This window comes from Canis lupus, chromosome 4 (assembly GCF_011100685.1).
Source record: "Canis lupus familiaris isolate Mischka breed German Shepherd chromosome 4, alternate assembly UU_Cfam_GSD_1.0, whole genome shotgun sequence".
Classification (NCBI taxonomy): domain Eukaryota; kingdom Metazoa; phylum Chordata; class Mammalia; order Carnivora; family Canidae; genus Canis; species Canis lupus.
The window spans coordinates 64,969,289-65,257,646 of NC_049225.1; the positions used below are offsets into that span (position 1 = coordinate 64,969,289).

The 288,358-nt window shown below is 36.7% G+C and overlaps 1 protein-coding gene and 1 long non-coding RNA gene across 8 annotated transcripts; one reads left to right on the plus strand and one right to left on the minus strand.

The window, feature by feature from the left end:
- The first annotated feature begins 48,799 nt into the window (after window positions 1-48,799).
- On the plus strand, window positions 48,800-61,517 carry LOC106558739. Its single transcript, XR_005358491.1, has 2 exons — window positions 48,800-49,790; window positions 54,685-61,517. It is a non-coding gene; the product is annotated as an uncharacterized LOC106558739 (long non-coding RNA).
- Window positions 61,518-61,739: 222 nt separating this feature from the next.
- PARP8 (poly(ADP-ribose) polymerase family member 8) lies at window positions 61,740-234,337 on the minus strand. 7 transcript variants are annotated; one of them, XR_005358488.1, is made up of 28 exons: window positions 233,030-233,200; window positions 232,840-232,941; window positions 231,809-231,863; window positions 143,734-143,771; window positions 136,335-136,424; window positions 135,466-135,536; window positions 133,882-133,959; window positions 132,310-132,404; window positions 122,624-122,684; window positions 122,100-122,190; window positions 116,412-116,478; window positions 110,459-110,584; window positions 109,421-109,985; window positions 107,700-107,750; window positions 107,507-107,602; window positions 97,038-97,130; window positions 89,459-89,584; window positions 88,116-88,181; window positions 85,516-85,583; window positions 83,776-83,824; window positions 82,567-82,679; window positions 82,251-82,323; window positions 80,969-81,038; window positions 78,638-78,711; window positions 77,433-77,502; window positions 76,458-76,542; window positions 67,054-67,269; window positions 61,740-66,341 (listed from the first exon to the last, which is right to left on the minus strand). XR_005358488.1 is itself a non-coding variant. In XM_038535141.1 (27 exons), exons 2-27 carry the CDS (start codon window positions 232,928-232,930, stop codon window positions 66,239-66,241), a joined length of 2,565 nt encoding a protein of 854 aa, XP_038391069.1. In that variant the 5' UTR covers window positions 232,931-232,941; window positions 234,023-234,337; the 3' UTR covers window positions 61,740-66,238. The 7 variants fall into 7 exon arrangements, 4 of the variants coding, with proteins under 4 accessions (XP_038391069.1, XP_038391067.1, XP_038391070.1 ...); XR_005358489.1 differs by lacking the exon at window positions 77,433-77,502 and having other exon boundaries at window positions 233,030-233,201; XM_038535141.1 differs by lacking the exons at window positions 67,054-67,269; window positions 233,030-233,200 and adding an exon at window positions 234,023-234,337.
- Window positions 234,338-288,358: the final 54,021 nt, after the last annotated feature.

Below are 288,358 nucleotides of genomic sequence, written 5' to 3' on the forward strand. Positions count from 1 at the left end.
CTATTTGATAGGTGTGTTAAAAAACATGCTCTCAGCCTACCCATTTTTCATAGTTTTTGTTCATTCATTCTGATTTTGACACATTTTACATTTGACACATTTTACATTATAGTAAAGAACTCTGTCAAGTTTTCGTTTTCATTACATTCTTTCTTTGGGATATGGGCAAATTATTTTTATTCATTTGGGCACCTTTCCCAAAATCACAGTATCTGGTATGTTTCTTTAATTAATATCTTTAGAGGCACATAAGTAACTTTTTTCACATTAGTATCTGTTCACACAAGCCATGCACAATGAGCCACTTGCCTAATGGCTTTATCAGTTGAATCTCTTTATCTTGGACTATATAAAATGGGAAGCAGAAGATCTTGTGTGTTAAAAAATGAAGTGCTAGGAAATCATGAACATACAGAAAGCCACATATTCTTTTCATGTTTCATAACTTTTCCCCATGTTATTTTCTCTTGTAGTTTAATGGAAGGCAGGCGTATAAGAGTGAGAAACGGGGATCCCTGGGTGGCGCAGCGGTTTGGCGCCTGCCTTTGGCCCAGGGCGCGATCCTGGAGACCTGGGATCAAATCCCACATCAGGCTCCCGGTGCATGGAGCCTGCTTCTCCCTCTGCCTATGTCTCTGCCGCTCTCTCTCTCTCTCTGTGACTATCATAAATAAATAAAAATTAAAAAAAAAAAAAGAGTGAGAAACGGGGCGCGTGGGTGGCGCAGTTGCTTGAGTGGTGGACTTGATTTCTGCTCAGGTCATGATCTCAGGCTCTTGGGATCGAGCCCTGCATTGGCTCAGCACTCAGCACAGAGTCTGCCTCAGATTCTCTCTCTCCCTCTGCCCTCCCCCACTCACTAGTGCACGCACACTCTCACTCTCTAAAATAAATAAATAAAGTCTTAAAAAATAAAAAGAAGTAAGAAAGGGCTGAGGCCCAACAGAATTCTGTCTCATTGATTATTGTTTACTCTGGTAAGCTTCTGACTCCTCCTCTGGAAAATGGGGGCTATAATCCCTCCATTGCAGATAGGCTACTTTGAAGAGCTGGGATAATATGAAATGTCACATAGTTGATGCTTAATAATTGCACTTAATAATGTGGTAATACTATAGGACTCTTCATTAATATAGTCATTCATCCCAATTGCTACTTTTTTGTTTCCGTTTTTGATTTCAAGATGGAACCCAAACTCTACGCAAGACTTAAAATGTTATTTTCCTGTATTTGGGAATAGACAGTGCATTTGTTTAAGGTTACTATAACAAAGCACCACAAACTGGGTGGGTGGGTGGGTGGGTGGCTGAAAGCAACAGAAATGGATTGTCTCATAGTACCAGAAGCTAGGAGTCCAAAATTAAGGTGTCAGCAGAGCCATGTTCCCTCTGGACTCTGTAGCAAGACTCCTTCCTCACCTCTTCCTAGGGTCTAGTGGTTGCCAACAATCCCTGGTGTTCTTCGGCTTATAGCTGCAGTACCTCTATCCCTGCCTCAGTTGTCGCAGGGCATTCTCCCCTTGTGTGTCTGTGTCTCTGTCTCCTAGCCTCTTTGAAGCACATCAGTTATTTTGGGTTAAGGGCCCACCCACTCCCATATGATTTCATATTAATTACATCTGCAACTACCTTATTTCCAAATAAGATCACATTCTGGAATACAAGGAGTTAAGACTTCAACGTATCTTTTTGGAATATATAATTCAGTCCCTAATAGATAGTAATAAGCCCATCATATAAAATATTTAAGTTTTACGACAGCCATCTCTTACTTCAAAAATGCTTCTTCACAAAGAATAAGGATTCATAATACACATGCCCTTTGTTCAATTTCTGCCGGAAAAACTTGCCTCCCATAACGGGGCCTTTTCCCTCTAAAGTCCTAATTCCAATTTAAGTCAAAATCACATTATGACTTTGCAATCTGTTGCCACCTCCCTTATACAATGACCTCTGGCTAGTTGACTTTCTTATAAAGTGTGTAGAAAATCACTTGACCTTTTTTTTTTGTTTTGTTTTTAACCCTTTTTTTAAAAAATATATTTTTAAATTTATTTGACAGAGAGAGAGAGCACAAGCCAGGGGAACAGCAGAGGGAGAGGGAGAAGCAGGCTCCAGCTAAGCAGGGAGCCCGACACGGGGCTGGATCCCAGGACCTGAACCGAAGGCAGAGGCTTAACTAACTGAGCCACCCAAGCACCCCTTCTCAGAGTTCATAACACAACTGTAAAAATCATGCTCACTGGTCAGGTGAGCCTCTTAGGTGTGAAATCTCTTCAGTAATTGTCTCCCATTTTCTATATCCTCATCAAACTATTTGAGTTCTTATTTTTTATTTTTTTAATTAACAGTAATACTATGAATTGTATGAGATGCTATAATGAAAATGATATAAGTGGTTCAAAAACATACTTTTCAAATATTAATATTATTTATATTTATTTATTTGTATAGTTATATTTTATATCTTTGCTTCATTTCCATCTCCTGCTACCATTCTCTCTCTCCTTCCCTTTCTGACAAAACTCCTTGGAGAATTGTTTACACTAAGTGTCTACAATTTCTCTTTCCCTCCACTCTTTTAAACCACTCTTTGCTACCTTTTATCCCCATCAAGTGGCCTTATTCCATCTCATGGCATTAATTATCCTTTATATGATAATGATGCTCAACTATTTTATGAACCTGAATCTCTCACCGTATATTCTGTCTGCATTTAATAATGTCCAAAGGCATCTCAAATTTAATACACACAAAACTGAATTACTAAATTTATGCCACTCCTGGGGTAAGTTTGGGAAGGGAAACCTTCACTGCTGTCATTTTCATTTCAATTAAATGGCAAACTCCTACTTTAACACAATTAGCCCAAGATTTTGGCATCACATTTTGACTCCCAACTTTCACACGCCATAGAAAGACCTTGGCTCCAACTTCAAGATACACTCAGGTGTTCACCACCTCTTTTTTTTTTTTTTAATTTTTATTTATTTATGATAGTCACACAGAGAGAGAGAGAGAGGCAGAGACACAGGCAGAGGGAGAAGCAGGCTCCATGCACTGGGAGCCCGATGTGGGATTCGATCCCGGGTCTCCAGGATCGCGCCCTGGGCCAAAGGCAGGCGCTAAACCACTGCGCCACCCAGGGATCCCCTTCACCACCTCTTTACTATGATCAAAGCCACATCATATCTAAACTCAGTTGTTGAGATGGCCTCTCAACTCGCCTCCTTGCTTTTTTTCTTGCCATTCTGCAAGATATTTTAAAGACAACAAAGTGTTTCAGCAAAGTGATCCTGTTGAAATAGAAGTCGGTTGTAGCATTTTGCTGCTCAAAAAACTCTAAAGACTTCATTCCTCTTAGAGTAAAAGTCTACAAGGCCATTTACAATCCATTACAAAAGTAATTGATTCCTCATTGCCCCTTGACCTCATCTCCTATTCACTTCCCTTGTTTTCTCCTTGACCACATTGACCTCCTTGCTATTCCTGGAACACTATAGACACAATCCTATTTCAGGGCCTTTGCATTTCTATTGCTGTCACCTAAGATTCACATTGCCTAACTATCAGATATCCCCCAGAAACAGCTCTGCCTGCTTCCTTCAGGTGTTTACTAAAACTTCATGATCTCATTTAATTTTACCCTAGTATTCTAAGAGTTCACACATACTCCCTGATGTGTCATACCGCCAGTTTCACTTTATATAGATTTCCTCTTAGCAAGTATCACTGTCAAACATAATATATACTTTACTTATTTATCTTTCACATTTCTGTCTTTATCAGCTAGGATATAAGCCCCATGAGGACAAGGAATGTTTCCTATTTAATTCATAATGTCTGGAACATCAGGGTGCTCAAAAATTGTTTTGAGTAGTCTAGTTTATTCACCAACATATCCTCAGAATGTAGAATAGAGCCAGATACATAGTAGATGCCCAGTAAATATGTTTGAATAAATGAATTCTAAAATACCTATTACATTGCCTTATACTTAGTATTAGCTTGATAGATGTTTGCTGAATTAAGTGAATATTTTTAAGATTTTCAAAATAATTTTTGATTTTATAAAATTAAATAATAATCATTTCCTTTAAAAGTTGTCTGGATGTTTTTTGAAAACTATGTCAGATGGTTTTCCTCTTATTATTCTGATTCACCTCCAAAATTAGAATGATGATATTTCTTTTTTATAATCAATCAATACGTTTAGTATTTAACTACCAAAGAAAATTATTATAAAAATTAAAAACTGTTCTGCTAAAATCACTTGGTAATAGCAATGTTGTTATGACATTAAAAGAAAAAAAAAAGCTACTTTAGCTGAAAAAAAAAATCAGAGGTTTTAAGGCTGTCATCTAAAACAAAATAAATGAGTTTTCTAACCTGAAGAATGTCCCTGATATAATATCTCCATTTCTTTAGCAGCATTCACTTTTAGACTTTTATTTGGCATGATGGTATTTCAGACATAAATTTATAGCCACTGATTTAAAGGCATGCCATGACAAAAACGAAGATTAAATTAATGAAATAAGAAATCACATGTTTTCTTCCTTAATTAAAAATCCTATTTATACAGAGTAATGAGTGCCTCAGAACATTCATACTCTATTTTATTGTATTTTTTATTATGAGAATAATAAAAAGTGAAATAAGCATTGATTGGATTTGTCATTCCCTATACAAAACATGAATGCTCAATCTATCCCACTCCTGAAATGCCTATTCTGGAAATATATTGCTCTAAACATTTACCAAATCAAATCCACTCACTCTACTAAAATAAGTTTATTTGAAGATGGTACATAGACAAGATACACAATCTGTGATTAATACATGCCCCTGAACATCTATCTGGAGAATTTAGTGCCATTGCTGATTTTTATTTAACCTCAGTGTTCTTCTAGTGATCTCATTTTACAAACCTTTGCTGTAGAAAAAAGAAGAAAAAAACAAAACATTCTGTAGTCTAGTCACAGAATTATCTCTTTTGTTGTGTTTTATATGCAAAGCAGGGAAAAGGGATGACCTAGAAAAGGAGAAAATGCATTCTAAAATGCAAAGTGAAGAATGTGAAATCAGAGCCTGGTGAGTTTCTCAAGGCACAGAGACATTTTTTTCAATCACAAAGTTAATATCAGGTCATAGTTTAAGAACCAAAAAGAGCACTATAGAATTATACATTAAAAAAATTAATATTCTCCTTCTCAACCTCTGCAGGCATTCCTGTTTCTACCTTTTACCTTTCTTCTCCAGAGCTATTGTATATATTTTATTCTATACCTTTCTAGAATTTTCTCTATGTATATATTTATAAATTTCTTCACAAATGACTTCATTGCTATTTCACATGAAAGCTATTCCCAAACAATTCTTAAGCCAAAAAAGAAAATATTTTGGCAGACCTTAGGAGCCAAGTCAGCCAAATAATTAAACAACTTATGCATCATACCCATCACTTTTCAAAAGAAGGCAGCAGTAAAATATGAGCAATGTTACCTGATGGCATTAAATTGTCAAAAATAACAGTCAGTTTTTTACTATTACATAAACAAAAATGTTCAAACTCTACATGTTGAAGAATTGCATAGAGCAAGTTAGCACCACAAGAATCCATTCCAAGGGCTCATTACTTCACTAACAGAGGGCATGCCTCAGCAATGCATGTTTAGAACACATCAGGAACTCTCACTGCCCTGACAGTTTGGGGACATCATGAGTCAAAAAAGACCTACTTTTGTCACTTGTCAAGTGAACTATCCACAAAGTGTTATAAGATACACATACGATAGAATATACAAAAAGCATTTTAAGGTAATTGGTATGGATTTCCAAAATCAGATCAGCCTTACAAATTGGTTGATAATTTGACTTAATAAGAAAGAAAGATGTGATCATCCCCAATTGTTAATTTTATCCAGCAATGATAACCCCATTCCTTTGTCTCCTTTAATATATCTGCACTGGCCCATGCCTGAGATTCTCTTTTAATTTAAAAAGAAGAAATTGTACATTTTGGTAGGGATGAGCTCTTCTTCCCATTTCAAGTTTACATGTAGAACTTTTTCTCATTAGTTATGATCTAACATCAGAGACTACTTGCAAATAAAGCCTACTTTCCTTGGATGATTATCTGATCACCTTCATCAGAGTTTAGTATTCCAAGATAAGTACAACTTCTATTTCTTGAGCTTTTACTGTGAACCAGGCCTTCTGATTTAATTTTAACAATCTCAAAAGATAAAAATTGTTATTAATCCTGCTTTAAAAATGATGAAATTGAAACTAAGAAGTTGAATAGCTTACTCAAAGCAAAACAACACATAAGTGGAAAAGCTGAGACTCAAAGCCAGGTTTTTCTCCTTCTGAAGTCCATTCTTTTACTAGAGTATCCTTCAGTCACTAAGCTACCCAGGTGCCCATAAATAAAACCTTTTCTTAAAAAGTCCAACTTGGGATGCCTGGGCGGCTCAGCGGTTAAGTGTCTGCCTTTGGCTCAGGGTGTGATCCTGGAGTCCTGGGATCAAGTCCTACATGGGGCTCCCTGCATGCAGCCTGCTTCTCTCTCTGCCTGTGTCTGCCCCTCTCTGTGTGTGTCTCTAATGAATAAATAAATAAAATAGTTTTAAAAAATTAAAAATTAAAAAAATTAAAAGTCCAACTTTCCTAAATATCTTCTAACAGTTATGTTAATTTCAATAACTTTGTTGATGCTTCCTATGTCCTGACCCCATATAACAATATAGAACCAGTTTAAAAATTCCCAAGAATATATAAATGATCTTACAAGGAGAGAAAAGAGTTCACATACTGTGTGCTTAGTGTAGGTCTCACCCTATTTCTGATTATTCCTACTCAAGTATAGATTATATGTGGAGGCAGGAGTTAAGAGAATGAGATTTTTCCAAACTACCAGGTCTATAGAGATCTAAAGCTCTCAATGGTAGCTGCTAAAAACCTGTCATGTATTGGTTGTATGGATATCTCTCCAAAAAAAAAAAAAAAAAAAAGAGAAAGAAAGAAGAAAGAAAAAGAAAGAAAGAAAGAAAGGAAGGAAGAAAGAAAGAAAGAAAACATGTTCACACAAAAACAAGTACAAAATGTTCATAGCATCAATATTTATAAGAGCCAAAAAGTGGAAACAACCCAAGAATCCATCAACTGATGAACTAAATGGATTTTCATGCTATGGGATATCATTCTGTCATAAAAGGAAATGAAGTACTGATAAATGCTAGAGTACTGACTTTCTCTCTTGTGAAAGAAGCAAGTCAAAAAAGATCATGTACTATATGACATCATTTCTATGAAATGTCCAGAATAGACAAATCTATAGAGATTGACAGTAGATTGGTAGTTGCCTACGTCTGGGAGGAAGGATCGCTAATGGGTACAAAGCTTCCTTTGGAGTCCATAAAAATGTCCTGATAGCTGATTATGGTGATGGTTTCATAACTCTGCAAGTATATTAATAACCATAACTTTGAGTTTTATATTTTGAGTTGTATACGTTGTTGTCACTCTTACAAGACAATCAACCAACCATATGCTGGAAGCTAAAGATGAGATGACTTGTCAGAGTAGCTACGAGAAGGTATTCCTTGCACAATTAATGTTCAGTGTATCCTTGAATAATCACTGAATGATCTACAAGCTGATTTGACTCCTAGTGGGCTTCCTAATATTGGCAAAGATGGTACTTGCTGTGATAGCAGTTAAGCAGCCTCCTAGAGCTGATGGGGGAACTTCGGTTCTGTTCATTTATTATTCTTCTATGATATAAACTTCAGACTTTTGGTACTCAAAATATTCAGGTTCATTTATTTCAAAGCTATAGATTCTGTTGTACTTGTCACAAGTTTTTTTTATTTTGAGACTCATGCTGAGCAATTACGCAGCAGTTTTGCTATATCAACCATATCCTGAGGGCAGAGCATATAGAAAAATCCAAAGTTTGGGGGAAAATAGAAGCATAGGAGAGTAAATATTGAATTTATCCTATTGAAATGAAAAAGTATGACTGCTAAGATTCACTTAACATATAAAGTTTGCTAATCAGTGTACAATGACTTCCATGACTTTCTTAAAATCATGTCATGTAGCATGGGTAGAGCCTGATGGGTGGTGATGACAGACTCTTGGTTCTAGCACTTATATGTTATCAGAAGGAAAGAAAAAAAACATTGTATAGACTCCTAAGGACAAGAATTAATTTTAAAAGTGGGATTTAATGACACTGCAGGAAATAGAAATTCCCCTTCAATTTCTCTTCCCATTGCTATTCCATATACCTTCCAGTACTTTATTCATCTGCTCATCCATTAGAGTTTGAGCTCCTGGTGAGTAGCAATCCTGCCTTTCAGAGCCTAAATAATTATCACAGATGTTTAGACAGTATTCAGAAGACAGGGGTGCTATTAAAGGTACTGCCTTGTTAATTGATTAACCCAGGTCATAAACCAACTATAACAACAAACACTAAGCTCTGAATGAGCTCTTGTATTTGTATACTTATTGCAAAAACTTCCTTTGGAATTATTTGTAATTCAAATTTAAGCGAGAATACTAAAGAAAAATAATAAAAGGAAAAGAATAGTTCTAAAGTCTTAGAAGCTTTTGCTGTTAAATAGAAATGTTGTCGTTTTCCATTGGACAGATAGTCACATTAGGTAATAAAAGCACAGCAGTAATGAGTGACTAAATAGTCCACCCCTTTGTTGAATCTTTCCCTCGTATTTAAATCTTTCCTATTTTTAAGCAAACAAGCAACAAACAAGCAGAAAGTCTCTTTGACCTCCTTTCTTCTCTCTCCATCCTCCTTTTCAGGAATTTTCCAAAATGCTATTCATATTACACCATTACCATTTCTTCATAGTTCTCATTATCTCACCCAAGTATTACTTTGTAAAGGTTTAGAGTACAACTGACCTCATGTCATTTGACTTTTCAGTATTTTTTTGACTTTTCAGTATTTTTTGATCCTGTAGACCATTCCCTCCTTTTCAAAATTCTTTTTTTAAAAATATTGTCTTGGGTTCCTTGACACACTTTCTTACTTCTTGTATCTTTGGCTACTAAAAGTGTTCTTTGCAATGTTATCTTGCAGAAACAAAATGTTGAAAAATCTGGTACCTTTACTGGTTTCAGACATGCCCGTGGCTTCAATTGCCTTCAATGGGACAATGGTTATTTCTCCCTGTAGACCTATCTTTTTAGTTTCAAAACAGTACATGTAACACTCTACCTGATATCTCCATGTGGTTGTCTTCAAGGCATTTCCTAAATATTTTTCAGTGTTTTTCACTTCTGGCCTCTACTACTTATACTTAACTGTGTACTGCCCACTTCTTTCTCCAGGACTACAATATTGCATTCCTAACTGGTTTCCACATTCACCATTACCCTCTCTAAACTCAGCCTCCAAACTTCAGATTGAATCATTCTTCCAAAAAAGTAAATCTGTTCATGTAGTCATCCTTCCTTTTTCTCTACCCTACAACTCACATTAAAAACTCTTTCTGAGGTCTCAATGCTCTTACCAAAAAGACAAAACTCTTATGGGGCCTGGTTCTCTCTCCAGGCTCATCTCAATTCATTTTCTATCTGAATAGCTATGCCCCAGTAAATGGCATTCTTTCAGTTCTTGAATGTTCCACATTCCCTTCCACCACCAGGCTTTTGAGCAGGCTACTTCCTCTATCAACAATATTCTCCTCTCCTATTATCTCTTTGGTAGACTCTGACTCTTTTTTGTATCACTTCCTCAAGGGGGTATTTCTTGACCTTCACTGGGTAACAAATTATCATAAATATACAGGCTTAAAACAACACAGATTTATTATCTCACAGATCCCATGAGTCAAGAGTCTGGCAGCAAGTTAGTTGAGTTCTCTGCTTAGGGTTTCACCGGACTGAATCATAATGTTGATATGTTCAACTTCATTGAAGGTTCAAGATCCTATCCCAAGCTCAATCACATTGTTGGCAGAACTAATTTCCTTGTTATTGTAAGGCTGAGGTGTTCATTTTCTTGCTGGTTATCATCTATAAGTGAATGAATACACAAATCATGGTATATTCAATATAGTTGAATACAATTTAGCAATAACAGTAATAACTGATTACTATACACAGTAATATGAGTAAAATTCAAAATAACTCTTCTGAGTGAAAAAGCCAAACCAGAAAAATAATAAACAGTGTATGAATCTCTTTACATAAACATCTAGAAAATGCAGTCTGTCTAGAAAGCAAATTGCTGGTTGCCTAGGAATAGAGCAAATGGAAGAAGTACAGCCGGGCATGAGAAAACTTTTGGGGAGTAATGGAGGGTCCATTATTTTTTTTTTTAATTTTTATTTATTTATGATAGTTACAGAGAGAGAGAGAGGGAGGCAGAGACACAGGCAAAGGGAGAAGCAGGCTCCATGCACCGGGAGCCTGATGTGGGATTCGACCCCGGGTCTCCAGGATCGCACCCTAGGCCAAAGGCAGGCGCCAAACCGCTGCGCCACCCAGGGATCCCTGGAGGGTCTATTATTATCTGTAAACTTTAAATAAGTGTAATTTATTATATGTCGGTTATTCCAAAAAAAAAGTTATAAAAAAAGAATCAGCACTGCCACCATTTTCTGATATCTTTTTTGCTTTAAATCACTTTGCTTTCTCTTACCTGACTGTGGCCAGAGCCTAGGACTTCCTTTGAGTATCTGGTGTTTCTCAGCTCCAGAGACATGTTTTTGGAGTACCCAAGGCTTCCAGATGACCAATCTTTATATTAAATCCCAATTAGAGCACTGGCAAGTGTGTATGGTATGTGAAGATAATTTGGAGAATTGATGCACATGTTTTATCCACATGGTGGATAAACTTTCATCTCTACCAAAGAGACCTTTTTGTTATAGGCCTGTAAATCAAATGGTGCCCTGAGCCAAAAATAAAGTATCTTACAAAACTTTGCTAAGGGTAGCTGCAAAATCAAATTCAATTTGTAAAATTTATTTTACCATGATCAATAAATCAGTTCAAACCAAGCTAAGGGTTTTCCAAGAATATAACAAATAAATTAACTGTAATTTAAATCAAAGTTATACATTTTCTGAAATCATTAAGAAGAGCAGAAACATTCCATTTTTTTTTCTTTTTATTTGTCTGACCTGGGGTCTATTCAAAGTTCTTTTGGCTGTTAATAACAGAAACCAACTACAGCCAATTGTGGGATGGTGGGGGGAGAAAGCAGAAAGAAAAGAATAGAGTACATTGGAATGCAGGAGGATCTTACAGAATCTAAGCACAGTTGGGCCATTTAAGAGCTGGGACGAGGAACTCTTGAAGCTGTTAGGATCCCAGACCAATCATTCACTCTCTTCTTCTGCTTTCCTCCAAAAGAAACATTAATTGTAAACAAAGTACTGTTCAGGATGTACCTGTGAGTTTGCTTCTCCATATGCATGGAATGACACGGATGCTTTATAGTTTCTGAGTTTTCCTCTTCCCCACTCAGGTAACCGAGGTCAGATGGATGGGTGCTTCTCCCTGGAGCCTGCCAGACTCCAGGGAAAGAGAGACTTTGATAAGCCTGACCTGAGTCATGTGACCACATTGGTTCAATCAACAGTGGTTGGGTCTATGAAGACAAGTCCATATGTACATAAAGTTATAAGCATGACTACTGGCTTCACCTGAGGGTGGGAGACAGTTCCCAGAAAGAGAAGCTCTTTGTGATCAGGGCAGATTCCCTAAAGGTGTCTACCACTTTTGGCGTTTGGAATGGTAAAATGTTACCCTGTACTGAACTTGAATCTGAGTTTGCTTTGTTCAAATGGTTCAAGTCCCTAGCCATAACCTTGTTCCCCATGTTGCAGGTAAAACAATGCCACAGTTGTCGACATCTCAGTGGAGCTCTCGGATGATATCTTGGCAGAGAAAAATTAACATAATTCCATAAGGTACATGGAATATTTCCTAATGACTACAACTGATTAAATTCCAGTTAGAGCCATTCTGGGCTTCCAAGCACCACAATTAGTGGAGTGTGTTTTCACCTCCCAATTTTGAAGTAAAATACCTAGATCGAAGAAAAGTCTAGTTACTGTCAACTACATAAATGAAAGTACTTATATACCACAGCATGTATACAATTAGCTAATAAATTTCAACTCGATAATTATCTGAAATTAGGAAAGCAGAAAAGAAAGAAAGGAATGTGCCACATACCAACTCCACATTTTCCCCTAAAAGCATTGGTCTCCAGTGGTGATAGTCACAACATGTTTGGGAAAATGTTATTGGACCTTGTGGAGTTAACGATATAGTGTGGCTTTCAGCTAGGAGGAGAGCTTTAAAGCAGAGTCATAAGAATATTGTGGTAATTGTACTCAACACCAGGGAAAAGAAGTAAAACAGCGAGATGTTGAAAATAATACATTTTAATGGAAAGAAACATAAAACAAACTTCACAATGGTGCCCTTTTAATGTGCTCATGATAGCTGTTAATTTTGAAAAGGTAAGTGGACTGTTTATAGCATATAGAGAAGTAGAAGGTAAATGTTAAGAAAGACTATTTTGGGATAATAGAAAGCATGGTACTAAATCTTAAAGTAGTAGCTGCTTAAAATCTTGCCATTTTCCCAAATTTAGTCTATGACCTAGAAAATTTTAACAGCTCAAAGCCTTAGGCAGATTGAAGAATCAGTCCCACATTTGGACTTTTTAATCAGGATAATGGATTCAGATCAAGTTAAAGATATCAAACAGTAGAAACAAAGAATTATTAAAATATTAAATGAACAGAATCATAAAAGTCATAGAAGTTGAGAGCTGTGAAGACCTTTACAGGTGATAGAGTACAACTCCCTTTTCACACAAATAGAAAAAAAACAAGACTTGGGAGATCATGTCCCTGGCTGAAAAACACATATCAGAAAATCTTTACAATCATGACTTTCTTCAAATGATGCAAATGCCTGTATCACAGAAAATCTTCAATAAGTATTTGCTGAAAGAATATATTAATAAGTGCTTCAGCCTTTTCAAAACCTATTTATTAGACATTTAGTTATGCATAACCATATAGAATGTGATAATGGCAGTCTGAATATTAAATATTAAAAATTTTAAATACATAATACCATTTAATTATTGATTTCATAACACAATTTGTAACCAGTATGGTCAAGATTAAGAGTTTCGTCGGAGAGCAGCTACCTACTACCTCTATGGTCACCTAGGGAAATATGCCTTGAAGATATGCAGTCTCCCTGTGATGTGTGCTGGACCATGTCCAAGTCCCTGCTCTCTATTCCGTGTCCTCGTCTTGATCTCCACCAGGAAAATGAGAGAAGCCAAGATAGGAATTCACAAAGCAAAGACATCAAGGAGAGCATGTTAGACGGACAAGGAAAATATAAGGACAAAAAGTGGAAAGGCTTTGGAGCACATAGTATTAATAAACATTTATTAGTAAATTGACGAATCTGGTTTTTCTAAAAGGGGGTGGAGCCAGAAAAATGTAGATATTGTATCTTAAAGTTCTTAGCACATTGTTGATATGACCTGGAAAACATGATCAGTTTGCTAGGACTGCTGTAGCAAAGTACTACAAGTGGAGTGATTCACACAACAGAAATTTATCATCTCACAATTTGGAAGCTGGAAGCCAGAACTCAGAATGCTTGTTCCTTCTGTTCCAGACCTCTCTCTTTGGCTTGTAGATGGCCATCTTCTCCCTATGTCTCTAGGCATTGTCTTCTTTCTACATGTGTTTGTCTCTGTGACCAAATTTGCCCTTTTTATAAGGTCATCAGTCATATTGCATTAAGCCTACACTAATAATTCATTTTAGCTTAATCACATCGGCAATGACACTTTTACGTGTCCAAAGACCACATTCTGAGATATTTAGGGTTTAGACTGCAACACATCATGGGTGTTGTGGTGGGAGACATGATTCAACCCATAACAAACACATGGGTTACATAAAAAGAAAAGTTTCATTTTCACTTTTTTTACTTGAAAAGTACAAATGAAAGTGTCAAGGGGCTATAAGATAACATCTTTATTTTTTGGAACTAGTTATTACATTGTATTAATGGTTTAAGGAGGGAAGTTGTGCCTCTTGAAAACTTGCTCATCTCTAACTTGCCATTGACTTTATGTCTGTACACAAGGAAGTAGCTATATGTGGTCCGTGAAAAATCAATCTTCAAATAGACAATTTGAGAGAGTCTTGTTTTTAGTTTTCTGCTTGTTTCACAAGATCTTGGATTTATGGGTAGGAGGCATCTTTCTTCTATTGTTAATGCTTTTATTTATGTATCAATGGCAGAGCTTTTTTTTTTTATTTTCTTGTAATGGTCAGAATCTTACTGGGCAAAAAAAAAAAAAAAAAAAAAAAAAAAAAAAACACTTTCCAACATTTTACAGAGTGACTAGCAATTGGAGAAAGCTGTAGCACATTTACTTGCTAAAATATTTATGAAGAATTATAAACAGAGTAGTATGGTGGTTAAGAGAATAACTTTGGAGTCTGATGGATCCAAGTTGAAAATCTGTCATTTGCTAATTGTATGACCTTGAACAATTAGCCAACCTCACTATACCTCAGTTTCTGGCTCAAATTCATTTATGATAGTAGTAACTAACCTCCTATGCATTCTATGACAATTAAATTTAAAAATGTTCATAAAATGTTCATAATAAACACCTGGCTCATAATAAGCCTCTGTCTGTGATAGCTCTCATTATTAAATGAAGAATGAGAATTGGAAGATGAAATCACTATGTAAGTTTGAGCCCAATACTATGATATTAATAAGAACAGTAAGATTCAAAACTTGTGATGATACTTGAAAACAATTTGGAACTAAATCCCTTTTGTTTCACATTTCTTTCTTAACCACAATAATTTGTTAAAGCAATACATAAATCATTTTAACCTCTATTATCAATTTTAATAGTCATTTGCATTAATTTTCAAATAAAAATTATTAACTTGTATTTCCTCATTTTTATTGGTAATTTTCCATCACAAGATAGTATTTATAAAATCATATTGCTAGAAATTGGTCTTAGAGATAATTTTGTCCAAATCTTTCACTTTACTGACAGAAAATTGATATCCAGAAAGTGTAAATGGTTTTCTTAATGTTAAATATTTAGGTCATAACCAACCAAGGCTTTTTAAATCCCAGGCCAGTGGTCATTGAAGGTCATAACTCTTCAAAATAATACTAACACGTATTATATTGAGCCATACAGTGTTGAACTTCCAAACTTTTTTTACTTAATTTTCTACCAAAGAAGATGCCATTAAACTTGCCAATTGGAAATTAATTATAGCACTACCACCTGATACTATTTAACGTGTCCCCATACAACAAAAGCTTATAAACACCTACCTTTGGAGCACATAAGCAGGTATAAATGATCTTATCCAATTGAAATTTAAAATTAAACTATACTAACCTTAATTTATTTAAAAAGTAAAGACACTCCTAAACTGACAGGGTAACAAAATGAAATTAAGTTGATTCTGCAGCCCTTGGCTAAATTCATCTGATTGATCGACATGACAAACTCACTAAAAGATAAAGTAAGAAAAAAGGATGGTTTTTAAGATAATCAGATCTGTCCACATTAACTCATCTTGGAGACAGCCAAACCCACAATGCCTTGCATTATTTGTTTTTTTTTTTTCCACTGATCAAGAGATTAAAAAGAAACTGATGTAATTTCTATTGACAAGATTTCTAATCACTCTTACATCTCTGTTTTTCCCAAGGGTTTTGAGAACAATAGCTAGAAAAACTCCTGAAATGATGAAAAATTAAGTAGTGGGCAGCCCCGTCGGGACCCCTCTCACTTCCGAGAGCTTTCTCTGTATTTTACTTAATAAACTTCTATCCCTTTACCCACCCCCCCAAAATTAAGTAGTGATGCCAGTATTGTGAGGTCTTTGTCTTCTCTGGGAAGGGGAGAGGGCTTAGGAAAGAATAGCCTGGTTCTTGTCAAAGATATGCTCCTAGGATGGATATGTTGTTGGCATTCCAGAACCTTTCCCAGTTTTAGAGGAATTACAGAGGGCAGATATTAACAGAGGGAGAAGTCAGTGGACACTGCTAAGTGGAGCAGGAGAGAATCAGAGAAATTATCTCAGTCGAGGGATATTATAAGTAGGTGCCCAAGGCACATAGGGATCATGTCACAGCATCAACTATGGTTTTACAAATGTGGAAAGGATACATAGGGGAACCTGTTTGTGGACATGAACAAACTAAAAGTTCATGTTGAATTAAGAAAAACAACTTGGATTTGTAAAACTGGAGCCTGAATTGGGCTATAGTATCACCAAACTAACTATTTGTGTATGTGTGTGTGTGTGTGTGTGTGTGTTTTGAATTTGTCATTTGTCACATATCATCTATAGAGGTCTACATAGTGAATGTGTAAATCTAGTTTAGTTTACCAAGCAATAGAAATAGAAACTGGTACTAGCTGTATACATTTTACCCTTAAAAATACATAACCAGATACATACTGGTCTCTAAATTTAAGATTTTCCTAGGTAACTTCCTTATTAATTTGGCCTGTTTGCCCTGAAGGCCTGCTGGACTGCAGCTGTCATCTGAGACATTATTCCATGTTTCTTGCCTCTGTTTTTATCTCATTTTGGTTTATTTTCTTATTTTATGAAAGGAAATCTTCTAATGGCTACCCATAAGAAAAGATACATGGGGTGTTTTTTTTTTCAGACCATTTATGTCCTAAAATTTATTTCTTTAACTTTATACTTGCCTGCCAACTTGCCTTATTACAGAATTTTAGGTTGGAATACCTTTCAAAATTTCCTATCTTTTGCCCCATTATATTCTAGCTTCTAGCATGACTGCTAAGTCTACTGTCACTTCAATTCTTTATCCTTTCTATGGGACATATTTTTGTTCTCTTTGGAAGCATTTTAGAATTTTTTTTAACTCTCATTATCTGAAATGTCACCACAACATGAGTTGGTGTAGTCTTTCTCACTTATGAAACTGGGCTCTCAGAGGGTTCATTTGAGCTGGAAACTCATGCCTTCCAAATAAGAAGCATTTATTATGATTTTTATTATTATCCTTATTAAATTTCTTTTATCCTCTTTTATCCTGGAACTCCTATTATTTGAATGTTGGATATTTCATATTGATCCATCATGGAATGATCAAGTTTTCATTTATTTGGACTCTTTACTTTCGATCTCTGTTTTTGGTTTCACTTTTCGAAAAATATCTTCAACATTATATTCCAAAATTTTATTCAATTTGCTTTAATGGGTATCACATTTTCTATCCTTCAAAAGTTTATTATTGTTGTTTGCTTGTTTTTTTAATAACTTTCCATTTTTCAACAAATATAATACCTCCTTTTGTCTCCTAAGAAACTGACCATAATTCTGATATTCCCTTGTATTTCCAGCATTAGCTCGGTCTCCTTCAGATTCCTTTTCCTCTCTACAGTTGTTTTCATCTCTGTCTTTCAAGAAGGGACTTTCTGAAAATTAATAAAACCAGAATTCAAAACCCTTTGTGCTTGGACAGGACTTTGCAACTGGTGAGCTTCACCACAGAGGAAATGGTAGACATCTGGTCATTCATCAGGGGATTTTTCCAAATACTAGTAGCAATCGATTTTTTTTTTTTTTCCTTCGAGGTTATTTGGCTTCTCCAAAGAAGAAACTTGCAGTCCTCTGGCTGAGATATGTGCCTGGGTCACAGCATTCTTTGAAACCGAGGAATACAAGGTTGCCAAAGCTTCATTTCAATGGGTAGAATTTCAATTCATCCTCCTCTTTTCAATATACTACCTCATTCTTCTCTTCAATGTGTCAGGTGTCCCCTGGTCCTGAGCCCCTCTCATTCGATTTTTCTGCAGAACCCCCGGGATCTACTGGGGCAGGGGAAGAATTGCCTGGCTACCCAGCATGGGACCTGCCCTGAGGTCCAGGCAAATGTACAAACAATGTCTGGATCTTCTGACTCCCGCTTCTCCCAGACTTGAGCAGGAAGGGAGGCGACATGTGGCTGAGCCTTCTCCTGGGTCTGTGATCCCAACCGGCTGGCTTCTCGTGATCCCCTTAACGGTATGTTTCCCTTCACTGCTTAGGTGGCTTTAACACATCTCATAAGGCATCATATGCAACGTGGGTCTTTTCTTTAAAGATTATTTATTTATTTATTCATGAGAGGCACAGAGAGAAAGGCAGAGACAGAGACAGAGGGAGAAGGAGGCTCCCTGCAGGGAGCCTGATGCAGGATTCAATCCCAGGACCCCAGGATCAGGACCTGAGCCTAAGGCAGACACTCAACCACTGAGCCACCCAGGCATCCCTACACTGTGGGTCTTTAGCAAGAGAGAAACCTAAGTTCAAAATTAAAAAAAAAAAATGGAATAAAGGAAAGAGAGCTGTGCACGGAGAGAAGTATCACAAACAGAGTCTGTGCAGCTGCAATGAATGTGGATTACATGTTTGTATGGGGCCCGTGGGGGGCAGAGGCAATGGGAAAACCAAAGGAAAAAAAAAAGTCTCTTTGAAGAACAACAGTGGAAAGTTCTGTGGGAGCCAGTCAGTTGGGGACTTGAAGTCTGAGCTGCAGAAATGGAAATAGTTACGAAAGGCAGGGGGGAGCCATTAATAGCAGATTTGTGGGGAAGGTTCCATGAGATCAGATAGGGAGGCAGGAGCATCCTGCAGTGCCTTTTCCATAAGCCAGATAGATGCGGGTGGTGAGAGTCACAGCAGGACTGGAAAATCTCCAGTGAACTAGATATGAAAGATGAAAGAATGATACTGGGAGAAGTTCTCAAAAATCTCAGATTCTAAGGGCTATGTGCTAGAGATCCCACTATTATCATAAGGTCCCTTTAAAATGGAGCCTAATATTGGGGCCCCTGCATGGCTCAGTGGTTGAGTGTCTGCCTTTGGCTTAGGGTGTGATCCCTGGGTCCTGGGATCAAGTCCCTCATGAGGCTCCTCGCAGGGAGCGTGCTTCTCCCTCTGCCTGTGTCTCTGCCTCTCTCTGTGTCTCTCTGTCTCTCATGAATAAATAAATAAAATATTTTTAAAAGATTAAAAAAATAAAATGAAGAGTAATATTAAAGCATCTAAGCTGTGTCTTTATGAATGTCTGCATGAAAAGTAAACTGTTATTCGATTGTTCAAATATTTCTGTGGAAGGATGGACACAAAATCACACACAATAATAGCAGGTTTATAAATATTTATGTTAAATGCCACCAGAATAAAGAATACTTCAAGACTTTTTTATTTTTTTAAATCTTTTTTTCATTCATTTGACAGAGAGAAAGAGAGCACAAGCAGGGGGAAGAGCAGGCAGAGGGAGAGGGGGAGAAGCAGATTCCCCTCGGAGTGGGGACCTGTATATGGGGCTGAATCTCAGGACCCCAGGATCATGACCTGAATTGAAGGCAAGTGCTTAGCTGACTGAGCCACCCAGGCGTCCCACCTCTGGACTTTAGAAAAGAAAGTTTTATAACCTAAAGGTCATCCTTTCACATGCAGAAAGAATTCCCAGATATATCCCTAGTACCCGGCACAAAAGTGATGCTGAAATAATCTCATTAGAAAAGAAGGTTTTGCATAAACAAAGTTAATTCTTAAGATGCCATCAAGTATAAGAGGATTGATTGCTAGGAGAGTTTTAGACGTATGGCTATTATTCAATACTGCTTATTTAATTACGACTGAAATTTGATAAGATTATGACAGAAATATAACATACATAAATATAATAACTACAGACCCATACTGGTTTCACAACAAAACAGATTTGAGAATAGGCACATTCAAGTACAAAAAAAAGATGAGCAACTATAGGAAGATTCTTTCTCTTGGGTGTGGTGCATTTGGAGATGTTCGGCCAAAAGTCCCAGGTCAGGTATAAACCTGTGCTTCTTAAAATATGTTTTTTTTGCTTTGTCCGAAGCAAAAAAGCATAGCTTTTTCCCTGAAATTTTGCGGGTAACTTAGACAGCCGCGGTGTGATTGCTAAGGTAGCATCTGGTGGGAACACTGGGGCCAGCAACTCTGTCCCCGGGGCAAAACTGCCAGTTATTTCTGGACCCGGCTGGAGGTGCTCAAAGTTTTCCGTCCTCTGAACGGCAGCTGTCACAGCAATTTAGTGTCTCTGGCCACCACAGCAGGAAACTGATTAGTTTGATTGTAGGAAAGAAAATGCCACCCTCAGAATAATCAGTTCAATTTTCTCAGTCGTGAGCAAAAAGGGTATCTGCTCCTGGTCCAGCTGTGTGAAGGGAGCACCTCACCATCTGCTCTCTCTACTTGCCTCGTGCCACACTCTCCTCCCTGCCCCAAGAGACCCAGAGAGGGGTCTAGGTTAGCTGTTGTCTGTTGCCCCCAGGGGAGACTTTATTTACCTCAGATGCAGAGTCAGGTGATATTTTGTAGATGGAAGGGACCTGGGGTCAGCTACAGTGAAGGCTGGTTCTGGGCAGATGCATGAGGTAGATGAAGTCAGGTGTCAACAGTGGCTCCTTTGTTCAAGGAAATAGCTAGTTTGCTTTTGATGCCACCCCAAAAGCATTCCTTCGGGGGTTCATCTTTTTGAAAAAGTCAATATATCACTTCACAGCTTAGAGCTTCTCATGGATGTCACCTCACTTTTCAGATCAAAACTCAAAATTATTATCGTGACCTAAAAGCCCTGCACGAAAGCCCCCAGGTGGCCTCCCCCCCGTCACTCCCTGCCCTGGTCAGTCACTTCTCTGTCACTCCAATCCTCGTGCTCCTTCCCACCTCACAGGAGCGGCTCGCTCACTGGTCCGTGGTTATCTGGTATTTGGTTACTTGTTGACTGTTCAAGTCTCTCACCTAATGTAAGCTCCATGAGAACAGGGACAGCATCTTCTTTGTTACCACTCTCCCTGCAGAGCTTGGCAGGGTGCCTCACCCGTAATCATGTAATCAAAGCTCACTAAGTAGTTGGTGAATGAAGGATGCCACCCTTCTCCACCAGGTCCTGAAAGGGTAGAAATATTGTTAATACCTAAACATTCCCCCCAACCTAAGACCTGAGTTCCCTAGAGCCCATTTCTAATGGCTTCTAATGGCTAACTGGCTATGCCCTGTTGTGACAGGAGAGGGGAAATCTAGGCCAGACATCATTTAATGGTCTTTATGCTCTCCTTCCAACTTATAGAATACATATGAGAAATTAAAAGCTGTGTTATTCTGTAGTCATTTCACTGAAAAAGTTGAGCTGGTGCTTTTAGTGTTGTTTAATTTTTTTTTTTTTTTTCAAAAATTCCCAATGTGAGCACAACCACATTTTTGGTAGAATTTTTTGAGCAACGTGCAATCATGAAGTTTATCAGGTCAGTTCAACCAACTCTGATTTCAACCAGCAAGACAGGAATTCGTTCTATATTCTGATTGTCTACAACTACCTACCAAACAACCCAAGGTTTTGTGGTTTAAAACAACAATTATTCATTTTGCTAAATGATATGTAATTTGGACAGGGCTCTCTGTGGACTGCTCATCTTTCTTTGTTCCTTGAAGCATCCACTAGAATGGCTTGACCAGGGATGAAGTTTCCATTTCTGTGATGGCTCATCTGCATGGAGTTTGTACTGGTTGTCAGCTGGAAACTCCCCTGATGGCCTTTCTTTCTTTTGCTTTGGGCTTCTCCATGGACTGCTTGGGCTTCCTCTCATGAGATAGGTCAATCTCAGATGTGAGTGTAAGAGTTAGTAGAAGCTGCTAGTCTCTGGAAGCGTTGGCCCAGAAAGTGGCACAGCATTACTTCTGCTGTATTCAACTGGTCAAGTGCTATAGACTGAACGTTTGTGTCTCCCAAAATCTATATGTTGAAACCGAATCCCCAGTGTGATGATATGTGGAGGTGGGCCTTTGGAAGTAATTAGGTCATAAGGGTGGATCCCTCCTGAATGGGATTTTTGCCCTATAAAAGGGACTCCAGAGAGCTCCCTCACTCCTGCCCCATATGCAAGTGCACAACAAAAAGATGGCAGTCCATGAACTCCACCAGACACCTAATTTGTCTGCCTCTTGTTCTTGGACTTCCCAGCCTCCAGAACTGTGAAAAATAAATTTCTTTTGTTTAAGCCACCCAGCCTATAGTATTTTGCTATATTGGAGCCAAAATGAACTAAGACATCTGGCAGTCACAGCATCCCCTAGATTCGAAGGGAAGGCTGTATCAAATAATTTTATACAACCCCGTCCTTGTCCCTGGAAAGAAGCAGTTGAATAATCACACATGTGTTGCTCTCCAAGGCATTTAAGGAAGCAGTAAAAGCATAGCCACCACTTTCTGTTGGCATTGCTTTGGCCTTGTATCCCGCTCTCTTTGCTTAGGATTTGAAAGAATCCTTGGAGGTAGTCGGGGAAAGAATATTGTCAATAATTTGGAAATAGATCCTGACTATATTTAGTCCACCACTTCATCACTTCCAGGTCTGATAAAAAAAAATCAACTAAACAAGACTATTCTGTATTTTTACTCTGTTCAACTTTTTGTTGCAAGTAATATGCTTTTTAGTTGGGCTTTAGGGAAAAACTCAGAAAACTTATTTAAATGGTAAGATTTACAAAGTCCATAGCAGGACTAAAGTCTTGCCTTTGAAGTCAGCTGTGATAGCATTTCAGTGTCAGAAGCAGAGTGCAAGGAATAAGAATTATTGCTGGTGAAAGAGAACAAGGCTGCTAAGTCTGAGTAGGGTAGCAAGGGAAGGTTTCTTAGAGCTGGTGAGATTTTGATGAAACCTTGCAAGATGGCAAAGATGTAGATGGGTACAAAAGGGAAGGGAAGGCAGAATTTATTTTAAGCAGTTATTCTAAATTTCACCCCAAGCAGTAAGCTACCATGGGGAGAGGCAGGCGACAAGGCTGGAGTAGATTGGGGTCAGACTGCCAAAGACGTTGCCCAGGATTTCAGCGTAGTGAGCACAGTTCTGACAGGCAGCAGAAGCCCGGCGGTCAGTCACCCAGGCCTGAGCTGCAGAGGCAGGAGCAATGAGAATGGACGCTGGGGAGGAGATCGAATGACAGTTGGGGGCAGAGGCTGTGCCAGCATCAGGTGAGCAGCTCTTCAGTGGAGGACAGATGCAGAATTGCAATAGGAAGGGATCAGAGCCCCAGGCTAATGAGTCACGTCCTCAGACAGCCTCATGGAGGTCTCCAAAGAAACAAAGTGGAGAAAAGGAAGTGCAGAGGGCTTTATGGACACAGTTGCAAACTGCTGAGCTGGCAATATGGAGTCTAACAGTCTCTATGACTTTCACAGTAACCAGGCTGAGGCCCCAGGTCTTTGTGATTACCTTTGTCAAGCAGTGTCAGCTACAGATTTCTGAACACAGAAGTGGCAAACTAAGAGTGGTCCCTTAAGATCAATCATGCAGAGAGGCCAGTGAGTGACATATATATTATAAACAAAGATCTGCATCACAAACCACACTGCTACCAGCATCCACCAAAGATGTTCACTTTATATCTGAGTACTATGCAGAGAGCATGGGGTGATCCTCACATGATTCAATGAAATGATTAGAACCAATATAATTCTTCCCTTTTGATCAAGGGGGACAATGTAAAATTGACAGTGTAAATAACTTGTCTAAAGTAACAGTTCAAATTAGCATCAGATCAGGGAGTGATACTCTCTGTAGTTCTCAATTGATTTGCATTAAGCTGTGATCACTGTTAGGTGTAGGCTGGAGCTGTAAGTTTATGGGCTGTCTTACGGGCCACTGGAGGTGCCCAAGGGAACTTCCTTCCAGTCCCTACATGTTGCAAAGCTTACCGTTGCCCTCTGTGGTTGCAGAAGCTTGAAACTTCAGTAAAGACTGGAGGTTGCCCTTGAAGCCAAGTCCACCCACCTGTCATAATGATAATTGAAGTTAAAAATATATGCAGAGGATAATCTCAACCTTTTGGTATCGGTTTAGACCTGATTTGTGACCCAGTATGACCCAGTTTCTATTCTGGGGAAAGTTCCATGTGCACTTGAGAAGAATGTGTATTCAGTTGCGTTCAGATGGAAAGTTCTGTATGTATCTGTGAAATCCATCTGGTCCAGTGTATCATTTAGGGCCCTTGTTTCTTTGGTGATGTTGTGCTTAGAAGATCTGTCATTTGCAGGAAGTGCCGTGTCGAAGTCTCCTACTATTAGTGTATTATTATCTAAGTATCTCTTTACTTTGGTTATTAATTGATTGATATACTTGGCAGTTCCCACATTAGAGGCATAAATATTCATGATTGTTAGGTCTTCCTGTTGAGATACCACCTCACACCAGTGAAAATGGTAAAAATTAACAAGACAGGAAACAACAAATGTTGGAAAGGATGTGGAGAAAGGGGAACTCTCTTGCACTGTTGGTGGGAATGTGAACTGGTACAGCCACTTTGGAAAACTGTGTGGAGGTTCCTCAAAGAGTTAAAAATAGGACTGCCCTATGACCCAGCAGTTGGACTGCTGGGGATTTACCCCAAAGATACAGATGCAGTGAAACAGCAGGACACCTGCACCCCGATGTTTATAGCAGCAATGTCCACAATAGCCAAACTGTGGAAGGAGCCTCGGTGTCCATCGAAAGATGAATGGATAAAGAAGATGTGGTCTAGGTATACAATGGAATATTACTCAGCCATTAGAAACAACGAATACTCACCATTTGCTTTGATGTGGATGGAACTGAAGGGTATTTTGCTGAGTGAAGTAAGTCAATTGGAGAAAGACAATCATTATATGATTTCACTCATACGGGGAATATAAGAAATAATGAAAGGGATTTAAGGGGAAAGGAGGGAAAATGAGTGGGAAAAAATTAGAGAGGGTGACAAAACATGAGAGACTCCTAACTCTGGGAAACGAACAAGGGGAAGTGGAAGGGGAGGAGGGAAAGGGGATGGGGTGATTGGGTAATGGGCACTGAGGAGGGCACTTGATAGGATGAGCACTAGGTGTTATTCTTTATGTTGGCAAATCAAACTTCAATAATATATATATATATGTGAGTATATATACTATATATACATATATATTATATATGTACACGTTGTATATATGTGTGTGTATATATATGTATGTATATATATAAAATTTTGTGGAGAGTGGCCCCAGCTCATAGTTATAGCTGAAAGAAAGACCTTATAGGCATGTAATCTCTCACACATGAAGCCCTTTCATTTTACAGAAAAGAATACCACAATGTAGAACAGTTAAGTAACTTATCCAAGATCACCCAGTTACTCACTGGTGGATCTCACCCAGGATCTAAGTCTTCTGTTTTAAGGTGTAATTTTAATGATGGACCTTTTAAAATTCTGTTTATTCTGCTAGGAGGTTTGAAAGGCCAGAAAAGGAATCCAGAATCAGTCTTTATTGATCCCTTAGATTTTCCTTGGTGTAACAGTGTTTGGTGTGGCTGCAACATTTAATATAAACAAAAATCTTTATCATTTTTTAACAGATTTGCTTGAATCAGCCTTACAGATGAAGCGTTAGTTGAAAGGGAGCAACAAGCAATCAGAGATGGTTAGAAACTTTCCCTGACCTCCCTTTGGATACTCTATATAGAAAGCCCTTGAGGCCAACCATGGTGTTTATCTTTTTTTATGATCTAATTTTGAGTTTCTAGGAGATACTCCGTAAATAGTAACTTAATTGATTAAGGTGAAGAAAACCACCCTGAACCCAGTGCTGGACAACATAGTTACATACAGGAGTCCAGCCTGGCACAAAGGTCAGCTCCCCAAGTGAGCTGTAAGTGAGCCAACCATCTCTCCTGGTGATTGTGTGATCTGGTGAATAACTCTCTGTGTGGAGAATGAGGGTATATCATGAGAATGAGAGACTTGGGAGTTTGCAAATTTATTCTGATATATCATAATAGCTGGGATGAGATTGGGGTGGTGGCCCCTCCAATCATTATCATAGGATAATGTCATAACATAAAGCTCCTTCTCAAGGTGAGAGAGCATTCACTCAGGGACTAGTGTGAAGGGAACTGGAAGAGGGGAAGGAGTCACTCAAGGGCCATTACCAAGGGCACAGTCCTGTTAGCATACTCCCAGCTCCATGGGGACCAGTGGACCATACAAGATGTGGTGAGGAGAAGAGAGGTACAAAATGGCATGCCATTTTCGCTCTGCCTGCTTCTGCTCTGGCCTCTCTGATCAAAGTCCCAGGTAAGTCAAAGTGCTCTGGACTTGGAGTCATAAACCTAGGTATACCACCGCTGGCCAACTGTAACTTTTGACAAAAGACTTAACCTTTCTGCCTATCAGGTGCCTGATTTGTAAAATGAGCATATCAATACCTCCCTCAGATAGTAAAGAAGGCTTACTCTGGGACCAGCAGGATACAAAACCTTACATAGTTATCATTGTCACTGAAACCCTTTGAGGATAGAGTAATATTATCTCAACACTCAATGCATTGTTTAAAATCTCCATTTTCCTCCCGTATTTATTCTACATGATTCTCAGTCTCTTTCATGTGAAAATTAAAACACATTTATGAATATTCCAGCAGTGTCTGATACCTTTTTGGCAATCTAAACTTTCAGTCCCTCCTCTCCTCTTTTCTTTCTCTGTCTCTCTCCCTTCTTTCATTTGCTACATCAATGCACCTCATTCTTACATCTATATTTTTCTCTAGAAAACATGGAAACAAACAAACAAAAAACACCTTTTGCCTCTTCAGCAAAGAGAGTTAACCAGAAACACTGAGGAACTCTCATCCTCCAGTAGGGATTGTGACTTTGCGATTCATTTTCTAGCCATATCCATGCATACAGGATGGTGCTTTATTTAACACATAAAAAATTATATCTTGGAAAAGAAGTTCTGTAGTTTTTAGAGCCCAGTGGAGATATTTCCAAACACACTTTGCCACCTTTAAGGTTTGCCTAAGGCTAGTCTTAAATTATCCTATGAATTCCATGTAGGAGAGTCTTTACACTATTTCTGATTCGCTTTGTCTCTCCAATGGAAATCTTGTCCTGCATCCTTGGGTCTTTACTCTTTTTACCCCTTTGGCTCTTCTGCCAAGTTTTATAATGGGCAAAACCTTGCATAGTCTATCAAAGATTTAGGCATATCGATCATCATCTCTCTTCTACTACTTCAACAGCCTTTCATTTCTTAGGCCTCTATGGGGGTATTTCCATCCCTGGTAAGAGCTTCAGAAAGGTCTCCTCTCAGAGGGCTCCTGAAATACTGCTGATATACTTCAGCAAACACAAATCAGACTTTTAACAACAGCTATACTAGTTTTTCCAATTCTCAGTCACTGACATGTACCAGAGGCAAGTTTATAATAGCTTCTGGGTCCCATACCTCATAGAGGAAAGGATTAATTTTGGCACACTATTTCTTTTTTAAAATCTAGGGTGAAAAACCTATTGCTTTGCAATCCTGTCTTAAGAAAATTGCCATTTGCCCTTCAGCATATAAGAAAGACTACAACAAATGCTGATTTATAATAAAATAATATAGATAATAAATTCTACGCATGGAAAAACCAAAATAAATGAACTAGCTACCACAAAATATGTTTCATGGATCCTTTTGAAGGAGAACAACTGTAAGATATTCATAATTTCACATAAATACAAGTTTGAGACCCCCAAACACCACCTGCATCATTGTGTTCAAATGCCTCATTTTACAAATGAGCATATGAGATCCTGAGAAGGTGACTGATTTGGCCAAAGCTACCTATTCACAGAGTGCCACTTCTTACTGAAGGATTCAAGTCCATCTGGGAGTAAAAAACAACCAACCAACCAAACAAACAAATAAACCATTGTGCTTTATTCTCTGCTTCCTATTTGCAAAACAACTGCTCTGAAAATATAGCCCTTGCTCTTATATGGTTGCAAGTTTCCTTAGACCTAACCAATCCTGGGTACTAAAGGGGTAACTTTCATTCTATTTACCCAATGTTCAATGGCTCACTACTCTCCTCATCTCATGGATGCGTATCTTACACTCCTATGTCTTGAGGTCTTCAGGTGCTACTCATAAGTCAATCTACCAGCACTATTTTCCTTTCCTCAACTATTGACCTGATCCTTCCAAGCATCCCCATACTGCTATTGCTCACTGTGCCCTCCAGGAGACTACTGGTGTCTATGCCAGGGCCAGTTCTATATTCAGTGTAAAAATGCCTTTCTTCTCTCTAGATCATCCTTTGTCACTGAGAAGCATAGGTGTACCACTTGTAACTTCGAGTTTCTGGTGTATCTACTTCACTCTTCTTTCTCTGTCTGCCAACTAGCTTTTGTTGCTTTTCCTTCACATGGCAGACTGTATTGCTGTGACTATAATTCAGTGGCTTATATGATTCAGCACTATGGAGAGACTTCCTGGACATCTGGAATTTCAATTCCAGGATCTCAGGAAAGAAAATCAGAATGACCTATCTTGAATAGAATGTCTATTCCAGGTCCAATCAGCCATGGCTAGGATTATAGAATACAAACATGTTTGCAATTCATTGGCCTCTAGGAAATGGGAGTAAATCTCAAAAAAGAGGAAATGGCCCATGGACTGAGCAGATATCCAATAGGTCCACTATGGGGCCTTTAAGCGGACACCGTAGTGTCCATCCCACTTCTCGTCTTCCTGTTTTGAGGCAAATTCTTTCCCTGTGTGAATCAAAGAGTGTGAATGTGTATATGTGTGCTGCTCATATGATCAACTTATCCAACATCCCTGAACATTTCTGAATCCCAGTAGTGAGCCGAACTTGGGCTCCAGCTTACATAAATTAGCCTCCCAATATATAAAATAATAGCTATAGGATTCACCCAGAAAATTTTATCTAGTATAATAACTTGAGCATAGGACTAACTTGCTCAGCCTAGCTTTCTTATCAGAGAAAATGCCCAAAGCCAATCCTGATTGTGTGTTAGGTAATGAAAGTAGCCATATCTTCTCCACTCCACAAAATCTACCTTGAGATTCTTAGTCTTTGAAACATACAAGTGTGATTTTAAACACCAGTGTGTAATTGTGTTCAAACTAATTCTCTTGTTTGTTTACTGGGGAAATATCATAACTTGTTTTCATAGTGCCAGAGAAAAGGAAATCTTTCCATCATCTCAGAATTGGGACATCCCTAATAACAGCATGTTCCACCTTTCCCTTTGAGGCAAACCTCTTCCATCTACCCAACCTAGACAGTGCAAGTGGGGCAGTGTGGCTTCGGAACACTAGTGATTTTGCAGGGGTGCTGGGCTTGGCTTTCAGCAAGGATGCTGCGGGCCAAGTTTTCTCTCCAAGAAAAGAACAATTTGGAGAGAAATTCATCTCATTTATTGTAAAACAAGAAAATGCAATTATGCAATTTGCAATTAAAATGAGGCTTTCAGTCTTTAAATTTAAATTGCTGAATCACTTAACTTGGTGCTTACATATTGCCTTATATATTTTGTATTTCCTGTGATTATGTCTCCTCTTCCCAGTGATGGCAGAGACCAGACACTAAGCTTTCCAACTCTTCCACAGCCATTTTTATGGTACCTTATACATCGTAACATCTATTGCTTATTGACTTAAGCTGGGTGCAAACACTCACGTTTTAATTGGATTTTTTAGATTAAATTGAATTCTCCAAATGAACACTGAAGGCACAAGCACAATGCTGTTTACCATTCATTATTTTGTGGAGTCTATTTTGAATTTTGAATCATCTCTATAAAAGGCTCACCCCCCCTGCTTTCTACTAAATCTGAAATATTTTCAGTAAAATAGAAGACAAAATGACACCATGCCTCAAGTAAGAGTTGCAGTCAGCAGTCTTAAGTTCTGTCACCAGCTTCACCTGAGTTTATCCCTCCCTTTGAAACAACTTTCCCTAATCGGAAAAATCTTCTAAGAGGATAAGTGGAAGCTCCCACTGAGAGATACTGATCCAGGATTCTTCTGGTAAATGCCATTAAGGTAAACACTTGGTAGATACTCTGTCACTGAAACTCTCTTATCTGCCTGAGGTCATTCTTTTCTCAGGGTTTTAATCATCACAGAGGGATCTGGACCAGGCCACAGTCTGATGCAAGAGTCAGAAGGAAATACACCAGTGTCTTCCCTACAACATCGTTTACATTCTAGGAAGGGATTAATGATAAATCTATCTACTCAACCTCTTCCTTTTTTTTTTTCTTTTTTCTTTTTTCTTTTTTCTTTTTTCTTTTTTTTTTTTTCCTTTTTTTTTTTTTTTTTTGGTCTAAGCAGAAAAAGGAGTGCTAGGGAAGGGCCCAGTGTTCTTCAGCTAAGCAGGCGTGGGAAAGATGAGAGGGCCATGGCTACCAGGATATATTTTGTACTAACTGAACAGGCCCCAATACTTGAGGTTGATGTCCGTTGCAGGTCATTGATCGTTATTTGGACCATCCTTCACCTTAGGTCACAAACAGACATCTCTGACATTTGTTGTCTCTCTTCATCCATTGCTAATACTTTCCTAAGATAGCTATTTCCTTGTCCATTTCTTCTTTTAAAAATTCTACTTATAAAGAAATCTCGGGGGATGAGGGTGACTGGGTGACGGGCACTGAGGGGGGCACTTGATGGTATGAGCACTGGGTGTTATGCTATATGTTGGCAAATTGAACTCCATAAAAAATAAATTTAAAAAATTCTTAAAAAAAAAAAAGAAATCTCCCCATTCAGCACCAGCAAACACATCTCTTTTCCATAGCATTTTCAGGAATTAAAAGAATTCAAAAAATATAAAGACAATCTATGTTCCTTGATGGATGAATGGATAAAGAAAATGTGATAGTTACATACAATAGAATACCATTCAGCTATAAAAAAGAAAGAAATTCTCCATTTGTGACAACATGGATGAGCCTGGATTGCATCATGCTGAGGGAAATAAGCATGCTTAGAGATAAATTCTGCATGCTCTCACTTATATATGGACTCTAAAAATGACAAACTTATAGAAGCAGAGAGTGGAATGGTGGTTGTGAGAGAGCGGGAGGTAGGGAAATGGGAAGGTATTGGTCGAAAGGTACAAACTTTCAGTTATGAAATGAGTAAGTTCTAGAGATCTAATGTACAGCATGGTTACTGCTAATAACACTGTATTATACACTTGAAGTTTGCTAACAGAGTAGATCTCAAGTGTTCTCATAAGAGAAGACAATTATGTGAGGGGATGGATGCATTAATTGTCTTGATAGTAGCCATCATTTCACAATGTATATGTATATCAAAACACTATATTGTAAACTTTAAATACTCACAATTTTTATCTGTTAATTACACTTCAATAAATCTGATGGGAGAAAGAATTTAAGGAAATTCCTTCTTTCTCCACACTTTTGCAGTACTTATTATCTGTAAGTATAAGTTTTACTACACATGACATTCTACTACGGTTCTGTGTATACATTTCTACGCTTCTCAGTTGGAATATAAACCCCCAGTGGGTGAAACCAAATAGTAGAGACAGTTTTTTTCTCTTTCATGTTTACTCTAGAGCCTTACCCCTGGTATTTAGGGAGCAAATATTTACATATTTATAAAATGTTAGATTAGTGATGATATACACGCATGTTCTACTAAGACTAAAATATTAAAACTAGTAAAACACTTTAAATGCACGTAATGCAAATGCATGTTCTTTCAAAATCTCTTTCTGCCAGTTATTGCATAGCTTTGCCCAAATTTCCCATCTTCAGGCACCAAATAAAGTTTTTTTCCAGAACTGTAATGACATTTTTAATACAGTAAAAAAATTGGAGATGAGATTCATTTTCAGAAAACCAAAATAATTGTTTTGCAACATTCTCCATGCTATATATAGCAGACATCACAAGAACTCTTGCTCCTACATTGTTTCTATGAACATCATTTCTGGGGCTTCCTTCTACAAAACAATTTAAAAAATGGGACAGACTTTTAGCACAAAGGAAATAGTTGCTCAAGAAAGCTCTTATATATGGTATATGTTCAAACCATTTAAGAAATACTAAAGTAACCATGTTCTTAGGGCAGGAAAAAATGTTCCAAAGAAAATAATCTGAAATTTTTATTTGTACTCACAAAGTTAGGGGATTTAACGAGTTATTCAGGGGAAAGGGGACTCTGCTACCTTGTTTGTGTCCCAAATTTGTCTTCGAATTTGAACCTATGGAGTCACTTTTCTTTTGGCAGATGATGGTAGGAGACCAGGCTGGCTGTAATGGTCGACAGAGTGGGACAGATCAAACAGACCACTCCCACTGACTCATTCATTTATCGATCTTCCCATTCACTCATTCATTTATCCTTCCCTTTATTTCACAATTATTATGGAATACCTACTGAATACCAGAGTCACTGCTAGGTGTCAGGTATACACTGAGGAGTACACAGACCCATTGTCTACTCTAGCAGAGCCTACAGTTAGTTTAGGGGGGCCAGTCAGGCAATAAAAAAGTAAACGGGCAACTATAAATAAAAACTGTGATCAGTTCAGGCCACACAAAAGATTCTACTTTTGATTGTGTGGAGGGATTTTGCAGAAGGCATTGTGGTCAGAGAAGGTTTTCCTGAAGAAGTCATAGTGAAGTTGTTGCCCAAAGGATGAAAGGATTGGTCATAGGGATGGCTATGGTTGAGAGAGTTCTAGACAGAGGCATTAAAACCTAGAGTGGGAGAAGAGCTCATAGTCTCAGCAAAACTGAAAGAAACCAGGGTGCTGGAGGATGGAGTCGGAGGGCACGACATGTAGATGAGGTCAGGGAGGCAGAGAGTAAACAAATGTTACAGGATTGGCTTAAATCATGGTGAGTAACTTTGATTTTTTTAAAAAATAAAGTGAAATGAAAAGTTACTGAAGGTTTTAAGTAAGGGAATATGCTGATTCCCCTTATATTTTCAAAAGACTATTGAGGATGTTTTGCTGAGAACAGAAAAAGGGGAAGGAAGGATGGAAGCAGAAAGACCTGGGGAAGGCTGTTACAGACATCACGGTCTAGGGGGGGAAAGAAGGTGGTTTGGGGAAGGGGGTGGCAGTGAGGCCAGAGAGAGATGGACAGACTGGAACTCTGTGTTGAAGACAGAGGCAACAAGACCCAGGAAGCGCTTCATTCACTGTGGAGGGTAGTAGAGAGGAAAGATTTAGGTTTAGGTTTCTGATTGGATGGTGTTCCCATTTTACCAATGTGGAACAAATGAGAAAGGAATCGGCAGGAGATTCTGAGATGAGATTAAACATCCCTATGCCTTTTAAAATTAAATAGTCTTTTTTAAAAAAACAAAATAGTATAATGCAGCCAAAATAAATACGAAGCGCTCTCTCTCACTCTCTCTCTTTCCTTTGTAGACAATTACTTGTGAAAAACTACAGATTTAGAACACTCTGAAGGCCATTCTTTACCTGGTAGGATACCAAACACAGGCATAATCCCTAGCATGGGGGTTTGCAAACTTTCTCAGTTCATGATGCCTTTGGTGTAATTTTTTCACGGCATCAGCAACAGCAAATGAATTACCTAATGGTTTTTTTTTAACTAGTTTAATCCAAACAAACTGGAAAAAATCTATTTCATTTCAACTTTAAATAACCATAACTAAATGTACTAATGGATTGAACGTATGTGCTTATTGACATCCACCCTAGACTCCACCTCTGGGGCTGTGGGCTGTTTCAGATCATGTGATGCTTCCTGTGGTCCTACCACCCATCCACCCTCCTGGTTCCTCAACGAGGAAGACCCACTTTGTCCATGCAGCTTTTCCCAGCTTCTGAGACACCGGCACTGCACAGCTTCTGAGACACTGCAGTCAGATTGGACACTGCCACCTTTTATTTCCCTTCCCATTGATTTCTGCATTGCCACTTGCTTTTTATCACAGCGACTTTGGAAAACCCAGCTTCTCAAAAATATAGCATCAGTAAATGGAATGTAACACAACCTAATGTTGAAACTGTGAATGTCCCTAAGCTAATAATTTGCCTCTGTCCAAAAGACATTATGTATTGCTGCTTCCCTCAAGGATTTAAAATATCCTGCTGTTCCCCTATAGTTCCCTGAAGTTCTCTGGGGGCCCTCTGGCAAATAGTGTAGGAAATGTGACCTTCATGGGCTATAAGGAATTTTATGTAAACCTTAACCTGTGTTCTCAGGGCAAACAGCATTCAGGGTAGGCACTGGCAGTCCAGATCTTTTCTGGAATCAGCTTCTCCCTCTCTCTGCGGCACCAGGTTACCAAAGTCATTTCCACCTTAGGCATATGTTGTTTGTGCCTCATCTTATTGTGCTTCCCAGACACTGCACTTTTTACAAATTGAAGGCAACCCTGCATCAAGCAGGTCTCAGCTCCATTTTTCCAACAGCGTTCGTGCACATCGTGTCTCTGGGCCATATGTTGGCAATTTTCACAATACTTCAAATTTTTTCATTATTATTATATTTCTTACAGTGATCTGTGATCGGTGATTACAGCTCACCGAAATCTCAGATGTTGGTTACCGGGTTTTATCAATGAAGTATTTCTCAAAGTATATACATTGGTTTTTATTTTTATTTTTTAGACGTAATACTATTGTACACTTAATAGACCACTGAAGAGTGTAAATGTAACTTTTATATGCACCGGGAACCCAAAAACTCCATTCGACTCCCTTTATTGCAGTATTTGCTTTATTGCAGGGGTCTGGAATGTCTTCAGAGTGACGGATACACGCTTTGCACACTCACAAGCCTCCAGTGGGTTTCAGGTCGTCCTTTGGAGCAGGAGCCAAATTTGGCCTCGACCTGAGATCCTCCATGGACTGACTGTGGCTTGCACGTCTCTCCGTCTTGTTGCTGCAGCTGTCCCTGGGACACCCTCACCCAGGCCCCGGCTGTCCCTGTGGGCCCTAGACTCCACCTCTGGGGCTGTGGGCTGTTTCAGATCATGTGATGCTTCCTGTGGTCCTACCACCCATCCACCCTCCTGGTTCCTCAACGAGGAAGACCCACTTTGTCCATGCAGCTTTTCCCAGTAAACTCTGGAGGCTGATCACTCCAAATCCCGGGGCCCCAGAGCCTGGAGGGGGTTGCCAGACTGCTTGTGGGTCCTGTTGTCTCTCCAGGTTCCAGCAGCTCAGTTCCTGAATCCCTGAACTTCCCATGCCCTTGCCTCCTTAGCTGCAAACGGGCAGAATGGCCCTGCCTCAGAGGAAGATAAATAATTTCTTACTGGAAACTGCTTAGATCAGTGTCTGACACAGAGGCGTTTAGTGACTGAAGCTCTGGTTATTGTTGTTGGTGTTTCCATTATTTTAATGACAGGTTATCCCGTTTAACTATGTTTGCTTTTCTGTAACTACAGTGAAAGAGCCTCCTCAAGGGCAAGTGCCACGCACCATGCTTCAAATTCTGAGCTTACTTGAGAAAAACAGCACACTTTCATGGATTATTGTAAAATAGTCATGTAAACATGTGATTATATAATCAGGATTCTTAGATTTTTTATGTAAACGAAGTTCTCCAAACTGACTTCTCCCATATGTGTGCCAAAACTTTGACAAAACAATGATAATCAATCTATTTGGAAGCTTTCTAAAATAGTCCTCTGAAGTATGTCTGAAATACTTTCCAAATACTTCTCTAAAATAGTTGCTAAAACATTCCTCCGCTCTCTTAAGGAGAGAGGCTACCAAATATAAATCAAACTCATTTGACTCATTGTTACTAATATAGATGTCCCTTATCTTGCAGTAATTCTGTGACCTCTGCACATCTGTCTTGTCTGTCATTTTTCTTCTCATTTCATCTTCCTGGAACTAATTCTCTCCCTAAGTCAGAGGGAGAAGATCTTAGAAGCTATCCACTGGATAGACTCATCTTCCCAGTAAGAATTTTGTTCACCAACACAGTACTGTACGTGATGGCCTGAGAAAGCTTGTAATTGGACTTAGAACAGAAAATTAAGTTGAGACAATGAGGTCACGTATGATGGCTGAAACAATAAAGTGCTGGTTAGAGAGCAGGGGGTTTGCAAAAGCTCTTTCAAGTTATCATGGAGATTTTTCGTTTCTTTTTTTTTCCTGGTTTCTGAAGATTTGATATCTCCAGGATGTGAACGATGTAATTCCTTACATTCACAGTATGGTGTTAAAACAGTGAGGTTGGGGCCAGTAGTGAATAAACCCACTTGCCCACTTATTGCTCCATTTCGTTTTTCCTTTGTTTATGTTTCCAAATTTCATTTGAAGAAAGGGTTCAGAAGCCCTCTACCTCCAAAATATGAATGATTGCTGTAAAATTGTGGGGTGTAAATCATGTCTTTGGTGATGTACAGAGGATTTAAAAAGCCAAACTATAGTAAGAGACATGTAGTGTGGTTCTGTGCGTCAGGAAGTTGAACTTTCACAATGCATATACATTCTTTGGGTGGCCTTCTTGCATGCATTAGGTAGCTGTGCATGTGGAAGAGATGATTACAGCACTGATCATTTCCACATTAAGATGGCTGTGTTACGGATGAGTTGACATCACCACCTTCTTAGATGCATAAGAACAGTTAACTTATAGCAAAAACATAAGCCATGTTCTTGGACATAGTGTCCACATAAGTTGTCACCAATGTACTTTAAAAGCCACCTGTGATGTTTAATTTTAAGTGTCAACTTGGCAAGGCTATGGTACACAGTTGTTTGTTCAAACACCAGTCTAGGTGTTGCTGTAAGGAATTTTTTTAGATGCAATTAGCATTTAATTCAGTAGACTTTGAGTAAGGCAGATTATCCTCCATAATGTGCGTAGGCCTATTCCAAACAGTTGAAGGTTTTAAGAGAAAAGACTGAGGTCCGCAGAAAAGCAAAGAATTCTGTCTTAGACTGCCTTTGGATTCAAGACTGCAATGTCAACTTTTCTCTGGCTCTCCAGCCTGCTAGCATGCCCTGCAGATTTTAGACTTAGCAGCCTGATGATCATGTGAGCCAATTCCTTAAAAAAAAAAAAAAAAAGATAGATGACAGATAGATAATAGATACCTAGATTCCCTATTGGTTCTATTTCTCTAGAAGGCCTGACTGATACAGAGCAATGCATAACCAAACCTAGGGGACAGTTGCTTCCAATCTGGCTTCTCCTTCTGGTTAAGTGTAGATCAACCTTTACAAATATAGAAGTCTATAAAATGGTATGTTGCAAACAGCTAGAAGACCAAGTCTTCAATATCTGATCTTTAGCAATCCTCTCTTCTGGATCACTTCATTCCAAAATTATAGTGTATTACTTAAAGTAAAACAAAATAAATCAGAACAGTAACACTACACCTGCAGGGCCCTCCAGAATACTTAAGGATATTAACCCTTCCTAGGACAAAGAGATAAGCTCTTCTAATTTCTGAGGATAATGTGACTTTTAATCACAGATATAATGAAAAAGCTAATGGCATTTTAATGTTTATATGAAGAGAAATTCAGATCCTGCTACAACAAATCTATTGTGGCTACTTGAAGAAGGTTCTACCAAAACACAGGTATTAGAGGCTGAATGTGTTCCCCCCAATCTATAGGTTGAAACCCTACCCCTAGTACCTCAAAATATGACTTATTTAGAGATAGGTCATAGATAGGTTAAAATGAAGCTGTTAGGGTGAGCCTTAATCCAACATGACTTATAAGAAGTTGAAATTTGGACACAGAGAGAAACAATAGGGGTACACACAGCCAGAGGAGAGACCATGTAAGAACATGGTGAGAAGACCATCTGCAAGCCAACCAAGAAATTCTCAGAAGAAATCAAACCTCCTTACATCTTAGACTCAGATGTCTAGTCTCTAGAACAGTAAGAAAATAAATTTCTATTGTTTAAACCAGCCAATCTGTGGTATTTTGTTATGGTAGCCCTAGCAAACTAAGGGAACAAGAAATCAAAAGTCTTATTTAAAACTCTACTTCTATAAAGAAAGAGATTTTGCATTTTTTTTCCCACAAAGAGTTACAATGTCCTTTTGATAGAGTACAGACAGTCTTTTCAAATATTTTGTTAGATAAATTTCAACTTTTCGTTTTTAGATTATATTTTCTTAGAATAATGAGGAAGAAGAGCAATGTGGAAAGAAGGCATGAGGAAGAAGAGCAATGTGGAAAGAAGGCATAATGCCCTGTTCCAAAAAGTCTGAGGTCTCCTACAGAAATGTTGTACATGACATACAGAAGCAAATTGACCAAAGGAAGATAGAGATTATGTGGTAGGGGAGGAGGGATGAAAAGAGAAAATAAAAATAAGACATTAAGATAAAACTGGAGCAGGAAAGCAAAAACTCATATCCATTCTAAATCCAAAAGACTTCAAGCATTTGAAAAACTTAAGAGTTGGTTGTTTTGTTTGGTGTCAAATCAGCCATTGAGGCCATATTTCTTCTTCCCAAAATATAACCATCCGTCGTGTTACAAATCTTCAAACTATGTAAGAAAATGGTTGGATGAATTTCATTTAATCATTTAAGGGTTTGTGCTGAAATTTACTTCAGGCAAATAAGTTAGAAGCATAAGGATATGTCAAATTCTCCAGTGACTTATGATGAATTCTTAGAGTGTGAAACCACTCCTCTCTGTTGTTGGTAGATAAGGACTTTTCAAAGTGGTCTGTGCTTTTGAGAAATAAAGTGAGTGGAAAATTTCTCTAAGTAGGACATATTTCTGATGACTAAGATTGGTACATTATGTCTACTCCAAACTAAGTCAATAATGGATTGTTCCCAGATAAGCACACAAAAATGAATTATATGTAACTTACGACTGAAATAGCAGACATAAATTAACTAATTTAGTTCACCAGAGAACTGGTCCAAAGAAACAACAACAACAAAAAATCTTCCAGAAGAACCAAAAAAATCACTGACTAAGATAGCATGTCTTTCATCAAGTGATCACATTAAGGTCATTAATAATTGCAGGAAATTACTAACCCCTTCATAGCTTCTGTGGAACAGCAAATGGTGTAGAATCTGAATTTTATAATGTCATTTCTCTTTCAAGTTTTTTTTCCTTGATCCAGGTGAAACATCAAGCACTCATTACGTGAGAGGAAAATCAAACTAGAGAATGGCATACATTTATAGAGAGCTATATTGAAAAAACACATTTTTGAAAGTGACACAGCTATGATTGATGAGAAAAATCTCAAATTCACTTGAAAACTGTTTTCCATTAAAGATTTTTAAATCTTGTGATTTTGTTTTTAGCAAGGGTGTTACCATTTTTTGAAAGATCTCAGAGAACAGGAGTTTAAACAGCAACTCTTCAAATTCTAGAGAAACTGAATTCAAACCCTATTTTATCTGGACTCACAATCAGCATGGAATGTCTCATGGGGAAACCAAGACAGTAGGATCATGCATTTCTTTCCTTTTTAAACTGTAAGCATTTGCAGTGCAAGAGCTTTTCAAAGTACTTTAGAATCATAAAACAAAGGGCGCCTGGGTGGCTCAGTAGGTTAAGCCTCTGCCCTTGGCTCAGGTCATGGTCCCAGGGTCCTGGGATTAAGCCCCACATGGGCTTCTCCCTCTGCAGCTTCCCCCTGCTTATGTGCTCTCTCTCTCTCTCAAATAAATAAATAAATAAATAAATAAATAAATAAATAAATAAAATCTTTTTTTAAGATTAAAAAATTATATTATAAAATTATGGACATGAAAAAGCACATCCTTTGTTTTGTGTAAATGGCAATTATAGATGATTTGAAATTATATCACTTAAAATTATAATATGCTTATTGACAAAAAAAGAGAGAGCTGGATTTTGGGGATGGAGGGTAAGCAGAGATGAAAACAGGTGCTCTCTCTGCCCAAGAAAATAACTCCTTCAGGAAATACTTCATGTTGTAAAAATATAGTCCTCAGGCACTTCCTAGCATTGGTAAGGCTAGTAATACAGAGGAAACCCATTCTCCTGAACATAAAACAAACAAGTCAGGGGATGGGCCAAAATCCTTATAGTGTAGCTCTGTCTTCTTTATCGTGCCTCTTGTTAGTGACCTCACACAAGTTCTCCCACAGCTCTATGCCTCAATATTTATATTGGCAATGCAGATGGTATCTTGTCTAAAGATTTTATTGAGGAAATGAAAACTGAGATAGCATATGAGAAAGCCTTCCAAATATTAAAAAAGGCTATTCATTGAACTATTTTATTGCTCTAATTTTTTATTGCTCTAAAATTTACTTCATTTCAACAGTTATTAGGTCATACAGTTCTTCTTCTTCTTCTTCTTCTTCTTCTTCTTCTTCTTCTTCTTCTTCTTCTTCTTCTTTCTCTTTTTTCTCCTCTCCTCACCTCAACAACAAAGCAAATGTTCCATGAACTCCAGATGTAAAGAAACTCCTCACAAGTTCTTGGATTTTCTACTCAATCATGTTCTATCAACTCAAAGTAAAATTGCTTCTGTGAAGTTAGTGGCACCACTCAGGAGGGGCTAGTCAAATGTTGGAGCAAGAATCCAGTTGGAGGATTGTGTTCATGTGTCAAAGCAACACAGATCACCAGTAGAGCACAGGAAAATTCTCTCCACAACTTCTTCACTTAGGACCCATGCATAGTTGTCATCTCAAGTTCACTCTAATCTCAACTCATAAAGTTTAGAACAAATAATAAAACTGCATCATCCTAGTCAAGGTAGACACATATTCTATGGGAAGCCCCTGCTTTTCTCTCAAGTTAGGGTTGCAAGGGCTCACAGAAATCATCTAAGCCAGTGGTTTCCAAACTTTTTTAGTGCAAAATATCTCTTAGCAGATGAAGTCTTATCCCAAATCCTGCTATGTAAGACATTCTAGAAATGGCTCTACCTTGGAGGAAACAGAGGAGGAGGAAGCCTCCCCATGAGTCTCCCCACTTGGAAACATTGTCACATCTTCAGAACCATAAGGTCTGTGGAATGCATTTTGAAAAGAACTAATCTCCTCTTTCATTTTACAGACAAGGAATGTTAACATCCTCTCCTGGTAGGAGGATTAGAACCCTCACCTATTGACTATATCCTGTGCTTTTTTTTTTTTTTTTTTTTTAATTACACTATCCCTTTTTCTTCATTTTCTTCTGGTTTCTTATTTCCTGGTGACACAATTGAGTTGGTTACTTCTGTGGGTATGTTTCACATGCCTGGGGAGCCTGGGCTGGGTACAGGGAGAAAGACAAGGTCTATGGGTGAAATAGGAAAGAAAAATGTGATGTGCACCTCATAAATAAGTTTCAGCCACCCGAAGGTTATTTACAGAGATGAAAGGGGTGTAGAAGAAACTTAGAACAGCAGTTCTCAAACACTTGGTTTCACTTCAACACATTCAATGTGACTGAAGACCCCAAAAACCTTTAATTCGTGTGGGCTTTATGTCTTGTAAAAATGAATAAAACTGAGAAATGTTAAAATATCAATTCAGTAATTTATTTAAAATCTTGTTAACCATTACATAAACATGGCTAATATATTTTTAAGAAAAATAACTATGTTTTCCAAGTAAAAAAATAATTAGTGAAAATGGCATTGCTTTATTTATTTTCAAACCGCTTGAATGTTTGGCTCTATAGAAGATAGTTGGATTGCCATACTTGCTCCTGCCTAAAAGCTGTTATGACATCACACGTGGTGTAGCCACTGAGTAATGCCATGGTAGACATATAAGGGCATGAAATTATTAAAGAGAAATGATGTCTTGGTATTATTATGAGAATAGTTTTAACCTAACAGAGCTCACAAAAGGATCTCTGGGACCTAAAGGGTCTTCTCTGTTGATATTTCATGCCGTGAAACCTCTACCTGGAAACTGAGGTGAAGCATGAATCAAAGCCTACAACAACAAAAACCAAAATGGTGTTTGAAACTGCAGGTGGCCCAAGTGATCTTTACTAAGAAGGGGGGCGGGATATGTTTGGTCCATTTATTCAGACTGTGTAAAGAGAGCAAGGAGTAGATATAGTAGATAAATATTTCAACTGAATAAGCGCAAACTGGGGCAAAGCGATAGAGTTTGCCCCTGCCACCCTACTTGCAAGGTTCAAGATAAGGTCGTTACCACAAGAAAGTAAAACTAGCAGTACATCTTACTGAAAGATTTCATATTCTTTGAACTTCTTGGTTTCCTAGTGTTGCAGGGTTGCAGAGTTCTTGTCCCACAGAGTAGAAGAATAAATCTCCCAGACTAAGAGGGTGAAGTGAAGTGAAACTTTATTAGGTGAAAGTGAGAACTGAGAGGAAAGAAAAGGAGCTCTCTAGTGTGAGAGGGGTCCCAAGTGAGTTGCCACTGAGAGCTTTTTATAGAAAACTGACCAGGGAACTTGGTAAATATCTTATCAATTACATGTAGACAAAATCGGTGGATCTGTAAATATTTAGAACCTACATGGTGGATTTGTAAATACCATGAGAATATCCTGTCTATAGTTGGAGCAACACAATCCATTTGTTATGTTCCTTCTCTCTGGTTAATATCTCCTCTGTAACATTTCTTCATATCTGAGATTTCTGTAAGTCTGGTTACATAACCCCCTACATGAGCTTAGTCATGCTGCCCCTACCTCTCTCTCTTCCTAGCCTTGCCTGTCCCTATTCACTAGAATAAGCTCTATTTCTATATTTCAACGTGGAATTACTGTAAGCAGATATAATATTGTAAGAAATCTATTTTACCCATGGAGCAAATAAATTTTTAAAGGTTTTTGTAATAATGTGTAATCGTTTTCATGTGTTCTGTGTCAGGCATGTAAAATTCCATAAAATTCAAAAATTCAATAAAATTAAAATTCAATTTAGAGAGACCTAGGAGTCTGTCCATGAGGACCCTATAGACTGAACACAATACTTTCTATCATTCTCTTTTCTTTCAAAAATGAGATGTATGCTGAGCCCATCCACTTGTCACCATTCTCTTAATGTTTCCTTTGTGTGCTCACCACATCCACACTCTCAAAGCTATGTTAAGACATGTGCCCACACAATAATCTAGAAATGCCTGTGCAGGGGCACAGGCTGTGAACAACTCAGCCCAGGAATGCTGAACTCATCTCTACACCCACCTACACACACACACACACACACACACACACACACACGGTGGAGTTAGCCTCAGGATGTTTTTATGTTTTGTGAAAAGACTACTTTCCAAAGTCCCGCTCTGCTCAAGAAAACAACCATAAAGCATTTTTTTTAAAAAGATTGTATTTATTTATTTGAGCGAGAGAGAGCATAAGCAGGAGAGGAGCAGAGGAAGAGAGACAAGCAGACTCCACACTGAATGCAGAGCCTGACTCAGAGCTGGATCCCACGACCCTGAGATCATGACCTGTGCTGAAAGCAAGAGTTGGATGCTCAACTGACTGAGCCACCCAGGTGCCCCCTAATACATCTTTAAATCAGAAAGGTAGCCGTATTTTTTTCTGAGCTAATGACTAAAAATGATAAATATAAGGAATGACACTGTATTAGAAATTCAACTTGTAGAATCCTAGATAAGAAGAAAAATCAATCTTGTGAAACCATACATACTTTTCAACTTTTCCTTTTCAATGCACTGCAAATAATACATTTTCAATATACTACAAATAATATCTTAAGGGAAATAAAAATAAAGGAAGAAAAAAGTAGGAGTGGAAAACACTGCATATAAATAAAAACTTTAAATACAGTTGTTTCTCTTGCTTCTACCCTCTTTGTAAAACCCACTTCAGTCAACAAAAATGTGAATACTTTTAAAGTTGAAAGGTTATAGGAGAAGTATCTCTATGGTTACTTTTGAAGCTTCAAGTCTCCAATATTTATTTTTATAATTTGAATGTTATTGTAACAGACACAACATTAACATTTGCAGAATCTGATGGAGACACCAACAGTGGAATATTGCAAGTGCATGCCAACAGAATGTCCCCACCAGAGGAACGTGTCAGGTGAACAGTGACATACACCAGAATGCTGCTGGCATTTAGGGATTAGTGTAAATGGAAAAACAGTGAGGCAAGCAGAAAAAAAAAAAAAAAAAACAAGTTAGGTAAATGTGTCCTAGAGAAATACTAGTCTGGAAAATTTACATTACCCTTTTCATTTTTCTAAGCTAAAATACATAGCGTAGTTTTACTGGAAAAATTTGTGTGCATATTTTTAACAGGAGGCACTGGTTTGCCATGTAAATGACCCATCAGGGAACATAGATGAAAGGACTAGCTACAGAGCAAGAATGACCTCAGTGGAAGCTGACACAACACAGAGGTGAGAATTGGCTGTGTTCTGTCAGTGGTGCCCACTGATCACCACCAGAGGACTGTCTCCCTCCCGAGCAGTGCCCAGAGCAGTGGCACCTGAGTGGTTTTTCTGGGGGGAGGGGGGGGTTTAAGCAACTGAGTATAAATATATTAAAACGTGGAGAACAGCGAGCAGAGACTTTGGCCTCTAATTCCAAGCTGACTTGTTCTAACTGGGGACCAGGCAAGTCTCTGAGCCTTCTTACTTCAACTGCGACCTGTGATGATGATAACCCGGGAGCATGGAGAATAAGCACAGGCTGTAAAGAGTTTCCTTCTGAGATCCGACTTCCCTTTCTTCTCGAGTCATCTGGTATTCTCTGGGTGTTGGTTTAGTGACAGGTTTGTTTGCACACTGAGAGTCACAAGTTTTTACAGAACTTGATTAGCATCCTTAATCAAGACTGAGAACAAATAAAGACATTTGCTTGAGAAATATAAAACAAATATATAGCTCTCTCATCTGAGATTCTCTCCAGCACATATTCTCCGTGGGACTCTTTGAAAAATTTGAGAACATTAGTTGTTTTTCAGAGACAATTGATTAATGTTCTCTATCCAGAAACATTGGTCATGACGAGGAGCTGTTTGGACCTAATTTCTCTCTATTTCCCATTCTGTTTTCTTTTTATACATTATTTGTCCCTCCTCTGGCTCCAGAGAGCTTATCTCTTCTTTTGGCCAAATACATTTAACAGCACCCTTCCCTTGAGTGTGTGTGTGTGTGTGCGTGTGTGTTTGGGTCCATACCTGTATTCTCTTTTATTTTTCATGTATTACTTATGAAGTATTGATTTTTTTGTCTTGTCACTATTTATGTTTCTGTTCCCAGCTTGCAATAATTCCTGGACTTTGCTGTTTTTATTGTGAAGCATGGAACCCACTTGGCCTTGAGTGACACACACACTTTTGCCTCAAGTCTGCACCAAGATCTGCCTTCTGGAGAATGGAATGCTGCTGGCGGGTTTTTTTTTTTCCCAAGTAATTCTTGGCATGGCGGAAGGCTCTAGTTGGCTTGAAAAAATACTGTGGCCTGGGCTTCCTGGCAAAGGGCCTCTTTTTAAAGCACACTCCAAGGAAACTCCAAGGAAACAAACCTATTCTGCTGCTATTTACTGGTTTCATTGATTTTAAGCATCCCTCTCATAGCTCGGAGAACATCAAAAGGGCTACTTTGGGAAGTAGCACTCTTTATCTTGTACTCTCTTCTAATGGGGCATTGCTTATAAAATAGCACAGAAATTTAGAAAGTACTATAGCATTTGAGTTATTTTTAATCCACCATTGGGTTGTGTAGCAATAAAAATACACAGTGATGAGGCAATGTTCAATAAACCAATATTTTATTTCTGCAGAAGGAGCCTACGCAAACCTTCATCCAAAGTCACTCTGTCCGTTAACTCCAGGGAACGAGCAACAAAGTATACCAAGGTAACTCTTGCTTCTATATATTCTCTATATAATTACCATTCCTTTATTAATAAAAATTATGATATAATTTAGGCTCTCTCATAAATATGCAACATTACAAGTGGTGAAGAAAAACAAGAGAAAAACCACCTGAAAGCTATTACCACCATAATTTGTATTTATTTCCTAATATGGCAAGCAGATTATATATTTCTCATTTTACTTTTTTTTCTCTTAATGTAACCCAGAAATGCCACCCATGCTTCTATGTAGCCTTTATAATTGCCATGTTTAATAGTAGCACCAATTTTTTTCTCACTTCAGCAATGAGATTCCTTTTTCTGACTCTGAATTACCCATGTTAATAAGGAATTATGAGTTCTTTCTCCTTAATTTGATGCATTAAGCAGAGAAAAATTATTGTTTTACTCAGTATATGGTTTTGGCAAAGACTTAGAAGCAAAGACAAAAAAAAAAGACAAAGGCAGCATTGAGGGATGTGCTTTCAGTGGTGGGTCCACTACTGTAGATTCCTTTCCTCATGTCTCAAGATGGCAACACTCCACTGGCCCATCTGTATTCTGAGAGATGATTACAAACACCTCCAGCCTCCAAAAGAGTAGCAAGAAATGACCTTGGTTTAGCCCTAGAGTTCTTAACAAAGACTTTACACCTGGGAAGGAAAATGAAGGAGGCACAGTGCACACTTGCTCATCTTTCAAAATGTCCTGAGTCTTGAATCAAGATGCTTGAAGTAAATCAATCACTTGGTTAATACTTCAGTAGAGGTCATTTCTTATTGCTGAGCTTGGAATGGTGTGTGGGATATCAGGAGACTCAACAAGATGGCACAACAGTATCCTCTGACAGTCTAGCTCAAGGCATCCATCCTCATCCACATAGAGTTTCAGCATGACCACTTCTTGGGCAGTGACAGCTCTGATACGGTTCTCTTCCCATCATCCTTAGCATGAACTGAGGTGCATGCAAATACATTGTCTAGAAGGACTGATACCGGGGGATCCCTGGATGGCTCAGCAGTTGAAGGCCTACCTTCGGCCCAGGGCATGATCCTGGAGTCCGGGATCGAGTTCCACATTGGGCTCCCTGCATGGAGCCTGCTTCTCCCTCTGTCTGTATCACTGCCTCTCTCTCTCTCTCTCTCTCTCTGTGTCTTCATGAATAAATAAATAAAATCTTACAAATATTTACAAAAAAATAGAAGGACTGATACTGTTAATCCATTCAGTAAATAAATGATACTGTCTGTAGTTATTGCAGCAAAATTTTGTACTGGAATTCAGGATATTTGAGAACATTTTCAAGTCTCCAACATAGTCAAGAATTCCTCTCCTGAAACCATAGTTCAAAGAATCTGTCTGCTCACACTATAAAACAATATTAATTTAAGGTGGACGAAGGAGTGCAAAACTAAAAGTTTTGCAAATTAAAAAACATCTATGAATATTTATCCACAAATATCTACAAATGGTTAATATTTGGATAGAGAAAGACTTTGTAAAAACTTAATATGGAAAAGTACTGTAGGAATTTGATTATCTAAATATTAAAATTTCTATACATCAACATTATGAACAAAATCAAATGCCTTAAAGACCTGGTAAAATATTTGCAACCAGCATGACATTGTTAATTTTATTTATTTACTTTTGAAGTTTTTTTTTGTTTTTGTTTTTGTTTTTTTTTGTTTTTGTTTTTTTTTTAATTTACTTGAGAGGAGACAGAGCATGAGCAGGGGAAGGGGCAGAGGCAGAGGGAGAAGTGGATTCCCCACTGAGCAGGGAGCCCAACGTGGGGCTCAGTCCCAGGACCCTGAGATCATGACCTGAGCTGAAGACAGATGCTTAACCCAACTGAGCCACCCAGCACCATGACAGTGTTAATTTTAAACTGACAACAGGCAATGAAATAAAAATAGCAACGATGATTCAATAGTTGAATATGTAAAAGTCATAAACAGGAAATTCATGAAAGAATAAATACAAAAACCTCACAAAAACTGGGGAAGTGGACTTTACTTCCCAGGAGATGGAGTAGACACATTTTCCCTATTTCCTCCACTAAGTACTACTACAAACATTGGCCATTCTGTATAAAACAAACATAAGAAGAGAAGGCGACAAGCCTGGCTGAAGACCTGGGGATTCAAGGGGCAAAACAGTGGTGAGTTCTCTGGGGCTGTTTTCCTCATGTATCTTAGACTTGGACTGGAAGAAGCCACCAACCCAGGTATCAAAAGACACAAACAAACAACGCCTCAGCAAAAGCCTCTAATCAAAGGAAACTAAACTCTAACCTCTAATCAAACTAAAGTCTCTAACCAAAGGACAAGGCAAGGGGCAGCCGCAAAGAGAAGTTTTAGAAATAATCACTCTATTATACCCAAGCACCACAAAAAAGACAACACTCACACAAAACCAACCAACCGATAAGAAAATATGATTGGCTCCCCCCTATCTACACCCGCAAAGGCCTAGTGGTTTCATCATTGTCCAGGGGGAATGAGGATGACCTCCTTCTGTGGTTTTAGTGGAGGTCAGGTAGGGAACAGTTACAGGGCACTCCGACTCCTGCTGACCAGGGAGACATTGGCAGGGCCTGGTGGGGAGTCACAACTTCCACTTGCATCCAATAAATAGTAAGTAGGGGTCCACTCGCCCAGAGGCCTACAGAGGCTGAGTGGTGAACCCAGACTTCCACCACATCTTGCGATAGTGCAAGTCCAGCATTTTTATCAGCTTCTTGAGGGAGCCAGGACCGTATGGCCTTTAAACCATAGCAATAGCCTCAATGATAAGATCACCTTCACTGATCCCTTATGCTGGCTTAACTTCAAGAAGTTTCTTCCTCATTAGTGTTGAGTGTTGGTGGGTAAGCTAAAATAAAAGGGTGATCCTTTATGGAGTTGCAACATTTATCATATAAATTCCTTGTTTAGGATCCTGGTGAGGAAGCTGAAGTGTAGTGGCTGGGGTGGGGGGGTCTGGGGGGCGGAGTGGGGAGTGGGCTGGGGAAGAACCAGTGGGAAACTCAGAGGCAAGAGGGCTGAGAGAGCTGAACCGACTTGTTAATGCGGAGCGAGAACTCACTCGTGATGCGATGCAGTCCTGCCCAGTGTGTGTGCAAAGTGAGGGAGCAGCCGAGCTCTGTCTCTGTCAACACCTATGACACAGAAACAGCACAAGTCAGCACCCGGGAGGTGAGGGTGACCTGTCCGTGGGAGCCATCTACACAGATCTTCAGTCAGGCTTTGGATTTCCATAAAGTCTCCACCTCAGCAGTGAATCCAATGATACCTAGAATCCAAGGAGTAAGGAGACCATGAATCATTGTGAAAATCCTTTCGAAGCTGGGGGCAGACAGAATCTATGTGCTTCGGAGATTGGAGTGGACAAGACTGGCCTTTCCTCGGGGCCCCTGGGGGTGCCCAGTGGTTGACAGTCTGCCTTTGATTCAGGTCGTGATCCCGGGGTCCTGGGATCGAGTCCTGCATGGGGATCCCCGCAGGGAGCCTGCTTCTCCCTCTGCTTGTGTCTCTTTCTCTCTCTGGATCTCTCATGAATAAATAAATAAAATCTTAAAAAAAAAAAAGAAGAAGAAGAAGAAGAAGAAGATTGGCCTTTCTCTTCCTTCACAGGACTGGGCTTGGATGCTGCTTTCGGCCTTTGGGATTATGCCTACATGTGAGCATACTTAGCAAAGGCTCCAGATCAGCATGGTTGTAAAAACACAGTTCTGACACTCCACAGCCTTCTTTTCTCATTTCTGAGTAATCCTAGATGAATGACATTTTTTGTGGCGTTTTAGGCAATTGGCACATCGCGGCCATCTGGCAGCCAGCAAAGGAGGACACCTCTGACACCGTAAGGTGACCTGCCAGTGGTTAAAAACAACGAAAGGTGGTTGCTGTTTATTCCCAGGGAGCAGCGTACACCTGCGGTTCTTCGCTCATCAGTATTCACGGACGCCTCTTCACACTGAAGCAGCCACTGCTGTTGAAGATCCTTTTTAACTAGACAAAATATTTCGGCAACTATTGCTCTTTGTGAGAAAAATAAACAACGGGCAAACAGAAAAAAGGTAAAAATGAAGTAATCTTAAATGCTTGCTTTGTTTCAGAAATGGGATATCAAAATTCAGAGATATCAAAATGCAAGGGGTGTTCTTATAGTTGCTTGTAATTGTTCAATGACTTTGCAGGATAACTCCAAGCTCTTTAGTTTGGGCATGAGGCCTTTTGTAGTCTAGATCTGGTCATCTTGTAATTTGATTTGCACAATTCACAAACAGTAGTTTTATCTCTCACCTGAGAAGAAATCCTCGGTAGGTCCCTGAGCGTTTATTTCCTTCTCCTTCCTGTGTCTTTGTCTCTATTCACATGGCTTCTGACTCTTGGAAAGCATGTTCCCTGCTGTCCACCTGAAAATGCCTCCTTCAAAACTCAGTTTCCCTAAACTCTCAAAAAACTCACCAAGCACTTCTTTTTGCGTTCCCATGCGTGTCCCTTTAATCATATAAAGTACTTAGTAGAATTGTCTGGACACCTGCTCCCCCCACAAATTTGTTCATTTAACAGAGACTCAGCAATAAATATGTATGAGGCCCTGCTCTGAGCACAGGGAAGATAGCAGTTGTAGAAGTCAGGGTCTCCAATAGAAAGCACTATTGAGGAATTTACAACAGAGGAGGTTTAATTCGAGGTATTGGTAAGGGAGGATGAAAATCAAACCGGGCAAGGGAAGCAGTCCAGAAGTTAACAGCACCGGGAAGGGGGCATTCTGGGACTGGACAAGCTAACAGAGGAAGAGAACCTACAAGAGCCCAGGGGTGGAGATCACCTTTCAGAACCCAGAACCATGCCCCACAGGAGCTGGCGGGAGGCAGAGGGGAAGAGCAGCTTCTGTTAGAGAGGCCAGCAGAGGAATAAATGGAGGGAGAAATTCCTGTCTTCTCCCTTCTGTTCCTCAGTCTCCTGCTAGTGCTTCCCATTGACAAGTCCATCTGGAAGCCATCTAGAGCAGGAGCATGAGAAATACAGTAGGTTTGGCTCCCACTGTGACACAGAGCAGAGCAGTGGAAGGGTGCAGGATGGATCTGAGGGCAAAAACGCCCAGGATTGGCACAGCAGTGAATAAATCTTTTAAATTTTCTCCTACCCTCGTGAGTACATGGGCATTTCATTCTATGTCACTTCTGTATCTTTAACTCCTGGCATAGGGTTGCACCTACTACGTGGCCAACATGCATCTTGGATGCCTTCACTGAAGAATAAAAAATCATAAAGATATATAATCTTTATGATCTCATGGTTCCCTTTACATCTCTGACAAACTGCTCGGTGAGAAAATACTTTGGATGGCTTTATCTCTTGATACCAAATAAAGAGTGTAGCTTCCACTCCCCGCATGGGTAGCTTATGGGTCCTATATGCAGGTTATGTTTTCTGTGGTGTTTTGCTTTGGGCCTCATAAATCTGATACTCTTCCAAGGTTTCATAGTCCAGAAGATTATCAAGGTCACTGTACCCCGGGCAATGTGAGCTGCTGTGACAATTTCTGGGTTTCATTCTGCTGTATTTTGCAGAGTGTTGTTGCCTGTCCCTACAGCACCTTTTACAGCTGCTGTATTCAACATTCTGTGAGTGGAGCATTCAATTTGCCTTCTGAAGCCTGGGCACAGCATAGGGCACCGGAATTGATCTCAAGCCCTTCTGGAGCAGACTTTTCCAGAATTCTGCTGAACTTGTTGGCAAAACTCTCTAAGTGTTGTGAGCAGCATTTCTATGAGCAGCTGTTCTTCTCATTCCTCTAAGGTCCTCTCACTGGCCAAGGTCTTTTCCTGGGCCATCATAAATGCCAAAATTAGTTCTAAAGGCCCAGGTAAAAACTCTTCATAAACACTGCATAAAAGTGATTCCGTTCAGCAAATATTTTGGCATATTGATTCTGTGGTTGGCCTTGTGCTGATCAGAGGGAGGGACCCAAAATCACAGGGCAGTTAAGAATGTGAAGTCAAGTTGGATGATTCCACCATTCGATGAATCTGTGACCATGACCGAATCCCATGTTCTTCTACCTCAGTATTCCAATATGTAGAATGGGGGTAATAACAGCATCGACCTCAAAGATCATTGTATTAAGTGAGAACAATGCATTGTGCAGAGTATTCATCATCATCATCATCATCATTCAGATTAATGAGGACACGGCACAGAGAACCTAGAGAACGCTTAATTACTTTTTTTTTAAATTCTACTCAAATAGAACTCAATACTGAAATGTATCACGTTGCTTACTATGTCTGTCCTATTAGAAAATGCTCTATTTTCAGTCCTGATTCATTCAGTTGGGGAAAATCCATACTGTATACAGCACCCCAGCCTCTACAGTGTCTCTTGGCTTTTTCTCTGTCTGCCCTCAGTTTGCATTTTGGGACCAATGGAGCTTAAGAGGGAGAGTAGAGAACAAGGAAATAATAAGGAAAGCAGAGATGAGAAAGGCAGAGTCAGAGTAAACAGAGAGAGGGGGCCAACAGAAGACATGGCATGGCTCCCAGCACTGAAAGGGAATACAATTAATGAAAAACGATTCTCTTCCACCGCACATTCTGTTTCCACTCTCATGTGGACCCTTGTGCAATTGCCTTCACGTAGAAGGCCTGCCTCCTCCTTCCCCCAAAGCACCCAAATCGTTGGCCCAATGATGTGTTTCTACTGGGCCCACAGGAGTATTTTCAACATAAGACATACTTCCCTGATAGGCCCGTGTAGGTACTGCCTAGACGCCCAAATGTGATCTCGCTGTTTTTGTTCATTAATTCATTTCTGCACTGGGCAATTGGCTCATTTACTAAGGTTTACTAAGTGCCTCATCTGTAGCAGGCACTGGACTAAGGCAAATGGGACAGATGAATACGTCCTGGGCCTCAGCCTCAGAAGTCATAAAGAGACATCAATGCTAATGAATAGTTATATTAGTGAATTACTTTAGACAGAAGTACATATGAGTGCTGTATGGACAAAGAAGTAGGAATGACTAAGTAAAATATGGAATTTTTCTTGGCTACATATCCAGTCTTTTTCAAAACTTCTCATTTTCTTCTCTCAACATTCAATTATCTTGGTCAGTTCAATTGGTCTATTCAATAATTATTTATCAAGTACTTGCTATATGCTGACCTTTGCAAATATCTAAAGTATAAGTGATACTTTCTTGGCGCATCTGGGTGGTTCAGTCAGTTGAGTGCCTGACTCTTGATTTCAGCTCAGGTCATGATCCCAGGGTCATGGGATTGAGTCCCAAGTCAGGGTCTGCTTTCAGCTGGGAATCTGCTTGAGATTCTCTTCCTCTACACTGCTCCACTCCCCTACTCATGTTTGCTTTCTTGCTCTCTCTAAAATAAATAAATCTTTAAAAAATGATATTTTTTCCTCCTGGGTCTTCACAAAATATTAGATCAGAAAAAAAAAAAAAAAAGAAAACCTCATGGCACACCTTTAAACAACAGAGATTACAGTGTGGAAGGTCATGAAGGAGACAGAGCTTAACTTGGGCTTGCAAGTATAAATTGGGGATAAGTATCTGGAAGACAGAAGAAAACGACCTTCTAGGCAAGGAGAAAAACTTGGGGCGTGAGAATAGACAGACATGGTGGGCTGAAAGGACATAAGAAAAAGAATGGCTGAATTCAGAGTGTTGGGATAGGAGAGACAGTGGAGATAAGGTTAGATTGATGGGAATAGTCAAATTATGCAAAGCCTAGATCTCAGGGGAAAAAAAGTCTAATTAATTAGAGTATCCACTATGCACTCTGTACTCAGGAGTCCATTCTGTACTTTCTGGGAAAACAATGAATGAATGAATGAATTACAGTCTTTCTTTGGCCAATTGAACACATTGGATAGTTCTGTTGTGAAGAGACACTGGTATCTTACAGCCTGTACTTAATATTTAACTCCTCACCTTTGCCATCTTTATTATATGTCACTCCCTGTCTCTGCCTTGAAACCTTTTCACTTTGATCTCTCTGTTGTTGTGAGGTCTGTTGGTGGTTATGTAGAAAATCGTGGTTACCTAGATTCCTAAATTGTGCTCATGTTGCTCACTTTTGTCTGCAAGTCCTAAGATGATGACAGCTTGTTAATAATGTCACAACCTAGTATGGGCTAACCTTTCACCTTTTCACCTTCCAGAATGACGTTTCTGGAAATATGTCAACATACTTGGTTTGGAGTGCAGTTGTGGGGGTGTGGGTAAAAGAACAGCTGCAGTCGTGCTGAGGAAAGCACTAATGTAGACAAATAAAATGAAAAACAGAGGGCAGCCCGGGTGGCTCAGCGGTTTAGCGCTGCCTTCGGCTCAGGGCGTGATCCTAGAGACCTGGGATGGAGTCCCACGTCGGGCTCCCTGCAGGGAGCCTGCTTCTCCCTCTGCCTGTGTCTCTGCCTCTCTCTCTCTCTCTCTCTCTAATAAGTAAATAAAATCTAAAAAATTAAAAAAAAAGAAAAACAGACAAATAAACATATATATGGAGAGAGCCCCGAAGAGCTAGACAACTCAAAAGAATTAAAGGTGGCAGTCCTATAAAGAAAAACCAAGTTACTAAGCATTTAAACAAGTTGAATATTGTTTCTAAAAGGTAGCATGGGAAATCAGTGTGAGACAGCCAGGATCCACAAGAGGCTCTACTCTGAAATTTCTCTTGCTACTTACTCTTCCTGGTGTCAGAGGGCTCTGAGATTATTGGCCTTTTCTCTCTGCTGCTTCTGACCTGGCTTCTTTGCTCTATTGGCTGTGGAAGGAATGAAAGGCAACTTCCTCAACTTCTCTCCTAGGACCCACCTCTTCAGCCCACACCAGTGAAGGAAAACACATGTGGCTAATTTTTCTAGGTTTTCCAAGGGCTATTCCAGTCAGGAAAGAGGACCTGAGCTTATTGGGATCCCTTCCCAACCCTCTTTCTTTTTTGCCCACAGGAAAAACGTAGTCACAAGGATACTCAAAGGAATAACATAGCCTCATCTAATATGGAGAAGTTTCTCTCTTTGTGCATCTCCTGGGAGTTTCATAAATGAAGCTGAAACAGAAGTTTATCCTTCCTGAGGATGAGAGGAGAAACCAGCGGCGACTGGAGGCTACAGTTCTGAGGGAAAGGAGAGTCTTAGGGTTTACCCTCTCCTTTTTCTCTAGCTAACAACCATACAAATCCTGACCAGGCCTGCCCAGTCTGACGTGAGAAACGGGTTGTGAGGAAGATATCAAAACAGTATTTTCAAGACAGATTAGGAAACAGAGAGAACCAGGATCCCAAGTTGAGGTTCAGCTATTTTCTTTTTTTCCCACAGGGGATTTCTAGTTGCTATTGGAACGAGTAGCATTTTGTTGTAGTGAATTTGCAAAACAAGATTTAGACATATTAATTTAGCCTCAGTTTATAGTTTGGTACCATTGGGGTGGAAAAGCAGAAACCACTTAAGGAAGTGCCGGTAGCATACAATAGTACTGCTTTGGCCACAAATTCTTCAAATTATATATCTGTCTTTATTCAAAAATATTTGCTGCTAACTTATTCAGGTCTTGGAGCATATCAAAAGATAAAGACTTTTATCTGGAGGAGCTCCCAGTCTAGTGGAGGAAATGAAGAAAGGCTGTCACTCTTACCTATAGCACAATGTGTTGGAACCTACGAGAAATGTTCACCCTAATGGCTGTAAGACTGTATCTGGTAACAGGCCTCAGAGAGGAGGTAAGATTCCCTTTGAGATTTTTAAAGAAAGATTAAAGCAACGGATCTGACAGTGGTAATGGGTAGAATGAGCTGACTCATAGGGAAATAGGGTGAGGAAAGACATAGAATTAACAAAGTCCAAGGTTTGGTGGATCCAGGTATTAATGGGGATCCTGGTTTGACTGGAAATAAGTCATGTGAAGTGAGTAGATAGATAGATAGAAAACTGTTTGGTTTCTTCATATAGGGCTTCAATACTGTGTTAGAATCTGTGGTTCATGTATGAATGAGAAACCACAAAATCTTCTGAGCAGGATAGGACCCTGATGAGGAGATCTTCAAGGCTGGATGAGAGATTTCCTTCCATGTCCCCACCTATCACATCATGCAGCATCCCGGACTGTAGTTGCCTTTGTCTGTACTTTCTTAGTGTGGACTCCTGTTAAGGCAAGAACTTCATCTTGGAAGGTGAAAATGAGCATATGGAGAACATGGATCACAGAAACTGGTACACACAATGGGCTAAAAATATATATGATTTGAATAGATAAATGAAAATATTAGAGCTGACAAATATTATAGCATTTTAGGGGAGCAGAGATATTTTGGACGGAGGCTTGACAGCTCTTGGAGACTGAGTAGATGTAGCAGGCAAGAGAAATAGTTTTCTTAGTGGTGACTTCGGGAATGGAACAAAAATAACGTAAGTCTTGAGCACTGCTATTTCTATAGAAAAATGTGCTAGTGCAAGCTTCCAAACTCTCATTCTTGGAATTATGCAAGCCAAAATACCATTCCTGATCCCTGGAAACAGATGTCACTCAGACGATATTATAAAACAAAATCAATGTTTATGAAGTTTACTATTTGCTTATTTTTAAAAAACCCTTCTGTACACTAAAAAGCAAATCTATGTGTTTGTCAGATGCCTTTTGAATGTCTATATGTAGCTTAGTATCTTGCCTCATGTCCAACGTATGACCAGTCCTTTTTACCCTCTACGAAATAAGAAAACTCCCATTAAGGAGAATGGAAAGAAAATGATGGATCTATTATTCTTCATTATATTATGTAGGTAAATGGTATAATGTTGCCCTGTACTTCTCCTAAATCATCCTGATTGATTAGCAGATGTGGACAAGGTATGAAAGCGATGGAGAGAGACAGTGGTCCCCTTTAGTCCAAAGTGTGTGTGTAGGGGGCATTCTCTGTCCACTTTCTTCAGTAATGCTAATAGAAATTTAAAATGCTTTTTAATTATAAGGTTATAAAAATTAAACACTGCATGTTTAACATATTAAAGTTATGAAATTAAGCATAACATTAGCAAAGAGAGACTACTGGTGTTGATAGGTAGAGAATAATGTTCAGGAATGCCATTTTTTACCCAAAGACGCCCCCCCCCCCGCCCCCCAATTGCATTAACTATGCCAGTGCTCCAAGAGAACTACAAAGTATTGCAGAAATTTGGAACAGAGAGACATCATTTATGGCTGGGTGATCCAGAAAGTATTCATGTACTTGAGGGCACATGAGTTTGGCCTTGAATTATGGATAGATGTGCAATACGCAGAAACTCAAGGAAAAATATTCCAAATAATAAATTGCAGGAGGCTATACTGCTCCACGGCTGCTGCATCTCGGCACTAGAATATTGATTATGCTGCAAGCCTACAAGTATTAAGAAATACGTATCCCAGAAGTTAACCCAGAAACACATAAAGAATAGAAATGTTCCCAATTACACAGCTGCAAAAATTTAGTTAGATGTCAGAGTAGTAAGTATGTATAATAAAATTCAGGTTTGTTACAATTTATACCATGTTAGAAGAAAGCAATTCCTTTGGAAGGAACCTTATTTCACCACTGACTTATAATTATAGATGTACTTAATTCCATCACTGATTTATTTTTATTGGTAATGAGGATTAGTACTTTAGCTTAAAGTATCTCGCTTCCATGTATGTCAAGTAGTTAATGACCTGTAAATGAACTCTTAAATATGCTAAAGAAGCTCATTATTTAAGGTAATTATTTAGCAAAGCAATGATCCTTTGATTATGCAAATTACTGACATTAAATTATAAATCTGTGAGTACCCAGTTTTATGTTTTATTCCAGGCCCTCAAAATGACCTTCCAAAGCAGGTATTGCTTGATCCAGTTAGGATGAGTAACAGGACGATGAAAGCATATACCTCAAGGCTGACGAGAGAGTAGATGTTAGCAACGTTTCCTTCAGCTGATGGAGTTGGGAGCTGGAGATGATGATGATGATGATGATGATAGCTGTGGCTTGTTATGTTCCTCCTGCTGAGTAGTTGTTTAGATTTATGAAAATATTATGTGCCAATCTTAAGACACATTCTAAAGATTTTTGGCTTTAATGTTGCTTGATTTGAAGACCATCTCCATGAGACAGATATTTATGAGTTACTTTTTATGTATGTACTAAGTGTCAAAACATTTACTAGGTACCGAAAATAATGTGTGCCTGGTAGGAAGGAAGGGAGGTGATCAGGGGACAAGAAGTAGACAATCAATAAACCTTTTCACCATGTGCTAAGTGAGATGGATGAGCTCTGGTCAGATACTCAGAGAAGACTTAGAACAATCACTTGGTCCAGTCTGGGAGAAAGAGGGAAGGTGGTGGAGGAAGTGAAAACAGAATGAAAGTGAAGGGGAGTAAAATGTGGAGATGGAAGTAGGGCTGTCTTAGGCAGAGAGAAAAAAGCCTGTGAGAAGTGAATAGCAATGGGCTGTTCTCTGGACTGCGGATAACTCAGTGTGACTCCAGTGCTGAGTGTAAGGATCGCTGTGGTGGCGGTGCAAAATGAGGCTGGAGAGGGAAAAGGAGCCAGAAGTTTTATCTTGAGGAATATGTTAGGATGCCTGAAAGATTTTAAGTAAGGGGCCTATAAAACCATGTTTACATTTCAGAAAGATCAGCATTATGAAAGGGGGTCAAGCCACTGGTGATATTAAAAATTCCAGTCGCGTATTTAGCCAGGACCAAAGGGCAGGAGGGTCTTATGTGAGCCGAGTTAACACTTCAGTTGCTGCCTCCAGGCCTGCGCAGATGGAGGCAGTGTCTATTCACTAACATATAGAGGTATTCAGTATCTTAGCAATCATAAGGCTGCACTCATATGTCCTAGCTGAATATCTGTTCTGGGTAGAAGGCACTGGATTCGGTTGAGAGCCACTGGAGATCACTGATATAACCCAAATAGAAGTATGTCACAGGAGAGATCAAAACACTTGAATGCACTCAAGACACTCAGAAAGAGAAATGAAATGACTTGGCTATTAATTGGTGGTGATGGAGTGAAAGGGAGGGGAATAGGGGATGACTTGTCTCCTGGCTTGAGTAAACAGGTGGATGGAGTGGCCATTCATTGGTTCATTGAGAAGTGTGAAAAGGGAGTAGAATAGTCAGGGATAGGAAAACCAGTGAGTTTTTTATTTGACGTATCTCTTGAACACTGAGGAAGAGATGTTTGTTTAGCATTATATGATCCTATAAATTTGAAGCTCAGGAGAGAGAGGAACAAGAGCCGCAGGTTTAGGAGTCATCATTACAGGTGGGAGTTGAAGCCATTCACGGTGGACGATGTCTTCCAAGTAGAGCATATCGAGTGAGGTGCCACCATCTTGGACAGTGAGTCTTAGGTGTTCCCTAGGCAATAGTGCCTTGTACACACACACAATTGGACATCATATCAAAACCCATATGAGATTTACTAACCACTCTCTTACATATCTCAGCATTTATAGGTTTCCTAGGTTAGGGGTGAAGTGCATTCCCAAAGATGTCCCTTTGTGGATAGAATATTTCTCCCCTACTCTTCTTCACATGGAAAAATATGTGCTTTTATAGATGGTGTAGAAACACTGTTCAGTTAGCCCTACTCTCTTTCCTGAATACTAAAAGGAATGGGAGAATCTTAATTGATCTCCAATAAAAAATTTGGAGAAAAATTATTTTCAGTTTATCTTAAGTTATCCTAACATATAAATTGGGTCTTTTGTTTACTAATTTACTGCTTTTTCCTAAATTCTATGTATTGTCTACCTATTCTTTTTCTTAGTTCTTCTCCAGGCCTCTGCACCTGTGAGAACTATTAAAACCAATTCATAGCTTCTTGCTTTCTGTCTCTCTCAGAACTCCTTCTGAATATGGCTGCCAGCATACTTCCCAAACTCCACTTCCATGATGTCACTCACCAAGAGCTGGCAATGACTTTTCCACTGTCAATTATACCAAGAGCATACCGCACCCCCCCCCCCCCCGCCCACTCTCTAGAATAAAATCACACCTAGCCTATGAATGGTTTTGATGATTCCCTGATAGAGCTCCTCAAGGCAATCAGACCTAAATCTTCATTGACTCACCCCCCTAGTCTGCATAATTCACACACTTGTTTTCTGTTTTGCCGAGCTGGGGTCTCAGCAGTAAGAAACATGGTTTATTAGAAAGAGCACAGAGATAAGATTCAGAAACTCTGGCCCTAAGTTTGAAGCCTAGTGACTCTTTTGACAAGCTATTTAATTTCTTATCTCTGAGAGATAAAGAAATCTGCTAACACCTTTCATAGGGTTATTCTGAAGGGTAAATGAGATCATCTATGTGAACGTGCTTTCTAAATTATAAAGTGCTAGATAAAGCAAACCCTATGTAATCAAAATTTCTCTTATCTGAAATTCAGGAATACACGATTTTTAAACAATGTATATGTTTGATAGCTTTGAAATTTTCAGTGTTCTTAGATACAAGTCAGAAGTCACTACTATATGAAATAATTAAAAAGAAGGACCCAGAGGTTGTGAACAGAAATAGAGACAAAATAAATACTCAACAAATTCTTGGGGATTCTCAACATTGGTTTTCCCAAAGAGTGGGCTTCAAAGGGTTTCAAGTAGAAACCCTAGGATGTAGAGGTACATTCTTGCCAACTATATTATGATGAGGAATGCAGATAATTGTAAGAAGGAATGGCAGTTCCAAAAGTAAGACTGAGCCATGAAGTCATAAAGATATACAAAATTTGGATGAGGAAAAGCTAAAAACTCAAAAAATTAAGTGCTTTCTAATATATGTGTTATCTGCAAAAAGCAGAAGCAGATGAGTAAATCATTATAACTTTGTTGCAAAAAGATTACAAAAAGTATCTGGTGAATAAGCAAATGGAAATTAGCAATATAGTACTCATTGGCACTAATTTAAGGTTTCAAAACGTCCTTTGGATTGCAGTTTTTAATTCAATGATTTCAAAATTATTTATGAATTTTTGCAGGTTCACTCAAGACCCTTGCATTGGTAAGCCTACTTTCCTTCATATGCCAATCTTCCTTTCATTTTGGTTTTAAAGGCCTTTTCCTCAAGTTGGGGAAGGTCTATGGGATGTTGAGGGTTGGGCTAACACCATGGGGCATCCATGGTATTTCCCCCTTACCTATGATGTAGATTATCTGTTTGTTTCCTAAACATTGTTTGCATTTTTGGCCTTTTCCATTCAACATTATTGTTTTTGTGAGATTCATGAATTATTTCCAAACATGGTTTTGCTTTTCCCAAATAGATAGAAGGTTCCTTAAGGCCAACACAAAATATAAAACTCTCTATTCCTTATAAGAATATTGTAAACTCTAAGTATGTACATAGACTCTTAACAAGTATTTCTAGAGTAACTGAAATCAAGTCTAATAAACAGAAGTTAACTCTCTATGGTTTCTCAGCTGTAAATGTAACATGAGTAAAAACTGCTACTTCTTATGAGAATATAAACTTAGTTCCTCATATTTACTATTAATGTATTTAGAAAACCAAATTTGTTTATGGACTAATGTCTTATTCAGTTAATGAGATGTTATAAAATGTAGTGGTTTAAAAATCATTTTCCAATTACTAATCAAGCCAGAAATGCTTAGAAAATTCAAGATGATTCATTTGAAATGCTCCTTTTGATATTATGCCTAAGTGTTTATAGAGCATATCTACAAAACATATAAAATTTTTTTTTGTTTCAATCCTGTAGTTCTTGACAGAATTTGAAATTAAAATGGTACTCAACATGACCAATTAAATGTATTGTGACTATTTGGGGGAAATATTGGTAAGAAGGGCTTTTTTTTTTTTAAATACCCTCTTATTTTAAAAGTATTTTATAAGTGAAAAAAGGCAAAATCGTTTTTAGAGTTTGTTGAGAACTTCAAAAATCTAGTCCCCAGAAGCAAGATTCATCATCAGGATAGTATCTAAGACCTAGCCAAGTTTTCAAAATAGTGCCCACATATACCATACTTGTTGAACAAATTCAGATTTATTGAAAGTAAACATTTACATTGGCTACAATGTTAGAACTATTACAAAGCTGGATAAAAGAGGCTTAAGTAGCAATAGAAAGCAAGTGCAATAAAAAGTGAATAGAGAAAATATTTGGCCTTAGTGATCTCTTGGCAGTATTTACATTATGTACATATTGTTAAATATTTATAATAACTCTAAGGCACCAAAGGCTAAATAGCAGGTTGCAATATACTATTTTGTGCACAAAAGTCAAGAAATTTATTGTAAAGAAGGCTGGATAGTTAAAGAAACATAGGCATATCTTAATGTTTACATAAAGGAGTGGCTGCATTTTTTAAATCTCAAATGATACATTAAATATTGGGCAGATTGAAGAAAATATTTTTAGAACATTAAATTATGTTGACTATGTAAATAAGCACTATTTTTTTTACTGACTTGCTGGTAAATGTGTAATGTAATCTATTCTTCAACACAGCTTTTTCACACTCATGGATATGTTTTGTCTAAAAACTACTTGAAATTCTTTTAACCTACAAAAACTTATCCTAATATATCATACTGTATACAAAATCTCCAGGAAAAATTGACTGGACAATAATATACATCAAATTTATATATAATCTGACAAAAATTTAGCAGGCATTCAATGCCAAAATAATTGAATATTCAGTCTGCCATTCTGGCAAAGCAGTTGAGTATTTTAATCCTTTAACTGTTAAGTGAGCAATTGTTTGTGGCTTAGGTGAATTGAAGTCAAATTGGCCCATGGAGAAACCAATCTGAAAGGGAACTAATTATATTCAAATTTTGCAACTTGAAACCCCTTCATATAACTCACTGGGTCGTACCTACATCATTCATCACCAGTGACTGAAATATCCATATTACTGCACTGTCAAGAGGTAACTGACAATATCTATGTCCAACACAGTCTTGACCATTGAATTATTTGATAACTTTCATTTGCAAAATTTTATTTGTTCCTTCTACTGGAAACCCAATTTACCTTCACAAACAGTCTATCATTTGTCTTGAGGTAGTGTTATAATGAAGAATTCAGCGGAACAATCGAATAACATCCTAATATTTTTTAAATGTGCTTCAAGTGCTACTATGAAATCCACATATTTAAGTGGTAGATAGTCCAAGGTTGAGTGGCCCTTCATGACATATGAAATTACTATTTGATGAAGGCATCCAGACATTAACAAAGATGATGAATTTTTCCTTAAAACTTTCTCAAATGCCATGCCCTCTGGCAAGTTATGATATTATGGTATAAAGTACTGCTAAAATTCTTTCAATGGTATTAACAATTCATAGACTTGCATATTAAAAGTTTTCTTTCTTTTAGCAAAGCAGAGAATAACAGAGAGGTCTTTTCTAAACTCTTAAATTTTTCAATGAGAGATATTCAGAACATTAACAATAAATAGTTTTGGGGTTGGTTTCTTACATCACATATTTAATACTAAGCTTAAGGATGTGGCACATCTTTAAATTTTAAATTGAAAACACCTCCATGTCCAACATTTGACTGAGATTTGCTGAGCAAAAAGAAATAAAAATAATTTCAACATAATGTAGTCTAAGGCACCTTTGGTGCCTTACTATAATGTATTCTATAGCACTAGGTTATAAGTATATTATTTTTTCTCTTCTCGAATGTCCAGTCATTTTCTTCTCTTTTTCAATACAGTGGACAGTGAAAGAGGACAAATTACTTATAGGGAAATGTTCACAAAGTCAGTAACGCAGGAAAAAGTAGAAATAAATTAAGGTTCTTCTTCCCCTACTTCAAGAATGAAAATAAAAGATTACCTTTGTTCGGTGGGTTAATACTAAGTAGTAATGTCACACAATTAATGTAACTATTACAAAGCATCAGTGAACAGACTTCAAATATTATATAAATACAATACAATATCACATTTGGCATCATCAAATATGTCAATAGATAATATCTTTATGGGTTGACTGAATCAAGGCATGATAATGTTTAAGCTTCTAAATTTTAAAGACCTCCTTGGATCTTGTAAGCATGATATTCATTTACTACTGGTATATATTGAAATTAAATTCTTTAAAAATAAAGTAAGTATCAGCATACTATAGCTATCCCAATATCAAAAGTTCAATTAAAAGAACTTTAATTGCTCTAATACTTAGAATATTTGCTTACAAAGGATCTGAACTTAATTTTCCAAAATAAACTTAAGATCTGTCATTCTGCATTGTAATAGCATTCAATTAATTACCATTAGGAGACATCTTATTTTATTATCATAAAAGATGTCTATTATCTGTAGTATTTAGTAGGCATTAAAACTATCAACTACTTTCCTTGTTCTAAGAGGTGAATTTACTTTTATTCTTGAACTGGCAATAGGAGTTTGCATTAAGCCAGTGTTTGCTCCCTGAAATGCTCTCCCCTGAGTCCTCCAAGTTACCCTTTCAGTTCAGATTTTAATACTATACTCCTTATCGATCACTCAACTGTTAAGTCAGATCTTAATGGATTGGGTCCATGGTTTTAAAACTGTGCTTGGAGGCACTGAACATTGTTTTGGGAGGTGCCTCAATGATGCCAGTGGCCACATAGGTGGGGCTCTAAGACCTCAATTTCTAAATCCTGCTAGTACATCTTCGTAGTTATGGTATTTATAGAATGTGCCACAAAATTAATTTGAAAAATTATCTTGTTGCTTAAAAATGTTTTTAAAACACAAAGGGATTTGGAAGACTTGGGGAATCTTGACAGGAAAAAAGCAAGTGGTCCTCTTGTCCTGTGTAAAGTCTTCAAGTATCTGGTCACAGAACACTAGGTAAAATGCTCTATTTTGGCCCTACCATGCCAATACTGTCCCTCAGTCTGGCTTTGGGTTCAGAGGCACAAATCAGAATAGATCAATGTTTTAAGTGTATCCTATCACAATGATTAATATCCCAACCACTTCAAGTCTATTTTTGCAGAAATTAAGTGGCATAGCGATTATTTACAGTATTAGAAAACAAACAATTAATAAATACTTCTTGAATAGCAACCCTTAACAACGTGTATGACCTTTTCGCTCACCTTTTATGCCAAAGGAAATAAACATAGAAGTTATAACATTATACTTGCAAATGACTAAACTTTTTTATTTATTTATTTTCTTTCTAAATAACTGAGCAGCAGATATGAGCCTTGATTCAGGATTTGAATAGAGTGGCAGACTTGCTAATTAAATTGCTCTCATGAATGGCCTTATTCCAAAGACATCATGTAGGAAAATAAACACCATTAATTAAAACTTATGATGAATATGAATAACTTTAGGACTCAAAGAAATATAAATGATTTTGATGAGCACATGACTCTTAAAAGGAAAATGCTGAGAGCTGGTGTTATTATTCTCTATAAACTTATTTGTGTTCTTTTAATATAAAAGAAACTTCAAAGTTTATCTTCTTTCTCAATACGAAAAAAACTAAGCCGAGGTATTAGATGAAAAAATATAAAAAATGCTGGTGTGGTATAAATAAATTTTAAAAATGCTCCATTGTAGGAAATAAAAAATATAGTTTGTTTAAATTTTGAGGCCCTTCTCTTAAACATATAATCATTTAAATATAGATTTAGTCCACCTGGGGCATCTATGTTCCCCAAATTATAACTGTTAGATAACATCACGAAAGAGCTGAATTTTAACTGAAGGGAAAATTATTTAAACAAATAGAAAAATTGTAAATATTTTCAATGACTGAATGGTGGTAAATTTGACTCATATCTTGGTTTATGTCCAGATTTACTGCTTACTATTATTCTTTTCATTAAATGAGCATAGACAGAATTGTGGAGCTGTGCCATCTGTTGTTGAAACACATATATGTGTATACATACACACATACATGCACAGTCACACACTTTGATGTATCAATCTATAGATATGTACATTACATACTCTTGGGCAAAGCACTGCATCTAAGACCTAATTATTTTTGTATAAGAAAAAATAACAGGAGAATAGGAAACGTCCCTCCCCAAAACATTTGAATGCTCATACCACTAATTAAACAGCACATCAGAATGTGCAAACGTACTTATTGCAAAGTATCATATAGATTTAGACGTCATTATAAAATGTTCTCAGTTCTATTTTGGTAACCTAAAATGTCGGTATATAATACCAAATTTCCAATTAAAGAGTTTAATATAAAAATATCAGCACAAAACTGTTTTTTCAATCTGTTTATTGTGTGAGCAACCCAAACTTTAGTTTAAGTGCTGTTGTAATTTTATTACTAGATTCCATAACCCTACAATTGATAAATTTTATACCATTTTAGGTATTTAATGAGATACTTAGAAATACTAAGAAAAAAATCAGTATTCAAAGGGTTACTTTTGTTTATAATAACAATAAATTATTTTATCATCTTCTTCAGTTCAAAATCCAGCTTTGAACCCGAGGAAGGCTTTCAAATCATGTTAATTAAATGGTGGTCCTTTAACCAGTAGCAGTTTGATTACCAATTACTCGAAGGATCTCTTTGTGAATGCCTCCTTCTTGTGTATTAATATTCGCATCTCCAACTTGGCCATCTTCATAGCTAAAACCCAAAAAAAGAAACAGAAGACATTTTTAAAGGGATAAAATATCCAAAAAGCACTTAAGCTGCCTTAGAAATGCTATTTGGTACCTAAAACCTTTAATAGCCAAAGGGAATGAGCAGTGAAGAAGTTATTTCTCAGTTGTATTTAATAATGTGTGTGCATTAATAAACACAGAAAAGCCTGCTAAACACATGATCATCCTACATCATGCCCTGTTTGTCCCTTCCTTCCTTTTTCATCCCTAAAGCATCGCCTGTGCTGCAGGAAGCACCTTGTGTCTTTGGCCTGGCAGACTTTTCCCTCAGCAGTTGTTTTATGAAGCCTACCCTGAAGGAACATACACCAGCCTTAGCTTTCCATTCCTTAGGTTCGAAACTTGTTAGCCCCACTTGTACTTCAATCATTTGTTTATTTTCTGATCTGTGACACTTTAGAAATTACTTCACTTTCTGCCGCTGCTCTGCCTTCTAATTATTATTCTGTTGTGATCGGTGCCACCGTTTTTCCCCTTATCACTGGTTGCTCTATGTAGACTGACTATAGAAGATATTCTTATTTATGCTGGTACCTCACAGAGGAATGCAAGTGTGCTAAGTTTAGCTAAGCTACAGAAGTGGAGATATAGCATTAAAGGACAGCGATTACTAAGTCCTTTAGAAAGAAATAATTGCATTTTAGACGATTATTCATTTCCTCAAATAAACTTACTTGGGCAATAAGAATTTTCCAAGAATGGGTTTTTAAACTTCCATGGTAATATTCAGAAGGAGAATTAGGTGATGAATTAATTTTACTTCATAAAAATGACTTCAAGACAGAAGCTTTCGAGAAGTGGTAATTACTTCAAAGTAGATAACCAGGGGTGTAAGCAGTCTCAAAGATTTATGCGCACCACTGTCTTTTCCTCACCACATTAAAATTCTCCTGAAATAGCACAATACAGGAAAATGGAATAGATGACACACAGCAATGAGAACTCTGGTCCTTATGTAATCCACTACCTAAATACCTAGTGATCACTGCATTTGTATCAAGTTTAAACTCTTAAGGACTCACCCCCTGTTGCCTATCAACTTGATTAATTTGATCCATATAGTATGTACACACACACACACACACACGAGTGTACGCATATGTACGTGTCAGACACTCACTGTGAAGAAAAGAAAGGGATATGTGGCACATGGCTCACTTAGAATTATTTTCCCAGGAGACCAAACTGTAAAAGTGCTCTGTTAATTAAATGGAGAATGTTAAAGCGAAATGTTTTAAGCACTGTCTGAATCCAATTTGGTGCTTTGTGGCAAACTGTGTAAAAGATACATTTTACTGGGCAAGTAAAATATGTTATACTGGTTTTTGTGCACATCCTGGCTACCCATGGGACAAAGGGTAAACTAAGCCATCCATAATGCTGAGTCAAGGCTGGGGAGGCAACCTGGCTTGCAGGCTCATCCCAAGAGAGAGAATGGTGTTTACCAAGCTGATCCAGCTAGTTCCTCAAGGATCTGGATTTTGGAAAGCAAAAAACACTACCAAAAAGACAACTGGAGAGACAAAGAAACCATAGTGCTTACACATACCAGTCCACATGGCTCTCTCCTCATTTTCCTAATACACATTTATGTTCGTTCTCTATGGCATCTGTGTCCTCTGTCCACTGGACACAAAGTTGAGTAAGATACTCTTGGCTTAACTGATACCCAGCCTACATATTACCATCTCTATTCCTTTCAATTTCAAATTGACCTTTGAGATTTGTCTACAGTACATTTTAACTGCTCCTGCTTTCCTCAACCCACTGCAATCATTCTTCTGACCCTACCACTCTACTGAAAGTAGGGACAATGGTTACCCATAGCCTCATAGATGAGAGATTCAGATTTTACCTGCTACATCTGCAGTATGTGATACAGTCGACTGCTCTTTTTTCCTGAAGCTATATTATCTCTTCACTCCCTAGTTGGCCCTTTGATTATTAATTCTCAGTTTCCTTCATCTCGTCTTCTTCCCTGGCCTCCCATTTCAAGGCTGGTTTTAGCCACAATTCACTCTCAGTGTTTTCGCTTTTCATGATATGCAAACTCTCAATTATTTCGGTCTCTCCCGCTGCTTTAATTATCACCCACATGCTGATTCCTAAACTATATCTCTAATCCTTACATCTTTCCCTAACTATAATTTTCCCACAGAAATCACAAATCTAGTATATTCAAAGCTGAGCTTATTTTTTTTTTACCCAAGACTCCTTTTTTACTCTATCAAAATCTCAATTTGGAGTACCATCCTCTACCCAGTCTCTCAACAAGAAAACTTCAGCCATTCTCGGCTCTTCCATGTGCCAAAATCCAATAAATCACCAAGTTATCTTGCTTCTGTTTTCCTAATTATTCCCACTTGCATCTTCTCTTCATTTGACGCCAAAACCTTCGTTTAGGGCTTCATTATCATTTGTCTAAACAAGTGATTTTCAAGTCTCAGGTTATGTACAATTAGCAGGTTCTGAAATTAACTTAGATTGTCCAGGCTAGCATTTTTCTTTCTTTTTTTTTTTTTTTTTTTTTTAGGCTAGCATTTTTCAATGAAATTAGAATAGAATAGGACATGGAATACTAAAGTCACCACACAAAGTAAGCATTGATTTTTTCTCAGGTCACAATGTCAAACACATTTTCTTTTGGAGTGAGAAATACTGACCTAGATGATTATAAGAACATTATAACTGATCTCTCTGTCTCCACACTTAGCCCCATCGTCCCTCCTGTAAGATGATTTCCTGCTCTGCTTGAGTGATACAAATGGCCTCCACTTCACTTGCAGCGCAAAACCAATAGCACTGGCATGACACACTGGGGTCCCTCATAACCTAATCCTAAATTTCCTCTCCAGCCACATCCCTCTCCTCCAATACTCTATCTCCATCAGATGGAAGGGTTTGATATCCCCAAATACTACTGTTCACTGATACTTGAAAAGCATTTGTAGTTAATGGAGAGAAGATGAGACTTATATTCTCTAAATAAACAGTAATAATTTAAGACAGAAAGAGTCTGGGGTAGAGGGAATAGAGAGCAAGAGCAATCGATTGAAATTAAAAGTATTAAGAAAAATGCACATTTCTCCATTGCCTAGGATGCCCAGAGGAAGCATTTGTAAATTGGAAGGATAAAACTGGCCACAAGCATTCAGGTGTCTTAAATAATGAAGCATATATAATAATAAAAGGAAAGACAAACTACCATTTGACTTGGCCAACTGGCAGCATTTAGATATATGCATTACTGGTGGCATTAGGGCATTTACTACAATATGGCATACAGAATACTTTGCAGCTATTTATTAGTATTACAGAGAAACACTCAATTGCTAATTAAACAGTGAATTTCATTTATGTCCAGAAAGCACCAATATTTAAAAAAAAAAAGAAAAAGAAATGGAGCAAGAATGATACCAATAGGGAAATGATACACTTGACTGGGGTTTTCTGAAGAAGGAAAAAAATGAAAGCATCTAAAAGGAGACAAGAATTACTTAAGTTCCCAGGAGCATAAAAAGATTACTAAAACTTTAATAAAAAATAAACCAATGTGCTTAAAAAGCTATGAGAAATAAAATAAAAGAACAGAGGGAATTTAGCTGTCTGGAACTCTCTGGGTATGTTAGAAAATTTTGTGGATAAAAACTTCTGAATGTACTGACAAGTTCTATTCCCAAACTGATGGAGCAACTTTGTGACAGCTTTAAAGAATGGCACACGTAAATTTGTTTTCGGACTGCTTGAATCTGGAACCCAGAAATGATAGCATTGTTTTTTATTAGCAATAGAGAGGAGAAATTCACTGTGAACTGAATGATATCCAGCACTTCTCCAAAGTTCCTTAAGGTATCTGAGGCATTGTCTACATCACTGCTCATGTACCATATCTCGTCGTTACTTTGGAACATTCAGTCTTTGTCATTGCTTTCATTCACTATGTGTAAAGTGTTTCTGCAAATAGAATTTGCATCTTACTAGGGGAGATAATAGAGTTATGCAAATAACTGTAAGACAGGCAGCAAGGATAAGCAAGGACGAGTAAAATTTACAGTAGACAGACATCATGTCTGCGATGTCAGGAAAGACCCCATGGAAAAGACCACGTAGTTAAGTCATGGAAGGTCAGCTAAGGCTGAGCTGGCAAGAAGGTTCATCGTTTGGACTGACTGAACAAAGGCATGGTAGTGGGAAAAATAATTCCACATTGTTTTCAAGAAATACTCTTATTCGATCAGTAGTTTGTACGGGTCGTTGAAATACGGTAAAAAGGGCTCTATGTTGCAGAATGTCATGTTTTTATTTGCTAAAAACTACCAGTGTGTATGAACAGGGTATAATCGAAGCTCTGCTTTAGGACTATTAATGTGATATAAACAGCATGATCTTAAAAAAATTATATGCATGGAAATGTAGGCTATATACCAAAAGATTAACTGTAGTTAACTTCAAGTGGAGATATTATGGGTGACTTTCTTCTTTTTTGCTGACCTTTAATTTCAGTTTCTATACAATGAACGGGTATCATTAGTGTAATAATGTTAATGTGCAATAAATTTGACATTGTACAAGATAGATTAGGGGCAATGACAATATCAGAAGCATGGAGAATAACTAGTAATCCTTTGATGGACTCTGGGGCAGAGAATGATACATCTGTGGAAACAAAGGTATCGAAAGGAGAAAACTGTATAAAGATAGATGTTGGGCATATAAGGAAAAAGAAATTAAAAACTACAGCTCAGGATTCAAGTGTCTTTGAGTAAAATTACTGCATAGATTGGGGAAGCCAAGAACTTGACTTGGGTATTTTAGCAAGAAGGGGTTCCACTTTGTACAAACTGATTTTAAGGTATGAGCAGACTTTTCGAGGGGAAATACCTAAGGAGCAGTTAAGTGTGGGCATTGCATTCATTCCTACTTCTCTACCAAGCGCTGTGCTAGGCACACAAAGACAAAAAAAAGCCCTACAGTCCCTGACCTCAAGATGTATGCAGAACAATGGAGAAGACCATACATAAGAAAGAATAATCCAATGATAAAAACATGCTTACGGACATCACACAGTAACATAAAGAAGTAGCACAAAGGAGTCAAGAGAAGTTTCTGGGAGGAGGAAAGACATACACTAAAATTTAAAAGAGGAGTGGGAATTAGGTAAATTAGCATGAAGGCAGAGAGGAAGACCGAATCCAAGCTTACTGGAGAAAGGAAAGAGGAAATGTGGGAATCATAGCGTACAAGTTAGGTCGTGAAGCATAACATCTGGAGGTGAGAAATTGTGGGTGATAAAAAACTGGGGGCCGTGAGGCTGAGGACTAAATTCCCTGGACCTTCCAATGAGGTGATGTTGAAGGAAGAACAAAGGGCTTGGAGGGTGAGTTGGTTCTCTTTGCAAAGGAGACTGGGCTTCATCTTATAAGGAACAAGCAGCTCCAAAGAGTTTTAAGTAGGAGAGTGATGTGGCAGTTTAAATCTTGGAAAGGGATCTAGGTTGCAGACAGAGAAATTGGATTTATTATAGGCTAGGGATAAAGCAAAGTTCCCGATCGTATCAGCTTGATGTCATATAGCTTATGTCACACAGCTTCACTGAGCCATGACTGAAGGTTTGTCCTCCAATGTTATAAATAACTTGTCTGTCTCCTCACTATGTTCCCATTCAAACGCTAGTGTTCCCCCCCACCCCGCAAAATCACAATGAAAGTTATCTTTCTTTTCACTGAATGGCCATTATACAGTTCTTATTTTACAAATTTTTCTTGTAGATGCCTCTTTATATATATTCCAAACTTTGACCAAAAATAAAAACCGCACATAGTCCAAAATATTTTCCTTTTTAGCTTTGGCTTTGTTCATTCATTAAAAATGCACTGACAAACAGTTGTGCATCAGGTGCCAGGGGAGGTGCTGCAGGGTATTAGGACAGTAAAAGAAAAGCAACAGTAGGAGTCTGCCCTTTAGGACTAGATGGCCTCATGGAAAAGTCAAATACAATGAAAAACCTGAATTTTAAATGGAAATTCTACAGTGTGAGCTGCAGGAACACCAGGAAGAGAGATTAATTTTGAATAGGAGCTTCCTAGAAGAGGTGGTATTTGAGTTAGACCTTAAAAGACAGACTTTGGATAAGAATTCCTGAAATTAATTTAGTGCTGAGAGCTGCCCAACTCAAGAACCTGAACATACACCATCTCTCTTCTGCAGACTTGTCTGATTTGGTCCATCCCGTTCTTAAGTTTCTGGACTTATTGGCATGCCTTGAAAAACATGAAGGACTGTATGCCTTAAATTTATCTAATAGGCAAAATATGGAAACAACTGATTTTGCAGGCCTGCCTACTCTAAATCAAAGAAACACAAAAGCATTAAGCAGGTAGACTGTAACATCAAATAAGCAAGATATGTAAACCTAGCAATTCTTAACCTCTCCTTGGTCTGAGACAGTTGAGGGGGAAGACATACACTCTTACCTCTAATAGTTTTCACTACGGTGCGGGGGTGGGGGGGTAGGTAGTGTGGGGGAGTCCATAGCACTAGATACACCTGTTCTGTTACCTTGCCAAAGTAGCAACCACCTTCTCTCTGATTTTTATTATTTAATCTTATTTATGGAATGTATCCAATAGTAAGTCTTCCTCTCTTGCTCTAAAATCCCCCATTTGCTGTGAAATAAACATTTTTATTGTCTATGATTAGAGCACAATATGTCCATTTGGTTTCTGCATCTTCTGCTTAAGTCTAGCTTCTAGCCCTTTTAAAAAATTGCTGCCTTATCTCTACCCATTGGCCTTAATGCCTTTGTACATGTGTCTCAGGGCCAATGAAATAATTGGCTGGAATCTACTCATAACATCTGAATTATTACATTTTGCTTGAAGCATTAAAATTTGATTAAGTTTATTCATTCTGAAATTATCCAACATTTTCCAAACTTTTTTTTCTATGTGATATCTTCCTTTAAATTTTAAAGGAATTGATTTAATTTTACTTTCCAATTTTTCTTAATATAGTAGCCTGTTTCCTAAAATATCCCTCCCCCCAATTCTTCTCTGATTCTGTGCTGTTGTTTACTTGTTGGAAAGAGTATGATTAGGATATTAAACAACTGTTTTATTATCTCCATTCCAGAAATCAGATCAGCATGGAAATTATTTTGATTTTTTGTAGTTTCACTTCAAAATAGATAAAAAAGGAAAGCACATTAATTTATATCCTGGTCATCAGGCCAAACTTCTAACATACGGAATCAGATAATGTTAATTAAAAAAAATCAGGATAAAATGAGAATAAGAAAATGAGATTTTTCTGTCTGATAACAGTGTATTTGTGATAACTCATTTCTTCCTCATCAATTTATCTTTTCCTGGATGTTACCACTCACTGGGGAAACACAATACTCATAGTACTCTGTGATTACATCTTTTATAAAGAAGCTGATGGTTGTAATTAGAATGTACATTAATTAGTGAATGGATTCTCCTTTTGATATGTTTGAATCTTATCAATTTTTCTTAATTAGTCCCTTCTCTCCTGAGGGTGCAGAGAAAAAGGATGAAATCTCATCTGTATTTATAAAGAAATGAAAATCTTTATCTTAATTTTTTTTATACTATCTGGGAAGTATCTAAGTATAAGGGAAGAATTTTATTCTTTTCTTCAGATGGTCTTTCCCCAATTTTTTCTTCTAATAAATATAGAAATCCTTCCCTCCAGACACATAAATATATACCCCTACAGATTTATTTTACATATAATTTATGTAAAATTTCAAAGAAATAACACTAAAATGCCTACTGCCTAAAGTTGTTTATTTGGCTTAACAAATTTGAATTTTAGTAAGATACTAAAAGGAGTAAATTAAACGATTAACATCAGGCTAAGGAAAGGACTTTGGCTTTACCTTTCCATCTAAATCATAAGGCAAGTCAATCAAACAACTTTGTGATTGGATGTGTCTTTTGGAAGGCCAGTCTTTTTAACAATGGATAATTGTCACAATGGTCAAGAAAATAAGAGAGAAGAAAATTTAAAGAGTGACTTTCCTTTTTTTTTTTTTTTTTTTTTTTAAGATTTTTATTTATTTGAGTGAGAGTGCAAGAGCACAGAGGGAGAGGGAGAAGCACACTCCCTGCTAAGCAGGAGAGCCTGAGGCAGGGCTCCATCCTAACGCCTGAGATCATGACCTGAGCCAAAGGCAGATGCTTAACTGACTGAGCCACTCATTTGCCCCTAATGAGTGCCTTTCAATGAAGACCTGCACTGTGCGAAGTTTGTTTTCATAATAACCTTAAAATAGCATGCAGATAGCTTCCCTAGGAACCTCCAGACCCACATGGCATCATCCTTCTCTAACTTGCAATCTGACCCAGGAGGCTGACTTGTATGGATTCCATCAATATGCTCACTTGCCCTCTACATTCTGGCAGGGTTTGGCCAATGAGGAGTCCTAGCAGGACACTGGCAGGAGGGCAAAGTTTAGGTTTCCCCTGGTTCCGGGATCATAAGGGCTCCTTGCACTACGTAAGTCCCTCAGCTGAAGGTTCTGGCTCCTTTCAAAGCTGCTGAACTAGAAAGAGATCTCCTGCCAGGTTCTGAGAACTGTTTCTTGTCCTTGTCCTTTTTGGCCCTGGGGATGTAGAACAGCTCTAGTGCTACTAGATTCAGGCTGCTACACTAGACCATGGTTCCCTATAAACCACACTTTTAAAGTAATCTGCTTGTGGGTGACAGAAATTGTATTTCTCATGGGCCACAGGTTTCCTATTGGGAGTCTACCTGATACGGTAGACATATGGTGCTACAACATCTACCGATGATCCTTGATTGAATGCACTGATGAAGCTCAGAGAGGTCATGCGATGTGGCTAATGTCACCTAACTGGTGAGCCTGGAAAGAACAAAGGGCTGTCTAACCAAAGCAGGCTCTGCCCACCATTCTCGAGGCTGTCTGGTCATGAAGAAAGAAATCTATAGATATGTATATATCTCACAATATGTAATGTATGTATTAAGATGTATCGAATACAGAAGATACATAAATGCATAATACATAAATCAGTATCATAAGAAAGTCACAGTTTCCATACCATCCAAAAGAAAACCAGACAGTTCATAAAACTGTCATTGTGAACAGCCTGTCAATAAGCCTGTGGATGCAGGCATAGCATGCTGTAGATAGCAGCATGTATATTGAAGCAATCTTGAGGCAGTCATTTTGACATGGCTTATAAAACAAGCCAGTGGGCATTTTTCCATCTTCTCTTTAGACTATGTGAAAGTACAAAACAGACATACTCCATTCTACCCTGAGGTGCTTCCTGTGATAGGACTGTGGATGAAGAACAAACAGGCAAGGAAAGGGTTGAGGGTCAAGCAAGTGTGGGTGAAGACCAGACAGGTCTATTGCACTCATTATTCAGGGATGAAAAATAATGCTATTATATTTTCATGCAGCTCTTATGATATAGCTGTGTCAAAAAAATCCACACCAATATGCCCTGCATTGCCAGCCTGTTATATGAAAAGCAGATAATCAACTTTTTCTTTTAATAATTTTATTTATTTGAGAGAAAGAGAGAGAGAGAGAGAGCAAGTGCACGAGGCAGGAGAGGGGCAAAGGAAGAAGGAGAAGAAAACTTCCTGCTAATCAGGGAGTCCAATGCAGGGCTCGATCCCAGGAGCCCAAGATGATCAACTTTTTATAAGGACAGGACATTCTCATTATTGTTATTTTTTCATTTCCAGTTATAATGTTTTTAACTCCATAAACAAATAAAGATAATATGTGTATGTATATATATAATCTATCTGCATGTGTATGTACATGTAGGTGTACACATATGTACATCTACAGCTCATTAAACCAATGGAGGGTTTTTCTTCAGTTCTTCTAAGTTAATGGTATTTAAATATCACTATGTTTTTTACAGCTCATTAAAATAAAACAGAAGCATTCAGATGAGAAACTACCTCTCTGTTACATACTGGCAGCTAAAGTGACCAAATAATAATGTACTCACTACTAGCTCATTCATGGAGAAGAAAATAACATAAAAATTTGAACCTTTACACTTACACGAAAAAGAATCGTGTGCAGACATGATCAGTATTTGGGACGACCCATATCTCTCCATGTTTGTGCAGGTCAGGTGAGGTGATCACTGTAAATGGAAGATAAAATTAAAAACTCATTTTATTCTAAGTTACTGTATCCCTCATCTTAGAAATTTAGAAGCAAAAAGCACATGCACAAACACATGAAAAATGTTTAGCCTTATTAGCTGCCAAAATTCTAAGTGAAAACAATGAAATGTAATGTAATGATTTTGTTTTAAATACCATCAGTTTAACAATAGGAAGGGAATCACTTGTTTTTTTTTTTTTTTAAGTCACTTGTTTTCGTTTATTATTATCAAAAGCAAATAATCCTGACTCGGGGATGATGTAGAAAGCAACTTTGTGTCCTCCAATAACTATCAAGGGTTGAAAACTTAAAAGGCAGTTAACAGTGGCTACTGAAATTCCCAGCAGAAGAAGAAAAATGCTTTTTTTAGTCAAGGTTAGATTTTATAGCAAGAACAAAGAGAAGTATATGATCTTGCAAATCGCCTATCAATTTGTCTACCCCAAGTTCAGAATAGAAGAATGATTTCAGTGTAGAAACAGAAAGACCTATCAGGTTCTGTTCTTAGTGCTTGGTTCATCTTTCACATTTCTCATGGTATGATAGATTCCAAAACCAACTTAAAGAGGAAGGCGGCATATTCACAAAAGAGATTAGCAATACTTGATCAGAAAAATATAATTACCATTCTGAGATATCTGCCAAGAATAAAATACAGCACTGTTTGAATTCTTGCCAATTCTGCTCTGTTTTTCACCTATATTAAGATCTCAATTGTACCTGTTTTCCATCTGTGCTCTTAGTGAAGGTCGCAAGGAATAATGCTTTCACTAACCCATTATGAGCATTCTGGAAATACAGTCAAATTCTTAAATACAGATAACATAGAGAATTAACTCTGTGAAGTTTGTAAAACTTTCAACCTACCTTCACATAAGGCTATGCATTTTAAATTACGGCTTTGCAGAAATTGGGATTGCTGTCCTTTTTTCTGTGACTAAATTCCAAAAGAATTTGAAAATCAGAGTGAAAATAGGGCAGTTGCTCAAGTGAAAAAAGAACTCATCATCATTAAGAAATAATAGCCACTAAGATAACTCCAGATTTAAAAAAAAAAAAAAAAAAAAAACCTATCTAGACTAGCAGGGATATCCTTGAAATCTTTCTTTAATGTCAAGCTGTATTTGTTATAACACTTAATTTCTGTACATAATCATTATTAAATCACTCTCAAGATAAGTGAACTAAAGATGCTCAATTAAAGTTTAACAGCCTCACATCACAGAATTAGAACTCAAATTTATATTCATTGGAAGCCTCGCATCCTCATTTCAAGGGAAACAAAATAAAAATTGCATGATCTTTTCAAACATTATGATCAGTTATTCCAGATCATCTAACTCACCCAAAACCAACCTATTTTCACAGCACCATTAACTAAGCTGCAGAGGTTTCAGGAAAATTTCATGCAGAAAATCTGTAGTTTTTTGTTTTTGATATTAGGTTAGCCATATGTTTTTTTCCCCAATTTAAAATCACATTACTCCTTAAGTAGATTTCTAATTTGTTCAGAATGGTTGTTTCTATTGAAACAACAAGGGATTCATGCTTGTTCTTTTCTCTGCCTTGAATTCTTTCTCCTATACGGCTCATGCACCCACTGCCTCGAGTCTCCACATAGTAACCTCAGATGGAACATCCATTCCTGACTACCCCAAGCAATACTCATTCTTGTTTCCCCCTTCCACTCCATGGTATTTGCCCTGATTTTTCTCCATTTTTCTCTACCATCTAGCATTCTTTCTATCTAAACATATATTTAATTTGTTAATAGCCACTCAACAGTCTCAGAGGAATTCTCTAATGCTTTTTTGTTCTATTTTTGACTGTCACGATAGCTCAATGCCTAGGAATCTCTAACATTATAGTAGGAGCTTAATAAATACTTGCTGAGTATTTTTCAATAAAGGCATTTTGATTATCACATTTTAGGGTAGATTTTATGTCTTTTGAGTAATGGCCATTTGAAATAACTCTGCAGACTTATAAAGCCTGCGTGCTTATGGAAATCCTGCTGGCTAATGAAGCTAGAGCTCACTCATCACATGCAGCCACTCGAGTCACTACAACACCTGTGATGCACTGCTGCTTTTACTGCTTGACGCCGGCTCATCTTTGGCTGTCACCTTCTGCTTCTTGTTCATCCCTGAAAACACCAACAAAATAATAATTTAGGAACAAAGCTATGCAACATCCCTCAAATACAATCCAGTGACACTGCAAAGTTCCACTTTAGGCAAAGACTTTGTGGCATAGAGGACCATGATGGGTGCCAGGAGAAGCTGCTGTGACCTGGGGTGGAAGTTCTGATAGTGTTAAAAATTAGATGATTCAGTTTGGTTTTCTTTGTACTGAAAACAGAGATTGTTGATCTATATTTAATTCGGTGTGGAATTTACTGTATTTTCTAATAAAGGAAAATAATGCAAGTTCTTTTGTCTTTAATACTCACAAGTTTTAGCTTACTCTGTTAATGCCAGGACTTTTTACTTTGTGAAAGATTTTAGATAGAACTAAAATTCATATCTGTTTTAGAATAGATAGATATTTTTCTATATTTTATTTGGAAAACTGTCCAAAATTGAGAAGTACGTTGTGTTTTTTTTGTTGTTGTTGCTATTTTAGTAAAGTCTTGATGAGAATGAGTAAGTTGCCACTGGTGTAAATATAATTCTTTCCAAGTTAGACATACCCCTAAAGGTGCAGAGGTGGAGAAGGCCAAGCTGAGGAACAAGGCGTAGGGTTTCAGACATGTACTTCTGTGAGAAAAATCCCTCAGAGGGAATGTCCTGTTCTCTACTCCTGAAACTCGCAGCCTGAAAGCCAACTACAAAGTTACTTCACAGTACTTGAAGTCTTACCAATGCTGAGGATGTCTTTTATTAAACTGGTTTCATTTTAGTTTTTCATTGTGTTATGTTTTAATGAGATTTATCATCTGATTTATGCTGATTTTAATTTGTTTTGTCCTTTTAATTATATTATTCTATTTTCTCTATTACCTTATTCTTCCTGGTATTTATTTTTTTAGTGTTATTTTGACATACTGTATCTTCAAAGGTTGTTGCAACAATATTTCTCAAGCCATGGGCTTTTCTACAATGTGACTTGGCCACTCTTTCATTCAGGGATGGAGTCTAATACCCCAACCCTCAAAGATGGAGGAGTTTGTAACTGTTTTGACCTATAGCATATGTGGGAAGTGTCACCATGTGACTTGTGAGGCTGAGCCAAAAAGCCTACAAAGTCCACCTGGTGCTCTCAGGACATGTGTTCTGGAAAAGGTTGGGGTGGAACCCTGAGAAACAACTTGCTGTGGTTGAAAGAGCATGAACTTAGGCAAAGGAATTAGATGGTTAACATTTACCTGGTTATGAGACCTCTCAGGATATCCTTTTCTATAATAAAGCATCTTAAGACTTACTAACCAGGTACCACATGAATGACATCTCCTGAAGTTGTGCAATACAATCACATAATTGTACATACGCAGGAGTACACAAGCAAAACCAATTATACATGCAGGTATATGAATATAAAAATATTTGAAAGTCTGAAGGGGAATACGGAGAACACTGAGGTTGGGGAGAAGGAAAAAAAAATTTCACTTGTTATTTTATACAGTTCTATGTAGTTCCAATTTCTTTTTTTTTTTTTCAATTTCTTTATAGTGAGCACAATTACTTTACGTTTAAACACAGTAAGTTAGTAAGTTGTTGCCCCCCTCAAAAAAAATCATACCAATCATTGCAAAGTATTCCCCCAAATTTAAAAGTGCAAAGAAATCACCCCAAATTCCACCACCTGGAATAAGGATAAGGAATGCTAACAATGTCATGATCATTCTTTTCATATTTTGAATTTACCAGGCTCCTCTCTAGCACATGCTTTCAATTTTTTCCAAAATAATTTTTTCGTAAGTTTCACCAAACAAGATGTCAATAAGTAGGGTGATTGTGGGGGTGTTTTTCTAATCTTAAGTTTTCCATACTGTTCAAAATTTCTTTATATGATATATAATAATTCAAAGATAAGATGTTGGCATGATACAGAGTTACAATCCATGGCCGTGAACTACTATATACAAATACTTTTCAGTGCTCTACAAAATGTTTTACACATACTGCATTCTCAATATTTCCTTGTGGATGGAATAAATGTAGAAACTACTCAACAAGACTGAAATTAATTTTGAAATTGAAAAACCACATATTCTACTAGGATATTTTATGTATATAATATATATATACTAGGATATTTTAAATTCATACTGACATGTGAGCTTTGTTTTCGCTTCTGACATATACCAAATGAATTAAATGCAAATATATCAAGTAAGTTTCAGTCACTTGATATAACAAAAACCTCACAAACTTGAGGTTAGAAATGAAACACAAGCTTACCTGAGTAACCAAAAGATATGCTTGACATTGGACTAAGATAGATTCCACTTCCATACATTGCACCATGGAGCTAAAAGGGGGAGAGAAAGTGGACAGTCAATGGTTTCAAAGGTCAATATTTTACAAAAGAAAGGAATCAGTCTTATGTTGGGAGGATTAACTCTTAGAAAACGATAAAGTGCTTTCCTAAGGTCTAACGTGAAAATAATACTACTGATACCCTTGTCTTCAAAATTCAGTGAGTTGATATATGAACAGACATAGCCAAAGAAAAAAATCCTTGATAAAGGTTTTCCACTTGACCTATGACAAAGACAGTCACTTATAAAGTACTATAATAGGTTTTTATGTTAATGACTCCAAAATACTGAAAACAAAACAGTCTGAATTATACACGACAGAGCTGTGATTAGGACTCACATGGTAGTATATCAACAAAGTAGCCTACTCAGGCTTTCATTATGCAATGCTGTCAACCCATTCTTATCTCCTCTAAACTTGTAGGTTACAAGTTTCATTAACTGAAACTTTCTGACTGGTCTAAGAAAGTACTCAGGACAATAAAAATTCTCTCTCATGAGCTCTACATTTTAGGGCCCCTGTACCCTAGTCGTTACTAACTAAATACTAATTCAGTAAGTGTGTGTTTATGGATATTTGCATTTAACTGTATCATCTTAACTGTCATTGGAGCGTGAGATCCAGCAGAGCTGACGGGATTGAGCATATCATTTTCTGACCTCTTTCCATAGTCAGATAAAAATCAGCTGAATGAGAGCGAAGTGGGGGTGTTGGAGGTGAAAGGCAGAAATAAAGAGAAACACTATAGCCACAATAACTCCCAGTGCTGCCTCAGAGACCATGAATCAGGCAGCAGATGGTTCTTTGGTGTCCAATCTCTCTCTTGCTGATTCTTAGCACTACTTTCTTCTTGTAAAGTATTTACACTGAGGCAGTGCTCAAGAAATCTGTGTTGAATTAGCAGACAGAATGCTTGTGTGGTTTTCTTTCTGCATGATAACTTTTTTTCTACTTAAATTCAAAGTGATTTTACAGTTTTCTCATAGGGAATTCAATTTATTTTTCTTTTCATCCCTATATGGTGTATAGGTCCATTCTGCTTCAGTTATTTTATGAATATTTCTTATACCTGTTAGAAATTCTATATAATTTTTGAAGCCCACTTGCTTCCCCTTTTTCATAATAAAAAAGCACCAGGATTGCTTATTGAACTCTTACACTAAAGCATATATGGTCTTGTGAAAGCATTCAGAACATTTACCTGCAGTCTAGTATTAGAAGCAACAACCAGACCATTCCTCAGGATAGAATGCCAGTTTTCAATGTGTGAGCCACTAAAGCACAGAGGAGGGGAAGGACAAAGTAAAACCAAACATTAATAATCTTCTAAAGTAAAAAAAAAAAAAAAAAAAAAAAATAATCTTCTAAAGTGGCCACAATACAATAAGTCATGTACCATCTGAAAGTCTTGAATATCCAAGACAAGTCTCAGGCAGGGGACTATTCAGGGTTAATAGCCAACTACTAAAAGAATGTTTTCCTCCCCACACGTTTCTGGGAGACCAAGCCATACTCACTGAAATGCAAAGGTGCTTCCAAAGAGTTTTTTAGCAGCTCTAAAATTAGATTCTTTGGCTGGTGGACTGCTGAGAAGAAGGAACTGATGTGGAGTATGCATAAACTTCAGTTGCTGCCATTTAAAATAATGACAAATGAAAATACGTCAAAACTAACACGTATCAGACTGATGACAATTTCAAATTTTACTGGTTTAAGAATTATCTAGATTCAAGCCACACTAACTTACATTAACAAGACCATTCATTAAAAAGAAAGACCCGCATAAATGATAAATCATATGGAGTTGCTGATATGAAGGGTAATTCTTTAGGCTAATGGAAAAGTAATAGGAGACAGACAATTCAAAGTCATTTATATTTAGCTTTGGAATACACTCCGTAATCATGTCCGAGCAGATCTGCCTTCCTAATTATGTTTCTTTTTAAGACTTTTATTATTAAATTCCCTAAGTATACAGTAGCTATTCAACTGGGGAAATATCTGAGTTTGCTAAGCAGAAAAGTTAGTTCAAGATTTTAAAATTGCAAAAATTATCATCATGCTTTATTTGCATATATTTATAAAATTGTAAATTGCCTACATTCAAATATAGTTTCCCCTTTGTTCATGAAAAGAAATTAAAACAGAATCTTTTGAATTAGTCACTTGACAAAATTTTTTAATTGCTGCCCTTTCACTTAGGAATATATTTATATAGGACGACAATACAAAGGAAATCTCACAGTTTAGAGTTTCATAGACAGGAAAGCTAAGATTCTGGATACTGTTCTTTTTAGGTTTTTGATCAGAACTGAAATCAGAGTCCATTAGCTTTTCCTTTATTTGTAAGTGTATTAAGCCGATAAGGCAATATCTTCTCTGCTCTGGAAAAGTGGAGCTGTGCCAACAAGAAACTGACAATGATAAAAAGCACATTACCTGTTTCTGGTCAATCTCGATTCTTCCTATCACTTGTGGAATAACTAAATGATTTCATACTGACCCTTTTACTTACTGAAAAGTTCGGGGCAGCAGCCTGAATTTGAATTTGATTTCTTGGGAAAACCTGGAGCTGGTGTACATATGGTAATTTCAAACTGAGGAATTAGGGCTAACCTGAGATTACTTCAATTTTCTGAAGAAGCTGACTAAAAATCACAAGAATCACTTCTCCCACTAGTCAGGACTCTTCCCTTTCTGTATATATAAGTGAAAAACCAACTTACCCTGTTAACTGGCAGTTTCACAATATGTGACCTATTACTTGAAATAACCCTGAAATTAATTAAAATAATCCATCAGTCACAAATATATGCCAAATATATTTAATGATTTTTTTCCTTAGTTGGCAAGTGATTGAAACTTATGTTTACTGTGACATTAACTAAATTAAGTAATCATTTTACTTATTACATCACTTTTCTTTGCTTCCTGAAGCAATTTAAAGAGCTTATGTAACAAAAAAGAACGTTTTAATCCGAGAAGTAGTTCCTTAGAGCCTAAGAGATAATGATTTTTAATTATTACAACCTCAGATATCAGCAAAATGAACATTTCTAAACATACTTTTAAAGGATGATCATCTAGATGCAAAGCTGATTCACACATCTGCTTCCTTGGCTCTTCCCTACATTGTCTAATTAATAATCAGTTTTGGCGAAGACCTTTTTCTTTCTTTAAATATATGAGGATCATTGTGCTGATATATACAGTGGTTTGTACACAAAAGCTTATTCACCATATTTAGACGCTGAGTTTGAAAAACATTACATTCAGGTATCTGAAAGAACTAGTTATTTTGTGTTTTTCAGTACAGAAATTAATAACTAGGGAAAACTCTAAAAAAATATTTTGGTGGATTTTTTTTCTCCTTGAAAGAAGAGTGACTAACAAACAAGCTGAAGAAAATGATCACAAATAATTAAAAGTTAATAATCAGGCTGACTACAGGGTGGGGGGGATTAGATATTTGAGATTTTTACCTTCATTTTGAATATGGCAATGTGAGAATGTAAAAAATTACAGTGAAAAATATGTTATTCTACTCAATCAAAATTTCAATAATAGGTCATAACAGATACAAAGAAGGAAGACCTCCAAATCTAATTTTTAAAGTTTTAATACACTAAATGATTATTGTAAAATTCTAAATGAAAGTAACCAGAATCATTCCTTCTCCTTTGCCTATCTTTCCATAATTTTTAAAAACTTCCTGGTTGCAGCATAAAATAGGTCTTATTCAGATCAATCTCTTGTAATCTTTACATTTGTATTACTGCATTTATAATCATGGTGAATTCCATTGTCCTTAAGTTTTCAGTGATTTCAAAGAGATTTGTATATAAAACCCTTATAGATATGGGGAGTAGATACTATTGTCTTCATTTTGCAAATAAGAAACCAGAGGGCAAAGGCTCTGAAGCAGGTGTGGTAGGAAGGGTGTTCTCAACTGGCTCTCCTATTATCAGGTGAGCCCTCCTAGTTTCCATGCAGGTTATACCCCTCACCAGGCTCACTCTGAACAGAGCATCATCTGCAGCCATCAAACAGAGTTCATCAAATTTATACTGTTCTTGTTAAGACAGACATTTTAGAAAGATTTTCAATAAGTGTTTGAAACAGTGAGTTTTGTCACTTAGTCCCCAGTTAACTAGAAAATTAAATGAACCAAAACAGCTTCACCATATAATCCAGCTAATCACATTTTTTAAAACTATAGACAAACTGCTGTCAAATACATTGTATATCTGTGTAGTGCATAGGACAGCATTTTCTTCCCCTTGTGATATACAAGTTTTAATTAAAGTGAGAGTCATTAAGGACTCTGATTGTAAAATCACCAGGCCTCAGAGGCTTGTAGAACTGTAGCATTGCAGGTCTTGTAAAATAGGCCTTTTTTTTCCCCCTTAAAGAAGGCAGTAGAAAATGATTCTGTTTTCATTAAAAGGAAAACTAAAATTTTATACCATTGCAGTAGGGGATGAGCAAGGGGGTCTTGTTTATCCATCTGCTTCTTGATTTCCAGATATGGTGCCTGGAAAATAAGTCATTATACTTCTTGTAAACATTCCTTTTTTTCCTTTTAATTTTTTCCTTTATGCAAAAGGAAAATGAGGTTGAACAGGTATGTCTAATCTAGTTAAACCCGGAAGTTTGTGGCTGTGACAAGGTAACAGCAACAATTACCCTACGTGTCCCCCTACACCATCAAGTGATGTGAACTTTCAACTTCATGGGGCACAATGGACTTGCCCCAACATTTTGCTCCAGAGGCTTCCTCAAGCTTTAGCCTGGCTCCCATGCACTAGGCCATGTCTAAAGGTGATCCTAGGCCCCCTGCTGAGTCTCTGATGGAGAAAAACTCAGTGCTGCCTAAAGACACAAGGTACCTACCTTGTACCCACCAACACTGCTAGCCTTCTAGTAATTTTCTACTCATCTCTCCTGTTATTTCCTATTCCCCACAGACCCCTACTTTTCCATGGCTCCCTCTCTTTCTCTGCTCTCACTTAAAAAAACCCAGCCACTTTTGTCTTACTTGGAGGTGACCTCCCTCGCACTGCAAGTCACTCTCCCCCACCGTAGCCCTCAAGTTAAGTTTATCCCTTTAACAAGTGTCAGGTGCTGTTTCTCTTTGAGCATGACTGTTTTTACCTTTTAGCTAACATTAAAAGCAAAACTTGTAATAGTTACCCTTCACACTCATATCTGAAGGTACTGACTTAGGTGCAGAGCTTTACAAGAGACAACTGGACAATATTTACATAAGAAGAACCCTTCTTTTCAAAGTATTTAATGGAATTTACCCAGACAATTAACCTTTTCACAGAACAAAAGGCAATCCATCTGTGACAATTTAGGTCTATCTAGAAAGCAGTAAGTACCTTCTAGAAAATAGGACAATATAATGTTAAATTTACTTGGAGAGGAGTAAAGGTTTTGACGCAATAAAATCTGACAGCATCCCTAAGGAATGCACACTGGAAGGGGGTGCAGCATTACTATTTACTATCTTGACAGTGAAGAAGCTAAGCATCAAGCAATTAAGCAACTTGCCCAAGGTCACAGGCCGCATCACTGATGAGCAAATTATACAACACAGACCTCTGACTTACTAGGCTGACACCCAATCATCTCCACTGCCTTCTATTAAAATAGCTTACACATGACCCAGAATAAAGGGAGTAAATTTTGGCAGAGAGCTGATCCCAGAGTCAACATTTTGTAGCTATTTTCGTTCAAGAATGATCTGGGTCTGGGGTATAGTATAATAAATATCCTATTGCCACCAAAGCCTTTGGTGACTAAAAAATGTTTACTTAACTTTGTTTAAGCCACTGGAGTAGGTTCATGTTTTCCCCCAAGCGGAAATGCTTCACTGTTTTCCTTTCCTTATACAAATAATAAATATTTGTTTGAAAAGGAATTCAGGTGATACAGAAAAGTATGGCATAGAAAAACAACTAGCAAAAAAAAGAGAAAAAAAAAAAGAAAAACAACTAGCAAGGATGATGGTTTTTAAGCAAATAATATAACTTGTGAATTAAAGATCTCTGTTTACCATCATCCGACACACGCTATTTGTTGAACAAATGGATGAATATTTGATTACATGAATAAATAACTATCCAAAGACTCAAAACTCAAATCTGAGAATGCAAAAATGTACTTGGGAGCACATTTTCAAGTACAGTGGAGGTGATAGGGAAGAAGGGAGGAGTGGCACAGAAGATTTGCAGGCCTCAAGGAATCCAATACTTTTTCCAAAAGACAGAAATGACGTAGGATAACACTTACAAGCCCCCAGGGTCTCTAAGGCAGTGCAAGCCTTGAAACCACCGTATGCAAACCAAACCCATAGTGTGTATTGTTGTCAATTATAGATTATTAATTTCTACTTATCACGATGAGTTTTAAGCCTTTCTCCAAATCTTTGGCAATGGATAGGCCTCAATAATTCAGTAGTATTTGCTTTCCGAAGAGCTAGACGATAGCCCAGTGGTATGTTAAGACTTTCATAATAAACCTCAATTCTTGCTCATCAAACATCACCAAGCCTCCGTAATGTCTACAAATATAATAAACTCAATACTCTCGAGGAGTCTTGTGTCCTCCAAAGTTGTTTTGAGATTCTATGTTCTAAACTATTTACGTTCAATTTACATGATAGAATATTTGTTTTTCTTTTAACATTAAAATAATGTGCTAAAATAAAATCACTACTGTTAATTAAAACGGAAAGTCTAGGAAGATGGTACCAAATTTAACCCTTGCTTTAAGGTATTCGACACATCTCCACATACTCCAATTGTTGCAGAGAACATTAGGATCACAATTATGCAATTACCTTCCAAAAGTCCCAGTGGTAGCCCACCAGTACACTGACGTAATTTAATTAAAACGTCCTAGTACGCCACAATCTTTATTTTTAAAGTACTTTAATTATACTCCCATCTAACAGAAAAATCTACATTTCACTACACAGCCAATACTCTCAGACATTTTTAAAATACGATTTTACTCAAGCAAAACTGAACCATACAAGACCACAAGATGATATACTTACTTGCGTCATTTCTCTGATAGAAGTTATGCTATCCAGCGCTTTCATTACTCGATCATAGTTCTTCTTCTGTTCGAATGGAAAGAAAAACAGTATTCACTATAAGCCTTTGCAGGCCTACAAATTACTAGAGGAACATATTTCTGTACATGGATTTTCCATCAGACTTGATTTGAAAGCACTGACTGTGTTGTGTACATAAAATGGAAGGCTTTAAAATAAGATAATTCTAGGATGTACGATGTATAACTGAGAGGGAAGAAAAGAGAAAGCAATACCAATCCTAATATAAGTACATAAAATCATGTTTAGCTTACAGGGGGAAAAGTATAAATACAAAAAAAAAAAAAGATATTGGGCTCCTGATTCTTAATTTCACTAAAAAGAAAACTAAGCCGTGATGAATAAAATAAGAATAGAATCTTTCTAAAATACAAAAATCCACTTTAAATCTTGCAATATCATTTTGCTTCTATTTTCTTTTGATTGAAAGACTGTTACCAAAAGAGTAGACTAGTTGAATAGTTAGTGTATAAATGACACCACACACTTAACTTATAATTCATCTTTAGGGATACTGTAGCTATGTGTACTGTTGCCACTTATGAAGGAAGGAAGCTTTTCCAAGGGCATTTTATATAGCCATTGTTTCTACAAAATGATTTCAAGATGGATAGTAATAGAAACTAAGGCAATTTTGGCTCAAATTTTGAAAATTTTGCTCTCTCAGAAGGATCCTGCCTCATCTCCACAAATATCTATAAAATTGTTTTCTTAAGAAATGCCAGTTGGTCAACAATATGGCATTACTTATTATTATTATTACTTTCACTGATCTTCAGATAACTGGGGAGGAGGAAGGAAGAAGGTGAGGAAAGATTAGGTAAAAATACAAAAGAAAAGCAAAAATCGGTTCTTTTATCCACAACATTTAAAATGACAATGAGGTGATACTAAAGCTAGAATCTCAAAAAATGGTGAAATTAAATTCATCATATCAACCATCACCACGCAATTTATTACTGCTATGCACCTGCCCTTCAGGCAGACAGTATGTATAAAGATGGCAATTTGAGAGGATGAAGTGGGTCTAGTTTCATAAAGACAAAGTTCTGAAAGTGATTTTAATAGATGAAAGGATGGGGAAGTGAGATATGGGAAAGATCAAAGGAGGCTGTAAATTGAGTTTTGGGGAAAGAACCGTATCTACTAGATGGATATGTGGTCCACAACAGGTCAGGGATGGGCCTGATGAATGAGTAGGACAGGAGGAAGAAAGTGAGAAGGACTAAAATCACAGCTGCTGCTACAGGGGATGGTTGGGGCATGCAAGGACAAGTACTCACCCTGGGGTTGAAGGCCAGCATCTGAGGATCATTAGGATCCACCACAGAAGGATATGGCTCGAAAATGACAACTTTTCTAGGAGATTCCAATGCAGACCTACACATGGAGACCAGTAGATCTACCACCTTGAAACACATACATAAAACAGTTAGTGTCCCTGGTGTCTTAGCACACACTTTGTCATTCATTACTCCTCCCTCTCATGGTCATGGAAGTTAAGTAGGAAAGCCTCAGAATTGCTATCAACTTCTCAAATCTGTAATTTATGGCTTCAGACCACATTTGACCAAACTTAACCATTAGCTTGAAATAGCTGACATGCGTTGCTGTTGCTTCCAATTATGTCCTGGTATGTCTTTGTTATGAACTCGTATTATGCTCCAACATTGCTCTAGGCTCTATGGCAGACATGCACAAGAGAGACAGCTCCTCTCTCACAGAATTTATATTCTAATGGAGAAGATGCACAAAAAAATAATCAGTTCACTATATGCTCAAATATATTTCTGGTTGTGTTGAATGCTGTAGTAAATATTAAGCAGGTGTTAGAGACTTCAAAATGGCTAGGAAGGTCGTAATACTTAAACAGAGACCAGAGTGAAGATAAGAGAAGGAGATACAGCTCTGGGAGAAACCATTCCAGGTGATGGAAACTGCAAATTCAGGAAGTGAGTCTGATGTGCTCCAAGAACAGTAAAGCTCCTGACATCATCTTACTTCTTACTCTCTGCCTATGGCCATTAATAAATGAACTTGGATATGCTAAATATGATGGTTTTATTCCTATGTCCTTCTGGGACCTCTTACTACAATTAAGAAGCAGTGTTATTTAATGGTTAGAGCAAAGCTCCTCTCTCCAATTCCCAAAACAATATGCTTCTGGCAAATGAATCAAGAAAACCAACACTGTCTAAATGGAGAGAAGGAACCAGAACAGACATCCCTATAGTGTGAAGATAAGGGACATCATAAGGAAAGCAGTGGACTTAATCTTTACAGAGAAAAATATTTCTAGGAATTTTTTAGACAGGCATTTATAAAATGTACAGTAAGAGTAAAACAATGTTTGATTCTGTGGTTAATGAGAGGGGCACAGTGACCTAATGACAGTAGGGCTCACTATGTTGTATATATACTCACAAAACACATCCACCCCAATCACAGCATCCAGAATTTCCAGTGACCTAAAATAATCAGCAACACTCAAGCCATTGGATATGTGATCTATAAATAACACTTCCAAAGTACATAGATATATATCCCATAAGACTCACTCAGGAAACAGTAGAACTGAAACAGCTTATACATTTTCAACACACTATTTCACTTATGTGTGTGTGTGTGTGTGTATATATAAATATATATATGTGTGTGTGTGTGTATATATATATATATGATTTCAAAGCAATAGATAGAATAAAGATATAATAAAATCCTTTTTTGGCTTCTGTACCCACACTCACATTCCTTCTACCCAGAGAGATGCGCTTTAACCTAGATACAAATTGTTTTGGGCATTATCTGTTCTCCCAATAAAAGAAAAATCCAAATAAAAACTCCTGAAAAAGAATAATCAGTAAAATAAAATAGCCTTTTCTGAAACTCTGGTGGTGGGGAGGGAATTGGTGCTATCTTATAAAAAAAAAATTAATTAAAAAATTCACATGTCACAGTATGAAATTGAAGCTTTAAAAAGGTATATGCCCTTTATGTATAGGGTCAAATGGTCTACAAGAGTACTAAAACCACTCAATGGAAAAAGAATGGCTTTTTCTATAAATGATGGTGGAAAAACTGGATATCCATATGCAAAAAGAAATGAAGTTGAATGCCTATCTTATACCACACACAAAAATTAACTCAAAATGGCATAAAGATCTAAACATAAGACCTTAAGCTATAAAATTCCTACAGTGTGGGAAAAACATGACACTGGACCTGGCAATGATTTCTTGGATTGAGACCACAGCACAAACAATAAAACAAAAATAGACAAATGGGACTATATCAAACTTAAAAACTCTGGTGCATCAGAGGACACAATCAATAGAGTGAAAAGGCATGGGATGGGAGAAAACATTTGCAAATCAGATATTTGAAACAAGGTTAATATCCAGAATATATAAAGAGTTCTTACAACTAACAAGAATAAATTAAATAATTTGATTTAAAAATGGGCAAAAATCCCAGATAGACAATTCATTAAAGAAGACATACAGCTGGCCAACAAGTCCACGAAAAGATGATCAACATCACTAATCATCAGAGAAATGCAAATGAAAACCATAATGAGGTATCACCTCACAACCAGCAGGATGGTGTCTATCAAAAAACAAAAACAAAAACTCAGAAAATAACAAGTGTTGAGCACATGAGGAAATTGGAGCCTTTGTACATTGTTGATGGGATTATAAAATGGTGCAGCCATTACAGAAAACACTATGGAAGCCCCTCAAGAAGTTAATAATAGAACTTCCATATAATCTTGACAAGAAGGGACAATCCCACTTCTGGATATATAGCCAAAATAATTCAAAGAAGATCTTAAAGATATTATTTGCACACCCATATTCACAGCAGCATTATTTGCAATAGCCAAAAGATGGAAGCAACCAAAATGTCCATTGACAGTTGAATGGATAAACAATATGTGGTATGTACATGCAGGAAATATTATTCAGCCTACAAATGGAAAATTCTGTCATATGCTACAACATTGTTGAACATTACGCTAAGTGAAATAAACCAGTATAAAATAAACCAGTATAAAATAAACCACCAAAAGACAAATACTGTAAGATTCCACTTATAAGGTATTTAAAGTAGTCAAATTCATAGAAACACAAAGCAGAATGATGATTACATAAGGGGAATTGTTTAATGGACATAGAGCTTCAGTTCTGCAAGATGAAAAAGTTATGGAAATCTATTTCACGACAAGTCAAATGGCACTACTGAAGTGTATACTTAAAAAACGGTTAAGATAGTAAATTTTGCGTTGTGTTTTCTTCCACAAGAATAAAGATACAAATATATACAGTAATATAACCTAAACAGTGTGTCCCTTTCAATCAAATATTTATTAAATACCTTGTGCCAGAAGCATCAAAACAATCAAAATTACCAAAAATTATATGCATTCTTTTGCCAATAATTTCACCAGTGGAGTCAAGTAAACTATAGTGAAATAATAGACATAGGGGTAGAGAATTTAATTAGAATATTTCTGCTAATAATGTTCTAAGCCAACTTCAGAGAAGTAACATAACTACCACAGCAAAATGACAAGCTGTCCACCCAAGCTTCCTACTCCTTGTTTCCCCCTGTATAGAGCTCTTGACTGGAGGCAGCTGCTCTGTGTACATTTCCACCCCTTTTGTCCGGGTAAGGCTAAAACTAGGTGGCTAGTTTTAACCAATGGGTCAGCAGTGGAAAGGGGTGTGCTGATGGAGAAAGACAGGTGCACCTTCTCCACTTTTATCTGCCTCTACTTATGCCATGTACTAAGGACAGCACAGCCACACAATAGAAAGGGTCCAGTTCCCTCAATCATCACACAGGAAGCTGCCCAACAAACATTCTAACTGGACAGTAGTGTGAGCAAGAAATGAAAAAGTCTATCATCTTAAGCCCCTGTAATTTTATGATTTATCTGTTACAGAAGTTAGCAGTTAGAATTTTTGAACAAAGATCTGTATAACACTGTCTGGATTTGTATTCATTTGCACGTTAATTTTTCCATAGAGTAAAAGGTCTGCTTTAAAAAAATAAAAGATAACAACGACTATGATTTCTTTTACCCCAAAATATGTATTTCCCCACTCCCAGCATTAAAAATGAAAGATCCTTTTTTTTTTTTTTTTTAAGTAGGCTCCATGCCTAGAGTGGAGCCAACATGGGGCTTGAACTCATGACCCTGAGATCAAGACCTAAATTAAGAACAAGAGTTGGATGCTTAACTGACTGAGTCACACCGATGCCCTGAAATGAAAGATTCTTAGTGGAATCTTAGCACATAATAGCGAGTGCTACAGCCAGCAAGACATCTTTGTTTCTAGATTGGATACTCTAATTGAAGAGGCAATCTGTAGGCTAAGATATTAGGATAGGGAAATACAGAATTCAGGCAAGGGAATTGGGCCATTTGATGAGGGAGAAAAAGTCTGTGGGTTTACAGAATCACAAGCTTCCAAAAGTCATTATTATATACAACCCAACTGGTAGAGCAAGACTCTCTCCACCCTCCTCTGCAGGTAAGGAAGACCTTGGAGCACTTGCAAATGTGAAAATTCAAGTCCAGGAGAGTAATAAGCAAGGCACATATAGGAATGGCCTACAGATATATAATGTATTCTGGAAAACAGAGGACTTTAAAACTGAAGATCAATGGCTTTCAAACATTTCAATATTGATTCTTTTTTAAAAAAAATATGAGAGCTCAACACAAAAGAAATAAAACGGAACTTTTTTGGTTGAAACAGTATATAGGGGCTTGGACTCCTTGCTGCTGAGACACTCTTGTCCCACTCCAACCTCCTACAGCATCCCTCTAAGGAATATTCTTGCAACCTCAGAGAACCACTTAAAATGCAGGAGTCAATTGACACAGTAGGACTACTGACATACAGTTTCTTTCTGTCTAGAAAGAGAATCGGTTTCCACGTAATCTTTAGAATTACAACCAAAATATTGGCTACTTGCTTTAAAGTAGTGAACGGAATTTTCCACTTCAGAGTAGAATCACTAAACGCTCTGATTTTTGGATACTGATCTTTAGAATTGAGTCACTAAACTGATATGATTAATTGTGTTTTATAATGATCATTATAAAATCCAAATTTAACTTCTCTTTAACAACCATTATTTTTTGAGAATCTATAATAAGAGGGGACAAAAAGCACCTAATAATCTATCAACTTACCCTACTGCTAGCATGATGTTAATTTTCCTTCTAGGGGCAGCCCTGGTGTCTCAGTGGTTTAGCGCTGCCTGCAGCCCAGGGTGTGATCCTGAAGATCCGGGATCAAGTCCCACATCAGGTTCCCTCCATGGAGCCTGCTTCTCCCTCTGCCTGTGTCTCTGCCTCTCTCTCTCTCTCTCTGTGTCTCTCATGAATAAATAAATAAAATCTTCAAAAAAAATTTTCCTTCTAATTAATTATTTATTTCCAGGCTCCGATACCTTCCCTTTTCACATCGTCTAAGGGCAATTTATATCCACTCAAATGCACGAATGTTAACTTTACCACTTGAATAATTTTTACTTATATATTGTTTATAATTCATTTATATTAAATTTATATATTTTATACATATATACTCACATACCTATCTATGAATGTATACATATATGTATATTCACATACACACACCTGTGAAGTTTAATCATTTTACATAGCTATATTTTAATATATGTGTTGCTGAAGCAAGCACTTTACATAACTATAAACAGCATATATTAAAGTATCTTTTTTTTAGCAATATTAGTTCCAATTGATGAGAAAAACTTTCACCAAAAAAAGAAAAGAAAGAAAAAAAGAAAAGAAACGAAACGAAACGAAAAGAAACGAAAAGACCTACCATGGTCAGACACATATTTGAGAAATCTTCTAAATACTGGCTACTCATTTTCTTAGTTTCAGGGATTCTGAGAGCCTTTAATATGCAAATATGTGCATGTTTGGTATAGGAGCAGTATCAAGCCATATTTTTGAAATTTAATCATCTGATCTTTTTTTCCACATTACATCTGATCAATTCTATACTGTTTGTATTATTGGTCATTAAGAACTCATTATATTACAACTGTTTTCCTTAGTATTTCTTCAAGTGGACATATCTCAGTTTAGTTAATCAGTGAAATGATTACGTTAAGAGGATGTATGTAAATCCATGAGGCCTGTGTCATTCTAGGTTAACTGTTGTAGTTCCATCTGGTGTAATGCCTGTTACATGGTAGGTGTTTGATACTTGTTGAACTAAATGTCTGTTATATGTTCATTTTTTCCTAAACATCTTTGTAAATTTTATCAATGACAGATTGGTAATTCTTTTCACATTTAGCTTCCCATTGGTTTCAGTAAAGCTGAAAATTTTCTTATGTTTCTTTATGAACTATAGGTCCATATTTGTAAATCGTGCGTTCATTTCCACAATTAATCTGTTAATGGTCTTCATGTCTTTCTTTTCAATTTTTATGTGCTTTTATACAACTATGTTTGAGGCAAAACAAATTTTCTCATGGTTAGCCCTTAATGTTCACTATTCTTTCCAGTAAAAAATGTAAAGTATGTGAGGACTCAAATCTGTTGGTATTTTCCTTCACCATTTCTTGAAACTGCATAAATGCACAAACCTGATACACTATCTGCATTGTGCATGCTTGGTTTTACTCTCCCCTAGTTTGTATACAGTATTTTTAAATGAAACTCTTCTTTAAGTCTTTTTGGGAATTTGTTTTTACACACAGTGTACAGGGCTAAATTGACTCCCACCCCCATGTTGGAGGTCATTTGTTCCTGCCTCACATACTAAATCATTTTCATTTTACAACTTGACATGATACCGCCTTTAAAGTATATTAAATACATTTATAACTAGATCTCTTTCTATTCTTTGCCACGGCTGCATTTAAAAAAAAATACAGGGTTGCATAATGTTTTTTTTTAAGAATTTATTTCTTTAGTTGACAGAGAGAGAGCACAAGTAGGCAGAGTGGCAGGCAGACAGAGAGGGAGAAGCAGACTCCCAGCTAGGCAGGGAGTGTGACACGGAGCTCAATCCCAGCACCCTGAGATCATGACCTGAGCTGAAGGCAGATGCTTAACCAATTGAGCCACCCAGGCACCCCAGGATTGCATAATATGCTTTTGTATATGTTTGGTCTAGCCTCCCTTAATTAACATTCATTTTTTTGTTTTCTCTGATTTTTTTCTTATAAATTTATTAGAAAGTTAGATTCCATAAAGAAATTTTAAAAATAAATTGAAATTTTGATGGAATTCGCTAAGTAAATTCTGGCATCTTTAGAATTTATTTTTTCCTTTCAGAAGCATGGAAAGCTTCTCTACTTCCAAGCTGCTTCATTTGTTTTTATATTTTTCTTCCATGTCATAAACACTGTTATTGTAAAATTGGATTTTTTTAATATATTCTGCCCTTTATTGTTTCACCCAAGTTTTAAAAATAAATTGGCTTCCATTTTATGGCACTATAACTTTACAAATAAATTTTACATAATGCATGTGCAAGGGTTTCGATATTTCAACTTCACCATGACAGAGTCACAGTTATTTTTCAAACACAAGAAATTTGGCTTAATTTCTTCCCTTGGCAACTGCCAAATGACAAAACACTCACTAGATACAGATAGCAAAATTGAGTTTCTAGCTAAAAAAATAAAATAAAATAAAATAAAATAAAATAAAATAAAATAAAATAGTCAAACGCCAGCTTGCTTTTTGGTTTACCGTCAAACTATCAAAAATGTGTCCAAAAGAAGAACAGACTGAAGGTAACTAGTGGATCAGAATAAATTTTTCAAATCAAAATCAGGATAATTAGCACCATGTGTTCCTACCTGAGCTCCGGTTGCTATCTCATCAGCAGCTTCATTCATTACTCCCAGGGTTTGAAAAGCAAACACGCATAGCTCTCGCTCACACACAGTGGGCTGTAAAAGAAAGGGCAATCAGTTACAACGCTGTTTTTTCCGTTTTCCAATTCCTAAATTAAATTTATGACATTCCATTAAATAACTAAAGAAAATGCAGATTTCAGAATGTTAAAAAGAAAGAAATCAATCATAGGACTTTATTTAACAAAAGTTAAATTTCTAAATTTGGGTAACAATTGGTAAATAATCATCTAGTGATATGGATTCACAAATATAAGAAATCCATTTCAAATAGCTGTTAGCACCAGCACTTAGAATTTTTTAGCAATAGATGGAAAATCCATCTCTCCTACTTAATACACATTTGTACCTGAGATATATATATATATTAAAAAAAGCAGACACCTAAGCTGGTGATATACTAAAAAATGAGATTAGACTCTACAGCTGTGTAAAACAAATATACAAAGAAGAATCCTACTTTTTTCTAGGTAATTTTCTTTGGAAGAAATAAGCATGACTGCTTACTTGCTACCCAGCTCTTGAAAGATTGGTTTTGTTGCAAAGACTTTTGACTTCAATAACCTCCTGAAGTCAACAGCACTGAAATATATACTCTGCAATTGCTTTGGAAAACTTCTCATCTTTCAAATCTAATATGGTGTCATCTGTTTGATCTATCTTATCTCTCGAGATACATTGCATTAGGTAGCTGATGAAGCCTAACACGATACAATCCATGGTGCCACTGCCTAGCAGACAAAAGTCATTTGTTAGTGCCACTGGCCCTGTGCTCACTCATTTCAGAAGACCGCTTGGTCTAGTGCTTAACCAGTGGGAAGTATGGTCCTTTAGGGTCCATCCTTTATGTTCGTAATGGGCCCATATGGTTGCTTTGTAGACATAAGCATAACCAATCACAAACATTTCTGGCTGACATTCCCCTAAGAGAATTCCAGGAAAACAATCAATTGATACATTTCTTTTGTACACCTTAAAAGTACAGTTTGATTACATTTCAGAAACATCAGGAAAATCTACCTCAGAGGAAATAAATTGGAGAAAGCTCTTTATCCAGACTCAACCTATATATACCTGCTACATATAGATAGCCATACTTAGAGCACATTGTTCAATTTATGCTACTTATTCTTAAGTTTAACCTATTTTTAATCTTCTATTTTTTGTGTGTGTTTCTGTGCACATATATGTCAGCCTCCATTTTCTCCAGGGACATTGGTTGTTTCTTTTGTTCACTTTCTGGAAGCATGATACGGTCTGAAATAGTAACAGCAGTCATTTATTGTATATTTCTTATGCTGCCAAACACTATATTGGTATTTTATTTTATTTTATTTATTTTTTTCTATATTGGTATTTTAGTGGACCTGTATACAAAAAGAATCCAAGGAAAAGATAAACCATGGAAATCATAAAAGGGCCCTAGGAATTTATTCCTGTACAGCTACCCCACAAAGTTCACTGAGGAAGTAAACAGTGATACAGAAGGTTATTTATTTTTAATACTATTCTTGTCAAATAACCATACATTTTTTTATGAATAAAATCCATCAATCCCAAAGGAATAATAAGATAAAGCTTACTTAGTGTATACCAGTAATAATTGGTTTTATTTTTTCATTTGAACTTTGGCAATCAATTATACTTGGTGATCATCCTAATATGTATATATGTACCTATCTACATGTATATTCACACAGATTCTAGGAACTGTTTTAAAATAATATAAACTATCTTTCTCAGTACCAAATTGTTGCTTTAAACAATAGAAATGAAAATGAAATAAAATACCTCACACTATACGAGATTGGATGGATAAAGTTTTAAGATTTCAATATAGGAAAATTTTTGAAAACTGAAGAAAAAATATAATAGTTATTCTTAACATATCTCAATTGCACACTTTGTCCCCAATCCTAAGTATTCATGTGCCACCCTGATTTTGTCTCAAATAATTTTTACCAATTTCATCCTGACCTATTTCTTTTATCTTGGGTCACAAAAAAACAACATGTCATTGCTTTCTTTTGCATTTCCATTTCATTCCCCTGCCAGACCTGATTATATTCCAATCTCCAAATTACATGAACTTGCCAACCGACCTATGACTTTAAAAAATAAATCTATGTTCCTAATGATAAAAGCTATGACTTGATTACTTTATGGACACTTCTTTTCTTTCCTGCATCTTTTTGGTTGAAATGATGCTGATTCACAGGAATATACGGTTACTGCAACTATATGAAGAAGGAAATCAGGTACCCTAGAAAACTAGAAAACTTTGAGAGGGAGGAAAGGCAATTTCACTACCAGACTAAAAAATTTGAAGTATACCTTAAGTTCTTATAATCTTCCCCTTTTTTAAAAAAATAGCAAACATAGAGGTAGTAATAGGTGATTAATTTATATGCTGTATTAACACCAAATTAAGTAAATACTAGTGAATTTTTAAAATAACAATTCTATATTTATTGCTCATTTTTACTAGAAAGTATAAGACAGTACTTGAGATGTAAATCAGTTTAACTTTGAGATAAACATTTACAAACTAGTTTTTGTAAACCTTTCTCCCTCCCTTCCCCCATGTTTATTCACATCTTATTTGAGAAGTTCAAAATGTCAACACAAGATAGCATACTAAAACAAACTTCTCAAATCATATTAAGTAATCAAGATTAGATATCTCATTGCTCACAGAAAGGATATCTTATTCAAGAAAGGGAAACCAAATTATTCTTCCCTAAAGAAACATAAGTAATTATATTGTGGGTTAGTGTTCTCCCATGTTAGCAGACTCTGAGCTAATCCCCCGCCCCCAACAAATTCTGCTATTACTAAGCTATTTATACAGAAAGTTCTAGCATCAATTAAAAAATGGAACATAGTTGGGGCACCAGGCTGGTTTAGTTGGTACAGCACGCAACTCTTGATCTTGAGGTTGTGAGTTCAAATCCCACATTGAGTGTGGAGATTACTTAAAAAATAAATTAATAAATTAATAAAAATATACCCCAATTAAAAATATATTAAAAAAATAAGACAGTCATTTAATCGCTTTATAGGATAAGTTCAATGATATGTCTTACTACATATAATTTAATACAAAGTGTGTATGCCTAAATATAACTAAATATGTACATCATTTATGAATTCATTTTTGAGTTTTCAATCAATCGGTAAGTTTCAATTTGTAAAGTATTACCAATTCTTAATGTTATATATTTTCTTCAAGCAATTATTCCTATAATTTAAACTGTGAAACCATGACAAGTCCCTCTTGCCATTTCACATACATAATTTTTTTGCAATATAATATTCATTATGTACCATTTAAACACATGGAGAATTTTATATGTCCCAAAGATTTACTTTAGAAGCTTTAAAGCTAAGAGAAATGCATTTTAAATTTTATTTGAATCAAAACAATTTAAATGTGAGCAATGAAAAATATTTCAAAAATGGTTAAGCCCTAAAGAATATTTTAGAACCCAAAATGCATTTTAGAAACTTTGTGTCTTCAATGAATTTAAATTACTTCTTACTAAAAATAGAAATGATAAAATTCAAGAGAATCTAGCTATGTATTTATATATAGTATGGTGTAGGTGAGTGGTTTTCAAACCTTTTTTGTCATCCTCTTCCCGTTTAAACAAAATTTGTCATGTAAGCCTTACATATAGAAGAGATAAAAAGTGGTTACTGCTCTAGCTGGGGCTCATGTGCACAGTTCAGTTTTCCTATCTGTAAAACAGGGATAAAAAAATCACAGCTAGAGCACCAGGTTGATAAGAAGACTGAGAAAGAGAACCAAGTAAGATAAGATTTATAAAATCTCCCTGAGGTGTACAGAGCTGTTTAAATATTAACTAGGTAACCTGGATAAGTCATATCTTCTACTTCTTTTAGCCCAATTTGTATACAAAAATAAATGTTTAATAAAAATTTTCATTGAAGCTTATTAGGAAATGCTATTTTTATTTTCATATCCATAGTTTATCCAAATCCTTAATTTATTATTAAAATTGTTCTTGCTAAAAAATAAAGGAGCAGTGTAAATACAATTCATAATTAAAAAACTAGTATTGAAAACATATGAGAATAATTAAGAGTATCTGCTAGAAACTCAAAACCTACAAGCCTTTAGCTCTTTGTATTTCTGATTTTATATTCAGTGCTTCAGGTTCTTTTTTTTTTTTTTTTTTTTTTTTCAGGTTCTTTTCATAGTTTGGAAGAGAAACACATTCAAGGTGGGGGGAAAGTTTACTATCCATAAAGAAAGACAGGAATCCCACAGAGATCAAGACAGATATATAGTAAAGATAGGCTCATGCCTGTTTATGCTTCAACAGTGTTTCCTATTGTCTCATACAACTAAAGTTGTTATTTGAGCCAATTTCTTTCTACTCAATTTAGATGTGAAAAAAAAGTCCTATTTCTGAACTAAAATGTTTTGGTATAATTATTATTTAGCTTAGCCTGTATTTCAAATGTTGAAATCTTACTTCTGTGGGATGGGAGGATTGGGTAAGGAGGGACCAGGATGTGCTTTTCCATCCATTCTTTAAATTTTTTTTTTTTTAAACATGCAGTTCTTTTTTTTTTTTTTTAATTTTTATTTATTTATGATAGTCACAGAGAGAGCGAGAGAGAGAGGCAGAGACACAGGCAGAGGGAGAAGCAGGCTCCATGCACCGGGAGCCCGATGTGGGATTCGATCCCGGGTCTCCAGGATCATGCCCTGGGCCAAAGGCAGGCGCCAAACCGCTGCGCCACCCAGGGATCCCCATTCTTTAAATATTAAAGTCAGACCTAACTACAAGAAGACCTACCTGCTGTTTTATTCTTAGGAAGTAAAAAATAGGACATATCCAGGTTTAACTATATTCTCAGTTTCTCAACAATTTTCATGGGAATGCTTTAAACTAATGATGAAGTTATAACTGGGTGCTGTTAATTTCCCTCTGAAAATAAGAACTTAGTTACAAACATTTGCCTAAGGTCCAAAACAAGGCTGGATACACAAAATTACAGATTCTCAGGTTTCTCAGCTGATTTTGGTTCAGTTTATGGGGCATTATTCCCAAACAATGACAGCAAAATCTCAGGCCTGATCAATCCATTCATAGCAAGCAATCTGGAACATTTTCACATGATAGGAGAAGAAAACGAGGTCGTAATTTTTGTATCCTACGTTGATCTGGGAATGGGAAAGTCTATTAGCCAGGGACATACAGAATGATTGCCAAGTACCAGTGATAAACCTCTAACTGTAGGGACACTAATCCCTACAACCAAGTGTGTGGTTTTCTCCAAACTAGTTCAGCTGCCCTTGTGTAAGGTTCAAAGAAGACAAACAATTACATTGATCCTGGTGCTCAGGGTGAGTCTAATAAAAAGAGCACTAGGAAGTTAGAGACTGAGAAAACAGTGGTGAGTCTGGTGATAAAACCTTATTTTCATGTTTTCCAAAAAACCAGATGAAGACAAAAATCAACATTTTAAAGCATCAACAGTTTGTTCTATTAATACTTTAGTTGATTTCAAAATGTAAACCACTGATGCGGTTTTGGTTTGGTTTTCTGATCATAATCCAAACTACACAAAAAAACTCAGGACTTTATAAACTTGTGATGTTAATGTGAGTTTTATGAATTTTCAAAGTATTTCATGTCAGGCCTCACACCTGGGAGTGACATTTATGACCTCAATGAACAAAGAGATAAGTGGATCATTATGTATTCTAAATAAGTAAGCAGTGTGGCTACCCACGTTGCAGAAAGTTTGATATGCTTACCCAGATCTCTGAGGAAAGTGACAGAGCAGTACTAGTGACCAAAATGTTAGGACTTCTGGGGAATAGTAGTAAAGGGCGACTTAGTCATTCAATTAATAATCATGCTTAGAAAAAAGAGAAAAAATGTAAGACACAGTTTGAATTTTGAAAGAGAGAGATCTAACAAACATAATGAACATCAGGCATAGAATTCTATGGAAACCCGAGTTTTATCTGATCTATTTAACCACCCACTGGGGTATAACTTCTTCTCTCTATATCTCTAGTAGTATTACAGTTTGTAATGTGCCACCTGAGCTGAATAAATGGTCAATGGGTCAGTTTAGTGATTAATACCTCATAAGAAATTTTATAATTTTATACATTTCTATTAAAACTACAATAAAACATACTGCAATGTAAGGAGAGATATATAAAAAATAAGTATGCTGGATTTAGGTTAAATATCTATTTAAAAGAATCAAGAAGCAGTGCTTTCTGTTTACTTCTTTTCCTTTGACAATCAGACGTTTCTTTGACTTTCATTTTCTGTTCTGATTTCAGTTGTCACTTATCTTACTCTTTAAGAAACCTAAGTAGGTTTTCTGATTTCCTTAGATATCAGTCTGAATTGCAGCAATATAAAACCAGCTGATAACTAGCTCTATTTCTTTAGAAAACATCATTATTTACAAAAGCACTTCCATTTCTAGAAAGAAACCAGTAGCTTCACTGGTTCAGAATAAAACAGGTAAAGTAAAACAAAAATTGGAACAAGGCACAGAGAATACCAATGGCAATCAGGACATTTCTACCACTTATTACAAAAATGAACTGCCAGTAACTGAACCATAAGAACCACAACATGTGTAGTAAATTTCCAGGATATAAAAGTAGTCAGTTCAAGTACAAAAGTAGCATCATGACTAAGAACCGTGGCCTTGTGCCATTCTGACAGGATCTGAATTTCATCTCTATCACTTACTAGCAGTGTTGATATTAAAAAAAAATTATTGTTTTCCTCATCTGTAAAGCAGGGGTAATAATAATAGCCATCTCATAGGGTTATCATGAGGATTAAATCAATCCATGTAAAACACCTTGAACACATGATCGCATAAAAAGCACCAAAAAAGCATGTGCCATTAATAACATTACTATTAATTTATGGAGTGAAGATTGCATTGCCATAGATCAAGCAATAGATCAAGATACACAGATATAAAGATGGGCTTCTGATGGGTAAACTGAGATGACCAAAGGATTCTCCTTATTCTCATCGTAACTGCACATTTCCAAGTATCATGTAACACACTTGCACAAATATTTAATACACACACACACTTGCACAAATATTTAATAAATAAATGCTGATTTAGTTAATTTGGGTTTCAGAGTAATACTGTATCTCTTTGAAGGAAGATAAAAAATAGTGTATGGGGGGCAAGAAAAACTTTTTGTTTATCTGTTTCCTATAAGCAAATAAAATAAAACCAACATATCAGACAACTTGACAAAAGATCATGATTAGAAATGATTATTATAGGTTTTTAAGAGTATAAATCTTGAAATGCAAACAAGTACTGATAAAATTGTCTCTTTCTAGGCTTTTTAACTTGTCTTTTCAAATATACATTTCCAAGAACAGGACAAATTTCTCTTAAACAGTACAACAGAATCTAGCATGATGCCTTATAGTTAAGAAGCCTTCAGTAAGCAGTTATGATACAGTTTTAAAACCAGGTAGCATCAGGCTCAAAGTCCAGCTTTTACCCATATTAGCTGAGTGATGTTGAACAAATTGCTCAACCTCTTTCAATCTTAATCCCCTAATTTGTGCACCATGGGCACAAAAATACATAAATCACAAGAGTTTTGTGAAAATCAAATAAGGAAGCAATATGCAAACTATTTACTGCAGTGTCTAGCACACAGCACTCATGTCATCTGCAAATAGAGATCATTTCAGTTTTCCTTTCTGATCTAGATATCTTCTAATATTTTTTCTTATCTAATCAGCTAAAGCCTCCAGTGCAATGTTGGTTAGAAGTGACAAGAGCATTACAAAGAATAAACTAACTTAAAAATAAGTTTATCCAAGGATGTATAAGACCTGAACGATGAAAACTACAAAATAGTGTAGAAAAAAATTTTTTTAAGATCCAAATAAATGGAAATTTTTCCTGTGTTCATGGATTTGAAGGGTTAAAATTGTTAAGGCAGCAGTACTTCTCAAATTGGCCTAGAGATTCAATGCAAACCTATAAAATTCCAACTCCCCCCCACTCTTTTATTTTTTTTTCAGAAATGAACAAACTGACCTTAGAATTCAAATAGAAGTGCAAGCGACTCTAAATAGTGAAAACAATATTATAAAAGGAAACGAAGTTGGAGGACTCACACTTCTTTCTTACAAACTTACCGCAGAGCTACAGTAATCAAGACAGTGAGGCACAGGTGCAAGGATACACATACAGGTTAGTGGAATAAAATTAAGAGTCCAATAATAAACCAATACACCTAGAGTCAAATGATTTTCAATAAGAGTGCCAAGATCAATGGAGAAAGGTGGTCTTTTCAATAAATGGTGCTGAGGCAATTGGGTATCTATATACAAAAGAATAAATTTAAAGCCTAACCCCATACACAAAAATTAACTCAAAAAGGATCAGTGAGTTAATTGTAAGACAGAAATTATAAAAATACTTAAAAGGAAATATAGGTATAAAGGTATAAATCTTTGTAACTTTGGATTAGCAATAGTTTAATTGATAAATATGGACTTCATAAAATTAAAAATTTTTGAGTGTCACAGGACACTATCAAGAAAGTGAAAAGAAAACCCATAAAACAGGAGAGAATATCTGCAAATCACATATCTAATAAAAATCTAGTATTCCGAATATATAAAGAACTCTAATAACTCATCAACAAAACAGAAATAGTCCAATTAAAAATGGGCAATGAATACAAACATTTCTCCAAAGAAGACGCACAAGTGGCCAATAAGCACATGAAAAAATGCTTAAAATCACTAATCATTAGGGAAGTGCAAATCTGAGCCATAAGGAAATACCACTTTACGTACATTCAGATGGGTATAATTGGGATGGGAAAAAAGAGAATCACAAGTGCTGGAGAATACGTGGAGAGATTGGAACCATCATGCACGGTCGATGGGAATATAAAACAGTACAGCCATTGTCAAAAAGAGTTTGGTAGTTTCTTAAACAGAGTTAACACATGTCCTGGTAATTCCTTTAAATGATGAATGGATAAATGAATGTCATATATCCATATAATACTATTACAAAAAAAGATGAATACAGGAATGATAGACACTATATGGATGAATCTTGAGAACATATATTTTTTAAAGATTTTATTTATTTATTCATGAGAGACACACAGAGAGAGGCAGAGACACAGGCAGAGGGAGAAGCAGGCTCCATGCAGGGAGCCCGATATGGGACTTGATCCCGGAACCCCAGGATCATGCCCTGAGCTGAAGGCAGACGCTTAACCACTGAGCTACTCAGGCACCCCATTGAAGATATTATATTAAGTGAAAGAAGCCAAAAACAAAAGGCTGAATAACATAGGATTCCATTTGTATGAAATGTCCAGAATAAGCAAATTCATAGAAATAAAAAAATAAACTGATGGTTTCCAGAGAATGAGGGGAAGACAAAATTGGGAATGACTGCTAACAGTTATGGATTTCTTTTTTTCTTTTTTAAAGGATTTTATTTATTTGAGAGAGAGAGAGAGAGAGAGAGAAAGAGAGAGAGAGAGAGAGAATGCTCCCCACCGAGCAGGGAGCCTGACATGGGGCTGGATCCCAGGACCCTGAGATCAGGACCTGAGCAGAAGGCAGACACTTGAGCAATTGAGCCACCCAGGCACCCGTGTGAGGGGTTGTTTTGGAGGGTAACAGAAAGGTTCTGGAATCAGACAGTGGTACTGGTTGCACATTTATGAATACACTAAAAACTACTGAATTGTATACATTAAAATAGTGAATTGCATGGTGGTGAATTTTATCTCAATTAAAAATTGCAGGAAAACTTGAAATTGGGTGAATTCCCCCAAACTGCACATATATACACCGATTCTTATTTCTATACTCCCTCAATAATGCCCCAAACGTGTCAGTGAGCTGGCATTTTTAAAAAATCTTTATTCTAATTCTCTGAATGCTACTTTATATCTCTTCTAACTTCAACCCTTTCCTCTCTAGAGTAAGCATCTTAAAATTGTGTGGTTTTGAAGAAACACTGTTCACAAGCTTATATATATACATCTATAGCTATATTTATCTCTATATCCACCTACATCTACATCAATTGATATTAACATAGATGTAAATGGATAGAGAGATACACGCAAATAGATGGATGGAAAGAGAGATGATGGATAGGCACATTTAAGAAATATTTTCCTAATATGAAACAACTTGCTCTTTCACAGACTCCTTCAGAAACAGTGATTCATTTGTCAAAATTACACCACTATGTGCATTACATAATTTGCTCATTGGAGAGCATTTACTGCTAAGTCAAGTCATTTACTTATTTATATCTTAACCCTTGTCATTTATATTCTATATTAGCATTGATAGTTCTATCTGAGAACTTACCCTAAGCATGGGGCCATTTTGAAACACATGTGGCTCATCACAAACCACACAGTATTCATTCAATACAGGGATCCGCTGTTCAGCAAACTCAATTGTCTGAATAAAACAATAAAGAGAAATAATTAAGCTCAGAAATTATCTGAAAACCCATTAAAAGCTAAAATCCTTCTGCAGTGGATGGCTTGGCTCATACCTGCACGAGGAAGCCGCGGTCTCGTATTGGAATGCATTTGGCACCATTTGGCTATAAAAAGCAAAGTAAAAGAAGAAAATAATTTTTTAACTCAAAGAATATATAAATTACAGATTTTGACTTTCTGCAACAGTGAATACAAGTGTGATCTAAGATGGCCTGTAATATGAATTAAATCACCGATTATGACATCAAGATTTTAGAATTTCTTTATTATACTTTCTGCCATTACTACTGCAAGCCTTGTCTAAGCTAAATGAATAGTATTCTTAATTTTTGATCTTCTAGTAAAAATGATTGGCATTTTTAAATGAGCACAAAAGCTCATTTCCTCTACTGCTTACTGTCAAATGCTCCCACCTCCTCACTTAGACTATTTTCTATCTTATTTTACAATGAGAATTATTCCTCCAAGGATATATGAGACAGCTACTGAGGAGGCACAACACTAAACTATTGTACTGTATGAGGGTTAATCATACAGGAAGATAGTAAGGCATTTTCCTTTACAGAATATGTGAAATTATCTTTCGTAGGTGTAACTATCATGGGAAACTCTCTATGTTAACACTTTGACATTATTTCCTGTGTGTGTGTCCTTAATGCTTACTTTAGCTAGGAAATGGACTTTTAGGGATCTCCAACTAAAGTTATCAACATATTTAAGTATATTCTCTTAACACAAATATAATTTTGTGATACCACTTACAATGTAATTTTAGAAATAAAGCTATACAAGAGCAGAATAACTTTCTGAAAATATATCTCATTTTTTTTCAATTTCATCGATTGCTAAGTGTATCCATATGTATGGTTAAGAGTTACATACATGCTTACCCCAACACACACACACACACACATACACACATTTCCCCCCCCCCCCAAAAAAAAGCAACATTTTTTTATCAACTCTTTTATGTAATTAATATACAGAAGGTAGGTCTGTTTTCTTCATCTGAAATTGGCTCTAATTGATCACTCCAAAGATAAATTTTGTGTAAGACTGACTCCCAATAAATACCACCCAAAGGACTCAAGTTTTATCACAGTCACCTTCCAGCCCCATCTCCACCAAAAAACTTCAGGATAAAGTGATTTCAGTTTTATAAAGTAGCCACTGAGAGCAGCTTTAAGTGAAGCTCTGGGATACAGAAGGAAATGCTGCTTCTCTCTACAAGTTACGATGTTCATAGGCAAAGTGTTCCTTTGTAAGAGTAATATACATATATAATAATATAATTATTAGACTAACTCTGTCCTCCACTACCTATGTATGGAAACTAGCAAACAGATAAACCTACTTGATAAAACATTAAAATGCCATGCTCGCTTAGCAGGATAGGCTTTAGGGATCCAGGCTTTAGGGATCCAACCGACATCCATTTTTAGCAGCATTCCTGACCATGACCAGAATTTGGACTAGACCTTAAATCAATAGCTCTATTTATTTTTTTCAGAACTGAAAAGAACATTCCAGTACCAGCTGCACAGGTCTGGTCTGCTAAATCCTATCCCCAAAGAAAAAAAAAGGATACATTAAAACAACAACAACAAAAAAACAAAACAAAAAAAACAAAGCAAACCAAAAAAATAAAAATAAACCAACCAGAAACAAATCTTGCTTCTTTCCTCTACCAGACCTGACAACACCCACACACGCACACCCCTCTCCTGCCCCTTAGTGATCATATGGGAACTGGGGATGGAAAGGGTTTACGCACAGCAGGCTGGGAAGAGGACGACGAGGATGGTGTTAAGATACCAATAAGCCCTGAGGTAAGAGAGAGCCTCCTGCCCTCTGCGTTAGGCTCCTTGAAAAGCTCCGTCTTGGAGGACTTGGGAGCGCTGCAGTAAGACTTGCTGAGCAGCTTGTGGCTCTTCAGCCCGTACAGCTCTTCCATTCGGAGGTTACTGGAGTAGGATCTGCTTAGCAGTTTGTGGGGCTTCAAGCTGGAGCTGTGCTCGCACCGCGGATCCCCCGAACAGGACCGTGTCAACAGTTTGTGCGACTTCAGGGTGAGGCAGTCCTCGGGCTTGACAGCCGCGGGGCAGGGCCGGGTCAAGAGTTTGTGCGACTTAATGCTCGTCACGGCCTGCTCCGCCCTGGGGTCGCTGGACAGGGAGCGGCCAAAGGTCCTGTGCGACTTGGTGGCACACACGTCGTCAGCCTTGACGGTACTGGAACAAGTCCTCCGCAGCAGCTTATGCGTTTTGGAGATTCCGTCTTGCTCGGATTTCAGTTTGGATTTGCTCTTGCCGCAACCAGGGGGAGGATAACTTGGCGACCTTCAAAAGGGAACAACAATTAACAACGGGGCAGACCTGGGCGCCTCTAGCCAACTCCGCTCTGCTAGATACCCCCTCGTTTACTACAGCCCGCGCGGCTCACATAGAAACCAAAAGGTATGTGCGCCGTGATCACACGGGCTGACCTGAATTATGTGTTTCCTGCAAAGCAAAAAAAAGGATTATCAGGTTTTTGGCCCCTCCTCCCCCAGAAGTCTATGCACAACTAATCTCATAGAGACGACTCTGTGTGATCAGAAAACAAAGAATGTCATTTTAACACATTTAACTCACATTAAGAAAACAGAAACTCAGTGTAGAAATGAGTATCTTTCTATGTTTTCGATGGAATGGATAGAACTTTGTCTGTTCTTTGAAGTCATACAGAAAATAAATGGATGCCACGACTATAGGAAGAATGCTCCGAAGTACCAAAGAATCGAGAAAAGACAATGAAGTCATCTACTACCCACCTGCGCAAGGTAGAAAATAAATGCAGGGGAGATTTCACCTTCTTCTCTGACAGCTTCTTATTGTGCAGACAATTGGATTTTTCTTTGCTCTGTTTCCACTGCTGGGTAACAAATGTCTGCATGATCCTGTCAATCCAAAGTAAGTCTGTCATCACAGTTCCAAGATAATGTAATATGAGATTTCTCTACTATAGGGGGAATGTATTTATCAAAGGAAAATAAATGCACAGTAATTGGAGAGATTCTAATTGAGAGTCATACGAGATGTTTCCACATGTAGGAAAGCACCATGCAGAAAATTTCTATGACTTTACTGCATTTTGGTTAATAACTCATTAATTTCTGTGATAGGATTAATAACACAAGTGATAAAAGAATTGAAAAAATGGGGGCACCTGGGTGGCTCAGATGGTTAAGCATTTGCTTTCCGCTCAGGTCATGGTCTCGGGGTCTGGGATCTGGCCCCATGTTGGGCTCCCTGCTCAGTGAGTTGTCTGCTTCTCCCTCTCCCTCTGCCCCTTCCTCCCACTCATGCTTGTGCTTACTCTCTCTCAAACAAATAAAAAAATAAAAATCTCAAAAAAAATTATATATTATAGGATATAAGGAGATTTAGAAGGGCAGCCTTTAGGATCAACAACTTTAGCCAAAGCTCTTTAGCTGAAAGGACATTGTGAATTATTTTGTTGGTGCCAGAAACAGTTTTGAATAAAATGTTTGATAGTAATTATGATTTTATCTATTAAGATACAATTAAAGTCAATTTCTTTTCACTTGATTTGCATATGCAGTTTTCTTCATGAAAAGGGAAATAAAATGAAAGTGAAATCATTAAGTAAAAACAAACCATGTAAAACTGACTCTATGGAGAAATATGAAATCAGCAAATTTTCTTTCTCAGCACAGCCCATTCACTTTTAAATACATTGGTTTCTTAAAAATATCTGTGTCGGCTATGTTGGCGGCTGGGTGGCTCAGTCACTAAAGTGACCAACTCTTGGTTTCAGCTCAGGTCATGATCTCAGGGTCATGAAATCCAGCTGGTTGTGGCAGTGCAGAGTCGGCTTGAGATTCTCTCTCTCTCTTTCCTTCTCCCTAGGCCCCGCCCCAACCTTTTGTGCACACACGCACACCCTGTTTCTCTATAAAATAATAAATAAATCTCAAAAAAACAAAAAAATACAAATGTGTATGTCTCTAAAAACTTTTAGTTTACTATCATAAAGCAGGAATTTGGTAACTTCTGATCTCAGTATTTTCTAAGTTAAGACCACTGCACATCACTATTTTATGGCAAAGAATTCTGGAACATCAGCTGTGGACTTGAATATATGGCATTGTTTTCTGAGAAAGGTCCCAGATTGCGACAACTTCTAGGTATCTCATCTTTAAAGTGACAATGGCAGAGGGTCTGTTAAGGCTGATATTAAAGTAGATGTGAAATTTTACAATTAAACATTATTTATACAATAAATTAAACATTCTGATTTTCTTTCAAAAGTTAATTCAGCTTTGCCTGCTTTTTATGCTCTTCTCAGTTATTCCTCTTTTTTTGTAAGATTTTATTTATTTATTTATAAATAAATATGTGTGTGAGAGACACACACAGAGAGAGAGGCACAGACCCAGGCAGAGGGAGAAGCAGGCTCCATGTAGGGAGCCCGACATGGGACTTGATCCTGGGTCTCCAGGATCACACCCTGGGCTGAAGGTGGCGCTAACCTGCTAACCCACGGGGGCTGCCCTTCTCAGTTATTTCTAACACAGATTGCTTTGGGAGAAAAAAAAAATTATCAATATTTACCTTTTATAATATGCCAAGGAGTAATTTATAGAACAATTTTTTTTCTCTTTTAACTCTCAATACAGAGAGCAGGAGCCATTATTTCACACAAATAAGGTTAAAGATTGAAATCTTCCCAATTTAGCCTGGTGGAAAAACTGCAACACCTATGCTGTGCAGTCTAGACTGACCTATGTTAACCTATGCTGCTCAAAAGGGAAAGGTGGGACTCTTAGCACTAAGCACTATTCTCAAGACTATTCAGGTTCTATCAAATTAACTCAAATTACCAAAAAGTACAACCTCAGCCTTACTATTCTGACCTTTAGTCATCGAGCTTAGATGAGTTCAGAAGAAACATTCATAGAATATTTTGGGACCTTTTTAGCTACAAATGGAGAGGAAGAAGGAGATAAAACTGAAGCCAATGATGCAGGATTCCAAATTTGCAGTAAATTCGACTTCAAGCTCAGGCCAATGGAAATTTTTTATTTTTTATTTAATGCTTTATATTTGAAGATTTTTTTCACCCAAGATCTCAGCAAAATTTAAATGTAATAGTAATATTACTTTGTTTTTCCCCGTATGTAACCTGAAATCCCACTAAACACCCTGTAACACCACTAACCCTTTCCACTACGTACATTCAGATTCTTTTCCTCCTATGAAAAACTGCCATTCCTGTGCACCATTCCCTAAGAAACCTAACAAGTGCTTTTCTAATTCTTGATAGACTAATTGGGACAAAACAATAACGAGTCAATAACTAAAGCTGTTCTAACTTTCATATTGCATTAGCGTTCCACAATGTAATCTCAGCAGCTAAAACCAGTAATTCTTAAACTTGGGACACTCAGATCCCTAGATGTTCTTGAATTCAAAAAGCAGGAGTTAACTGTCCTGTAAGAAAGCTAATGTTGGGGATCCCTGGGTGGCGCAGCTGTTTGGCGCCTGCCTTTGGCCCAGGGCGCGATCCTGGAGACCCAGGATCGAATCCCACGTCAGGCTCCCGGTGCATGGAGCCTGCTTCTCCCTCTGCCTATGTCTCTGCCTCTCTCTCTCTCTCTCTGTATGACTATCATAAATAAAATAAAAAAAAAAAAAAAGAAAGCTAATGTTGTGTTTAATGTCCATAGTAATGTGAAATATACATGTGGTGTAATGACCACCTCTTAATAGCAGAGGGCCACCAAGAGATTTTAGTGTTCACACTGGTGTTTCTATTATGCTGGCACTCCGAAGAGTACTACATTTGCCACTGGCTGATAATAAAAGAAGAGGAAAAAAGGCTACTGTAATCGTCATTAAACCCATCTACTTGCTGGAAACACACCAGATAAAGAATCATGGAAAAAGTTTAATGAGTGTTTCTTATTGCTGAAAACAAACGAGAGCAATAATAACAAAGAACCTAGATTCTGAGTCGGACTTCCTAACTTGCCATATGTTTCTTGAAAATAATCTCTTTATATTTCAAGTTTCTTCTTATGACTTACTATGAAGATGAGATCAGATTTTTGGAAATCATGTAATTTTAGACTAGCAGGGATCACAGGCAAGCCCAGTTATTTATAATTAAGGAAAAGCAAATTAGATTAAAATTTATCGGGAATCATTAAGAAAAAGTTCTAGTGCATATACTAAACTGGCCATAGAACTAAAATTTATCCATAGAAGTAATTAACCTTTTTAAAATGTTAAACATTTAGATGGAAATATTAACAAAATGTTATATATCCAAAGTGATTAAACAATGAATATAGAACATAGCTTTCCTTAATTTCTCAGAGTTGGAATTATACACATCATTTTTTTTTTCCAAAGCCCAAACAATAGGCTCAGACAACATTAAAGGGCAGAAAGTTATATATTTCAAGATTTCTGTTTTGTAATTCTTGTCTTGCTGGAATCAACCTCATTTAACTTTCATGACATAATTTTGTTAAGTGGCTAACAGAAGTACATAAAGTAAAACTATGGACTGTGGATGATAGTTTAGTATCAATACATATTCATCAACTCCAACAAATGTACCATTCTAGTAAGAGATATTGATAATAAGAAGGCGAGGAGATATATGGAAAATCTCTGTATCTTGTATCAGTTTTGCTGTGAACCTAAAACTTCTCTTAAAAAAAATAAAATCATTAAATTAAAAAAATTAAAAACAAAGAAGAAAATTGGGTGAGGGGGAAAAAACTACATAGGAGGGGGAATGTGCCAATGAATGGTGGTAACCAACTTGGATGGCATAACAGAGGCAGACTCTATACTTAGCTCCAAGATGTGCAAGATACTAGCTTGACACAGAAAACAAAATCCAATTTTAAAAAACAAAACCAATTCCACTGGAAAAGCACACCTAATCCTAGTACAGAAAACTGAGAAAATTTCTCTTTTGAGTCCTTATCAAGAAATAACACTGCATTCTATAATGTACTAAATATATGTTATAAATTGAATTTAGTTCTACAGATGTGCAATTTGAAACATTAAGGGCTTATTATCTAATTTTTTATGTTCACATTTAAACCCAACACTGAGAATTTGCAAGAATACTCTTTTATCTTAATTTTCTTTCAAATGTGATCCACACATAACTCACAGTTGAGCAATGTCAAATCATAAAAACTTCAAGACAATTCTAGAGCTCCATAATATGTAACCCTTAATAACACACATAAGCTTCCACCTGTATCCATAATCTCAGGTAAAATGATCATAATAAATCCCCTATTTAGTAAATGAAATAAAAAAGTTTCAAAGTACTTTCTCTTAGAACATTGCTCAATAAAGGCTAATGTCTGATACCTAATTAAAATTCATTAAAATACAGGTGAACACATGAACTCCATCATCATGGTGGGTGCAAATCATGTGTTTAAATATACAATAATCTAATGATCTGTCTTGAAAAATTTAAGTTAAGGGCAGCCCGAGTGGCTCTGTGGTTTAGCGCCGCCTTCAGCCCAGGGCCTGATCCTGGGGACCTGGGATGGAGTCCCATGTCGGGCTCCCTGCATGAAGCCTGCTTCTCCCTCTGCCTGTGTCTCTGCCTCTCCCTCTCTCTCTCTTTCATGAATAAATAAATTTAAAAAAAATCAAAAAAAGAGAAAAATTTAAGTTGAAATAAAATTTGCATATTCAGAAGAATAAATAACCCTTCAGGTATTCTCCAGTAATACAAATTCTTATAGCTGATATATAGCATGGGATTTATTAAACTTATATTTTGACTATACACTATGTTTTATTTGTTTTTATTTATGTTTGTTTGTTTTTAAAGATTTTATTTATTTGAGAGAGAACGAGCAAGAAAGAGAGAAAGTGCACAAGCAGGGGGAAGGGGCAAAGGGATAGGGAGAAGTAGATTCACCGCTAAGCAGGGGAGCCTGACGTGGGGCTCAATCCCAGGACCCCAAGATCATGACCTGATCTGAAAGCAGATACTTAACTGGCAGAGCCACCCAGGCGCCCTGCTACTATGTTTTAAAAGTCATTTTGACCACGGTAGTAATTTTATGTTTATAAAATATAAACCCATCCATTGAATTAGTCAAGATCTAACAAGGAAATAAAGGGTTTATTTTTAAAAAAGAATTGATTGTTTGAAGAGTGTAGGTATAGAAGCTAAGCACAGTGCAGTTGCCCAGGGCCAATGGCTGCTAACTGTTACCATGTCTAGGCTCCAAGGGACAAGCAGAGGGAAACCGTAATGGAGCCCAGTAAGAGAGAGAGTCCTGCAAATGCTGTGGCCTAGAGCAGAAAAGAGAGCTTCAGTTGAAGAACTAGTTAACTCAAGGTGACCTCTTAGGGTGGAAGCCAAAGACAATAAATACTCCCTTCTTAACACTGCTTCCTCCTCTGTTGGTCACACGAGACACAGTGACACGTTAGAAGCTATACCCACCATATCAGCTCCACAGGTGAGGGCAGAGTTTTGGAAGGAGGAGAGTGGATCCGGGCAGGCAAATAAAAAGAATGCAGCCTGGTCTAGATGTGAACTCTGCCAGCTAAATTACTGATGCAGCTCTTGGCATCGCATGAGTTCCTCTCCTGAGGCACTCACTTTAAAAGCTCTTATTGAACAAGAATGGGGGAGGGAAGTGAGCAAAGCAATAAATCCATTCTCTTTAATAGAAGTTTATTTTTTATTCTTGGGAAACTTACTTTTTTAGCTGATGTCCCAATCCAAATCGCTCTTTTGTAGAAATCTGAAAGACATCAACAGTGGGCACTGCAAAGGAAAATATAATGAGTTAAAATGTTGAGCTGAAACTTAACCATAGCCAAGAAAAAGAATGAAAAGTATTATAAATGATACACTCTAATATGTACATATACATAATTATACATTTATGCTATATAATACATAAGATTATATTTATACACATATTCATACTTAAAAACAGTGTACATACAGTCCTATACATTGCTATTTATGCATAATATATATGGATTTGGAGATCATTCTTGGTCATTGTATATCATACACTAATGTATAATATATGTGTACATAAATATATAGTATGTAAAATAAAGAATTGCCAAAAAATATGTAAGTGTAAATAGCACTGTGTAGGACAGTTTGTACAGGATTCTTCAAGTGAAAGAAAGAAATGTTTAAATAAACATGCACCTTTTTCTTCTTTTGCAATTAAACAATGGATGATGAGGTATAACAGACTTACCTTTCACTGGGTAGCCTGATGTCATGTAGTTTTACCAGATATATGCATTTCTGTAAGCTAATAACTATGATGTTTATGAATTTAATAATCTCTCAAAAAAGGTCACTCATCATTCATTATTCACAGGGTTATTAAAGAATATCCTTCTGAGTGTCCACCGTGCCAGCTACAATAGATAGAATGGCAAATACACACACACACACACACACACACACACACACAAATATTCTTGTTATCATAAAGCCTTGGTCCAGTGGAAAATACAAACAAAAACTAGACAGATACAAAATGCCACATGGTGGTAAAGGTTCTGGAGAAAAATAAAGGGAAAGGGTCTTGGAGTAAAGGGTACATGGGCATAGTAGGTTCCAGCACTAGATAGTATGGCAGGAAGAAAAGTGTCCTATCAGAGGAAACCAGGAGGGCACAGCCGCTGAGGAAAAAAAGTGCTTCAGTATTCTACGAACAGTAAGGAGATCCGTGGAGCTACGGAGGAGTGAGCAAATTATCATTTTAGGAGACGAAATCTGAGAAGGACCTTGGGATCTCTATGAAAAACAAGGGTAGAAGTAGGAAAATCACTCAGGAACTTAGTAAAGAAATTGGAAAGAGATACTGTCGTCTGGACCTATGGAGATGGTGAACTGTCTTGCTAATAGGACATTCTCAGACCACACATGCTCCACAATGGAAACCAAATTGGTATCCCCAAATTCCTCACCTCCTGTGTTGGCCATTACTCTGGGACACAAATACTCCACTGATCAAAGAAAATTGGTGTTAGTATCATCAATCGGTTCCTTTTCCAAAAGCATTCTAATCCTTATATACAGACTGAGGAACAGAGTGGACACTGCTCAAATCCTACTTGTCCCAAACCCAGGCTACAGAAATTAAAAAACAAATAAAGAATCCTAACATCTTGAAAATTCGGCAGAATTATTTTTTTAAGAAAAAGATGACAACATTGGAACATGCTGTGCTCTCTCTTTAAAGACTGAAGAAGACACAATCCCTTCTCAGGCAGATGGAAAAAGTGACAGGGGAGATGGAGGCAGAGAAACAAAAGGGATCTGGTTTAAAAAAAATGCAGAAAATTCCAAAATGCACTAGAAAAACTGAAACTGTCACTGGAAATAAATGTATAAATGCACAGAGAAAGAGATAATAGACACAAATGTTTACCCAGGATATATATATAGTATTCCTACAAATTAATGATGCATGTTTACCCAGAATATACAAATCATTCCTACAAATTAATGATGCAAAGATAAAACTTATTTATACTATGAATGACTAGAAAATAAATGTCAATATTTTACTAAAATAATAAATCTCCTAGGTAAACTTAAGTTACAAACACTGACTCAACTAGTAGTATAAAATCTGGATGACCCAAATTTTAGAATATACCGAAAGAGGTAACAAGATGTTCCAAAACTGTTCCAAGATTCAAGTGAAAGAACATATATTGCTATTAAATTAATGCAATTATTACTATTAGCTGCATTAAATGTATACAGAAAATGTTAATAATCAATGAAACTGGAAGCAGAGTGTACAGCAATTTTTCCGTAAATCTAGAAATGTTTTAGATTAATTTTTATAATTTTTGGGGGGAGGGGGAGGAGAGAGAGAATCTCAAGCAGACTCCATACTCAGTGCAGAGCCCAACGTGTGGCTTAATCTCACCACCCTGCGATCATGACCTGAGCTGAAATCAAGAGTTGAATGCTTAACCAACTGAGCCACTCAGTCACTCCAATTCTTATAATTTTTTTAAAGTAATAGCTTTCTGATAAATAATAATCAGTTAGAAAATAAACTGGAATACAAAAATCCTAAACTGAAATACAAAAGTCCCATTAACAAACAAATAGCAAACAAGTACTCATGAATAAATTTAGCTAAAATTACTGACCTAAGGCAGAAAAAAACATAGAACTGTACTGATCAATATAACTAAAAGCAATGAACAAATTTTCCTTTAAAGGAAAAGTGAATATAAAAATGTCTGTTCTTCCTAAATCTATTTAAAAGTTACCTTAAAATAACCACATAACTCCCTACAAGTTTTCATTTTTAGGGACAAGAGAACAAGGAAGAACTTGACAGAATGCACTAGAGAAATATTTTCATATTTTAAAAAAGGTGAAAGTTATTCAATTTTTCCTTGTCTTTCATATAAAGTAGGTTGGGAAGGCAGTCAGTGAGGGCTGTTTAAGATATGTGGAAATGATTCTAACACTGGCCATGTACATGCAGAGGTACCAATGATGAGATGATGTGCACATAAAAACATGTTTAATAATGTTGGTTGGTTGTCACTTTAAACTAAAAGCAGCCTTGCCCTTCAGATCAGAAACTAGACTTATACACCAGCAATTCTGAAAAAAAAAATACATAAGAATTATCATGTCTTTTTATTTAAAGTGTATTTCTTCATGTACAATGAAAATAATCCCTATCTTCTATATTAAAGTGGATAAGGAGGTACATTTCTTTAATTCTTATCATTCCTGTTCACTTATAGATATTTTGTCAGATTAGTCCCGGCCAAATATTACAGCTCAAATAAGTATTAATCATATATTTCAAAAACCTAGCAATGGAAAAAAAAAAAATTAAAAAAAAAAAAAAAAAAAAAAAAAAAACCTAGCAATGAATGCTTTCAAAAATAATTGTTAACTAGGTCAGTCTAAACCTTGGATTAGTCATAAAACTTGCTTGAAGTAAATGAAGACTGAAGTGTACCAATCGAAAATAAATACGTGGAAGATAATATCAAGGAAAAGGAGGAAAAACCAGCCCAATAAATATACATAACAAAACATAAGCAACACCAAAATAGATGTTTTACAAATGAACAAAATTAAAACACTTCAGACACAAACTAGCAGAAGTCTCCAAAGTATTTTTACCTTTTTGTGGGGGAACTATTATGATTCCATAAACTTACTTACACTTGGTCAAATTTATCTCATTCACAAAATAGTCACTCTTATGTATGGAAAAAAAGAACCATAATCCTCATGTTTCTTTGGGTTATAAACTATTAAATAGGCAAATGAACTAATAGAAATGAAAACAGAAGAACTAAATTATGGGTAAGTTTTAACATCAAAGAAGGTGAACAATAAAATCAAATAAACATGAATTAGAATACAGTTGTTAGAACATTTATAAAACCATGCAAATATAACAAATCTTTAAAGAGACACTGAGAAGGAAAATTTCTGCCTAAAATTCGAAATTATATTTAAAAAATGAGTAACAGTCATAAGATTACATAAAAGCATGCCACATTCTCATCTCACACAGATGGAGTGGAGTAAGTAGAGATGAATTGACCCAATTTTGCCCCTAACCCTGATAATTAAAAAGAAAGTCCAGACATAAGAGCTGCTTTTTCTTTTAACCACTAACAGAATAAAATTGAATGATCACGTATCAAATCTCTAAGGAAAGAAAAAAAATTAGCCATACAGCAGAGTATCTGGGGAAGGAGCAAAAATATATACCTAAAACCTGAAATATTGTGCAGATATTACAAATTATTCCATTCTAGAATATTTAATGACTTAACGACAGTCTCATGACATAATATTATGGTGCATAACTATACAATTCAATGTCAACTTTATGAAAATGAGCCATGTGTGCACAGAAAAGAGAAACACTAAACTATTATAGGTTTCTCACTATAGAGGGATTATGAGTAATTCTTTTTCTTCTCCATTACATTTCTATCCATTTGAAATAATCACAATAAAAATTTAGTTGTCTTTGCCTGGCATTAAGTCATATCATGTTGTTTATGTTAAGAGTTGATTATTTAAGTAGAAATCATTCTACAAAAATAGAAAAGAGGTGACTCAATGGAAACTTTTTCAAAATGAGAGATTTTCCTATGTATTTCATAAACTTGGAAGGTCAGGAATATTTCTTGTGTAAAAACTAATAGTCGATGTAACTTCCTTAATATGCCTATAAAGAAAAACATACTAAAATCAGAGTACAGAGAGCTCTATAGAGCACAAAGAATGTGTGAAGATAGCTATGACTTCAAGAGGTGTTATCTATGTCTACATCTCTTGATTCTGGGTGGGTTTTTCAACCACTTTGAACAATACAATACTATGGAAGATTCACTGGGCCGTTTTCCAGATGGCATCCACAGCCTGTCTCTTGGAACGCTTGCCTTCAGCCCTCAGTCACCATGCTACAAGAAGCCTGAACCACATGAAGAAGCCATGTGTAAAGTCAACACTCAAGTCAAGAGGCTGCAGCTGAGCTCCAAGATGGCATATACATCAACTGTGAGATATCTCAAAGTCCAGCATCATGAGCATCCAGCCTAGTAGCGGCTTTAAAAAACATAAGCTCCACCTACCATCTGACTTCAAAGGCATGGCAAGAACTCCAAGCAAGAACTCAGTTGAGCTCAAAGAATAGTGAGAGATGGTAGGTTGTTTTAAGCCACTAAGTTTTGGGGTGGTTTGTTATTTAGAAGTATATAGCTAGAGCAACATGAGTAGATACAGTTTGTGGGGGGGGGGCTGGGGGATGTATGTGTGCGCATGTGCACAAGCATGTACATGTGTATTTGGTAGGGGAAAATATCTTAATCCAGTAAGTCTTGGGAAGATTAAATAAGAGCGTACTTTGTTGTAAATAGTTATCACTTGAGATATAGTAAAATCATCCTTTAAGATGGTGGAAAACGAAAATATTACGAAGATCTCCATTTTCAAAAATATAACTATGTTATATTTATAGTTAGGCTAAATTCATCAGTAATCAAAGGAGGGAGAAGTAAACATTAAAATTAAATCTCAGAATCAGAGACATAAATAATTAAATCTAAGGGTAACCCAAAAGATACTTGCTGAGCTTCTACTATATGCAAAGTTCTCTTGTAGGTTTTATTCTGCTTGTTTCACATCAACTTGTCAACTTCTGAAATCTATACAATCTAATCCTGTAGGTTTCTGTTTCCCTAAGTTATATTGACAATAAACCATCTTTGTAAGGATGCCAGTATATTTAAATACCATTATCAAGATAGCTGCAATTATGCTCAGAATTACCAAATGAACATTTTGTTTAATGCACAATGCACAATTAATTCATATTCAAAATAACAAACAGAAATAAAACTAACCTGGGCCATTTAAATACTGTGTTAGTGAGCAGTGTAGTCGGACAATTATAGGTTCTGTTCGAATCACTTCCCAAGCCACAGCAATCTCCTCCTGTGCAAATATATTAAAAGATGAGCCATCTTTTAGCATTCTTGACTTTTTTTCCAAAATGAAAAAAATTCTAAATTTATTTTAAAGAAATACATAAATCAATAAGGCTCACAAAAATTACCTCAAGATCTATTGGTTTGGAAAAGAATGTCAAAGCATTCTCAGTTTTTGCCTTCTACATAGGAAAATTAAAGTGAAAATTTAAGAAATAACGAAGTACTATAATAAGAGCCCATAAACTTCAAAATATATTAAAAGAACCAATGTAAAAATACATATATAAAATTTGTTTCTTCAACCATAGCATTTCTAATCAATGTAACAAAATCAGTATGTTACTAATAACATAAAAGAAACAAATATTTAATTTTTTCCAACAATAAAAATAAATGTTTTTGAATGTACCAATCACATTGTGTAAATTGATACTTACATCCAGAAAGCTAACATCAATATGCAGATCAATATCTACATCATCAATGGCTCCATATTCCCTGAAAGCAAAGATTAACACTTATTTTTCCATTTTCCTTAAAAGATAATGTGTGCTAGTTTAAGTCAAAGATTCAATTACTAACTCTTATCCCTGACCTCTACAGAGCTCAGAAGTGACTGGTGACTTGAATTAACTAACCCCATGTAGTGGATTTTCATCTTCTGTGACTTTTTTATCATCTAGACATCTATTTTTATATACATGCATTTGCATACATAAATTCAAGAATTGTTTACTTCATAGTCTCAAACATCCCCAGTTCTCTGTGGCAAATTCAACCATCTTCTCATATGATCACTTGGTTTTCATTGCGCTCTCTGAAGAGGAAGAGCTGCTTTCAAAGGGCAAGAGAAGGAGTTTCCAACATGAGGAAGGGGTGGGGAAATAATTCACTGTCAAAATGATGTGCCCATGACTTCCCTTCCATGGTAAACATTACTGGTTCTGAACCGGATCCATGTGCTCTGCCACTTAAATGTCATTGTGTTTTGATAGGCAGCTCTAAAAGTCTGTTATATCAAAATTAAAACAAATCACAACAGTATGTGCCACATGAAGACATTCTAAAAACCAACTTTTCTCCAGCCCAGATGGTGTCATAAACCAATATACTTTTTAAAAGTTAATGAAAGAATACAAAAACAACAGTTTTCCCATATTCTCTATTTACACATATCTATATTTTTTATATTTTTATAAAATTATGAACTGACAAATGCTATCCACGGTGAGGGATACAATTATAGAGATAACTGAAATGATAAAAGTTAACTGCCAACATTCATTAAGTCTGAGCCAGAAGTTATTTTAAGAATTTTACACACACATAATCATAGTTACTATAGGTACCACTACCACTTTAATTTTTATATGCATTCACTGAAGCCCAGAGTAATAAAGTAACTTACTCATTATCACTCTGTAGCAGTCAAGATTTAAACACACACACACACACACACACACACACACACACATCCTATTTATTTACGCAGGCGATTAATCGGTTCAACATACAATTAACTACCATTTTGCAGGAAACCAGGTCAAACATTAATGGATGGTCTCATTAGGTTCTCGTCAGAGCCTTATGACAAGGATACTATTACCACCCTCACTCGCAAACGAGGAAACTAAAGTTTAGAGAATTGTAATAGGATGCCAAAGAGTCGATAAGTCAGTAGGGAAGTCAGGCATTGAACTCCTGTTCAATTTCTTGTGTGTAGGACAGTATCTGGCACATAGTCCTCAAAGACAATTTCTGTGTGCTACGTAGTCAAGTAATGCTATATCATACAAAACTGTGGCAATTGCAAAGGATTCAGAAAGCCACCTTTGATGATTAAATTGTTTTATGTAATTTGATGAAGGAATGAAGGGGTTTTTGGAGTTTTAATGTCTATGAAACACAAAAAGCAGCATGTTAGAATAGAGAACTCAGCCTTTGTGTTTTTTTCCACAGTCCCCTTAAAATATATATATAAACAGGGCTCCCTGCTCAGGAGGAAGTCTGCTTGTCCCTCTCCCTCTGCCCCTCCCCCCTCTAATGCACTCTTCCTCTCTCTCTTGAATAGATAAAAATCTTTTAAAAATTTTTTAAAAATTTAAAGGAGCACCTGTGTGGCTCAGGTGGTTAAGTGTTTTCCTTTGGCTCAGGTCGTAATGATCCCAGGGTCCTGAGATGGAGCCCTACATCAGGCTCCCTGCTCAGCAGGGAGTCTGCTTCTTCCTCTGCCTCTGCCCCTCCCCCCTGCTTGTGCTCTTTCCTTCTCTCAAATGAATAGATACAAATCTTTTTTAAAAACTTTAAAAAATACATGCATCAAAACACTGACCAATCTTCACTATTTATGAAATCGTACTTTTTATTCTTTGATGGTAATATTCTTAGATTATATGAAGAAGAACAGGAATAAAAATTATCCACAAAGAACTGATTTTTTAAAAACACTGCATGTCTCAAAACATCTGTGTTATTCATAAAGGGTAAGAACACTTATAACCTTATGCAAATTTAGACATGATATGATATGCAAATTTAGATATAAGAATATGCCAATTTATTTACGAAATTATACAGACACTGTGCCAAGAATAAGGACCAGGCAAATAAACCATCTTTTTTATGCCTCCGGTGCAGGGGTCAGCAAGATTTTCCTGTAAAGGTCAAGATAGTATTTTATCCTTTTCAGGCCTTTTCTGGTTTCTGTCACATCTTCCTCTGTTTTTGTTTTTCTTGAATCCCTTTTAAAAAAGCAAACACTATCTGTATCTCAGAGGCTGTTCAAAAATGGTCCCCATGACCCAGTGATCAAAATTGGCTGATCTTGAACATCAGCAAATTTGATCTTGAACATCAGCAAATTATTCATAAATATAAAAGTCAAACATCTTTTGTGTTAGGCAAATTAAAAGAAAGAACCACTAATTGTAATGATGAGGATTGATTACTAATGATGTTCAATAGACATTTAAGTGGGGTGAAAATTGTAACAAATACGTGTAGACTTCTGTGTAGAAGGATGTTGGTGAGTGCAGAAATTGGGGACAGAAATGAATGTTAAATAATAAGGAAATACTTAAGTAAACTATAGTACACTTCTACAATAAATTTTTTTTTTACCCATTACTAAAGAAGTTGATATAAAAATATTTACTATCCCGAGGGATATGTTCCAAAATACACTGTTTGGAGCAAGCAGAGTACCAAAAATGTATGGAAACTGAAATGCTCTTTTTAAATAAAATAGAAATAGAAAAACCAAAAAAGCTTTTTCTAAAGTACTTATTTATTAACTATAGATTGTGGGTAAAACTCTTTTTACAAAAAAATGTTATGTGTTTTCTAAAAACATATCTACTTTTTCTGATTACAAAGGTAATATAAGCTTATTTTATAAAATGTCAGAAACAGAAAAAAACACAAAAAGCAACTTGTATCACTCAGAGAGAATTATCTTTGCTTATATTTCATTCCGTGTGTGTGTGTATATATATATATATGTATATATATAAAGAAAATATGGTATATAAAATTTTTGTCCTGCTCTTTCACTTCTTCTAAAATGAGTATTTTTCTATATTACTAAATATTCTTCAAAATCATAGATTTAAATGGTTTTACTTGTATAAATATAATCAATATTTAATAATATAACAATTATACAATTATTAGGTTGCTGTTGATTCTTTTTACACTGTAAATATTGATAAAAAGGTCTCTGGATAAAAAAATCTATGTGCATCTGTCTTCTCATAGAATAATTTCTACTAGAATTACTGCATGAAATAAATAATATAATTATATTCGGGAGTCTTAATATATGTTATTCAATTACCATTTTAAAAGGTTATGACCATTTCTTATCATACCAGCCAGGTTATCACAGTGACCACTTCCCATATCCCCATCATTACCCAGCACTCGTTTCCACCTGGTCATTGCCAGTTTCACAAGGGAGAATAATTTTTGTTTGGATTTAGTTAAAATGGCAAGACTTTGGTGCAATCAGAGGCAGAGAGAAGGAAATCAGAGACAACAAAAATCAGTAAGAACCTTACCCACAGCTGTTTTGTTCAGAGTTTCTCAGATTACTTCAACAGAATTTATCATAAAGTTACAATCAGAAAGTGACATGTATTCTTTTAAAACTTTTAACATGTGAATTTTAAGGTATTCTTTATAATTTCTTCAACACTTTTGTGTCAAATTTCTAATACTATCAATTTATTTCAACAACAACAACAACAACAACAAGGAAATAAAGATTTACGTGCTCTACCCACCACAGCAGAGCACAAAGAACACAAATACAAAATTTTAAGGAGGGGAGGCATTAAAGGTTTGTAATTAACTGGATTCTGCAGGTGTAGATCTGTAAATAGTTACACTTTTTGTTTTTATGTCACACTTCAAAGAATTCACAACAGCGCTGCGTATATGCAAACCAATTTCCGTTGTGATGCTCTTTTTATATAATGCCAGTAATTTCACATTTCCCACTGCGAGATTACAAAGCGTGATTACAGTTTGTCCAGATGCAGCGACCCAGTCATCAGGATTGCTTCTATATCTGAATAACTTTCAGTTGCCCCGGATCTCATGAATAGCAAATGCAGAATCAAGTCAAAAGCCTGAAATATGAATGCAACTTGAATTGTGAAGCCAGATATCTGATTGTGTCCTGAATGCTGTATTGGGCTTATAATAACTCAAAATAATTTCATGCACTGACTATATTTATTCACTGTGAAAAGACTGCATCAAATTGAACCTGAGTACTTTTTCAAGATAAGGGGAACAACATAGAAATGATCTGATGTAGTTGTTACACCCTGGAACTGACAAAGGACGGCCTGACAAATTTTCTTCCAGACATCTGAGCTACTGTTTGAATCAATATATCTTAAAATTTGGTCATTTGATTTTGGATATTTATGCGTGACCTAGTTCATTTAATAGCATATGTATGAAATGTATTTTTCTATGAACATGTATTTTTGAGGGTACTATGTGTTAGGAGTCTTGGCAATTTTTTTCTCCTATTTTTTAATGGAATTAATCAAGATAACATCCTCATTAATGAGACACAACGTCAATACTCTCAGTATAGTAAATGTTAACCCATCTCTGCTGGTCCTCCTTTCTCTATAAAACTACAGCTTATTTGTTATACTGTTGTGATGTTTTATAACACTACCTGATGAAAATCAGCAATGACTGTACTGGTTATAAAAATATTTTTAGATACCTAGCCTTCTCTTATTAGCTGTCAAGGAAATTACACATACAGACATATACATGAAACTCTACCATAGGTTACAGGGAAATAAAATTATTGCTACTTAGTTATTTCTTGTATTCAGTGACTGGTCAGTTATATTTTGAGAAGAAATCTATTTTGTGAGGAAACAGACACTTTCTATGACACCTGAAACTCAACAGCTTGCCTGTCTATCTCTGCATGCCTACTCAATGTGTGTTTTTTGCTCAGTGTGGGAGAGATGTTAGTGAATGGGCCAAGAATTATGCAAACTCAGTATTCAGAAAGAAATCTTGGTAGATTAAAGCACTGGCAACACTGTATCCAAAGTGCTCTGAAGTTTCTCGAAAAGGCAACAGGACTGAGAAGAATTTAAAAAAGGAGATCCAGATAAAAAAGGAAGCCCATATCAAATGACAGTGTATAAGAGGTACGGTCGCTACAACTTCCCCTCCGTTGAAAAAATCCTGGGTTTTGCTTGAAGAAAGAACAGACACTGGGAACAGGGGTGACTGTCTGGGATCTGACATTCTGAAGCTTTCATCTAGATTATGGGCCAGTGTTTTTGGAGAACTGTCTCCCTTTTGTTTCTTCTATGTGCTTCCTGTCATCACTTTCCCTTGGTTTTGAGTCAGACCATTTTTCTGTAGGCTCTAGAAGCAGGAGTGGGAGAATCAATATGCGGGAAAGGGCACTACAAATATCTAGCTCCAGATTTTTTGATGAATGACATACTTCAATGGATGCTGAGTTATGTTGGACTAACAAAATTCTTCAAATCTCAGTGGTTTAACACATAAAAGGATCTATATCTCACTACCACAACATATTTACTAAGGACTCAAAGAGCGGGAGGGGAGATGCTACTCACTGTGTTCCCTAAGAACCCAGTCTGATGGAGTCCAGCAGCAACAGGAGCTCATGTCCTAGTACTTACACTTACATTTCACTGGCCAAAATTAGCTGTGTCCACTCATGACATTAAAAGGGGCAGGGAAATAAAATGCTGCCATATGCCAGAGGACAGGAGCCAGAAGATCTGGAAGTGGTCCTACTGTCACTACAAACAAAAATACAGAAATCCAGAAAAGTGGTCCATGCGGACTTTTGTGGCTTTTCCCCCTTTCCCTTCCCTCCCTTGTCCTTTCTCTTTCTCTCTCTCCTTCCATTCCTTCCTCTTTCTCACTCACTCTCTCTTTCTCTCTCTCTCAAGGTTTGTGGGCCTGAAAATAGTAGCATAACTTCCTCAACCTTAAAAACTCTTCAGTATGCCCTGTCCTTCAGAACATCAACTCCAAAGAGGCCCTATTATAATTGTCCATCTACAAAAGGTGATCAAAGTACAGAAGAGTCATAATTATGCAATCTTCCAACCTTCATTAAGCATTAGTCACAATAAAAAGACTAGAATATTACTCATACAACTTCAACTTTTAAAACAGAAGATGGTATGATCACAGAGCAAAGGTTATTTCACATAGGCTAGAAGTTTGAAACATCACAAGCAAATTGTCAGAATCATTTCATTCACGACCAAATGAATCTTTTGTGACTTGTAATTCCCCATATCTTCCTAAAACTATGAACCTCATATTGTTTTTGCATGACACTGGTGAAATTTTTTTGTTGTTGTTGTTAAATACATGATTCTGGGAGAAAACTTATAATGAAAAACATAAAATATCCTCAGTTTGCTGCATATCTTGATTCAAGACAAGACATATTCATTCAGACTGACAAACTGATGGTTTATCATGTTTCTCCAGAGACCTAACTCACTTCCAACATAAGAGCCTATGAATTGGAACCGTCATCAATGTTTATAACTATGGTTCAATACAGCCAGGATTCTGCTTTTGAATAATGTGGCCATGTAGAGCTGAAATTACCTACCTCAGTAATAAACTGGTCATTAGTTCCTGTTTCTATATCCTCTTTCAACCTACTTTAAGAGGTTTTATCACAAGTGAGGCACTGCCAGTTATTTTCATCTCTTACAGAGAACTTAGATGTGGTTAACTGACTTTCTCATTTAGACGTCACATAAAAAAAAATGACACCAAATAGCCTATTATGCATATTGAGGTACTTTTGTTCTTCAAACTCCATTAAGTTCTTATAAACCTCAATTAAGCAAAAGAACAGCTAATTAGAACAGTCTGTTTTCAACAGGCTTATAACTTTGCAAGGAAGAAGATCCCAAGACCTTATGCCTAACTACTCCTGTTGCTATGGGCCCAAGCCTCAGTATTTGATACTAAGCATTAAGTTCATTCGTATATTTTCCAAGTAAATCAGGCTAGTCCTGGTGTGATTCATACCTTATACCATGAGGCCTCTGGGAGGTTATTTATTCTAGAGACATCCTCTGTAGCTATAGAAACTCTAGAGCAGGCAAGAACATGGCTTATAAAGATTTAAACTGAATCAAAACTTCTAAGTGAAATAGAGAAGGAGAAAAAAAATCCAAGCCACTTATGACTTTAGATACTTCATTTGAATGAAATTTCAAATATTTATCTAATTTTAAGAATTGGTAAATTATCAATTTTATTAATAATGGAAAATACTGATAGAGATGATCACTGGTATGTAATAAATTCTTGAAGAAACAAAAAAACAGTGTAATTAGAGCTTAGCATGGAAATATGTATTTAAGAAAAATCCTTAACTATAAAAGCAATCAACATGTGCTAAGGTAATCCCCTAAAACAGGTATCTCAAAGGAAAAGAAGATTATATGTTGTACTGTATGATTAATTGCATCCCAGACTTATTTTTTTAGTGGGGGAGGGGATTAAATCACTGTGATCAAAGTTTTAAGCAGTCATGCAAATTTTGACTCAAGTTAAAAACTTAATCATTATTTTGAACCACTTATGGTTTAGTCCCTACTGCCTTCTTCATTTATTCATTCTAATACTTATTGAATATCCGTATTTTCTACCCTGGAGCCACTGCAGAGATCAACTGAGAAATACCTGCAGCTAATTTGCCAAAATCTTGAAAATTGCAAATATTTGCTTTTCCAAGTATAATCCCAATCACTCTCACTCAATTGCAGCCTACCAGAGAATGGGGGAGACAGGACCTGTGTATACAACCCCAATTACTAAGGTGGCAGGTGTGAGTGAGTTTGTTTCTGAAGTTAAAATGAAACAGTTGACAATTATAAACTATAGCTATGTTGTACTTCCCAACTTCTAAGTTGGCTCTCTCAAAATCTGGATACGTCAATGGAAGAGGAAATAACCAGATAATGTAAACATCTTCCATGGATGCCAATGAAAACAATCAAGAGTCCATCAGCCCACATTTCATATGTTTCCTGCGCTATATTATTACCAAAATATAAGCATGATACAAAACCAAAACAATGTAAAGCAAACAACAAACGAAGCACACTGTCCCAGCATTCACAGAATTTAGGGTCTATAGGGTGAGATGTAAACTAATAATGACAAGACATAAGAAGTTGAGAAGTAGGGCAGCCCTGGTGGCTCAGTGGTTTAGCGCTGCCTTCAGCCCAGGGTGTGATCCTGGAGACCCAGGATCGAGTCCAACGTCGGGCTCCCTGCATGGAGCCTGCTTCTCCCTCTGCCTGTGTCTCTGCCTCTCTCTCTGACTCTCATGAATAAATAAATAAAATCTTAAAAAAAAAAGAAAAAGAAGAATGAGGTTTATTTTTTTTTAATTTTTATTTATTTATGATAGTCACACAGAGAGAGAGAGGCAGAGACATAGGCAGAGGGAGAAGCAGGCTCCATGCACCGGGAGCCTGATGTGGGATTCGATCCCAGGTCTTCAGGATCGCGCCCTGGGCCAAAGGCAGGCGCCAAACTGCTGCACCACCCAGGCATCCCAAGAATGAGGTTTAAATGAGGTTAAAGCCAAATATAAGGGGAGTGGGAAGGGCAGAAAACTAATCTGCACTGGAGATTCAACAAAGGCTGAAGGCTAAGGGAGAAGCTGGCCTTTGGACTGTGGCTCGAATGAAAGACAGCAACAGGGTTGAGAATGAAGCACTCCTTGGTAAGAAAACAACTTGTGCAAATGCCCAAAACCAATAGGGAACACGGCACATCTGGAGTATAGGGTCAGGTGGGGTTTGGGTGTAGACGGCTGAGGATAAGGCGGTCAGTCTGAGACAGGGTTCTGGAATTCCCTGGCACCTTGGGAGGCTGCCCTTCAGGCAAAGAAAAAAGGATGTGAAATAATCAGATCTGACTCATGGAGGAAAACTAGATAGTAGCAGGAAAGAGTTTCTTTTTTAAATTAAAGGAAAGACAATGGTTAGGAAGGATAGTGGGGTCTTCTGAATAATTAAAAGTGATAAATAATGGTCTTTAAATTTGTCACCAAATTATGTATGAAGTAACTGCAAGATAAACTACATTATCATTCAAACAAACACTCTGCAAATTTATGTCCTTTTTTTTTTCCTTTCTTTTTTGGGGGTCAGATCATATCACAATGTGATCTGGACACCAATGGTTATGCATTATTTACTTTTATTGTTCACACGATTATGATTAACAGCATGGGCCCAACTGGCCAAGTCTATTACAAGAATTGATTATGATGCTACTTAAGACTGATATTTTATTAAACTAACTCTCCAAATAACAAATTTCTTCAATGCATCAATGTACTCTTACACCACATGTATCAAAAACAAAACAAAAAAATCCATGCTGCCAAAGATATACCATTTTGTAAAAGTAAAAACATGGCACAATGTCTCTCAAAATTTCAAATATAACTAAGCCCAAGAATACTTCTACTTAAATAACTCAAGAGAAAAAAAAATCCCAATGACGTACCAAGTCATTTCAATCTTTATTCATGAGAGGTACTATTTACCTGAGAGAAACTGCATGCGGCCCATATATCTCTCTCACTGCCGACAAATCAGCTTCAAGCTGGGGGTGCTTGTGTAGTTCCCCGTCATAATTCACCTGGTGAAAAGGGATGGTTTAGAAATGACTCAGGGGTGAAGAGAGTCAAAAGAATCAAATGCAAACCATTTCTTGGACAGGCCCCCCCTCATAGGTTTTGCCATGGACATTTTCTCTGTCGTCTTCATTGAAAAATCTAGAGGATACAGCAGTATATTCACTCAAAAATTCGTAAATTTACGAATGTCTCGTATAATTGATTATGTTTGAAAAGTAAAATTAGACCACTTTGATGTGAGGGAAAGGCAAATGTTAAAGGGACTGCAGTAAGGGGCTGGCAGACAATCTGAAAACTTCTAGACTGAATACCTAGACTGAAAAAAAAAAAAACATTCACTTCCCCTCTGCAAATATTAGCTGTGTAAACAAAAATCAAAACTGGAAGGATTATTTTGCCTCATGTTAAAGTGCAACACTGGTTAGACAATCATTAGCATCACCATGGCTAGAAAGGCATTCTTGGAGAGAAGTAGCCCACTTTTATTTGTATGTCCATACCTCTACTGCCTTGCTTATATGTGATTGACTAATTAGTGATTTTTCATTCCAAAGAAGTAAACCGACTTACATTCTTCCACATAATGACAATTTTGGCTTTAAAGCACCACTTTAGGGTTACCTGGCTCACTCAGTTGATTAAGTGTCAAACTTTTTATTTCGACTCAGGTCATGATCTCAGGGTCATGAGATGGGGCCACGTGTTGGGCTCTGTGCTTGAGATCCTCTCTCTCCCTCTTTGCCCCCTCCCACTCTCTCTCTTCTCTCTTTCTAACAACAGCAACCAAAAAAAGCACCACTTTAACCTACCACCTTCCCATTATACTATACAAGTCACAAAACATATTTGATCAAGAAGTTTATAGAAACAGAACAAGATGCCTTATACAGCCATATCCTAAAATCAACTGCACACTTTATAATTCTAACATTGTCATGGAAAAACAGTGAATTCTTTTATATACAGGCACATATGGCTATGCCATTTTCATATATAAAAATTATGATATTTCTTCACCACGATTCTTCAACAAACACTTTACCTCAATGTAAGGAGAAGACAATGAATACAAATATTGAAGATGCTCAGTAGTTACGGACTATGAGTTTTTATAAAGGTTAATCAGGTTCTATTTAAAACTAACTATCCATGCTTTTGTTAGAAGTGTCATCTTTTCAAAACAGTGGCTGACCCCAATATGCTTAAAAAATGTAAAAGTCAAAAACATAATAAAATGCTGTCCTCAAAATCTCTGTAATGAAGTTAGTTCAATGTGAGTGATGACAAAGAATTGCAAAAGCAATCTTAATTTCTGAATATATATTTATATATATAAATAAACAGAAATTGTACAGATTTCCAAGTTAGTATCAGAATTAATATACAGGTCTCTCAATCAAGCACAGGATTCCACTAGGACATACATGGCAGCTATTGCTAACTCTGAGAGTGGATAGCTGGAGGACCTTATGTGCTCACCTGTCCTCCATAATAAAATTCTTCAGAATCATTATCACCTTCAGAATCTTCTTCCACTGTACTATTTTGTCTTGACTCCTTAAAATAATAGAATAAGAAGAAAGTTTTAATGGTCAAACTATCTTGCCTTCTTTTGAAAATAAAGTTGCAAATGGCCATAATAGGTAAGTCATTTTATATAAAATGACTTTTATATAAAAAAACATTTTATATAAGAAACATTTTGGGTGCAGTTACAAGCCAAAAACAAAAGGTAGTAAGAGACAGGCTTGCCAGTGTATTAAGCGCTATGGATATCTTTTATAAAAGTTATATTTCATTGATTTTATCTTGCAAAATTAACCATTTGATATAGGTATAAAACCATGTATAATCAATTACAACTTTGGCTTTGTTCTGATAAAACATCTGACAAGTTCATACTGATTCAATTTTTATTTAAAAGTTCCTCAGCATTTATCCCTGACTATTCTCACTTCCACTGCCAATTCTACACAATGGTATGAAATAAAAGGCACTCCAACTCCAATAATATAAAAATCAAATTATGAAAATAAATATGAATTACATTAGGAAGAGAACTTCTTGCATATAGAAGTTATTTGCTTTTAGATTCCAAAAGGATATTTAATTAAATATGCTTGAACTGTAAGTTTGAGTTTCTAATGAACTGAACCACATCTGTTATGTGTCTAAAGTGCAAACAACAAAAACTCATCTAAAGTAACTAATGATGATATTCCTCTCCCTGGCTCTGTTAAAATAATTAGGAGAAAGGCAAATTCCATTTGACACAGGAATCTATTAATCCAACATTTTGGAAGCATCCCTTAATTTCTAGAACAAATTTCAAGTTCTTACAGAAAAAGAAAAACCTACAAAAGGGGATTTGGATTTTATAAAATGAGAAGTTTTTGGTTTTAGCTGCAGTATTGCTAGATCGGTGGTTCTCGTTGTGGATAAAGAAGAATAGTGATACAACACTAGAAGGGATACAACATATTGTACTGGGTGCATAGTTTTAACAGTAAATAATTGTTAGTCCTGTTGCACTCATTTTGTTTGTTTCACATCTTAGTATTTATTGACTGATTGAAGCAAACTTTTTAAAGGTGAGGAAGGGGTATGAGTTTGTTGTTGTTTTAACATTGGCCAATAATGATAAGACTACATACCCATACTCTTTGCTACCTTCACTAACGAGATCACTTTTTACAAATGAAATGTTAAGGGTCCCATCAAAACTATGGATAACCACATATAGTTGTTAGAACTGTAAGTTACATAAGTGCTCCTCAGTCAACTACATTACTTGACAGACAAACAGAGCATAAATTAAACTTCATATGTACTTGATTTAGGTTTAAACCAGACATTCTATCTATTATTTTAAAGGGAGCTTCCTTCTCAGAGTTAATTCTAGGTCACTACCCTTCCCACATACTAAGTCTCTCAGTCATGAGCTTGTGTTTCATATGTGATCTTAACCTCAATAACAAGATATTAACTACGAATGCAAGGTAAATTTAATATATACCTATGCTGCTTTGAATACATATAAAATATGAAATGTAATTTCCATACCTCTCCATTTTCCTTCTGTAATTTGGATTTTATGGATAAGCAACAGTTAATGTCATTTGTCTTCCTTAATTCTGAAAGAAAGTTACAAAACATCATTTCACTTTCAGTATCCTATTTACCAAACATTCATAAGTTTCAGTATAAAAACACCCCTCAGGTGATTCTCCTTTTGCAAGAAAATTAAGGAATATTTTGAAATTATATTATGTTGGGAAGTTATGTGTTATACAAGTCTTTCACTGCCTATAAAAATATGGTCAAACTAAAGTGCCACTTATACAGACTCCTTCAGCTCTCACTATATATTTCATGGGATCTACACTGCCCCAAGTAAACTTTTTATTTTTATTTTTTTTAATTCAATTAATTAATATATAATATATTATTTGTTTCCATGGTAGCGGTCAGTGATTCATCAGTCTTATGTAATACCCAATGCTCATTACTTCCCATGCCCTCCTTAATGTCCCATTATCCAGTTACCTCATCCCCCCCAACCACCCTCTATCGATCCTCAGTTTGTTTCCTATGATTAAGAGAGCCTCTTACAGTTTGTCTCCTCTGAGTAAACTTTTTAAATATTCAGTTTGTCTAGAAGTGCCATTATGTATGGGATATTTTCATAAGAGCAAATATCAACATAATGCATTTAAACAGGACTTTTTTTAAAGTACTGTAAATTTCTGTGTTTAAAAAACTGTATAAAAGCAAACAGAAATTAAATAGAAAATTTATATGGGGAACCAGATTTATAGATTCCAAAGATAAATATCTGTTACATGAGCTAAAAGAAACAAACAAACAAAAGCGTTACCTACAGTCAAGAAAATATTAACCCAGAATTTTAAAAAATAGTGTATTCATATTACCTGTTGCTATTCGATGAAAAATTATTGGAATTGGCTCTGTGGTAACTAATACATCTTCATCATTTTCTGAACTTGACACATATGTATTATCTGCAAAGAAATATTGACAATTAAAGGCACAGTAATCAGAGTAGTAGCATGTGCTTCACGAGTGGTAGAAGTGATGTGGATATAACTTCATTTTTTGATAAAGGGTATATTTTTTCAAGTTACTGTGTCTTTAAATCTCAGAAAAAATTATGTATACTTCAGATTTATGTGTGACTTAATTTTAAATGGCCTCTTTAAAGATGCTTAGACACTTTGGATAGAAATTATTACCCAAATATATCTCTAAGATCCCATGTGACAACAGATCATTTGGATGCAACTGGTTGCCTCAACTCACTGAACAGGTCCTTCCCATTATCAGTATCTGCTAATAGAAGCAGGTTAGTGATTGGAAGAAGAAAGCTAAACAAGAACCTTTGCTGCAACAAATTCAATATCAAGTCATTAAAAATTTTGAACTAAAGCTTTTGTTGAAAGTCATGCCTCCATATTACTTTAAGATACATTTTTAAATTGATAAAGTCTCACAACTCTTCTTCCATGAATTTCATTAAATAGTACTATACAAGTTGAATTCATAGAATATTTATTCCACAGCTTACTTAATATTTTTATTAATTATTTGTTTTCATTGAAAAGCATATTTTATAAATTTAGGACTTTTCCCTAATAAATACAGACCTTCATGTATATGGTAATACAACACAAAGCCACTTATTCTACTTTGTTCATTGAGGATTACAGGGCATCCGTGAGAGATCTGTTTAACAAAAACTTCACCAGTTCATTAATAATGGTCCTATAATACTCTTATCAATGTTGTATAAAATATAAAAATAAAAAGTGTAAAATATTCCCAACAAATAATAGAAACCTGTATCAGTTTCAGCAAAAGGAAATGAGTATTCTGACAACTGTCTAAATACATGATAAAAGATCTTGAGCCAAGTTTTCATAATATTGTGTCAGTACATTGAGAACATGATTTTTAATTGATAAATATCAAAGTCATTACTTTATTTCCAAAGAAACATCTGCACTGTTTTTAGACCTACAGTAGTGAGTCAGTGTGAGTGATACATAGTCATGGCATAGCCACAAAAGATGCTCAACAGACATAAGGCTTTCACAGTTATTCTGGAAAGTAAGAGGACAATAATGTGGATTAGATTTGAAACAAAACAAGTTCGCCTCATTACTTTAATTGCAAATTTTGCCTTATTTTTTCAAATAGCATCAAGGAAGGTGTGAGATTTTGTTTATCAAGCGGGACCACAGATTAAGAAGTAGATTTAATATAAACTTGTTTTAATTATTGTCTCATCATACTGACTGAGACTTTGACCTTTTATCTGGAGTCTCTTTTGTCAGTAACCAAATACTCTGTGGTAGGGGGTCAAAATCCCTCTATTAAAGCTAGTTTTTAAATTTCTTAAACCCACATTCAGAGTCTTACTGATTCCAAGTACTGTGCTACTGAATCAACTGAATTAGACTGTCCCTGTGCACAATGGATTCCATGAAGCAAATTTACGGAGAAGAGGAGTATTAGAAGTGTGGATTGAAGCAACAGAAGTAATCGCTGACCACCAACTACAAGGGGAGATCCAGAAAAATCCATAAAGTGGACACAGTATCATGCATATTTCAGTGTCATGGGACAAGGAGGTTTTTTACTACAGCTTCAAGAGGTGAGCATTAAATTAGGACTTCCTGTTTATGCAAACAGGAAACTGAATAATGCAATTTAAAGGATCAAATGGTTTATGTGGGGTTGATACTGAAAGGCAGTCAGCTTTGATTCAAGAGAATATAATTTGGTGAATACATGTTGCATAATGCAGGAAGACAGGATTATGCAAACATCATTTTCTAAGAGATTTTCTACCAGTTTGTGTTTTGTTCTGTATTTAGACATTAGAACACTTTCAATTTCTGTTTCTGGCTTAATTTACCGGACCCAAAATGTTTTCAGGTTTCAAGACATCATCTATAAAATCATCATTACAACATAATAGGCCAGATCAAAGAAGTATACCCAAGCAAAGAATACAAATGTAGGAATGTGGACAAAGCACATAAAATCTAGACCCAACTATCAACTAGCTAATGAACGCTTTTAACTAAGCCACGGTCAGCTTAGTTCTAAAAATGGGAGATTTGCTGATGCGCTTTGAGGATCGTCCCAGCTGTATGAATGAATTCTATGTTTTCTTTTCTTCTTGTTGTTTAAATAACCATTTCCAAACCTCCCTCAAACTATTTTGACATCTGTAATAATAACATCATCTTTGTTTAGACATGAGAAAGTAGGCCATATAAAGGATAAGAATGCATTTAAGGTAACAGAATGAGTCAGTGACAGAATAGAATGTTTTCAAACTCAAATTCCTTCTTTGGAATCCTACCACTTGACTCCAGGGATGCCAATTTTTTTCTTTTTTTGAAACTTCTGGGGACAGTTAGGTTTTTAATGTGTAAGTTTTGTAGATGACCTAAGGATCTTTATTAAAGGCTGTTAACAGTACGAATATTTTCTCTTTTCCGCCCTACCAGACTACGCAAGCATTACGGGAGCCTCCATGGACAACTGGGGAGAGATGGGTGGAAAGCTATGAAAAACTATCTCTTAAACTATTATTTTCATCCCATTTCGTATGCAACATAATTTAGGCCAAGTCACCCCATTATTCATCACTACGTAACTTAAGTAATTATACTGGTTTTATAATATAATCTGGATTTCTCCCCTGAATGTTAAATATTAATATTCATGTACTGCATGTCAACCTTCAAGCCAATCAATTATTATTCCTATTTTAAAGATAGGGATAAAAAAAAAAAAAGATAGGGATACCAAGGCTCAGAGAAATTAAGCAATTTGCCCAAATTATTTACATAATTAAAATTAACATGACTGTAAGTGGTGAAACTGTCTGAATCCGAACATCGATGTTTGCTATGCTTTTTTAATATTAAAAAATTGTCATTCGACAGTTGCAGTATGTTGTAAAACATATAAAAGCTATGAGAGAATTCACACCCACCAGTAGGTAAGCCTACTAATTAAAGGTGGGAACTAATGAGAAAAAACTCTGCTGTTCTATTATAGCAGAGCCAATTATCTGTGACTTGTAATATATAGTTACCTTCAAAAAGCAAGAATCTGTCTACAGTATAAATGACATAAGGAAGTACAAGTAAACCAGAAGGCTGTTCTATTTCTTCACTTTATTTTAAAGAGCCAACATATCATTTAGCATTGCATTTATATACATGTTATTTAAGGAATACCTAAGGCTCAATTAAGAATCTCTTTGTTCACGAAAACCAAACTATGATGAATTTCAATAGATTGCACAAGTTACTTAACAGATTAAAATTGTAAAATGATAAATCCGTTCCTAAGGAGATAAACAGGGTGACATAATCCCGAATTTGAAGGATTATGCTCATATGTTTCCATAGGGCACAGAAAGTTCCAAATTTTCAACTGTGGATGATGAACTAATCACTCAACCATATAATCCAGGAAAAGTAGGAGAAAAAAAAAAGACTAAGGAACATTAGCAGAAGGAATTAACAAAAGTACTATCACGATTACTGCATTTAGAAATTAAAAATGAAGTAAAAAGACTACTTGTTTGAAAGGATTTTACAATGGGTAAAACTCTGGGGAAGAAAAATCAAAGGTGGAAAAAAGGCAAGAACAAATATAAAACAACTGAAATGAGAAAGGAGAAATCGCCACAGAGGTGCAGTAGGTTTTCAGATGTATATTGAATACTATACACAACTTTTTGCTGAAAAAGTTGCACATTTCACCAACATAGTAAGATTTCAAGAAGAACACATGCTTAAACATGCCTAAGAGATAGAAAATCAGAACAGATAATAAACAGAGCAGAAAAATAACAATTATTAATCCCAGAACCATCCCTAAAAAGATACTAGGCTCAGAGATTTGCTTGCATGTTCTGTCGAATGCCAAGTAGGTAGGTATAATGTCAAGTCTTTAATGACAAAGTATATGACAAAATGTATCTTACAGATGAACATTAACATACCTGCTAATAAAATAACTTGTCACCTTCTTGTCAAAGGGGAAAGCACATATGATACCTCAACAGATGTTAAACAAGAATTTAATAAAGACTTTATACTCATTCTTTACAATGAAATTTTAAAAAGGCTTGGTAAATGAGAAAAGCAGTTTCCTGAAAGCAGATGGAACTGTGCTCACTAATTCTGGAAAAAAGGACAAAGCTGCCAACTTTCATATCAATTATTAAAAATTATTCTGGAGGCTCTAGCAGTGTAATGGGAGAAAGAAAACACAAGGATGAATATTGGAAAGGAAGAGCAAACAAATAATTTTTATACAATATTATCTACCTGAGAAATCAAGTGTATTAACTGAACTGGTTAGTACAACTAAATGTAGATTAAAATTTAATAAGAGGGAAATATTACCATGGTAATATTCACTTTGAAGAAAGCTCCATAAAAATACTACCACTACTTTTCTCCTAGAAGTGATAGAAATCAGAACCAAATTACAGACAGTTTTGCCATCAAACTACATGTCCTTGGGAAATACCATTTAACCTCTCTTGACATATTTCTTCAAGTATAAAATGTCATGAAAGCCTCTGTTCTGCCTATACACAGGCTGGTATTTAGAGTCAATTCAATTATGTATATGAAAATACTTGGCACACAGTGCACTGGTTCCAGCAACCAATCCAAAATTCTACCCCGAAATGCACTAATCTCTCTCACCCATACTTGTGTTTTATTTACACTTCCTTTATTTTTAGAAATGAAATTATATGGCAAATTTGCTACAGACTTTCTCCATAATGGGAATTTGTTTTATAAAAAGCACACATGATATAACCAGTGTTTTAGTTTTAAGTTTTGTATATTGCATTTCCAAGAGGGTCTCCCTCCTGCAAGGCAAGAAAAAGTCAATGATACCTCTTGGCCACAAGAGGGAGCAAAACATCTGGTTCACTTGGTTTATTAAAGGCATCTTTCAGCCCTATTTCCTGTGCTACAAGAACAATTCACTTAACTGTCTCTGAGGTGAGTTTTTATTTGTGGCATTATTTCTATCACCCTGACTTAAAGTTCTTTCATGATTGACATCTCTAGGAGCTGCCTAAGATGAGAAGCACAATAATTATAATAGTTAAAAACTAGAGAGGTTAACTTATTTTCCTAACATACTTAGCAAACGTTCAGCATCAAAAACATAGTATATCATAATGGAGAGAGCTGACTGCAAAATCATCCACAAAAATTCTTCTTCAAAAATATTTTGTCGTGCTTCTTCCAATGAAATCTGCCTAGAATGCTTTTTACACTATTAAAAAATAAGTATCTCTTTAATAATGAGTAACTCCTCTTGTAAAACTGCACAATAGTCTTAAAGAAAACTATGTTTAACACATATGGCAATCATGGTAAAATAATTATAAGGAAGTTTTTGATTTATAAAATTATTTTCATTTTTATTTTTATTTTTTTAAATGTTAACCATGGTACTTTTTAAAAAGATTTATTTATTTATTTGAGAGAGAGTGAGAAAGAGAAAGAGCATGAGCAGGTTGAGGGGCAGAGGGAGAGGGAAAAGCAGATTCTCCTTTGAGTAGGGAGCCCTACACGGAGCTTTATCCCAAGACTCCAGGATCATGACTTGAGCCAAAAGCAGACTTACCAGACTGAGCCACCCAGGTGCCCCTACAAAATTATTTTGAAATGTAACATTTGATCGTATAAAAAATTATATGGGGGCAGCCCGGGTGGCTCAGCGGTTTAGCGCCACCTTAGGCCCAGGGTGTGATCCTGGAGACCCGGGATCGAGTCCCATGTCGGGCTCCCTGCATGAAGCCTGCTTCTCCCTCTGCCTGTGTCTCTGCCTCTCTCTCTCTCTCTCTATATATATCTTTCTCTCTCTCTCTCTCTCTCTCTCTCTCCCCGTCTGTCTCTCATGGATAAATGAATAAAATCTTAAAAAAAATTATATGCATGATACAAACTGCCACAAAAAATACTAGCCTAAATGCTAAAGAAATACGTTTTACACCTTCATACTACCTTATGAACTAATTATTTTTTAAAATACTCAAAGTACAAATAATCAAAGTTACTTATAGCAATCTAGTCATTTTACATAGAAAAATATGATCCAAATCATGCAGAGTATGTGAATAAAATGGCTAGATTTTAAATAAGAATTTATTTCAATTTATGACACTGGCAGACCGCAATAGGTAGTTTGGTGACCATATGATTTTATGAACTCAGAATACTGGAGTAGTATATATGAAATATTGGCAGTTAAACCTTGCTGTTCTTTGCCACGAGATATGATAAACAATAGATTCCTGCATTATACTCTTATCTCTGATGTAAACTAAACAAGTTATATTTTTTTCTGCACTAATTCTACAATACTTAATGCTCTTATTCAAGATAAAATTATAGATATCACATGTGAGGAAAATACTAAAGAGGAACATCTTGTTTGTATCTTCAAATTGCCATGACTAACATGTTGGCATCTGCAGCCGGGGCTCTATGAGATGACATGTGTCTAGAAAACAGGACTGACCATGGCCTAGAGGAAGAATTTTTCATTTACAGAAAGATGGATCTGCAGTGTTCTCACACTCTGTCTTCTAGGGACAAGTGTTTGTGGGCCTAGTTATATATTTCAGGAGACCGATACAGTGAGAATAGCTGTGCATGCACAAGATACCTAGTCTAGTCCAGTGGTACAGTTCATCAGCTCTGGACTACTGGGTTCAAGTCCCAGCTCTTCCTCTTACTAGATGTATCATCGTTCATGAGTAAAATGATGATGTTATGGTAACAATCTCATAGGAATTATTATGAGAATTGTTTCATTATACTACTTAGAAAAATGAAGACAGGCCCATTTTTAGCTATTACTATTTTCAGCTATTATTTTAGTTGTTATTCTTACCTATTGTTATTTATGTCATGAAGAGCTAAATGATGTTCCAAATCCAACAACTAAACCAGTTCAGAGAATTTGTTTTACTTGTAATGTGATAAATATATACAGGCTGAACCTATCACATGGGCTCAAGTCAATGACTTTTCATCGGGAAACTATTTTGATTCTGGACTGCATCTCAGGGTAAGACATGTATTTCACAGGCAACCAAATGAAGAATTCTCCTAGATCTTCAAGTCTTTTGCCAACGTTTCACTCCTAGATATATTTATATACATTTTCCATCTCCAGAAGAAAAAACTATTCAAAGACATCATGACACAAGTATTTGTAATAAAAATAGAAAGAAGAAAAGCATACCTGGGTAATCTTCAGATACATGTACTGAATAGGATACACTGTTAAAACAGGGAAAAAAGAGAAAAAAAAGGCTCAAATTACTGCTAAGGTAAATGTTTTTTATAAAATAAAAACCAAACTCACATTACCCATTCATTTTTTCAGATATAAGTACAGGTATAAGTATAAACAAACAACCTCTTTGCCTTGCTTTTTGACATATGAAACTTAGGGGTTTTTAAGATATATTTTCCATGAGTACAAATGGTCTTTGAAATATCTTTCTCCCATCAGTGGTACTTTTCATATAGCTCGGACTTTAAAAACTCAGCAATATCTAATATTCCCTAGTCTATGATCATTTGTATTGTTTGTTTAGATGATTTTATCAAATCAAGCTTTTTTTTTTTTTTTTTTTTTTACCAAAGTATTCCTCCTACTTTTTATGGCAGTTCAGAATTTAAACATTTATTTTTAATACTGCTTCCCCACAATATGTGCTTTTGAAACATGTCCTTTTCTTCAAAGAATTAACAAAAGGATGACAGTGTAACTAATTAGTTATTCATCAGCCAATTTCTCATCATCATGACATATAATAAATAAATTATATCCTATTCTCAGAAGGATTGAGTTGCTTTAAAAATAATTTTTAAATTGTATTTTAACTATTTCACAACTCCTTTCTCAGTAACCCTACTGCCTCCAGGTATTATCTCAGTGACGTACAGAAAGTTATCATGCTTATTTGTTCACTTTCCTATCTCTGTCAGCTAGACTGTAAGTCCCTTGAGGTTAGAGTCCATGTCTATTTTTATTTTTAGCATAGTCACCTATTTTAGTGCATGACACACAGCACATATTCAATATTAGCTTTCTGAATAGATCAGTGGAACTGACACTTGCCAAAGAAAAGTCAAAATTTAGTTTTAAGTTCAGCCAAATTAACTGCTTGTTAAGACAAAAAAAAATCAATTCTCTTTGAAGGAACATACAGAATAGAGCCTATGCAAAGTATCATTCACAAAGAAAATTCAATAAAACCCAAATTACTTGACATACGAACAAGCAGGAAAATCTAACCTATATTCAAGAGAAAATTTGACCCAAGTGATGCAATTAGCCTACAATGGTGTTAAAACAGTTATTACAAATATGTTTAAGGAAGCAAAAAGGAAAATCCAATATAAACAAGAAACAGATCAGCAGGGTCTTGTGGGACACTAACAAAAGAGCACAGGTTTGTATTATTAAAGCTTCAGGAGGCGAAGAAAGAGAGAAAAATGTAGGAAAGAAAGAAATGAAAATTTCCCACTTTGGATGAAAGACCAATGTTCAGACTTAAGAAGCCCAGAAAAACCCAAAGAGGGTATGTGCAAAGAAAGCTGCATCCAGGGGCACCTAGGTGGCTCAGCGATTGAGGGTGTGTCTGCCTTTGGCTGGGGGCATGATCCCGGTTTGGGGATTGAGTCCCACATTGGGCTCTCTGTGAGGAACCTGCTTCTCCCTCTGTCTATGTCTCTGCTTCTCTCTGTGTTTCTCAGCAATAAATAAAATATTTAAAAAAAAAAGCTATATCCAGGTGCACACCGTCAAACTGCTGAAAACCAAATAAAATATAAGGAAACATTTTTATTTTTATTTTTATTTATTTTTTATTTTTTTTTAGGAAACATTTTTAAAAGAAGAAAAAAACTCAACACATTCCATACAGGAAATAAGAATCAATGTTTTATTAAGAAACCATGGAGGACAGGGGACAGTAATGAGCTGCGGAGGGGAAGGAGGGCTGACAAATGTGAACCCAGAATTCTATATCCGGGCCATAGGTCTTTACAAAAATAAATTTAAAGACTTACAAATAAAGACACAATTGTCAATATTTGTCCCAGCAAACTAAAAATACAAAAAAAAAAAAAAATCCAAACAAATTTCTCCAGGTAAATGATATCAGAAAATCAAATATCCAGAAGAAATGAAGAGCACCAGAAATTGTTAATATAAAAGACTATTTTTCTCTTAATGTTTTAAAAATATATGACTGTTTAAAGTAAAAATTCTAACCCTTCACTGTGGGATTTTTAAAATAAAATATGTAAATGTAATACACATGACATGACAATTATAGCATAATGTCAGGGAGGGATTAAATGGCAATATACAGTTTCAAGGTTCTTATATCTTATATAAAATGTTATAATACTAACCCCAAACAATAACTCTAAGAAAAATTAAGAATATACTGTAATCCCTAGAAAAGCAGAAAATAAAGAAAAAACAATAGATAAATGCAAGTGGAATTCTGAAATCATTTTGGAACATTTAATCCCAAAGAAGGCAAGAACAGAGGAACAAAACACAGAAGGGACAAATAAAAAACAAATACTAAATGGTGCCTGAATCTAATTGTAGCAAGGATTGCATTTAATGCTAATGGATGAATTATACTGAATAAAAAGCAAAAATAGCCAGAATCGATTAAAAAAAAAAAAAAGGCAAGATCTAATTCTATGCTGTCTTTAAGAGATTCACATTAAATATAAAGGCACAGACTGAAAGTAAAGGAAGGAAAAGTTATACCATGCAAACGGTAAGCATAAGATTCAAGTGTTTAAATAAATAACAAAGACTTCAAGGCAAAGATACAAAGAGATCACTGACAAAGGGTCAATTCATCAGGATGAAAGCATAAGGGTCATAAATGTGTATGCACCTAATAGAGCTTCAAAAAAAAAACTGACAGAACTGGACAACTGCACAATCACAATAATAGATCTAGACCCTTCTAAAATCATTAAAGACATAGAAGGTCTCAAACAGATTTTCATTTAAAAAACTGTAACTGCAGGAATGCCTTGGTGGCTCAGCGGTTGAGCGTCTGCCTTCCACTCAGGGTGAGATCCCGGGGTCCAGGGATCAAGTCCTGCATCAGGCTCCCTGAGAGGAGCCTGCTTCTCCCTCTGCCTATGTCTCTGCCTCTGTGTGTCTCTCATGAATAAATAAATAAAATATTTAAAACAAACAAACAAAAAAACCCTATAACTGCAGGATATCTTTTTCTTTCCAGGACGGAATGTTCACCAAGAAAGATCATATACTGCGTTATAAAACTAGTCTAGTAAATGTGAACGGATGGATGATTGTGATTCACCATAGTTCATATCCTGGGTTTCCTGGCTCATCTGACTCTTATAACACTAACTCTTAAGTCCTCAAAGAGCCATCGCCTTTTAGAATTTGTGACCGGATTTTTGGCTAAATGACTGTAGTCACAGGCAATGCAACAGCTCTAGGCAAGCCCAAGTCTCCAGGGCTCCACCAATCAAACCTCTGGCATGCTTCTTAAATGCATGGAAAGAGATTACACAAAGACAAGAATGAATAAGGAAGTGAGCAGGAAAACAAGATGGCTAGTAATGAGACCAAGTAATGATATACTGTTCTTTCATAAAGCATATTTAATTGTTTAATTAACAATTTCTTGGTAACCTGATCAAAGACAAACATTGTGTTAATGTCAACTTAGAAAAAAATCAGGAGATGATTTTGTATGATTAATTCGGGAGGAAACAAAGAATATAGCAATGAATATGACAGACATAGCAACTTTAGCATTTTAAAGCACAATGCTATTTTTGTTTACTTTTTATTTTCATATAATTATAGAATCCCATTAAGTGCACAGATAGCAGAGAGGTCCCATGTAGCCTTTATCCAGGTTATATACCTATTGTACAATATCAAAAGCAGGAAATTGACATTAGGTTAAGTTTGGGTTTAGCTCTGTGTTATTTTATCATATGTACTCACTACCGTACATCAAGATACAGAACTATTTGATCATTCAAGGATTTCCCTCATGCCATGCTTGTTAGAATCAAACCTATCTCCCTTCAAACCAATATCCTTAACCCTCAAACCAATATCCTTAACCCTAAGCAGCCACTAATCAGTTCTCCAACTCTATAATTTTGACATTTCAAGAATACTATATAAATGGAATCACAGAGTATGACATGAAGCACAACAGTATTTTGAGGCAAGTTAGTAATGTGGAAAAAAGTCGTTATGATTCGCAATATTTAGGATAGGCTAAAGAGGAGGGAGATTGGATTCAGAAGCTACTATAGAAGCAAAATATGAGCAACTATCAGTGGAGAGGTATGTAACTGGTGGGGGTGCGTGGAGAAGGCAGGAACAAACGGCAGATGTTGGAGTTCAGCCAAGAGACCAGCTTTGGAAATCATGGCCCTGAATCAAATGCCAAGAATTAGAAGATAAAATAAGCATGCCAGTGATGCTTCAGATAAGCAGGGGGAAATACACACTACAACTTCAATGAATTTATTTTCCCACAAGTCATCCCGTTAGACGATGGAACAATACTGTGTAGAAATGAAATTATTGATGATCAAGGCAACCCTTCATCTGGCAGTACTATGTGACAGAAGCCTGGGATCTTGCCAGAGATTACACTCAGTACTAAGCTGAATTGATTCCCAACACCCTACCATCTCAACCAATAGGAGTTGGCTTCATATCTTACCCAAATGAATGTCTAAATACAAAAGGAAGCCTTAATACGTTCCTATGTCTATCTCCAATTAGGGAGCCTGATGTAGTCAGAGCCACACAAACAGAGATCAAATTCCAGCTTTGAGCCTTACTAGCTGAGTGGCATAAGAAAAGTTACCTCAGCGCACTCAGCTTCAATCTCTTTTCAGTAAAATGGGAGAATCCAGATCTACAGTATAGCCTGCTGTGATGAGTTAATGGTTTAACAGGTGTAAGGTCCCCAGAACACCACCAGACTCAGAGCAGCAGGTGCCTAGTAATTCTAGTCAGCTTCCAACAGAAGCAATGAGAATTTACAAAATTGACATTTTACAGGAATAAATGTTTTTTGGGGGACTCAATTTACTCAAAATCACAATATAATACATTTATCAGAGACCAAAACTAACACTGATTTTATTTTATGATTGTATTATCCTCATGATATTAGGAGACATTTCCATGTTCATGATCATACCTAATTTTTCAAATACAAAATAGAAAGCAAAAGCCTTACAAAAATGACTCATCAGGTCCTGTGCTATATAGCATTTTCTTGGTAGTACACCAGAAGGAAAATCACCAGGGCTGTAAAATCCAAATCAGTTTCACTCTGTGGCTTACAGAGTTCTTAGGGAAACAATCTAGTACAAGCAGACATGGATGATTAAGCTAAAGGACTTAATAGGCAGGGCTGGGGGCGGGGAGAGGCAAAGAAGCAAGCTTCAATAGATATAGGAGAAAGGTTAGCATGTACTGTACATACTAAAGCAGGCAAAATTATCATGAGGAAGTGAACAAGAAAGAAGGTGAACTGGAGAAGGAATAGAAACCTGGAGCAAACTCCGAATTCTAATTCAGGAAACAATGCCTTCAAACTTTTAGACTAGGCTAAATGACAATTCTACTGAGGTGCTTTGTCAGAGGAACTCGGTCGGTCACTGTGTGTTTGGTATATACTGCATGTACTGCATAGTACTGGGTTCTTAATATACACATTTAAGATCAGAATCTATAAATCACTTCTATAACCTCAATCATTTCTTAAATACAAATGGCTGCTTCCAGCTCTTATTCTTCAGAAAACAACTGACCCTATCAAAGATCTCTGTCCACTGCCAAGAGCCTCTGAAGGAGATCCTGGGGCGGGGACTCAGGTGTTCACTACCTACCTAATTCTGTACTTTGTTTCTATATTTGTTTGCTCCTGTAATTAAAAAGCATTCCTAAGGTCATTCTTATACCTACACTCACCACTCACTCCATTACCATCTTATTTCTTCTAAAATGCCTGCGAAGAATTATGAACAGGTAGGAGTTTAGATCTAGTTCCAGAGTTCACAAATCTAAGAAAATTCTTTAAGAATAGTAGGGAGCTGAGGAAAACAGGCAGTTTTGAAATAATAGGGGACTCAGATCTGAAGATGAAATCGTTTTAGATTTAGACCTCTTGGAGATACTGGATTCAGTAGCTGTATTTTACAAGTGAGCCCCAAAATGTTTCTTACCTCAAACTCAAGACTGCTGGGTTCTGAGCTCATATTTTTTCATCTACATCTGGGGGGTTTGACAGAGCAAGCAAAACCCAGTATTTCATTGTGTCTTATACTCTCTAAAACAATTTATCTGATAAACCAATCCTTATGGATCTTTCCTTTCCCAATTAGGTCACTTTTAAAATTTACATGAGAAAAAGCAAAATGCAGAAACCAACAAAAAATTGCAGATCTTGGCCAGCAGTCCTCCACCTTAGCTACAGTGCTTATGAGTATAGGCCTTAACTCTGTATGTTCTCTTGCAAGACAACAGCTTAGACCTGAGGATATCTGTTCCCTCCCCCTTCCCAGGCTCCCTGGGAACTTACCAGAAGAAAATTCACTCTGGTACCTCCTCCTCAACATTCAGTGGTACAAGGTGAAAAAAGACACTGTCTGGCTATCCATCTCCACAACCAACTCTTGCATCTCAAGCTAGAAGGTGACTTGGCACGCTAGAAGCTCACAATTGCTATTTTGATGCCTTTGATGCCATTTACTTCCCAAAATATTCTTTATCACTTTATCATTTTTATCCTCCATAAACATTTTCTAAATGCCCAGGTCAACCAGCAATAGCACCCTCATCATTTACCATGATCAGCTACCAATTATTTTGTCATTTATCCAGGATTAGGAACTTCTAGGGCACTCTCTTCCTCTTTACTTAAAAATCCTCACATCACCCACATCCATATGGACAACGCTAAGCTACATATGGTTCCATGACCTCATCTTCCCTTAATTTTAGCTCACCAAATTCATGGCTACACCTTGGACCTTGGCTTGAAGCATAATTGCTCTCCTAAAATCTCAACCCAGCGTCCCACTTTTTACCACAATTTTTAACTTTTCAGCCCTCACTCCTTTATTCCTACTGACACCCACCAATCCTCCATGCTTTCTTTGTGCTCTGTATAGTCTACCTTTCAGCTTCATTTCCTTCTTTATGTGACTGAAGAGACCTAACTGCTCTCTCCTCACCATTTCAACTCCTTCATCTTGTACCCCTATTTTGCCCACAGACTACCTACCAGAACTAGAACCACCAAACCATAGATAAGTCAAGTCTGGCATTCTCAACTCCCTACATCTGGACTCTGAATGCTGCTGGAGAGGAGAGTGGAACCAAGGCATCTTGGAACCACTGCAGTCATGTGGTAACCCACGGCAGTTCTGCACAACTTTGCTCAGTAAGCCCTCATACTCCTTTCTGTGTCTTGTTCCTGGTACCTTTTTCAAACCTTCACAACTTTCTAACTTACCTTGCCGTTTCAACTAACCACATTGAGATAAAATAGATTGTTATATGGCTACTCCTTCTAGGGATTTTCTCATTTATTTCTCCCTCCAACCACCTATAAGCTAATACTTTTCTCCTTGTACCCAAAAAGATGGAAATGTCTGTTCTTTCATTTAAGACTAATCCATCTATTTGATTTATAGATGCTATAAATGAAGGCTCCATTTGGGACCTTGTCCTACAATTTGGAATTAATAAAAAAATTTCTAATTATGGAAGTGTGAAAAGATTTACTCACAAAGATATTGTTAGGATTATTAAAATGAAGAAGTAGCCAGAAAAGCAAAAATGCCAATAGTAGGATTATATAAACTATTATATATACACATGTAACACCAGGCAACTGTGAAAAAGTAATATAAAATAATATTGTAATTAGATAAGTGTTTCTGATACATTAAGGTACATGTGAAAATTCAGACAGCTGCAACATATTTTCATTAAAAATATGTAAATATTGACTACAAATATTTAATAGAAGGGTGCCTTGAAAAATAATGACAAATTTCAACATTTGTTATCTCTTGTTTATTGGGTAAAAGAGAACTTTTATTTTTTGTATCTATTTTTTCCGATCTTTATGAAGGCATAAAATAAAAAGGAGGAAAACTAATAATGTTTAAGCTCTCTCCTTACCTTGTAACCTTTTCTATTTATCACTCCACTTTCCTTCTTAAAATCAAGTTTTTGCAAAAAAGTTATCTAAGCCTTTTTTACTACCTGCCCACATGCATGTGCATATTCCAACCTGGCTTCTACCAGGTTGAGTAGCCCACCAAAATTCTGCTTCTTCACAATAGCAGTTTTTTTTTTTCCTACTCCTTTTCTTACACAAATTCTCAGATGCATTTAATAAAAACAAAGACATTATGAAACCCCCCCTTTCTTGGCTCTTGACTTTTGATATTTCACATTTCATGCTGTTTTCATATTTCAATGCTTTCCAGTTATGCTGACTGCTCTATTTTTTTCACATGAGTAATCTCAATTGTATCCATGAGTCTCCTACCAGCCATGAGCACAAGGCTCAAAATTCCCGAACTCCAAACCAAGTAGGCAGCTTTTTCTGCTCCCCACATTTCAGTAGGATATTCTTCAAGCAACTTAAACCCAACTCATACAAAACAGAACTCATTGCCTTCTTTACATTAATTTTCAACTCAACAAATTAAATGCCAAGAAATTTGGGGCAAATGATAGCAGCACCTGCTGTTAGGAACTGTGATCTACTTTTTATTTGACCATATCAGTGCAAGACACTTGGCCACTTTCTTAAATAGGGAAATTCTTTCTTTCTTTCTTTCTTTCTTTCTTTCTTTCTTTCTTTTCTTTTTTCTTTCTTTCTTTTCTTTTTCTTTCCTTTCCTTTCTTTCTTTCTTTTTCTTTCTTTCTTTTCCTTCCTTCCTTCCTTCCTTCCTTCCTTCCTTCCTTCCTTCCTTCCTTCCTTCCTTCCTTCTTTTTCTTCTTTTATTCACAAGGGACACCCCAGAGAGAGGCAGAGACATAGGCAGAGGGAAAAGTAGGCTCGATCTCAGGACCCCAGGATCACAACCTCAGCCAAAAGCAAACGCTCAACCACTGAGCCATCCAGGTACCCCCTGGAGCAGGGAAATTCTGATTTAGTTTATTTGAAGGGAGGGACCTGGAGTGTGCATTTCTAAAAAGCACCCCAAGTGATTCTGATGAAGATAAGCTCTAGACCTTGTTTCCAAAAAAAGATAGATACTGATTCAACAAAATTCATACTAATTCTTTAGCATGTCTTGCAAGGCTCTTCACGATCTGACCCCTGACTATTGGACCAGCCAAAACCCTGCCAAATACCCAGAGCCTGAACTTCTAACAACTTCAAGTTCTACCATTTCTAAAACAGGTCTTTTTATTCACACAAAGGAAAATGGCCCCAGACTCTGGATGTGAAATCTGGCTTCTCATGACTATGGGCTAGGTAAGTAACTACCACTCTTTGAACTCAGTTTTGTATTTGCAGTTTTCTCCTAAGCTTGCTATGAGGAGTAAACAGGTTAGTACATGTAGAACACTTTGAAGAAAAAAAAGAAACAAAGTACACCAAAGTTTTCAATAAACATTAGCTGCTTCATTAATAAATATCATTATTATTACTCTTACACATAGACTTAGTTTTCTAGAACACTCTCCTCTCCCTTCGAGACTCAGTCTTAAGGACAACTTCCTTATGAAACTTCTCCAACAACCCAGGCAGACTTGGGTGCTTCTTCCCTTATGTCCCCCTTCATCTCTAGACTGAAAGTACAGACAAAACCTTTTCATCCTCAGATTCCCAGGGCTTTGACACAGTAACCTATCACTCAAAAAATAGTTTCTGAATAAATGAGCAAATCATATCTTTTCCCAAAATTACTGGATGATATACCATGACAGCTCTTGACGGAATACATATTACTTCAGCAAGTGCTGAAATGATGAAAATCAGCAAATGTTGGTTGGTACCCAAAAGTCCCCCTGTGACTCCATACACTATGCATGTAAGTGTCGGGCTCTTACATCACATCCTCTTCGCAGGCTTTTTGTGATATACAGAACAGAGTGGGTTCCAAATGTCCAGATCATATGTATTCTCTGTATTTCTCATTTTCAAATCTACATACTGAAGGTGATTCTTGCATAATTGCCAGTCTTGACAGCATGAGCTGAAATTCAATGACACAATGTAGGGGAAGATCTCGGAGATGCTCCAAAAAATGGAAGCATCACAGTTTCAATATAAACAAGTAGAAATGTTTGCATTTCAAACTGATCATTAGTTTACTAGTTTACTTGTCAGGAGAGCATTATATAGGAAAGTCCTTACTTAACCTATCTTGAAATCTATCTTTACTCCTATCTTGAAAGTATAGAAGGAATGTCAGTTCTCCTACTAGACACAACAGGGAAGTGGTACAGAAAATGTTTGAGCAGGGATTTGTTTCGACATCTTGTATTCCATGCCAGGAGCATGTAGGCTTTAGACAAGGCCTCTAATGACAACCATGTATATACACTTGCCCTGCCCTTCTTATACAGAACTCAACATCAAGACATGAGGACTAGGCTCTCATTGTAGAAGAAAAGACATGTTTTTTTCCTGCCAATGAAATAAACTGTTGATAGAGGAGAATTTATATTACCCTTTACAAAGGTAAAAGGGTGAAGATGTTTGCCCAAACAAACATTAAGTTACTCAATACATATGTTTCTACTTTCAAAGCTTATTTTGATAATTTTTAAAGTTATAGGCTCAGTAAGTGATGTAAGATGATTAAAGTAATGGTGTTCATTTGTGTAAGTTTTAGGGAATTGACTGAGTCAGCAACTTCATGCTTAAATATTATACTAAAGGTCAAATGCTTAGAATTTTAAGTAAACCATCTTCTCAACAGAGATGAACTTAAAGGACCTAAGTCCAGCTTTGATTAGTAACCCAGATGCATGCTTTATTTAGGATATTAATATGCCATATGTTATGAGCAAAATTTTTCTTTTATATTGCTTAGTCAAAGGAAAGAGCCAACTGCATATTTAAACAAAGTTCTGTTTCTAATTCTTTCATTATAACCAAAAAAACAAAAGGGAGGTCACAAATGCAATTTCAACAAGACCTGAATAGTGGATAGAACATGCCAAGTCACCAACATTAAATTAATTATATATAAATATTACTTTCATATTTCCTCCCCAAAGTTTAATGTCTGGACTTTTCTCCTTTGCTTGATTTGCAACTAATTCAACACTCTTTTTGGTAAGTATTTTTGATAAATATTCATTAAAATGAAGATGTCTTTACCTTCACTGTTTTAAATCTAAGTTCAAGTTATAAATGGTTATGAAAAGTTTAAAGCTGCTACAACACGCCAGGACTGGAAATATGATAAAATAATTCTAAAAATGAAGTAAAGCTTTGTTGAGGCAAGAAAACATGTTTTAAGAAAATACTATAAATACTCAGAGATAACTGCAATAAATACTAATAAGATATTATCTCGGCAACCTTCTCAGATACTTAAGATACATAAGATACATAAGATCAGTTCTTTCCAAGAAAATTTCTTATGGATATCAAGCACAATGCTTAATACCACCTGAAGACCCTGCAGGATCTAGTCTATCTACTTGTCTCAACCCCAACTTGTCCTGTGTTCTCTCTGGGTTCCAACAAAAAGGACCTCTTCACTTCAACATGCCAGGTTCCCACTCTGAAATGCCCTCCCTTCTTCTCACTCCTTGCTTTGTTAATTCATTCTCATTCTTCAGCTCTAAACTCAAATGTCACCTCCTAGGCAGAAACTTTGTGATCAGCCCTCCAGACTTCAGACAAATCTTACCACGTGTAGTTTTACACTCATTTGCATGACACTAACATCTGCTTCCCCCGCTAAATCTAGAACATTGGAAGGCACTTCACTTTTCTTCACTTTAACCTCCCAGAAACTACCATATACCTAGTATGTAGTAGGAATACTGTTAACTAATTATGGAATGAATATTTATTAGTAAGTGGATAAATCCTTTGACCTTCCAACTTGGAATAAACTTCCTCACAAAATTATTTAACAACTATGATTTAGCTTATAGCCTGAAGAGCACAGACTTCAGAATATGTCTCCACAAGCCATGTGAGCCTGAGAAAAAGAATTGGCTAACCTCCTTCTGCTTATTTGTGAAGTGAGATAACATCTACTTCCTGGTATTGTCCAGAGGATTACAGGGATGATGATAAGCCTAAGAAAGCAGCTTGTGTAATGAGAGGAGGCAATCGATGAACATATTTCTCTCTCCCTCCCCTTTCCCATAGCTCAACCAGGAGAAGATACAAAATAATTCTGCAGTGGACCTCTTCACTATCCATTTTCCATGGATTTTCAGGAAGAGAATTCTTCTCCCAGGGAGAAAATTGCTGAGCAAATGTAAGTTTCTGCTGGTAGACTTCTAACACCTATGGTAAACAGAGAAAGGTAAAGCCTAGAAAATTTCAGAGGTGGACTCAGAGCCCTGATCAAATTAAACCTAAATCTCCTTATCAATGAACTTTTCAAGGAACAAATAACTTTCCTTTTGTTGTTTGTGTTTTTAAGATTTTATCTATTTATGTATTTTAGAGAGAGTGTTTGAGTAGGGAGAGGAGCAGAAGGAGAGAGACAGGCAGACTCCAAGCTATGAGTGAAGAAGCCTGACATGGGGCTCAATCCCAGGATCCTAAGCCAAAATCAAGAGTCGAACACTCAACCAGCTGAACCACTCAGACGCCCCCCTTTTGCTGTTTTAAGTCAGCCTAAAATATATCTTTTTGTTACAACCAAAATCATCCTAACTTGTACACAGACCTAGTAAGCCGCTTGAGATGTTTTTATGTGAACATCTACAAGCTATTAAAACTAATAGACACAAAAAAACAAACAAAACAAAACAAAACAAAACAAAAACTAATAGACATATAGCCTTCATTTAATTTTATGATTTTTGTTACAAAGTATATACTTGAGTGATTTACTTAGGATCTTGAGTAATATTCATACATTTACAGAACTTGTGACCTAAAAACAATTGTAATAAATTAGATACTACACAACAAAAGTTGCAAGTTCACAGGTCTTATGATTTTTTCTGTTTGTCAAAGATAAGGTTATCTTCTTTAGGTTATATTTTTTTCCTCCTAGTTAAATGATTTTTTTAGTCCTTCATAGGATAGGCATTTGTTTCGTTATTTTGTTTCAATATGTATATATGTATATAAAGTTGGATTTGGAAAACTAGTCCTAGCCACTGCTCTTCATGTTTGTTTCTGGACTACACCCTTTTGGGAAGTCAGCAACTCAACAAAAGAGTGGGAATACTTTTAGCCTAGAACAGTATTTCTAAGTGCTTACTACAATCAATTAGCCTTTCACTCTTCATTAAGCTTTTGAAAAATGATTTGTTCTCACAAGATTAATGTGGAAAGTATAATTATTTGAAAACAAGGGAACTGTATTTAAATCTGACATATTTTGACCACAGAGTTAATTGATTACTAGATATTCAATTAACAAATGCAATTCATTCTTAAGCCAGTGAATATGTAACTAAAAGATAGCCTCAAAGTAACAAATATATAACACAAAAAGAGCTAGGCAAATATGTTTTAGCAAAGGAAAGGTGGCAGTTTAACAAAGTAGTTACAAGTATAATACCAATTGTGAAAATATGTGTAAACTAAACACTAAACTTGATTTTTCCTGTGGAAGAAGAATTCATAGGGTAGACTCTGCTGACCCCTAGATCCAATGAAACAGGAATTACAGAAGACTGAATTAATGGATGAGTACCTTTTTTCTAATGGATGTATGAGGAAGACTTTCATCCTTTTTTTTTTTCCCCCTTTTAAGCTATACCTAACTTTCAATTTGGTAGACACTGGTTTTTCAAACTGAAACAAAACATTTTTATAGAGCATCTGATTCTCACTGATCGCTCCAGAACTTAAAAACTAAGGAGTGTCCTTACTTTTCATGACCATATAGTTATTTTCATAGGTTCAATAAGAATTTACCCTCTCTTTTTATCAGAGTATTACTGGACAAATCAATTGTGTAACCAAAGCTACCCCTAGAATCATATTTGAAAATTATTTTCATTTAATCAAGGATGACAACTACTGAGGGACAAGGATTGACTTTACATGTGTAAGTTATGCTTACAAATCTCCCCCAAGAAAACTGGCCTGAAACCTGGCTGATAGGCTCCCAAAGTGACAAGACAGTGAGAAAGGTCTCTTTCAATGAGGACCAGAATCTTAGCAAATATTAGACGCCTCAACCAGACAGAAATTTACCCAATAACACAGGTACTAAAAGATGAAATGTGTTGGAGAGTTTCTTGGTTTGTTTTCCTAGCCTTAGAGGAGTAAAAAATAGGCTTTTAAGAATCCAATCCAAAGTTTTTAATAAAAATTTCTGGAGAGAAATTAATTCTATCAATCACCTCAACGGCTTATAGTTCCAAAACTCAAGGAGGCCTCTATGGCCAATTAGTATTCTTGTTGCAGCTTTTTTTCTTATGAAGAATTGCCTTTGTAAATTACTTATGATTCTAAGAAAAACTGTCAAAAAATGAGCAAAAAAGATACTGAATGTCTTCCACTGAAACACTGGACCCTGCAGAGATTCTCTGATCGTAAAGGAGCTTCTGATTAGTTCAGCTATTTTTATACCCTGCAAGGTCAAAAGCTAAGTTGTAGAAAACAACAACAACAAAACAAAAAAACCCAAACAAACCACAACAAGGGATCATAATGCAAATTATTCCTGTTCATGGCATTGCGACTGATTTTTTTTTTTTCAGTAAAGAATAAATATCTCGGTAAGTTATATCTGTACCACCAATTCTTATTTGAACCATCTTTAGTATGCAAACATAAGCAAAAAAGCTCTGGAGTTGACAAATGAATGTCTTTCCATTCTGAAATGTAGGTGATAAATGATTACGTTTATAAATTCAATAGACTTCACTTAAAATATTTCTGGGTTGTAAGAAAGTTAGAGGTAACTAAAAGGTTCACAAGTAGAGATTGATTAAATAAATAATGGTATACCTATTACGAAGGTCTGCAGACACTTAAGGGGATATAAAACTGTAATCTAATAATACTGTGACTTCGTTTTTATTAAAAATTTGGATTTACATATCTTTATTAAAATATGTATTTACTGTTGTATAGGGCTTTTTGCTGGGAGTGGAGAAGGGTATAAGGGTATGCTTCCTGGGGAGATTTTTGGATCACTTATGGTTGTTATTGCTGACAGTGTTTGCTTTCTTTTCTTCCAAATTCTTCTGGAATAAATATTTTAATATTAAATGTACCTCCAGAGAAAAACTACTAGAATTAATTTAAAAATTGTATTTCACAAGCCACATAAGCATATATTCAATAAAATGGGGGAAACACCTCTATGTCTCCTGGCTAAATCCTATACATCTATCAGGAATCAGAATTTTTACTTTTCAAGAGCCCTCCCCCTCAGCTTTACCTCTCACTGTCCAATCTGATGCAGATAAGATTAAGACCCCTTACTAAGCACTGTCATAGGGCCCTTTATGAACCCCTCTTAAAACTTTTCATAACTATAAGTGGGGTCAATATCAAATCAATGCTTTTTTCCCCCACTAGATCTAATTTCTCTCCATATCTTATTCACTGCTGTGCCTCAGATATTCAATATATATGCATATTGCATCCTAAGGGGTGCTCAAAAAATATATATAGCTTCCTTGCCATGTACACTGAGTGACTCTTAAAATGTGGTAGAGTAAGAAGTAGTTTATGTCTTACCAAAGATAACTTAAATCCAATTAACTAAAGTCTCTTTGTAAGTCTGATTTTAGGAGAAATGAATAACACTTGCCTTTCCCTCATGGAATAGATTTTTTACATATGTAATATTTTAAGGGATATTATTTGGTCTGTAATGTGTCTGTATGAAGCAAATCATTGTAATGGAATTTTATTGTACTGTATAATGTCGTGAAGTGAGAACAAAGGAGTCACATTGTGTTTATACGTTATATGCAGAGGGTTCAAGGACATTCATCTTTAATTCAACATGCTCAAAATCATGAAAATATTACATTTGATATTTGCAACATTGATTACAAAATCTGAACAAACAGTAAAGGGTACTCAAAGGTCTTGAAATTTCAATATTTGCAGGCCATGCAAATATGTTTAAATAAATTACAGAAAATATTCTGTTGAGATAGCTCCCTAGGAACCAAACAAATGTACACTGAATCCTATTATAGCACCACCACATGAGAGAGGCAATGATCAATTTGGCTTATAAAAATGTTCTTCCAAAAAATAAAAAATAAAAAAATAAAAATGTTCTTCCAGTCACTTCAAATCCTTCTGTTCATGATTAATTTCTATTATAGTGATACATTATGGTGATACTAATGATAATAAGGCTCTAGAATATAGATTTGTCTAACACTTGGTTCTGCATATATAATCTTGTTAGAGTCTGGATTTAGGGTGGGCATAAATATCACACTGTTTCAGCTTCCTTTTCTAGGCAGTGCATGGTTCAATCTGTGTCTTTGGCATCCTTGATTTTGGCACTATGAATTTCACTGAAGAAAATGGGAAAACTCTAGCACCCATGGAAAGTCACTTCTCTAATTTCTAAAAATAGGCAAATCTCTTAGTTTCAGATAAGTCAATGAAGAAATTCTTCAGGTTACAGAGAAAAACAGAACGAGAGAGAGTGAGCATTAACGGTTTTTTTTTTTTTTTTTTCAGTTAATCTGAGAAAGAAAATATATACTAACATCCTGGGAACATGTGCAATTTGGTTGAGAATTACACATTTCTAAAGACATGAAATAGGAAAAAAATCAATTTTATATAATTCTATGTAACAGTAAACACATTACTGACAGATTGCAAATTGTTTAAAACAATTGTGTGATCTTCAGCAACAATTCACTTCTATGCTATCATATACAAGCTGAATATGTAAGAATCATCACTTTAACCATCTAGTGACAACCCAAAGCAAATGAAAAACTGGATATTCCTACAGCATCAATAAGGTCTTTTCTTCTCTTTTTCCTCTTTCTTTTTCTTAAGAGGGCCAGTAAGAAGGAAAATAATAAAATTTCTGTCATGAGATTTCCCAATCCCCATTTCTACCCTCAAGAAATCCTTTATAAATTATTATGAATTTCACATATACCAATTGAAAAAAAAAAAAGATAAATACCCAAATGAGATCTTAAATAAAACTTCCATTAAAAAAGATAAAGTTCAATGTTAAAAGCCTTTATATCACTCTTATCTATATTTTTACATTTAATACCATCATATCATACATTCCCTCAAGACTTTCTGAACGCTTCCGAAATTACTTTTCATAACATGATACACTTAAGTTTATTTTTTTCATTAGAAACTCTTCTAATAGTTAATATACAGAGTGTGAGGAAAGTAGGGAAATGCTCCAAATGGGACAGGGTCATTTAAGGAAAACTTCTGGAGGTTATGTGTATTTATACTTGAGAACACACTAGAAATTGAGGAGTACTACAGATGAACAAGTTGGAGAAATAAATCTGTAGGGAACTGTAGGGAATGTGACAAGTAGGACAAGTAACCATGTTGAATATTAAAATGAAGCCTCACATGATGAGAGATGGACAATGATAGTAAAGATATTAGACTCCACCATAGATATTGACAAAATACCTTTTTTGGTATAACAGATTGTGAGGTTGTGTGTAACTAACTGATAAGTCATTTTCTAAATTATTTAACCACCATTATGTCTATCTTTGAATATAGTGTAATTAAAATTTAAATATAAATACTATTAAAGCTTAATATAATCTTTCAAAAATTCACTTATTATAAAGTATTAAATTAAAGTCAATCAGGGAATCCTTTAAAAGCTTTTAAGATAAAGTCAATCAATCAGGGAATCATTTAAAAGCTTTTAAAAAACTATTTCAAGATTAGAAAGACTTTTCAAGCAAAAGAAAATGTTTTTTTTTTCATAAAGTATTGACATTAGCAATTTGAATTTTTAGTTTTTTTCTTAATCAAGCTGCCCACCAAAGAGTCTAATAGACACCATCTGTGATATCAGAGACAAGTTTTCTGTCAATTTTAAATCAGTCTTCTATGACCGTAAGTCACAGGATACAAAAGCACTGTTATGTGTGACTTATTCAGTTTCATTCCTATAGTTACCAAAAAAGAAAGAAGATACTATCTGCTGAGTAAAAACTATTGTATGTCGCTTGCATTTATCATTTAAAAAAACGATTTTTACTACTTTGTCTTCCAAAGCCAAATTACTCAACAATATACTGAACATTTCCAAAGCATCCTTTAATTAGTTTTTATGCAAATATCAGTCTGCATATCAACTATTTCTATTCAGAATTTCTTTTAAACATGTTTAGCAAAACGGTATAAAACCCTATTTGTATTTATAGCAAGCACAAAACTGGTTTTAAAAATTACAAGTACTATGCACTAACTTTTATGGATAAGTACTATGTATGGCATGTTTTGTGTTTGTTAAGATTCTCTCCCATATTGTATGTAGTTTATTTCTCCAAAGTCTAGTTCCAGTTTTTTTAGGGGCAAGCGCTAAATTATTGTCTCTTTATCACATGATTTCCACTGCCAGTAACAATGAGAAACCAAAATTCTTACGCTCACATGCTAATAATCTCATGGGAAAATCAAGATGCTAAGGATCAGAGTCTCCTATCTGAAACCCCAGTGGCCACGTATATTCTGAAATTCAGAATTTTCCATATTTTGGAAAGGTAATAGAGTGCACATCTTACACCTTATCAAAAACAATAATATATCTAGAGACAGGCATGACCGTTCCCACTATAAATAAACTCATGTCCGTTCAGATCAGTTTGTGAATGGGCCAAATTTAATAACTTTGTTTCAATTTTCAGAGTTTTTTGGATTTAGAAATTCTGGATAATAAGTTGTATATAATAAGAAATTCTGGATAATAAGTTGTATATATATTACAAATATATATACACACAAAATTGTGTATATTTTAACTTTTAATATTTGAAAGGATAACTCATGAGGCCACATTCTGTAATTAAGCAAATACACAACTGATTATAAGAAATCTATACCTAAGCATTGAGTCCTATACTAATAATGTCTGTATCTAAAAAGAAAAGGGAGAGAGAGAAATAAAATAATTGCAGGAGATAATGAACATTTCCCATCACAGTAAGATTAGATAAATATATCTTCACAATGGAAAGAACAAAAAGCTGTCTAGTGATCCTTTATTCAGAGTTCAACAAACACATCTTCTTCAGCATATAAATAAATTTAAGAACTCTACCGGACTTCCTGGATTTACATGAGCCACACCTGTACAAGCAAAGGCACAATGCTGTGATTTTTCTGGTTTACATTTTCATTTGACTCGAGTCCAACACACAAACATGCTCATTCTTTTGCGCAGAAGAACAAAAGAGAAATCAATTGAAAAAAAATTCAAAATGGCAAAGACTTTGTTTTAATTTCATTCTCTAAAGGCCAAAGGATAAAAGTCTTGAGAGGTGGGAAAGGTACAGCAAATATACATAGTATGATCTTGATTTCACTAGCAGAGTGAAACAGAAGAACCTAATGCACACTCTCACTGTCCAGATGAAGAAACAAATTTATAGGGATTCCTTTATTTCCATGTGGAACCAGAAGCAGAGCTAGATTTTCTGACTTTTTCCACTGAGTCATTTTGCCTCTTGTGATCTTATAAAGTGTACTTTGTTATGGCAAGAAATTTCTGATTATTTTGTGACAAGATTCTAATCTTTCTTCCTCAAAATATTTCTGAAGATAGAAGCCACAGAGAAAAGTTACTGTCCCAAAAGAAGTCAAAGCCACCAGGCATCCCTTCTTGCACAGAATACAAGCTTCTCTTGTAATTAATATGCTTAAGTTTATATAGTTATTTCTTCATCTGTTCTACTTCACCTTTGATCATTATTAACAAAAGAACTGATTCACATTCTAAAAGTATAGCTTTGTTTTCAAAGGAAGACCCTGAGACTACAACAAAAATATCTTGATGATTTTTGGCATTGAATAAATATTCCATCAGTTAAAGTACTGGTTAAATAATCAGCACACAAACTCAGTTCTGTCCTATCAGCTTTTTAAGAAATAAAAATAGGTCTGACATTTATAAAATCACAACGAAGAAAAAAAAATGATGAAACTAAGACCAAACAGAATCCAGTTAAAATTCTTATACAATCTGTACTGATGACTCTAAGTTTTGTGCTTTTTAAAAATATTTTTTCAACTTCAAAAGAGGAAATATACCCAGATGCTTGCCCTAATTAGTATCAGACTTGCAGTAACACTTCTTAATACCTTAGTTAATACGTTCCCATGTGTGCTCCTTTTAAGAAGGCATTTAAAATGTTGGTATGACAGTTACCTGCATTCTCGAATGCATCGAGCTCCCTTCTTCCCCTACTTTCCACCCTAAAAAAAATTCTGTTCAGGTAACAGACATTTAATAAAAGATAGGAAATGTTTCAAGGCCAGGCTTCATAATCCTAATATATACTTTTTTCTCCTTTTAAAACCAATGAGTATTTTTATGGTTAAAGTCTGCAAGGTGACAAGAAGGATACTGAAGTTGTCATCAGTGTTAAAAAGGAGTCCAAATTTATCGGTAAGAAAGGGAAGGAAAAACATTTGAGACAGCTAATCTGAAAGAGATGGATGGAAGATGCCTGCTGGTGATATTCATACCTAACTGAAAAGAAATATTTCAAAAAGAGTTACCTTTCTGAACTGCAAAGAGAAATAAAATTTATTCCCATAACACTCATAAAATTATAGTCATAAAAATGGACCATCTATCTGGGCCTCTTATTTTATAGGTAAGGAAATGAAGGTGCAGAGAGGTCTATCAATTTGTCTTTGGTTACAGAGCACTTGGTCCAGAACTTAGGTTTCCTTTGACCTAGATGCCTTTCATTAAGTTTTTACCATTTTCTCGATTGTTTAATGGAATTTGTACAGCATATTTATTAACATTTATACGCAGAATACCAGCTCCTGCTCCAAGTCAGAAATCAATCAATTTAAAACAATCATGAAATGTCCTTAACAACCTGATGTGAAAAAAAAGTCACTTTTCCTCTATATATTGTTTCCTTAGCAAAGCACTGTTTTTGAATAGAGACATGTGCGACTCTATTTGGCAACAGTTTTGCAGATCGATATTAGTTATCAAAGGAAGGTTCTTTTAATGATGAGGTGACTATTTAAACTACTTTTACTTAGTTCATAGTTGCCAGAGCAATGAAAGCAAAATGCATCTACTTTTGTTTTTTTAAATGAATGAGATTCTCACTTTAGAAGGAGTTATGTTCAATAACCACACATTTACATATGTATCATAAGACTGGACCATAAAATTACTACGTATCTAAGTACATTTATGGGAAAAAATGTTTTAAGTCTTCATTCAATATTTAAAAATGAGCTCTCAAGGGATCCCTGGGTGGCTCAGTGGTTTGGCACCTGCCTTTGGCCTAGGGCTTGATCCTGGAGTCCAGGGATCGAGTCCCACATTGGGATCCCTGTTTGGAGCCTGCTTCTCACTCTGCTTGTGTCTCTGACTCTCTCTCTCTCTCTCTCTCTGTGTCTCTCATGAATAAATAAATAAAATCTTTAAAAAAAATAAAATAAAAAAATAAAAATGAGCTCTCAGATTCCTTTTTCTACCTCAATGAAGATATTTGATTTATCTCACCATATTATTAAATATGTTTCAAAATAAATAAATAAATAAATAAATAAATATTTTTCAAAGTTAACATATAGACCTCCAATAGGAAAGAATATGGAAAAACTCTAAATACTTCATATAAAATTCCATTTTGAGTGATATCAAAATCATACTTTGTAAGTTACGCAACATTTTAAATTCTGTTGGGGAAGTGATCAATTCAAAATATATTAAGTTTCCTTGATATTCAAGAACTAGTTTTACCTTCTCTTTGAGAAATATTTTTATATCATTCTTGGGAAAGGCAAGGCGACTAATTCTGGGAGGGGAGTACCCAAAAGTTTCATGTGGGTGCCAAAATGGAAAGAAAAGGGGGTGGGGGAGGAAGGAAGAGAGAGAAACAAAAGACAGAAAAAGAAAAGAAAACCTCTGCGTAGTTTTAAGAACTGAGGAAACTGTAGGACCTTAATTTTGAAAATTGACTCCTACAAAAACAAGAACCTGACACAAAAATAGGTAGTCTGACAAAAAAAGCAAAAGAGGCTGAGACAGCCATCAATTAAAGAGCACTCAGAATATTAGAGAGAAACAAGAATATCAGAATGATGTGAATTTAGGGATTATGTGAAAATATGATATAACAAGTGTTTCTTAGAACTCAAAGTGTTAAGATCAACAGAACCATTTTTTACCATTTTTAATGAGCCGATTCATAGATAATTCAAAATTCAATGGTCACGTCTGTCCAGCTGTAGTCCCTAGATCTTCCTTCTCAAACACGCACCATCTTAACCCACCCTGACATTTACAAACATGGCTCTGAGGAAGCAATTCAAAGTGATTATCCTACTATGACTAAGAATACTACAAAACAAAAGAGAACTTTTAAAAGCAGATGAGAGCTTTTATAAATACGGCAAATATTAAGCCCTTGAGACAAATGACATTCCTACTCAGAGTGAAAAGAAGTGATGAGTAATAAGTCAATGAGTAGATCCCCCCAATCATTAATAGAACTCATACGTTCATTCAACCAGTCATGGAGTAAATGATTACTGAAGACCTATTCTGTGCCAACACGGCTGAATTAAAATGGACAGAGCCCCTGAACTCAGAGAGTTTCAAGGCTGACCAAGGAAAATACAGTAAAATTATCGCCCCAATAGATGAAAATGGCAGCTGTGACAAATGCTCTAAAGGAAGATGACACCATAAACCAGAGCATAAAACAAGGGCACATGACTTGCCATTAGTGAAGGGATAGAAAGTCTTCCGCAGAAATCTGTAAATTAGTAAAAGAAAAGGAGTGGAAGAATTTAAATACACCACCTCGTTCTTCAAAATTTTCATTTCATTTTTGAGTCCAATAGCTTCCAAACTAAATGTGGAAGGCATTGTGTTTTATTCTTCTAGGTATCTGCAGTATCTGTAGCCCCTGGCCCACTGGAAGGTGCAAATCATGATCTGCCTTAACATATTGTTGAAAAGAATGGAAACCAAGCCTACAAGTAAGGGAGGCTACCTGAAGCGTTTAATTTTTAAAAAATATAGTCCACATCTACCCTTGCCACAAGTTTGACCAAAACACTTGCCACCCATTTGATCAAAGCACAGTATCTACACACAGAAGACAACCACAAAAAGAGGTCCACAATATCTTGGTGGGATCAGTGTCCATCTTTTCCAGAGGAAGCCAAACCCTGAAGAAAGCAGGAGCAGTAGGCGTGGGCACTGGGCAGACTCTAGCAGAAGGGAGTATTTGGCACACAAGAGACAGGGCTGACTCACAACGTGTCCAAATGTGCCTACAGCATTTTGTACAAGGAAGTAGCTCGGGTGTTCATTAAAAGAAGGGGGGGGGTGGTCATAAAAATACTACAGTCCTGCTGATAAAGAGATAAGGGTAAAATGATTAACAAAACTATCATAGTGGCAATCCTCTATCACTCACAAAACACTAGTACAAAGAAAGTGCCTGTGGTTTTCTTATCAACTTAAAAAGCCCTGAGAAATCTCAGATTATCTTGATTTACGACCATAAATGTCATCCTTACCATATATATAACATGGGACTGTCTTATCCTCACACAGGAGAGTAGTTTCTAATGACCACTCTTTTGGTTATTTCCACAAAAAGAAACAATACAAAACGCAGAATGATGTATTATTCTAAGATGTGAATTCCTTCCCCAGTACACTCTACCCTTCCTCTTTTGGGCAGAGGTGCCTGGCTTCTGCCCTTTGAGAAAGGTCTACTGCAAGCGGACAGAGATGATTCATGGTGACAAGTCCTGAGCGGTGCCTCTTACACTTGGGTATGACTTGTCTGCACAATCCTTGGTGGTCCCGCCCTTCTGAGAGAATTTTCAGGAGCCAGCAAGTCTACATGAGACCAGCATACAAAGCAGCTCCCTTGTGAGTTTTCCCGCACTGGGGAAAGGGAACTTTCTGAATCATCTCTGTGCCCAAGCCAACTTTATTAAATGGAGCTTTGTTCCCGAGGGAATTTTTAATTGAAATATTATTGGCAACATACAATATGCTTTACAACGGTTGGTGATGCTAATCAATGTGGCTGAATGAGAAGACACAGCCTCCCCCCTCAGATTTTGAAATCAAACCTAAGGTACTCCTATGGGTAAGAACATATTTATAAAATGGAAAAAGACACAAAACTTGGAAGATAGCTAATGAAAAAGTTTCCACATACTTCATTCTACAGATTTTTATTGAACACTTTTTATGTAACACACACTTAATTACATCATTAAAAAAAAAAAAAAAGCCATACATTCACTATTACTATGTAGTTGAGGAAACAGGGACTCCCAAGCTTTGAAACACTCCCAATGTCACGCCTTACTGAGAGAAAAAGTGAAGCTTCAAATCCAGATTTGTCTGACACACCACAAAAAGAACCTTTATTCAAAAAAAGTAGGGAGGGGGCAACTTGAAGCAACACGGCATAGCTGTAAAATTGTCACATATAAAGCAATCGAACTGTCAGCTTTCCAAAAAGAGGCATGGAAACACCCTGGGAGTAGGTGGCACAGCCATACCCAGCTCAGGTTCCAAGGGATGCTTCTACAGTCACGATTCGACGAAATGCATATAAGCACTGAATCAGAAAAACGATCTAAGCAGGACTGCTTACAAACTGGTAAGGCCTGTAACATTAGCAGTGCCATTCTGAAACGCAACCACCAACAGAATGGAACATACCGATTATAGTTTAGAAAGCCTGGCTTAAGACCTTCCACGGCTGTTGTTAACTTAGCTATAAACCGTTTTTTTCATTACCAGGGTTGTATACTGTATAAACAACTGAAAAGGTCTGCTGTAGAAAAAACAATTAGTAAATTAATAAATTGCTCTGTAATTTGTGTTATGTAGACCACTAATTTTGTTTTACTTAATAGCCATTATTAACAGTAAACACATGAAATTGTGTTTGAATTCCAGAGACATTCCTGACTGAACATGTGTTCATGTTAGAATGTGTTAGAATGCAAAAGTTGGCCAATAATTTCCCAGATTAATAGTGATGACTCGAATGTAAGATTATTTGAGCCTATGTGTAAGTATCTTGTTAAAAGTATAGTTTGTAAATAAAATAGTTCATTGATTGTTTTTCCCACTTTAGACATCAGCCAGCATTCACCTCTAGCTAATACACACATACATAAACACTACATAAAATGCTCTATAGGGACGCCTGGGTGCTCTGCGGTTGAGCATCTGCCTTCAGATCAGGGCGTGATCCTGGGCCTGGGGATCAAGTCCTGTATCAGACTCCCTGTGGTGAGCCTACTTCTCCCTCTGCCCGTGTCTCCACCTCTCGCTGTGTGTCTCTCATGAATAAATAAATAAATAAGTTTTAAATAATAATAAAATAAGATTCTTTATAAATAACAACTACATTCATTTACCTCATATTAAGCTACTATTCCAATCAAAAAACTTCTACAATCAAAATAAAAGTATTAAATAAAAGAGTGTGATACGCAGCCAAAATTATAATATGTATTGCTTTTACCAAAAAAATTAAAAACATGTAACATGATTATAATATTTTCCATTAATGAAAAATGAAATTGTAGGCAGATGATTGGAAGAGGGAAAAATCACCTAACATTTCACCATATGTCATGGACAGTGGCTTCTGATGGGCATGATTGTGATTCTCACCTATCTAACATATCACGTTGTCAATATAATTCATTTAACTGCAAATTCCTTTATGAATCAACTTGTTTTCAGTAAAGGGTAACTAAACTGATTTTTTTTTTCCTTTGCTGTGCTGGCCCATGAACTGTGTCATTTAAAAGGAAACACAAAAACACATTTGATTAGCTATAATTTATTTTAACATTTGATTAGCTATAATGTATTTTAAATGCATCTACTGAAAAGTTAGCAATCTGCATGCTTATTAAGGTAGGTAAAAGTAAAGAATCCATTTTCACACATACAATCAATTTCACCGAGCTACATATTTGTTCATTCCAAACACAGAAAGGAAAGGCATGTAATCTGAATAGACAATCATATTTTTGAGAATTTTTACAGTTAGTTCTGAAGAATATTTATAGGCATGCCATTGCACAGATGGAAGCTGACCCAAAGAGAATAATTTCTTCTGGAGAAACTGAAATCCTCTACTTAAAATTTAAAAGGGAAATTAAATTCCCCATAAATAAATTTTTAAAAATATTTCAATGTCTCCAGGATTAAACTAACTCTGAATGAGAAGAAAAACTTTTAAAATTTCCTTCCCTCCCTCATAAAGAGGTTTTTTTTTTTTCTTTTTTAAATTTCATAAGGAATAGAAATAAACCTGTTTGGGGAAATCTGGAAATACTCTCCAATAATGCATGTTTTTTCTTCTATATCCTTTATTTTTCTCATTCATTTTTCTGTTATTTTCCTTCCTCAAGAATTTAGTCTTACCTCTAATTGTAGGATTACCACCACCAAGTGTAAAGGTACTCACTACCTGTTATGGGTGAATCATAAATTCAATGGATCACACTATTATAGAGCTTTAAAGGTCTTCATAGTTTCTCACATTATAAGTATGACTGAATAAGAAAGCAAATAGAGGTTAACAGATTTATTTGATACCATAGAGCCAGAAAGTGCCACAAGAACCTAGTATTCATGCAAACCCAAACTACATAAATGAAATTAAATATAAAACAGCCAGGAACAAACCATCACTTCTTTTCAAAGAGAATGGCCCCTGGCCTTTGCTATCCAAACACTTTAACCATATTAATGTCAAATCATCATTATCATTGTCATTATGATTATCATTATCACCCCAAAGTCTTGAGAAGGCAACTATTTAATCTAGGAGATGAAAGAAAACAACCTATTCCTAGTAGAGAATATATAGAACTCAAAACCCTTGGGCAAGAGTGCAAGAAGGAGAAATTTAATATCTAGCTTCCTAAGACAAGACTTCACTTCAGGACTCTGAAGGAAGTTATTAAAACAAGCATCTGAGAACTAAATGATAACATTAAAAAAATTATCATCCATTAAAGGCATCTGAAAGTTGACTCACAAAGGAAAGGAATTTTTAGCTTATTGCCAATATTTGCATGTAAAGTAAAATCTATTACCATATTTAAGAGGCAAAAATATACTTAAACATTCATAGAGTGAAAAGGCTGGGCAAGAAATAATAAGTTATCTCTAATCAGTAAATTATTTCAAATGGCATCTGATAGCTGTTGACTGTTGCCAAGCCACATTACAGATCATTCCAGTAAGCTGGCTATAAAACAATACAATTACCAATGTTAATTATCTACTGCAGAAATATTCATGATTTAGAGTGAACTGAAATGCCTCTTTGCTGCTAGACTGTACCAAACATTCCTACCTATTGAGTACACCACTCACATCATTCTTAAGGGTTAGGAAAGGTCTAGGATAACATGAGAAGTGTAAAATCTTTAAGTACACAAGACATCCATGCCTGAACATTTGGGCACATAATCTATGAGAGGGGCAATGTCTTGTGTTCACTAAATCCTGTTTCTTCCCAAACACACAGCTGGATTCCAAGGTCCCAAGATGGCTGCAAACTACATCAATAGTAGTTTAATACAACAGACATTGACTTCTCATACGTATCACACAGAATATGGAGAAGAGCAGGAGATCCTGCTCCAGTCAGTGAGGGTCCAGGCTTATTAAACAATCTTCTAAGGCTTCATCCTCCTCTGCACTCAACCCACACGTGCAAGAAACAAATGTGCATGAAAGTCATGAAAAGTTTCATTGGTAAAGCCTCGAAGTGACATATATCACTTCCATCCATACTCCATTCTCTGGAACGCAAGTGTATGATGATACCTTGCGCAGGGAGGCTGGAAAATGTAGTCTAGCTGTGTGCCCAAGCAGGAATTTAGTGAACATACAGAAGTCTATACCACAGCATCTTTTAATATTATTAATACATTTGGCTTATGGTAAATTCAATTACTTTGAAACTCTTCCATTAACTATAGAACTTCGGTTTTCCAACACCTTACATTAGAAATTAATGGCAGAGAAAAACAAATGTTCATATGGGCATGCCTTGAAGATTTCAGGTTCAGGCCCAGACTACTACAGTAAAGAAAATATTGCAATAAAGCAGGGCAAACAAAATTTTATTTCCCGGTGCATATAAAGTTATATTTACACTATACTGTAGCCTATTAGGTGTACAATAGTATTATGTTTAAAAGAACATTGTACACCCCTTAATTTAAAAATATCTTGTTGTTAAAAAACACTAACCATCATCTCAGCTTTCAGTGAACTGTAATCTTTTTGCTGATGGGGGGTCTTGCTTTGATATGGATGGCTGCTGACTGATCAGGGTGGTAGATGCCGAAGGCTAGGGTGGCTGTGGCAATTTCTTAAAATAAGACAACAATGAAGCCTGCCACATCGACAGATTCTTCCTTTCACGAATGATTTCTCTGTAGATGAGATGCTGTTTGATAGCCTTTTTACCAACAGGAGAACTTTCAAAATTGGAATCCATCCTTTCAAACCATGTCACTGACTTATCAACTTAGTTTATGTAATATTCTAAATCCTTTGCTGTCATTCCAACAGTCTTCACAGCATCTTCACCAGGAGCAGATTCCATCTCAGGAAACTACTTTTTCACTCATCCATGAGAAGGAAGTCCTCATCTGTGAAAGTTCTATCATGAGATGCAGTGGCTCAGTCACATGTTTAAGGCTTCACTTCTAATTCTAGTTCTCTTGCTGTTTTCACCACATCTGCAGTTACTTCCTCCACTGAAGTCTTGAACCTCTCTCAAAATCATCCATGAGGGCTGGAATCAACTTCTTCCAAACTCCTGGTCATGTTGTTATTTTGACCTCTTCCCTTAAAAGATCAGGGCTGTTCTTAAAGCTATCTATCTAAAATGATAAATCCTTTCCAGGAGGTTTTCAGTATCCTTTGCCCAGATTCATCAGAGAAATCACTACTTATGGCAGCTAAAGCTTTACGAAATGTATTTCTTAAATAATAAGACTTATAGTTGAAATTACTCCTGCAGAATGGAGGCCGAGTTAGCAGGCATGAAAACAACATTAACCTCGTAGCACGCCTCCCTCAGGGGAGCTCTTGGGTGACCATGTGCCCTGTCAATGAGCTGTGTTACTTCGAAAGAACTCTTTTTTTTTTTTTCCTGAGGTCTCAACAATGGGCTTAAAATATTCAGTAAACCGTGTTGCAAACAGATGTGCAGTCATCCAGCCTGTATTGTTCCATTTACAGAATGCAGAGTAAATTGAGCATCAGTCTGAAGGGCCCTAGGATACTCAGAAGGGGAAAAGAGCACTGGCTTCAACTTCAAGTCACCAGCTGCATTAATTCCCTAACAAGAGGGTCAGCTTGTCCTTTGAAATTTTGAACCCAGGCACTGGCTTCTCCTGGTTAGCTATGAAAGTCCTAAATGGCATCTTCTTCCAACATGAGGCTGTTTCATGGGCACTGAAAACCGGCCATTTAGTGTAGCCAAGTTCATGACCTCAGCTAGATCTTCTGGGTAACCTCCTGCCGCTTCCTCATCAGCACTTGCTGCTGCACCTCGCACTTTGATGTTATGAAGATGGCTTCTTTCCTTAAACCTCCTGTCCCAACCTCTGCTAGCTTCAGACTCTTCTTCTGCAGCTTCCTCACCTTCCCCACCCTTCAGAGAACTGAAGAGAATTAGGTCCTTGCTGTGGATTAGACTATGGCTTAAGGGAATGTTGGGGCTCTTCTATCCAGACCGCTCAAACTTTCTCTATAAACAGCAATAAAGCTGCTTTGTTTTCTTATCACTTGTGTGTTCACTGGAGTAGCAGTTGTACATTTTCTTTAAAAACTGTTCCTCCGCATTTACAGCCTGGCTAATTGGTGGTACAAGAGGCAAGCCTAGCTTTTGACCTACCTCAGCTTTCGATGTGCCTTTCTCACTGAGCTTAATAATTTCCAGCTTTTGATTTAAAGTGAGAGACATGTGACTCTTCCCCTCACTTAATCACTCAGAGGCCATTGCAGGCTTATTAACTGGCCTAACTTCAATACTGCTGTGTCTCAGGGAAGGGAGGCCCGAGGAGAGGGAGAGAGATATGGAACAGGCAGTGGAACAGTCAGAACACACACATTTATCCAGAAAGTTCCCTATCTAACGGGTACAGTTCACAGCTCCCTAAAATAATTACAACAGTAGCATCAAAGATCACTGACCACAGATCACCATAACAAATATAATAACAATGAAAAGGTTTGAAACATTGCAAGAATTACCAAAACGTGACAGAGAGACACAAAGTGAGCAAATGATAGAGGGACAATGATCCCAATGGGCTTATAACACAGGGTCGCTACAAACCTTCAATTTGTAAAAAATGTAATATCTGCAAAGCACAATAAAGCAAAGCACAATCAAAACGAGGTATGCCTGTAATTTTAAAGATTTCAGTAATCCCAAAAACTTTCATGAAAACCTGTTCAGTCCAGCTGTCCTTCCTCCTTCAAATATTACACTGAAAACATTCATTATGAAAACTGTTAACATATTTTAATTGGACACAATGAAAAGGGAACAGCTTGGACATGAAAAATAAAAGCTGATTCATCTACTTAGTCACATTCCTTAATACTATTCCAAAGCTACAAAAGTTTCAGAACATGATACAGATAAACAGAAAACAGGACACAGCTTTAGCAGTTTTATTTAATCATTATATGTCGCATACAAAGGCATGATTTCTTATCATCCAGTAAGAACTTTTCTTTTCACTAGGGAGAAAACATTTTCTATGAATTCACTCATTCTCGCGAAAATAAGACCCGATTGTGTTGAAAAAAAGAATACCTAAAAAGTTACCAAAGAAGGAGAAAGATTCAGCCACGAAATATTATCAATCTCATTCCCATATTAGGCCAAGCTATTGCCACTATACTCTACCCATCTGAATGAATTAACCACAGACAAAGGAAGGCACAGAACAATACAACTGGTTAAGAAGTCACAGGTACTTGACTCCAGGAATTCAGAAAAACAGGAGGGAAGATTCAGTGAACTGAATGGTCTCTCAAGCATGACAGTTCTGGGGGCACATGGCTGTAGAACATGCCACTCTTGATTCTGGAGTGTCGGGAGTTCAAACCCTACACCGGGCGTAAAGCTTACTTTAAAAAAAAAAAAAGTCAGTTCTGTACTCTGAGATAAATTACTGAGTGCATGGACTATAACACAAGCCACAATTAGCTTAATGCTTCTGAAACAGCTGGCCAATATTCGTATTTCGATAAATCATCTGAGTATGCCTGCATGACAAAAGCTAACACTACCTCTGCCAAAAAAACAAAAAACAAAAAAACAAAAAACAAAAAAAACCAAAGCCAAGTCTCCTGGACCCACTGGTGTTTACATGGCATGTTTTCTGAAACATGGGAGGCACCCACTGCTGCAATATCCTAACAAAACCTAGTAAGTGACTTCGCTTAAAACCAGGAAAACAGCTATTGAAAAGTTTTGCACACAGAGATGTTAAGGGTTTTATCCCAACTCGAAAATATTTCATACATAACCCGAGGACAGTAAAAAAGCAATTATTTTTACCTCATGTGAATCACTTTGTTAGATCATTACGTTGCTCTTCTTCCCACAAGTAGCAGAGGACACAGAAGAGATGTCAGAGCAAGGAAACAGGATTGCCATGTATGGCTGTGCAAATTGTGCACTGCAAAAGGGCTCCAGGCTAAGGGCTCCCAAGAGAATCATTATCTAGCCTGTACGCTATCTGCCCAGTAAGCCTTGCATCCTAGCCCAGCTCAGCTAGGAGGAAGGGATGCCATTTTCTCAATATCAGAGATCCATGTCCGATAGCTAGGGTGAGGGCGAGGAAGAGAGGAAAGATGGTCTCAAATGCATGGTCTATTTCAAGGAAATACAGACCTTTGTGGTATCAGGGATTATATTTATTCATACCCTTTCTTATAGAAATCTGGTATTTTTTGGAACATGCCTGCCCCAAATCAAGGCTGTATGTTCCAGTTTCCCCTGCGTATCCAGGAATTATGATATCATCATATTCTGGTCAATATGATAAACACAAAAGTATTGTGTAGCAGGTTCTGGGCTCACCCTCTAAAAGGCAGGTGGTAAAAAAATTAAAATAAAATAAAATAAAATAAAATAAAATAAAATAAAATAAAAGGCAGGTGGTAAATGTACCTTTGCCACTGTCTTTCTCCAATCTTCCATCTTGTCAGGAACAGGAATACCATCCTGCCCCAAAAGGAAAGAATGAGTGAAAACGGCCTGGGTCTCAGAACAGACCTGAAAGACGTACACAAGAAGGAAAAAACTTCCCACTTACACCAATTGTATTATGGGCTTTTTGTGAACTGCAGCCAAGTCGCTAATGGAAAGACCCTGGAGTCTGAGGAACCGAAAATAGAAGAGTAAGAGGGCCCCCAAACACACAACTTCCCTTGACACATGTACTAGATCCTTAATGACTGCAAACCACTGCCTGAGTTAGACCCTGATGGTGAAACTGTGAAATTGTAAAATTGTGCAAATATTCATTAAGTTTTACCAAAGTTCTTACAGATGGTCAAATTCCCAGATTTTAAATTTAATTTCAATTGGTCACAACTGTACAATTCCTTCATGATTATACTCTCAATTTCTCAACAACTTCACATGTGAAATTAGCCTGTTTGTCATCATCAAAGTCTCCTTACCTTTTAAATCATTTCTATCAGCATCCAAACATACTCTAGGATAATCTAATGTAATTCTTCCAAGCCAATAACAGGTTCTGTCCTGTTATTATAATCAACAACCTTCATAACTCCAAATCCAATGATAACTTCTATCACAACTGTACTGTCATTAGCACTGATAATGTTAATAATGTTCCCTTTCTTACGACACTTTCTTAGCTTCCATGACACCATACCCTCTTTTAGTTTCTATGTCTATTCTCTTTCCTTTAGTTTTATTTTTTTAAAAGATTTTATTTATTTATTCATGAGAGACAGAGAGAGAGAGAGAGAGAGAGGCAGAGACACAGGCAGAGGAAGAAGCAGGCTCTATGCAGGGAGCCCAATGTGGGACTCGATCCCTGGTCTCCAGGTTCAGGCCCGGAGCTGAAGGCGGCGCTAAACCACTGAGCCACCCGGGCTGCCCTTTCCTTTAGTTTTAAATGCTGAATCTATCATCTTGCTTGACCTCTAACTTATGGAATGTTCCAGGGTTTGGTCCTGCAACCTTTTCTCTCATCTGCATAAATGTTACATCATCTGTTCCCAGGCTTTAAATGTCACCTCTACTTCAACAAACCCCAAATCCCTCCTTCCTACCCTGACTTCACACTTGAACCCCAGGTAAAAATCTAACTTCCCATCTGACCTAGCTGTTGATTCCCTCCCCTACCACTCTCAAATGTGCTCCTTCTCAGACTTCTCTATCTTTACCATCTAAATACTTGCTCAGGCCAAAAACTATGCAATCATGATTACTCCTTTCCTTCCCTCATCTGCCCTCACATCTGACACCACTTTTGGAAGCTATCCACTGCTCTGCATATCCTTGTCTTTAACCCCAAGGCAAGCCAGCATCATCTTTCCCCTGAACTTCGGTAATGCCTCCATCCTGTCTTCCAAACCCCTCTTTGCTACTCCCAAATAACCCATTGTGTGTGGGATGCCAAAGTGATCTATTTAAAAATTATATAACTCATTTACTATTTACAAATCCTGTAACTTCCCTGCTTAAAGTTCTCCAATGATCTCCCTTGTAGTTAGAATAAAATTCAAATTTCTTACAATGCCCAACATGATCTTACCTGCCCACTTTGCCTTGTGCAGTTGCTATTTGTCAAATGAATTAATAAATGTAATTAACATAAACCACATCACAAACTTACAATATAGTTATTCAAACACACCTTACATTCATTAGTATCAAGAAACTAAACATTTTACCAAATTCCTTTAATCTGAGAATCTTAGTGTTGCAAAGGCATTAGTTTGCTTAATCATCAAACTCTCTGATGAGCAAGTAAAGAACCATATTCACTGTAGTGATACAACTATTAAGTCAGAACTATCCTACATCATATAATTATCTCACTTAGAAAGCTCTGTGCAATACCATCAAACTGGCCTCCTTTGTAATTTGACAGAATTCTAATGTAAGGAATAACAGCTTTTTCCTTTCTTCAAAAAAGGCTCCCATTTGACAATTCGTAATCTCCATGTGTAAACACAAGTGTTTCATATAGCCATTTTGAAGCACAGCAAAGATTAGGAAAGAATTACTCATTTTAGTAAGGCATAATAAATTTGAGATTCTTGCTACAATGTCAGTTTCATTCATTCAGATGTGCTTTTACAAGTGGGCGTTAAAGAGGAATGGAATTACAAGTAGAAAGCTGGGAACCAAAAACTCACAATAAAAATCTAATATAGTGTTCATTTTTAAAGAACAGATAAAAAAAAGCCTGCATTGCTCTTGTGCATTACACAAGACTGAGAAAGCAGCTCTGTACCTATCTGTGCTGTGAAGACCTTATAGTTAAAATTTCCAGTTACATGCTGGCCCAGGAATTTGCTAACGTAAGTCAAAAGTTAAACATGCTATTTTTACTTAATTTATTTAAACATGTATTTTTATTTAAATACTAGCTTTTTAAAACTATTCTCTTAACATTTACTTGTTCCCCTTGTTAACATTTGACTATAACGTAGTGGTCTGAATATTTGTTTAAAACGAAACATTTTATGGGCGCCTGGGTGGTGCACTCGGCTAAGCGTCTGACTCTTGGTTCCAGCTCAGATCATGATCTCAGGGTCGTGAGATGGAACCTCATGGAGCTCCCCATCAGTGCAGAGTTTGCTTAAGATTCTTTCTCCCTTGGGCAGCCCCGGTGGCTCAGCGGTTTATCGCTGCCTTCGGCCCAGGGCCTGATCCTGGAGACCCAGGATCGAGTCCCATGTTGGGCTCCCTGCATGGAGCCTGCTTCTCCCTCTGCCTATGTCTCTGTCTCTCATGAATAAATAAATAAAATCTCTATCCCTCTTCCTTTGCCTCTCCCCCACCCCATTATCTCTCTCAAGCACTCTCTCTAACAAATGAATAAAATCTTAAAAAAAGAAACATTTAAAAATTTTAATTAATCATATGATCTTTTCCTTATCAAATGACCAATTTTGGTAACCTCTATTTGCAATATTTCATTTTTAGGAAAGGTCTTTAGGAATACGAGGACACTGACAGATCCCCAAATAAGTGTGAAATGCAATTTCCATTCTTCTCCCAAAATAGAGGAGTTCATGGAAGTATGAGTAAATTCCTAAAAAAAAAATCATAAAACTAAAAGCGAATTCATAAAAATGTGTTCAAAATTATGAAATTTATCCATAATGACTATTTTGGCAGGCTGTGTAGGAGCATTTTGTCTCCTACCTAACTGATCCACCATTGAGATAATATGGAGCAAATTATACTTGAATAATAATGAAAAAAGATTATATGGAGAGATTACTAAAGGCAACAAAAACTGTGGGTGCTTTCATAAAGAACACGTGAGACATTGCTCTACTGCACTAGCCTCGCTGAATTCATGCTACTGCTTGCAGTCTTTTGAGGTACTGAAGAGGAGGACCTGCCATAGGTCAAAAATTAACAGGCTGCTTGGGTTGGACGTGACTAGCTGACCAATGATTTTCAGTTCCTGATAAACCCTTACCAAAATGACAGTAAAGGAAGGTGAGGGGGCATATAAATTCACAAGGACAGGAAGAAAAGGAGAGCCATCAGTGGAAAGAAAATTTCTAACACTTTCAAAAAAAAGAGAAGGGGCCAGAAAAGTGTTAAGTAATTTAAGAGTAGAAAAGCTTAGTGGTGGGCTACCCTGTAAGAATGTATCTAAAGAAGGAGAGGCCATTTGCCCCCATAAGACACTGGACAGGTTCAGGACTTGAGGCACAGTAAGCTGGAGGGAGACTAACATCAGACTACACAGGATTGAAGGCCTGGGTCCTTCCCTGGAGGCTCCTATCAGCCTATGTGCCCCACTCATACCCTTCAATCTCCAATAACCTTGCCCGAAACTTCACTACCCAGAGCTCATTTCCTCCTTTGTAAAAATCTGCATTTGTTGTCCACTGCAGCTGTAACAAATTACCACAAATTCAGTGGCTTAAACTTTTACAAATTTATTATCTTGTAGTCCTGGATGACACAATTCCAAAATGAGTGTGACCAAGTCAAATTGAAGTTGTCAGCAGAGCCACACACCCCTCAAAGGCTTGGGAGTAAATGAGGTCTCTGCATGTCCAGCTTCCAGAGGCTGCCTCCATTCCTTGGCTCCTCGTATTTTCCTCCATCTTCACAGTAAACAAATCCCTGACTCTGTCTCCGCACCCTCCCCCTCTCCCCCCCCCCCCCACACACACCACCTTCTGCTGCCTTTGTTACACCTGCTACTCTGACTCTCCTGCTTCTTATAAGGATCCTTGCATAATTACCCTGGGCTCACTATGGTAATCCAGGATAATCTCCCCATCTCAAAACCTTAATTTAATCCTATTGGCAAATGCCTTCGTATCACGTAAAGGAACATATTCACTGGTCCAAGGATTAGGAGATGTGGACGTGTGGTGGCTTTATTCTGTCTACCAAATTACCTTGTTAGATTATTGGAAAGATTAAGTGAGAACATCCAAATAATAACAATGATATCTTAAATTTATTGAGCACTCAAGCTATGCCAAGCACTTCTCTCAATCCCTTAGAGATTCAACTCTTTGCAACCTCACAACAACCCTGTAACATAAAGACTACCATTACCTCCATTTTACAGATGAGAAAAATACAACACAATTACCATGCCTGAAGTCACATTGGATTTAAAATCTTTTCTTTCTTAAAAATTTTATTCATTTATTCATGAGAGACAATAGAGAGAGGCAGAGACATAGGCAGAGGGAAAAGCAGGCTCCCTGCAGGGAGCCCAATGCAGGACTCGACCTGAGCCAAGGGCAGATACTTAACCATTCCTAAAATAAGGGATATTTTAGGAATAATAATGTAAAGAAATTAAAACATAATAATGAACTCCAGGAAATTATTAATATGACCTTTCCCTCATTGCCATTTTTTTTCTAGCCAAGTGCCCCCAATCTTCATGCTCTTTAACCACTATGGTAAACACCGAGTAAATTTTAGTTGCTGTATTACTATTATATCCCTGCACTGAATTTATTACATAAATCTCATGCCATGAACATAAAAACAAAATAAAGATCGAGCCCAATAATTAACATTAGAAATTCTTTAAAAACATTTTATGTGCCTCCTCCTTTCCTGTTTTAAATATTCCTTATACCAATTTTACTCTTTTTTTTTTCTTTTTTTTTTAAGTAGACCCCAACACAGGGCTGGAACTCACAACCTCGAGATCAAGACCTGAGCTGAGATTAAGAGTCAGACACTTAACCGACTGAGCTATCCAGGTGCCCCTAAATATTCCTTATACCAGTATAAAAACTTTCCTTCTTCTCCCTACCAGCGACATTTTTGGTTCCCATTCCATATGCTCCCATAGCTCCCTGCACTTGTCTGTCACTTGTAACATTAGAATAGACTATAATGTCTGCCTCTTTACCTGTCCCTTAACCTGGGAGTGTCTTGAGGACTGGGACTTCTCTATATTCAGGATGGCCTGTAGAGCTTGATCCTCAGGGCTTATTGAATAATGAGTGAAGAAATAATAAACTGCAGTAATTAAAACACCTGGTAGGTTGTTTTGCCAAGGATCTTTAACAAAAATACCATTTTGTATGCTTCTTAAAATATCTCCATATATTAACATAAAATCAATGAGAAATTGAATAGACTCCAAAATGTTCCTGTTTATTTTGTTTCTGCAATCAACAATAATCAGAGAATGAAAAACATGAACATTTTGTTGTTTTATAGATGCTTCACAAATCAGTATATATTCACTATGGAGAAAAAGAAAACCTTTTCCAAAAGTTCTTTTCTTTTAATAAAATGCCAAATATCTATTTCTAAATACATAGCTCGGGGATAAGTCTACAAAATGTTAACCAATGTATTGCCAAAGGTCAGTATATACTGATGTTCTTATTGTTTTGGACATAACATAATTTAGTTCTTGCCATTCTACTTTGTAATCTACTTCAAACCATCTTGAACAAAGTGAAGAATAATACAAATTTAAATTGATAAAGAAGAAAATCATATTTTACCATAAATATTTATCAGAGACAGAAGAAATAATGAGATCTTTCGGGAAGTAGATAAATCAATTTTGCAGAAAAACCCTTTAGATTTTTATTTCTCCAAAGATTTATTATTATTGAAACAAAGCTAGACAAATAACCTAGTTATCATTTACCCCATGGCTTTAAAGCCAAAAGAAGGCTAACACGTGTATTAATAATCACTATGGAAAACGGAAATAAAAGTTAAAGCAGTAATATGTTTTACCAATGATGCTTTTGGCTGCAAGTGTCAAAAATCCAAACTGAAACGACTTTTAAAAAAAGACCTTGATTATAAGTACAGAAATATATGCAGGAGTATAGCTGTTGGGGTGGGGGAGTAAGAGTGAGGTACTCCACGATCATTTAACTCAGCAGCTCAACAGTGTCATCCATGACTCAGATTTTTTCCCATCTTTGCTCTCTTAGGATATCCCAGTTTCACCTGAGGGTCAGCTTCCTGTGTGGCCTACAAGGTGGCTGTTGCAGTTCCAACATTACATCCAGACAGGAGAACGTCTAAAACAGAAGCAGCTTCCTATGTGTGTTTCCTTCTTCCCAGCATAGGAGTCAGTTCCTGAAGCCTTGCAGCAGCAAACTCGTATTTTAGAGGCCAGATGTGTGTCCCACAGCCAGTCCTGAATCAATGAGGACAGGGAAGAAGGGGGAGGTAGGCAAGAGCAACAAGACACATGACTGGATTAAACTACCTTGCTTTTCCCCCTGGCCTGGGAAGGAGGTCACTCATTTTCACAAAGGGTCATTTCCTGAACAAAACTGGTTTTCTCTTGGCATAGAGAGAGAGGGGATCCATGTCTTATAGACAGTAATGTTCAAAACATAAATGAATGGTATCAGAAGAGTCAGCGCTATTATAGGTCGAATTAGGAAGTACTGAGGAGGTAGGATAAGGGAGCAAAGGTTCATATACACATATATACAGCTGTGTTCACAAGAGAAGGGATTAACATTCCATTTTATAGATGATCAATAACAAGGAACCATTCATTTTCTTAAAAAGTAGCTAAACATACTAACACGTTTATGCTAGAAAACATTCAAATACTTGAGTGTATACAAACACATCCATGAATGTGTATGTGAATAATAATATATAGATAGAAATGAGATAAGAGATAGAGTTGGATACACCAAAGCGAGGTAGTCATTCAAACCAAAATCTCTCAGATATAATAATTTTTCATCAAATATGCAGTCTGTTTCAAAAGTCAAGAGCAGAGTTAAACTGCTAAATCTACTACCTACCCTTAAGTATTAACACTCTGAAAAAGATGAAATCCAAGAACATGTGCACCATAAAGGAGCATGCATGCGCGCGCGCGCGCACACACACACACACACACAAACACACACACAAACAAGTTGTTCCTTATCTTTCTCTAAAAAGTGTCCTACCAGAACAAAGAGTAGTTACAGAAACGAGAATTAGCAGGACTTTGTAAGATCTGGCTACCACTGGGTGTTGAACCCCATCTAATCTCTGATTCCTCTTCATGGGACAATTTTCTTTTTAAAAGGATATAAATAAGAATCATGTGAGTACTTCTCTATTACTATTGTTGATATGTTCCAAGGCACCAACAACCACTGCCTCATAAATCATCCCAAAATAGAGGTAAAAATCAGTAGAAGAGAGAATTTAAGCAAAGATTCATGTAATTACAAAAAAAAGATTTTTCAATATATATTTCAGGTTGAACCAAAACTGCAAATAGATTTCCTTTTGATAACAGTAGCAGAAATGTGCATATAAGTGATGAGGTGATGGAAGGTGCTCATTTTATCACCTTTAAATAACCGAGAAAGGAATATTTTAGGAATAATAATGTAAAGAAATTAAAACATAATAATGAACTCCAGAAAATTATTAATATGACCTTTCCCTCATTGCCATTTTTTTTTCTAGCCAAAATCTGCATACAGCTTGTCTCTATTGAAGGGTCATTAAGTTCATGTCACAAACATCCCTGAATATATATTATCATTACCATGTATTCTCTTTCTGTCTCCTTCTTCCCCTCTTCCTGCATACATACTTATACACACACCCTGATCAATCCATCCACTCATCTTTGACTCTTGGTCTGTCTATATTTCTCTCTTTTGGTCTTCTCATTTCTCATTTTTCCCTTTTTTTCTATTATATTTTCCAACAGTAATAGGGTTTAATGACAGTGAGGATTCTTCCTTCACCCACTGCTTTACCAACAGGCAAGGAAAGATCACTAAACATTTGAGAAAAGCTTCCAACATAAATGTAGGTGTCTAAAACAAACCCAAAAGGAAACGTGGAGAAAACAGAAACAATGAAGGAAGTAGAGGAAACTAAGTTGATGTAGAGAAATAGAGAAATGCAGATATTGACTACAGATGGTCCCCAACTTATAATGGTTCTACATATATATTGTTTTACTTTATGATGGTGCAAAAGCAATAAGCATTCAGTAGAAACTATACTTAGAATTTTGAAAATGAATCTAATAAATTACAGAAAATATTTAAAACTTTACTATAAAATAGAGCTTTGTGTTGGATTGATTTTGCCCAACTGTAGGCTACTGTAAGTATTCTAAGCACATTTAAGATGGCCTAGGCTAAGTTACTGATATTCAGCAGGTTGCGTGTATTAAATGCATTTTTGACTTAACAATATTTGCAATCTGTGATAGGTTTACCAGGATATAATCCCACTGTAAACTGAGTAGATCTGTGCATAAAACTAGAACCAAGTATTTTAAGTATTTTCAAAAGGAAAAAAAATAAAAAATTAAGAAAGAACTCTAGAAATAGAAAATATATTGGCAATTAAAATTTCAACAAAGGAATGGGAAGATAAAATTGAGGAAACCTTGAAAAAGCAGAAGAGATAAAGACATGGAAAATATGAAAATAAAGATAAAAAACACAGAGGAACATTAAAGAAAGTTGAGGAGCAGACCCCAAAAAAGGAGTTGAAGGAACTGAAGAAATATTATCAAAGATGTAATACAAGAAAATCTCCTAGGATGGGAGCCTCTACACTAAGAAAATTTGCTGCAAATGCCAAGTCCAAGAGTTATTTTCTAAAGTTTACTCCTAACCACATCATTGTAAAATTTCAGAACTTCAAGGATAAAGAAAGTTCTGAAAAGCTTCCAGAGATACAGAAACAGGTTATATAATGAGTAATTATAATTAGGATACTAGATTATTCAAAAGCACTGGATACTGTAAGACTACTGAGTAATGTCCTCAAAATTATAAGGAATAATGAATTCTAAATCAGAATTCCATATTTTCTCAATCTATCATTTCAAGTGAGGATCAAATCAAGTTATTTTAGACATGCCCAGACTCAAAAAAATAACTTTAAACACAACTTTTCTTTGGCTGCCAGAAGAGTGTATGTCTTAAAGAAAAAAAAAAAAAAAAAAAAAAAAAGGAGATAAGATATCAAACCTGCAGAGAATATGGGTCAGGCTCAAGAAAAAAAAATGGACCCAAGAAAAGACTCCAGGAATGGGTCAGAAAGTGGGAACGGATAAGTCACTGATAATTTATTTGATATGTTTGACCACTTGAGAAAATTACTGAAAGCCATGACAAGTGTTCTAAAAAAATTTGTTTTAAATAATTGATATATAGTCAAAGAAAAGCTAATGGAAAAAAATTCATAGGCAATTTTTAACTCTAGGAACAATAAACAGTTGTAGAAGGAAAAACATATATAGATATAATGATATAATCACTGTAAATATTAATTATTGATGCAAATAAAAATTGTAAAATGGCTATACTGAGACATTATGGAATAAGAAGATATCAGAGACAAATACTAATATAGCATGCATTCAACAGAAACTGTCTAAAACTGTTAAGTGAATGAAGAAAAGTTAAAGTGTATTATTTTAAAATATGGTAAATACATAGATTATAAACCCATACTGCCTAATTTTGTAATTATGAATTAAGAATTAATTCTTAATTAAGAATTAAAAAAAACAACAACTCCCCATTGATAACAAAAGAAAAGTGTGAGAAGGAAAAGCAGGATAAAATCAGCATTCACTCAAATCCAAAAGAAGCAGTCAATATGGTCATTTTCAAAAGAAAATCTTGGCAAGTAGTATGGTCTCTACACTTGGCTATTTTCCCTGAAAAGCAGCAGAATATGTCCCCTCATCAATCACTCTCCCTCTCTCCGGAATATTTCTTTGGAATATATTCCAAAGATCAAGCGTTAAAATCATTTAAATATTATATTCAGATATTGTGAGGTTAGTTTTTGATGAATTTTAATCAGGAATTTTAATCAAACCTTCAGAAATTGCTGCATTGTCTTTGAGAAGAAATTATGCATTCTAACTAGCTGTTAAGTCTATTTAATTGTTACTATGGAGTATTAAAAAAATCTAAATTTAAAACATCTGCAAAATACAAAAGCACCCTAAGAGAATCAGCAAACGAGAAACAATTTTAACTTCTATGTATCAAAGAAAGTTCCTTTCCTGCAGGATCTGGGCCATGGGAGGTAAATACTGATTAATCATATACTTATGTTAATTGAATGATGAATTACGTACTCTAAAGAACTATGCTTATATTATAAACAATAATTTACACTTATGCATGGTTGACAAATGTCTGATTTATTAAATCAATAAATGCTCTTATAAATTGTGTATGAAAAGATTTTATATATATCAGTTTACAAAGAACATATTGATTTAGTGAACTACATAAATATATGCAAATGTAACACTTAGTCAAGACTACCCAATAAAGAAGTAGCTATATAGATTTTGTGCAAATTATGAAACCCTTGAGTAATGATTTCATAAGCAAGATATATGACTTCCAGTATATGGAAACTGCAGAAATCAATCACTGTATGCAACTAACATCACAATGAACTATTAAAATATGAATTAGGAAATGTTCAGATTAACCAAAATTTATTTAAATAAGAGCACTCCGAAAGCACAAGGTATTTGACAAAACAAAAAGTACTGATGCTGTTCTTTTTCTTATTATTAGTAATATTATTATTGTTTCCATTTATTGTGGATATGGTTCCAAGCTCTCAATTAAATATTTGTGTTTGTGTGAGTTTGTTGTAACAAGTTACTATTTCTAAGTAGAAATTAGAGAGATTAAGTAACTACCGAAGATCATGAAGAGCCTAGACTCAGACCAAAACTTTTAGACTCAAAACCCTCGTCTTAACCACTAAAATTATGAAGCAGGCTTGTTTCTGACATTAACCATCACAAGAAGTTTACAATCAAAATGTTCCAAGTGTAACCAAATGGAATAGGGAGAGAGTTAAATGACTTTCAGGGAAATGAAAATTGACACCAGACGTGAAAAGTTTTGGATCCCATAAACCAATTATTCAGAACACACAGTTCCTAAAAATATTTAAGAAAAAATATTTAAAACCCAATAAAAGACATACATGCAAAAAATATAAAACTTCACAGAAACAAAGTTCTAAACTTTCAGTAAACTTAAAAAATGTTCCAACTCATTAATAATTAGTAGATGCAAATTAAAATAACAATGGGATATGATTTAACACTATAATATTGATATGAATTTTAAAATGTAACATAAACTACTGGCGAGAATGGGAGAAATGGTGGCTTTCATTTTACCTGAAGTATGATACAAACAATTTAAGAAAGCAATTTTGAATATTAGCCTAGCTTAATCCAACAATTCCACTTTTAAAATATACCCTAGAGAATCTAGTTTAAGTATATAAAGACATACAAATATGCTCAATAAAACTAATACCTATATTAACTTGAAATAACCACATAATAGTGGAATACAATAATTCTACTACAATGAAACTGATATATGATAATCCAAAGGTTTAAAAGTGCATACATATCATATTTTATGGAAAAGCTGTATTTCTGGCATGCTGTACTCAAAAATATGTGTGGAAAATAAGTAATTCAGGGTCTTCATTTTGAACATCAAATTTTTTTTAAATAATTTTATTCAAATTACACACTTCTTCAGCACGTTGAAACACACCCAATATTAAAGAATTCTTTAACAATTATGCCATGGAGACACCACAATGTGACCAACAATCCCAAATTTATCTATTTTTCCAAATATCAGGGATCTTTGAATAAAGATCGTAAATCAAAACTAAAAATCAAGAAGGTAAAGGTCAAAAACCCTTTTCTCAGCCCAAACCACAAATAATTTATCTTGAAGATTTAAAATTCAGTGAATCTTAAAAATTTAAAGATTCCAAAAATATCTGTCTAATCTAAATTCCTACCACCTTCCTCTCAATCCTCTTTTCAGAACCTAATGAGGCATTTCACTTACATTTCTCAAACGTATAAGCTCTTCAGTTCCCAGTGCCTTTGCATACGCTCTTTACTTTTCTAAAATGTTTCTATCTAATCTTCCTGATTGGGTGTACTCACTTCATTTTCCAGAACCTTCTGCCATCAGAACTTTCCCAAACTGCTGACATTTCCCAACAAACTGCAGACCTCTTGTCTCGATGCTAGTTTCTCTGAGTAATAATTATTTCAGTAATTATTATTTCAGTAATAATTATTTCAGTAATTATTACTCTATCTTATGGCTACATTTTTACCTGTTGGTTTTCTTTAACTGTACCATCCATTACTTAAAAGCAAAGATGCTGTGTCTATTTATCCTTGAAATCACTGTTAGAGAATCAGACTTAACAGATACACATGTGTTGGCCGAACAAAATGAGTATCGTGCTTAACGAATGCAAAGAGGCAGGGAATGAATGCATGGTTTTAGGAAATTTAAAATAGCTACCTTCCCAGATAATAGTGAAACCATAAGTATAAGTTAACCACAGGGGTTGATAATTGGAATGTAAGTTGATTTATTATTATTTATCATCATAAGCATTATTGTTGTTACCATTATTACCTCTGGTTTGAATAATTACTCTATTTCAACTTGAAATTTTTGTGACACCAACATGAGCAAGCTGTCCTGATCATCAGCAATTTAAAGAGTTGTGACAATAACCTTGATTCATGAACCCTATGACTCTTCACCTCTCAAGCCCTTATTCAACTCAAGCTTACCAACATCGTCCAGCACTTACTGTGACAGTCATATTGCAGCAGGTAAGAAAGTGAGCTCTGGAGCCAGTCTGAAAGTTCAAATCCCCATCTGCCACTTCCTACTCATGTTACCTGGGTCAGGTCATTTAATCTCTCTATGTCCCAGTTTCCTAATCCATAAAATAGATAAAACAGTGGTACTTAATTTAACATACTGGTCTAAGTATGAAATGAATTAATACATAAAGACTATTTAGAGTGGTGCCTAAAATATAGTCAGTGTTCATCAACTATTATGTATCATTGCATTTATACTTTTACCTATAAAGTTTGAATTACTTATTTTACAAATTACCAGTAGTACTTGTCATGAAACATACTAAAATGTCTACACAGGGGCACCTGGGTGGCTCAGTGGTTGAGCATCTGCCTTTGCCTCAGGTACTGATACCAGGATCCTGGGACTGAATTCCACATTGGACTCCCCACAGGGAGTCTGCTCCTCCTTCTACCTATGTCTCTGCCTCTCTGTCTCTCATGAAAAAATAAGTATTTTTAAAAACAATAAATTAAAATGTCTATACAACAGGCGATGTTAGTTGCCTTATAGTGTCCTTTCTTCCTTCTTGAAAAAAAAAAAAAAGTCCTAATTTTTTTGGAGTATCCAGTTCTCTTGCTGCCAAGACTTAAGAGTAAGATGGCTCCATCCTTAGCTCCAAATTGGCCCCAATAAGAATGAAAGAAAGGATGTGAATTCCTGGCTTATGTGACGGATTTCCCCTCACTCTTTCTGTTAAATTTGAACAAGTAAGCAGGCAAAATACCAGTTGTTAATGGCAGGCATCCTGAAAGCAGGAGGAAAAGCAACCTTACGATGAAGCCTATATAACTAGTTTCTTGATGACATCACTTAGCCTCTGACTGCGGCTTCCAGCAGTTCTCATCTTGCAAAATAAATGTCCTTCATATTTAAGCTAGTTTGAGTCCTAGTGTTTTATTATTTGCTGTCAAAATATCATAAATGAGGCAGAAGCAGTGTGTATGGTGTTGCAGATAACCTGGCTGAGACAGGGATGCCATCCCTGACATGATCACAACAGACTACCACCCAGGTAAAGAACAAACTTTGTTTAAGGTTAATTCTCTATACGCTGCCCACAGTGTTATAAAATACTGTATCCATAAAAGACTTGCTAGCCCCAAGAATTGGTAAAAGGTGAAAGATTCATACAATCTGAAGAGAAATCAGAGCACTTTTAGCTCCAATAATTGGGAAATAGTATAGAAATAGTATACTGACCTCTCACCACTGATACAGAAACTCTTGATCCCCAATTACCGCTACCAAAAAGTACTTTGTAAATCCCAATATTACCCTGTTCAGGGCTGGCTAGAGTTGTGTATTACACCAACCCCAACAAATTTATAGTGCATATTCATTTTAGTTGTTGCCAAAATACTTTACGTGTCATGAAAATATTCACCAAGTGTAATACTCTGACACCTTACAGAGGTTCTCACACATTAATCCTCTCAGGATTCCCCTGGGATTCAAGTCAAAATACAGATTTCCAGGCATCACACCCAGCAAATGGGATTCAACTGTTCTGAAGTGGCACACAGAAATCCACATTTTGCATGCACTTTAATAATTCTGATGCAACCAAACCCTGAACCACATTTTAAGACTCCCTGCCTGAGACCAACTTAAAAATATATATGAAGGAAATGCTGACCAATAGCAACATTACAAGGTACAGGAAGCTACCTCATTATGAAAATCAAATCCCAGCTCAGTCCCACAGACATTTATTTAAACATATGCATTTTTAGTTCCTCTGATAGTTATCTCCATACACTTAGATCTTATTGTATCACCTCTACATTGTTTACACTGTATGTACAGAAACTCTATTATTCTTTATTTTTCAATTGGTATGAACCTTAGTGCCTTAAAATAATATACCTAGATCATAATTTCTTAGACCATTGATTTTTGTCCATATCCTGACTCTCCACTACCCTTCATAGCTGAGCCAGATATTACAGAAAATAGTCCCTAGATGTTTGGCCAAAAGGTATCACCTACATCCTTTTCATCTTTCACTCCTATGATCACACATTCTCCTGAGCCATGACGAAATAGAGTAACTGTCTTAATCAGTGAACTATTTCTGAGAGTAATAAAAGTACTTGTTTTAAAACTTCATTTTGAATAATTTATCTCTACATAATTATGTTTCCAATTTTTATATGCTTTATTGCAGCCTTCTGATTTTAAAAAGAAAATGAGCCCAGTTAACTAAAAATAAGTCAGTCATCTTTATCAAATTAGTATTTTTCTTTTCTCACTTGTGTGACACATTAGGAAATGGCAATTAAAAGAGAATCAAGCTAATTAGCTACCATGGTTGCTTTCCTATAATCAAGTAAGGCACATAGATGCAGAAAAACTCCATCTCACTCACATGTAGAAAAACCCTTGATTTACTCTGGAGTCTGGAAATTCATCAAAGCGTAACACAAACCCAAAGCAAGGCTCCCCTACAGTACCAGTCATGACAATAATTACAATTTTAAAGTATACATTTTTTAATTTTTAAAACAAAAATGTCCACTGGGGGCGCCTGGGTGGCTCACTGATTGAGCCTCTGCCTTTGGCTCAGGTTGTGATCCTGGGGTCCTTGGATGGAGTCCTGCATCTCCGCAGGGTGCCTGCTTCCCTCTGCTTATGCCTCTGCCTCTCTGTCTCTCATGAATAAATCAATAAAATCTTTAAAAATATAAAAATAAAAAAAAGTCCACTAAAACATTTTCCACTGTGTGCATTAGTGTCAACATGTATTGAGAAGATAATCGGGATGGCAATAAAGGCACTGTGCTGGCAGTTTGCAATTGTCCATTTGTAAATGTCATATCCACCCCATATGCAGTTTTCAAGTTTTCACTCGATTTCGAAGGAAGCAAATTATTAATCATTAGGTAATTCTAAATCTGAAAATTACACTGCTCTAAAGTAATCTTGCAACTCTGCACACAGATAACAAACCCAGGCTAACAAAATCATTCTAAACAAACCATTTTTCATGTTTCTTTTAAGGCAGCACTGTCCAAAATAATATATTATAAGCCACATGTAATTTTAAATTACCAAGTTAAAAAGATAAAAAGATAAAATCAATTTTAATAAAATATTTTATTTAGCCCCATATATCCAAAACAGTATCATTCCAGTATGTGATCAATATGAATATTATTAATAGGATATTTTACATTTCTTTTATTATACTAAATCTTTGAAATATGGTGCATAGCTACATTTCAAGAGCTCAAAAGCCACTTTTGGCTAGTAGCCACCCTATCTTAAGAAGTGAGCATTTAGGGAGTAATGATTAAAATAAAGTGAATAACCATGTGCTCACTTAGGTATTAATACCTTGGTCAGGGTAGCTTTTCAAACAGGTAGAAAAATAAACAGTATTTTCTGATTATGATCTGAAAGAAGACAGTTAAAATGGTCTTTTTGCGACAGTAAGTTGGTGATCCAAATCTACATATGCCAAGGAGAATTACTGTGGTACATAGACATAAGAGCTAGCCACAGAAGTCAGTAAATATCAGTTCTCCCATTTAGAAGGAGAAGGACTTTGAGGTACCTGAAGTAGGCCAGGCTCTTCAGCCTAAGGCAGATTTGACACTCTAACTGTGGAATGCACCCAGAAGACAACTTCTAGTAACAGGAAAAGATTTACTGCAAGTTAAGATGGCAAGATAAATAAATGTTAAATAAAGCTCAAAATAACAACAACGAAATCAATTATTTCAATACATTATCAATTAAATCTTAAATCTTGCCTTATGGAATAGGTACTTTCTCCTAGAAATCTTGTCTAAATTGGAAAAATAATGTGCAAAGGATGAATGTTCAGGGTCACCTAGCTAGCTCAGTCAGTAGAGCATGGGTCTCTTGATCTCATGATTGTGGAGTTTGAGCCCCATGCTGGGTATAGAGTTTACTTAAAAACAAAACAAAACAAAAAAAGCAAAGAATGAATGTTCAGACTGTTATAAAATGAGGTGATCTAACACATAACCTTTCATATAAGAAAAGGAGAAGTTGAGATATACTGAAACTTCAGTCTAGGGACATCAATATTTTTACTGCAAATTTGTTATTTCCTATTGAAAATTTATTACAAGTGTATTTAAATTTACTCTTATAATGACTGCATTGCTGTTTCTCACTGAGTTCCATCAATGATAGGGGCTGAAAACCCTGTGTATTTTTACTATGCCAATGTTTGGAGAGATATGCAAATAAAAATAAAATAAAAATATGTGGCTTATATTTATATATATATATATATATATATATATATATATATATATAATAAAATCTTAGCAAGCACTGTAATGTACCCAGTTATATCTGCACAACCAAAAGGAGGAGTACCTAAACATTAACAAAGCCATTGCAAGAGAACATCCTTGCAAATCTGACCCCTATTATCTAAGTACCAGTGGAGGTTCCAGCTTCCTTCCTCTGCTTCATTATTCTCACTTTACTCAAAAAACAAACTCATTCAAATAAGTTTTCTCAGATTTCAATATTTTAATAGGTCCAAGTAAGATGTGGAGTAAGAATTGTAATGAAACAACCAAATTATTAAAAAAACAAACTAGAGAGCTTGCGTGCAAGCAGAATCAGAACAATCCCATCAACAAGGTCATACTCTCTAAACAGTCAAGTGCTGCTGAAAAACACAGAATTCCAAAGATGCTGTCCAAGGTAACAAAGTGTTTGATTTGGATAGTCATGGATGAGGCACCATAAATACAAGGCTTGGGCAGAGATAGTGGGCTTTGAACTTCAGAATAAAATCTGGGAAAGCTAAATGAATACAGTATTACCCAGAAAGAAATCTCCTGAGTCGAAATGCAAAACTAAATAAGCTTTTCCTTATTTTACTCTTCTACTAGTTTTTTGCATACTAGTTGCCTGGCAATAGAGGGAAGTCTAAGCTCCCTGCGTATCTTGCATAGCTTTACATTCACCAAATCCATGAATATAAACAAGCAGACTACAATTTTAATTTACTCTCATCTTTCAATGGTTTCCAAGATTAAAATTAAGAAATCTAAGTCCATTCATTCAGGCTTGTTTTCTACAATAAGCAAAAAGATTGGTTTCTAAAAATTAAAAGGCAAGAGAGAAGAGCTTATGTTTTAGATTTGTTTTCCCCTCCAAGAAAAATTATGTGCTGTGAAAAAAAAGTCCTGAAGTGAGTAAGAAAGTGTGTCTTGCACACCATGTGTAGCCCCTGCATGGGCATAGGCTGTGTGACCCAGGATAAATTCTTTCTCTCAATCTCAAGCTCCCCACCTATGTGACATAGAAGATTGCTCCAGCTCAGATGCTGAATCTGGGACATTTCTGGCTTCTCTCTAAGAACAAACTGGAATAGAAAAGGCAACAAATTTATTTCCTGAGCACTGTAAACTTTTTTTAAAGATTAATAACTAAAGATTATTTATTATTTATTTTATTTGAGAGAAAGCTGGAAAGAGTGCGTGGGTGCACAGAAGTGGCAGTGTGCAGAGGAAGAGACAGACCCCAAGCAGACCCTGAGCTGACTGCAGAGGGAATCGTGAGGCTCGACCGCACAACCCTGATATCATGACCAAAGCCAAAACCAAGAGTTGGATACTTAACCTACTTTGGAAGCTTAACCTACTGAGCCACCCAGGCATTCCAGCACTGCAAACTTTCAAAGAGAAATGAGAGAAATGAAGTTGGAGCAGCACTTGAAACAATGAGGGACTTAGGGGTTATCTAAGCCAACAATATTAAAATATCTACTAAAAGCTTTTTTTCTTTTTTCTTTTTTTTTACTTCCAGTATTATATTAGTTTCAGTGTTATATTAGTTTCAGGTGTACAATATAGTGATTCAATACATTGCTCAACACTCATCATCATAAGTGTACTCTTAATCCCCCTTCATATGTCTCACCTTCCCCCAATACCTCCCCTCTGCAACCACGAGTTTGTTCTCTGTATTTAAACCAAAGCTTTTTAAAAGCTCATATTTTTAAATTCATTTTCTCTTCACTAAATGCTATGAAATTAGTATTTCCTTATAATACACTAATTACACAAAAAGTTCCTATAAGACTTTGTCATGTTTATATCATATTGCTTCCTAGTCTCTCATTTTCATTACATTTATGGTATAATTGAGGTGGTAAAGATAAAGGAAGAAAACACTCCCTACAAAATTTCAGTAGTAAACAATAACAGATTTTTTTTAGAGAGAGCATGCACGAGCAAGTAGGGGAGGGGTAAAGGGAGAGGGAGAGAGAGAATCCCAAGCAGGCTCTGTGCCCAGTGCATAGCCTGACGCAGGGCTTGATATCAGGACCCTGAGATCATGACCTGAGCTGAAATCAAGAGTTAAGAGTTGTACACTTAACCAAATGAGCCACCCATGGGCCCTTACAATAACAGAATTGTTAAGAGAATTAAAACTCAAAAACTGAAAATGTTAATTCAAAGTGTGTGAGACTTGTGTATGAGGTGTGTGCGTGTGTATGTGTAACTGTCTACAACATGTAAACGTCTGATAAATGTTAACCATTTTTAATGTCACTGCTCTCTTTCTTGATACTTCTCTAAATTATAGTCAACTTTAAAAATCAAAGGTATCACTCAAGGCAATGCAGTTTCTCCTTTCTTTGAAACACTGCTGATATATGTAAGTCAGTATCATACAACACTCACCTGCTTACATCAAATTTCTTCATTAAACTAAGGTTTATTAACTCTGTCCCAGTTTTCTTGAAAACAGGGATGTTGTTGTTAACAATTATATCACATTTTCCACAAAAGCACTAGAAATATTTCATTGACTATCTTTAGCCTGATTGCATAATGAAATCTAGCACATTCATTGTGCTGTTACATTCCTAGCAGCCCGCCAAGTGCCTGCCACACAGTAGATGTTAATAAAAACTTACAGAATCAATAAATTAGAGATGTAGTCCATTATTCTTAAGTAAGCTCTCCCCAAATGACAGTATTTTTTCTTAAAAAGTAAATTAAAATCAAACTTCAATCCCTATATTACGAATATTTTGAAAGTTCCAAGTCTTAAGGCAAACAAATAAAAATAAATTTTTAACTAAGAACAAATTATTTTTAGAACAAAGTCTTAAAGCAAATATAAATTAATTAGGCAAACGTAAAAACAGAAGTTTATTAATGACCTCCCATATTTGACATAAAATCTTCAAAAGAAAATTTTGTAAGGTCTCCAGATGAGTATCTTTTTAACGAGACATTATTGCATTCATTGAAAAGGCCTATTATTCAAAAACTAATGTCTGGCACGAAGACAAAGACTTTCAAAGGCTTGCAACACAGAAACTGCTAGATCAATGGGCTGAACACACAGGTAGTCATTCATGAAGATTCAGCATCTCACCCGTGGAGAGCACCATGTGAGATGCTATGCAAAACACCACAAAAATGAAATAGGTAAGACAGGTTCTGTTCTTAAGATAGGGAAACTCTATGATGCCATAATAAATTGTGTGACAGATAACTAGTTTTTCAACCTCTCCTCTTTTCCCTTCAATCCAATTGGGATCAACACAGGAACAGTAATTCCTATCAATAATTGAGTAAGCACTCATTTGCCGTATTTATAAGTTCACTACAATATGGTCATTTATTCCTCCACACAACCTAGTGAGGAAAGTCATTACTGCCATCATTTCACAGTCTAGATATGAGACTAAGGAAAGGAAAGATGAAATAACATGCTAAGGTCTGAAAGGTAGAGAAAGAACAAGACAGACAGATTTTGAAATTCTGAAGCCAGGAGTGAGAAAGTAATTCTAAAATCTTACTCTCTGACCATGTCTTTGTTTCACTTTCCCAATCCTAAGGAAGTGCACAAATGTCAGCTGCCCTAACGTCATATCCCAGGGCATCTCCCCCTTGAGGCTTTCTTCTGAGAGGTGGACACAGAATTCCAGGTAGGTGTCGCCAAGGTGGGGTATATCAAAGGAACAGAGAACGAACAGCAGATTCCCTCAGACCAGGGCATTGGACAGTTTTGTTCTCCAAGGCTGAAAATAGAGCCTGAAATGCCCTTAACATTATCTGGTGCTTCAATTACTTCTACAGGAAGCTTAAAAACACCTGATACTATATTAACAATAACAAAATTTCCTACTAACTCTTGTTAAATAAAGTGGAGAGAGAAATGGGGTGAGGAAAAGAGAAGTACTATAGCAATGATGTTTGGGATTTATATGTGTGTATATATATATATATATATACACATATATACATATGTATTTGTATATATGTATATATACATATGTATTTATATATATTTTGTATACATACATATATTTATATATATTTTGGGAGGATTTATATATATTTATATACATATTTTGGGATTTACATATATATTTTTTAATTTTTTTTTACAGAGTTAAGAGATGTCAGAAACAAGGGTGTTATTTACTGGATTCTTAGTTTGGAATGAAAGAGGGTTTTCTGACTGAGAATAAATTTAAGATACTTTTTAGAAAATAAAAATGTGTTAGAGAATGAAATAACAAAATGAGAAATCATGACCATTGTCACTTTGACAGGCAGGTGTGAATTTTAAACGTACTATTGTTCCAGACACCACCAATAAAGTCGGAATTTACTGAGTTAAATGATTTTATTTTCATGTTTTCTCAGTGATCACAGATCAAGTTATTTATTGTCACAAAAGACTAGGTCTAATTATGGCAGTTGTGTGATTATGTGTAATATGTACTTTTCAAAAATTTTAATGCCCTTTCTTAGAGAAATTAAGTAAGATTTAATTTAAAATTAAAAGGAGATGCTTTTATTTCTAAAAGGGCCAAATTTAAGAACAATTAATAAAGATGAATACATTTTCATCAGATTTCAAATTCTATTCTGTGAATCAGACCCCAAGTTCAGGGAAGCTGCTGCTGTATTTAAAAGGTCGGTTGTCAAAACAAGAAAAAAAGTATTAGTTTCTGTTTACTAGCTAAAACAATCACAACTCCACAATTACACCCATATTTTCATGAGTCAGAGCTATAAAAACAAGGTCAAGTTCTTGAATTTTTTAATAATAAAAGTGGGACATAAAAAGGTTCCAAGTTTCTAAACAAGAAAGGAAGAAGTTCTAAGTGCTACGTATAACTGTGTTACTGAACAAAAACAAAAACAAAAATTCTCAATAAGCCCTATATGTAGCTTCTTAAGCAAGCAAGATCTCCAGATGTGGCCATGTATCTCTATCTACACAGAACGGCAAATCGTTTATTTTGCAATCACTAATCAACACGTGCTTTAAACGGTCTTTCCAAGCAAACTTTGTCTCTTTAGCAACCTTATAAATTTTCCAGATTTCAAAAGACCCATTCATATTAGTCAAAGTCACTTCAAATCTGATTATTCAAACTGTAAATGTAATTACATAATCACAATGTCATATATTATATGCCATTTGTGGAAACTATGCCAAGGAAAGCAAATTAATATTTATAAAAAGGACTGAGGTAAAAAAAGCATATTCTTTTTATTAGAAAAATTAAAGGTTTTATCCCTAAATAAGCAAATCACCGTGCTTAGGAGTTTATTTTAATGACTTCCTTCAGTTCACAATTCTCACATCTAATCAACACATCCCACCCAACACATCCAATCAACATTGATCCTACTATTCTGCCCCTGAGTATTTCTTCAATTCATCCACTTATCCCCATTTTTATAGCCACTACTGTAACAGCATCCGTTATTAAAATTACATAAAACACTTTCCATCTTATCATTCTACTGAGAAAAAAAAAAAAAAAAAAAAGAGTGAGAAAAGGGACCAGAGTTGAGTTAACTGAACTCCAGAATTACAATCTATAACTTGAATTCATATCGGTCAGTAAAAATAAATCACATTTAAAATTAGAACGAGGGTATTCAAACAATGTAAGACTTAGGTTTCAATTATAATACAAATACGTCTCCATCGCACCATCTGGGGAGTTTCCATTGTCTCACAGACACAAAAATTCAGAAACTCCAATATTATCAAAAAGTGTTTTAATGAATACTTAGATGAATCTGGAGTACTACTTGGAGTGTTGTCTAGTAACTGCTTCAAGTACAAGAGGTAGGCTTGCTAAGTGTAATGATTATCCTGAGAGAAGGATTTCACTAAATAAAAAAAAAAAAAAAGACATAGAGCTTTATGAAATAGTAGCTGAATTAGCATTATTGCATTAATTTAAAATTATATCCATGGGGTGGGGGATATAATTTTGAGAAATGATGTCCTGACACACATATTTGGTTACTAAGTACGAGCAACAGTCAAGAGACTACAAATACTCTTAATATAAGAAAAAAAACAAACATATTTTAATTCTTACTAATTTAAATACTTGCCTTAAAGCATTGTTTAGTAAATTTAGGTCATGTTATATTTTATTTCCTTGCAGTTGATCAAGTTAACTCTCTAATTTTACTGCATTACAAAAAAGCAAAACAAAAACTTATGTTTGGTAACCACAGGCCTCTCAAGGAAAAAAGGTTTTTATGCACAAACTTATCTCGCCTACCAACTGTGAATGAAACAATCTATGGAATAATCAATAGCTAGATGGAACTTGGTTTTCACTGTGAAAAAGCTTTATCTTGTTACTCAGAGAACTTTAAGGAGAAAAATCACATCAAGATAAATTATTTTTCCAGCATGGCAGCAAAAGATTAAAAAAAATACCAGCTTTCTTCACCCTAAACTAGTATAATTCTTTTTTTCTGGAAGCTGATTCCAGCACATCTGGCCCTTGGTGTAGCAGAAAGAGGACGCATGTTGATGATTTAAGACTCAGTCCATTTCTTGACCTTAAACCAGTAACCACATCTGAAAGCCTCATTTTTCTCCCCAGAATGCCTACAGCTGGACTTTTAGAAATGGGTATGTATTCAGTCTGGTTTAATTCATTAATTTTCAATGAAAATAGGTTCCATAAGCCATTCATGTCTGTTAATGGAACTTTTAATTACCCAATGGGTGATGTTAACCTATCAAGCATGTATTGGCCAAAGAAAGACAATGAGGGGCCTTGGCTGCATCTAAAAGACCTCCGGTGCGCTAGCAACTCACTACTTCTCAGAATTTGGCCCATTTACAGGCCAGGCAGCATCTGTTCATCTAGGAGACTATTAAAAATATCATGTCTTGGCACACCTCACATCTACTGAATCTTACTCTACATTCAACAGATGTTCATATAGTTCCTATGACACTCCAGTTTAAGATTTAATGCAAAACACATTTGCTATTTTCATCATATTGATAGTGGAGACGGAACTATAAGTAATTTGGCTAATCTACAAGGGTCTCTCTAGAACCAGATTTAAGAGGAAGCCTAAGCAGGTGATGTTGTCTTAATGAAGATGGCTGAGCAAACATATGCTTCCTCTGATCTGAGTACCTCTTTACACTCATGCTCTCAAGTCCACCAGGAAACTGGGAAACACCTATGGAAATGATTACATGGAAAATGTATATACAGACACTCTGAAATTGGTAAAGTCTTAAAAAACTACTGGTATTGTGATTTCCTCTGAAGATTCCAATTCTGCCAAGAGCCATGTCCCTTAGGTAATGGGCTTGGCAAGGGAGGAACCCAACCGGTCAACAATCAATCCTTCCCACGTTCCAGCATTGAAGGCCTTTCTCAATATTTCATTTACTTGGTCAGCCATTTAACACATGCTTATTCAACACTACCTATGTCTTGCTATATTATAAATAAGAATATAGTCAGCAGAGAATAAAACAGACCTGACTCTGTCTGTATGGAACTGACATTACCACAGTTCTAAAACAGGTTATCACCCTCTTCCAGAAACACACACAAGAACCAAAGACACCACAGTGTCCTCATTTCTCAAACACAGGGATGTGGAAAAATCTTTCCACTATAGTTCCAAGGAGGCAAAGTTGGAAGAATTTTTTTCAAAGAAACTTTTTTTCCCTGTGAAACTAAGTAAAATCCTGTTCTAAGTCTTCCTAGCAGGAGGACACATTTTGAATAGATTTACTTGGTACATTTTTAACTTACTAGATAGAAGCTAAAGATCATCTGAGCTAGCACATCTTATATAACACCTAGTCTTCTATTCTTTTTCCTTCCGTAAATCCTTTTAAAGAATACCTGACCCCCTGGCTTCTTTTCAAAATTTTTGGTCTCCTTTTTATTTCTTCTAATGGCTTTTCCTTCCATTCAAAGAGAGGGGGTAAAGTGAAAATCTCATCAGGATTAGAGACTGATTATTCTTTGAGGAATGGTCTTTGGCCTCCTTCCTGCTCTCTACTGTGCTGTTCGGAGAAGAATCCCATTTCTATTGAGATTCTGCTGCATATAAAATTCTCAGGTATAATTGTTGGCTTTATCTAAGGCAAAGGGTCATTTTATCACTTTAATAAGTAATGAAAAAATGCTAAGGAATAAGAAGGAGATATGAAGAACCTGCTAGAAGGTAATTTATTTCAGTTATATTTCAATTATAATACACAGATGTTCTAAGATTCCCAGAAAGCCCTGAAAATAGGGAAAGTCTGAGATTAGACAGACACCTACAGTGCAAGAGTCATGTTGAATTCATTTTTGTTTCCCTGTTGCCTATGTCTGCTGGAGTGGTGGGTGAGGAAATCAACTAGTAAATATTTTATACATTTTGGTTCTTGGAGGTTTTCTTATCTAAATCTCCAATTTAGCCATGAAACACGAACTGCTTCATTTATTTACTCATGCGCTTGGAGAAATAACTGCTGAGCACCTGTTGTGTACCAGGTACCAAACTGGGCCCTAGGAATGGTAAGCCACAGACATGACACCAAAAGCCCTTGCAAAACTCATGGTCCAGAGAAAGAAATGAAACTGCTCAAATAATCATGTACAAATATGTAAAATGGCATTTGTGATGCAAAGAGAAATCTCTAGTAGAATTTAACCTAAAGAGTGAGAGAAACAGACTGTTCCTATATGATACTTAAAACAGTGACCAGAAGCATACACACAAAATAAAAAAAAGAAATTCAGTGCCACTGATCCAACACAGTGATCATTATCATTATTAATAAAATTACAGGTAATAAAAGCCAGATGCCAAATTACATTATGGAAAACAAATAAGAATATTACTTACTAAAAAGATAAAAAGATACAACTCTAAGTATTCACCAATACCTATCACCACCAACACATTTATCAAGAAAATGATACAAAAATCTTGCTTTTTTTATTTTTTCTAGAATAAGCCTTTTTAAGTTCCTAACATCTCAATTTAAGTACTGATTTTCTTCTTTCAAATACTGTTGGCCAGGATTTCAAATAAAAGAGATTGGATTTCCAGATAAAATTTTGGCCTTTGGTTTAATAACTTTCCAAAAACCCCTTGAATTTTTGACTCAGAAGTATATGACCTATTCTTTTTCATGTCCTATCTGAGTGACAGTTGTGGTGGCAAGCTGGGTGTTTCTGTCCTAAGTGAGAATTAAAACACCCAAGGCTAGAGCAGTAAATCCGAGCACAGATAAGAAGGTTGTGTCCTCAGTGGCTGATCGCCAGCTAAGTTTGTGAAAAGCAAAAGAAATTCCAACAGCTACAGAGTCAGTTAAGAAAGGGGCAAGCAGATGAAGTACAAATGTAGAAATGCTGAAACCAAAGAAGTGATTAAAGAAAAAAAGAAAGAAAAAAACTAGGAGTAATGTTGGTAAAACCAAGATGAAAAAGACTTTACGAAAAGAATTCACAAAGGAGAAGGAAGCAGATGAGTGACGGCAGAGGACAAATAATAAGGGGTTAGTGAGTGAATGAGAAATAAGCATATAAGATTATTTCAAGGGAAAGAGAAAGGGAAATATCTAATGGGCAGAAAGAACTGCTGCTTTGTTTTCAGATAATGTAATCATGGCTGCCTTCCAGTTTCCATCCTTTCAAATTGAAGATTATGGGCTAATCATTCAAGAAATAGAATGGATGTTTTCCACACACATTAAAATATGGTACCTTGGATACCCAAATTTAATTTAAAATTTGGGACAATTTTAAGATAATCTTAAAATAAAACTTTTAAGCTTTCACCCCAGTAAAGTTTGAAGGAATTCTGATTTAATCTTTTTCTATTATTTTTGTTGGTAAGGTAGCTTAAATAGTGACTATAAACTATCATAAGGTAGCTTAAATAGTGACTATAAAGTATTATGAGATTAGCTCATAGAAGGAACTGTGTTCTAGTTTGATTCTACTCATTCCTTTGCTACAGTATTTATTTGAAATTAATTAAATGTAATTGTTTTTCCTATCCTCATTTAAAACAAAATCTTTCATCTCCCCTGTATAAGTACCAAATTATGTCCTCTAAGTACTGATGTACAGACTTAATTTCCAAGATTTACATAATTCCTAACACCAAACAACATGCATTCCTTTCACCTAAATCGTGTCTTTGTTCAAAAATAAACAGTATATTCAACTGAAATATATCAAAATAATGCCATGGTAGGGAATAATTTAGAATTCACCCAAGTGAAAATTTCTGAAATTTATATTTCTCACAGCAACTATAAATCACAAAAACATTGCTCAAGTACACTAAAGCCTGAATTTTGCATATTCAAAAGTAAATCAACTTGCAGTGCTTCTGGGAATAATGATCCCATATCTGCTGAGTAATTTTTAAATCAAAATAATTTATTATTAGGAAAAGAGTTTAGAAATAATCCATTACTGAGGCAAGGATACAGATATTAAAAAGAACAAAACTGAACACTAACCAAAGGAAAAAAGTGACTACATTTATTTTTTAAAAGAGCCATAAAAGGAAAGCTTATTGAAATATTTTGCTTTTTTATTGACAATAATAATCATTTATTAATTAGTGCACATTATTAGTATAAACTATAGAATCTATCCATTTGCTTTTAGGAAGTCTGTCTAATAAATATTTAATTAGCTAGTCAGACTCCAAGAGTCATTTACAACCTAGACTCAATATTTCAGGAGGTCTGAATGACTGAGCATGAACATGGACTCGGTTGTTACTTTTTTCATTTTCTAAGCATTGTGGGGGCTGCATGGTCACACGTAAAGCTCAGGCTTATCTGAGCACGGACAATTCACAATTGTCAAGACACTAAATTTCTATCCTGGGGAGCTAATTACTCCATAGAGTCCATATAAGGAGTCTACAAGTGATCCCAGTTTCTGAAAGGAGGAGATCTCAAGCTGTACTATCATACTTATAGTTAAAAGCAAGGTTCTTGAAACCACCGTAAGGAAATGCCTCAAGGACACCAAACTCATATAAGCAGAGCTGAAACCCCCTCCACAGGAAATGTGGTTCCAAGACCCTCCAAGGGGATTTTGATCAAAACCAGGAGAATAAACTAAACATAAAAAAATACATTCACTATTGGGCAGCCCGGGTGGCTCAGTGGTTTAGTGCCGCCTTCAGCCCAGGGTACGATCCTGGAGACCCGGGATTGACTCCCACGTGAGGCTTCCTGCATGAAGCCTGCTTCTCCCTCTGCCTGTGTATCTGCCTCTCTCTGTCTCTCATGAATAAATAAATAAAATCTTAAAAAAATTTATATATATACACATATATATATTCACTAGCAATTAAACAAATACAAATTAAAATTATAATGAGATTCAACTTTGCATGTGTGTAATTGGCAAAAACAAAAAAGAATTCGAACATCCTTGTGTGAGCTATGTCATGGGAGTGTTGCCAGATGTGTAAATTGGTATCACTTTCACGAGGTCAATTTCACAACATGTATCAAAAGACTCAGAATTTTCGCTGTAGGAATATATTATGAGGAAGCAGACAAGCGCTGGAAAATATAAGTCCAAGAATCCTTGTTCACTGTAGGACCCTGAGAGCAATAAAAATATTGAATCAAACAAAGTATGGTTTATAAATGGTCATAAGCAATGATTTAGATTATTGTGAAAAAAGACTACCTGTAAAATATCACTTAGGAATTTAGGATAATCTTCTTTGTACATAATACATAAAAAACGAGAATGTGAGGAGCAAGTATGTACACATGTGTATGTATCTGTGTGTGTGTACATGGTGTGTGTACCAAAAAAAAAAAAAAAAGGTTGAAAGAAGACATACTAAACTTACATTATCTTTCAGTGCTAAAACTGTAATTTTACTTTCTTTTTTTTTTTTTTAAGATTTTACTTATTTATTCATGAGACACACACACACACACACACACACACAGAGGCAGAGACACAGGCAGAGGGAGAAAGCAGGCTCCATCCAGGGAGCCCAATGTGGGACTCAATCCCGGGTGTCCAGGATCATGCCCTTGGCCGAAGGCAAGCACTAAACTGATGAGCTACCCAGGCGTCCCATAATTTTACTTTCTTTTTCACATCTTCCTGCATTGTCAAGATTTTTAGAGTAAATATGTATAACTCTAAAATCATGGGCAAAAAATAAAAATAAAAAATAAAAATAAAAAAAAATAAATAAAATCATGGGCAATACAGATGTGAACACAACAAACCAAACAAGCTTAGAATTCTACAATATTGTCTCAGACTCTGAACATGTTCTTCTATAAATGTAGTTATGTTCTATACCGAGATTGGTTCTGACCTCCTGAGACAGCCAAAACAATCAGAACACCTGGACAGACTTAATTTCCTAATGGCTTCAGAACAAGGCTTAGATTCAAAATGCTGGCTACATATAATCCATTCTATGCCTGGGGATTCTTTCAACTGTAGTTCTGAATTAATAAAAGATGAGAAAACACTGGGGCCATACAGCTACTAGCTATTTCCTGTGCTTATTCACATTTTATTTGAGATAGGCCATTGGTAGTGGAATCTATGGTCAGTTGTAATAAATAATTAAAGGCTAGGGAAAAAAATTAAATACTTCATTTAGTATCAACTGATAAATTGGCTTAAAATCCACCAATGGTATTTTAGTTTGGTAATCATCTTGAGAACGCCTAGGTTTAATTTATATGCAAAATTCCTAACAGCAGTCTCCAATACCCTTACTATAAAAATTTTAAGAGCTATTCTTTTCCTGGGCCAGTCATTCAGAGGCACAAATAAGAACAATATAAACCACTACTTCAAAGAATTTAAAGTCAAGAAGGGAATACAGGCAGGGAAACCAGTAATTATACATCACTGCTTTAAGTGTTAAAACAAACAAGTATAGGGTGGCATGGGACTCCAGAGTAAGTGCCTCTTGGACAGGGTAATGACTGACCAGGTGTGAGAAGCTAAGCTGAACCTTGAAAGACAGTTAAGATTTAGTCAAATGATTAAGAAAGTAGAGTATTAATTTTTTACCACCCTGTGGAAGGAAGAAAAAGGGACAAAGAGCATTTCCCATCAATAGGCCTGTTTAATTTTGTCCCAAAAGCATTCATTCCTTCACTGAAAAGTTTTGATTATCTACTTTAACTCAGGCACTGTGCTAAGTGAAAAAGAAACAACTGTTTCTGCCCTTAAGGAATATAAAGACAGAGTCATAAGCAGAGAATTTTAATTATATGATCACTATCCCCATGTGGCTGAGTATCAGAAGCTATGGTAACATCTAGGAGAGACATAAAATCTAATTCTGAGTGTCTCAGAGAAAACTTCTTTGAGGAAATGGCATCTAAATTGAAATCAAAGCAGAAAAAAAAATTTTTAAATGCAAAATAAAAGTAAATATCAAAAATAAGTGGTGGAGATTAGTGAGTTATGCTCAGGAAAGTCAAGAGATGCCTGATCGCAAAAGGGCTTTAAAAGACCATGAGGAGTTTAGATTTCACCCTGTGGTCAGTGGAGAAACTAGAACGGGCTTTAAGAGAAAGGAGCCATATGATCAGATTTGTACCTAAGAAAGATTATTTTGCTATGGGTGTAATGGAATGGAATAGAGCAAGACTAGATGAGCCAGACTAATCTGGAAAAGGCTTTTGGAAAAACAAAAGTAAGAAGTGGTGGTGGTGGTAGTCACAACTAAGGTAGACGAAGTTGTGATGGAAAGTAGCCACCATTCAATATCAGCCATTTGACAGGTTTTGAGGAGTTAAAAATCGATATGACCATGGTGATTAATCACATATGTAAGGTATATGGAAGACAAAGGCATCTTGGATATCTCCCAAGTGTTTCATGGGAGAAAATATGGGTGTCATTCAAAAGCACAGGAACTTGGGTGGAGGTGGGAGATGAGACTCATTTTATTCTATACTTAGTTTGGAGATTCTTCAAATGTCCGAGTTGTGATACCATTTAGAAGGCAGGGAGGTAATATGGATAGAAGGCAGATCTGAGCTGAAAAACAGATCACAGTGTAGGAACATTAAAAAATGAAGGGTCAAGGATTTGGGAGATCTGGGACATGAAAATATAGATATTAACACAAGGGGGTTGATGGAGATTTCCCAGAATGTCTCAAGCAGGTTAAGGTGGGAGAACAGGAAGGAAACATTTAAGTTATACAGACATGTAAGGAACTGAAATTGGAAGAGGAGCCCCTGGAAGGATACAGCAGTCAGAGATACTGGGCAAAACCAGGAGTCCATCACAGAGGCCCAGACAGGAGAGCGAGTCCCAATGTGGAAGGTATGGTTAACCCTCTCCAAGGCCACAGTTGCACAAGTCAAGTAAAGCTACAAAAAAAAAAAAAAAAAAACCGGCATCAATACAGACTGCTGTTAGGCTGAGAAGTTGAATGAGGATGTAAAGAAAAGAACACAAAGATTTCCATCAAAAAATTGGCTTTGGATGGGAGGAAGGCAGAAGCAAAAAGAGAATAGGAGGTAAGGGAGTGTTTATTTGTAAACTATTTTTTAAGACAGAAATGAGCCAGTAGAGTGAAGAGGGATAAATCATGAAACGGATGCATTCAGAGCCCAGTGGTGGGTGTTAGCATGTTAGCCACAGGCTTTTTCTGATAAGATGAATGATGGAGGAAAGAATGCTCTAGAACACAGTCAGGTTGTAGACACCTGGCAAGACGTAAAAAGAATCACTACCTTTTGGTTACGGATCTTAATGTGAAGTTTAGTGGAATGTGTTCTGGAAGAGATTGGAGGAATAAGAGCTTTGAGAAGAGTGGAGAAAAGAGGAAGAGAGACTACAATGGAAAACGGGAAAGCTAACCAGGAAAACAGACCATGCTTGTTTCTCACTATTCAACATTCTTTCAATGATTTATGCAACACTTGATATGTGAGGGCCCAGTGAGGTTGTAAATCATACATTCATTGTCACTCCTGAGTCTCTACCTGAACAAATGTTAATCAGCCCAGGTATAGGTGTGGAATAAGTAGGTCAATGGGTCTTTAGATGCAGTTTAGCTAGATGGGTCCCATGAAAAGAGAAAAAGACAAGGTAGTTGAGAGGATATTGCCAAATGGGTCTCTGGAAATGATGAAACATGGCTAAAAAGAGAGTGGAGAAAATTAGGAGGAAGATAATAGAAAGAAACTAAATGGACCATGAGATCTAAGGTCTCAATTAAGCATCAGTATTAACATGAGAGCAGGAAAGGTAGAACACCTACAGTGTCTGAGAACGAGGGTATGCTAAATACACCAGGGTTTAAGCAGTTCCAGGAGACAGCAAATCCAGATTGTGGACTATGAGGTTAACACAGTGAGGATGTGGGGCAGCCCAGGTGGCTCAGTGGTTTAGCGCGACCTTCAGCCCAGGGCCTGATCCTGGAGACCTGGGATCGAGTCCCACATCAGGCTCCCCGCATGGGGCCTGCTTCTCCCTCTGCCTGTGTCTCTGCCTCTCTCTCTCTCTCTCTCTCTGTCTCTCATGAGTAAATAAATAAAATCTTTTAAAAAAAAATATGGTGAGGATGTGAAAATACTAGTGTTGGAATAGTCGAAGAATTAAGAGACCTGTGGATATCAAGTAGGTAACAGATGTGGATCCTTGAGTGTCACTCATGTGCTGGCTGAATTTGGGGCTGACTGAAAAACTGCAAACCGTGTGACAAAGGCCCCAGGAATGGAGGGTGAATGACTAGGCTTTTGGTACAAACCGGCAAGAGGGAAAAGAAGGTAGTACAGCAAAACAATCAGCTTAATAAGAGCCCATGATTTCACACAGGATAGAAAAGAAAACACTGGGCATCTCTTCTCCCTTCTCCACACCTCTTCACACTGACTATTCCAACTTTCTTAATTTCTATTCCTCTACCTTCTTTAAGAAAGAATAGAAGCCATCAAGTGAGAATACTTTTATCTTCTTGCCATCATACATAATTCACAGGTCCTGGCTCTAACTGTAAAGCAAAAAGGGTGTGAGCCTATGAGGAGATGATCTCAGGAAAGGCCTAAACCCCACTGAAGGCTAGAGATTGATGAGCCTTACTGGGTCCGCACCAGCAGCCACAATGGCTAGAAGAATGGTGTTTCCAAAAATAATCTTCCAAGAGAAAACATCTGCAATCCAGGTACATGGTGGGACATATGTCTCATTTGAAAATTAGGTCTATGGATTCCAACAGACCTTTCTACCAAGTGACATAGGGTGAAGGCATGAATTAGTTAGTCCCCAGGAACCTTACCAAGTCTTAAGAAATTACATTTCCTGGGTCACGGAAAAATACAGCAGATATAGTAAAGTTCACCAATACTCCTTTTGTTCTCCCCTTTACTGTAACCCTTATAGTTGAGCAGGTCTACATGACTAATGTGAGCCATGATATGTGAGAGGAAGTGATGCAATGAAAGGCCCATGTAGAATTCTCCAAGTTCTTTACCTGAAATGGAGAATAATCAGGGTGTATTTCTAGATAATGCACATACGAGATGGAAGGTCTTCAATCTGATTCCCCAAGTGATGATATAGAGCACCCACCAGCCAAAGATGAATATAGAGAGGAAGGGAGAAATAAACCTTAGAAGTGGCTCATATTTCATGATTACTTGGTTATAGCAACATAAGAAGGCTATGCTCACCAAAAATAGAAAACTTCCACACTGACCAAGAGTCCCCACCAACTCATCCTCCTAGAAAATCTTATCTCCAATAACAGGTGGACCAAACAATCTCTTCCCTAGAAGGCCAGTGGGTCATACAGCAATTTAGCCCTAAGGAAAAATGTAGCATCCCCTAAAGAACTCCTCAAGAAAAATTATTCATATGTAAACATCTTCCCAAACCCTACCCCTTTCCTTTGGCCTAAACAAGGAAGCAGTTCTGAATCATGATATCTGTCCAAGATCAAGTGCATCAAAATGATCATTTTCTTGTTCAAGTGCCTTGGACGACAGCTCAACCAATAATGTAAAATGATGTTCTTAATTTTCTTAATTGACAGGGCTATAATAAAAAGAATAAAATATATTTAGTCACTCATCGCATATAAGTGGTTTTCTTTCAGTAAAGAATTTAAATGCTAATTGATAAGTACTTGAAGAGTAAAGCTAAAATTAACTTCTAGGCATTATATAAATATTAATTGAGAACTTTCATAATTACATCTTATACAGAGATGAGAATTATCTGATTTTTATTCCTATCATTATTGGTTTAAAGTATTAATACACACTTTATGCCACATATGTGGGTTTGAAATCACACCAATAAGTTCAAATGAATTGTAGAAGATTATCCAAAAGAATAAAATATTATACATCATCTCTACCATCTGCAGGGGAATGGGGTGGTTCATTATGTCATATTCTGCTTTACATCCTGGTAAATCTATCTCCTTTGAAATCTCTTCCTATAGAATGTATGCTCATCAGGAATTTTTGAGGTTCATGGCAAAACTACTGATGTTGGTTACAGAAGTCTGCCCTGGGTACACTCAAATCTAGGATTTCGTTTGTGCTGCAGATGCTGTGTGTGTAAAAGTGACCTATTCTCACATAGCACAGTACAGTTATTTGCTTAAGGTTAAGTCCATGTAAGTTCCCTACATTATCCAAGGGCAAACAGAATAAAAAGCTATGATATGAAAGTGGAAAGCTCTCGCTTTTGTAGACTTTGGGGTTGTCATACCGACATCTATTCCTTTTTCTTAGAAATGTTCCTATTATTCATCACTATATCATATCTTCCTCAGGGTAGCTAATTTGGGGACAGCTAATTTTACCCCTGACTCTAGCAATGGGAATGGAATTTAGGCCTAAAATAATCAGCTTTTGAAAGCATTTCCCCTCTCTGGAAATGGAAGAGGAAAAAGCACTGGAGTTGTCTGCAGCTGTCTTGCAGTCCCACGAGGAAAGGATACTTGCCGACATGGAAGGCAAGAGCTGACCTCTGGAAAGAAACCAGGTTGTTGAAGACATTGTTAAGACCTAAACCAATCAATTCAGAAACTCAATTTACCACCTAACCTAGAGCTAGATAAGCAAGAAAATTATTTTTGATTTAAGCCAATCTGAGTATTCTGTCATTAGCAAATAAAGGATCCTGACATGCACAGATGTCAAGACACATGGCTCTCTTGTGGCTCCCCGCGCTCTGAGAGACTACTGTGCATTCCAGAAATCCTGGCTTGCTTCTCCCCAGTCTCCAAAAGACTAAAAACATGTTTAAACTAAATGCAAGGAGAATGATTAGGAATATCATGAAGTCTGCATTTCTGAAAAAGGAGCATACAGGTGACTAGTCTAGAGTGACTGCCATAAATGGAACAGCTAAAGCAATAGTAATGCTAAGATTTGATCTTCCCTGGATGGAAATGCAACAGAACCACTAGTCTGCTGACCAGCAAGCATATTACCTACAAAGAGACCTCATCCCACATCTTGCTTCTGGGGAAGGAACAGGACGCAGTAAAAGAAATATCTGCCATTGGTGACACTCACTAAACTCCTGGTTTTCAAAGTAGTCATACTGATCTAATCATTTTTAAAGTCCATGCTATAAAGATGAAGTAAAATGAGTGCTAGAAGTCACTCCTGACACTGGTTCACAAATAATACTAGGTCATTCTTAAACTATTGTCATAAGGTTTCTGATAGGCTCTTGTGATTTACGCAGAAGTTGGATGCTAGTTCTCTTTCAGGACTACACTTAAGCACTCTGTCATTTTTTATGACGTTATGTAAACTGAAGAGAAATAGAATATATGAATATATATAACTCTAGTTATCACTTATTATTCTCAGTCTAGCATTTTTTTCAACCCCTCATTTTCATGCTCAGCATTCTTACTTTATAGATTGTCATCTGAGGCTACATGCCTAACTATTGTTTCATATAACCAGTCCAAAACATCTACATAACTACGTTATTTGGCAGTGACAAAGGCTACTGCTACCAGCACTATTCTTTTTCTTTTCCAAAAACACAAACCCAAACTGAGAAATAATCAAGGAGAGAAACGTTCCTCCTTTCTATCCTAATTTAGGAAGTAGTCTTGATTTCTTGTCAAACTCAAAGGAGAGAATCAGGCACACATTATTAATTTATCTACTTTCACTTGCTCTGATTAAAATTAAAGATTAACATTTTCAGGCTGGTAGTCAAAACTGTTCACTCATTATTGAGTGAACTTCAAGAACCAACCAGCTAAAAAATCACCTAAGCTAGGAAACTTTCATCAGCCTCTTCAGAAAATAGCTAGCATTCTTGTACTAGAACATCCTATGAATGTTTGTTGGAAAAGTCTTAAGTTCATGTCCCTGATAACGAACATATTTTAATTCAAACTATGGATTAATATAGGTTTATTTAATGCTAACTAAAGAATATAAATATGAGTAGCTCTCTTTTTTTAAAACTTATACTGAATAATACTTTCACAAGTAATAACATGGAGTTAAAATGGCTCTCAATGTGCCATCCAAAATAAGATCAACTTATCTTAAATGGAAGAAGGAATGTGTAGGGACTTCATTTTGGTCTGCTACTCTTATTTGTGTTTATTGTTTTAATATGAAAGTAGTTTATGATGAATTACTGAACTCTATATCTGAAACTAATGATGTACTGTATGTTGGCCAATTGAATTTAAATTTAAAAATAATAATAAAAGAAAAATAAATTTAAAAAAGAAAAGGTAGTTCATATAGTACTGATGATAATTTAGGGGGAAAATGAGGTTATGTTGTACATCTTTTACATTAGAATTTAAAGAGTAGTTCTAAAATTAGAAAGGAAAAATGAATTTACAAAGTAAAAATATGTGTCAGTGATGTTAGTCAAAGATCAGCTATTGCTGAGATTGGCAATATTACGTCCCTGCACAATTATTCATATTATAATGGGAATTTTTAATATAAAATATGAACACATAATATAATGAGAGCAGAAGTCACCCTAATCATTCATCTTGTGTTTCCATTTAGAACACCTGGTATAGTGTCTTCAGTATAATCGGTATTCAACAAATATTTGTTAAATGAATGAATAAACAATGAATGATGAGAAAATGATAAACAGCTCCTCCTCCTCTCCTGAGAGTTCACTGCAGAGTTCAAGAGCTATTTTCTTTCAAATACAATTAATCCTCAATATCCTTGTAAAATAGCCAAAGGGAAAATGTATTTACATTACATCTGAAATTGATGTAATCTATACAGAGGGGTCAGGTTGAAAATCTTTCTCAAAGTAAATAAAGCATTCACCCCCCAGCTGGGAACAGGGTATCTGAATCATTCCCTCTGTGGCTGGCTTTCAGTTTGAGCCCCTGCTGCAGTGACCATAAGAACTCTCCTCAATCTCTTCAGGAAAATCCTAGGACCCCTCAAATTCTGCTGCTAATCCTTTCGACTGGTCACTGCTGTTCTGGTTCCTCCTCAGTCCCTCCCTCTACTAATCCACAAATACTATGACCATGTCTTTTCCAGGTCAATCCTGATTTCTATCCTGCCTTCCTCAAATATACTCACACTTATCAGACCATATGTTCTAATATTAGCTCAGGGAGGGGGGAAAGCCATCACACTTGTAGACATCACAAAAAAACAGTTTACTAACATTTGAAAACACCATTATCATCTATGTTCACCTCTGATCCACAGTTAAGCAATTAGGATATAAATATATCGTATCTTCCTATTCATGAAGATACTATTTATGAATTGGAAGTCTGACACAACATTTATGTGACCTAATTTTGAAAATTTAAAATAGTATAAAGCCTTCAGGCTTAATTTTATAAAAGGAAAATTAAAGGGATACCAGCAAGCACAGATTTATCTCTCTGTGCATGGGGCACTGGTAATTTTTTTTAACTTAAAACATGTGATATTTAAAATGCCAAACTTCTACATTTCTGCAGTAACAAGGTGGTTATCACATTGAATAACATTTTCTGTAATTTCTCTCCAGTAAGTAGAATATTAACACACGAACTGAAAATGTTAAGTGACTATAAATAAGCTGAAATGATTTCATTAAAATTTAGCTTAGCAAATGTTACTTTCATATTCTCGGTGGTAACCCTTTTTATTCATATTCAAAGGCAAGGAACAATTTAGAAGCAAAAGAAGTGGCAACAACTGCTAGGCCCACCCCGGTGGGCTCACCTCAGATCTGGGTTTCTCCACTTAAGCAGAAGTGGAGGAGGCACCGGTATTTGGGAGAACAAGTTTCTAATGGCATAGCCTTGACCACACAGCAGTATCCCACCATCAATACACTGCCATTTGTCAATATGACAAATGGTACTATGAGCAACATTTATACTGCTTTGTAGCTAAAGCACCTAATCAGATTATGAGAAATAATAATAACCATAAAATTAAGCAGAGAAGAAAACAAAACATACAAAAAAGGTTTTAAACCACCGAAATAATGTCACAAGGCCATGTCCTTACATTCCCTCTGGAGTCCATGAACGAAGTCTGCCATTTTAGACAGGATTCTAACAGGCTTGGTTATCTGGTTTCCAATCACATCATATTATAAGTAGAGTGGAAAGAAGAATGGGGTGTGGAGAGACAGGTCAGAGAGTGAGGGATTCAAAACCGGAATGTTCCTTAACAGGGCATTGTAACTGCTGAATTAGTTAATTAGTTCCCCCTTAATGACCAAACTAAATAGTTTGCTTTTTTACTCAGGCCTTCTCCTTACAGATGCCAAAGAACTTCAGGTTGAAAGAAACTTCTGTTCTCATTCTTGAGTCTCCTCTACAACTTAAAATCAAAGACTTTTATTTTGGGTGAAGTGCTTCACAACTAGTTGAAACTGGCATTAAATTTTACACGACGCTCTTAGGCAATTTAAAGCTGCAAGAAAAATGAACCTGTAAACTTCTTACTGGAGATTATCAAAGAGGAATGCTCACCATCACTTTTTTTCTAGCTTCCCAAAGCTAATCCCTCTCATTTTAAGTAGACAAGAAATAAAAGATTCTCAAGAGTCACCATCCACATGTAGGATGATTAAATGACTTTTGTTTTAGAGATCAGACCCAACAGACCTTCAGCAATGGAAAAACTGGATTCAAAGCCAAACACACTTAATAAAAAAAAAAAAAAAAAAGAAAGCCTGTACTTATTGGGAAAACAAACTTCAGTTGCTCAATTGTATTTTACTGAAACAATTTTTAAAAATATAACAAGATATAGTCAAGAGATATTAAATTCTTATCTTCTAAAAGTTTAAGAAAAAAGTAATATTTTCTAAAAGGCTCAGAAATATTTATGATTCTTCTATCTATGGTAATAGATATTTTAGTTGTAACTAAAACTCACTTATGTCCTACTAGGGAAATCATCTATGTAGATTATTATTAAGAAAATAAGGCCTATCTTTTGGATTCATGAAAAAAGATAAAACTCAGCATTTTATAAAATTTCAACCATCTGCAAAATTTTTAATACTCTTAAGGTATTCACACACCTTTTCAAGTTAGGGTATCAAAAATAATGTTTGCTTGTTTGCTTGAATGGCAATACACTGTGTTTATGTAAACCAGGCATGCCCTTAGGTCATAACATATACAGGGCTAATGGACCTTTGCCAAATATACCAAGACTTTAGTTTTTTTATTTAAGTCTGATTTTATAATTCTGTCCTCTTACCACAAGGCTTCCAACGTTACTGGGAGGCTAACCCTTAAAGCAGAGCAGCCTGAGTTTCTGCCATAAGGAAGGCACGTGAAAGTAAAGCATACTTTTTTTTTTTCTTTAATGATTTATTTATTTGAGAGAGAAAACCAGAGAAGGCGCACACTCTCGAGAGCCTGTGCAGTGGGGGAAGGCCCAGAGGGTGACGGAAAGAGAATCCCAAGCAGACTACCCACTGAGTGTGGAGCTGAGGCAGGGCTCGATCTCAGGACTCTTGAGATCAGGACGTGAGCCAGAACCAAGAGTCGGACCCTTAACAGACTTTGCCACGCAGGGTCCCGAGCGAAGCATACTTATGAGACAGTGCTGTTTTTCTTTACCCAGTGTATGGAGTCAACAACGCACTTAAGCAATTTTTAGGGGGGCTTAGGGGGAGTCAATTCATTTATTTGCCAGGTGGTATTTTCTTAAAAATAATAGATTCCCCCCTCCCAGGTTTTAATTGTAGTAATAGCTGCTCCACAAAAATCATAAACAGACTTGCACACAGGCAGGCAGACATAGTGAAGGGAGGAACAATATGAACACAGATGGTTTACAGGTGACCTCTATGCTCATCCACCCTTGTGTTTCCCACTTCGCTTGATGTAGCAACTCCAACAGCCCTGAGAGTTGCTGTGAAACCAGATAAAACACCGGAAGCTTACAGAGACCACGCAGGGTGTGAGAAGTAGAGGGCAGGGAGCTATCAAAAGTAGGAGGAAAGGGCACGGATACAGGGTAAGGAAGGAGGACAGAAGTGGCAAGTCTATGGTACGTACCCAGTCCCAAAATACCTTCTCCCACAGAGTCTGAAGAGTTTTCCCTTCACAGTGCTGCTTAAAATGAAAGTATCAACCAGATACTTTAATTACAAATGTAAATGTTGAGGCAATCCAGGCTATTTGTGTGCATAAGGTTGTTCCAGACACCCTCTCCTTCCCATAGCTCCTCCTAGAACCTTTCCACGCAGTAAATGAGAAATCTGAATGGGACAAAAATGTGAGGGTAAGCTAGAAGCAAGAACTGGCACCTGCCTATCTCATAGTAAGTTGTTTGGTGAGCCTCTGTTTCATTATTCATTACAAAATTCATGTTTCTTACTTATATATACATACATATACATATCTTAGCTAACTGCTATGCAGGAGGAAGTTGTGACATTTATCCACCAGGGTCAGCAAAAGTGAGAGCTCGGCCATCAACAGACCATTTCACTTCGTTTCATGGGTCCCTTTTGGTACTTGCCCCGGAGCCACCATTTGCCTATCGGGTGAAGTTCTGATGCAGCCCTGAAGTTACAGTTTTTTCCCTATAAAAGCAACAGCAGGGGCACCTGGGGGGCTCAGTCTGTTAAACATCTGCCTTTGGCTCAGGTCATGATCTCAGGATCCTGGGATTGAGCCCCACGTGAGGCTCCCTGCCCCATGGGCTGCTTGCTTCTCCCTCTCTCTGCTCATGCTCTCGTTCTCTGTCTCTCTCAAATAAATAAATAGGATCTTAAAAACAACAACAAAAAAAACTTTTTTCCCTACAAAGAAGGTTATTATGTGTCAGACAATGCAAGAAAAGTCAGCAGACACTGCCACATGTACCAGAATATACCCAGACTTCTTTTGGATCGGAGGATCTTGTGGTGGCCCTAAAACACATTTTTACTGCCTTCCCAAAGAAACTACTTAATTTAATATTAAACAACTCAGTTAAAGAAAGGGGAAATAATACAAGGGTAAGCAAATAAGGAATAGAAACAAAAACATAGACTATTTCAAATTAAATAAAAAATCCTAATTATTCTAAACTTATAGATGAAGATCAGGAATCCAGACCAATGGAGAGAAAAAGCATTATCACTGAATGCTGTGGTGACCTGATGATGGCCAAAAGTGAGTCTGGAGAAACTTTACATTCTAAAATTGATAGGGCAGCCCGAGTGGCTTAGCGGTTTAGCGCCACCTTCAGCCCAGGGCCTGACCCAGATTAAGTCCCACGTCGGGCTCCCTGCATGGAGCCTGCTTCTCCCTCTGCCTGTGTCTCTTCCTCTCTCTCTCTCATGAATAAATAAATAAAACCTTTAAAAATAAATAAATAAATAAATAAAACTAATAAAAGTTTAAACTTGGACTTTGTGACACTGAAAAAAAAAAAAACAACATGGAAAAAACACCAGCATACAATCATGAGTGAACATATGCTTTGCTATTTGGGGGGCGGGGAGGGGGGGAATAGCATACAATTACTTGAATAAACATATGCTATTGCCATTTTTTTACTTCTATATACATTTAATATAGTTTTCATTAGAAACTGTTACTGGAGAAATGGAGAAATTTTTTTATTTCCAAACCAGATAGAGCAGTTGTCCTACCAAAAAGGGGGACGATTTTTTCCCCTTTAATTTTGCCTTCTTATGAGGTCCCGATTCCAGGAATTGGAACTGGGCTAGTGCTTTAAATAATGACATCAAGAGCTGCCTTGTCTGTCAGGTCTTGAGCTGGACATCATCAGTATATGAAGAGGGAAGGGTTAATGCAGGCCTTGGTTGCTCAAATCCTGCACATTCCCAAGAAAGGCCTGTCCTCAAGACTGGCCCTGGGCCAGTTCCCAGGAAATGAGCTCTGAGCCCTTGGAATAGTCTCCCCGATAAGAATGTTTTTGTATGCCCTAAGTCTTGGGCCATGCAATACCAGTTTGCTCAGACAGTTTATACTAACAAATGTGATGTATGGTGAACACATGTTTTTGCTCTGGGAGGCTGGAGTCTGAATAACTGAGGTCAGTTGTAAAGGTACAGCATGCCTTTGTGATTGATCCTTAATAAAAACCCTGGACACCGAGGCTCAGATGAGATTCCCTGGTTGTCCTTTGTTGTCACACATCACTGCTGGGAAAATTAAGTGTGTCCCTATGACTCTACTAACAAGACACTTGCAAACTTGTGCCTGATTTCTCTTGGACTTTGCCCAATGAGCCTGTGCTCTTTGCTGATTCTATTCTTTATTCTTTTGCTATAATAAACAATTAATATAATAGCTTTCTGAGTCCTGTGATTCTTTCTAGCAAACCACTGAGTCTGAGAACAGTCTTCATGACCCCCTCCAAGCACATTATCAAGTTCAATCCTAAAAACCTTGCAATATCACTGCCATTTCACAGATGATAAAGTCAAGACTTTTCCAAGAGGAAAAGTCATTTGGTTGTTTAAGACGAAACGAAATCAATCTGTCCTTTCTGTTAATACTACGCCATAGTATTATGTAATACTATGTTATGGGTCACAAAGAATTTTTAAAATAATCCTAGAACTCAGCCAGCACTGGAAAACTTTCCTTTGGAAAATATAAAATACAATTCATAAACTCTGAAAAATATTTAGACTACAATTAATCTACAAACACAATCCAACTTAAAGTTAGACTTATAATTTTTGGTTTGTGGTGGTTCTAAAAGCCATAATCAGATGTTTTTTAACCTACAAAGTGTCCCTTGTCTGCCTATTCCTTCTGCTCACAAAAAATTTCCAGCGTAATTCAATTCCCAATACTTCCTGTCTTTGAGAACTGTGTATCTGTGTGTGTGTGTGTGTGTGTGTGTGTGTGTTAGGGACGAGGTGTTTAGGGAGAAAGAAGTAGGTATATCATTATTTTCTTCATGCCTGCAAATGCAGTTTAGAAGGTGTAGGAGGAAAACTTAAAATCCATTGCAATTTTGGTGTTCTGCAGCTATGTGCATATAAATGCCTGTGTGTGCATGCATGCATCACGTGCAACACAGACAACATACACATTTCAAATAGGTTTTGTGTTTAAGCTCAGTATTCAGCCACAGAAATATCTGAGAGCACCAACTCCTATTCAATTTTATTTGAGAAATGCACTGGCATTATGTATTTCTATGGTGACAAAAAAATTAACAGGCATAGGATTTCTATAATAATTATTAGTATTTCTTAGAATACTATTAGAATACTATTTATAATAATTATTTAGTATTTCTTAGAATAGTACAGTTTTATAATCTATATTTGGAAAACACTGATAGAAAATCTAATTTAAAATGGTGATTTTCTTCTATGTAATTAGCTACATACTAAATCTGTAATATAGGCTATTCGTCTTAGTTTTGTGCCAAGCCACTTTTATTTAATAAAAATGAATAGCTAATCTTCTATTTTCCTAATTCCAATTTATATGCCTGTGTAATGTAAAAAATCCTTAAACTTCTATAGATCAGGTTCTTTATTTAGAAGTTGAAAAAGCCTTGGCAAGCACATGCCTTTTTTTTCTTGGCTATTTTTTTAATAGATTTTAATTTTTAGAGTAGTTTGGAGATCACAGCAAAATTGAGCAGAATGTACAGAGATTTTCCATATTCTATTTCTCTCTATTCTACATATGCAGAGCTGGCCACATTATCAACATTCCCCAACAGCTTGGTACATTTGTTACATCTGAATCCACAGTGACACATCATTATTACCAAGAGTCCATAGTTTACCCTAGGGCTCACTCTTGGTGTTGTACGTTCTAGGAATTTGTAAAAATGTATAACAACACCTATGCACCCTTACAGTACCATACAGAATAGCTTCACTGCCCTAAAAATCCTCTGTTCCACCTATTCATTCCTTCCTCTCCTGTAACCCCTGGCAACCACTGATCTTTTCACTGTCTCCATACTTTTGCCTTTTTCAGAGTATCATATAGTTGGAATCATACAGTATACAGCCTTTGAGATTGGTCTTGTTCACTTAGTCACAGAAATTCTTTTCTCCGTGTCTTTTCAAGCCTTGGTAGCTAATCCCTTTTTTTTTTTTAGATTTTATTTATTTATTTATGAGAGATACACAGAGATAGAGAGGCAGAGACACAGGAAGAGGGAGAAGTAGGCTCCATGCAGGGAGCCCGATGTGGGACTCGATCCCAGATCTCCAGGATCATACCCTGGGCTGCGTGGGACTCGATCCCAGATCTCCAGGATCATACCCTGGGCTGCAGGAGGCGCTAAACCGCTGTGCCACCTTTTTTAGTGCTGAATAATACTCCATTTGTCTCTCTGCATCACAGTTGATTTATCCACTCACCCACTGAAAGACAGCTTGTTTACTTCCAGGTTTTGGCAGTTTTGAATAAAGCTGCTATAAACACCCATGTGCAGGTTTTGTGTAAACATAAGTTTTCAACTCCTTTGGGTGAATACAGAGGACTGTGACTGCTATACGGTACGGCAAGAGCATTTAGTTTTGCAAGAAACTGCCAAACTGTCTTCTCAGTGGCTATACCATTTTGCACTCCCACCAGCAATGAATCAGAGCTCCTGTTGCTCCACATCTTCACCAACATCTGGTGTTCTCAATGTTCTGGATTTTGGCCATTCTAATAGGTATGTAGTAGTAAGTAAGCACCTGTACTTTCGTTTAAAAGTGCATCTGAAATGCAACATTTCACGGAATGTACACCAAAGACTGGAAAGGTCACATTTCTGTTTTAAAAAACCTTTGGTGAACTACTGCCCGAAGGAGATTTTTCCCTGCCAATTACCTACAGCTGGAAAGGTTGTTGGGCATCAAGAACTGGGGGCACTGGAGACTTTAATGACATAGGAAATCAACACAGAAAGCTCACATTAAGTCAAACTGAAGGTAGGGGTAAAAGAATGGGTGAAAGGGATCAAAAAGTACAAACTTTCAGTTATAATTAAGTCACAGGGATATAATATACATGGTGATCATAGTTAATAATATTCAACTGCATATTTGAAAGTTGCTAAGAGGCTAGATCTTCAAAGTCTTCTAACTAAGTGCGGTGACAGATCTTAATTAAGACTTATTGTGGTGATCATTTCACAATATATACAAACATCAAATCACTATATTGTACACCTGAAACTAACATGATGTTATAAGTCAATTATACCTCATTTTAAAAAGAAAATCAAACTAGTGTGATTTTATTTTTTTAAAGATTTATTTATTTGACAGAGAGAGAGAGAGAAAGAGAGAGACATGCATGCATGTGCACACATGTCCACACCTGCAAGTGAGGGGAGGGCCAGGAGGAGAGAACCTTCAAGCAGACTCTGCTGAGAGAGAAGCCCCGTGGGGCTTGATCAATTGACCCATGAGATCATGACCTGAGCTGAAATCAAGAGTCAGACAGTTAACTGACCAACCCCAAACTAGTATGAGTTTTAAAAAACTAAGTTTAAAATCTTTCTCGCTCCAAATTTTATCAGTTGGGCGTCAAATTTGGCCAAGGATATGCAATTCTCATATTAATTGAAACTCACTTAAATCACCATTTCTAGGCTGGTTTTCCCGTGAGGATGGACTGCTCCAAAAAGAAACTGGAAAGAATTTGGCTCACAGTGAATTATTCAAACTTTTTCTTAGTTAACTAAAAGTGAATTTGACCATTAATTAGAGAAATCATATCAAATTTTGTGGTGATAATAAACTAATGACTACTTTACAGCTGGAAGGCCTTTGTGTGTGTGTGTGTGTGTGTGTGTGTGTGTGTGTGTGTGGTGCATTTCTAGCTGTGGTGCATTTTAATAAGAAATGATGATTGCATCAGCTTTTACCCATGAAGCAGATCTTTACATTCTGCTTAGGTCTTCCACATACCAGTATCTAAGACTTTGTTCTTAAGAAGATCATTGACATAGATACACACAGACTGACAAACATATCACTACAGTCACGAATTCACTCAGATTTTGACTTCAAAGTTAAAAGCCTAGGATTTACTAGATTCTCAGTACGTATGAGGTTCCACTGGCTTCCCTGAATCACAAAAGCTCTGGAGTGTTCATATAGGAACAGGTCTACTGTCAACATGAATCATTTTAAATATATATATATGACCCCGTGTCCACAAGGACGCACTTTCAAGCACAAGCATCATTCTCCATTTGTGTGTTACCAAAAGTAGCATGTGGCTTCCTAAAGTTTAATGACTAACACTGCCTTGACTGACACTGTCTAAGAGAAAGACAGAGTTTGCTGCCTGACTTGTGTTGAAAAAATTCTGAGAAATATCTTAAAACTCCTCCAGTAAATTTCTCATTTGGTCACTGCGAAGAAAATAAAATATCTACCCTCATTGATTTCTAGATGTAATTTATCAAAAAAATGAAACACTTAAATAAATTCCGTATTTCCCTTACCAAGAATTTCTCCCAAAAGTATGTACTCCATCAAAGATTGCTCACTAAGAAGCTCTACTGTGAAGCAACAGAATTTTAGAGGACATAATGAGTACTTCTGCTACACAAAATCATTATCTATCTCTAACACTTCCTTATGAGGCTGACTTCTAATCCTGTACCACAGCGCGCCCTGCTAACTTCAGGGCTTTGATGAAGAATAGTTGAAAGCTCTTATTATAAATGGATTCAACACAACTGATGACAAAGTGAGAGACCCAGAGAAAGAAGTCCTCACATAGAAAAATTGGTGGCATGAAATGCCAACCACCTTTAACCAAAGCTTTCCTGGTCATTAAGCAAGTTCTATAAAAATTACTGAAAGTAAATTCTTTAGGGCTCAAAGTGAATCGGCAATTTCTACAACTACTATACTGCTGTTTACTCAAAAACTATTTTTAATGAGTAAGACTCAGAGTTTGCCAAAGTGTTTTCTACAAAACAACTTTCTCAAGATGTTCCAAATCCGTAGTCAAATAAGTCTGAGAAACCCTGAATGCTTCATTCACCTCTTGGATATGCATAATGTACGCTAATACATAAAAAGCTCTAAAAAGCCAAACATTAGAAATGTTTAATATTGTTTAACTAAACATTTCCCAGACACATTTGGCCACATATCTAACACCTAATTAAAGAGTTTGGGAAATGCTAACACATAATGTAAGAAAAATATTACTCTCGTTTTAAAAATAGTAGAAAATATTTATAATATTCTAGTCACTCTGCAAGAAACTAGAATTCTAGTCTTTAAACAGAATATTGATTTTTTGGTGACTTTTTTTTATTTGACTTCTATCTTCTCTTTTACACAGCTGTGTCCTTAATAGCATTTTTGTTTTCCAATTTTGTCTTAATTTTTTTCTTCATAGATGCAAAAGCCTAACAAATGTAAAGTGATTATATTAGTCTCTGGCTCCATTCTATACTTTGTATATAGTATATTCTAAAAGTGATTGGATAACAACCTGTTCATGTTTATTTTTAATAAAATAATGGTGAAAATCCAAATAATTACAATACTTCTGAGTTGGTTGAGACATCTTAAGAACACTGTCAGGCAGGCCATCAGTAAGATCTTTTCAATCTATTTCAAAACATTCAGAAAGAAGCCATCTTAGGGAAAGTCAGTTAGCAGCTAGCCTTCTGCTAATTTCTGTACAAGAAAAACTGATCTGACTGCATAAAGGTTTACATGGATGATCCCCTTTTAAATTTAACATTATGCTTTGACATCTTCTGTTAATACCAAGAAGGTATCAGCCATAAACTGAGATGTCACTGACATGCAAATGAACTACACCCAAAACGTTGTTGTCGTTATTCTGTAATGGATTGGGAACAGTCTATTTATATTCTCATCCCATCCTCTTCAGATTTCACTGTCTTCTGCGTTTGTCCTAATCGTGATCTTACTCTATCCTCTTCTTGAGCATAAACGTATCATAAATTTTCACAGAGATGCCACTTGTGGTCAAAGAAAAGATTAAATGAACTGGCATTTGTGATAATAAAAATCATGATCTCGATATCCAAACCAAGCACATTATGTGACACAGAAACTATCAATCAATAAACCATGAACAGCTGTGTATGCTTAATGCACCAAACACAAACTGCTGTTGAATGGAGAGGCCAAGTCAATAAACAAACAGCGGGAAGCCTGAGAAGTACATATGACTGGATGGGGAAGGTGGCTCTAGAAAGCCAAGGATGGTGGTTTAAATCTTAGATGGAGGAAACCATGGTCACATTTGAAGGCTTCTGAGCAGAAACAATGCTTTGGTGAAATGCAAACTTAAAAGGGTTTCAGGTATCAATGACCTGGATGGCTGAGGAGCTGTTAATCAAGAATTTTAAAACATTAGGTTAAAGTGATCGACCTGAACTGGGGGGATCAAGGCCCAGACCAAATGTTGACATTGAGAGGGATGAAGATGCCCACAATGATTTCAAAGAAGAGCCAATGAAGCTTCAAAAGAAATGAAGAGATGGGGATAAACAAAAGGAGACTGACTCCCTCTGAGTGGCTCAAATACTGTGATAACGAGGGAAAGGCTGGGAAGACAAGCTTTTAACGAGGAAGCAATGGGGTTGTTCTGATATGCTGGGTTGAAGTTTCCAGCATTTAAGGGAGGCAACTGGACAGGAAACCTAAATTATGTCCCAATAAAATAGGAGTGACAAGCCTGATTAACAAAAGCAAATTTCTTATTAGTCTTCCCTGGGGGTACACGGAAAATGGGATTTCAAAAATTTAGAGAATGAAAAAGAGAAAGATGACATGCCAATAACTTAACAATTCATACTAAGTCAGTGGCAGCTGTCTTAAAACAAGATTTATCTACTACAGCACAATCTATCCAACAGCAAATCTGTGCAGAGAATTACAAAATATTTTTAGGACTGATAAATGTTCACTTACATATATTTTTCAAAATGCTGCCGAGAGAAATGATGGGGAATTTAAATGGGTTGGCCCAATATTTGCATAAGGATACCACAGCCAATGTACATAATTTTCTCCCTATTAATGCTTAGCACTGGGCTCAGGCATTTCCCTTGCCAACCAGTGGAATTTTCAGTACTGCCCCTGGCGGACATCCCACTAAGCAATCCCTCCCCAACCCCAAACATTCCCAACTATCCTAGTCATGCCAGTACAACCAATGCCCCTTAAACCTTCCATAAACATCAACTCTCAGTTTCTTTAGTTATAAAATGCAAAAGAGTGACAAAATAACTACCTATCTTTGTTGCTAGCATTGGATGTAAAGTAGGCAAAAGACATAGCCGAGACTATGCCCAATTAATATGATTAAGAGTTTTATCTTAATCCATTAAATAAATGGAGTTTAAGCATTTTAATATGTGAGTTTCAATAAAGTTATATTTATGTTAAATTGGCGGTTATTTAGGTCAGTGGTTTTTAAATTCATTTAACAGTGAAATCTTTTTCAAAAAAAATTTGTACAGAAAAGAGCCAGAGCAGCTGTAATTTACAAAGGGATATGAAAGCCCAGATCTCTCTCACTCACACCTTCCTTCACACTTCCTTCCACCAGGGACCCCAGCTTCCAACATAGGTTCCCAGGGCTCCAAAGAACAGCCTCTTTAAAAAAAAATCATTATTTTGGGTAATAACTGATATAGTATAAAATTATGGGAAGCAAGTCCCCATCGCCAAGAGGAACATGCTAATTTCAATTTTTAAAAATATTCATTCTTCTCATTATGACATCTTAAGAAGCACTTGATGGTTTCAAAATACTTGCATATTTCAAGATTTCTAAAATGAGTATGTAATTCTTTCATAATGAAAACTGACTAATCTTTTTGAGATCATCTTCTGCTATTTCACCACCGTCCCAATGCCCCCATTCCTGCACACACATACACTTCTCCTTTCGAAGAAAGTAAAAACAAATGCACTTTAGCAATCAAGTAGATTACCTCTCTCCATGGCATCCCATGAGTAAGGAATTAACCACTAGGAGCCCAGGTGGATTAGGGCCCCCAGAAAATCTGCTTGATCACCAGAGTGCTATTGATTTTTGTAACTGAATTAATACGTTTGAAGTCCAAACTCTCTAGAGTGTCATAGTCCCCATTACCTCTCTCATAATGTCAAGCAACTGCATTATCTTTCTGTCCTCTAAAAGCATTTGGGCATGCCACCAGGTTTATAACTTGGCTAGGCAACTTCTGGATTCTTAAGAAATTGTATTACAAGTGACATTACCAGATTTGGGGCTTCTTGAAGTATCTGACTATCTCTATACCTGGTCATTTAGTTAGGAAATTGTTGCCAGAAGATCTTTTAGCATTCCCTTAATCACTGATTCAACATCTACTTATTCGGAAAACATATTATAGCAAGCAGTGAGCTAGGGGCTGGGGAAACTTCAATGAAGAGGACAGATCCTGCCTTGAAGAAGCTCAAGGTCAAACAGATTATCAGGTAAGCAGGTGCTAACAATACAATGTGACAACATGGTTTTAGAAACACCTAGAAGAATAATACAGGGAAGGGGATGCCAGGAAAGGCTTCTCAGAGGGTAATTTGGCTTAGCAAAGATCCAACAATGAAGGCCTACCAGGTTGACAGCAGGGACAGGGTGTAGGTGGGAGTTCTGCAGCATGTGCAAAGGCCCAGGGAAAAGAAGAGGTTAACACGTGACTCAAGGGATTGCAGACATTATTGTTAGTGTTACATGTGATGCTCCAAACCATTTATGTGAACAGAAAATCCTAAAAACGGGGGGGTGTGGTATGTTACACTTATAAAAGATGCCACTCTACCCATCACCACGTGAGTGTCCATTCTTACAATAAAAGGTAGACACGTGTAGGCAACTCTGAACATTCTGCCAAATATTAAGTTTCTAATGTATTAATAATTTCTAATATAAATGTTGGATTTCTTATCGTGCAGTCACAGTCCTTGATTGAAAACCTCTCAACTTAATAAACATTTCTTTGTTATCATATCCTTTCTAAAGGGAAGACATTTTTATGTTCTGGGGTGAAAAAAAAAAACATTAAGGTCTCAAGAGTATAATACATTCTCTGGATGTGTATATTTTATATGCATATAAGCACATAAAAATTCTGAAAGAATAAACTCTAACACATTAATAGAAAATGAAAAAAACATGAAATTCTTATTTTTTGGGTTATCTCTTTTGCACAAATTTTTTTTTTTACCATAAACACTTCTTATTTGTATATTTTTAAACCTCTGCTGTATTCTCACAAATACTTTTCTTGCTGGAAGCTCACAATGAGGTGTCCCACAAGGGTCTACGGCCAGGCCCAAGGGGCTCCCCTTGCTCAGTGCTTGTCTTTGCTGACCACTGGCACCTGAGACTCAGGCTGCTCTCCCATCCCTAGTAGCTGTCACCACTCACTTTATCCCTTCTGCTGCTTCTACCACTAACTGCAAGACTGACTGCAAGTGAGATGAAGGATCAGTACCCCAAACCTTTGTGGTCTTAAGGATTTTACTATCAATCAACAAGGGAGAAAGAAAGAGGCAGAAGATCACAAGCATGACAAGTACAAGGAAGGAATGACTTTCACTGACTTCCACACTATCTACAGTGGAGGCCAGATGTCAGCACACCCCTGAAATTGGAAGCAACACTGGGTAGGTGTCCATGGCAGGCCCCGAACCATTGATGGCTGTGAGGTTATTCCAAGAAGTCCAGGAGTCGGAGGTGTTACAAAGACCATTGCTAAAATAAATTAATCTAGCTGTAAGTATACCATACATTTTCAAGCATATATAAATGGTATTAATCAAATTCATAACACTTAACACCTCTTTCTCATTATTTCTCCATCAAAAGACACTAAAACTATCACTCTCGAATAAATATCTGCATAATCCTTTGACGTTAAAGTGTCTCCATGTTTAAAGAGGCTGAAAGCACTAGTGTAGAGGGATAAGCACAGGTCTCAAGAATATAACAGAACAGGGTGTACATGGTAGCTTCTTCGAGGAAGGGAGTAAATTTCAGCATGTTTCTCAAACTCTCAAGCCTGTTTGTACATCCAAAAGTGAGGATATAGTTGAGCCTTCTCTTCAGGCAAAACTAACTGAACTCAGTCTCCCAGCTGACCATCCCCCGCAACACATCCTGTTGCTCACCTCAAGTACACCTAGGCAGCAAAACAGCAAATGCTAACAAGCACTTCAACCACCAAATGAAAGGCCTGGCCAGCCCGGACACAGTCGCCTCTTGGCATTTCCTCTTATCCACAGAAACATAAAAAATGCACATGTAAAAAAAAAAATTCTCAATACTATTCCTTTTTTTGAATTGCAGTATGTACGGTCAACCTTGGCCTTTAGAATAAAGTGTGAGAAAGAGAAAGTGGTTTATTAAGTTTTATCCACAACCTGAATTGAAAATTATTCTCTAAATATGTTCTCAGTGGTTTAGATGAAACGATAGTTAAATATAATTCAAGATAATCATGTACCAATCATGTACCATCTCTCCATTAAGATTCCCACCTCCTTTAATGGTGAAATAAGTTCTAGTTTACCTAAAATGACAGTATTAATAGACTGTTAGAGTCGATAAGCACTTGAAATAAAAACTGCAGGATTTAAAAATTTTTAAATGCCCAACTGGCATGCCACAATTACAAATAGAATAATAAATAACAAATTCTAATGTAGTTAATGTAAACAGTGCATTTTTATCTTCAGCAAAAAAAAAAAAAAGGTCTTCTCTACCATTAGCTATAAATTCATAAAGGGACTGTCATTAAAGGGATTATGATCATCGTTATTATACCAAAACAACATTTATATATCGTTTTGTAGAACAAGCTTTAGGGGAGACAAAGCAATCACACGGAACAGTCTGTTAAAGTCTTCTTTAGTGTATACACAAGTCCCAGGTGTTTAAATCAGAGACAAAAGAAAATACTATCCCTTAATAGGATTACAAAGAAAAGGAAACATCTCTTTAAGAGCAACCAAGGTGCTAGTTCCTACAGTGAAAACTGATGTTATCTTAATTAGTTAATTATTCATCCCAACGCCTCTGGCCTTGCTCCTGGAGGAATTTATACCTTCTCCACCTCCTGCTGTGTTAACACCAATTCAATCATTTGCTGATAATCTAACTGCAGCATCTAACAGATCTTAGAGATTAAGTGTATAGCTCTCTCCCTCACTGTACAGGTAAGTAAACTGAGCACAGAAGAACTCAAGTATCTTATTGAAAATAAGCTAGTTTGTTGAAAAAGCTAGCGGGAGCGTTCCCCGGGCCACACGTCTCACTAGGTGGACAACAGTTAACTGTGAATCTGACCGCGGAGCAGCCATCTACCTGATTGCATGGAGAATGTTTTCAATGGGCTGCGGAGCATATTTTAACTGTTAAAATAATCCAAACGGATATTAGTCATACACCAACCTTCTTTGGATAGTAAGTGTAGGAGCAGCATTAATTTAGCTGAATCTCTTCTAAGAGTTATTCTTTTTATTCATTATTACAAAGACGATAGTACCAAAAGAAATTAAGCAGCACTCTAATTTCATTCTCTCCCAAAAAGTACATGTTATATCTTCAACTAGTAAATCAAATCAACACGCCAATCCTGAGGCTTACGCTGTACATACGCGAAACGTGATAACTGCCTTAACTATTTTAATTAAAGCTTTTTTTTTGAGATACAGATTGCAGCACAGATCCTAAGGATTTTAAAGATTCACATTAATTCCAACCTTTTTAAAAATGCATTTACACAGGAAAGCTTCTTTCGCAATGTATATGTTCATAAATGTTTCCATTAGCTAAGAGACATTTTGGAATGTGATCAAATGGTATTGAATGTCAAGTCCGAACAGCAGGGCTCAATCTCTGACAGTTGTCATGTGGCCACTGCTCTTTTAAACCAGGTCCCCAAAGGGCTAAAGGGGAGAAAATCCTAACTTAACAAATGAAGACAGCAAGGCATGTTTTAAAAGCTACCTTTCATTTGAACTCTGCTTCCTAAATAAAAAATTGGATTTGGACGTCTTTCGCACTGTTAACAATTCGGTATTAATATATGCATCTGTCATAACTCCCCCTCAAGAGAGAAGTTATACACTCCAGCTACATATAACTTCCAAATTCTTTCCAAAACTAAATGTGAAAACCAAAATACCACTGCTTAAAAAAAAAAAAAAAAAGTATGGAGAATTGGCAGACTGCATATTTATGTCAACCTTCAGGAAACACGGAAACATGCAGCCCCAACTCACCAGGAAAAGCATTACTTGTGTTCAAACTACTTTGTGGCATCTTCCACCTTTCATGCATGCATTTCACTTCATACCCAGGATTCGGGTTCTGCACCCGCTGGAATACGTAGCCACCCCCCAAACGTGTCAAGATCGAGCTACTACGGTATAACAGCTTGAACACGAACAGTGCAAGAGTTTTGCTCGTTGCCTGTGGCGTGATCTTAGAAACACCTGAATCGCACATTTATTTCCCCTCTGTTATTTGAAAACGGAGGGACCTCGAGCCCGGGATGTGGCTGAAGGACAGCGACATGAGAGACAAAAATAAATAAATAAATAAATAAATAAATAAACCCAAACACGGAACATGCTAAGAACAAAGGAAACACAAGCCTGTGAACAGGAAATGAAGCAACTCTCGACACACAAATACCTTTTGGGGCCGCCAACGTAGGTGAAAGTAAAGGTGGAGTCTGAGTATCTGAAATCTGAAACGGAAAAGTCCTGTTAAAAGCCACCCCTCGGGCGGGTCTCTAACCTGGCTCGCGGCCCGGGCCCCCCACTTAGCGAGGCCCAGGGCCGGCCTGGCGGGGCGGGGGGCGCGGGCGCGGGGCCGCGGAGGAGGGGATGCGGCGCACCCCGGGCCGGGCGCCGCGGGAGGCCGCCCCCCGCAACAAGTGCCGGGTGCCATGGCAACGGCGGGAATTTCCCGGTCGGGGCGGCCGGAAGCGGCCCCCGCCGAGCTCGCGGCTGAGAAAGCAAAATCCGATCCCTCTCCCGGGGGAGCAAAATGGACGAAGGGCGACCCCCGGGCGGGGGAGCAGGGCGCCGCGGGAAGCCCGGGAAGCCCGGGAAGCCCCGCTCTTTCCGCGGCCACGCGCCGCCGGTCGGAGGGGAGCAGCGGGAGCCGCAAGGCGCCGAGGTCCGGCGGCGCTGCCCCCCGGGGGCCCCGGCGCCCAGCGCAGCCGGCCAGCGCGGAGGAGCGGGGCGCAGCGCAGCGCAGCGGGCTCCATTCCCGGCCGCCGCCGCTCAGCCCGTTGCGCAAACCCGCGGGTCCTCCCCGCTCGGCTCGGCTCGGCTCGGCTCGGCTCGGCCGCGACCGCTGGAAGCCCGGAGGCGGGCTGGGGCGCTCCGGGCATCCTCGGGGGGCTGGGAACACCGCGCACGGCTCCGCTGCCGAGACCCCCGCTCGGGCCCCCGGGGCTCTGCCCCCCCGGGCTGGTGGCCGCCCCAGACAGGGGGCGGGGGGAGGGGAGTCGGGAAGAGGCTGGCGCCCCCTCCCCCTTTGGGCTCCCGCTCCCGCTGCAGCAGCTGTTGCCAAACGAACCCCGGAATGGGGACGTGCAGCCCAGCCCCAGCCCGAGCCACACACGTCGCGGGCAGAAAACTGGGAAGGGGGGCGGCGGGCGGTCAAGGGAGGCTGGCGCTGGGTCCGAGGCTCCGGAAAGGCGAGAACTCACCCACCTGCAAACAGGCAGTCCTTCTCGGCTCTGGACTTCTGGATCACGACGTCGATATCCTTCTGAATTCGCTCTTGCCTTGAACACATCCCCATTAAATAAATCCCTGGAAAAGAAGCAGCCGCTATTTCCACCCCCACCCCACCCCCCTCGCACGCTTCCAGCTTTCGTAAATATTCAGTTAAAAATGAAACCTCTGGCCGAGGCAGGGGCCGAAGGCGAAGTGGTTTCGGAAGTGATCCCGGGTGAGAGAGGAGGAGGTGGAGGAGGAGGAGGAGGAGGAGGAGGAGGGGGAGGAGGGGGAGGTCGGCTTTGCATTCCCAGATGTGACCGCCCAGCTGCTGCTCGCCACTGCTGGATTCCAGTTTCCTCCCCTCCTGACAATGGATGGTGATGACACCGAGTCTCACTTTCTCCCTCCCCCGCCCGGCCCAACGGCCGTGGGGGGCCCGGGGTGCTGGAGACGGCCGGCCGGGGAGCGATCACCGGCGGGGCGGCGGGCGGCGGGCGGCGGGCGGCGGGCGCCGGCCAGGGGCGAGCCCCGCTCCGCCTCGCGCGCGCACACCCCCCGCGGCCCGCACGCCGGCCTTCCACACCCGCGCACACTCGCGCCCGCGGGCGGCGGCGGCCGTGCCCAGGCTGCTGCAGCGCCGCCCGCCGCAGACCCTCCCGCGCCCAGTCACCGGGGCCCGGCCGCCGGGGTGTGCATAGTAGCCGCCCTCCCGGGCGCAGGCTGGGTGTCCCCGCCCCGGCCGCCGCTCGCGCGCGGGGGGCCGAGAGGGAATGTAGGTAGTGAAGAGTCCCCGGGGCTCCCAGCCTGCCCCCGCCCTTCCACCACTTTTATGAATTCGACTCCACTTTCGGAAGGGATTATGAGTCATATGGAAAACCCAACCCGGAGCGGCTGGGGCGCGGGGCGGGGGGGGGGGGGGGGGGGAAGAGGAGGGAGAAAAAAATTGAAAATAAATAAATAAAACGAACAGATCTTTCCTTGTTGCCACAGGAGGCAAGATGGAAAAAAGCCTCGAAATGACTCCAGACAGACACCCTCCCGTGCCCTCCCTGGCGGAGTCTTCTTCTCGCAGATGCAAGTAGTTCAGTCCCTCTGTGACACCCCCCCCCCCCCCCCACGCCGTTAGGAAATGCAGCCCCTTCCCAGGGACTTCCTCTGCTTTGCAGGGACTCACCAGTTCTCCCCTCCTAGGTACTTCCGTCCATAAAAAAAAAAAAAAAAAATTGGCAGAATCAATGAGCACGTGCCAGGGTCTCCCTGGAAGATGGATATCTGTTTGGCTTGTTTTAAAAAGCCGCCCCTTTGCCAGGCAGTGGAGGGAAAAACTCCTACAATCCTGCCGTCTTGTTTGAAAGTGAGACAGGGCTCTGATCCTCACTTCCTGTTCTGCCTGAGGACACCTCAGGGCTGAGGTAGCCGTCCTGCCTCTGTGTTGCCAGATGCCCTAGGACAGGCCTCCAATGGCACTTTTCTCCTTTGTTTCTTCCTCCACTGAGAAGGCTTCCCTGAGCAGACCGGGTCTCATCTGGTTCTGCATTCCCAGTGCCTGGTGCAGTGCCTGAAAAATAGCAGGCAGGCCTGAGTGTTGGCTGAATGCACGAAGGGTGGTGCCTTGCAGCCTCATTTCTGTATGCCTACCTACCACAGTCTTGACCAACTTCCTTAGCAGCAGAAGTTCCCAAGCGCTGGCAGACTGGCTCAGACACTGCATCAGTCCAGCCTGGATTCTGATATGGACAACATGGTGTGTAGGAGAATGAGCAATGGCTGTCATCCCTGAGGGTTCTTAAGATTCCTTAGAGATCAGTGCAATGAGAAATCATTTATGTCCTAACCGCTTTATCTTGCAGAAAAGAAAAACATGAAATGATTTGTCGTCCAGCCTTGGACACAGCACATTCATTGTGAATAATAAGAGGAAACGCTCCTCTGCATTAAGAAGACCACTGCCGTCTTTGATGTCAGAGTCATGATAGGCTACATTTTCTGCTCAGATCTTTCCTGAAACTTCTGGCCTGAGGTGGTGGGAGGGGAGGTTCATGTAGCTCTTGGGTGTGTCTCCCCTTGGCAACCAAAAGCACTTCCCTCTCTCCAGGCCTAGCATCATGTGTGTTTACCTCACGTTCTGTGCTCTAACTTCTCTAAAAGGCTTAAAATCTATCAACTGCCAATAATTTGTTCCATGGTTGTCTCTCTTATCCAGGAAACCCAGATTCTCAAAGTAAAACCCTTACTACAAATGAATTTGAAATAGTTTTAAACCTACCTGATGTGTTTCATCTGGATCACCTCTTGGTTTACTACTCCCTTCAGAAAATAGGCCTTCTTGTGATTTGTCCTGTATCTGATTGTTTTTTTAAGCTTCACAGGCGCCCTGTTTTTGTTAAACAAAACTGACCTCACTCATTCATGCCCTTAAGTGTGATATATTTAAATATTTTTAAATGTTAAGGGATAAGATCTTAAAAAATCTATCTAGTATGCATTTTTGCAAGATAAGTTTCTCCAAAGAAGCTATACCAAGGCGTCAGTGTTCCATGCTAGATCCTTATGGCATGATTCTTTCCAACTTGGCCCACAATCGGTATCTCATTTACCTTACCTCATTCAGACTCTTACTTAAACATTTATAGATAATTTTGCAGTGATTAAAAACTATATGCATGTTTTGAGATGAGGAGGTTATATCCCTGCCTTAACCACTCCTATGTGCACACAAATACTCACAGGATTCGGGAGCACAGCACATAACAGGCCTTTAATCAGTTCGTTAAAGAAACAAAAATCATTCACGACGGGAGAGACCACTGGTTAAGTATGCTACAGGAAATTCAAGATAGTGAGTAATCAATACATTGGATGACTGGGTCTAGTCAAAAAGTCCCAGCAGTTTAGAAAAATGATCCCAAGTAGAAAAATAAAATTTATTAGGGGAAAAAATGTAAATTCTTTGCCTATGCTGAAAGACCCAGCTGCAGAACTATAAGGCAATGGAAATGTGGCATTAAGTTCAATGGGTGTGCTGTAGTTATTAATAACTCACACGTGTCCAGAGATTATTAGAGCAGCCTGATATTGCTCTAAATGCTTTACATATATTAACTCATTTCATATTCATAATAATCCTCTATGGTAGCTGTTACTATAATTCTTCACATTTCACAAAAGAGGAAACTGAGGCACAAAGGGGTTAATTAACTTACCTAAAGAGGGACATAGACTGCAATTAACTTTTTCCTCTCTCCAAAACTTCCAGCAGTTGAACTGAACTTTGAGGAAAAGAAATGTTCAGAAGTCTCACTTCTGAGTAGACTGGCCTCACCGATGGCAGCCGGCCAGGAGTTAAGCCAACAAGAAGCCCTATAATGGATTCTGAAGCAGGCCTGGAGTCTATGGGCTCTCAAAATAGCCTCTCCTGGTGGCAGCTATCTTTCCCTTCCCTGCATTGAACTTCTTTTCCCAAATGAATCTCAGTCCTCAGTAAAGTCTTAGGAAAAGCCTGACCTCTCTTATTTCTTGGGAATTAAGAAAAGAGGATGGGAGGCAGGATTTGCAAAGAAAGCAGTCCCTTTGCCAAGTGCATGGTGGTGTCATCAGTAGCAAATCCCCATGGGAACACCCAGCAGCCTTGGTCAGCTGTGGAAACAGCACTGTGACAATTTGCTCTTGAGGTAGAATCAGGGTGAAAGAAGGACAAAGAGCCTGAGGGATTACCATGGGAGGAGATCACCAAGAGACTTTTAGCCAGGATGAGGATGTGGGATTTTATCTGAGAGAAATGGGAAGCTACTGGAAGGAAGGTGATCTTCAAACACTTTTCAACGATTAGATGTATAAGAACTTCTTTCAGTGATTCTGTAATGGAAAGAATTCCATAGAGTTCAAAATGCTTGCTAGGCCCAACTCGGCCCTCCTAAATAAGGTGGATTTGGGCAATTCTTTCTGCTGGTAGTATTGCTTTGGGAGAAACTAATCCTGTTATCCTGACTTCATTTGTTAGGTCTAACAATCAAAGTATGAGCAAAGCAAAGTCACCGTTGAATAAACTTGACAAAATGGAAGAGAATTTGAGGTGGTTTGATGTGAAATTCGTCACAATTTGGTCCTTAGCATATCCCCTAACCTAAAGTCAAATAGAGCAGCACATAGGTCATATTGAGGTTTTACGGACCTTTCTAGCAACCTTAAGACACTTAACTAACACCAAAGCTATAACATGAAACCTGAACTGCTTTTCCTAGTTCCAGGCTTCTCTTTAATTATAGTCGCATTTGTCTCTCAATAGACTTTTAATTTTCATTTCTACCGAGAAGCATCCTTGGCCCTTATTAGATGCTCACCATCCCATGCAAACAGACTGATACTTCTCGGCTTGTTCTCACACATATTAATTCTATTTAATTTGGAATACCTCTCCTTTTGTTTATTTTTAAAAGTGCATAAATACTGCATGAATACAATCTTAGTGCAAACTATTTAAGGCGTATATTAATAAGGAGTGTAAAATCTGAAAATTCCCACCCATCTTAACCCCTAAATCCACTGCTGATCCCAAAGATAAATAGCATCAATAGTTATAAGAGAATCCTTCCATTCTGGCGTTTACGTAGCCATATCTATCTGCCTTTTTATAGATTTACACGTATTTTAATTACACACATTTTAATTTAAAAGGAACCATATAATATATGTTGTTTTGCAACTTGATTTTTCCACTGTCTTGGAGAACTTTCTGTATCAGTGCAAAGAGATCTAGCTCGTTCCTTTTAACCATTGCAGAGAATTTTTTTGAACGGACATGCCATTATATACTTTAACCATGCCTCTGCAGTCATGATGAGTTTTTCCAAATGTTTTATGATTAAGACAATTTTGAATAAATACACATCTTTATGCACAATTTTCAGCAGTTACTCTGGGATAGATTGGCAGAAGTGGACTGACCTGATCACAAGGAGCTGACAATTTAAAAATTTAATAGGTATAAGAAAATTGCTTTCAAAATTATTTTATATTCTACTAACTGTTGTTGAGAATACTTAATTCTCTGCATCATTCTCAATAATAGGTGCTATAGAGATGCCTGGGGGGCTTAGTGGTTGAGTGTCTGCCTTTGGCTCAGGGCATGATCCCTGAGTCCTGGGATTTAGTCCCACATCGGGATCCCTGCAGGAAGCTTGCCTCTCCCTCTGCCTGTGTCTCTGCCTCTCTCTCTGTGTCTCTCATGAATAAATAAATAAATAAAATCTTAAAAAAATATATCTTTCCTGGTTTCTCCAGTTTACTAATATTTCTTCTTCACTGAATTTCCCATTTCTAGACTATATAAGTTCCTTGAGGATAGGAACTGGTTTTGCTCATCCTAGTATACACAACAGAAGCTATTTTAATATGATACACAATAAGTAGTTTGATGAGCAATTGTTGGCTTGACAAGAAATCTTGATTCCTACTTCTTATTGCTGTTGTTTTAAAGTCCTTGAAATTTTGCATGCCCCTGTTATACTTTGTTTCCACTGCTCCTAAATGACCTTTGGCACAGTGCTGAGTATATTGGTGGTACTCAGTACACACAGTGATTAATTGATTTCATCTTGTTATGATCTTCAACAGTTCATGCTATCTTCACAGAGAGAAGCATTTCCCCAAGAGTGTTCCACTGGATATCAATTTCATATTATACAATGATATTTCCTTCCAAAATTGCTCCACATTCAAGTAAATTTGGGGAAAATGGATTAGGTTTCTCTCTAATTAATTTGCAGCTGCACTGTGCCTAACTAGGAGGGATTTATGGAATTTCCAAAAAGTTTTAGGCGACTAAACACGTGGGGTTTTTGTTGGTTAGTTGTTTTTTGGTTTTTGGTTTTTGGTTTTTTTTGGCAGTGAATTGTGAATATATTCATTTTCTTCTTTGTGTTATCAGTTGTGAAACATTTTATCCCAGGAAAGGCTAGTGATGATTGAGTTTTGAAGTAAAACAGGGTCAAATTCTGACTTTTCCAATTTCCTCCTGATGTAAATTTGAGCAAGGTACACAATCACAGTGTACATAAAATCTCAATATTCTCATCTGAAAAATGGGGAGAACAATGGCTCCCCAATGGAACAATCCCTGTCTCTGTATGGATAAAGAAAAGGATTAAATGAAATAAGCACATGAAAAGATAAATGAAGAATTTACTTAGTAAGAAATCATTATTCTTAAGGAGCCACTTTTTAAAAATTTTCTCCCTCACTTGTATATATGATTAATTCCTCCCCTCTAACCCCAATTTATCTGATAATTTTCTGTCATATCGTTGGGATGCATTTGTTACCTATGCAGGGCCTTCCTCTTACTCATATTTGTAAGTCCCATTTGCTTGATGCCAACTGGGAATGCGAGCAGATTTGAGGTAGAAGAAGGAGCTAGAGGAATTCTAGAACAAAGTCCTCCCTAGAGGTACATTTGTTTTCTTTCTCTGTCAACTGTTGAAGAAATCTGTATTTATTTGTTTTGAAACAAAGTTATAAAAAAAGTTGGAAATACAGAACAAATAACTTTTTTTGTCTGAAATATTTAAGAGGACTTTGTCGACCTGTTGCCCCCCATTAGCCCCCAAATACTTTAGTGAGTATGGTCGGCAATTCAACTAATGGCCTTCAAGGTATCAGGTCTTAATCTCTGGAACCTGTAAAGAAAAAAAGGCTCTTTATGTATGTAATTAAGTTAAGGATTTTGAGATGAAGAGATTATCCTAGATTATTGGGCTCCAAAGGCCTTCACAAATGTCCTTACAAGCAAGAAGCAGAGATTAGAGAAGCGAGAGAAGCACAGACAGAAGAGGAAGCAATGTGACCACGGAGCCGGAGACTGTAGTGAGAGAGGAAGGGAAGAGGAGGAGGAGGAGGAGGAGGTGGAGCTATATTTTACTTTTGATGGCTTAAATAGATTTCTATTTCTAACCCTATCATGTCTAGCAGACAGAAAATTTATCTTTAGTTTTTGTGAATTCTACTCCAATTCTCCTGGGGTTGTACTGAAATTTAAGAGAGAGCTTACATTGTGTGAAGGTATTCATGGAAGGCCAATGTGTTCCTTGGTCAGTGAACCACTCAAGTCAATGCTGGAAGCCCTTGTCTCCGTCCACAAAGCCTCTCCCAACTGAGAGAACACTGCTGAATTGCTGTGTTAGGAAACACCTGGCTCCCTCTATTGCTTTTGAACCCTACTTGGGAGGTAAGTCCCATGCAGACTTTCTCCATCTGTTTTACTCTTCATTCCATTGAAAGGTACATGATGCTAATACTGGGTGGGACAGTATGGGGAAGCCCCATTCTCTTCTTGTTATTCTCAAACATTTTATTTTTAAGATTTTATTGATTTATTTGTGAGAAGGAGCGCAAGTGAGAGAGCACCCAGGGCTGAAGGGAAGTACAGGAGGGAGAAGCAGATTTTCCTGCTGAGCAGGGAGCTCAACACCAGGGCAAGATCCCAGGACCCTAGGATCATGACCTGAGCCAAAGGCAGCCACTTAACCAACTGAGCCACCAAAGCACCCCTTAAAATCAGTGATTATTGTACTAGGTTTTCTTTTCAAGAAACCTACAGTCTCAGTTATCCTAGCAATAGTCTGGTAGACTCTTTGTCTCAATTTTGTTGATTTATTTGTCTTTACTTTTTGTGTAAATCAACAATTAACACACTACTGCTGAGTAACAAATGCACTCCAAACTCTGTGGTTTAAAGCAACAGTCATGTGTTCTCATTCATGTGTCTGTGCCTGAGCTAGGTAGACTGGGCTTGGCTCCAAATTGCAAGATGAATCCAGGTCTACCCTACATGTCTCTCATCCTTCTGGGAACCAACAAGTTACCTAGGTTTTTATCTTCTCATGGTCATGGCAGAAGTGAAAGAGAGCAAGTCTAAACACACGAGCATGTTTCTAGCTTCTGCTGATTTCATACCTGTGAATAATCTATGGACCAAACATGTCAACAGACAAGCCCAAAGGCAAGGGAAGCAGTGTAGACCCCACTTGGCAGGAGGCCAAGGAGAGTCACACAACCAACAGCAAGAAGAAGTAGACTTCTCCCATTAGTTGGAGGGCAGAAGGATTTTTGAGTAAGAATGGAATCTATTCCATTAAACTTCAACATAAACATTGGAATTTATAAAATTGCTTTGTCAATTTTTGTAGTAGTTGCATACTGTTAATGTGAATGATACTTACATTCTGATTTACAGAAATTTGCCCTATGACAACTTTTTCACGGATGACTCACTTTCATGAGATGCGAGAAGAAAAATACATTTTTAGAAATTATCCTCACTAGGTTTTTCTGTAGCCGCTTTTCCATGGCAGTAACTAGGGATAGCAATATGAATTCTAACTCCTGGTTCTATTATACATTTTCTCTGTAAACTGTAAGAAGTTTAAGCAGGTAGAACAATCATCGTAAACACACAGCATTTCCTACACGGGGCAGCAGAAAGGCCAAAGACCCCAAGGGAAGAGAGGGTCAGAGTCAGGGAGCGAAGACTCTGTGAACTGACTACAGGGATCAGAAGCTAGGGGAAAAGGAGGGCTTTTTGCCATGATGTCAGGAAAGGAGTTTGTAAGAGTGTCCACTGAGAACACTTAGATGCTTTCATAAAAGCAAAGTTTTAAATGAGAAACAGCGAAGTGACTTTGAAAAGAATGCTCTGGTGTACTTGCTCATTTCATCCAACTGGCATGCACTGCTGCTGTCATGCTTTTACACGTGTCCATCTCAGTCACCTCAAAAGAACACTTTTTCCTTCCAATCTCTGTATGTCTGTCTTTCTTAAATAAACTTGTCTCTCTCTCTATATATATATTCCTAGATTTTGGGCTCCTGGGTGGCTCAGTTGGTTACACGGCTGCCTTTGGCTCAGGTCATGATCCCAGGGTACTGGGATTGAGTCCCAAGTGAGACTGCCTGCTCCGTGGGGAGTCTGCTTCTCCCTCTGCCTCTCCCTCCACTTGTTCTCTTTCTCTCTCTCTCAAATAAATAAAAATCTTTTTAAAAAAAAACTTTACTTGATTCCTCTGTAATGAGTTTAAGAACAAATGTTTCTTTAAAATATACATATATATTCCTAGATTTCAAAGAACTGTGAAAACCCACTTAGTTCATGTCTCTACTATTAGACAGAACCATACCTAAAATAACCTAGACAGAAAAAAAATATGGCTAGAGTTGGAAACCTTTTTTGTTGGAAGCTTGCTAATGTCAACATTTCAGGAGGCTGGTGTGCCAGGTGGCTGGAGGAAACAGACTTGTATTCTATGGGACAAATGAACACCTGGGATAGATTTAAAGTGATGCAGCTATGAGGGCCAGACCTGGTCTGGATGGACTCAAACTTGGGTTGGGCCTGGCATAGTTCTAGTCCAAGCAGCTGGCTACGATTGACTTGATAGGACAGGCAATAACTTCCCTAGAACTGCACATATTTAATAGAGGGTGGCTCTTCATGCCACCCTCTGCCAAGTTTGCTATGCAAAACCACTGTGGAAGAATTCAAGCCAGCCAGTATTGAGCAAGTCGTGTCATGCGCTTTCCCTTTCAAAATCTTTCGGTGTCTAAGATTTCTGGTTTCTGGGGTAAATACTCTGCACTATAGATCGTTGCAAGCTACTAATATACAATTAATGCCAGTGGAGTGAGGAAGAGAGGTGTACAATCGGCCTTGCAAGCTTATGTGATCCAGTTCAGCACATCACAGACTCCAGGGGCCTCCCCACTGCTTAGATTGTTCCTCTTCACTTCCTTTACTCCTATTATTTTCAATATGCAGCATCTACCTACCCACTGCTTTCCCCAGTTCAATTGAGTTAGATGCCCTCTTGCTGTGTTTCTATCTTGCACCATGGAAGGATACCGTCCTTCCTTTTAACGAGTATTTATTGAGTGTTTTCTGTGTTTCACACATAAGCTTAGATATAAGAGAAATACTTGAGCATAGCAATTTACTCAGGTTCTGAGTGCGTTTGCTTAGCCTCTTAAAAAAAGGAAGATAAACAATAAGTCACTAAGTACTGCCACTGGGGTAAGCAGTGCTAGAAAGCATAGCCTGTGACTCTCATGATTACACTGTGAGAATAATATAAGAAGAAACCCAAATTGTGAGGAGTAAAATCATCCATTTCTTGATCTAATTCACCCCCAAAAGATGAGTGAACACCACAGATCCAGTCCAGAGAAATGCAGTGAACTGATGCAATAAATGATTTTTTATCAGAGTGGAAGAGACTTGTAGGGATACTGCCTCCATGTGTCCCTAAGTACTGCCCCCAAACATGGAGCTGGTACTCGGCCTGGCCTCACAGGTCACAGTACTTCATCCACTTGGCAACGTGGCTCTATGAAAGGTAGAGCCTTGATCCAAGCTGGCAGGATAATTATATTACTTTTATTATGAGCTTGATATATTGGTCCTGGAGGAAGGAAGTTATCCTTCTCCCACTGGGCTTACTAAGCTGGCACGTTATAGATTTGGGATTACCACAGGATCATTTTCCTTGTTATTTGAAAGTAAGAAAATGCCAGGCAGAAATGGAAATGGAAAGAGAGAGAAAATTTAGGTTGAATCGAGTCCCGTTTGACTCCCTAAATCCCTAGTTCTTCCAACTCTTGCTTTGGTTTGGTAAGCCAACCAAGTACCTTTTCCAGTTATTTGAGCCAACAAACCAAATCTTTGCTTATGCTTTTTTTTTTTTTAAGATTTTATTTATTTATTTCAGAGAGAGAGAGAAAGAGAGCAAGCAGGAGTGGGGGGTGAGGAGGAGAGGGGGAAGCAAACTCCCCGCTGAACACAGAGCCCATGTGGAGCTCAATCCCAGGACCCTGGGACCATGACCTGGGCCGAAGGCAGATAGATGCTTAGCCGACTGAGCCACCTAGGCGCCCTGCCTTTGCTAGTTTGAGTTGGAGTTCTGTTACACCATCAATGTTGCCTGACAAAAATAGTGACCTTGGATGTAACCTCAAAGAGGCAAGATTGGATTATATTAATGGAATACTGGAAATGTACTTCCACAAAAATTCAAGCATTTAAAGAGAATTTAAAAGATTGGGGCATAAATAAAATGTTTGAGGGGCATCTGTGTGCTTCACTGCCTGAGCCAGCCAGGTGCCCCTAAAGGAAATATTTCTTCTTAAAACAAAGTTCTTCAGTAAACCCCAATTTCTAGGGATGCATTTAGATATTGTTTGTCTGATTTCAGTAGAAGGTCTGTATAATAGAAGTGTATCTTATCAGGTTCAGGAATAGGACTTTCTCTTCCATATAAAACTTCCACATCTTCCCTCCAGTGGCATCTTAGGGATGTGATTATTCATCCCACGGGCACTGATGGGGGACACCTGTGATGTCAGGCACAATGCTACTGAGGGGGAGCTGCACCACAGGTCACAAAGGGGCAAGTTCAGGAAGCATCACCCTGTGGTTAGGCAACTAGTCTGCTTATGCAAGTGAAGTCTGAGCCTGCTCACTCAGCTTCAGCTTTCTGGGTCCCCAACACCCCTCCCAACATCCCCCACACCCTGCTGCAGGGTTTTGCTGCAGCATTCCTCTTTCCTATCAGGGTAACCTTTTAGGCATGGCTTTTCCTTTTCAGGTCGTAACACTTCTTTCCACTTGCATCATCTTCCTTTCTCTTTTTTCCAATTTGAACCCAAAATATTTTGGATTTTATTTTTGTTTTAATGAGAAGTTGGAGGAAGTTCTGCTCTGTCCCTGATTACATTGTCAAATCTAGAATTCTCTCTATCCAGAATCCTTCTCTATGAGGAAGTTAGCCCAAGAGCTCCTAGCTTTAGGAACCAAAGCCAGAAAAACATTTTTCTCTGCTTTACCTTTCACATCCCTCCCCAGAGGCAATGCATGCATAGTGGTCTAGAAAGTACTTGGAAGGGTTGAGTGGGAACGAGAGAGAGAGAGAAAAAAAAAGTAAAATGGAAATAATGGTGACAGAGATAGTGAAGTAGATAGATAGAGATATATGCTGAATAAATTAGTGGACCTGTCATCACCATATAACTACTATTTTTCTGTACAAGTTTTTAAAAGACAGCATTTCACTTTTTTCTTCTAGTAAGGTCTTCCATCCACTAGTCTGCTATTTCCTCAGCTGCCAAGGACCAAAGAAGGGACTACTGGAATTACCTATTTTGGAAAACGTCAGCCAAAAAATTCCATCAAGCTTCACACCCTTGCCTCTCACAGCAGCCTTAACTGATCAGTCTCCACCCTCCTGTGTACTAGCCTTTCTTTCTGACTCACTGGTTTTCTTCCCACATCCTTCCTCCTACAGCAGCTCTCCTTTCTCCAGGAAGTGGTCTTAGCAGCCCTTCTACTCCCTGTCAATGATGAAGAAATCCTCCTCTGAGGACTCATGGGTGGCTCAGTGGTTGAGTGTCTGCCTTCAGCTCAGGTCATGGTCCCTGGGGTCCTGGGATCGAGTACCACATCAGGCTTACCACAGGAGCCTGCTTCTCCCTCTGCCTGTGTCTCTGCCTCTCACTGTGTGTCTCCCATGAATAAATAAATAAAATCTTCAAAAAAAAGAAAAAAAGAAAAGAAAAGAAAAAAGAAAAGAAGAAAGAAAAAAAAAGAAAAGAAAAAAGAAAAGAAAAGAAAAGAAAAGAAAAGAAAAGAAAAGAAAGAAACTCTGCTCTGTTTTGTTTCTCCATTCAGAGTCCCTTCCTTTTCCGTTTCTTCAACCCAGCTTTCCTGGAAAGACAACACAAGGCTTCTGCAACACCTCCTATTTCCCCACACTCGGGACCCAAATCCTTTCCCTTTCCCTGCCACTCTCAGATCCACATGGTTCCACGCTCCTCTAGAAAGTCCAGTTTCTTCGACTCGTTCTGTCTTTTCATATAATGTAACTTTCACTTTTTGTATGAAGTTATTGCTGTGTGCCAGACCCTGAGGAAGAAGAGCATCTCATGCCGTCCTGTTCATTACGCAATCAGAAATTCTTAGCAGACAAACTTCAACAAAAATGTAAGATTTATCTACACTCAAACTTTCCTCACATTCCTCAAAGCCGCACACTTCTCTTTCTCAGCATCAATTTTTAAGAGATAATTATTATTTTCCTGAATATTATTTGCCTTTTATGGACTACCTCATATACCATCTGAAAGCATGATCAAAATAGTTACATTTATGATTACTTTTTTTTGTCTTGTTTGTTTGCTGAAGGAGGGGTTAACAGTCATTGTGTCTAATTGTCCAGGAACTGCCAAAGAAAATATTCTCTTAGTTGGAAATTATCTAGTGCTCTCCATCTAAGAATAAAATATTTTACAAAGAAATGCACCAACCAGCTAACTGCCACACAGTCAATATAGTTAACCAAGTTAACTTAGCACAGCTCTCCATGGGGGGTGAAAATATAAAGAGTTTTGAAAGATGGTCTCTGGAATTGTAACTAAAAGAGAAGCCCATGCGTACAAATATGCATACACGTAAGCAGGGAATAGAAACCAAGATTAGAGCCTTTCACTTCTTCCTCTGCCATTTCCACTCGCGGGGGTGAAGTTGCAGAGATTTCTTTGGAGATGAGGCAGTATTCCTTCATATATCAAGTGCAAAGTGTTCAATGAGGACACATGACCTAAGCTTTGAAGAGCTTGTAAGTAATTCCGAATAAGCTTATTGGGTATCCATTTAGCACATCTCAACAATCAAATTACAGTGGCATTGGTGAGTTAAATCTTTCCATATCCATCTGGTAATATCTTTAATCTCTGTCTATCCAATGACAGTTTACTTGGCTGTAAAACTCGAGGTTGATAGTTATTTTCCCTCACAATGTGGAAGATATTATTCTTTTATTGCCTGTTCCTGTTAACTAAACCATATCTTTTAGCATCCCATTTCTTTTTGAGAACATTTAGAGCTTGATCTTCTAGACTTCAGTAATTCTTTGGTATTTTATTTGGCTCTTTTACTACCAAAACTACTAACTCTTCTCTGGAAGTTTATACCTTCTATCTTAAAAAAGTTAAATTATTTTTTCTCACTGTATTTCATAGGGTTTTTATACAATACTTGGTTCTTTTTTTGTCTGATTAGTCTTTATTCTTTTGAGATGGTTAGTCCTGATAGACCTCTTTCTTCAAAATTTGTCTCAATTCTTGGCTCTGCTATTTGGCTTATAATCAAAGATCAGTTTCTGAGTTGTTTTGTCTTTGGGAAGCTCAATGGAAGTTTTATCAGGCTGAATAGGATATTAGTTAAAAATATAAGCCTTCCGAAAGCTTAATATAGAGGATCTAACCCAAAGATACTTCTAGTAGTTGATGTGGCCATTCATTTCTTCAAACCAGCTCTTTTTCTTTTGAATCACATTACCTCTAATTCTGTAAATTGAATGTTATATTGCACCAGGCAAACCGCTGTGAATAATTATAATACTCATTGCTGAGTGATGTGACTTCTTCCTCAAAGCTAGGTGGTTTAGGGAAATTGCATGATTAGGTCCCTAGGTATCCTTGCTTGTTCAGGGAGTCATGTTGGCTCTCCAGGGAGCTAATGTGTCTTTAATCATTTACTGGTTCACATGAGACCCCTTATAGATACAAGTATATTAACTCAGCAGCTAAATAGCAATGACATGAAACATGTCAGATACAGAGGAAAGAAGGAGGAGAAGCAAATGCAAACCCAGGTGCTATCATATCTCTGTAGCACCCTGTTGCTCTATCAGTATTTGGTTGACAGTTGGAGAACATTGTGCATGTGTGGAATTACCCATGTTAGGTACATTCTGAAACATAGAGGCCTTTCAAATTTTTATACAGGATCTTGAGAAACAAATTACAAGTAGAATATACTCTGACATCTTGTAGTTGACCAAATTTAAGGGAAATTGCTTCTTTTAAAGTAGTGTTTAAAATTATGGAAGATGACCATATAAGACACAGACACCCAAAGGGAGAAGAAGGCCATGTGATGATGGGGACAGAGATGAGAGGGGTGTATCTTTAAGTTAAGAAACTTAAAGGATTGCCAGCAAATGCCAGAAGCTAGAAGAAATGAGGATTCTCCCCCAGAGGTATCAGAGAGAGCATGGCCCTGCCAACACCTTGACTTCAGACTCCTATCCTCCAGAGCTATGAGAAAATAAATTTCTATTGTTTTAATCTGTAAGTAAGTAAATAAATAAACAAGTGCATAAAATTGTGAAAAAAATGAATAAACTTATGAAAATATTAATACATAATGTAAAATATTTAGATGCATATGCTACAAGTGTAAATAAAGTAAAAGTGTTTCTTTTCAACTCTTATACCCATCTTTTCTCCTCACTCTTTAAAGAAAACAAGTTAATGTGAAGACCTCCAAACTACATGTAAGAACGTATATGTGCATATGTGTGCATGCATTTGTTAAATAAATATATATATCTTATATATAATATACAATTTACACATGTATAGAGAAACAAATGGAATGTGCTAAACAAAAGGGTTTGAAAATTATTTAATGTAAATTTGGACTGACTGAGACCTAAAGGCACATGTGCGATCCAAAAGGATCCAATTGGAAGCAATCTCATTTTGTGAGGTCAACAAAAGTTGGGGGCTCCAGGCTCTGCTCCTCTGATTTCTCTCGAAGCAATATCTTTTTTTTAAGATTTTATTTATTATTTATTCATGAGAGACACAGAGACAGAGAGACAGAGAGACAGAGATACAGGCAGAGGGAGAAGCAGGCTCCATGCAGGAAGCCTGACTTGGGACTTAACCCCAGGTCTCCAGGATCAGGCCCTGGGCTGAAGGTGGCACTAAACCACTGAGCCACCTGGGCTGCCCCTTGAAGCAATATCTTAATGGCAAAGTTTACTGAAATAGAAATCCATGTGGTGGGCATTGTTGGAAATGTATGTAGTGGCCTCCGTGCATTCAACATCTGCCCCCTTTCCCCCACACACACTCCTAGCCAGAAAAGTAATTGCCCATCCACAGCAAAGTTTGACTGGGATGATACCCATGTTGAATTCTTGGCACAGGACTATTGCTGCAAGAAGGAGCATGAGCCTTCAGTTAATCAAATCAGAAAAGAGCACAATGTTTTTTTCATTCAGTGATTGAGGGGGAAATAGCTTCTCTCTAAGCATAGCAGAGGAAGTGTTAAGTAGTTATCTGGTGATGACATGGAATTTCAATCGTTAAAATAAAACAGAAACCTGATAAGGGAGAGTGGAGATACAGAGAGGATAAGAAGCATTTGTTTTGTGTCATCACTAAACCTCTGCATTAAACTATTATCCAAATTCTCTTTAACATATGAGCCAGTCTGAATTATGCTTTTGTTACTTGTGACCAAAATTATCAGAATACATAAGCACTAAAATGTTAAAGTACTAGAATCTATTCTAGAATTTGCCAGAGTTTAGCAGAGCACTTGCTTGCTAGCTTAGTACATAAAATAGTCCATGTTCAAATATATTTGGAAAATACTGAGGATTATATTTCACACTTTCAAGGATTTGCAACATGGTAAATATTTTAACAAGCAACAAAAGTCTAAAGTAAAAATTTTAGAATAAAAATCCGTAATTAGAATGTTAATTTATTATTTGTATTTTACCTAAAGTATTTTCTACTTACTTAAAAGCTTAAGTTCTATCCAGTTATGTTTTCAAGACCAACCAGGCTTAAGATATCTTTTCTTTCTCAGTTCAACTTGTTGACTTTTGTTCATTCTACCTTCTGTGACATAGAGTGTATTTTAACTTAAAAAGAAAAACGTTTGCTGAGCATCTGTTATATTTGTATAATTTGGACTTTTAAAAATATAAACCAGAGTTGCCTACCATTTCTGACTTCAACAGTAAATAAGTTTATCAGAGATATTGGGGAATTTGTGGTATTATTGAAAGGCTGGACAACCAGACTCAAAGCTAAACAGCCATGATATATGCCCCAAACCATGCTACAGAACTTGTCCAGAGTTCTATTGGCACCACCTCTGAGAATTAATGCTGCAGTTTGCAGACGTCACAATTGTACCTGTTGCTCAATCCCAGGCCACCTGTTTAACCACTCTACCGCTCCCACTGTGCGCTCTACAGCAGATGCTTTAGCAGCTGCTGCATTGCTTCCACTAGAAACAGAGAAAGCTTAACTAAAGCTGTTTCTTTTTTATGAATTCTTGAGTCAAAATTCAGCAAAGGCAAACAGATTGGCAGAATTTAAATCGTACACTGGTACCCTAGCTGCAAAGGAGGCTGAGAAAGCAAGCATTTGGCATTTTAGCTACTCAGGCTAAAGAGATGGTCTCTTGCTCCCATCAAGACTGACAGGCTAAGGTGTTTCTCCAAAAGCAACAGACTTCAAATAATAATAAATATCCATGCTTTCAACCAAGTGTCCATTGCTAGATGAATGGATAAAGAAGATGCAGCATATTCAATGGAGTATTACTCAGTCATTAAAAAATAGAGATCTTGGGGCACCTAGGTGGCTCCCCTGCAGGAAGCCTGCTTCTCCCTCTGTCTATGTCTCTGCCTCTCTCTCTGTGTCTCTCATGAATAAATAAATAAAATCTTAAAAAAATGAGATCTTGTCATTTGTGACAATATTGATAGGCCTACACGGTATTATGCTAAGTGATTCACACAAAGACAAATACTATATAATTTCATTTATACGTGGACTCTAAAAGACAACAACAAGAAATGGACAAACAGAAAAACAGACTCAAATACAAAGACCAAACTGGTGGTTGTCAGAGAAGTAGATGTGGGGGGATGGATGAAATAGGTAAAGGGGATTAAGAGGTACAAACTTCCAGTTATAAAATAAATAAGCCATGGAGATAAGAAGTACAGCATAGGGAATAAAGTCAATAATATTCCAATAACATTGTATGGTGTTCACCTAACATGACGAACATTGAGTAATATATAGAACTGTTTCACTAAAATGTTGTACACCTAAAACTAATATAACATTGTGTGTCAGTTATACTTCAATAATAGTAATAACAAAATCCATACTTTGATTTGTTCATTATCAACATAAACTCTTCTTTATTTTAAAAACAAAGACTCATCCTTCCTCCTAAGAGATGCCCCTATTTTTTCAATGGCCGAACTCTCTTCCACAAGGGAACAAATCAAAATCTCATCAGTCACAGTAACTACCCCAAGTCCAAGAATTCTGGGTGAGGTCCATTCCTCTTCTAAACCCATCACTATACTATTTTGATATTTTGTTATGTATGGTTTTAAAATTAAGCTAACCACTCCCAATATATCCTACACAAAAAGAGGGGAAAACAAAGAGGAAAGAAGAGGGGAAATTTGTTAAGATACATAAATATAAAATACACATAAAAATATAGATATACCAGGGATCCCTGGGTGTCTCAGTGGTTTCACACCTGCCTTTGGCCCAGGGTGCGATCCTGGAGTCCCGGGATCGAGTTCCGTGTTGGGCTCCCTGCATGGAGCCTGTTTCTCCCTCTGCCTGTGTCTCTGGCTCTCTCTCTCTCTTTGTCTCTCTATGTCTATCATAAATAAATAAATCTTTAAAAAAATATACCAAGCAGTGCAAGAAAATATATGTGGGTAGAAGTTAAGGACTTCGTTTCTGTGAATGATCAGCAGGTTATTATTGGCAGCTATGACCAATGTGCCCTCTGCTGACATCTCTGCTAGTCAGAGCTTTCTGTTGTTACAGTGACCAACTCTTCATTCTTGACAGAAAGGTCCTTCATAATCTACTTGCATGAGCTTGCCGTGGACATTTATTTTATTTTAACAAAATCAATAGACTTTATTTTTTACAGCAGTTTTAGGTTTACAGAAAAGTTGAAAAGAAGGGATAGAGTTTCTATGTATGCCCCTTTTGTTCATTTCCCTCCAACCCCTAGTCTCTGTAATTTTTAGCACCTTGTGCTGGTACGGTTCATTGGTTAAAATTGATGAACCAATATTGATGTTATTATTAACTAAAGTTCCTCCTTTACATTAGCCCCACTCTTTGTGTTGTATAAATCTGAGTTTTGCCAAATATATAATGTCATGTATGTACCATTACAGCATCATTCAAGAATGGTTTTAAAGTCCTAACATCTACTCTGTTCCACTTATCTATCCCCCTTCCCCCAACTCCTGGCAATTGCTAATGCTCTATATGTTTCTTATTGTCTCTATAGTTTCCAGAATATCATATATTTGGAATATCTCAGTATATGGGCTTTTCAGACCGGCTTCTTTCACTTAATAAAATGCATTTGTTTCCTCCATGACTTTCTGTGGCTTGATTTTTTTAAAAATAAAAATCACTGAATAATATTCCATTGTGTGGATGAACCACTGTTTATTTATCCATTCACTTATTAAGGGATATCTTGGTTGCTTCCAAGTTTTAGCCATTAGTCTTCATTAATTTTTACCACAGAACTTGGCAGAATTATAAGCCATCCAAGGGGATCCCCTGTGTTCTTTATTATTTTTCTCAGAAATTGCAATTTTAATTCCCCTCTAGAGCCAATTCTCCAGCCAACAATGTAACCATCTCTTAAATTTTTGATTTGTTTGTCAGAACCCTAAAAGGCCACATAGCAGTCTATCATATTCATATTCAAATGGATACTGCTGCGGATCTTCCTTGGGTACTAAATCAATAAAGCCTAGAATCTCAGGATTTGAAAAGGATCAGTAACTGTAATGGTGAAAGGTGTCACTCTGACATCTATCACAGATCAAAGATACCACTCCAATATCTATAATAAAAAACTTCTTGTATTTGCTCTATGGGGGACCCACACAAGCCTATACTTGATTACTAGCTCAGAACACACACCGGTCATCCTCTAACATCAGCCCATCCTCATAAGCTATTGTCTCTCACCATTCAGTGATAAGAGTAATTTTTAGGTGATAGGGTAAATAATGAGACAGGCAAGTTCAATGCATACATACTATTTTGTTATAATGAGAGTTCCTTGCATACAAGCAGTGTAAAATCAGATACTGTGCAGCCTATAAGGCTTTCAATATGTCCACGGAGACTGGTGATCAGAGAAGCATGGTGTTCAGATAAAGACAATGTAATCTCAGAATAGATATCTATTACAGTTATGAAATTCTCTGTTGCCGCAGTGACAGAGGAATTAAAATATTGTCAATGAACCTGCCAAAAGGTAAGTAGTTTGTTCTCCTGATATATATCTTTGAATGCTTAGCCTTCGTCACTGTTGCTTGCATGTTGGACACTAATAGCCCTGGCAGATAAATTGGCTTTCGTGTGGGACAAGGTATGAAGTTGAGCCTATGCATGTTCTATACACCACCACGAAGGTTGCTTTGTTCGTTAGCCTTCTGAACGAGCAATGTAGTGCCTAATGAGAGAGAGTGTTTCATACCTACATATCTGATTGATAATCTTGACAGTAGTTTGGTAAGCATTCATATTAAGCATAGATGTTCTCATACTCTAGTTCATTCTCAGTGATTCATCCACATATTTCTTTCCCAAAACTCATAATTACCAATCCTCCAATCTTGTTCCTTCCAAGTCCCTAATCATTTAACTAAATTATTAGCTACCATGCATAACTCAATAATATCTCATCTTGCGAGAATAGTGAACAGCCAAATATATGGTTTGAAGTATCTCTTAAGTTTATACTCAAGTGGGCTATAATGTCTAAGCAATCTACTTTTAGCTTGCACTGATATATTGTGCAGTGACTTCTAAAAACAGGCTCAATTTTTCCCTCATTAATCAACTGGCCACAGGGAATTTCCCATGAAGATACAGATAAAGATCAAGAAGGGGCAGCAGTGCAGAGAGTAAGCTCAGGAAGGTTTCTGTGTCTTCAGGATCTGCTGTGGCTCTAGTCCCTATATATTATTCTTGCCTGCTGATGGGGTACACCTGTTAATTGGGTAGCACTAACTTCATGATAAACAGTTCATGTTGTTGTGTTTTGTTCCACTGACAGGACTCCAATCTCCACAATGGCCCCAGGATCAAATCAAGAGTTGTCTCTTAAAAAACAAAAATTCTCATTTTGCCAAAAAAAAAGAAAAGCATTTTGCTATAAATTTTTGTGAACTTCTGAGGGGTACTCTAGACCATTAGCGTACAGAAAATATTTTATATATATTTCTAATAAAGTATGTTAGAAGATCACACTGCAAGCAAAGGCAACCATGGGGTATTAAATCAATGGGAATGTCAATAAAAATATCATAATAAAAGTTAACACAATGCAAAAAAAAAAAAAAAAGGTTAACACAATGCAATCATAATGCAAAAAAGATAGGCTATGCAGTATGAAGCTAACATAACAAGAAAGAACTATTGAAAAATAAAGACAAATCCATACATTATCACATGTAACTAATTATGTTAGATCATGCCAGTTAGGTTGAGCTTGGCTGAAACCAACAGAAAACCTTAGTAGCTGGTTCCCAGGGTTGGTTTGGTGGCTCAGTGGGATCTTGAAAAACTAGATTTTTTTTTTTTTTTTATCCTTTAACTCTGACTTCTTCAGAGTATTGAATTTCATTATGAGGCTTGTTACTTCATAGTTGTCAATAGTGGCTGCAGCTCTAGATAGCCCATATTTATTTGAAAGTTTCCAAAGTAAAGAGAAGAGAAAGAGGATAAAAGATTTTTTCCTTTTTTTTTCATTGGGGTGAAATCTTTTCAAGAATCCTCAAAATATTTCCTCTCATATACCAGAGGTCAGAAATGGATCAAAGACCTGCCTCTAAAACAATCTCAAGCAAAGGAGAAATGATACTACATACTGACTCAATATCGTTCATGATTCATCATTTGAGACCAGGGTCCTAAACAATAACAGGATCTGTTATCAAGGAGAAAAGAGTAATGGCAGCAAAAGATTGGATATGTAGCAAGAGATTTTGACTTAATTATATTTTTTGTGAATATAGCTTTCCTTATAACCATCTGAGAATGGAGAGGATCAATTCTGTTTTCTAGCTCTGTAATCTGTTTAACAATTTTGATGTTATAATATGAAATAATTTCACTAGTGTCTTTTTAAAAAATTGGGACTGATTAAATTCATCTTCAATATATGTACCATGAGCTACTCTATTACTTGTCCTCATATCTTGCAGAGATGGGCAAGAAGAAAGTATGAACTGATCAGGAAATTGAGTATACAAGAAAAAGCTAAAAGGTCATAGCAAACACCTCTGTTCACATCTGATCTTATAACAATAACCACACACAAACCAGGATACCGCATGAAGAGGAAATAGTAGGAGATTATAGAACACTGTAAGACATACATTTTCACTCTTATTTCCAAGTCAAAATGGTAAAATTATGTGAGTGACCTTGAACTAGTCAGGATTCTCTAGAGAAATAGAACCAATAAGATATAAAAAAAACACATATATCTTGGCTCATATCATTATGAAAGCTGGCAAGTCCCAAAGTCTGCAGGGTGAGTCCACGAACCAGAAACTCAGGAGACTCAATGGTGTAGTTACAGTTAGAAAGCCAGCAACCTCAAGAATGAAGAAGAGCTGATGTTTCAGTTCAAGTTTGAAGACAGAATAAAAACGAATCCTCTCTTATTTGGAGGAGGGTCAGTTTTTTTTTGTTTCATTCAGGCCTTTAACTGATTAGATGAGGCTTATTCACCATGGGGGAAGATGATTGGCTTTACTTGGTCTACCAACTTAAACCTGATCTCATCTAAAAAAAACCCTTATAGAAACACCCAGAGCAATGTCTGATCAAATATTTGGGCATCCGGGAATCCCATCAAGTTGACACATGAAATTAACCATCACAGACCTGGTAAACCTTCAAAAAAAATTGATTCCCACAAACTGTGTAATTGCACTGAAGGCTAATGAACATACACAGATTCTAAATTAAGATTTCATTTATTTATTTGACAGAAAGAATGAGAGCACAAGCAGGGGGCGCAGCAGAGGGAGAGGGATAAGCAGGCTCCCCACTAAGCAGGGAGACTAATGCCGGGCTCAATCCCAGGACCCTGGGATCATGACCTGAGCTAAAAGCAGTTGCTTAAGTGACTGAGCCGCCCAGGCACCCTCCCATACACACATTCTTAAATTTGTTTTCTGTGTTACAGTGTCTGGTTTGTGAAAACAACAACAACAACAACAACAACAATTAAAAAAAAAAACCCAGTTCTTTGGCATTCTCCACTCTATTTGTTGTCATATCTGTTAATGTATGTTTTATTGTAAAATAAAAATAAGAGTCAGGGTTAAAGATATCAAAATGGGTCAGATTAGGAAAAACTAGACCCAAATACAGATGTTCATTCAGTAATGTGAACTAGATAGGTAGAGCCTACCAAGCTCCATGATTATAGGATTTATCCAAACACAAGTGGAGGTTATTCAAAAGCTAAAGGAATCCTTACAATTCAGATACTATTCCTGGAGGTAACAGAGTAAATTCTACTGGTGTGTTGTTCTCTTTATATGCTATTTACATCCTCCAAATATCTCATAGGTCTCAGGAGCAGTCACTTTTTAAATATAAACTCTTTATCATACTGTTATTGTGTAGTGTTAACCCTGAATCATCAAGTATCTATTATGTTCCATGTACTCTACTTATTTATCACTGAAGCTTAATACAAAGTCATTGAAATAAAAGTGTGCTATTTGAAGTACTTAGCTAGCTATCAGGCAATTTGGGTTTCTAGATCTATCCATTCTTTCATTATCACACACACACACCTTTTATTTACTCATCAATTATTTTATTTCTAATTAAAGAGAAGCCTTGGAACTTGTAAATATAATAGAAGATGGATGCTCCTAATTTTTGTAATATTGAAACAGGAATACTAGTTTAAACTGTCATCTTCTTTCATTTCTTTTAATTTGGAATGGAAAAATACATGGTTTGTATAACAATCACCTTCAGTCACCAAACGTATTTCATCCAGGAACATTTAAATGTAATCTAAGCTGTCTTGAGTACTTTTTGTGGTGCAAGAGGAGAGTAACTTCACTTTTAAAATATAAAATCTCAGCATCACAAAGTTTGAGTATACTTTCCAAAATCTCATTTTCTCAAGTTAATATATATATATATATATATATATATATATATATATATATATATATATAAAAAAGCTGATCAGAAGAAGAGAGGCTACCGATTGGGAATAAAGTGGAAGTTTTAAAATATTGTCAGTCAGATTTTAATGAAGCAAAAAGAAAAGAATTGTAAATAGTATTCGATAAAACTTCTGAAATAAAATCACAGCAGGTCTTTTAACTTGTTTTAGAATTGGGAGACCTCATTTTTTGAACGCTAACTGGCTCTGTGCAATGTTACAAGAAAACAATATGGTGGGGTGAAGGAAGTCGGTAGCAACTTTTTTTTTTTTTTTTGGTAGCAACTTTTTGAGTTCTGTAAACCTACTGTTTTTTCCCTTCTCTTCAAGGAGAAGAAAGAAGAAACCTACATTTGATTTTTCAAGCAGCGTCATTCAGGAAATGTAATTGCATCATAAGCAAGCCTTGAATTAAAAATGTTGGTTTCAGTCTCTGCCATCTCTATTTTTAATTGGGACTGAAAAACCCATTTCATCACTAAAAATAATAGCCAGTGTCTGCTCCTTCTCATTAAGAAATGTGATCTTTTTTGCCTGATTTACTAATTTTGTCACATACAACTTATATGAAGGAGATAGAATAGTCTTCTAGTTTGCTAGAACAGTGCAGCTGAAGTGGATTTCACATACTAATACCCTGGGATCCCGAGGAGTTGTGGATTCTGATTTAATGGCTCCAGAAGGGAACCTTAAATTCTGTCTTCTCAAGCCCCCAAGTGAAACTGATGCTACCCCTTTTGAGCAGCGAAGTATAGAGATCTAAAAGTTGGAAAAGTGGAAACATGGGCAAAATCTAAACAAAAAGTAAAAACTATGGGGGAAAACATCCCTTAATAGTAGAAAAAAAAAAAAGTTTGGCTTGTTCAGAATAAAGCACAGGAGGGCCCCTGGGATTCCCAACTTTGCTCCACTTGTAAGGAGCATGATTGTAAGGCCTCATTTGTTTATGAGGACATCAGATTTGGTATCATCAAATTGATATAATTATTTGTTTAAAGAAAGTTAGTGCAATTTATTTATTTGCTGAATGAGGGCAAGTATGGGTTACAGCTGCTATTTGGAGAAATGAGTTAGAGGGTAAAATGCTTGAAGAAGTTATATTACTAAAAAAATTGAATGAGAATAAGGAAGGTTAAATTGAAATAAAGAATGAGTCAGTAGGGTATGGACTATTAAATTCTTGATGAGATTTCACAGGTATTGACATACTGGTAACTTGAAATAAGAAGAATGGGAGAAAAGGTCAATTTGAATCCTTAAAATGTTGTGGGAGGTTGTGAGTAAGAAATAATATATCATAGAATCTGATACTAGAATTTTTATTTATCTTCTGGAAGAAAAAAGGGAGAGCAACAGACCAGAAGCAATAGGAAATGGAAGAAAGGTTTATCTGCAATTATTAAAACTAGGGGAAGTTCCATAGACCTATTTAAAGGATGATTTATGAAATTTAGGTTTACAGAGAAAATTTCCTTTTCTTTTTTTTTTTAAAGATTTATTTTTATTTATTTATGATAGACATAGAGAGAGAAAGAGGCAGAGACGCAGGCAGAAGGAGAAGCAGGCTCCATGCCTGACGCGGGACTCGATCGCGGGACTCCAGGATCGCGCCCGGGGCTAAAGGCAGGCGCAAAACCGCTGAGCCACCCAGGAATCCTCGGTTTCCAAAGAAAATTTCCTAGTAAAGATATTACGTATGATCAATCATTCATAATTAATATATATTTTAACAGATTTTGCAAGATGTAAATATAAGAAGAATAATCCAGTGTAAAACATACAAATAAGGAGTATATAATTTTGCTTGGGAAACCATTTTGGACCAAGAAAGTAGTGATATACGGTTTGCATTAATATAAAAAACAATAAGAAAAAATGTTTAAATTGTGTCCAAAAACAGATAATAAAATGCTGAGTAATTTAATAATCTAACAAATACAAATTGAAATAATAAGATGCCTTCTAAAGTCTTTGTCAGATTTATAGGTATAAAAATAGTGATAGTTTTTCTTGGTAGGAATGCAGTGAAATGGGCACTTTCAAATGCAGCTTGATTGGAGTATAAATTGGTACCATTATTTCTGGGATACAATTTGAAAATATGTATCTCAAGCATCAAGACTATACATTTACCATGATTCACTAATTATTCCCTAGGAAATAACCATAAATCCATATGTAGAGTGGTATTTATTGCAATGTTATTTAAAATGAAGAGCTGAGTACAACCTTCATTTCCAAAAAACAAAGGGAAGGAGGGCAGATTAGTTAAATATAACAAAAAGATGTAACAAAATGCTGTGCAGATATTTAAAAGCAAAGTTCTAGGGGCACCGGGGTGGCTCAGTGGTTGAGTGTTGGCCTTTGGCTCAGATCATGACCCTGGGATGGGTCCCACATCAAACTCCCCACAGAGAACCTGCTTTTCCCTCTGCCTATGTCTCTGCCTCTCTCTCTGTGTCTCTCATGAACAATAAAATAAAATAAAATAAAACAAAATAAAATAAAACAAAAGCAGAGTTCTAAAAAATATTAATGGCAATAAAAATGATTTGACATAGTATTCTCAAAAAGCTGAGTTTTTTTCCTACTAACAATATGGTAGACTAATTTGCTGGACCACCATAACACTGTATAACATCCACAAAGACCAGATAAAATGTATATGCCATTTATTAAAGTGTATTGCTGACTCGCCAAGGAATTAAGGTATACCCATAAGAAGACCATGAGGAGAATATATGAATCCAGAGAACTATTAAAGCACCGTAACCAGATACTTCCACAAAACAATGCTGTCCCTGAACCCTGACTTTCAATTTTTATGACTATCCAAGATATGGGAGAGTGGGACACAGAGCCTAGAGCTTCCCAGTGTAGTCATTTTCTAGAGAAACCTGTTTAAAGCCAGAAATCTAAAGGACTATAATTTCAGTGAAAGGATAACATAGGAAAAATAACTTCCCCTTAGAGGGGCAATTAGGACATTTTTCTGCCCCAAACTTGGTGATAGGTTGAGGAGGAAAAAAATAATAAGTGCATCTTCACATGATTTTGTAGTTTAAATTCTCACACTCTCTATAAGTAAGAGAAAACCTAGCTGAAATTTATTTTATAATTGTCCCAGTTTGGTGTTATCTCTAAGAACCTAGCCCAAACAAAAGCAAAGCATCTTTAGAGAAATCTGTGTATTCCAGGTCTCAGAGAATTACAGACAAAATTCCATTAAACGTGAGATTAAATGTAAATCACAAAACTAATGAGGAGATAGGCATCATGAGCAGAAACATAAAAATAGAACTATACTCATGAAGATTTCAGATATTAGAATTATGTAACAATAAAAACTAAATTGAATATGCTTAAAGAAATCAGTGAAGTGTGCCAGTAACATAAGTTAGCAACAGTATATATATATCATGTATTAAGCAGATTTCGAACCGAATTTAAGAGAACTTTTAGAAATAAAAAATATAATGAACATTAAAAACTCAATGGGCAGATTAAGTGCTAGATTGGACAGGGTCAAAGATAAAATAAGGAACTGGAAGTTAGATATGAAGAAATGATACTGAATACAGCACAAGGAGGACAGGAAGATGGATATATGAAGTAGGATGAAGAAACAGAGGCAATATCTGATAAGACATACAAAAGAAAAATAAAGAGAATTAGGAAAGGTTGTACTCAAGGAAATAATATCTGAAGACTTTTCATAGTTCAAATTTATTAATGTTCAAAATGAAATAAAGCACTTGAAAAATTTTCTTACTGGTAAAGACACTTAATTAGAAGTTAAAAATTCTCCTCACAAAAAGAGAACAATCAGACCCAGACAATTTTACTGATGAGTTCTACAAATGTTTTCAAGGAATGTATTATTTTTGTCATACAAAAACTATCCCACAATGGGAAAAGAAGTAACACTTTTTAGTTCATTTTTATGGAGTCACTATAATCTTGATAAAAACATTATACAAGAAATGTACAATAAAGAAAAATTATAACCAATCTCCTTCATGAACCTAATGGCAAAAATTCTACATTAGAAATTAGCAAATTATCTTTTATACAGTGATCTATAAAATGAAAACTAGGTCTTGGCAGGATTTTTAACAATAGAAAAAATCTATAAATGTAATTTACCACATTAACAAGTTAAAGGAGGAAAAGCAAATCATCAACTCAGGAGCTGCAGAAAGTGAATTCAATAAAATTAAATAATTAAGTTTAATAAATTATTATTATTATTATTATTTGCAAACTAGAGATAGAAGAGCTTTTAGTGCCCACCTATACATCAGAAACTTCTTGGTCTTTCAAGCAGAGGTGATTTAAGCCAGATTATTGATTACTCAGATTATGAAAGCCAAACCAGGCATTTTGAGTCAGCTGCTCAAGAGCAGAAAGCCAGTCATACACCTGGGGCTAGAAGGAAGTGGGATGAGGTGTTATTAGAGTCAAGAGACTGGATTCTCAGGCAGCTGCTAGAACTAAGATCAACATTGTCTAGGAAAGTGGGCTTCATGGAAGGAGAGGCTATCTGTTGGGAATTAGATCCTCAGAGAAGGGACAAGATTTGCTGGAGATATCATAGGCGATGGGGATATAATAGCTTGTCTTTTCCCAGGGCCTCCCACTGGCTAGCCTAATGAAAAATTGGAGGTTAAAGATACTTCCAAATGTATTTTCCTGAAATATAGAATAGACTAGAAGAGTAGATTGGAGGTGTTCTGAGAAAAACTAGTTTGGGATCCAATAAGTAACAGAAGAGCAGGGAATGGAGGGGCCAAAGCAGGCTTCAAAGGTATTTCAATGTTCTAGTCTTAAAACTTACAGGTGGATATACTATTGTTTTATTACTACAGTGGATGTATTATACATATTTTATAAATATTATTTTATATATTCAGTATTTACTTTTTAAAACAGTATACAAATTTGCATGTACTATATTAATCTCATTATTGTTCTACACATTTTTACATACAATATTCAAATATGGAAATATACATAAACTTTGGGAGAGAATATGAATATGAAACAAAAAAGTACCACCAAATTATAGTTATGTTCCAAGAACTGACTTTGAAAAGAAAGAAGTAAGTTGCAAAAGGAATAATCAACCATCTTTAGAATTATTCAAGAAATGTTCTGGATCATTCACAATCCAAATGCTGTGAAGTTGAAGTTAGGGAAGCATAACTGATTGTAGTTTAACTGAGAAAGCTTGTATGTTGGTAAGTATATTTATTCAATCTCAAGAAATAATATCTTAATGGAAGTCTGGCTAGATTTGAGCTTCATGTTTGTCCTACATTGTCTATATGCAAGTGACAGCCAGTTCACAAGAGTGAATCTATGATTTTTCCTTTTGACATTAATAGGTTCCAATTATTGGAGAAAAAATTGAAAGGGAGTATGTTAAGGTTTTAATAGTGACTCTGTCAATGGTTTTTGTATTATTCTTTATTATTTTCTAAATCCAATGTTTCCTAATAAGTTTATATTATTTTTAAAATGCAGAAACAGCAATGAGTAATGCACTAAAATAAAATTAAAAAAAAAAACACAACACTATGACCTTCATCATTGTCTTAGTCTGCTCAGGCTGCTATAACAAATCACTACAAATTGTATAAGCTATAAAAAACAGAAATTTATCTCTCACAGTTCTGGAGGCTGGGAAGTCCAAGACCAAGGTGATGGTAGATGCAGTGTCTGGAGAGAGCCTGCTTCCTGGTTCACAGATTATTGTCTTTTCCCCATGTCCTTACATGGCAGAAAAGGTGAAGGATCTCTGGGGTCTCTTTCACAAGGCCACTGATTCCAATCCTGAGGGCTTGGTCCTCATGACCTAATCCCCTCCCAATGCCTTACCTCCTTATACCATCACCTTTGGGAGTTAATATTCCAGCGTATAAATTTCAGGGGATACAAACATTCAGAACGTAACCACCATGGTTATGACCCAGTCATGAAAGGGAGACACAGGAGGAAAGGTGGTCAATATCCCCATTTGCTCAGGAATTTTTGTTGCTAAAATCAAATCCTGGGCACACTAGGACTGTAGAAAAGTCATTACAGGAATTTACTTTTTAACTGTGAATTTCAGTCTTGGTCTAGAAACCTGATTATTCTAATGAATTGGGTGAGAAGATAGAGTGTTCCTGGAAAGAATTAAAATCTTTCCATAGGTTGTCCTATTAAATAGAAATACTCTACATGTTTGTGAGTAAACATCTCATGCCTTCGAAATCTAATGTCTTAGCTAATTAGCTGAGAGCAAAGCCCTCAGAGATTGTGACATATGAGAGGGTCCCAGGTAGAGAAATGAGGAAAATTGATAAAAGAAGCTTAGAGAAGGCCATCGAAAATATTTTCTAGTCTCACTATTTTTCCTAAGACTGCCCCTGTATAGAATTCTAGAAATAAACTCTAACACAAATATTTTCAAGCCAAAGTTTAACAAACAGAAGAGTATGTACATATAATAGTTGTGGATTATTTCCTGTGGTTGTTATCCCTGGGGATCTCTTTGGGAAAGAGGGATACTGCATTTGACAGGGCAGGAATTGGATTGTCTTAAGTATCTTGGCCCTATATGGTGGTTCTCAACCTTGGCTGCACATTGGTATCATTTGGGAAAAATTTAAAGTATTTCAATGCCCAGTTCACACGTCAGACTTTGGGAGCAGTACAAACACTACTATTATTTAAAGATCTCAGGCCTAAGAACCATTAATCTTTGTAACACTGGAATTCCTGTGAAGGGCATAGATGTTGTGAGTAGATTTGTTATAGCCATGTTATCACTCAGGGCAGATCAACCTACAGAAATCTATCGGTTGTAAGGACCTGGATTAAATTTAAGAGAAGTATCATTAACATAGAGTAAAATTTGGCCCTGCTTGAGGGCCAACATGTATGGGCCCAACAGAATCACACTTGGAGTTTTAAAAAATTACCCTGGCCCCACTTTGTCCCAGTTAAATCTGAATCTCTACATGATTGTGTCTAGAGTATTAGTATAAAGAAATAGTGGTTATGATGTGTAGCAAGGGTTAAGAATCGTCATCTGAAAGTCACATTATGCAAAACAGCAGTTTCAGAAGGGGCATTCTCCAGACTTTGAATTCAGAAGAGACAAAGCAAGAACAAACAATCAAGACAAAGATCTCAGGAGCCATTAGATAAAACAGGGCATCAACTTAAATTAATTCAGCTATCTGGGGAAGATTGGCTGGAGTAATATTTCACTTAAAGAAATTCCAGTTAGCCAAATAAAATGAAAATATTGAGTATCCTTTTATAGAAACCATATTGTGTTTTCTGAATGATTTGAGAGAGGCTGGAAGAGTTAGATATGAAGTACATCCATTTGCTCAATGGGCAAAGGTTTTGTTTTATTTTATTTACGTAATGTGAAATGTTTGGCCACCTGGAGTAGTGCCTCAAAGTGGATGTAAAATGGAAAATGTAGTCAGTGAGACTGATTAATAACCATGGGCAGAAAAATAGGCCAAGTGGAAAAACTTATTCATGTAATTGCTTCATTTTGCTGACTGCAAAAGGATTTGTTTTGGGAGTGATTTCAGCTATTTAACTCAGTGGATTGATAGATCACAAAAAGGTCTGAGAAAAATGATATTACACAATTTTGTTCATTACATGAAATTAGTTTGACCCAAAAGTTGTACGCCACTTTTTGTATCTACTTTATAAGGTTTTTCTGGAGAAAATAGTTACTGTAGAACATAAACAGTCCTTATGGAAGGATGTAGGAAGGTAACAGGGAACTTTTTAGAAGTCATGGATTAAGAATAAAATTTAAATTTTCCTCCTGTAGTCCTGCACCACCAGACATCTAGAACTTCCTCCGAAGGTTCTAGATGAATAGATATCTCCTATGAAACCACATTGTTGGCTCACTCATTGACAGTTGATGGTTTCTTGAACATCTTTCTAAAAATTACTTTAAGATATATCCCCTATATAGAATCTAAATCTTAAACAAGTTTAGAGAAAATATGGCTATATCTTTTAGAATTATACAAAAGGATGTTCAAAACCTAGGCTTTATATTTTTCCCCAGCTTTATTAAAATATAATTGACAAATAACATTACATAATAATTTGATGGGCATATATATCATGAAAGTTTGGTGGTTCTTTAAATAATTGATCTCCAAGATATTACTACCTTTACAACTGCATTGTATGAATATGTTATGCTTTATTTAAATAATCTGCTGCCACTAACATCAATAACACATTTTGGTTTATGTATTTTTTCAAGATTATCTCTGTGATAAATTCTTCAGTGAAAGTGCTGTGGAATATAATATTCTTTAATGCTGTGACCAAATAAACCTCCAAAACAAGGCCCTAGTTTATATTCCTACCAGTATCATTTGAGAATGTCTAATACACACTTGCTAACACTGAATATTATTGCATTCTTTAAAGTTTCGCTAATCTGATTGGACTGATATTGATCATCTCTTGGTCATTTGTGTGTTTCTTTTTCTACCTATTAATCTCCTTGTATATTATTGTTTGGATTTTTTTTCTTTTCTATCTCAGAGTTTGGCAAAAATTGAAATGATTGGCTCTAGTGAAAGGGAGAAAAACTCAAATACAATTCTGTACAATAATTTGAAGGACAATTAGTCCCAATATCTTGAAATTTAAATTGTTATAAATCTGTGATCTAGCAATTATCCCTCTAGTAATTTTCCTACACAAATAACACAGAAAAAATATTTTTGCAAAGATTACATTTATAATGTTTATAACTATAATCAGAAAATTATGAGCAACTTAAATTCCCATCCAGAGGCCTCAGTAAATATTTCATGGTATATCATATATATAATGCAATGAAATTTATCTTGCTAGCAAGGTAAAATAATGGATTGGTTTATATTGTCAAGGGATGACATTATTTCATGCTACGTATAATTAGTGAAACACAGGTTATTCAAAATAAAATCTAGTATTTGGGGAGGGGAAATAATTTTATCCAAATATTTGGATATTTTACTTCTAAGTGTTAACAGTGATTGTCTCTGGGATGTAAGACCTCTGGTAATTTTTTCCGTTTTCCTTTTAGACATTTTTGTGCTTTTTACAAATGATAAGTGCATTTACTTTTATAATAAAAATAACCATTAAGTTTTTCTATTTTGAAAAATTAATCCCAATTGAAAAAGATTGTGTCATTGTATCTGATACAACAGTGGCTTCTGATTCTTGGTGCTCATGGAAGATACGAGGGAAATCACATATTGTCAGATGTATTTGTTTTCTGCCTTATGGTTGAGAATGGGCTGGAGAGTACCACTACCCAAGTTATGGTCTTGTCATCTGAAGCTTGGTATACAAGCAGTTCATATCAGTTTTAAGGAGAGTAGTTTGACTCCTTGAACTGAGTTCTCTAGGTTTTAACATGTCATATACTAGCACCAGATGCTATGACTATTTCCCAAAGAATAAGAGAGAGAAAGATTAAGGAACGTGAGAAATAATGAAACTAGACTCAGTTAATACTCTGGGTTGTCAGCAGCTTTCATGAAAGATTTGTTTGTTGAAGAAGTTGAAACCATTAGCTTAAACAGGGATTAACTGTTAACTCTAACAGAGCATGGACAATTAAGAGTTTATTGGGAATTAATTGAAAATAATGCAGTGTTGTGAAATGGGAGGAGACCACTTAAAGGAAATTATACCAAGTGCTTTGAATCAGCCAAGGATAAACAAAGACAAACTACCATTTGAGAAAGTTTATCATAAACTGATAAAAATGGGGGTGACTGGGTGGCGCAGTTGGTTAAGACTCTAACTCTTGGTTTTGCTCAGGTCCTGAACTCGGGGTTGTGAGATTGAGCCCCCCAACAGGTCTGCACTTAGCACAGAGTCTGCTAAGTTTCTCCCTCCCTCTATCGTCCCTCCAAATAAATTAATAAATCTTAAAAAAGAAAACTGACAAAAATGGCTCAAAGTATAAGAATATAATGTCGGAAAGAATTCGTGAATTTACAGAAACGATAAAGATGTAAAAATACTGGAAAGAGGAACAGTGAGGTGAGTGGGTGAACTGATAACATGGTTTCACAGGGGCCACCTAGTCACTTGTGAAGAAATTGTAATCCTTAAAACATTACCATCTCACCATTAGGAATTTCATGAACTCACTAGGAAGGCTTATGTGGATGTGTTTTCTTGCGTCTAGTTTCATTTAGTTGTTTTTATTTTTGTTTTTGGTGCTGCTGTTTTCACTTTATAATATTGTTTGCCTATACAGCTTAAAGAAAGGATCATGCCTCTTAGGATAGGAGGTATCTTTTGTTTTGCCAGCAAAATATTTTAAGGTATTTCAAATGTGAATGCATTGAGGTCATCAGATTGACATCATTCTGTGCTTTGTTCTATAACCACGTTTCACTCAAGATCCTAGGGAGAAAAGCAGTGAAAGCATATCAGAAGATGGTAAGCATCCTCATAATCCTAGCCAATGTTTATTATTGCTCTCTGAGTGCCAGGATCTGTGTTAACCACTTCAACAGAGGTTGTTCCTTGACATTATCATAATACCTCAAGAAATAAGGATGATGATTTAGTCCAACTAAGTATCATAGGGACTAAAACAGAAAAGTTAAGCAACTTGCCCACATTTACAAACTAGTAGGTGAAAGAGCTAGGATTTATATAAGAATTTCCCAGCTCCACAGCTAGTGCTGTGTTCGCTTGGGAATTCTGATATTTAATTTACCAGGGCTCTTGGCTGCTAGAGTCTTGACATTTATTATAATTACACATGTTTTCAGTATTTGTGTTTTAAAGGAGTAATGTTGATGCTTAATTTCAGTAGTATCAGGGAATTTGAAATTGAAAAGCAAACTAATTTTTTCTGTTCCATTAGACTATATTTTAAAAATTCAGTGCTGGTGAGGATTCAGGGATACCAACATTATATGTTGTTGGTGGAAATCTGAATTGGAACCTTCCTGTGAAGTAATAAGGCAATAATTATTGCTATTATTTTTAAAGACAAAAAAAAAAAAAACCCTTGACTTAGCAGTTTTTGGGGACTTGAGCCTATGGAAATTAAAACACCAGTGTGAAAGTAGACATATTCCAGAAAATTAGAATATTTATTGCCACTTTGTTTATTGTAGGAAAAATTTGGGACCTTGGTAAATTTCCATCAGTAGGAGAATGATTAAATAAATGACTTGTAGAATTTAGTTATATGCACATATATACGTTCACACACCTACACAAAAATACACACACATATGTATTATTTATACCTATATGTAAAAATTACACAGTTTTGCAACAGTTTTAATTTTTGTTTGTTGACTTGAGGGAACTTTCTCATGGTATAATAAGTAAGTAAAGCAATTTGTTTATATGAGTTGAAGTGGCAAAGTCAAATTACATTTATAGAATTTATTATAGTTTTTATGAAGGGCAAACACTTAAATATAAATTCCTTGCAAATTGTTAAGAAAGCTTAGTGAACCACTTTGCACAGCCTATTTTTGTGACCCTGGGGGCATTGGTTCCAATTTATCCTCCATTATATCACTAAAAGGGTCAGCCTCCGTTGAGGCAATTGAAGAACTCATGACCATTCATCCTTATTTTTGCACCTAGGAAAACAAGATTGGAAAGTGATGATTTTTTTTACTCTGGAATTCTTTTTCTTTTCTTCAAGTTTTAATTTAAATATCAGTTAGTTAACATACAGTGTAATATTAATTTCAGGTATAGAGGGACCCCTAGGTGGCTCAGTGGTTGAGCATCTGCCTTTGGCTCAGGGCGTGATCCCAGTTCGGGGATCGAGTCCCACATCAGGCTCCCTATGAAGAGCCTACTTCTCCCTCTGCCTATGTCTCTGCCTCTCTCTGTGTCTCTCATGAATAAATAAATAATTTCAGGTGTAGAATTTAGTGATTCATCATCTCCATGCAACACCCAGTGCTTATAACAAGTGCCCTTCTTAATACCCATCACCCATTTAACTCATCTCCCTGCCCACCTCCCCTCTAGCAACCCTCTGTTTGTTTTACCCTGAAATTCTTAATAAAATTTCAAGGAAGCAAGAATAACAAATTTTTACCATATTAATTTATTCTTTGATTTTGTTGGGTAATATTAAGGAGACATCTTCTCTTGGGTGAAAGTGTTGGGGAATCTAGGAGATAGTCCTTAATATTTTTTTTTTCCTTTTTCTTTTTTGGTCTTTTTGTATTGAAGACTTTGATGATACCTTCTAGCATCCTCTGTGTTTTTAATTTTTGCAAAATAACAGAAGCTCAAAATTTTTGTGCCCATTGGAATGGAGAGAACTTCTGAGACTCTCATCTCCCTTTGAGATCTGGGTCAGTAAATTTTGGCATTCTATGCTTCTTTCTGGCATATGAATTAGATTTTAAAGCTTTCTGTGGGTGCGAAATAAGTTTTCCCTTCATTCTTGTGAAGAACGTTTACTTAGCCTTTAAAGTGGTCTGTTTTTAAGTGTAACTACTGTTTCATTTTTTCTCTCTCTCTCTCATGAAATTTTGGCAGATTAATTTGGCACAGAAATTGGTCAGTTATCGAACATTCTGGGACATGAGTTCTCAAAAATGGTCTGTCGTCCAGTGTACCAGCATTACCTGGGAACTTGTTAAGTTTTTGGACCTTACCTGCTGAAGCACATATTGCCCAGTGAAAGCCAAGAAATATATATTTTAATAAGCCTTCCAAGTGATTCTTATGCTCATGTAAGTTGAGTCACTACTGTAGCAATAGCTAAGGAAGGCAATTTCACATGGTTTGTAAAATGGAAAGTTCTAACTTTTAAGAGGGTTTTGCATGGCTTGCAGAAACCAAACATTAGTGAGCCCCAATACATTTTGTAGTGGAAATTTCTGCGTTTGACTCAGACTCCAGTTGAGTCTTCTGGAAACTCATTCCTCTCTCTTTTCTCTCAAAAACCAAAACCAACCAACCAAACAAACAAATACCCCAAAAGCAAAACAAAACAAAAAACAGAACTAGGAGAATCTCACAGATATGCAAAAAATGAGTCACAAGAAGATGCAAGAAATGTTCTATATACCAACTATAAGAATTACTTAACCTCAATAATTATGTCCCTAACTTGACCAACAATCTGGCTGGATGAGGACTACAAATAAATGGCACAAAAATGCATCTAATAAAATAGGGAGAAAATCATGGCTGGCCCAGAATTTAAAGAGGACCTCTTGTTGTATGATGTAAATATATTTTGAACAAGTTCTGTTATATTTTACTATCTCTGAGGAAAATGAATGAATTAGGGTAAACAAGTCTTAAATGTAATGGAGCTGCTTTCATTTGCTTATTTACATAAACACAGGTGATTTGCAGAACTGTAGTTCTGAGGAACAAAAACTTTGAGGTTTAGTTCTCAGTTGAATTAATGAACTTGGTTGCTTTGTGAGAGGATAGAAGCAAAAGAAGGCAGGTGCATAAGAAGAGCACAAAATGCTAAGGACTTTGTTACTTTACAACAAAAGTTGAAAGGTTTTTCTATTTCACTTACATAAAGTTCAGTAATTCTTCTAATAATGGGAAATCCTTGGGTAAATGCGTATGTTTGATAATTTGGGGTTAAATGAATTATAAGTTTTCTTCCTGACTTTATCACAATGTTGGAATTAATGTACACATATTTTTTTCTAATTTATAAAATACCTTAATTAATCGGAGCTCTCAAAATGGCCTATGCTGGCTTATGGTTCAATTAAATTGAATTATAGTAACTATTGTCTTTTAAGAGGTTTTGTTCCTGTAACTTGAGATAGGGCTACAAATCATTATACTGCCTTGGGAAAATTACACTAACCTTGTTTAGAAAAAACTTCAAATTTCATATCTGACAGAACTTTAGTATAAATTTTTGTTTCTATGTAATGTGTCAACTTAAATGGAATTTTAATATACTAGTTAACTTTGAGAACTTGGACTAATATTATGCTAAGATAATAATCTCTGCCTACTCAAGTAAAACCATGTCCCTTATTTTTATACATTATAGAATGACTGTCAGATAAGAAAATGAACAGCATGTACAAACACCTTTAGGACCCACTACTGCACATGTTCATTTTTACTTCTTTAAGAATTTAAGTCAATGTGGATGCAAGGAAAGTGCACACAAGATATTAATGTGTTTTTGTTTATCAAGGCAGGTTGGGAGTAATTTTCTCTAAAAGTAAAATTGCTGTGGTTGTGCCAGAATGTGAAATTAGACTTTAAAATATAAATTTGAGGTTGTATAATAATAGTAGAATAGCTGAGGGAAATATATTTATTTATCATAATTTATAATAAGTGCAAAAATGAGTTTAAATGAGCAATAAAATATTTACAATTTTTCCACTAAGTTGATTCAATATTAATGAGTTTAAATATAAAACATTAAAGGGCTTTTGAGGTTTTTTGCTGTAATTTCTTATACAGATGACCTAAAAGAAGCAATAGTATTTGGGTTTACTTTTTGATAAATTGATAAATCAATCTTTGTATACTGGCCTGCTCTTAGTAGAAACAGTAAAAAGTTATCCTCTTCCAGATAGCAAAGGATTTTCATTTAGTGAAGACAACATTTTTGATCTTACTATAAGTTTGAATAATTCTTTAAAAAACCTTCTCACTTTTAATAATCATTTTGTCTCATTAAATCTAATGATCAGGGTTCAGTATCCTCTTTGCGTTGTAGTGTTTTTTTACAGTGTCCTACCAGATTAGAAATAGTCCTTCTGGAGCCCATCCTTTCATACCCATAGCAACATTGCCATCTGAGGGAATAGAGATTCTCCTCAAAAATCCTTTCAAGAAATGCTAAATGTTAAAGATTTATTTTTTGTGGTAAAATGGTCAAATTTCCATATAGGAGTAAGGTACAGAATGGCGAATCAGCTTTGAATTTCAACATGAGCATTCTCCTCTAACATCATTTTTGGTTGTTCTAAAAAAGAGTTGAGAAAGCCTTACTTATAGATGAATAGAGTGTTGCATTTAACATAAATATGGCAAAATTTTTCTGTATCTACTATGTAAATAAGTACTAATTTTCAGATTGGCTTGGCATAAGATAGATTATTTTCCAACATTAACTAGAAAATAAAAATTTTAATGTCAGACTATTATGTCCTGGGTTCTGAAAGACATCAGCAAAGGCTATTTTTTAGATTTCTGTTTATTGCTTTGGAAATTAACTTTTTAAAAAACGTTGAGATTTAATACACCATGGGTATAAAATTCATTATAATCGTTATGAATTTCCTGTTAATAAAAACCTTTACTTTCCATGAGAGTGTGGTTATTCCTATTGCTTCAATAAGAATCTGTCCTCTTTTCTACCACCATGTGATGGGAAAAATCAAATTTTAACATAAACAGGCTATAAATTACATTTAAGTAGATAAGACAAATTCAGTAATAAAAACAGGCTCTGTGTTTTGCATACAGAGCGATGCCTACAGCATCCTTCAAGAAACTCATCTGGTACTTGCCCTAATGGACAAGGGACTCTCTGCCCTGCAGGTGGGAAAGAATGTCACTTTCTGGTAGGGTATGGATACAGAGAGATTTGGATATCTTTTGGGAAAAGGACACTCTTAAAATTATAAATACCACAGATGAAATCAGACAGAGGTGAACTGGGTGGTATAGTATGCTCTCACTTGAACTAATAAACACATGAAAATAAATTAAAGCCATAAAGGCTTTACAAACCTACAACTAGAAGTAAAGTCTTGGGTCTTATTATCATATTGTTTTATTAAAACAAAACCTACGAGGAGGTGATGATATATTAATCAACATTTCTTGTTATACTTATGCAAATAAAATGAGTCTAATTAAAATATAAAATCAATAATATTCATTTGAGAACATTGTTAAGCAAATATAGGCAGACAACTGTGTTCTATGGGGGGCAGGGAATCATGACCATAAAAAGGGCTGTACAAACAGAAAGTGACACCTGGCACTGCCACCACTGTAAGCATGTGCATCATATCTCACCAGGGAAGAAAGAAAAACCCCTCATATGCTGCTGTGATATAAATAAAAAAAATAAAAGGATTTCTCTGTCTCGTTCTGTCCTCCAAATAAAACCTGGAGTATTCCCTGAAAGTTGCAAACTCCTAAATGGAAATGACTTTGCCCTTGACTTTTGCAATGCCGTTGTCTGAAAATAGTTGTGAACTTTGTTGAATATGGTAACCACAATAAAATTGCTGCTTTCCACCATGAACAGATTGATGTGAGCTTGAGAATTCATAATGTTGTTTGTTTGTTTAAAAATACTTGTCCTATTTTTTAATTTGTTGGGCCAGTTCTTCTGAAGTCTGACTTCCTCACATTTCTTTGCAAGTAAATGCTGCCTTCTATTTTTTTCTATATGCTTTTGTTTCTGCGCCTTCCTTTCATGCTCCATACACACAAATCAGCAGGTGATGGAACCTGCAGCTAAATTTGGGGTTTTATGCTTCACTGTTCCCTTTCAGTGGAAGAGAATATTTTTGTTCTAGCCTTCTTTACAAAAGACCTGAAATTCACCCTGAACCAACAAATGTCCTTTATATTTATCTTTGGCAAGAAGGATTTAAATATTTCTAGCTCGGTGTTGCCAGACTCAGTATTATTTCACCTTACTGCTCATCTTGACCTAACCTATGTTTTTATGTTGTCCGATGCCCCTATAATTGATTTAGTGCCTTAGTAATAGCCTTAAGTTCCTAGCAATTTAGGCCATGCATTAGTCTTCCTATCTCTTAGCCATTTTTCCTCAATAGTTTTGTACTGAACTCCTTCCTGCCCTTCTTCCATTTGCTGATACAATTCCCCAAGTTGATTTGTCCATTCATTCAAGTACCTAGTTTGAGGACCAGCACTGACAGCTTGTCTGGGCTCACACTGGTTTTTAGTTGTTACCATCTTCAGATCCTGAAAATACTATTTAGACCATACATCACCTCCAGCTAGAGCCTATTCCCTAGGCCTACCTTCAAAGAGCAGATTTCCTTTCAAGTTCCATCTTCTTTCATCTATTCCATTTCATGATAGTTAGAAAAGCCATGCACTAATCTATGACAAGTGGTAATTTAGCAGAGAAAAATGTTATTTCAGGGTGAGTTCAGGGGAAGCTTTTTGATGGAGAGTCAGATAAATGCAGTTCTGATGATGGATAGTCTCTAGAGCATATGGATGGTGGAATGATGAAGTGGAAAATGAAGTAGGTGCATATGGACATTCCAGGTAGAAACAATGTGAGCAAAAAAGACAGGAAATGAAATGGCTTTGACAAAGCCAGGCAAATAACTGAGATTATGTGGATCATCAATGTTGGGGCAACTGGGCTTATGGGAATCAATGGCCAATGCATCACAGTATGAGCACTGTTGGGAAATGTGACACAAGCTAGGGACTTCTGCAGAAGGTGAGCATTCAGCAGAGGGAGTGGCTTTTTGGTTATAAACATGCATGATGTTCACTCAATGTTAGGGCCATCCTTCAGTTAAAACCTTACTGAAATAAAAAAAAAAATCCTTATTGAAATTATATTGACCTTTGATGACCTTCAGAAAGCATGAGCTAGATGGATTGATGGTAAGAGAACGTGAGAAGGCGATAGAGCAAATCTGTGCATGAATCCCTACCATGTCATTTATCGATGGCTTCAGCTAGATCCAGTGATTTGTTTGTTTTGACTGTGGTCAAGACTCTAGGTACAACACTATTGAAACAATAAATTCAGTTATAATAAATGACAGAGGGCATTCAAGCAGAGGCAAGAAGTAAAATCTTTTAAAAGTGTAAAGATAAACTATATCAGGTCTTGCCCTTCCAACAAGCTTCTCTAGTATTTTCATGCTGCAGCCCTGACTGGCTTTCCCCCGGCTGGGGGGGACTCCTCTCTTTGCTCATTTCTCCCATGGTGATTACCCGATTCTCTATTTCCCAAGTTGGTTTATCCTCTTCATTGACAAATGATACTTTTAGATTACTAATAATATTTATATATAAAAAGAAGCTGAGTTTTTATCAAATAAAAGATTAAAATCAAAGAATGATAAATGATAGAGAAATGAGAGTTTCCCTACTTGGAGATGAGTTAAACACAGTATCAGAGAGGGCTGAAGAAATAACTATATTACAAAAGAATATAAAAATAGTTGGTGGCTAGAAATTCTAAGTCTACCAACTAATTCAGTGTTTTGGCTAGTTGTTTTTTGTTTTTGTTTTCCTCACCTGAATGTAACAGTCTTTTTAAAAAAGGCTTTCAATTTACATCGCAGGGGGGAAAAGATTAGAGAAAGATATTAGAGAAAGCTGATGGCAGTCATTTCTAGTTTCAGTTTCTATTTTCTTTAAATTAACCATCCTTTTTGTAAACAACTTTTTAATGTCTTCGTAAAAGCACTTTTAATCCTACTGCTTTAACTATTGTATCAAAGAAATAGCCATTTCTCCTGAGGAAGGATTAGGGACTCATAAGTGAGAATCAATATTTCATTTGGATAATGTCTCAAAAAAAAAATCTCAACTGTCAAAATAAAGGAGAGATTAAAGTTGTGAAAATAACTTAGAAGACAGAGTAAGGCAGAAGTGTGAACTCAAGGAAATGACTCAACACATTCAGCAACATAAAACTGTGGCCTCAATTCATCCTGACAGCTGTTGTGCTACCTGCCTGCTGCCCAAGTCAAGTTGGTACATAAACAAAAGATACGAGAGGGACCAGGAGGACCCATGGCCAAATGCTGCCAGTGCCATGTATCACTCTCCGTACGCTCTTATAGGGAACCCTGCACTTAGGCAAATTGTTTTATATTCCAGTTCATCTACTCTTAAGAAACCGTGTGCCTTAAATATAAAGAGCACTGAACTCTCGGCCGGCTGGAGACTCGAGTTCAAGCTCATTCAGGGTTTGTCACCAGCTTGGTAACTGATTTTGAACAAGTGGCTTGATTTCTCTCTTTTTTAACCACTTTCTTTGTAAAGTTCTCTGCTTTCCTTAAGGGGCTGTATTGAGGATCAATGCATGGTGAGATGAAGTCATCATGGTCTCAATGATAAACGTGTCTAACAGCAGCTGGCAATGTTCTTAAATAGGTAGAGTAAATTCTAGAGATAGAGAGGCTGCATGAGAAATTGGGCAAAGTGGGCATGCCATGGAAATCCCATTAAGAGCTTCCATTTCTTCATTGATCTGCACAGGCTAAGGGCCTGCACATGGTAGGGGGCTATACAAGGTGTTAAGGACACCCCGGGTGGAAAACACTGTTTCTGCCTGTGTTGACATTGCAGGCTGGGGAGCAGAATGGGAGAGGCTGATTTTCCTCCCATCCCTTTCGGCATATGTTGTCAGGCAAAAAACAAAAACAAAAAGTACGGCATATTTGGAAGAAAAGGACATAACTAATCTCCAGAAAAAAAGAATTATGTGCATGCTAGAATGGGGCATCCCAGAGAAGGAAAAAAGGTAACAAACAAAAGAGAGAAAGCAGCGAAAAGATTTCTAAGACGCGAGTGGGACAGAAAGGTTCTCTCGAGGGGTAGCTTGGCTGTTTTGCTTTTGGTGTTGAAGTGAACCTCCTTCGGCTTAACTCTTTTCAGGAGGTTCTTAGTGGGTTTGTGTAGGAGGAAGTATACCCTTCTTTTACTCTTCTACTTCCCCTCCACCACAAGTGATTTTTGTTAACATAATATTTATAAGGATACACACACACACACACACACACACACACACATATATGTTATGCACATTTTTAATGATTCCAGATAGGACTGAAGGCAAGTGTTAACCATGGTAACAGAACATATGACAAAATTTGTTCTCCAGAGAGTGGAAAAGCATTAGAGAAAACACAGTGCAGGATTCTGTGCTATTAGCCAAGTGCCCAGAACAGGGAAGGACAGTCACAGGGCAGGAGTATCCCAAAGTTGTGGTTGCTGTGATTAGGAGTTAGAGGTCAGGAATGGCTTTTAGACTACATGCAAATGAGAAGATAGATGTGAAAGCCCATTGCAAGGGCAATAGGATTATGGAAATATAAAACATGACTTTTAAAGTATATGAAGAATTGAGGTGTTGGGAAAAGAGTTCCAGTACTGGACTAGCAATCAGGAAGCATGGGCTTGTGGCTTCTCATCATTAAAATGAAGGAGTTGGATTCACAATCCCCAAGAGTCCCTTTGTGGGCTTGATGGGTTCTGAGTAGCTGGTCATAACAAAATTGAGAGGGACACAACCAGGCCAGACTCAAGCCAATAAATAAAATGTGAATCTAAAGAAATAAATTGACTACTCCTGCTCCAATGAGTGTTTTTTTTTTTTTTTTTTTTTTTAAATGAAGGCCACATGAGACTGTAGTGCAATGAAGCAAGGCTTAGAAATGAGACAGAAAACAAAAACAATGGATTTCTGGTGATGGAGCTGATGTGAAGCAAGACAGCACGGCTGCAAACAAAACAGTACACATAAAGCAAAGAGTCTAAATGACTGCCTTTTCTTAAGAGAGAAGTTTGGGATAATACCAATAGTAGAAAGGTAGAGACAGGAAAAGAGTATATGGATAAATCAAGAGGAAAAATAAATCAGAGGAAAAGGATCTAAGAAATAAAATGAATAGTCCCAATGAAATGGACGATGAGGCCTGGAAGCAGTAGGTGCATGGGCACAGGACAATAACAGGAGGGTCCGACACAGGTGGAAGAAGCAGAAGGAGAGAAATTGAGGGGAGAGGAAATTACTACTATCATTATTATTAGCATTACCTCAATATTTTCCATGCTCCAAGACATTTTACATTTACCTCTTGAGAATGTGGTAGTTTATTTTGAGAGGGGAATGTGAGAATTCCTAATGAGTATACTATTTTTTATTTTTAAGATTTTATTTATTTTATTTAGAGATAGAGAATGTCTGCAAGCAACTGAGGGGAGGGGCAGAGGTAGAGAGAGAGAATCCCAAGCAGACTCCATACTAAGCTCAAGTCTGACGCGGGGCTTTGGATCCCTTGACTCAAAGATCATGACCTCAGTGGAAACCAAGAGTCAGATGCCTAACCGATTGAGCCATCTGGGCACCCGTCTAATGGGCATACTCTTAAGATGAATATGAAAAGTCATCCAAAGATAATCACTCTGCATATAGCAGTTATTTAAAAGAGATTTAACTAGACAGTATTATGCTAAGCGAAATAAGTCAATCAGAGAAAGACAATTATCAGGATGCCTGTGTGGCCAGTGGTTGAGCATCTGCCTTTGGGTCAGAGCATGATCCTAGGGTTGTGGGATCGAGTCCCACATGGGGCTCCCAGCAGGGAGCCTGATTCTTCCTCTGCCTGTCTCTGCCTCTCTCTCATGAATAAATAAATACAATTTTTACAAATAAATAAGTAAATAAATAAATAAAGGAGATTTAAGGTGAATCTTGGGAAAAGAGAATAGAACCAGAAGTAAGTAAAACAACTACTGAAGTCAAGTAATAGTAAATAATATGCTGGAATATAAGACAAAAGTCCATAAGCTTGTATATGTGTGCTAACAGTCTGGATTATAGTAACAAAAAAAGGAAAGGAAAAAGCAAGTCAACAACAAATTACAGTACATTTGGATAATACTATGATAGCTACACTGTATTTTCAGAAATGTGATCTCAATTGAACTTCAAAACTGCACTTGTGATGGAAGATGGCACTTTTCCTCAAAATGTCAAAATTCATTTCTCAAAACTTGAAAAATTGGCAGTAGCACATAAAGCATGAACAAATTGCATTAGAAATAGGAATACATTTAAATTATAAGACATACTTTTAAAATATTTCAAAATTTTATTGTACGACTAACATATTAAAAAATTAGAAAAATACTGAAAAGGAACGATAAATCACTTATAACCTCACCACCCTTACTATGGAAATTTTCAACGTTTGCAAAAGTACAGAGAGAGCATCAGTGTATCTCCTTGTCCTCATCATCCATGTGCAATAGTCATCAACCTTCTGTCAGTCGTGCCATCAATGACCCTTCCCCATCCCAATACACAGTTTTGACAAGCATTATTGGAATATTTTAAATCAAATTCCACCCATAATAACATTTTATCAGAAAATACTTCAGTATGCATCTCTAACAGACAGGCCTTAAAAAATGCAATAAGAATCACTTCAGGGGATCCCTGGATGGCTCAGCAGTTTAGCACCTGCCTTTGGCCCAGGGCGTGATCCTGAAGTCCAGCAAGAGCACTGCATCAGGCTTCCTGCATGGAGTCTGCTTCTCCCTCTGCCTGTACCTCTGCTTCTCTCTCTCTCATTCTCTCTCTCTTTCTTTCTCTCACGAATAAATAAATAAAATCTTAAAAAAAAAAAGAAATTACCTTATACCTGTCAAAATGGCTAAAATAAAAAACACAAGAAATGACAGGTGTTGGTGAGGATGTGAAGGAAAAGAACCCTCTTGCACTGTTGGTGGGAATGCAAACTGGTGCAACCACCCTGGAAAACAGTATGTAGGTTCCTCAAAATATTAAAACTAGAAGAACCCAATGATCCAGCAATTGCCCTACAGGATTTTTACCCAGAGAACAAAAAAATATATATATTTCAAAGGAATACATGAACCCTTTATGTTTATGGCAGCATTATTTACAATAGCCAAGTTACAGAAGGAGCCCAAGTGTCCATTGATTGATGAAAGGATAAAGACATGGATGGAGCTAGAGAGTATTATGCTAAGTGAAATAAGTCAGTCAGAGAAAGACAAATACCATATGATTTCATGCATGTGGAATTTAAGAAACAAAACAAATGAGCTAAGTGTAAAAAAAGAGAAAGATAAAGAGAGAGACAAATCAAGGAATAGACTCTAATTAAAGAGAACAAATTGAAAAAAAAAAAAAGAGAACAAATTGATGGTTATCAGAGCGGAGGTGGGTGGGAATGGACGAAACACATGATGAGGATGAAGGAACGTACTGATGTGATGAGCACAGGTGATATCTGGAAATGTTGTCACTAAAGTGTACACCTGAAACTCATGTAACACTATATGTTAACTATACTAGAATTAAAATACTCAAAAAAAAAAAAAAAAAAAGAAAACCAAAAATACAACCACAATGCCATTATCACACACAACAAATATAACATTTATTTCTTAATAAGATATCCTTGATTTTCTCAAAAATGTGTTTTAATTGTTATTGTTTTTTTTCCAAATGAGGATAACTCTGAGGATTTTGGGACAAACCAAATTTTTAAGTTTATAATCAATTGCTTCTCCCTTCACCAATTTTTATGACATTTATTGTTGAAGAAATTAGATCTGTTCTTCTGAACAATCTCCCACATTCTGAATTTGGTTGATTGCTTCCTTGTAGGGTCACTTGACTTACTCTGTTCCTCTTTCATTTACATTTTTTTGAAAAATGGTATTTAGATGAGGACCTTGGTGTATAAAACTATTATATATATATATGTATATATATATATATATACACATTATTTTTATAAAAATAAGAGGTTGTCACCCTAGTTTTTGTACCTTACCTTTACACCTAATCTATCATGTATATTAAAGAAAGATAACACCAGAAAGGAAACTATTGATACTTGTTAACTCTAAGAATTTTGGAGAATTATAAAATAATTTAAAATATGATAAAAATTTTAAGAGAAAAAAATGAAGTGAAAGATTTAATTTTCCTCAAAATTACAAAATGCAATTGAATGATCTAAGTCATAGAGAAAAACCAAAGACAGAGAGAATGAAAATCAAAGAGTAATGGAGTTTACATGGGAAAAAAGGAAAAACAAGGAAAGAGGAAACATTGAAACTAGAGCGTTACAGCCATGAGAGTCCTGTGGTAGGATTGTTTTTCGAGAGCCTTTCCAAAGGCAGCCCCGGTGGCCCAGGATGTGATCCTGGAGATCAGGGATCGAGTCCTGTGTTGGGCTCCCTGCATGGAGCCTGCTTCTCCCTCTGCCTTTCTCTGTTTCTCTCACAAATAAATAAAATATTTTAAAAAATAGATATTCCACTCTTCCCATAGATTTGCAGATACCTGAGTAACTTTCAAAACATTCTTCTTTTCTCCCTTCAGATAAATGAAGTTGTATATCCATTGGTTTCTTGTCTCTGAAATATTCTCTCATAGACTAATCTCAGTAAAAAGGATTTTTAAAAAATATTTCATTTATTTATTCATGAGGGACATAGGCAGAGGGAGAAGCAGGCTCCATGTGGGCAGCCCGATGTGGGACTGGATCCCAGGACCCCAGGATTACCCCTAAGCCGAAGGCAGATGCTCAACCACTTAGCCATCCAGGAATCCCGTAAAAGGGATTTATAACTCATATTTATAAATGTTCATGGGGGAGGCAAGGTAGTGGGTGTTCTAATGGTTGAGAGAGAGGTTCTTCTGTCCAAAGGAGCTCAAAGTAACAGACCCACTATAAATCTCCTATATTTCCTAATGTTTATCACTTAGCACATCTGATGCCAATATGTCATTCTAGTTTTTCCCTCTAGGGCTGCCCTCATTATCACTCATTTCCTTGCCATCAGATGTCTTGCCCTTGTTTGCCACGTGGGCCATTAAGCTACATTATGTTGAAGTCACCCTTATTTTTATGTCACCATTCAGCAGTCAAGGGCTGGAGTGAGTTGACACAGACATGGCTGCTAGAGACTTTTATTTAATTTGAGAGTCACATAGGACTGACTTGGGAAAAGTTTGCTGACATCCATACTGAAAATAGGAAGTAAAAAGGTAAATACTCCATTAATCTCACTCCAACCTTCACGGAGTAGTCTTTTACTCTGGGAGAAAACAGGAGTTAATTGGAAGGCAGATTTGACAACACTGGAATCACTGGGGAGATCCTACTAGAATTTCTTCTTATTCTAACACCTTTTTATACTAATTTGACGTATTTTCTTTCTTCTTGTTGTTTCTAGTCTTACACTAGAACCGAGAGATTCTTAACTAAGATAGCATTCAAAGAAACATTTTTGCAGTAGTCCATTACATTCAGAAGTAGGTGTCAATGTTCTATATCATCTTGCCCAATGTCTCCTGTAATGAAACATCACAGAGGCCTTTGGTTGAAAACATTAGAAAATGCCTCTGGTAAAAGTAAATGATGGTATCTAAAAGGATATTGCTTAGCTTACACAATAGAACGACAAACAGGATAATCAAGCCTCAGAAAAGGGGTAGTGGAAGGGGAGGTGGGCGGGGGGATGGGGTGACTGGGTGACGGGCACTGAGGGGGCCACTTGACGGGATGAGCACTGGGTGTTATAGTATATGTTGGCAAATTGAACTCCAATAAAAAAAAAAATACCAAAAAAAAAAAATCCTCAGAAAAAAAATAGAATAGCTTTTGGCACCTCAGTCAGAAACTCAGTTACTTTTGAGTGCCAGGAACAACTTGAAGAACACCGTGCTATTCTATTCAAGATTCAGATTCCCAGGAAAGAAAGAATCTTGGTTTATATACTCCTTGTTAGTTAAGAAGGGGTGAGGCACGGTGATTTACAGTCTTGGGGCTGTGTGCTATTCCAAAAAGGAGGAGGAAGGGCTATTGAGCAGATAATAGCTTACTCACTCAACCCATGACTAGATTCTAACTTTAGAAATACAGCTTAAATGTGAGAAAAGTTAAGAGATGAAAATAAGAATATGTACATAAGACCTGACTCTTGTCATATTAAATACAGAGAGACATGATAGCAGGAGTACCAGAAGGGGCCAATATTTTAAGATGATCATGTATTTGAAATAAGAACCCACTAGAGAAGATGCCCATAAAATTATTTTAAAAAAATGAATGAAAGGGCACCTGGGTGGCTCAGTGGTTGAGCATCTGCCTTTGGCTCAGGGCATGATCCCAGGATCCCTGCAGGGAGCCTGCTTCTCCTCTGCCTATGTCTCTGCCTCTCTCCTTGTGCCTCTCATGAATAAAAAAATAAAATAATAAAATAAGATGAAGAAAAAATCTTGTATAATCCTTTGAAAATGGTACTTCAAGAAATTAATATGTAAAAATAAATGAAGTAAACCAGAGAGATGAAATATGAAACATTAAAATGTATCATTAGAAACCAGATCAATAAAACTAGGTTAGAAATTTAATTAAATTTAATGAAGTAGAAGAGAATTCCTACATCATTTGTTGCTGAGAGAGGATAGCCTCATTTTTTTCAACTTTAACATCTCTTTCTCTACCCCAAATCTGACATAATTTTTTAATATGTTCACATCAATGTAGGAAGACATATGTAATAGTTTTCTATTGCTTCAGTAACAGATTATCACAAATTTAGTAGTATAAAACAGAGATGCATTATCTTACAGTTTTGTAAATCAGAAGTCTGGCAGGAATCTCTCTGGGTGAAATCAAGGTGTAGTCAAGGCTGCATTCCCTTCTGGAGGCTCTAGGGGAGAAAGCTTTTCCAGCCTTGAGAGACCACCCCTGCACTTTGGCTAATGGCTCCCTTCCTCCATCTCCACCACCAGCAATGGCAGATGGAATCCTTCAGATGACGCATCTCTCTGCTCTTCTGTCATCAGATCCTTCTCAGGCGGAAGTTGAGAAGGTCTTTTCACTTTAAGGACTCGTGTGACAGATCAAAATAATTTCCTTCTTTTAAGGTCAGCTGATTAGCACCTTAATTCCATCTGCGTCCTTAATTTCCTTTTGCCAAAGTACATACATATTCACAGGTTCTGGTGATTAAGACAAGGACATCTTTGAGAGGCCATTATTCTGCCCATTACCGTGAAATGGAAATAGAAAGGAGAACTTGTTAAGAAGCTCGATAGAAATATTAATCTAATTGAATAAAGTGGTCAAATACTAAATTAATACAAATGTGAAAATATATCATGAATTTGGGGCACCTGGGTGGCTTAGTAGGTTCAGCAGTGCCTTCAGCTGGGGTCATGATCCTAGGGTCTCTGGATAGAGCCCTACATTGGGCTTTCTGCTCAGTGGGGGAATCTGCTTCTCCCTCTCTTTCTGTTCCCCACCCCCAGCTCATGCTTTCTCTCTCTCACTGTGTCTCTGTATCTCAAACAAATAAATACAATCTTTAAGAAAAAAAGACAAAATATATATATGAATTTAAAACTGAACATTGTTGATATTATGGCCTAATAGGAGCAAGAAGAGTATAATAATATATTTTTTGTATTTTCCAAATTTTCTATCATGTGCATTTTCTTTATTAAAGAAAAATAATAAATTTTGTATTTAAAATAGTAAAAATATTATATACATATCGTTAAAACAGGAACTTTGCTGAGAAACAACATAATATTTAGAAAAGATGCATAATAAGTCCTGAGAATGTAAATTCAATGATTTCAGAATCAATTTAGAAGTTTAATGTCATTTTTGGTAAAGTGGGGAACATTTCTAACATAATTTTCCTTTGGAATTGAACCAAGTTTTAACAAACGTACTGGTAGAATAATTCAGACTGTTTTGAGAAAGGAATAGAATGGTGGGGAGAGGTTTTTCCCACCAGATATAAAATGTATTTTGAAATTGTAGTGCATAAGCAGAGGAAAGAGTGTATACAAAACAAATTACAGAACATATAGATACGTCAGAAATAGGCCATACCTGGAGCATACATTTGAATCAAATATATACAACGTGGGACCTGTTTGAAGAGTGAAGGCATATAAATGTTCATATTGGGTGCTTGCTGAGGAGATCCAAGGGTTTTCTAGAGAAGGGAAACCCGAGTTAATTCAACTTGTTAAAAAATTAAATCAAACACTAGATGGAAATTTATTCCTTCTTAGCCAAACTGTCAAGCCTTTTAGAAAAGTTATGTCTCCATTAATGAAAATTTTTATTATTTATTATTGAAGATTGTCAGTTTTAGATGAAGTCATGAAGCCTCAGATACTAATTTAATTATGTCTCAAAGGATTTTGATTTTTTAAAAAGACATTTTTTCTTACAAATTATAGACCACCAAAAAAGAAAATTCTAGCATTTGGGAAATCTTATTTCCAAACCTGCAAATCTCCAAGAAAAATCATTATTAAAACTGTCCAACTTCTACTTGACATCTGTTAAAGCTCAACCAGCCAAAATCTACCAAACTCAAACCTGTACTTTCACAAAATTGTGTTTATTGACTTGCAAGCAAGAAAGCCCACTCCAAAACTGTAGATGGGACTCTTCAGGATGGGGGTGGAGAGGGGGCAGCACTGTCCTTCAAAAGGCTTAGGTTCCTGCTGAAGCATTCTGAGGAAGCTCTAAGGGAAGGGAAACCAGTTCTGGGTTGGATGCTCTTTCTGAAGCAGGATTAGGAAAGGCAGAAATTAACTAGGGGTTAGGCACTGTCATGAGGTGAGGGCGGTGTAGCAGCTGGGTATCCCCAAAAATAGATGGATGGGGATAGCAAAGCAGGGCCCAGGGCCTCACTGGTAACAAGGGAGTGGTCTCACAAAGAGAAGGTCATGATAGCAGTTTATAGGAGCTGCATGACCTTGGCAAAAACATTCCCTGTTCTTTGCAGCTGGCTTTATCTGTGTCTGTCCTCCCAGCCCGATTAACAGCAGGGGTGCTTTTTTCTTTTTCAATCCAAGCTGATTTTAGTCTCTGGGTTCCAGACAGATTTTACTCTTTCACATCTACAGACCCAATTCTAAATTCTCCTGTTTGTTATATAGTTTCTAAAAATAGCTATATCTGTTGATAACCAACTTTATTTTGACAATCCAACAGGAAACTGGTGTGAATTTATGCAGTTGCGATTCAAAATTATGCTCTAAAGACATAGATAATGACAAGAAAATTCAGTGTAAGAATGTTATAGATTTTGGTTTTGATTTTCAATGTAAAGGACGTGAGTTTCAATATAACAAAGAGAACATGAAACATCAGATGCAAATTCTAACAGTTGATCAAATATGCAGCCAGGGTATTTGCAGGAGTTGGAGCTGAGCCATGGGTGGCAGTGCAAGAAGAGGAACCCCCTCAAACGGTGAAGAACTGAACACTTAATATCATGTCCTTCTGGCACCACCTCGTTCACACAGCTTATTGTTGGAGTAGCTCTGATCTTTCTGTCACCGCTGTCACAATGCTGCCTTTTAGTTTTTCTTCCCTTAGACTTGAGGACCTTTGGAAAGGGGGCACTTCTACTAAGTAACAGGCTCAAAGGAAGAAATTAATCCTCCGGTTTTGTTCCATCTTCCTCTCTCCCATCCTTCTACTCTGGCCTCCCCCTCCCAGCCCTCCAGTTCTCCCTCTTCCCTGCTCCAAGCTACATTTCCACTTACTCTCCCCATCCTCCTTCCCTTCGGGAATGAGTGGAAAATAAACATGTGCAAAGAAATATCAAAGGTGATTCTGCTATGTAAGAGAGAAAGGGTTAGCTCTGTGGCTGAGCATCTGTAAGCAGCTGCTGAAATTGGAACCCCAGGCAACGCAGAACTGCATGTTTAAAGTATGGACATAGCTGTTAGACAAAGTCCACATAAAACTCCTAGGGAGGGAAAAGCATTTGCCCAGGAGAAGAGGATGGAGAATGAGTGAAACAATCTCTAAATGTGCCTAAACTAAAACTAAACGGTAGAAAATTGGGACAGGGAACAGTGGACGCATTGTATTGACAAGGAATCTTAAGAAATAAATGTAAAGGTCAAGAACTAGAATTGCCCTCGGGGAAATTCAAGCACTGGGAGATTAGCATTTTGAAAGCATTACTTGATAGACAAATGATCTTAGAATGTGATCGACACAACAGAAAACAGAATGGAAGAGGCAGTGGAGGGAAAACAATGACAATCTGAGTGTAGAGTCCTTGTAATGTTTTGTTATTTAGTATTTGTGGAGGTTCTGTTGGTGTGTTGGTGTGATTGTGAGAAGAAAACATGAAAGTTGAAATTTAAATCAGTGAATGACAGATTGGCAGAATCTTACATTGTCTTTGTGGCCATTATTAACATTTGTGATTTCCTGGAGTAACTGACAGGGAAATATGTACTTATTGGTGAAATAAACATTTTTAATTTTTTTTTTGCTGTCGGGGGGGAGGGGGAAGGAAAAAACTAGGATGGACTAACTGATGGTAAAAATACTTGCCTAAGCCCCTGTTGCAGTATGAATTTACGAATTAGCTTTTTCAAGTTTTTCGTGAACATGTTGGAAATGATGTTATGAAGAAATAAGAATGTTGTTAGCTGATTGTTGTGACTTTGTGGTAATATTGGAACCTAAGAAAAAAGTAAGGCTGAATATTCTGTTCAAAGATATTTTCCTAACATCCAAAGAATGGTAACCAAATCATGAATCTTAGAGAAGATGTTAGACTATAAAAGAAAATTTTTTTGAATACTTGAAATAGTCATCATAATAGTCATGAAGAAATAATACTTATTGCTGTAAAGTAACAAATGTCTACCATAACCAGAGAGAAATAAAAAAAAAGAAACCACTTAGCTAAACTTTGGACCAAGATGAGGACTTTTTTAACATATTTAAAATTAAACACAACAATGCCTGATATTGCAAAGTGGATTGACAAGCGTTAGTCTTTAGGAGAGTTAGGCAAATATACATTTTGCTGTTATTGAATTCACATTTTGACTCATAAACGCAATTTCATGTGATTCAAATTAGCAGGTGATTTATAAGTATTTATTGATGCATTTAGAAAAAATGTTGTCCATTTTTTTCCTTTAAAGGAGGAAATTTTCCATTGACTTTATAAACTCCTTCAAGTTATCATAAAAGGTAAAATAATATAGCATTGACTAATTCACAAATGTTGAGGGCAACAGAATAGAGGGTAACCATGGTAGGAACTAATGGAACATAATTTTTTTTCCTGGGTTTTTGGAATACTTTTTCTCCCTTGCGTATTGTTTTTCAAAACAAGATGAAGCCTTAGATATTATAAAAAAAAAACTTTTACAATCTTTCCTGGTCTCTTATGAGTTTAACCTCTTTAACCAGTAAGTGATTGCTGATACACAGAATTTTAATACAATTGATCACTTGGAAAATATTTTCTGTCTGAAAAATTATTTTGAGAAATAAGTAATTTTGTGTATAAATGCTGAATGACAGTTACAACAGCATCTAATCTCAGGGGACGTTTTTGAGATCTTTTTTCTCCAGCAACCACAACAGTTTTCAGCAGCATGTCCAGGGCCGTAAAACTGAGGAGCTGAATTTCCCTGGAGATGTATAAGGATAAAGATGAATTTTTATTTTGGCTTAGGAAGTGGACAAAAGTTCCTTGGAGTTACAGAATTCAACTTAAATTAAAAGTCAGCCTTCTGTCCTG

Excerpts from the sequence above, each read along its gene's own strand:
- PARP8 (XM_038535139.1), bottom strand. The coding sequence starts at position 233,153 with ATGCAAAGCCGACCTCCCCCTCCTCCCCCTCCTCCTCCTCCTCCTCCT. Across the intron at positions 133,960-135,465 it reads TACAGAAGGAAAATGGAGAG|GAGTCAAGACAAAATAGTAC; the intron begins GTATGGAAATTA and ends TATTATTTTAAG. Across the intron at positions 110,585-116,411 it reads TTGGGACATCAGCTAAAAAA|GATCATGCAGACATTTGTTA; the intron begins GTAAGTTTCCCA and ends TTGGATTGACAG.